This window comes from Leopardus geoffroyi, chromosome C1 (assembly GCF_018350155.1).
Source record: "Leopardus geoffroyi isolate Oge1 chromosome C1, O.geoffroyi_Oge1_pat1.0, whole genome shotgun sequence".
NCBI classification, from domain to species: Eukaryota; Metazoa; Chordata; class Mammalia; order Carnivora; family Felidae; genus Leopardus; species Leopardus geoffroyi.
Window position 1 is genome coordinate 185,544,422 of NC_059328.1, and position 288,358 is coordinate 185,832,779.

Consider the following 288,358-nt stretch of genomic DNA (forward strand, 5'->3'; position numbering starts at 1 on the left):
ACAATAGTGGTGCACATGAATGTCCTAGCAGATGTTCTCAAGAGCATTAACAATGCTGAAAAGAGAGGTAATGTCACTTTCTTATTAGGCCATCGTCCGGTTTCTAACTATGATGATGAAGTATGGTGATTGATGATCACAAAGCTGGGAATATTGTTGTGAGCCTCACAGGCAGGTTAAACAAGTGTGGAGTGATCAGTCCTAGATTGGATGAACAAGTCGAAGATCTAGAAAAATGGCAGAATAATCTGCTCCTGTCCTGCCAGTTTGGTTTCATTGTACTGACACCCTCAGCTGGCATCACAGACCATGGAAAAGTAAGACAAAAACACACAGGAGGAAAAACATTGGGATTCTTTTTCTAGAGATATAATACATATGTGCAAATACAATGCGTTAATGAGCAAAAAAGAAAATGCATTCTTAACTAGTTTTATAACATTGTGCTAAGAACTTTATGTGACTTTTTTTCTTTAATCCTTATAACCATTTAATGTGATGGTGCACTATTCATATTCATTGTATAGGTAAGGAAACTGAGGCTTATAGAGGCACTGAATAACATATATTTGCCCAAGGTCACGCAGTGAAGAAGAAGCATCTGAGAAGCAAAACTTGAACCAGATCTTCTGGAGCCCTGAACCACACTCTTAACTGGCACACTCCCTCCTTTAAACATCTCTGTTTGTTTCTTCCTTTCCACTCCACAGTTTCCAACATAGTTTCATAACCCCTTTTATTCATAAACCATTACCTCACCCTTTTATTACTGCAAAAATCTCCTTGCATTTCTCCCTTACTCCAATCTATCCTCCTTCCAAATGGTCTTTTTTATCTCATATGAAAAAAAAATTGTCTTCAAGTTACTTCTTAGTTCAAAGACTTACAGTGACTTCTCATTGCCTGTAGGATAAAGCTGAAATATCACAGACAGCTATTTCATAGTATCTTTACTCATAACGACACGTGTTAAAATCTTGCCCACCTACGGGTGCCTACGTGGCCCAGTTGGTTAAGCATCAGACCCCTGATTTTGGCTCAGGTTGTGATCACATGGTCATGTAATCGAGCCCCGTGACAGGCTCCATGATGAGCTCCATGCTGGGCATGGAGCCTGCTTGAGATTCTCTCTCTCCCTCTGCCTCTGCCCCTCCCCTGTTTGCTCATGCTCTCTCTCTCTCTCTCTCTCAAAAAATAAATAAATAAATAAAATAAAAATCATGCCCACCCAAATGCCCAGACTCTTTGTGAAAATTTACCTATTAAACTTCTATCTGAGCATTTACTAGACAAATGCTTACAATTCTTGAAATTCTATCATTTTTAATATTCTTCTAAACCAACCTCAGGTTTAATATGCCAACCACAGAGCCTATGATCGTCATCTTCCCTCAAAAGTTCCTCTCCCAGAGTTCTCTGTCCGTCTGCAACTACTCAACATTCACCTGAAACCTTATGCTGCTTTTGACTGCTTCTCTTCACCTTATCTGCTGCCAAATCCTATTTTTTGTTCTGCCATTAAAGGTCTCTTCGATCTGTCCCTTTCTCTCCATTGTCACTATCTCAGGGTGTCATTCATGCCCTTTGGACTTGAGAACATAAAAGGCCTACCACTAGATTAAATTTCCACCCCAAAATGAGCAAAGATTGACAAGCCAGAGGGGCCAGAGGAAAGAGACTTGGGAGAGAGATGACAACAGCCTGCTTGGAAAGAACTAGGCCTACAGAGAATGAAGGAAAGAGAATAAAACCCAAACAGTTGGCATAGGGGTGAATCATAGGAAGTGCTAAAAGCTTGAAGATGAGGACTTTGAGGAGAAGGAAAGCCAAAGTGGGAGAGAGGTGGCTGTGATTAAGAATCAGCTCCTTTTTATTTACTTTGGAGGACAAGCAGAGTTTGGTATTCAGTTTAAGTCACATTTTGGCTATTAATATTGTGCCTCTTTGACATAGCTGTATTCTCTGAGCCAAGGTAGAGAGTCATTCTAGCTCTATCTTCTCTACAGCTAGCTCTTGAATGTCTACTACAACTACTTCTGCAAGGCATTTCAGGCTGTGAACCAACAGTTCCAACCCACCAACTGGCTCTAGCTCCCTTGCCCCGCCAGCCCCATCACTGTGCCCCCCCAACTCCTTCTGGCCCAGTCACTGTGCCCCACCCCTGTTTCCTCCTCACTATCCCCATCACTGGTCCCTTCCCCCTCTCCACAACCCTCTCCAGCCCCATCACTGCATCCTGCCTCCCCTCCCTGCCAGACCATCACTGTGCTCCCCCTCCCCACGGCTGGCCCCATCACGGTGCACTACCAACAGCTTCCTTCTCCATGGGAGTCATTACCCATGCTCTTCTCCTCTGAGACTGCCTGCCTCTCAAAATCTTCTCCCTTTCCTAGAGTCTAAGGAAAATGCCACCCTCCCCAACTGCCTCATCTGGAATGCTGTTGCTTCCTGCTTTGAACACAAACAATACTTAGGTTTAAAAAAAAAAAATAGCTCTGTTTCTTTTCTAGCCCTGCTTGTCTCACACCGGGATATTCACCTGTCTTAGCTTCCCACTAGTATGTACACAGCTGTGAAGGTAAGGGATAGGTTTGCTCATCTTGCCACATCTAACCAAATATTGTACATGAGTAGATCTCCCATACATACTTATCAAACTCAATGGCTTTTAGTCCCACCGGCCTTCTTTATGTTTGCCCCTATTAGGCAATGAGAGTGAGGTGAGTTTCCACTACATTTCTGCGTGAGAAAACTTCTCATGGAAAATGTTAGCCTCTTTGTTATAGATGAAGCATCAATTAAAAAGCACAAGGTGACACAGTCTGACCTTAGAATATATCCTGGGGCCCAGACCAAAGAAAGAGACAAATTTAAAGTTGTACAAACCAAGAGTGGGAGGACTGTCTATACTTAGTGACTAGTCTGTCAGAGTGAAAAACCTCAAGTGGGTTGTAAATATAGGGTTGATTCTTTGGGAGATTTTTCTTCTATTTGCTGATTCAGCTCCTACAATCAAGAGATTCTGTTGTTGTTCAATTTTACTTAAGGCAGACTAAATCAACTGATTTCATGTTTACTCCTGAGTTTTGTTTTTCTTACCTTGGCTAAACTCTGTGTTTTACAAGGCCCTCTTCAGTTTCCATGATCAGAAATATGCTTTCATCCTTTAATTTTTTTTTAAGTCATCTACTTCTTTGCTTGTGTCTTCTATGGAACACCAACTAATTTGTTACAAAATGTATTTTTTTGTTTTGTTTTAATTTGCAGGAATCCACAGGACTCTTGCCTTCTAACATTCTGGTTGGTGATATTGATGGATTTTCTTCCCAGCATTCATTAGGGCCCACTACGAATTCATGTCTGCACAACATTTAGATGTTTCACTGGTTGGTATAAAACAGTTGTTTAACATTTTGTATTCCCAAATATATCAGTGTAACTCCTTTCATAATTCTCATTCCTTAGAAATAGAAGGTAATATTGAAGGCATATCTTTCAAGGGACTGCTCATTTCAGAAAATCCAGTCTACCCAGTGTTTACTTACGTATGATGACCTTAAATGGGGAAATTAGCAAAACAACAATGATTAAAGTTTCCCAAGCATTGATTGGGCAGAGATTTTAAAAGGCTTTCTCCTAGAGCTACATGATATGGTCATTAGGCTTTAAGGGGAATAACTAGAAGATTAGACAAAACAGACCAGCACTCCCCTCCACCAAAGTTCTAGGCTAAAGAAAGAAAAAGAAAATAAAGGAAAAGGAAGAGCTCTTTGGGGTCCACGATGTGTTAATTACCAACAACCTATATTCTTCTTGAACAGTTTCTGGCGTCCCCACCTTTCAACCATCTCTCCAAACTACAATCTCCCATACCTATGGCTTTGTTTTTTGATGCTCTATCCCTACTGCAGGCACCCACATATGCGGACACACATATGCACACACATGCACACATTCACATACACACAGAGTTTTTCTTTCATATTTGGCTTTGCAGAGGGGTCAGAGGAAAAGGGAGGAAAGACTTAAAAAAAGTCCTCCAGTAAGTTTGATCTAAACAAAATGGTTATTCAAATGGGTCTCCTACTAATTTCACAAAGATGCGTGATAATACCCAACATATGGCTTTAACTATGTTTTTTAATATTAGAAATTGAATGCACATTTTAAGACACAAGTTTTGCTGATATGCTGTTGATAATATAGGAGAACTATTTTCCATTTGTTTCTAATTATCTTAAAGACAGCCTGGGGATCATTTACCCATGGTTTAAGAGCACTCAGATAAGTCCCCAGATGCGACAGGCAGGCCTATGTGTCAGCTACTGCAGTGGGGCTGTGCGAGGGTGGTTTAGCAAAGACTATCTTCTTATGTCTGAAACCACTAGATACGGTTCCTAAGGTCAACCAGTACTGAAAAATAAAATCCTTCCTTTGTCAACATTCTTAGGGTGTGGGCTCTCGAGCCAGACTGCCTGGCTCCGCCATTTAACTGGCTGGGTAAACTTGATCAAGTTAGTTAACCTCTCCTTGCTTCAATTTCCTCATCTGAGAAATGGGGATGCACCTACATCATATGACCATCATGAGGATTAAATACCCAGAATGGTGCCCAAAACATAGAAAGCGCTTTATACTTGATCTGGCACCAGTTTAACTCTCTCCTTCTTCTGTCTCTGCCTCCCCGGCCCCCAACTCCTTTCCCTGAATCTTGCCACCGAGATTTCTTCCAATTTTTGCAACACACTCTCCCTCACCTCTCCTGGAACACTTTCTCCACTTCTGGCTAACTTGTGTTCCTCCTCAGGTCTCAGGGCAGACAGCAATCCAATCTGAGTTAGGTGGTCCTCACCTGTGTGCTCACAGCTCCCCAAGTTTCTACTATCATGGGTATATAACATACCATTTTAATACTTATTGGTATAGCCCACTGGACTGTAAGCTCTGAGGCAGGAATTGAATCTGTTCTGGTCATTGTCATTATTCCCACCTTGAGAAAAAGTGCTTTACACTGGAACTAACTGGATTTTTTCTTTGCGAAGAAACAAAAAAACCCTCCTCTATCAGTCTACTCATCTAAAGTAGATCATAATACAGAGGAAGTAGGGGGAAATTACATGCTTCCTTGAGAGCATTTTTAATATTAATTCTTCTTGAGACTTGATGACCCATTTCAATCTGAAAACTCAAGTGTTTGTTCAGCGCAGGGACTCACACACATACACGTGGGCATGCACACACGCACGGGTGTGTCCGTGCACTCACTCCTGTAACTGCTTCTTTTCCATTTCGTACTTTTTCTCCTTCAGGAAGGGTTATTAGAGCTCCTGGATTTGTCTTTCTTATTTCTTATCCCACCTTCTCACTCATAAGTTTTATTTCTTCCACTTTCTTTGCTATTTGCTCGAAATTGTTCTTCCATGTGAGCTTACAGATCACTCATTTTGTTTCAGTGGGATGGGTTCTTTCTCCCTTCCACTGGCGAACTGTTCGGATTTGAAAATTCTGGTTCTGCTGTCTGGTTCTAGCATTTCCCAAAGCATTGCTAAAGCAATCCTCCTTCTTTTTTGTTTGTTGTTGTTGTTTCAGTTCTCTTCTTTCTTAAAATCTTCTCCCATGCATGGCAGCTCAGTATCTCATCTTCCAGTGAGACCCCTTTGCCTGCTCTGCCAGCTCATGTCATGGAGTGGGTCCGCGAGTAGCAAGCGGCTCAGGCTTCTGGAGCCAGGGCAGTGCGAGACTGGCAGACTGTGGGAAATAAGAGTGGAGTTTCTCCTCCAGGAGGCCTCTCGTGGAAGTGCCAGCAGGCGGCAGGGCCTCTGTGCTGACAGCAGGGGCCTCCTGAAGCAGCCACTGGGTCTGCCTTCTCCTCCCAGGGCCCGGCAGCAAGGTTCCCTGCCACCCATGGCACCGGAAACATTAGTGCCCTGCACCTGCAACCCCCTCGGCCCCAGGTCCTGACCTTCTTCTTAAGGATCCCAGATCTAGAGCGGCTGAGTTTCTTTTCAAGCTGAGTATATCGTGTGGGGGTCCCAGGGGTAAGACGGTGGTTATGGGTAGTGTAAGGCTGCCATTTCCTCTTTTTTCTTTCAAAAAAGTTGAAATGCTCAAAGCTAAAACAATCAGTGAGGAGCAATGCCCAATTTTTAAGAGAAAACTACAAAATTAAAACTCCTCTGAAGTTTAGTAAGATATCCTGCAAGACACCCAAATTCATATGGGAAAAATTAGCCTCAAAGCTTGATGTACTCTTTGAAATACAGTGTGGCTGTCCTGAAACACTGACTACAGACGCGGTGCGGTGATTAAGAACACAGACTTAGGGTGTGTTTCTTTCTCTCTTCGCCTCAGTTTTATCATCTGTAAGAGGGAGTTAATAATAGTACTCACCTCGCAAAGGTTTGTGAAGATTAAATGAGCATTGACTCACTTGGAAAGTGTTTAGCATAGTACCTGCTATAGAGTAAATGCGACAAAAGTGTTAAATAATATAAAGTAGAATAAGATAAAATAAGTATACATCGGTAGTTAAAGCTGTGAACACCATAGGAAATTTTGATATCCGGGATGTCATGGAATTTTTTTTAATCCTTTAAAATGATCTTTGCCATCAAAACAGGTTCACCATTGCCTATTTGAAAATGATGCTCTGCTAGACGTGACACAGACTGTGGCACCGACAGTTCCGGAACGCCAAGAGTTTCCAACGAGAGGAAGGGTGAGGAAAGAAGTGGAAAGTATCAGTTTAAAATGTTTATTCAGGCATATGTTTTCGTTAGAGTCCGTTTTCAACTTTAGGGCAGAATCACACAGTCTTTCTATCAATTATCTAATATCAGAAATAGCCTGAAGTCTCACGTGTTTTAAAGGTTGGTATACTCTCGAGACACAGCGGAGGTATATTTTCCAGGGCACCTGTCCGTAAGCATGCCCCACACATTCACACAGTTGCTAACAGTCTAACAGACATGCGGATACAAGGCAACCAGCCCTCTGCCCCTTTCCTACCTCTATAGGTACAAAGATGAGAGGAAGAGGAATTAATTATCAGCATCTGAACAATGACAGAAATGCCCCAAATCCTAGTACAATTAAATTTTTTTATTATAATAAATAACGAGCGCTAACATTCACAGAGGCACCTTGATGCCCACTTTACATGCATTATGTCATTTGATTTTCCAATAAGTAGGGTCTATTTTACTTCTCTGATTACCGCTTAGCTCTCCGAGGTCTCTCAGGTTAGCTGTATCTTTCCCACTCCTACAGGCTAGGAAACAAAACAGTGAAGTCCATTACTTTAGTTTTAATAAATTCGATGAGCCAACTGACAGCAGAGTTTTGAGATAAAAATGTGTTTTTGATCTGTGCAGAAGAAGGGTGTTAAGTTGCAAGGCATAAATGGCTGACTACGAACCGCTGAATAAGCTTCAATCAGCTGTATAATTCACGCAAAACATTCAGCTTAATCCAGACAATCGAGGACAATGCGGGATTTGATCCTCCTTGATCCAGAGTGGAAGCATTGACTCCTTACATTTACTGTCAGCCTTCTATGTTACTTAATGTCATGAGGAATCCAGTTCAAGGATAATCTTTTGGTAACATTTTTTCGAGAACAGCTGAGGCTCATGCATTCGAGAGAAAACAAATGCATGTGACACGCAGAGCCAGGGAGGAGGTTGAGTCAACCGCAAATTTGGATTTTCAAAGCTACACCATTGCCCAGGTCTTGACCCTAACCTTCTGTCTCCCACTGGCAAAGAGAACCAGAGTGTTCTGCCTCACATAACACGAGAAGCCACTCTTCTGTGTGAAATTCCCCATCAATTTTGCAGAGGTTTTCTGCCATTATCATAGTCCAGGTAGGCAGTTGTCACGAAGCATTAGAGCTGAAAGAGGCTGACAGCATAACTGCGGGCGAGCTCAGGGCTTAGCCGGGTCCAGCACCTGCCGCCTGCTCAGGCAGGAGTGTCCTCTGTCAAGACACAGCCTGGCACGAGGCTTCAGGAATCACTTTGTATCAGTGCCCTTCATTGACAGCATGCTGGAGGGCAGCCTGTCTAGCAAAAGCAGGACAGAAACCTTTGCCAGCCACCTGCCTGCCCCCATATGGTGGCCATTTAAAAACCCGTCACTTTTATAAAGAAGCTCTCGAATTATTCATTCATCAAGTGCAGTTTTGACTGGCCCAACTGCCTCAATGTAGGATCACCTGATTCTGTAATTTGAAGAACTTTGTTTTCACAGGACTACATGTGGGTGTCACTAAAGGAAGAGATTGCTTAAATATAGCTGGGGGAGCAAGGCAAGTCCATTCCACATTCTGAGCTCCCACTGCTCCAAGAAGGGCATTCCTGGGGAGCAACAGCACAGTCACACCCAAGTGGATTACAGTCACATGCCCAGGAGCCTCATTCGGGCCCATGGAGGGAGAGTCTGAGCACTCTTACAATGTCATACCTTGTTCCCTCCTTCACCTGAACCAGCGGCAGACAGCTATTAGGAGAGGAGGTGGAGGGAGTCTGTTCAGAAACCATAACAACAGCAACAACAACAACAACAACAACAGCAACAACAAATCAAAGGCACCTAAGTGTTCACCTGGAAGGTCAACAGATTCCAGAAATTTTACCAACTGAAACATACTTTAAAAGGGCCCAGAAATCCGTTACTACTTGCACACATGTCAAAATCCTACCAAGTCTTTTCCTTTTAATTAAATTCATGAGATAATGTAGGTATATGGCAATATCTGAGTGGACATGCTGAGATTTTGCTTCCATAGGGTTTTATTATCTCTCTCCACCACCATGTAAACTCCACAAGATTAGGGGCCTTGTCCGTCATGTACCACTATACCTTGAGGGCCTGAGCAGTACTCGACGTATAAGAGGTGCTCAATGAACATTTAGGAGGAAAAGTTGACAATCAAAATGCAGAAGAGAATGCATGAATGAATGAATGACATCTGGAGTAAAGCACATGGCTTTTCAAATATTTTGCTGGGGTTGTGATAGAAGAAGTTGAGTACAGTTGAGTGATGAGAGTAATAAAGATTTTTTAAATTTTAAATTAGGTTTGATACATTTTGGTTGAACATTTAAAATTAAAAAAAAAAAAAACTGGAATAATAAAGAATGAATGAATCAGTCACCTGAGAGTTAGTTGGACATAATTCTCTGCTGTTTGAACATAAGGTTCATTATACATATCCCACCTCACAATGGAGTGCCTTTGAGAAGAAAAGCAGGTGAGTCTTTACATCCTTTCTTCTAAAACCAGCTGCTTGGGGTGCCTGGGTGGCGCAGTCGTTTAAGCGTCCGACTTCAGCCAGGTCACGATCTCGCGGTCCGTGAGTTCGAGCCCCACGTCAGGCTCTGGGCTGATGGCTCAGAGCCTGGAGCCTGTTTCCGATTCTGTGTCTCCCTCTCTCTCTGCCCCTCCCCCGTTCATGCTCTGTCTCTCTCTGTCCCAAAAATAAATAAACGTTGAAAAAAAAAATTAAAAAAAAAAAACAAAAAAAAAAACCCAGCTGCTAATGCCCTGGTTCTTTTTCCTCACTCTCTTCCTTCCATTCTCATCTTCTTTCTTCCACTGACACCTATGCTCAGAGGATTTCTGCCCTGAGGTTTCCTTGTGAGATTGAGCCCCTTCCATGTATCTGCCTCCTAGGCCTCAAGCTCCACTCGGGGGTGGGGGGTGGGGGTCCCACAGACCCTCAAATGCAACAGCCCCAGACTGAGTTCCTGACTATCATCCCGCATCAAGTCCTCCTTCCCTGTCCCACATCTCAGGGAAGCTCAATATCACCCAATCTAGAATTCTGGAGACACCCAGGATCCCTCTTAGATTCCACTTCCCACACCACATCCAATCAGTCACCAAGGCCAATGGATTCTATGGCCTTAACATCTCTCTTTTCCATCCTCCCCTCCCCTTTACTTCAAATACTACCTTAGTTCATGCTTTCACTATCCTTTCTGAGATTACTGCAATAGTATCTCACTGGTGGCCCTGCCTCCAGTTTTGTCTGAGTGATTTTTACAAAATGAAAATGTGCACATTACTCCACTTTTTCACCCAGGTTGGCTTAAAACCTCTTTATGGCTCCGCATTGCCTGATGGTGTATAGTTGAGCCTCTGTTACATATGGCCTAGAAGAGCTTTTGTGATCTAGACACTGTCTTACCTCTCACCAAGACTCTTCCTTTGCTTCCTCTGCTCCAGCCACATAAACTACCCAGTTTCTCAGTGGGTAGGGTTGTGTCATCCATCCATCCATCCATCCATCCATCTACCAGGTAAGGCTCTTGCTGATGCATCTCCCTGTAATCCAACATGCCACTTCTGCCTTCAGCACCAAATGAGTTAGGCCTTGTAAAGGAAAGGCAGCACTCCAGAATGGAACTGTCCCCTCCCCCAAGGTGCTGGAATATGAGAGGTAGCTGAAGAGAGAAACATGGCCAATATTGGGACTGCTTGCTAAGAAACCCCACCAGGTACAACAACCCACAGAAGGCCTCCATTGTTCTTTAATTTTGGTGTGAGAAAGTATTGGTCAGACTCTCACGATTTCATGCCTGGGTCAGAAAAATGCCCTCTGAAGTGTCTCATCTTCAGTCCTCCTAATCCATCTTCATACTGCTGCCTACCATCTTCCCAACCCTTAAGTAGGTTCCCATCATGCTCCAGCTAAAACATTTTCAGTAGCTCCTCATCTTTGACTTGGTTCCTGAGAATGTCTCCCACATTCCCAGTGCACTACAAGGCATGCTCAACAACTTCCTGTTGAATGTCAGTGTTTTAGAAACTTGAAAACTGACCCAACTAAGTGTTTCAGTTTTGAGTGAGAATAGAAAGATTTAAAACAACAACAATAAATAGTGGCCAGAGTCCGTGACTCTGTGACATGTGCTTAGGGTCCATGGTTGAGTTGCAGACCTTGTCTCCTTGCTTCTCCCAAACTTAAGCAGCAGGAAGTGAGTGAAAAACTATAGGCTTTGGATGGCAAGGACATGGTTCAAATCCTGGCCCTACTGCCTATGTGTGATCATGTACACATGTCTTACTGTGAGCCTTCATTCCTCATCTGTAGGTGGAGATCATAATCCCTACATCATACGTCAAGTGGTAATCATGTCATTTTCAAAGGAAACCTAATTCCTCTTCTCTACTAACACAATATGGCCGCCCATTCTGATTACTTACCTCAAATTTAGAAGGCACTATGGTTGTTTTCTAGTTAAATACTATTGTTAAAATGAAATAAGCAAAAAATATAACAACAAGAATGTTTACACCACAGCTGGAAGTAAGATTCTGAGGCTTTGAAGGATAGGCTGGTTTTTGAATTCTTTCTCTTGCACAGAGGTTGGGTTATGAGTGGCTGGCTGAAATGGGTGCTACAGAGAGATCATGTGACAGAAGGAGTAGACTCCAAGGGAAGGAAAACCTTGTTTTTAATTCTTTTAAATTCTTAAGGTCAGCTTCAAACAGGGATTTGGAATAACGTACCCAAATTCGCTGTGACTAGGAAGTGACCCAAGCCAGGGAGCAAATTACTAGCTAGGAGAACCAAGTCACCTTTCTTGCAACCTCCAGCTGAGCTCCAGCTTTGTCTGCCTGTACTGACTGCAGTGGAAAGTGTGTCCTCAGAGGGACCACCTCCCACAGAGGCCAGCTCCAGTTTAGGGTTCAGATGGAAGGTATTTAGATAAACTAATAATTGCACAGGGATGTGGTTTGCTCTGGAGAAGTCAAAACTGTGTTTAAATGTCTGAAATTCCTGGTGTCGCTAATAATTGTAACCTCTGCTTCAATAAAACACACAAATGATGTTACTGAAACATTTCCAATCACAAGGTATTATTTTTGGTCTAAAACAGATGCAGCCCTTGGTGCTTAAAAGGAGGATGTCTGGATGGATTTACCTCTGCTTGAAGGGAAACAAAACTCCTGGAACTTTGGCCAAGGCCCCAAATTGAGAAGCATCTATTGGAGTGATGGTAGCTTAGCAGTGTGACTGTGGTGCCATTTCCAGCACGGTAAGTAAGGATCACATTGGGAGATCTATTTAAGGTGCCAGAAGGAATATAAGTCAGTAGTTTGAAGGCAAATGAACTGGCATTTTTGAACATTTAGTTGGCAGACTGGGCATTAGTTAATATGGATTATCTCATTTAATCCTCCCAGCAACTCCATTTTACAGATGATGAAATTGAATCCCAGAGAGGCTAGATCATGGATTCCAAGACATCCACATATTAAGCACAAAATTGGGATTTGACCTAAGGGCTCTCTATTCATAAAGCCTATGCTCTTTCCATTCTATCATGTAGCCTGCGTCGGGAATTATAAAGAGCAGACCCCAAACAAATGGGTACCTAGAGTCAAACTGTCAGGGTTCACATCTTTCCCCCATCATTTGCTATCGCTGTGACCAAGGCATTTAACTTCTCTGCCCTTCAGCTTCCTCATAATAAAATGGAAGAGAATACTAGTACCTACCTAATAGTACCGTTAGGCAAATGAAAAGAGATAGTAAAGATACAATGCTCAGTGCTATGCTTCTAGCACTCTTGTACCAATCCAGACACTCAGACATCAAGCCATCAAGCAAGCAAACTTCAGCCCAACCTGCTAGGGATGACCCCTATGTTAGCCCAGAGACCAAGGCCTAGTCCAACAGAGGACCTAACCTGCCACTAATTATCCTGCAGACAGCCATGGTTAAAAGCCAAATGCTTCATCCACCACAAGGCAGTAGGTATCTCCCAAGTTTTACATTGAGTTGCCCACCTAGGCCTATCCTGAAGAACACTCCCCAGACACTGCAAACTCTTAGCCTAGTTGCAGTCACACATATTTCTTTAGGATTTCACATCGTGCTGGAGTACACCAATAAAGATCTGCTGGGCACATGTGGAAAACATTAGTTGCTATGTGGATTCAGGCAAAAGGTAGTTAGTATCCAAATAAATCAGATTGATGCTTTATCTTACAACCATTAAAGCAAAGCCTGAATTCAACATGTTCTGGCTGTGGACAAGGCTTAATATAAAAAAACAATCACCCCAACTGGAAAGAACTAAAGTCTTTAGGTACGGTAGTGCTTTCTCCCTAGCCAAAAATTCATGTACACCAATGTTATACAAGTTAATATCTTGCATGGGATATATTAAACAAAGATAAGGTACACAGCAATTGTACGGAATTATGAAAAATTAGGCAGTGGGGTAAAAGAAATTCTTCCTTTTTCAAGTTAATCATTAACATTTCTCCAGGAAATAAACAACTGAGACTATTGTCTTATTTCCAAAGGTTGCCCAGGGGTGAGCAAAAAAGCTAATTTCATTAGATGCAATACATAATCCAAGGGTGGTCATACAATCATTGCATGCATATGTGCCTGACCATAAAAATACCTCAAGGACTAGGAAGTTTCGAAGTAAATGTAAAAGTAGGATACATAAGGACACTTTCACACAGTGCTTAAACATGTATCTGCTTCAATAAAATGCACGAATAATGTATTCATTGTTTAAATACAGCCAACTGGCCATTATTCAATACATGTCAGGTGTTAGGAAGGCAGAAACTGACTTCCTCTTCAGTCCTGTTTCTGCACTCTGAGAAGGAGAAGTACAGACTCAGTGAAAACAACACATCATACAAGGCAATCAAGTAAAGCAGCAGAGGGGGAAAAAATCAGAATGTTAAGTTTTTAAGTAACCAAGAATTTTTAAAAAAGCAATCTTTCCATATTTATTCTCAAAGTTACACAGTCAACAAAGTTATAAGTTTTTCACCACTACACATAATTATTCCACTAACTTTACAACGAGTGCAGGGTTTCATAATGTAAGGAAAGCACTTAGCACAGTGCCTGACACGCATAAGAACTTGGGACCCTTATTAACTATTATGCATTCCCTTTTCCTGAAATTGATCTTAACAATGATGTGTGTGCCATATTTTTGTGTGTTTCTTTGGATGTCTCTTTATTGAAAAGCAAACATTAAAGGAAGTTAGCTGCCTCCTCCTCAGGATAAATCCTGGAAAAAGAGATTCAAATCACGTTAAGTTGTAAGGATACACTTGACTTGCGCTCACAGGCTGTGGCCACATTCATTTGTTGAGGCTCCCGATGTAATAGAAACGCTGCAACAGGATCACAAAATTGATAGTGAATTCTAGATGTTGGCCCTTTGCAAATTTACATTTTTGACATAAAAATTGCAATGGCAGTGTGCCATTCACAATATCATGACATGGTTTACTTTTAAGAAATTGAAATGTATGGCCCGGTGGTTGGAGAGACATTTAAATTTTTCCAATGCCTATTGTCCTGTCTCAATTCCCAAAATGGTATGTAGACCCTCAGAGATCCATCCAGTCTAAATATGAGGACATATTTGGGACATATTGAGGACATTCCTGGTGTTATGGTGTTAAATGTGTTCTTCTATAAAAAACATTAAAAAGATACATTGAAGCCCTGACCCCCCCCCCCCCAGTAAGTCAGAAGGTGACCTTATTCAGAAATAGATTCTTTACAGAATTAATTAGGTTAAAATGAAGTATGATGGGTGGGCCCTAATCCAGTATGCCTGGTATCCTTATAAAAGGGGGGAAATTTGGACACAGAGAAAGACACACACAGAGGGAAGACAATATGAAGAGATACAAGTAGGATGCCATGGGAAGACAGAGGACAGGAGTGATGTATTTAATAAGCCGTGAAGGCCAAAGATTGCTGGCAAGCTATCAGAAGCTAAGAAGAGGCAAGGGAGGATTCCTCAGTTTCAGAGGGAGCATGGCCCCTGCCAACACCTTGATTTCAGATTTCCAGCTCCAGAACAGTCAAACAACAAACTTCTGTTGTTTTCAGCCACCGTGCATGTGGTACTTTTTTAGGCAGCCCTCAGGAACCACACACCTGGGGATTTGAGGCCTTCATGGTAGCTCTCGTGGCCTCTTGCCCTGCTTTGCTACCGACCACGGGATCCCTCCCTCAGACACATGAGGCAGCACGTGAATTCAGTCAATGCAACCTGACTCCAGCAATGACACTGGACTTTGTCTGCAGTGTTATGAGATGTGCTGTGCACGTGAGCAGAACTAGTAGCTCGTAAGTTTATTTTTGTATATTACAAAATGAAATTCCAAAAAGAATGGAGGTAACAATCCTCTGTTGTATGTTCACTTTAGTTATGAGGTTATAAATTGTCATGAGGCAGGTCTTTGATCTTTCTGTGATGATAAAAGTTAACATAATTTTATAAGGTTAAAACAGTTTCACATGGAGAGTGTGGTCAGAATATAGAGAGATACACATCCACATCACAACCTATGTCAAATTCATATGCTGAGCCAATCAGTTAGAGTATATTTGAGTATACACTCAGTTATTCATTTTTCTTCTTTTTGAGTAATTTTTACATTTCCTTTTCTCTTCAACTTCCTCTGCCCTGGAAAGAGTCCCTGGATCTGATAGAATAATGATTATAAGAACAGTGATAATAGCTCATACGTATCACGTGCCACCCACCGTGCCAGATCTTTTATGCACTTCCCTGCGTTTAAGCCTCATGATGGTCTTTTGAGGTAGATACTATTATTTTTGCAGATGAAGAAACAAAATCAGAAGATAGAAGTCACTTGCTCAAGGTAAGAAGGTGAAGGAACAGTAGGGGCCTAATCTGAGCCCTGGTTTGTTGACCTAAAAGTCCCATACTCTTCAACACTGTACAGCCCCTCCTCTGCTAGACATTTCCACCTCTGATGTCATTTAGATGAGGCTAAATGCTGTGACAAAGATGCTTGGATGCTTCCTGTTTAGACTGAAAGCTCTCCTGCTCAACCAGTCCACCTGGAGTTCTGAGCTCTGCATAAATCCCAACAAAAATTGAGTCATCACTGGGTGGTGTTCATCCTTTCTCCACTCATTTGAAGTACTTCATTTCTAAACTCTCACTGAGTCCATTGAGGTTATTTACAGCATCATCTGATAATTTATATATACTTAAAAGCACCCAGAGAGTTGGTTTTGACTTCAGGCCAGCTATGGGTATTAATTAATAAAGTTACCACTCTCCTCTATGATAAAGGGCTCAAAATAAAATTTACAACAAATGCCCAATGAATACCTTACATGTCCAGGTCTCTGTTGATTCATGACATCAGGCCAACTCTGGATCTATTTAACTCTGTTGTACAGAAATATTACATCTATTGGCAGTATACTTTGATGGGAGATTCTTTAAATAGGAATAAACAATCCAACAAAACAACAGGAACACCATTGGTCGAGTGCCTACTCTGACATTGGTTAAGTACCTACTCAACCAGCGTGCCAGACCTAATACTGGGCATTCTGTGTACAAAACTGATCATAAGGGGGCGCCTGGGTAGCTCAGTCAGTTGAGGGTCCAACTCTTGATTTTGGCTCAGGTAATGATCCCTGGGTCATGGGACTGAGTCCCGCATTGGGGCTGCTGCTGAACATGGAGTCTGCTTAAGATTCTCTCTCTCTCTCTGTCTCTCTGTCTCTCTCTCTCTCTCTCCCTCTCTCTCTGTCTCTGTCTCTGTCTCTCTCTCTCTCAAGCCCTTCTTCCCTCTCCCTGCTGCTCTCCCCCACCTGTCTTTCTCAAATTAAAGACAAAAACAAAAACAAAAACTGATTGTAAGTTTCTCACTTTATAGATAGAGAACCTGACGCCCAGAGGATGTCAGAACTTGCTGGTAGGTAGCCTCACAGCCAGCAAAAGTCAGCACTAGAATTTTAGCAGAGGACAGTCTAACTCTTAACCATCTTGGTTCTCTAGCCACACTGTCAGGTGTTCACCTGAGGGACAGATAAAAAAGTAGTTTAGTCACCCAGGCAGCATCTGGAGTCCTGCCTCAAACTCCATTTAAATCATTTTTTCTATCTGGAAATATTTTGGTCTAGAGACAAAATGAAGAGAAAAGTTACCATCAATCATGCCTGTAATTTTCTCATTAAATAATCCTGCATCTGGAAAATCTGTGAGTTTTAAATCGAGATTATCCAAAATGACCAGAAAAATCACTCAGTTCTCCTCATTCATCATCTTCCCCAAGGACAAATCAGGAATATCACTTTGAGGGAATCAACAGTAAATACGTTTTGATGGCAATATCAAAAGTAATACTTTCATTAGTCAAAAACACATTTACTCCAAAGTGATCCTTGGGGCTGTCACCACATCAGGGATCATCAAGTTATTTTGTGGATGCCACTAAACTCAGATTCGGTTACCTACTACTGGCCACGTCACCCCAGAAAAGGCCGTAATTGTCTCTATGCTCAGTTTACCAATTGGTAAATGATACCTGCCTGTTTCAAGTGCTAATATCAACAACTGTACACATTTGAAATGCTAATACCACCACCATTTCCTTTTCCTTTTATTCTCGTTAATAATAACATAGCCCCTGTAGTCCACCACTAAATACTAGGAAAGTACTATTTATTCAAATATTTTCTCATTTACTTCCAGTCACACCTCAATTAGAAAAACTCAGCAATTTCTTTTCCTGGACCTTCACTCTGCCATTCTTACCAGCCAGCACAGAGCCATCCATTAGTAATGTGCCTTCCCCACTCCCCACTTTGCCTCATCTACCTGGTAATAAACATACCTGCAATGGAAACCCTGTCATTCTTGCCTTGCTAAATACTGTCATAGGGTTACATGTTAATTCCTCATCTCCATTACCTGTGAATTTCTTCCATTTAGTATGACTGAACATCCCTTCTTACTGAGAAGAAAAACCAGTTAGCTCACTTTCTGCTTTACATTTATTAAGTGCATTCAAGTTTGTTTATTTTTAATTGATAGAGCCAAATCTCTCTAGAACCTCCTTTAACTTTTTTTCCTTTTTTTTTTTAATGCTTTATTTATTTTTGAGAGAGAGAATACAAGCAGGGGAGGGGCAGAGAGAGAGGAGAACAGAGAATCTGAAGCAGGCTCTGCGCTGACAGCTGTGGGGCTTGAACTCATGAACACTGAGATCATGACCTGAACCAAAGTTGGATGCTCAACCAACTGAGCCACCCAGGTGCCCCTTCATTTTCTCCTTTCGATGAAAAGGTAGGAAACTAGATCAATTACATCTATTCATTCATTCTTTTCTGATAAATAGCAATTATTTCAGTTTTCGCAAATCACTCCAAGTGTGAGGCTTACTAGCTAGTTACTCAGAGCACTAGTTCTCAAACTTGGTGGCCCACTGATATCACTTGGGGAGCTTTAAAAATGCCGATGTCCAGATGCCAGCCTCAGAAATTCTGATGTAATTGGTCTGGTGTGTGGCCTGGGCATTGGGATTTTTAAAAGTTCTCCACGGGATTCTAAATGCAGTCAAGTTTTGAAAGCTACTGATTTAGAGCTTTAGAAAAGCTAGTTTGAGTAGATTTAGCAAGTCAGGGGAGAAAATTCTGATAATAATAGGGATGAAGATATCTTGCTTTCTCTCCAGTAGGACACAGACTTGCGACTGGCAATTCCCGATATATTCCAGTACACAGTCGTGCAAAGTCAGAGGTTTATACTCCCTCTACAATTTCCCTAATAGCCTCCTTTCTTTCGGAGTTTACTCCTTGGCTTTCTTTGATTTTTATTTAGAGTGGAGATATTTTTTAAACATTATTGAAATCAATTCTGATCTTTCTTTTGCAATGCCACAACTTCTAATAAGGAAGATCAACTTTCAAACAACGTTGAAGCAAACAAACCCTTCTGTTTGAAGTTGCTTAATAAAAATTCTTCTAAATACCAATCCCAGCAAAGAAAACAGAAAGGACAACCTGAGGGAATGGGGATCATTTCTCTCCGAGTTGTGACTAAGTTGCTGAGTGTCAAAATGACAAGCCAAGAAAACACCAGGTGAAGAAAGAATCCTGGTCGGTAACGCTCACATCAATGTGGCTAAAAAGGCAGTGTGGTCCTGAATGTTTGGCCTTAATTTGGAATTTCCTTGTTTTGGTGAATTTAAATCCTTAGCATTAATGTCATGCAGTTATTTTTGTATGGTTTATTTTCTTTTTCTTCTTTTGGTCATTCAATATTCAAAACAACATGAAATGTACATTCTTCTTCACACGGAGAATGAATTCAGCAACAACTCAAGCACATAATTCTTCTCTGCATGGAAGGAGATGCTGGACATCTGCTCACCCTAGATCTATAAAACACGGAGCATGGAGGAACTGAGGGAGGGGTCTCCTGTGAGGTTCCTCGCACCACACATTTCAGGAGAGAGGCAAAATACCGGCTATATTAGAGGTAAAAAGCTTATAATTACCTGAGTTTTTTCAAAATCTGTTTATTATTTGTCTGTCTGTCCCCTTGAGAATGAAGGTTGCAAGAGACCTGTATAGTCTGTTCAAGCTGTATCCCTGGGCTGAAATAATGCCTGGCATATAGTAGATACTCAATAAATGTTTGTTAACAGCATAAAGTGTTTCCACTTCAATATCAAATTACGAAGATGAAGAAAACTATGTATTTCTTTCTTACTCTCACTGCAAAGAAATGGGATTAAAATGAGTGTTTTCCTCCCAAATTCCATGGACAAGTTTTTGTGCATGGAAGGGCACATATTCTATTTTCTGTATACATTCTACAGGCATCCTCCCCGGCCCGGGCAGTCTCAACCACTCTTACATCCCATCCAAGAGTGATCTCTTGGGGTGGACAAGCTTCCATTCAGAGCCCCAGTCACTCCTCCATGCTCTCAAAGAGAGCCTGCCTCCACTCTATTCCTGACTTGCCCGGACAGTGGTCCTCTAACATTACTACATGTCCCAATCACCTAGAGGGCTTGTTAAGAAACAGTTCTGGAACCCCACATTCATACCACAACAGAATACACCTATTTAAGTCCTGCATTTGCACCAGATTAGGAAACTGGTTCCTGTTTTGTGCCTTGGCTCCTGAGTTCCCACCTGGGTAATGTACTTTCACAGCAATTGCTCCCAGCGTGGCTTTCATTAAGCTCCTTAACTTCTCTGAGCCCTGAGTCTCAGATCTCTCAGGTTTCTTTGATATGGATGCATTTCTTAAAAAAGAAAAAAAAAATTAATACAGAGAGGGAGACAAACCATAGGAGACTCTTAAGTACAGGGAACAAACTGAGGGTTGCTGGCCGCGTGTTGCGGGGGGGGGGGGGGGGATGGGCCAAATGGGTGATGGGCATCAAGGAGGACCCATGTTGGGATATGACATTTGTGGTATATGTACGTGATGAATCACTAAATTCTATTCTTGAAATCATTATTAAACTATATGTTAACTAACTTGGATTAAAATTTTTTAAAAATATAAATAAATAAAAAATAAAATAAAAAATAAATAGACTGCTCTTTAGAGCAGTTTTAGATTTACAGAAAAATTGAGCAGATAGTACAAAGTGTTGCTATATATGCCTCCCCATACACACCCTCCCTTATTATTAACCTCTTGCTTTAGCATGGTATATTTATTATAATTAAGGAATTGTTTCCATGTTCATTAGGGATACTGGCCTGTGATTTTTTCTTTTCTTTCTTTTTTTTTTTTTTTTTTTGTGGTGTCCTTGTCTGGTTTTGCCTTGTAAAATGAGTTTGAACGTGTTCCCTCCTCTTCTACTTTTTGAAAAAATTTTGAGAAAAAATGGTATTAACTCTTTTTAAATGTTTGATAGAATTCACCAGTGAAGACATGTGGTCCTGAACTTTTGGTTGTTGGTAGTTTTTGACTTACTGTTTAAAATCCTTACTAGTAATTGATCTGTTCAGATTTTCTATTTCTTCATAATTCACTCTTGGTAAATTGTATGTTTCTAGGAATTTGTCCAGCTTAGAAGCTGTCCAATTTTCTGTCATTTAGTTGTTCATAGTCTCTTATGATTCTTTGTATTTCTGTGGCACTGGTTGTAACATCTCCTCTTTCATTTCTGATTTTATTTATTTGAGTCCTCTCGTTTTACTTGGTGAGTGGAGCTAAAGGTGTGTCTACTTTGCTTACTTTTTCCAAAAAAACAGCTTTTAGTTTCATTGATGTTCCCTATGGTCTGTCTTTTAATTCCTATATTTAGACCATTCACATTTAATGGGATTACTGATATAGTTGGATTAATATCTACTACATTTCTAATTGTTTTCTATTTACTGTTTTTATTTCTTTTTTTATCTTTTCCTCTCCTCTTTGTCTTCTGTTTTTATTTGAGCATTTTATGTGATTCCCGTTCTCTCCTCTCTTAGCAGATCAATTATATTTCTCTAAAGACAATGTCAGTGGCCACCCTAGAATTTGCGGTATACATTTACAACTCATCTAAATCCACATTAAAGTAACATTTGGCTTAATAGTTAGTACAAGCACCATATACCATGAGTGTTCCCCATCTCCCCTCCCATCTTTTGTAACATTGCTGTCATTCATTTCCTTTCTCCAGGAGCCATAAATCACCCAATGCATTGCTGTAGTTTTTATTTTGAACAATCATCTGTGCAAGTAATTTAGAATACTAATGGATTTTATTGTACCTTCATCTATTCCTTTCTTTTTGTAGATCTGAGTTTCTGATCTATACCATTTTCCTTCTCCCTAAAGAACTTCTTTTAGCATTTCTTGCAAAGTGGCCATACTAGTAACAAAATTTCTTCACTTTTGTCCCAGAAAACCTCTATTTCTTCTTTACTTCTTTTTACTAAAGTATAATTGATATACAATATTATATTAGTTTCGTGTGTGTCTCTCCTTCACTTTTGAAGGATAATTCCATTAAATACAGAATTCTAATTTTTTTTTTCTTTCAACACTTTAAATATTTGTCTCCATTCTTTTTCTGTTTGCATAGCAAGTTGGATATAATTATTATCCCCATTCCTCTATACATAAGATGTTTTTTATTCTTTGCCTTCTTTCATGATTTTCTTTCTTTCTTTCTTTCTTTCTTTCTTTCTTTCTTTCTTTTTTTTTTCCTTGCAATTTGAATATGATATGCCTACAGGTAGAAATTTTGGTATTTATTTTGCTTGGTGTTCTCTGATTTCCTGGGTCTGTGGTTTCAAGCTCCTCAATAATTTTTGAAAATTCTCAGCCTTCAAATATTTCTTCCCCACCTTTACCTCTTTCTTGTCTTGCTGGTATTCCCATTATCAGTATGTTACACCTCTTAGAATTGTCTCCCAGTTCTTGATATTCTCTTTCATTCTTTTCCTTCTTGTTGCTCTTTGTATTTTACTTTGCAAAGTTTCTGTTGTCCTGTCTTCCAGCTCAAATGATTTTCCACCCCCCTTAGGGCCTGTATTATCTAGTAAGGAACCCATGAAAGGCATTCTTCATTTCTATTACAGTTTTTTGATGTCTAGCATTTCTTTTGGTTCTCTCTCAGAGTTTCCATTTCTCTGTAACATTACCTATCTGCTTTTGAATGCGGTCTACTTTTTCCATTAAACACTAATATGCTAATCATAGGTGTTTTAAATTGCCTATCAGATAATCCCAAAACCTGTGTTATATCTGAGTCTGGTTTCGATGGATGTTCTCTTTTTTCAGATTATGTTTTTTCTTTTCTTTTCCTTTTGGCATGCCTTGTAATTTTTGTTGTTGTTGTTCATGATGATGTTGTTGTTGGAAGCAGGACACAATGTATCTGATAATAAGGACCAAGGAAATCAGGCTTTTAGTGTAGGGTTTTATGTTCATCTGGCTAGTGGCTGGCTGCGAACACTTGGCTGTGGCAATAGGTGCCAGAGGCCGCAGTTTCCTCTGGCTTCTTCGTTGTTGTCTTCCTCTCCTTGGTTGTCCCTTAAGCTTCCCTAAGAAGCTCTTTTTTCCAATAGAGTGTGTGTCTCTCAGCTCTCTTAGCTGGAATCACTGTTATTATACCACAGCCCCCTTGGTAGGGTGTCAGAGACGGGGGGCATCCTACTATTCTATAATTCAATCTCAAGTTTCTCAGGGGGTCTGAGGCCCTGAGCTGTGACATTCAGAAGAATTTCTTAGCCTTATTTTTTTTCTTCCACAACGTAAAACAAGAAAGCTATAGGAGGCTGGAGTTGTCTAATGGTCCTTTCCCTGATCAGATAAGGTCAGAGAAGGCTCCAGTCAGGTAGTTTCCCTAAAGGGGCAGGCCTTTGTTATGGAGAGTGCTCCGGGCATATTTCAAAATGGCTATTTTCCCCTCCCTCTGCTGGAAGGAGGAGGGAATTTTTCTCCCATCTTCACCTCAAGAACCTGGTAGAGGTGTTTTGGGGGGATGTAAATCACACAAAAGCTTTTCCTTTCTCCGCCAGGTCTGGGCCTCCGGGGGTTTTAAATCTCAGTCCACATTCGGCCTCCAGCAACTATTCCACTGACATTAACGTGTTCCTGTCATTGCTGGCCCCAACTGCTTCTGTTCCAAGTAAGGTCGTCTGAGCTGTCATTTTCTGCATTCTCTTCTCTTTCTAGTTTTGTGGGGGACAGTTTGCCCTGTGACCCCAATTCTTTGAGGAATCTAATAAAAGTCATGGGTTTTTAGTTTTTCTTTTCGTGATGACTCCAAGGCCTTTACATACTGGAGACAAACACATTTCTTAATTCATAATACTGTTGAGAAAACTGATGACATAATGTGTATAAAAGGCCCAACCTGATGGCCGTCAAATAGCAAAGAATAATAATAGTAGACAACCACTTTCAAAAATACTTTACATGTCTTAACTCAATTAATTCTCAGAGCCATGTAATAGAGACAGAATTATTACCATTTTCTACCCGTGGAAACTGAGGTACAGAGAGCTTTTATACCTACTCAAGGATTCGAACCTGAAAAGTCAGGCTCCAGGACACAGGCTGGCATAATCAATCCCTCCTCTCCAGCCACACCTTCACCAGACCCTGCCTTGTCCTGACCAGTCACCCCAGGCATTGGACTCCTGCCTCTGTGTCTGTCTCATGGCTGAAGTCCTACTATTGTGGCTAGATCTCCTCAACTCTGTTCAGATCCTAAGTGGATGACTCTAGAGCCTTACTAGCCTTTCTAGATCCACCCACCAGGCACAACGGTCCCCTGATCTGTCTCACACCCCTGATTAATTGTTCAGAATTCCCATCCTGACCTCATTCAAGTTACAGACAGAAGACTTGACAAAAGGCATTTATATACATATATATATAGAGAGAGAGAGAGATTTTTTTTTTTTAGGTGGGGCTTGAACTCATAACCCCAAGATCAAGAGCCACTGGCTCTTCCAACTGAGCCAGCCAGGCACCCCTGACAAAAGACATTTAAAAGATGAGTTGTCACTTCACAAAAAATACTGAAGAGTATTGAAGAGACTGTTCAGTCACAGCTTTCCTGGGACCAGGGATGATAGAATGTGAATAAAGACAAACAAGGTAATTAATTTGACATAGCATTAAATTAAGGGTCTTAATGTTCCTGGCTAATTAGAGCCTGATCTCCTCTCCAAGGTGAAAGGGAAGACACTCTTGTTCAGGGAGAAGCTCCCGGTGATGGTGAGAAGACAAGGCCTCCCTGGGACTTGCTTTTCCAGGCCAGCTGACCTAATGGCTTCAGCAAAAATGGCGTTTACTTGCTTCTCTCATTGTGGATAGCACGTACTTTCTGGGAATTGTTCTTTCCTGGGAACTATAGGGGAGAGGACCGTGTTCAGGAACTCCGCTGTGTTCACTCTTCCTTGCCGCCTCCCTGGCACATGCTCTCACCAAGGAGGGTTCTGGAAGAAACCACCTCATCTCTCCTCAGTGCCTCACCCATTGATCTAAACTGCCCTTTATGAGCGATCAATTTACATCAGGAGATCAGTATTCTAGCATTGCTGTTCATTAGAATTCATTAACAGCTCAAATCAATTTCCCATTCTGTGACTTTTATGGCCCTGAAATCATCTGTCCAGCATAGCTTTCTAATAAATTTGATTCACTTTAATACCTACTATCCCACTTTTGCACTAACAAAAACCAGCAATGTCCAACCAGGGGTGTAGTGGTAAATGTTTAAAAACCAACTCTCAAAAAAAAAGGGGGGGGGGCGCTGATTTGTAGCATTTGCCAATTTGTATGATATAAATACTGCCACCGTGGCCAATTTCAAACTACCAACATGACATCACCAATTGTAGACTTGGGGAAGGAAACAAACAGTGCAGCATTATATAGTATTTCCACCATATATAATTCCACCAGTATATTATTTCCACCATACACACTGTGTTCCACCATACACAGATGGAAATGACTCAAGAGCCTAGGTAACACTGGACAACAATTACATGGTGATAAGTTTTGAGTATAACCTTTATTTTAATTCATTTAATTGTAAGTTTATATAATTTAATTTTTAATAATGGCTATGTTTAGCCACTAGCTCACAGCATTCCAAAAAATGTAACAGCTATTAAGTTGGTTTGAGTTAGGCTCCTGAATGCCATTGAAAGGCAGCATGGAGGAGGAAAGGAACAACCGTGGTGGAAAGAAGGGCCCTAGAATTTAGCCAAGAGATCATAAGTGAACTGCTTAACTTTTTGGGCTTTAGTGGCTAGAGAAGGTAATCTCTTAAAATATATCCTATTCAAAGGGTGCCTGGGTGGCTTAGTGGGTTGAGCACCTGACTTTGGCTCAGGTCATGATCTCATGGTTCGAGCCTCACATGAAACTCTTGTACTGACAGCTCAGAGCCTGGAGCCTGCTTCGGATTCTGTGTCTCCCCCTCTCTTTGCCCCTCCCCAGCTTGTGCTCTGCCTCTGTCAAAAATAAATAAGTAAATAAACATTTATATATATATATATATATATATATAAATGTCCTATTCAAGCTATAGAACCCTGATTAACAGTTTGCCATCACCACCTCCAAGAACTCTATTCTTTTGCCCTTTGTACTTTATACTTGTAAGTTCCTTTCTACCCAAACACAAATGAAATTAATGAATAATAGTTTTCAATAATAATAGTTCTGTGTGCCAGAAATATTAACTTATTAAATCCCTACCACTCATTGAGATTGATACTATGACTACAACTATTTCAAAAATGATGAGTAAATGAATATACTGAGAGGTTCAACAAATTTCTGAACCTGACCTCTTTGGTTTTAATATTTGCACTCTAAATAAATACACATGGCATTTCCATTATGGAGAGGTCTTTTTTTAGGAATATCTGGAGTTAGGATTTCTAAAGGAAAACCTGATAAACAAGAAGGGTGTCTCTGGGAGCAGGTACACAAAAGGGTAAATTTTTTTAATGGCTCAAATTTTGAAAAATTTATTAGCATGGTGCATGGCCCCTTTGTTTTTTAATCTAATATCTATAATAGTTCCTGACAAAGAACTCTTTATTAATTTTTAAAAATACTCCCTTACTATACAAGGAGAAAGATGGCAGCATTGAGTAACACAAATTTCCATAAACAAATTAGATATTCCTTTACCCCCCCAATAAAATCTTATGAGAAACCACCAATTACTGTAAGGATTATCTTCATTTTAACCATGTGGTTCTTCTGAATAGAGAGACTATATGCACATGAGCCTGAGAACAAGACAGAGAACTGTTGTTATCTTGATATATTGCAACATGTGAAAATAATTGCTTTTAGTGTGGTTGATACTCCTATCACACAGAATACAACTTTAGGGCAAAATTCTTGTGTGTGTTCCATATAAATAATTTGACTCCAACATTCAACTCTCCTTATATGTACAAAACTGACTAGACATCCTAAGACTGACTTAATTTTGCGTAAAATCTTCCAAACTAACTTAGTAATGAAAACTCATACACAAGACGAATAGGGAGTTAGTCTATTTCCATAATATTCACGAACATGTGATTTGAGTTTCAAAAAAAAATTTGATAAAAAATGTGTACTATCTGTGCTGGTTCTTCTCTCTCTTCCCTACAGTTCTATCCCTCACACTCCACTGCCCTGCCCTGTGCCGGAAGGGTGGCCTCTACTGTTTTCATCATCCAGAGCCCTCTGGCCACTGGCTTCAAGTTGGAACTGAAACACAGAACAAGCACCCCATGCTTTGGTGTGGTCTAAGGGACTTCAGCGTCTGAGGCCAAAGATCCAGCCACACAGCGCCTCTTACCCCTCCACGCCTGGCCTCTTAAGTACCTACACATGGTAACAGCTTCCCCTGCTGCTCCTTGCCTGGGTGCCCAGAATCGCTTCCTGGTTCCTTTAACCGTAACCACCCCTCGATAAACAGACCCTTCATTAACCTCATTTTAGTTAAACACTTTGCATGTGGCATGGGTTCCCTGCCCAGATATTCATGGGAACACCATACTTCAAAGAAATTAGATAGGCATATCAAAAATGTTTTAAATGATGGGCTTGATTATTTGTTATATATGATAACTTGTCATTTATACATGGGTGTGTACATATAGATATACAGATTTTCCCTTCTCAGTATTCCTTTAAACAGAGCACAACACCTGAGTTACTCGATTCAGGTGAAACTGACTTAAAGCAACTTTTCAGGAGACACACTTGTTGCATCAATTGAGGTAGCCTGGAAATTCAGATTGTAGTTAGATGTTAAACAAAAAAATAAAAAATTAAAAAAGAATTGTTTTTTCTTTAACTACAGCTAGTCTCCAGCCATAGTTTTTGGCTACTAAATGGCTACTAAAACCTAGAGTCCAGAAGAAAATGGGATCCTTTGTATTCCACTGTATAGGACTTTGATTTCACCGTTTTCCATTATCACCTCAAAGAACTTTCTTTTCCTGCCTTTTGCACTTTATATCTATGGATTCCTTTCTAGTCAAACACAAATAAAATGAATTAATAATCACTTTCAAAAATGGGAATACCTAACATTTATTGAGTCAAATATTGCATATGCATATTAAAATTTGTTTATCTGAAATTAAAATTTAGCTATGTATCCTGTTTTTTTTTTTAATGTTTATTTTTGAGAGAGAGAGAGAGACTGTGAGCAGGGAAGGGACAGAGAGAGAGGGAGACACAGAATCTGAAGCAGGCTCTAGGCTCTGAGCTGTCAGCACAGAACTCACGGCTCTAACTCACAGACCGCGAGATCATGACTTGGGGTTGTTGGGGGTGGGAAAGAGGGGAAAGTGGATGATGGGCATTGAGGAGAGCACTTGTTGGGATGAGCACTGGGTGTTGTATGGAAACCAATTTGACAATAAATTATATTAAAAAAAAAAAAAGACTGAGCCACCCAGGTGCCTGACTATGTATCCTGTTTTTAAAATTTTTCTTTTTTTTTTTTTGTTAATTCTGGCAACTCTACACATGTGTAAGGAGCTACCACATTAGACAATGCAGACATAGAACATTTCTATCACTGGGGAGTTTTGTTCTAGATTATTATGAGCTCGGTTTATATTATGTACTTGTTAATAGAAATCAACAATAACGGTATGTATCATCCGCTTGCCATCTGAAGAGCAACAAATTTTGGTAAAAACAGACCTTCATGTGGTTGAAATCTTGAGTAATTACATTTTCTTTATTTGCTTTGGGGTGAAATAGCAACTTCACCTTGACTACCAGCTCTCAAGTTAACATTTTAAGGAGTAGGGCAGTCATTTTTCCCTCAAATTAACCCTTTGAGATAGTTTTCCTTCCAATATCACACAAGGCATTCTTTCAAAAAAAATGTATTGCAAAATACTATCTCCATACATTAATGTATTTAGTACATTATTTGTATAATTTCAAAAATAATAGTAAGTCTTGGCATTCCTTTGTGGTGTGTTAGAGGCTAGTTGCTCTTATGGGATCATTCCAGTTTCTTTCCTTATAGTTTTCTAAATCTGACCAGAAATATTTTTCTTATGTTTTAAACACCCCTTCAATCAGTACCTGGTAAATATGTTGTTAGAATCCTCAATAAACTATTCAGAAACTAAAGAAATAGGTTGTATTAGAGGAAGGTATTAAGAAAATTGACCTCTGTTTCTCTAATAAAAGTGGGAGAGACAGGATCTTTCTCACCCAATCAATGCCATTAATTGGTTATTGGAGCAAATAAATGATTCTCTTTACCTGTTCTCCCCCAAGTTTAAGAGGAACTAATCTGCTCAATTAACCTTTGCCATCATGGATTTGAAGCAATTTGGAAAAAAGGTTATTTTTCATTCCCCTGGGCTATTCTTGTGTCCCATGCACTTTAAGAGAAAACTCTACCCAAGACATTCCAACAAATCCAGAAGGAAAAATTCTGATTCCCCTGATGCTTGAGAAGTGAGAATCACAAGCAGGCCTTGGGCCTTTATTTCTGGAGGGAGACAGCTGGAGCTAGCTCTCTCTGAGGGGCTAAGAGCATCTTGCTCTTTATTCGGCTTCTCTGATCAGGCCTTCAGTTGGGCATCAGTTTACCCATTGGTAAATGGAGTTGAATAATATATACTTACCACTCCATAGTAAATGAATATTGAAGATCTTTGGCTAAAGAGGGCTATGAATATGTAAAAGCACTGTGAATACAAATCAAGAATTCATGACTTAGTAAAAGCTCAATATGTTGATAAATCTTGAATTTTTGCAAATGCTGAGATGTTTCACTTTTATTCAGAATATATAATAGTTAGGGATTGAGGTTTAGCCAGAGAGGCTTTATGCAAAGGACACATATGTAACTACATACAGTAAAAAGCTGTACATCTGGCATGTTGGGGGAAATTGGAGGCACCAATCAGTCAAAAGTTCTGACTAACAATTTTTTTGTTGCTTTTGGTAGCTCTCTTGTTTCTTGGCCTCTCTACTAAAGCTTAGAGGCAGAAAAAAAAGGTGGAGGTTCTACTGAGGCAAAGCTCTGTCGTAGCACAGAGTCCACTGACGCAGAGATGTAGCTTGGCCTCACGCCCACGCAAAGACCAAGGCAGCCTGGGAAAGCTCCCTGCTCACAAATCACAAGATCTCTAGGTGTGGGATTCCGACATCAGAGGATAAAAGTGGACCCCCACGTGTAAATGGATTTGTGCGTGAGTGTGGGCAGAAGCCTTCGCGGCCCATTCTACACCTTGGTGCTAATTAGAAAGAAGGGCCTCTTTCTCTGGACAGAAGCAGACCACATAACAGAGCACACGGTTTGTGGAGCCTCCACCTGCCTCCTTACCTGGATACACAGCACGCCTGTGCTGTGAACAACCCACATCATCATTATGAGGCAGTCCCGAATATGAACTCAGGGATTTCTTTGGTCGCTCCAGAAGGATGGATCTACCTGTGTGAAGACATTTTATTGGTTTTTAAATAACTTGCTACTAAAACCTCTGTCCTCTCTAAGTTCAGGCTGCCAGGTAATTTCAGGTGTCACCTGCTTCCTATTTAGAGGTAGAGGGTTAATTCAGTAGCTACGAGTAACGTTAGAGTTCACTCCGAGCTTCCTAGTAGCTAGGGCAAAAAAGGCAACTCGAAAAGTTCAATTGTGCTCATTATCAGCAAAAGAATATAACGTACCCATTCCACTGGAGGGACAACAACTTTTTTCACTTGCAACTCTAAAGGAAATTTCTCAAGTGGAATTTCACTTGGGAGCCAGGGACAGACATTACAGGCAACAGCTGCATCATTAGTTTCACAGCAAAAGAAATGGCAAGGTCCACGTGGCAGTGGTTTCTTGTAACAAATCTTGATACCAGCAAAGCACAGTTGAGTTCACCCTTAGTAGGCTGAGCTCAGTTTGGTTTAAGTATGGATCTTCTAGTGCCTGTCTTAATCAAAAGGGTATCTTGGGAAGTAAATACCCAGTGTATTCCTCAGACCAGCAGTTCTCAAAGGTCACCTGCAGTCAAATTCTGGGCTGTGATAGAGTTTTCACCGTTCCCCCAGAGAAAGAAGAAAAAGAAGACTGAGACATATACATTTCAGTGCAAATTGGTTAACTTTCCTTATACTTTATTCTCAGATTATGCCTCTCCAAATTTGATAGGGGTTAAAATTCTTTTCTCTGATATAATGTTGGTACAGCAGCATTGACCAGAATGTTGGTCATTTTATATTTAATATTGTTTGTTGAATATTTCATTTGCCAATATGAACTTGACAGTTCTCTATTGGTCCCTACATCTTGGGGCATTGGGTCATTACTGGTCCACAAAGTCCTAATGTCTGATGATGCCACCATGGACTGTCTTCCCAAAATTGCATTTTCCAAAGTAGCAGATAGTTGAGAGGCATACTTGATGAAGGCTTGACATAAGTCTTCCTGTTCTATGCTGATGCTGAAAATCGCAGAGTTTTCCCACTTCCCAATGCAATAGGCCTCCTCACTGACACCAGAACTGGGCCTCAAGACTACCTGCAGCAACTTTGATTACATGCAAGTATTTTGACCCATAATTGGTTGAAACCCCATTGTTCCATTGTTTTAGTCTGGAGGCTTTCAAAGCAGTGTCTTTGATCTAGAGAAAGTTCTCTTATTTTTTGATGATCCTTCTGATGTTCAAGTACCCAAACTCGATGTTTGCCCACCATGGAATTATTTATAAAATATGTTCCCAGATAATCTAATGAGCTGGCCTGCAATTGGGAAATATTTAGTAATATCCAACTGAATACAGAAAAAGGAAGAAGACTGATTGATGGATGCGATTTTACCCTTGACCAAGTTCACACTCAGTCATATTTTACAGTAATAAAATATCAGGACTGAATATAATTTGAGGCCACTCCTGGTTTCCACTAATAAAAGCAAACATCAGCACCTTGGGGGACACTGACCTTCCCATCCACAGTAGAATAAGTTTTTCCTCCTTGGGTTTTAGTATTTTGAGGTTTACATGTTACCTACCCACTGACATTTTTCTTGAAGGCAAAAACCATGACTTCCATAAACATTCCCACATTTTACAAAATTGACCACTATACCAGGCACCATCCTTGGTAATATTAATATAAAGATATTGAGAGAAACTCATCATTTACAGGAAGACACTATGCTTTAGATGCTTTAACTTTGATTCTCATACACAAAAATACTGCAAAGTAAGTATTATTTTCCTCTTCTTATTGATGTGAAAACTGAGATTCACGTTAAATAATAGCCCAAAGTCATAGAAAGCTAAGAGGTGGAGTAGTCGGGATTCACAACAGATCTTTCTGATTTCAAACCAAACACCATGTTGTTTGAATAAGACACAGTATTCTTTCCTCAAAGAGCTCATAGTCTAGCAGTCCCATTTGGCATGCTTTTCAGCCTGGAGTACTTCTGACTATGTCTCCTACATTTGGTGAAGTTCCCACCTATGAATCTATATTTCCCCAAGATAGAAGACAGACATTCACATTCCCAATCCTCCCTGCACGTGACTTAGACGCCTTCAATCAGTTACACCTGCATGACACTTTGATTTGGAAGGGAGCACAATAACAAAAAGCGTGCCATGTAGATTCCATTCTGTCAAGGGAAATGGTAGAGTCATCCAGCCTTCAGAGGCAGGAGGCACAGAGCCTCCACAGGTAGCATCCATGCTCAGGATCAGGGGACCAAGTCTTAACATCTGTGTCCCATGGGGAAGCAGTGTGGTCTCCACTAGAGAAGTCTGGAACATTGACTCTAACTTCTAACCCTGATTTTCTGACTTTCCCTGGAATTCTCTGAGCACTGTTAAGGTCTTCTAGTAAATTCCTTTTTCTGCTTAAGTAGCTTGAATTATTTCTGTTGTTGTCAACTAAAGATCCTAACTTTGTTTCCCTGACAGTGACTTCAATATAATAGACATTTCATAAATTTGGTTTGTTGGTTGATGAATAGGAAGAATAAATTAATGGAAAATAAGCTTTCAAGGCCATTTACCATCATGGTTACCTTCTGTCTTCTGAATATACATACATTTACCAATATTTTTTTTTTCCAAAACACATTATCTAGAACTGAGATAATGTTGTAATGTGGCCTGATTAGTTTGAAGAGGGTAGGATGATCACTTCCCTTGATCTAAGCTGTATTCATATGGTTTGAATGACATAGCTTCCTGGATAGTCACATCACATGATTAATACAAGAAACCTAAGACCTTATGGGATTTTGCTCCACCATGAGCTCAAGTATGTGAGGTGATTACTAGGAGAGCAAATGCAGTCTTGGATGGCACCAATGAGAGCTCAGGGACAGAAGGGCTGAGCAAAGGTGGAATGGGCTGATTCCCAAAGGCCTTCGCTCCTAACCAGGGAGGGACAATGCTGCGTGGCCTCCGGCCAACGAGGCCTCCAACGTGAGAAGGGATTTCTGTTTGAATAAGAGGATGTGCTAGACAGCAAAATCTGTGCTACAGTGATTCTATCTTCCAAGAAAGCAGAGAATCACAGACCCAAATGAAGTACCCAGATGTGGGCTTACAAATGTCAGCCTTAGAGCTTCCTGAGGTGTCAAGTACCCTGGTTATGCATTAAAGAAATATTCAGACGAAGTTTATCTCTATAGAGTAATTTAAATCCTTAATCCCCGCTTAAGTTCAAAATTGAAAAATCCAACTAGATAAAAACTATGAAATGGACCCCACTTAAACATTTATTGGTAAAAAAAAAACAAAAAAAAAAAAACAGGCTCTGTGTCCTCCTGGTATTTTCATTGGAGTGAAACAACTGACAAAAACATGGAAAATAAGTAAATTATAGCTTATGTTACAAGCTATGAAAAAAGTAAAGTATGATAAGATAAAAGGGATCCAGAAGCAGAGGTGGGGGCGGTTTGCAATTTTATTATTCTTTTTTTATTTCTTTAAAAAATTTTTTTAATGTTTATTTATTTTTGAGAGCACAAGAGAGAGACAGAGTGCAAATGGGGAAAGAACAGAGAAAAAGAGGGATTCACAGAATCGGAAGCAGACTCCAGGTTCTGAGCTGTCAGCACGGAGCCCGATGCGGGGCTCAAACACATGAACCGTGAGATCATGACCTGAGCCGAAGTCGGACACTTAGCTTAACTGACTGAGCCACCCAGGCACCCCATTATTTTTTTAAATGTTTATTTATTTATTTTGAAAGAAACTGTGTGCACAAATGGGGGGGAGCAGAGAGAGAAACTTTAGCAGGCTCCACCCTTAGCGTGGACCCAACACAGGGCTCAGACCCACGACCCTGGGATCATGGCCTGAGCCGAAATCAAGAGTCAGACAACCACCCAGGCGACCCATAATTTGAAATAAGGGAGTCGGAGTACTCCTCACTGAACAGGTGACTCGTGAGCAGACAGCTGGGAATAGAGGAGCAAGACATGGCTATCCAGGGGAGGAGCTCTCAGCTTTAGCAGAGAAGTGGAAAAGCGAGGGAGAGAGTCAGCCTGTGTCTTTCAGGCAGCGAGGAGGTTCATGTGACTGGAGCCCGAAGCAGGGGGAGAGTGGAAGGGAAGGAGGTCAGGGAGGGTCAGATCAGGTAAGAGGATGATGGCTCCAACCAAGCTTGGAGAAGTACCGAAGCTGAAAGGTTGTAAGATTGTGAATATACTTTGAAGGCAGACCCTCCCAGGAACTTTGCTGTCAGATTGAATGTCGGGTGTTAAAGAAACAGGATAAAGAAGAATTCCAAAGTTTTGATCTGAGCAACAGGAAGCTTGCAGCTGCCATCAGCAGGGTGGGGCACATTTGGGAAGAGAAGGAGGTCATTTTGAGCTGTGTGAAGTGTGCCATCCAAGTGGCGGTGCTGAGTGGGCAATAGAACCTAACAATTTGGAGATCTGGAAAAGGTCTAGGCTGCAGAGAGACACTGGGTGTTGTCGGCATACGGGTACCCTAAGTATCAAGACGGTGAATGAGGAAAGAGTGGAAAAGGAGGACCAGAAAGGAACCCCGCAAGTACCCTGGCCATTGAGGCACTGGACAGAAAAGAGAGAATCAGCCAAATACACTGAAACAAGCAGGAAAGTAGCAGGAGGAAAACCAGAGCTGGATGCCATCCGTACTTCGACACCTAATTCTGAAGGTTTCAGAAGGCTACTGACGCATCACATTCAGTTTCTCCTTAAGAAAGAAAACCATATTCTAGCTCTTGACAAAAAGGAGAGGGGAAGGGAGGCGGGAAGGGAAGAGGCTCCAATAAATGAGAATGGAGGGAGAAATGAGAGACAAAGCTGTCACACAGTAGTCTTTAGGCACAAAAGCTTTAGATGGGGTAACAAGGACTTTTGAAAATATCAGAGTGGATCCCACTTTCAAACTCATCTGAATTGGTTTTAACAAGTCATTTATAGCATTTTATAATATCCTGCTTCTCTCTTTCTCTCTTAGAAGAGTGGAGGAAAGAAAGGAAGAAGTTGTTGTAGATGTTTCTACGTATTTAATAATAATTCTGAGATACACGAATGATCAGCTCCATTCCCCACAGAGGAAACTGTGGGTCTGAAAAATAAGCTGCAAAACTGGTGACAATAGGTACTAGGATAGTTCACTGCCCCCTCACAATCAACTGGAGACAGGATAAATTATAAAGAATTTTCCCCTTACGTCTTTCTTAAGCTGAGAGAGGGTCCCTGGGACTGCTCATTCCAAAGCTGTCACTGAGCCTCCCAGAATTCCTTTAGTCTCTGCTGTTTTATGTTAAAATAGGATTATGCCTGTTAATGGATAGTGAATAAATTATAGTTCCCTCTTTAATTAATCATTGCTCTGAACTATTTATTACAGTGTTAATGGGATATTTTGTAATTATTTCTCTATATGTGAAGGTAACACTTTAAGCCTTTCAAAGTGTTACCGAAGAAGCTGCTTCTAGATTCTTCTGGGGCAGTTTTAGTAGCAGAGCATGGTGTTTTTGTTGTTGTTGTTGTTGTTGTTGTTTTGTTTTTTTAATAGAGCTTTCTTTTAGAACAAAATTCCATCAGAAATGTCATTCTCAGATAAGACTATGAAAAAGTGTGTAAAGAGAAGTGAAAAGGCCGTGTCATATAAAGTATGTTGGCCAACAAATTGGTGTTCAGTTCATCCAGCCTTTCTAGGACATTCTAAGACATGCAGTGAGAGGTGGTGTGAGATGAGGGAGAAAATGCAAAGCTGTGGAGGCAGGCAGACCTGGCCTTCAATCCCGGCACTGCTGTTTCCTGACAGCGCTGAATCGGCAGCATTCGAAGTCAACATCCCTTTACTGCACATTTCAGTCTTCATTTCTGTCTCTGACTCAAGAGGCCAGTCCTGGGGACATGCTCCTCCAGAGAAGACACCGTCACACCTATCTCCACAGGGCCTGTGTCACCTCCAGCTGCCCACCCCTGTCCTCTGCGTGGGCATATGCAAAGAAAGACTTCCTACGTTCCTGCTGAGCAAGCACGGGACCGCAACCACAGTGAACCACAAGTTCTGGGACAGTCCTGTGACGGTGAGATACCCTGGGAATTCTGTGCACACACACAAATTATTTGTAACCACACTGGCAGAGCAGATGCGGCAGATGAAGAAGGGCTTCCTGGAAGAAGTGATGCTTGCTTGGGTTCATCCTTCAACTTAGCCAGGGAAAGAACTCAGGGTGGTGAGGAGGAAGACCTGCAAGGTACAGCGAGTAACAGCAGAGCAAACGGGCCGTTTCACTTACCTTCCTCCTATCTATCGTGTCCAACAACTTCCCTCACACCCTCTGCGGCAAGAGGCTGTTAGCTGCCTACCCCGATATCCATCTCTCCTTCCTTTTCTGTGGCATTAATAGAACAGCTAGAAAGATTTACTAGTCTCCCTTGCATTCAGGTGTAGGGCTTGAAGAAGTCTCCACAACAGAAAGGCGGTATGCCATTCTTTACTCCTCCTTCCATCTTGGTGTCTGGAAGGTGGGTGTGATGGTGAGAGCTCTAGCAATCATTTTGGACCACGAGAAAGAAGAAACATGGGAACACCAGGAAAAGTGAAGTTGGCAGTGTGTGAGTCCCTGACAACTTCATGAAGCCAGCTTACTTCAGCAATTTCTTTCTTGTAAGAAACAGGTAAACTTTTACCTTGTTTGTATCAATATTTGTCATTTTTTTCTGTTACATGCAGCCGTTTCCTAAGTGATCCACCTTTCAGGTCCATTCCACCTCACACACAGTTATCATTTTCTTTTCCAAATTCACAGCACGGGTTTGTACTGCTCACTCAACAAATACATCTCTGTCTGAATAGTCAACCACCGTATGACTATTTTACTTATATTAAACCTTTCCAACAAGTTATAAGCTCCATGAGGGGAGAACATCAAGTCACATATTTTCTCTTGTCACCTCAGTTCCTAGAAAATTATCTGGCATAGAATACACGTTCAATAAATATTTACTCTCTGATTATGCCGTCATGGCCCTGTAGAAAAAAAAAAAAAAATGCAGGGACTTTGAAGTCTTGGTTCAAACCTTTACAGAAAGGGGAGTAACAGTGTAAAGGAAAATACCTCCTCTAAGAAAAATTTTAAAAAGACAAAACTCAACCCATGAAGTGATGGCTCTGAGGTGCTATGATACGACGACGCACTAAGTCAAGAAACCTCTTACTCTTTCTTGGGAACAGAAGTTGCTCTCACAGAGCCCGCCTTCTAGCAGAAACCAATCCATGTGTGGGCAGAGCCTCTTTCTCTGGAGTTTGTCACCTATGATGAAGTTTGACCCCTAAAAACACAACCTCATGCACACAGAAGCTACTTGTGCCTCAAGTCACATCCTCTCACACGTGCTTTCAAGTCTGTATCCCAAACGCAGAATTCACTCCCATTTGCATAAGTAATGTGTTTTGCTTTGTATTGAGCCTCTAATTTTTCTTTACGAACCTTCAGAACTCTGTGCTTCGGGTCTGTCTGCTTATCTGCAAATATCCAGCATCTGTCCGTAAAACCTATCTACGTGACCTGTGAGCTGTTAAGTATCATGGAATAAAAAAGTATTATGGCAAATGAAACTAAGGAAGAAAGGAAAGAAAAATTACATCTGTATGTTAACCAAATGCAAAACACGCAGACACACACACACACACACACACACACACAGGAAAGACAATTTACAATATCAAAAGAAAACAAAATCACTTTTTAATTGACTTTCTCTTTGCCAGTTCTGAAGTTAAGCACTTGCTCCTTCCTTATTAACTTTAGTCTTTTGAGCAATATTTTCCATTGTAAGCACTTTCTAAAAAATCATTTTCACACATTTCTCAGATACATCAATCCTTCCGGCATTCCTCTCTGCGCACATTATGGTACCCCAGCTCTAAATATAAAAGACTTTTATTATGTCCATTAACCATGGACATATGTGCTCCAAAAGTTTCCTGACACGCAGTCATTTGTGGGTTTTAATTATAAACAGAAAATATTCACTAGAAAAATAAAGAAGCAAGCCCATAAATATATCTCTATACACTGGAGTTTTGTTTGTATACGGCAAAACGTTTGGATACATGGCTTTCCCCCTGGCCAGCTTCAGAATGCGAGCACACATACGTTTATGAACACACAGACGTGTACGTAAATTCACATGTACAACTAAATCCGTGCATCGTACAGGACTCAAACATCTGCAGTTATGGGTACTGCTGCCTTATTTCTAAACTAAGGGAGCGGATTTTTCTTACACTCACCAGGTCTCACTCCACACGAAAGTTTATGTGGGAAAGAAGGCAATGCCCAGTAAAATACTTGACAAACGAAGTCATATTTATTGAATGCGTTTTATTTTAACAACCAAAAAATTCTAACAGCCTAACAATGCACATAAGTTAAAAATTAATTATCACTTAGTGATAACAAAGATAGTTGATTTACATGGAAAAAAGAACATTTACAATATGTTAATCCTTATTCACATTGTTGATACCGCAATAAAACACAATTTGTTTTTTCATTTCACAAAAAAAAAAAAAAAAAAAGGCGGGAAATTGTGCTTTGTCAAGAGGCACTACAAGAGAAAGTTTCTTCTTCCAAATAGATATTATATGACAGATATTGAATAAATAGACATATATGCATTGTAATTCGCAAAGATCTGGCAAGACCACAGGCTAAAATGCCCACAGATTCACTTAGAATCACTGCAAACTTGGCAGTGAAATTAAAAAATAAAAGGCAAGACTTAGCATTGAAAAATACCTAACAAATTTTTGGTTGAAGTGTAAAAGATACCAAATGCGGATGCCATCGATAGATGAACCACCTTGTAAGAGCTTGGCAACATCAGTTTCCATTACATGTACAGAGTGACCTTCAGCAACAGTGTAAGAAGACAATTTGGAAAGAGTAACTCGGAGATCAGGAAGCAGCAAGCGTGGACTTTCGGATTAAAGCTGCAGCATACTACGGCAGCAGAAGGATGGGCCCGGGGCTTAACTGCAAACAACCATCCTTTTGCAAAGGTATGTGACGCTCGTGTCAAGATAATTTTTTCAACATCGTTATTTGAAAAAGTACAGGAAAATGTCCCTTTAAAAACTCCAGAGGTTACTGAGCAGCTAGAATTAGCTTGTATTGCAACATGTCTTCTCCCTGTATATTGTAAGTTCTGAGTTAATATCTACACATAGAGGTTTTGTTTTTTTTTAACTCCTACCTTTTATACCTTTCAAATATATAAATAGTATTAACAGTTATATTACAATGTCTGTGTAGTAAACAGAAAATAACTTTCAAAGTGATATTGCATGAGGTCTTTGACAAGGTTGCATGAGAGCAGAACTCCAAAAAAATCCAACCGTGTGGGACTGTCTGGCGGCCAAGGTGAAGCATGGGTTAGGTTTGCAAGGCCAGTCCTGCAGGTGAGGTCACCTCTTGCAATTACTCTAAGTACAAGTGGGAAGAAATGCTACTGGTGCTTCTGACAGGAAGCTACAGGAGGTTTGGAGAGCTATAGTAGGTTGCAGCTTTAATGCTCATTCCACTAAACAGCCAGTCGGCATTAGTTCTGCTTTACGTAAGGTAATTGCTATGTCGGTAACTGAGAAAATGTTTCCGTTTACGATGAGTAGGTGATTCCACCGAAATCGCTTCGCTTACTCTATTGCCTGGAGCTGCACAATGATTCAAAGAAAGGTTCTTATTAGGGCTGCCATACCAGGGAAGGGATGAGGCATGTGAGAGCAGGGACTCTAGAAGTTTGGTCAGGTGGATGGAATGTGGACGAAGAAGAGGAAGCCCAAAGTGAAACAGAAATAGGAAACATCTTTTGGGAGATGGAAGGATGGAGGTTTATTTGAGAGGGAACCCCTTTAACTGGGCGGCAACTTCTTTTCTAACTTAACATTACATTGAACTATTTTCTATTAAAAAAAAAAAAAAGGAGAAAAAAGAAAAAGAGAAAACAGCAACAACAAACAACTTTTAAATGAGCAGGCTTATTCATTTTAAGATCTGAAGCCACGAACAGGTAAATAAGTTTCACAATAAAATGTGGCTCATACTATGAATTCCATACGTCCAACGTCAAAACGTCATTTTATCAAGACAAGTTTTCTCTGTACTGAATTTCAGTTTTATTCATTTGGAATTCCACAGAAATGCATCTGTTCACTACAGTAATGACAAGTTGAATAACGGAACACGTCGAGTCATTTTAAGTGTGCATTGTGTCTTAAGAGCAATTTGACTTGTATCATTTTAAGGTGCCCTGATTTTTTTTCCACTTTCTTCTTTCTTTTTGGCAGTGTTGATTTATTTTGTTTAAATACATACCTCAAAAATTACCCATCAAGCTGCCAGATAGGAAGCCATAGAATTAAAAAAAAAAAAAAAAAAATCAGGGACAAACACAGAAAATAAATAGGAATTCAAAAATAGTCACCCCACCCTGAGAGCAGGCCGCAGTTTATCAAAAAGCCAAAGCGACTCACTGTGAAGTGGTTTTTTTTTAATACATAAACAAGTCTCTTCTTTAAGAACTCATTTCACAGTCTATTCTTTCAGATTGTAAAGTTCTCTGTCCCATGCAATTTAATATATATATGTAAATATATAGATATATACATATACATATACACACACACTTGTAGCTTCCTTCATTTGTTTCGTAGGTCTTTTCGTCCTGGAACTTGCCTGATGTCTCTTCCGTAAGTGCAAGGATAATGAAGGCAGAGTTTCCTGTGATTATAATTACTATGATCCAGTCAATTGTAAAAGTGTAACACTTTAGTGTCTTTGCCAAGGCGATGTCTGATTCGGGAATACTGAACTTATTCAGTCTATAGGTGTATCCTGTGCAACAAAAAAATGTCAAAAAAGGTAAGAAAAACAAAACAGACAAAAATAAAATAAAATAAAGCAAAAAAAAAAAAGTTTTTAAAGAAATTAAAACAGAAAATCCTTGGACCGATGTATTGCTTTGCCTGGTAGGAGTTCACATTATCTCTGGTCGATTTCAGCAGGCGCGGCCTTGCTCTTTTCAGCATTTTCCTCCTCGGCCTCTACTTTGTACATCTCCTCAGAGCCTTCCTCACTGTCGTTCTCCTCGGACTCTGTCAGCAGCTCCTCGTCCTTATACTCAGCCACGTCCACCGCGGAGCCCAGGTGTTCCTTGAGCTTCCCATGATGCTTCACATGATACCGCTGGTTCTGGAAGAACTTGATGATGGTGTGTTTGGGGAGATCCAGCTGAGCAGAAAGCGTGTGGATAGCTTCCTGATCAGGGTACAGGCCCACATCATGAATAAAGCTTTGGAGGATTCCCAGGGCTTCCAGGGAGATCTTTGTGCGAGACCGGGGCTTTTTGGCACAACTGTCTTCAGTCGGAGGAGGTGGGGGTGGAGCTTCTTCTCTGGGAGGGGAACTCTCCTTAGCTGGCTGAGACTGCTGTCTATGAAGGACCTGATAATTAAAATTAAAAAAAATATATATATTAACATTTGACGCAGGATTTTACCTTTCAAAAGCCATCATTCCTCTGAAATTGTGCTGTCTATCTACCTTTGGAGTCACGTAGTCATTTGGAAATTCAGGTCTTTTGGAAACATAAAAGAATTTCTGGTGATTTAGAGTCTCATTTACAAAACAAGAGGTTAAAAATAGTTTGCTAACGTGTATAGTGTATATTCTGAGGCGCAAAGAAGTTAAGTCATTTATTGCCCAAGGTCATTTGCTTTCAAACAATCTGGCTCCAGAGCCTTCCCTGCTGTTAACCAGCATGAGAGGCCACCTCTCTAAAGCCTAACGGCAAAGCAGTTGGACTCCGTGAGAAGTACTGACTCTCCAATCAGACCTCATGGGTTCAAGTCCAGACTCTTTCGCTTAGTTGGACATCCCTGTATAAGAGAATAACCTCTTTAAGCCTCAATTTCATTACCTATAAAAGAAGGGTAGGACACTGACTTCCTAGGGATGTTGTAAGAATTAAATAACAAAACGGATGTAAAGAATAGTCCTTACCTTAAATCAGAGGTTGACAAACTTTTTCAGTAAAGGGCCAGATAGTAAATACTGTAGACTTTATAGGGCTTACAGTCTCTGTTGCAATGACTCAACTCTATCTTTGTAGTGTGAAAGCAGCCATAAGTAATATACAAGCAAATTAGCATGGCTGTGTTCCAATAAAACTTTATTTACAAAAACAGGTGGCAGATCAGATTTGGCCATGGGCTACAGTCTGCCCACATCAAGCTCAGGGCAAACATTCAATAAATGATAGCAATTATTACCATCAGCCTCATGATTACTCAAGAGTATAACAGAGGAATAGTTGACATTTCGGCCAGAAAAATCAATACTTCGTAAAATTAGAAAGAACTTGTGTTTATTTTCTTTTAGCCCTGATATTGACCCTTAAACATTAATTTTTTAAAAAACATTTTTTAAAATATAAAAACATCCAAATTAATTTAAAGATACAACATTTTTCTTAAATTAAGAATTTTAAATGACTTTTATACTCTCATAGATGGGCCTTCTTAATATCACTTTATAAACTATTAAAATTCTGTTTGCACACACTCCCTGTTTTGTTTTTTTAATCCTTAACGTTAAGGTTTTCTAGTTGTTGTAATTAATTTAAATTTCTCCTTTATCTCTACATATCTCCCACTCATTTAAAAACAAAAAACAAAGGGATGGCTGGATGGCTCAGTCAGGTTAGCCTCTGACTTAGGCTCAGGTCATGATCTCAGGGCTCTTGAGTTAAAGGCTCCAGTCAGGCTCTGTGCTGACAGCCTGGAGCCAGGAGCCTGCTTTGGATTCTGTGTCTCCCACTCTCTCTTTGCCCCTCCCCCCCATTCACACTCTGTCTCTTTCTCAAAAATAAACACACACATACACACACACACACAAAATAAAAACAAAAAGCTCTAATGTTTAAATAAATTTCTAGCCTCCAGATAGAGATGCTCTTGCCTGTGATGCCATATCAGCCGACTGAACTTCCCAGTTCCCGTAAATGCTCCACTTGACCAGAAGCACAGTACACAGTACAGTGGGCCAATCCCTAAACCCGATACTCTATATTTATTTTCTTGTTCTTTGATCTTTCTAAATAAAGTCAGATATGCAACCCCAGACAATCACGCTCTGTTCGTATTGCCACTTCTATGATCTATATAAGCTGATCTTGCCCGAATGCCTCAAGAAGAGTGTTCCACTGTTTGTGAGGCACCGTACTCCCCCAACGCGTGGATTGTTTTCCTTGAATAAAGGACACCAAACTCGTTATTAAATCATTTTAGTTTTGCCATTTGACACTAGTTAGGCAAGCTTATTCTTGATCTTCAACATCATCTTTCTGCATGACATAATTTCCCATTTTAATATTAACTTAATGAACTTCTGACCGAAGAAAGAAAGCTATGCAGAGGAGACTGTCCCAACGACTTGCTCCTGCTGCCAACATAGGCCCATGTGAGATGGGCTCCTTGGACAGGGGAGAGGATCACTGGATCCTGGACAGGAGCCTAGCCACTGCTCGGACATTATAACATCAGCAACAATATTACAGAATTAAAAGGCTACTGTGATAGTCCCCACTAAAAAGCATTATGTCAACTCCAAAGACAAAGACCACATTTCCTATACTCGGATCAGTGCCTAACTTTCTGGGTCCTCCCAAAGCCTTTACGGATAGTGAGTTCCCATTTTAAAACACACACGTGGGGTGCCTGGGTGGCGCAGTCAGTTGGGCGTCTGACTTCAGCCAGGTCACGATCTCGCGGTCCGTGAGTTCGAGCCCCGCGTCAGGCTCTGGGCTGATGGCTCAGAGCCTGGAGCCTGTTTCCGATTCTGTGTCTCCCTCTCTCTCTGACCCTCCCCCGTTCATGCTCTGTCTCTCTCTGTCCCAAAAATAAATAAACGTTGAAAAAAAATTAAAAAAAAATAAAAAAATAAAAAAATAAAACACACACGTTTCTCTTTTACTATTCTCTCATATTTTATGCAGTCTCTTTCATGTTAAAGCAACAAACTAAACATTTTGCAGCATTCAGGGGGAAATCAATCCAATCAGTACAGAAGGACACATGTCTGGTGACATTAAAGAATCGGTGGTACCACCATCCCCAGCACCACTCCTACAACCACCACACACTCCTCATATGACCCATTCTCTTCTTCTCGGGCTATGAAATATCAATAGCAAAGCAAGAATTTAAGGGAAAAAATGTCTGCCATCTATTTCAGTCTCAGAGACCACCTGATGAAAAAAATAACTTCTTACCAATGTGACAATGTCAGCCTTTTATATGGAATTTAATAAATATCAGGACCCGTGAAATTGTTACCTAAGTAAGGTAACAACAAGCAGAAGAGGATGAAACTTTTCAAATAATAATTAGTAATCACGTAACAATCAAGATAATAATCAAAAGGATAATCAAAAGGAAATAAGAATATCCATCATAATAAGCTGACAGCTGGTGGCAGAAAGAAATCTAAAATACAGGACCATAAAACAGTGGCACTAAAGGTCCATATAATGTTGGCCAATTAAAATGAATGTTCTTGGCATTTTCTTTACTACTTTCAACTAAGAGTAAACTCATGTGGTCTGCTGTGGTAAGCTGGCATCAGCAAAAACATGAGAGCTCTGTTACTTCAACATCCTAATTATAGCCGGAAGGGAACGTAGAGCTGTGCTGTGGGCCTGTTCATGGCACTTTGATGGCAGAAGATATTCGCTCTGAGGTCATAATCTGGGCCGCCCGGCCATTGTCATAAATGAACCACTATGTCAACAGGTGAGGATTTTGGGGGTTTTGGTGAGAAAGAGAAAGATAGACACTGAAATTATATATTAAATATGTACTCAAAGAACATACATATACTCAAGCACGAGTACCCCCTATTAGAGCAATTGCGTTAATTGGAAAACAAAAAAGAATTAAAATGCCCCATTTTCTAAATTATGCTTGCCTTCTGTAGTAAAAGTCAGCATAATGGTTCCATTTAGTTAAATAATTAGATTGGTTCTTTAGGGGTTTTCCATTTTGCACTGGTTAGATTTAAAGAGATTTTCCAAAACTATACTTTGAAGTTACTCTAATCTTTCTGCATGATAGGGTTTGTTCTTCTCCTGGGTCCAACCCACAGGCCTGCTTCACCTCCCCTTTCCCGGACTCTAGCAGTCCTAACGCACACATGTAGGGAAGCCACACATGAAATAGCGGAACAAGAATAGCTACCGCTTACTGAATGTTACTCTGTGCCAGGCGGTTCTAAGAACTTTACACAGATCAGTTTATTCAATGCGCACAGTTCCTCATGAGGGTGCTATTTGGATCAAGAATAACCTGGAAACATGCAGCATCTCAGGAAAACCCTTTAAATTGGAAATTATACACATAGGGAGCTGTCAGTGTGAGAAAGCACGTGTCCAAGGGACAGTGGCAATGCCACTTTGGATCCTGTCTTTCTCTCTACCCCTCCACTGCTCACTCTCTCTCTCTCAAAAATAAAATAAAAATACAAAATTAAATTTTTTTAAAAAGAAATGATATATAAAGAGAAATGTTTTATTTCAGGTCAGACAATATTCTATAATGAATTGGGTGGCATGACAATATTTACTTGAAGATTAAGTGACATTTCTAGCATCTTGAAGCACAAAAAGAGAGAGCAGTCAAAATAGAGAATGACAAAGTGAGAAGCTTTCAAGTGAAACTGTCTCACAAGTTACCAAAAGGGCCTGAATGAAGTTTTTCAGTCACACTGCCCCTTTTCTTTGGCTGTAATTCTCTGTCAACCACAGCATGTGTAAGACCTGAGACAAAGATACTCCAGGTTGTGTCCTAACTATCTTCATTTCCCCCAAATGTTCTAATTACTCCAAGCAGAAAGTTGTTTGTCTCTAGACAATTTTTAGAAAGAAAAAAAAAAAAAACAGAAAAAAAACACCCTGCATAGATTTCTGCACTAACCAATTGCAATGGCTTATTATTATGACAATTAAGCAATTTTTTTTTAACACTCATTCATTTCTGAGAGAGACAGAAAGAGAGAGCATGAATGGGGGAAGGGCAGAGAGAGGGAGACAGAATCTGAAGCGGGATCCAGGCTCTGAGCTGTCAGCACAGAGCCGGACGCAGGGCTTGAACTCACAGACTGCGAGATCATGACCTGAGCCAAAGTTGGACGATCAACCCACTGAGCCACCCATGTGCCCCAACAATCAAGGAATTAATGTCATGCAGTGCTTCCTTCCAGTGGTGTTAAGTACTCTAGACAAAAATAGAGTAGAGCCTAATGCTTACAAGACAGTCTTTCTGAGACAAGGAGATCAATACAATCCTCTCTTAAAAACCTCCCATCTAAACAGCAGGGGTAGGAACTTTTCTTCATTTTCTTATATTTTTTCACCATTTTATTTATTTGAGAGAGAGAGAGCATGAGCGGGGGGGAGGGGCAGAGAGTGAGAATTTTAAGCAGACTCCATGCCCAGGGCAGAGCCTGGCATGGGGCTTGATCCCACAACCCTGAGATTATGACCTGAGCTGAAATCAAGAGTCAGCTGCTCAACCGACTGAGCTACCCAGGCATCCCATTCATTTTCTTACATCTCAAGTAAGTAATGTCAACACTTCTAGCCTCTTTTTCGTAGGATAGGTTTCTGAATTTCCACTTAACTGAATTTTAGTTTTTCTGTTTGAATTTCTCAGCGATGCTCAAAATTCCTTGTTGGTTAACTAGATGAATCAACTCTGGTTCCTGTTTCAACCAAGTACCCTTAGTAACTTGAGTGTGAGGCCAGGCCACTGATTCCTGCTTGATGGACCTAGAAGTTGTCCTGATCCTCAGCTCATTTGACAATTCAGGCATCTATTTCTGGCTGATGATTTTTTTTTTTTTTGAACCACAAAATTTATAATTACTTTAACCAAGATGGAGAATGCCCTGCCAATTGAATAGAGATCTATGTTCTTTTCTAACGAGTTCTTCACACAACCACATTATTGTTTCCTGGGATTTTTCTTTAAGTTAAGGTTAATGGAGTATCTTCCCAATATTTATATATATATTAAAAACAAAACAAAAACAAAAACAAAAAACAAAAAACTGCCCAAGTCCACAAACTTTCCAGTCTTATCCTTTTTCCTCTTTTACAAAATGGGTCCAGTAGTTGATTGTTTCTATTTGTAACATCCACCATCTCTCTTCATGTGATCTTCCTAAATAATAGAATACATCCTTCTGTAGAGACAGCCGTCCACCCCTTTACTCTTGACCTTTGCAAACTGAAGCCTTACCATTCATTCTAGCTCTATTTCGGTTTAGATTTTTCTCCGTCACAACTGAACTGAAATCAATCTAGGCAAGAATTCATTTCTGATAATTTCTCCAAAGGGTTTTAGTTCATAGTTTCTCTTGTGGATTTTTCAATATGACAATTAGTGTTCATAGCACTGAAGTGTCTAAGTGGTTGCAATAATAATGGTGGTGGTAGTGGCAGGAGTAGCAGCGGTAGAACTCATATAAAGTGCACGAACCAAACACTGGCCTAAATGCTATAAATGTTAAGTTTATTTATTTTACAATAATCCTGCAGGTAGGTATTTCACCCCATTTTATAAGAAAACTGGAGTTCAGCAAGTATAGCTAATTTGCGTGAGGCCACATAGCTTGTGAGTGGCAGAACTGATATTCTAAAACAGATCTGTCTGATTTTAAATCCCATGCCCTTAAACATTGTGCTCTCCTGCCTTCTATTGAACAAAGTCTCTAGACTTTGAGACGACAGAACAGAAGTAAAATATCAGGAAGTAATAAATTCTATGGGCAAAAAATTAAGTAATGCATAAAGAGGAGAACTGGGGAGAGGAAAAGTCATTTTTGGTATGGTGACTCAAGGAAGCCTCCTTAAAGACGCAGCATGTGAGCAGAGGTCTGAAGGAAGTGAGGAACAAGCCATGCAGAAGAACGTTCCAGGCAAAGGCAACAGCAAGCAAAAGGCCAGTAGGGAGGAATACACTCGGTGTGTCTGAAGAATGTCAAGGAAGGCAGCGTGTTAGAGCTGTACCACCTCGTACAGCAGCCAGTAGCCACATGTGCCTATTTACATTTCATTAATTAAAACTAAAACCAGAACAAAATAAGACTCAGTTCCTCAGTCACATTAGCCACATTTCACGTGCTTGATTACCGCATTGTGTAATACCATATTGGACATTTCCATCATCACAGAAAGTAGTATTGAAAAGCCCTATGCTAGAGAGAAATGACAACTGTCAGGTGGCCAGGGCCAAAGGACGTAGGCTCTGCATTCCACCCTCAAGATGACGGGATGCCCTCACAATGAAATGCAATCATAATCTGATTTAGCCAGAAATATAGTAGAGCTTGAAACTGCCACTATTACTAGAGAAAAGAGAAATGTTCATACAGTCACATACTAAGTAAGAAAACCTCAGCTTCTAATATATTTCTGGACTTTCAACAGACTATCACAAATAGCAACACTATCATAAAACAACTAGAAGGATGCATTGGTACTTCTGTCTTCAAGAGAACAGTTAATTGACATTTGCCTGATGGCTGCCTTCCTCAGGCACCTTCTTCAGAGGTGCTTATCATGTCTAAAAGGAATTATGTTGAAGACAATCCACCCTGGGTTAAAAGAGTAAAAAAAAAAAAAATGTTGATTTATCAAGTATTTATGGAATGTCTATCATATTATCATGTTTGCATGTATTAATTTACAAAGCTTTCTAAATACATACTCCTATCTCCAACAATTATGTGTTGATGAATAAATTGTGGATAGGATATGAACAAACAGAAAGTTAAAAGTCTAATAAACTCTTTCTTATTTATTTGCTGAAATCTCTTTAGGCTGAAATATGACATACATGTACATAAATGGACATAAAGATAATGATGAAGAAATAAAAGTTGTAAATATATTCAAAGGAGACATCAATTTCAAAATAAAACCCCAAATTTCCTAGCCCCGTGACAAAGCACAACCATAATATGGGCACATGTCATTTTTCTGCCTTCAAAACTGAAAAGTTTGAAAACACAAGGACAAAATGGTACCATGACAAAAGTCTACCAAGAAAAGATAAAGCAGCTCTTCTTAAACCTCTCAGTGTTCAAATAGGTTTTGAAGGCCTCAATGAAAACCAGCTGGGAGCCATGTGTAAAATATAATGGTTTTTGCCTGCAGGGAAGGAAGTGAGATCTTGAATGATTAAGTTCAGGAAAGTATATAATTCACTGTATCATTATGGGGTGAACTGGATTACTTATAATAAGCCAAGACTTTGTGGTCTTTTTTATATAGAGAAAATGAGAAATTATTAGGAAGGTGACTGTAGAGGGTGGCTGATCCAGGGTGGTAACAGGTTAAAACAGAAGCTTCTCAGATGCACACATCCACCTCTCTATGACAAGACTTACCCAGAGGACTGAGCCTTACCCAAAACTTCAGGTCCTAAGTGGTGATGCTCAACAACAGGAGATGAGAACAAGAACAAGAAGACTTTTGTCTCCATTTATTTTGAGTTAATATCAGAATTATTTTTACTTGTCTAATTTGCCTCATCTATGACAACAGAATATAAAATATTTGATCCAAAAAAGGAAAACATGCTTCCACTAAAAGTCCTGAGAAAATACATTTCACAGGCAACGAGAACAATTGGTTGGAACAACTGAAAAGTCCCTGTGCCTAACTCAATTAGAATTTGTTAAGTAAATAAATGAATGAGTGGTGCTATTTAAAGAATAGATTATATATAAAATATCATGTAATGAAGATATTTGTCTCAAGTTTCAACAACCTAGCTCTACCACCTAATATTCCCTTTTCCCCCAAATCAGCATTTAAGACAATTAATTTTCTCAAACATTCAGTGGGAAGAACTTAGCATTAATGACTGCTAACTAATATAAATATTAATGTAACCATTATACATCTATCTCACTTATTAGGTTGTGAGCTACATATCAGCACACCATACGTCTGGCAGACAGTAAGTGGTCAGTATGTCTTTGTTCTGCTCTTCTGGATTAACTCCATATTCTTTCTTATTTTCAGACCAGTTATTATTCTTATTTTGCATAACTTGTTATTATTTTTCTTGTTATTGTTCCATTTTAGCAAAACTACGTTAAAAAGTAAATAAACTGTTATTCATTATAGACACATATCTAGTGGGTATCTGAGAGAAAATATGTATATTTTTTTTACCATTCCTTCATTAAAAAAAAAAATTTAAGCACCTTATAACCCAAATGATGGCATGATGTGTAAATTGTGAGCAGGAGCTTGGGGGGTGGGGGGAGGCGGTCACAAAGTTTTGGTTGTGAATCCAGTTATTACCCTGAAAAGCACATCTGCTTACTAGCCTTACAATTCTGAGCAAGTTACTTTCTCTGAGCCTCCCAATCTGTAAAATCTTCCTTCTAGTGTCATGAGGATTCAGCGAGATGATGCATGCTAAGTACTTAGCAGAGTGCTTGTCATAAGCAGGATTCCTGTAAATAACAACTACCCTTAAACAATGAGAGGGGGATGTAAGAATCAGTAGTATAATGCCTTGTGTATTTTTCTATCAGTTATGTTTATTATAAAAATTAGCAACAAATTCAGAGATCTGTCTGTACTTTTCACTCCAAAGATTTAGAGTTACAAATGGGCATGTCTACCGGTAAGTTTTCTTACTTCTTTCACTTATATTCTACATACCTCTTCATTCTTTAACATGACACCTAACACACGGAAGTTGCCTTTTAAGCATCTGTCACGTGGAATTATCTCTCATAGTCATAGATCCGTTCAAGGTGACACCTTCTATATGCACAGCCTGGGATCCTTTTAGGAAGACATGCTTTAACAGTGGTTCTCAAAATGTGATCCACGGACCGCTGGGGAAATCCTGATTCCCCACCAAGAGGTCTAGGACATCAAAACGAAGACCGTATTTGCTTGTTTTGGTCATGCTGAAATTTGTACTCATGGTACAAAAGCAAGGGTGGGAAAACCGCTGGCCTGTTGAAATAAATGAAGTCAATGGCACCAAACTGTGCTGGTGGTTGTAGGTCTTCACTGCCATATGCACACAGTAAAAATGCCACTTTCATTTAAGAATGTCCTTGATGATGCAGTAATATATTATTGATTATATTAAATCTCAACCCAAGTATACCCCTTTTTAAGAGTTTGTGTGAGGAAAGGGGAAGTACACATAGAGAACTATAGACAACTGCAGTGAGATGGCTGTCGCGAGAAAGAGTGCTTGTGTGAGTATGTGATATGCGAGCTAATCAAGACACCTTTGTCATGGAATATCATTTTTACTTGAAAGAACAACAGACAAACTATGGTTATTCAGACTCGAGTATCTGGCACACGTTTTCTTAAAAATGAAGTGATCCTGCCACTTCAAAGAAAATAACCTGGTAGCACTTTTGCCAATGATAAAATTTGACCTTTCAAGTGAAAATTAGAATTTTGGAAAACATGTAGCTGCTACTATAAGCTTAACAGCTCCCAACACTAAAGACGCTCCTGATGATATTGGTGGCAATTTAACAAATTTTTTAAAATATGTCATACTAATGTGTCAGCATTTGGAAGGTCTGCATCATCTGGTAGGTTATCTTCCAAATGACCAATGCATGACATTACAAAATCACGAATAGGTAAAAGATCCATTCAAAGTGCAAGGCAGACCAATGAATTATAAAGTCTGAAAGTTTATCAATATGACTTTACATTCCACTTTGCAACTAACTTTTTTTAACGTTTATTTATTTTGAGGAGAGAGAGAGCACACTCGCATGCGAGAGCAGGAGAGGGGCGGAGAGAGTGGGAGAGAGGGAATCCCAAGCAGGCTCTGTGCTGACAGTGCTGACTCTGAGCCTCGATGCGAGACTCGATCTCACAAACTGTGAGATCACGACCGAGCTGCAATCAAGAGTCCAATGCTTAAGTGATTGAGCCACCCAGGCACCCCTGATTTTTAAAAACTTTTAAGAAACTACCACTGGCAAAGTTTTCCTGTAGTACCAAAGAAAAATATCACATTTACCTGGAGAGGCTATTAAAATATTCCTCCCTTGGGGCGCCTGGGTGGGCGCCTGGGTGGCTCAGTCGGTTAAGCATCCGACTTTGGCTCAGGTCATGATCTCACGGTCCGTGAGTTCGAGCCCCGCGTCAGGGTCTGTGCTGACAGCTCAGAGCCTGGAGCCCGTTTCGGATTCTGTGTCTCCCTCTCTCTCTGCCCCTCCCCTGTTCATGCTCTCTCTCTGTCTCAAAAATAAATAAACATTAAAAAAAAATTAAAATATTCCTCCCTTTTCTAATCACTTGTCTGTGTGAGGCTTGACTTTCTTTTACTCCAACCAAAGCCACATATTGCATCAGGTTAAATGCAGAAGCAATTATGAGAATCCAGTTGTTTTCCATTAAGCCAGACATTTAAAATATTTGCAAAAAATATATATAAACAATGGTACTCTTCTCATTTTTTGTTTTGCATACACAGTTATTTTTCATTAAAATGTCTTGTTTACACATATGTACACATATTATTTACAATCATTTTTAAATTAACATTTTAGACTTTCTCAGAATTAATTTCTAACGTGGCAAATATTGATAGATATATATTACTACTGGAGTCCTCAATAGTGACAGTGAGAGGGGATACTGAGACCAAAAAAGTTTAAAAACTCTGAACTATATGAATCACACTCAGTATAGCCCTGTCTTTCTAATGAAAAGAAAGCATTTAATATAAAATGCAAAATGTACCCTACAGTTAAAAAAAAATCCTTATTTGAGCCAAGACACCAAGGAAGGTCTTAGAGAATGAGTGTAAGAGAAATTACATGTGCATTATGATTTGTCTCTTGATTTTATCAAAGACATTTTCACAGGCAAAACATTCTTTTAGATACACAACTCAGCACTATTTCAAACTTCAAATGATGTGACTTGCGTTGACTCTTACGGTTGTAATTTCACATCCTAACACTATTATAAGACTTATTAAAAACCATGGTTTAGTTTTGTTGCTTTTTTTGGATTATACAGTATCCTAAGGTCAAAACTCAGGAAATCTGTTATTAAAAAAAAAAAAAAAAAAGTATCCATGAAGTGATGACAAATTGCAGACTACAGGTGTTAGATTACATTTTGACTCCAGGCAGGTTTAATATAAGTTGGTTTCCTTTTACAATTGCTCTTAGCACATACAGCTATAGGAAAGGGATTTAAAAGAAAAAAAGAGAGGGAATAAGAAAAAAATTAAAAAAAAAAAAGAGTGGTGCTCAATAAAAGAAGACCACGTCAAGAGAAATCAATACAAACAAGCAAAATGGTAAGAAGTTTGACATGGAAATATGTGTTCAATTTCATCCAGCCTTAGTCTGCGTTTCCTTTAATATTGTAACCAAGATGGTATTGGAACATCGTGTATGTTTTTAATGCAGTTTAATAATTGTTTCTCAAAATAAACACTTTGGTCAAAGATAAAAGCATAAAAACGCTGTGACACAATAATCTGTTAAAATAAACTTAGGGGATGGAGGAAGCATAGTTCTTAAAACAGCCTTTGGCTTATATCATTTCCTCTTTGGTAACAAATTGAGAACAACTATACCAACAACTCTGGTATGGTTTGCGGGGAGTGGTGGGGAAGAGTGTTGCAGTCATTAATATGACTATTGGGAGTGGCCAGAATCTGCAAACACTGAAGAGGTGGCTGGGTGAGCTGCTTCTTCAGTATAAGGAGATGAGCTGGCAGAGAGTAAATGAAGCAGGCTCCAGATGACTCTCTCATTCAAACAGACACCACGCCAATACAAAACAATCATCTCTCCTGTCAGAATCCAACAAAGGTAAGATGTGGCCATATATTGAACCTAATGGTAATGATATCTTTCTCTTCATCATTATCACCTGTTGAATAAGTTTATTTGTTCATTTAGGGCCGAACTTGACCCAAAGCATTCTGGAAACGTGACAGATATAATCCATGAGAGGTTCCAGGAAGAACGAACTCTTTAGGATGGTCCAGTCCACAACTATGTGTCCTTCTGCCTGGGAGAAACCAGCTCCCAGCCCATCCAACCCAATCTCATTTGACACTCATGAGCATTCATTTCCTCCCTGTTCCCATACACCTCCACTACTTTTCACAATGTCTTCTCGAAACACAAAACTTAGCTTAAGAATTCACAGAGAAGGTCTATCTCTTAAAGACCAGATTCAAGGTACAGGTACTAAAGTGTCTTTAGAGACCTTATATTTGAGTTACAATGAGATAAGAGTAACATGGATGTGACCAGAGCTGGCAGTTACCTCTGGAGTTCTGATTTTTAAATGAATGCATGATCTGTCTCGTTGGTATAATCAAGAAGAGAGTGGCTTTTGCACCAGCACAAATGAAAGAGGAGCTTAAGTCAGGTTAAAGACACAAGGGTAACTAATTGAAATGGGTAAAAGTTAGGACGACCTGAGTACCAAGAATTCATAATGGTATTAAAAGAACCAACCTGGAAATTCATAATACCTCATCAATGGCAAAAGACCAAGAGAAAAAGATGTGCAAAGGGTTCAAAATAAAAACAATCCATTAAAATTCTTAAACTAAGTCTCAGGTAAAGTAAAATGCAGCCCAAATGAAAACAACTTCATCAGATGCCAGGAATACATGACCCAGGGAGATCTGAAATTTGATTTTTTAAAAGAAATTCAAGGTAAGCTTAAAAGAAAAGGTTACAGACTCTTTCAGATAAATAAATATCAACCAATAAGTTTAACCAGAGCAGAGTTCTGATTCCTTTTAAGTGAAAACAGGGTAAGTTAAATGAAGGTAGAGAATAGACGTACTTTGCAAGAACAGACACCATGTAGCCAGCCAAGGACTATGTCAATGAAGACTTATAGAATGATTCCTAAGGTAAAGCACTAGAGTAAATTCAAGCCACTGCCAACAAACTGAAATAAAGCCTCACTCTTCCTTGACTTACATACAGATTACATAATGCAGCTTGGTAGTCATATGTCAAATTTCTATAATTATTTAAATCCTGTAATTTTGATATTATCAAAGTGCTTACTATCTTTTGGACTTCATATTTGTTAAAAACAACAAATTAATCTCACAATGTCGATGGCTACCATTGCAATTATTTTTCAGAGGAGGAAATGAATATATGAAATTGAGCTCTGACCCCCAAATCACAACCCCTGAGACTAACATGTAACAAACATGCTTACTGCTATTTAGCTGGTAAATGGAGAAACATGCAAAACTATGTCCTGTTTAAATGAAAGTTTTAACACAAATTCTTGTTAGTGTGAATAAATGTCTAATTGAAGTATAAAAATGACACTAAAAATGGCGGAAGATACTACTGAAGTTTTCAAGTGTAGAGTTAAAAGTAAAGACAAAGAAGTTGGGAAAAATTAGAATACATTATGGAGAAGTTCCTCTCCTAATGTTAATTTTGCATGGGTTATAAAGGGATTGTTACCTTTTTTGTGTGTACCATTTTGAAAAAGCACATACCCAATTTTGTCAAAATTTGCTGGTATGAAGAAGAGATATTCTTCCTGACAAAGTTCAGCCAGGACTTTGTTTAAAATTAAAAAAAAAAAAAAAACTCCTTAATTGTGATGGCATTTATGTGTTAACACAACTCGTGACACTGCAGTTATGTTGTTTTCCAGTTTCTGAAAGAAGAGGGTTTAAATTACTTATGGAGAGAGGGTGTATGGATTAGATTCTTAACGAGCAGGGGGAAGAGGGGAAGAAAAGAGAAGGTAATCCATGTGCTTGAGGCCTCACATGGGCTATTTAGAATCCTATGATAGGCCACATTTTGTGTATAATTTTTACAGTTGGGGCACTCAGAAGTCAGAACAATCTGACAGTTATGGTTAGTGAAAATATTAGATGTTCGCCAATAAAATACTACCTCAGCATATTTTTTGCTTTCTGAATGTAACCACTTAATAACAGGACTTGAGAAAACTGTACTGTGTGAATCAAACACATAAAAGTACAAATATTCCTTTTATAGAAAGCAAATCTTAAGTAGTGCATTATAGTCAACCATTCTGGTAAAAGACAAAATATCTAGCATTACCACACCACTGACATGTTATGGTTTATTATACCCTAAAGTCCAAACTGGGTAAACAAAGTCAAATGATCAAAGAGGGATTTTTTTCTCCTCAGACTGTGATGTGGAGGCCATTGATCTCTACGGAAAATGCCTTGTGGTTTACCCATGAAAAGGTGTCAAATGAGAGCTTATCGGACACCTTAAGTTTTCAACTTCATTTATTTAATTTCATTGGAGATTGGCTTTCCTTGGTGTTATTTTCTTTCAAGAGAAAAAGAATATGGAAAAATTAAATGATGTGAGGTAAAACTTCCCAAAGGTAAATTCTAGAGTATTCTTTTAAGTTCTAAACCACTTATAATCCATTACGAGGACACTGGTTTTACATCCTCCACATTAATGATCTTACTAACTGAAACCAGGTATGGGGAAACTTTTGCTTCTAAACTTTGTGGTAAGTACATGGGGTGAGAGGTGGCAAACAGACAGGACCAGGCACTCTTATTTAGACAGTGGTTTCCTCAAGAAAATAAATCTGTTCCCAGAATACCAAGGATGGTCACTGGGAAGAGAAATCACAGTTCCTAATTCCCTGGGGTGAAGTAACTAGATTGGCAATTCCTTTTCCCACAAGAAAATTCCAGTTTCCAAGCTGGGGAGGAACCATTATATTTCCAGAAGCCAGTCATGCAGCATCCTTATCTACCCAGATTCACAAAGCAACTCCAGTCTTGTCTCTGTGTCACATGGCCTTAGCTTTCCTAAACACACTTGCTTACCTCGGTGTAGGTCGTCCTCAGACACGAGAACTGTCAAATCATACTTTCAAATGTGAATTTGCTTAGAGGTGGACTTACTTTAATAGCTGAAAACTCAGTACAAAACAAGCATACTTACAAATGACATTCACAGGGAATTAATCATTAATGCTCTCAGCTGGTGCCCTAAGACCTCCTCAACCCAAGTTGCCTCAGCCAGGATCTGAGAGTTCTTGCTGAGTCTTCCCCCTCAGCTGAAATTCCACATCTAGTCAATCCCATGTGCTGTTGATTATTGCTTTTAAACAGTTCTTGGATTATTTTTTCCTTCTATGTACCCCATTGCTGTTATTCTGTCCTTTATAATCTCTCTTATCTGAATTACTACAACTTCCTCCCAGTAGGTCACCTGCCATGGCTAACAGAGCATCTTGCCAAAGGCCTTCAGTGACTGTAAGATGGGTCAAGGCCTCTTGCACATCCAAGAGGGCTCTGTGACCTGTCTAGCTTTTGTTCCTGTTCCTGTCCTTGTTCAACCCTCGCCTTTTGGGCAGTGCTCTAAAGCTGGAGCCCCACCCCCTGGTCCCTCTGATCTCTGTGCCCTCACTTCCTCATGTCCCCTTTATCCAGAAAGCTCCTCTCATGAGGAATTCTCTAAGGGACCCTGAGTAGCACTACTCCCCGGGAGCCTTTTGGCTCCTCCTGCTCACCAGATAAGGGCAAACATGGCCCCCTGTGCTTTTTTTCTCTGTATTCACACACTTTATTACAGTCATCTGTCCCTGTACCTGTCTCTCCATGAAGCTACGTGTTCCTTAGGGGTAGAGTCTGTGTTACGTTCATCTGCACACACTCAGCACAGGGTCAGGCACTGTGTTTTGAGTGAGCAGTTGAAACCTAAACTTTATCCTAAAATGTCCAGAATTTGTCTGTATTGGTAATAGCCAATTTGGTTATGCAAACCAAAAGTCTTCTTAAAATTTGGAACACATCTAATAGCTCTAAGGGTTTGGAAAAAAAGGGGCAAGTTCACACAGGCACTCATTAAAAAATGGTTATTACTGACAAGAGTTGAATTCCAATAGTTTGTAGTAACGCATTAAATTCACAATACACTTTGTATGGCTAACAATAGCATAAAGTGGCTCATGTAGTTCTTTAATCTCCCCCAAATCATCTGAAAATTACTAACAGAGATATACCTTTAGTGGGTTACTATTCTCAAAACTGATACATTCATCAGTTTGCTTCACTCTCCTCCTCCCCAATCTGTAGAATATTTCTACTATCAATAGAATTCAAAAGGTCCACAGCAGTTTCTATGGCAAAAAAAAAAAAAAAATGTTGCTAGAGGGGAAAACAGCAAATAGCAATGAGAGAATCCATACAAAAGTCAAAGAAGGGGAACCTTTAAAAAAAAGAATAGACAAAAACTAGGTATATTTGCTTTAAAATGGATCATATGGATCATTTCACAAGAAAAGCCTGAGACAAAAATGGCTATTAACTGAATGAAATGTGAAAGAATGTTGCCTATCTACAAAATACTACGGAAAGCACTATAGGTCTTTTTTTTTTTTTTTTTTTTAAATTAAATACGAAAATGATGATCTTTGGAGTATAATGAATGACATTAACCCACATGTGAAGAACCAACAAAAAAAGTAACAAAATCAATTCAAAGTCTATAATTTTGTCCCCACTTTGATTCAATCTTTGTAGATCCAACACCACACAACCCAAAGTAAGGCAAATGGTTTAAAGTTCAAGCCAGATACTGCCTTTGCTGTTTCCTACCCGCTTTGGTAGGCTTATTTTAGATTTTGTTAAAATTTGTTTTTAAAATATTCAACTAAAACTGGGGCACCTGGGTGGCTCAGTTGGTTAAGCATCTGACTTTGGCTCAGGTCATGATCTCATGGTTCATTAGTTTGAGCCCCACATTGGGCTCTGTGTGGACAGCTCAGAGCCTGGAGCTTGTTTCAGATTCTGTGTCTCCCTCTCTCTCTGCCCCCCCATGGCTCCCACTCTCTCTCTCTCAAAAATAAATAAACATTAAAATAAATAAATAAAAATAAATAAAAAATAAATAAAAATATTGAACTAAAATTAAATCAGGGAAGTATAGAAAATCTAGAAGCTAAATATAAGGCTGATATCACACTGATACTTATGGAGACCAAAAAGCATTCGGCTCTAAAGAATGTTATTTGTTTTAAGGGGTAGTGTTTAAGGTATTACATAATCACCCTTACTAAAAGTATAGTTTTTAGCTTTGTCAGGGTCTCTGTTGGAATTATAATTCCAGACTGAACAAAAAATTGTATCAAAATTCTCTTATCATATTAAAATACTTGATCATGTGTTCCCTCAAGATTCTCAACTTTCTATTTCTGAGAAGAGAACAGATTTAATGAGATATTTTCAAAGTAGAGCTGGTAAAGGGAATATTTGTGAAAAGCACTGCCAAAAGACAATTCATTTGGTAGACACAGAAAAGGCAAAATTTACCACAGATACTGGAGGAATGGGTATTAAATAATCATCTCTGAATAAACTCTACAAATCAATATGGGCCTTTTGGTCTAAACTAAAGACGGCCTTACCTAAAGGAAATCTCTAAGGTCAACCGGCAATTAACTGAAAGGTTTTGATTGAAAATGCTATTGACTGCTTTCATATCAGACAGCTTCCTGGCTATTATACTTCATGGGCTAAGTAGGTGCCAAGACATTAAACTGTCAATAATCTATTAATACTGGATGGTTATGCTCACTCTCCCTGAATCTGCAGGCAAAGATATTCCAGCCAAGTACCTGCTTAGAACTGATGCAAATTCCCCAACCCTGAGAGGAAAATCATATCTTTATTACCTCCCAGCTTAAATGCCTACGAGTGTTGACAGAGTGTAAAAAAAAAAAAAAAAAAAAATATCCAGATAATAGATGCTTATTCAGAGGAGTTAAACCAACATTTGTTTTCCAAAAAATTGCTAAAGGGATGGTGAACATGTCCTGGAATCTGACTTTCTTTCTAAGCCATATTTAACAGTTTCTAAATTGAATGTAATAAACACTTTACAAAGAGGAATGAGAAGTTATTTAAAGTGAGGCTCATAGGTCCCTGCCACTCAGCATCTGGAAAGCAGTTATACTTGGGGGCGGGGGGGGGGGGGGGGGGGGAGGGTGACTTTTAATGAATTTAATAGAGAAAAGCACTTTAATTAAATGCTGTCAGAGTGGATTGTATTAATGACTGCACACAGAGGAATTTAAAGCAAGCCAAGTTTATTTAGCAAATAGAAACTGGGCGCTCGAGGCCTGCAAGTATTTATGTTTCTGCAGTTGCTGTACATCTAGAAGATGATGGTGGTGCCAGATGAAACCACTGAGTTATTAGATATGATTTTATTTATTGTGTATTATTAAAGTTTTGAAGGCCTCAGGGGAATGGATTTCATTTTCAAAATGAAATACCACATTTGATCCGAAAGGGTTAAGAAAGGAGAATATTGTCCCCCAATGTTTTCTGTGCCCTGGACTTCTGATACAGCTGAGTGGTTAATGGAGATGACCTTTTCTAGGTTTATCCAGTCAGAATTCACTCCACTGCACAGTAGTGGGAAAGAAATCGATGACAGTATTTCTTCTATGACTTTTTCTAATTTTTTTTTCTTTTCAGTGATTTGCCACTAAACATAATTCATTCTTTTACACATAGCAATAAGCTGAAAAATGACCAAAGCTCCTAAAAATCTCCATGAAAATTTGGCTGCCATAACTTTCTTAATGAAAAACATGAAGAGCACAAACTTCTACAAAGGAAAAGGTATCGAATGTTTGACTTGGGGCAACAGGGAAGAAGGGGTTTTCCTCAGTGTCTTCTATTCAGAGGCTGACCACAGAACAAGCCTATTATTAATGATAATATTTTAAAAATAAACAAAGAAAATACGAGCCTTAATGCATGAAAGCTGTAAAAGATTGAAAAGCTGGTCTGGCTGGAAAATACTATGTGTGTGTCAAAATGATTTTCTCTACCGTTTGTAAAAATGTAATTATCCATGATATGCTATTATCCATGATATGCTACAAGGGTAAGGGATTTCTAGTAAATCCATTGGAAGCTGAGGATTCGCCTTTGGTCTTTAGTTCCTGACACCACCATGTCTGTGAGATCACAAACCACTGCCATGATTTACCACATCCTTCTTGCAGTTATATATACACTCTTTCAGTCTGTCTTTAGATTTTAATTCAAAACATGAGGAAGGGGGAGAAGGGAAACGTGAGGATGGGAGAAAAAAAACAAAACACAAAACCCAGCACCTATTTCCTTTCAAGAAAAGAGTAATGATCACAAATGAAGACTTTCAACTTTCTAAATAAATAATCTAATTTTTAATCCCCCCCCATCCAAGCTATTTATTAATATCACATGTTAGATCTGTGTCTTTGTAGTTCTGGAACTTATAAAGCAACTCTGCATTTCCCATCTGTGCCAAGATGTTTCAGACTAGTCTTTGAAATGCTGCAAATGCAGATGAATACGACACAAAATAGGAACTGATTACATACACATTCTATATGTGAATAATGGCAACAGAGAACACAGATGACAGGACATGTTCACATAGTGTATTGTACAATTCTGCTTCATATACGCAAGTATGTAGGGACCATCAAAGTACAGCCTGCTGTCTCTAATACGTCTGTTCTAGGAGTTCCAAATAAATTGGTTGATTTCTTCTAAACAAAATGACAAGAAAACTTCTTCTTCCCTGGTACATCAGTAGTTCTAATATGAAGATATATTAAAGAATCATCAACTGATAGAACATACCGATGCATTTGATCCAGATGTGTTTTACAAGCAAAGAATTCGTCAATTTGCTTCTCTCCTTTCATTACTAAGTACATGACTGTATTAACTACACACACTGCTTTACTAGTTTAGCTTTACCTCTCTGGGAGGCTTTTGTTTCACATGATGCATAAACTCAAATGAGGATTTCTCTCAAGAGTATATCCCTTAAATCATGCCTTACATGGAACTATTTGACATTTGTCCACCATAACTCCTTTCTACTCTTCTTTTCCCACACTTTGAGTATACTGTTGACACAAACTGTCCAAACACTGAAATGAGAAAAACTATATTTAAAAAATTATTTGCATGTAGATATCGTACTTATATACTATATGCTCACTTTAGCACATTCTGTTCATTTAGATCACAATAGAAATAAGATCTTTCCATATCCATATGTATTTCTTTAGGAACTCACATCATGGATTTCAGCTCCATAAGTTTAGAGTACCTTTTAAAACATAACTAACTTCCCATTTTGAAGTAAAGCGTTCAGTTTATCACATCTAAGAAATTAACTCTGTTGAAGGGGAAAGAGTAGAAACAACGACTGTCTAAACAAACTATTTTTTATATCTGGGTGATCAAGTGAGCTGTATACTATCAATCAGCCATTCAGTTCTGGAAATACCTTTCTTTCATACAATGCTTTTTTGGTATGTCTTTATGAAAAATAAATACACGGATATCCACAGGGCTTTAAAAAAAAAAAAAAGTTAATTGGAGTCTCTTCAGTGTTGTGCTAGTAAATGTGTAACAATGGGCTCTCCAGAGAAAAAAGCCCCAGTTGGATCATTTGCCTGTTCTCATAGTGTGAATAATCCCACCATGGCCAGCTCCATTCTACTAAAGGTGAGACAAAATTTGAAAATTCCTGAAAATTCAACAATCAGCGCTGCTAGCCAATTCAAGCCTACTCCAGCACACTCTGAGTCTGCTATAGAAAGTGATACCTGTCCCTTTTCTGCCTCCCAGACTTGCTCACTGGAGCTCCTTTGCCTGGCCTTACTTACCTGTCATTTTCCTAGCCCCAAAGTGATTAGGATGATCCTGATGTGACACACAATTCAATAAGAGACTCCATATCAAAAGGTGAAGGGTTATACGGTTTGCAGTGAATTAGATCTAGAAACAACTTGTGAGGAAATTGAACTTATGACCTCAGAACTGTCAAATCTATCCAGTTTGCTTGATCTCCCATTTCTAGGGTTAAACTGAGTAATAATAAAATAAATGAATTTCAGAACTTTGGCAGTTTTCCTTTAATTGAAATTGTGCTTTTCTATCATTACAAGGGGAAGTTCCAGACTTCAACTTAATAAAAATCAGCAGTAGTTTTCAGCCACATTAGATTTCCACACTAAACAGAAACAGCTGAGAAGCCACGGTAGGTAGGTTTGGTTACAATAGTTTAAAACTCAGTGGCTGGCTTTCTCTTGCAATTGCTATAACTATGAATCATAAGAAAATCAACTGGATCTCTCTGAGCAGATATAAGGGTGTCCATCATCTGTTATTTTGTTGCTACTTTGTTTTTCCAAAACGCGTTTGATCCTCCCAGGAGTGATATGGTTTTATTTTTTGTTTTCTACATTTTCATTAAAATACTCAAATGGGAATCAGAAATAAATAAGCCAACTCATAGAATGAGTGTTTCAGATAGAAAGAGTCTTTGGGATCCCCTAATCCATGTTATAACAGTTTACAAAAAAGTAGAAGAAAACTAAGGGATAAAACCAATCATCCAAGGTCACATGCCCAGTCCCAGTGACTAGAGTCTATACCACTTGCAGGGCCCTTTGCTTTACAGTATCTTTTTACCCATTTTATCAAAACAGTTCATTGAAAACAGAGATAGAAAGTAGTTTTTATTCTTTACAAGATGCTCTAGTTCCTGAGACAGTGAATAGGGAAGTCTTGGCAGGTAACAAACACAAACAGAAATATTTTAAGTTTTTGAGAACTTTTTACTTTAATGCCATACTACACTCAGATTTAAGCAAATCCCAATCATCTATTTTAAATGTGTTTTTAAAAATTATAACCAGAAGGCCCTGCTTTCAAATAAAGAATTTGTTTGTTTCTACCATTATGTAATAAGCAAGACATCATGATTTTTCAAAATTAAAATCAAATGGTTGTATTTATCATCAAATTCTTAACCCTATGATTTTCAATCATGGGACCATCACTTATGCATTTGTTGGGACCTGCACTTCAAATAATTTGGTACTATCAAGAGCAAAATTTATAAGCATTTTACTTTTTGTCTTTTGTTTTTGGTAAATTAGAGTTGATTCTATATTACTTCTACAATGACACTAATCATATATACTTTCACCCTTGTTTACTTGCATATGTGGGAGGGCAAGAGGTAGAATTCCAGTTAGTGATGGTAGGAATTGAGTCACTTACATGAAAACCACCCATTAGTATTTTCAGTATGAAGGACCCACTAAAAAGTATGCTAAGATCTTAGAGAATTTTGCATCTCTGCTCAACATATCATTACCTAGCCTGTTCTGCAAAAGTCTATATTCTTTTCCCTGCTGGTCTTTAAGCAACTCAAGATCAGATAAAATTTATTTCCCCTTGTTTGAGTCCATTGGAGGCCAGTACAGAGCTGCTGATGTGGCAGATGCTTACTTAATACTAGACCAAAGAAACTCAAACATCATCACTGCATGGCATCTTCACAACTCTGTGGATCCTAACATGTTGCAAGATAAGAAGGACAGCAGAACTCCCAGAGATTGTGCAGAAGCAGAGTGGTCTTTTTGCTTTTTTAAGCTTAAAAAAAAAAAAAAAAAGTACCAATCTACGTTTGTAATATCCAATTGCATTTAAAAAAAAAAATTTTTTTTAACGTTTATTTATTTTTGAGACAGAGAGAGACAGAGCGTGAACAGGGGAGGGGCAGAGAGAGAGGGAGACACAGAATCTGAAACAGGCTCCAGGCTCTGAGCTGTCAGCACAGAGCCCGACGCGGGGCTCGAACTCACAGACCGTTAGATCATGACCTGAGCCGAAGTCAGAAGCTTAACTGACCGAGCCACCCAGGCGCCCCTCCAATTGCATTTTTTAATCCCTGAAGGGATTGTATTCAGACCTAAGAAAAGGTCTCACTTACTTTCAAGCAACTTATAATGACTTTCTAAAAAGAGTTTGGAAATGTAGGAAGGTCAGGTGAAACCAGACAGCTCGGAGTTTCTCAGTCTGCCCCAAAACAAGTGTACAACGTGTACACAACAGAGGCAACGCACGCTCTTATGTCTTGCTAGTTACAGAATCATATGCTGACATCATCCTTGGTTCAACTCTGAAATCTTCTGAGCAGAATTATACCCTTATTCACTACTCTTCTGAGTAGAATTCTCTCTCTGAGTAGTATTATTCATACTAATAATGCTCAGATACCATTATTATTTCTCAGGTGCCTTCCATGCAATCCCCTTCTCATGTAAATCTCAATCCTAAAGATTCGGGATCGTTGTTGTTTGCAGAAAACTTAAGTGGTCTCTGCAAGACCAGAGTGCTCCAATTCCAGTGGTGGCCCTGGAATCCACATCCAGCTCTTCTGTCGGTCCAGGACCCCCTCTCCTCAAGCTTCTGGCAGAGCCATGGTTTCGATCAACTTGGATAAGCTCCTTGACAATTTATATCGCTTATGTTTCAAAAGAAAGAAAAGGAGGTTAAAAGAAATCTAACTTTCATTTGGATATTTTACTTTCTACTGAAATATTTTTGAATCAGGCAGCCCAAAAACTTATAAAAATGGCTGTATTAGTGTATCTGTGGGTCAAGTTTGTCGGTTCCATCAGCTTCCCAGCATGAAGCCTCTTAGTCTCAAAAAGGCCACTGGGACCGGGCTTTCCTGGCCACCCTCATACCCTGCTTCAGCTGCAACTGCCTTCCAGATTTATGAACTTGTTTGAGTGATTAGGCCCAAATCAGAGTATGTGAAATGAGCACGTCTGCTCTGACCAAATAAGGAGAATTTCATCCACAAGGGGAAGCCCTTCTCTGCACATGTGCATACCTGTTTCCTCTGTAAAGATGATGAATACCTCTCAAACCAACAATTACGTATGAATGAGAAACACTCTGGTAGAAAATTTAAGGAGAAAATGTGAAGCAGGCTCCTAAAACTGTATGTGTTTTATGCCACATTAGCTCGTTATTAAGAGACACTTGACACTCCGCAGACCACAGCTTTATCAACACATGCCCAGTGAGCGGTTCAGTTGAAGGGCTCGGTTCAAGTACTAACAATGAATTAGCCCACACCCCACTGCCAATAGGGTTGTTACTTGGAGAAGTCACCCTAGGCAGAGACAATGAACATGACCAGGGCAAAAAAAGAAGTGTGTGTCTGTGTGGTCGAGGAGAAATTAAGGAGGAGTGGTCATCGTATTATCCATTCGTTTTCCACCAAAACCACATTGTAAAATGCCACTCAATCACTAATCTACATATATAATTCTTTCTAGAACTATGTAAATCACTTCAGACTCTAGAGAATAGATTCAGAAAATCTGCTTTGATACTTTCAAAAAGCCATTTTTTTTAAGGTAATATCGTCTCTGAGAAGCTAAACATGTTTTAAAGATGTTATCCAGTACATTCTGGAAACAACTGGAAAAGTTGAAGAGATGGTACCCAAAGTCAACACCAGAGAAAGAAACAGAACCTATGGATCCCATTAAATCATAGTCTTAATTCTAAATTAAGTTAAGGTAGCCAGAGGGAAAACGAAATCTGTTTAAAAAAATGCAACTCTGAGTGAAGGAGAAAACTGCTCAATATCGTGTGAAATTTTATACGTTTTATTCACTGTTGTACATGTGGTGCCTAGAATTAATACCTAGCATGCTGAAGGAGCTATACAAATACTTGTTAAATAAATAAGTAAAAATGTGAGAATAAAAATAGCCAGACTTTTCAATCATATCTATAACTTGAGGCCTGAAAACAGTTTTATCAAACAATTTTAATCATCTTTACCAAAAGCCAGACTTAGCTAGATATCTACAGAAGTATAAAGGAATGTATTTTCCTTCTCACAGATCAAGTGTAATGAGGCCCTTGATTAGAACAATGACATATCGATATCCACAAGTGTCTTAATGTTAGCTTAAGTTTATTGTTTTTTGCGGGTGGAGGAGAAGGGAGGATGTGTTCCAATACACTGCCTTAGGCTATTTATTTTGTCTCCTTCTTTCTCAGTCTGCTCCACATTGCTCATATTTAACCAGTCTGTCCCTTCACAAAATTAGCCACTGCCCCGTGTTCTTTCAGATTAAAAAAAGAAAGAAAGAAAGAAAGAAAGAAAGAAAGAAAGAAAGAAAGAAAGAAAAAGAGCGTTTCAGATTATTGAAAAGAAAAGAAGGAGGGTAGGAGGGAAGAAAGGAGGGAGGAAAAAAATAGTCACAATGAGTTGGCTAGTAGAATAGCAAGAATATCTCCTAACAAATGCCATAGCAATATTTTTAAAAAGACAACTAAGCTTTATGTTCAAAAGTATTATCTTTAGTCTTATTTTCCTATAAGAACATCAAGTATTGGCCAAGGTGCTAAAGGTTTTATATTATACCTCATTTCATCTAATATCAGCAGAAGAAAAAGACTATGACAATGTGTACAAAGAGAACCCTGCTGTCCCAAAACTTGAAAAAAACAGACACAGAGATCATTACATTAGTGCTTTTAGTGGTTTCTGAGTGTGAGCACTGCAGACACTTGTATCAACAAGAAGCTATTGTACCAATGGAAATGACACGGTCGATCCTTTTTCTTCCCTTTACCTATCGAGCAGTGTTAGGCAAAGTGCCTTCTCTCCAGTTTCAGCATCTAAAAAATAAGGGCTGTATCAATAACCAAGAGCATGAGCTGAAGGGACTGTGCTGCCTCTGAAAAATGCAAAATATCAAAATTAGGCTAGTATTTAAAGAAACATAGCAATCATAGAAGAGCAAGCTACTACAGAGACCAAGGTTCTCTATGTCCCCACAGGGCAGGAAAAGACTGGAAGAAGGGGAACCCAGCTGTTTGACAATTCACTTCAAACCAGTAGCTAACCCTGGACATTTAATTTGGAAGGCGGTATGTTATTAAGGTTCAGCCACTCATAGGGAGAGCTCTGCTTGGCAAAAACACTAGAACAACCCCACAAAGAATGAGAAGCAGTAAGCTAACTCCAATTATTAAAATCATAAGCCTAGTAAATTGTTGAGCCCACTTTAAAGACATAAACAGGAAGACCCAGATTACTATAAAATTCTACGTTTAATTTCTATGAGTATCTATAGCACAGTGCCTGAACGCATGGAAGGAAGCACATGATAAATGTAAGACAAACTGCAATAAAATAAAAAGGCATAATACTTTGGTATACACAGAACTTAAAATAAATCTTAGGCATTTGTTTCCTACTGCTTATATGTCTATAGCATTTCACATTTAAAAAGTCATATAAATCTCCCTTGATATCAGAATTTCATATGAGACTTGTTAATCATTACTGCAACCATCTACTCTGATAAATGCAGGGTCATAGGAGCCGTGATCTACTAAAAGGCTCTAACTTTCTGGCCCAAGGGCAACCCATTCACAGGTCATGTACAGATGGTATATAGCCAGTTAGCTTTCTACTTCCCATTCTTTTGACTTTATTCTAATATTTTCCCAAGCAGAATCTCTCCTTGAAAACGCAGTACCTTCTAAATTAAGCACTTGTATTACTATTTGGAAATGAAATGTCAAGACAGTTTGCCTTCATGAGGGTAAGGTGGACCAGTCAATTTCTCTTGTTATGAAATTTTAAAGTGGTAGTAAATATAGAGTGGGCAAAAAAAAAAGCTGGATTTGATAAATAGAAAAAACTCAGGAGGTAGAGCAGAGGTCATGGATGGGCAGGTCAAGTTCTGAGGAGGCAGAATGATAATTCAGAGAAACTGTGAGTAGCAAATAGAAGTTATAAAATAGATAAAAATATACGTGATAAATCAGATAACGATGGGAAAGAAAAGCTTGACAACAGAAGGAATCTGACATGGGGAAGAGGTGTGTTATATAAAGGATAGCAAAGGAGAGGATGAGCCCATGAATTTCCATGAGTGCTGAATTCCCAGTTCCAGGTGTAGAGAAACCTAACTACATTCATAGCCCATACATCTGAATTTTCAGGAAGTTCTATCACTGTCAATTTCCCTTAATATATCTCCAAAAATTAAGCCAGAATTTCTGTCTTGCAACACACACACACACACACACACACACACACACACACCACACAAAACCAAAACTTTAAGAAACTTTTAAAAAGCAGGCAATGAACTTACTTAAACCTCTAGAAAAGAACAAAGCCATAGGTAATGTCTAATCTACTCGCTTAGCTACCAACTCTAATGAGCTTCTACAACTTTCTGACATCATTGCTGAAAGAAACCTTTCCACTATATTTTGAAAGAAATGGTCTCAAGATGGAAATGTCCTTTTATCTAGAATAAAAAAATTGGTTGCAAATGACCTCCAAATCTCTTTATATTCCTGAATGGCAAATTGAAAACTTTGAACATGGTAAAAAGCTAGAATGCTCTTCAAGTTGAGGGATGCCTGGGTGGCTCAGCTGATTAAGCATCTGACTCTTGATTTCAGCTCAGGTCATGATCTCATGGTTCATGGGTTCAAGTCCCACATCAGGCTCTGTGCTGACAGTGTGGGACCTGCTTGGTATTTTCTTTCTCCCTTTCTCTCTTCTCCTCTCCTGCTTGTGCTTTCTCTCTCTCTTTGTCTCTCAAAATAAATGAATAAAAACTTCTAAAAAATGCTCTTCAAGTTGAATAAATACATGCAGGATGACATAATGTTAATATGAAAAAAGTTAGTGTGGCTCCTCATGGATGTTAAGAAACTCCAAAAGTTCTCCCAAGGGAGGACCTACTTAGAACCAACTGCTGCAATATGTCATTAAAAATGGTGGAGCGTTCATGTTCATCTGTCCTCAGGCCTACAGTAGGGTTTCAGAACTCTGGGCCGCCCTTAGCACCCCTTGAATAGCAGCTTGTAAGGAACCCAAGAGGGGAGAAATTCTAGTAACCTGGCTAGAGAACTTGCAAACATCCTTAACTGGTTAATTAATTAGCCTACTTATTTTGTAGAAGTTGTTCTTTTGGAAGCAAATTCAGAAAGCAAGATATGGCCCATACAGACGGAGTAGAAAGGCATGATTGAATTCACACAGCTTAAAGATAGATTTCAAGTACACTTACACATTAGCATTGAGAGTCATGTTCTAAATAAAGCTATCTCAAAAAAGCTGATGAAAACTGCAAATTTCAGTCACATCAGTTCTGTGACATCACACTAGTGAGTTATAGGTTTCACTGTGTTAAGTTTCCCGTAAAGAAGAAAGCTCACAAAACTAAATCTATTCAGTAGAATGCTTAGAAATTAAATGGTATACATAAATGGCTTTCCCTAATACCAGACACCTAACAATATGTGTTCAGGGGATGCTGGTTGCTGCGTGCTGGCAGTTCCTTCCAGCACACAGATACAAGTCAGACAAGTGTGGAATTAAGGTCTCACTTTGAGCACGTTACTTAATTTCTCTATGCTCCAGTTTTTTACATGTGAGAGTAGACAAAAACCACCCTCCTCTTTGGTTTTCCATAAGGTTAAAAGAAGACATATACAAATCTCACATTTTGAGAGCCTCACACCCAAAAAGGCTAACCGCTGCCAAGGAAGAATCAGAACCATCACCGACACCATCATCATCCTCATTGTTATTATTATTCCTGGATTTAATACAGGAAACACAGAATCATCCTCATAGGTACTTATAGTTTTGCCTGTTTGTCTGGTTTATCTTATGGTGTTAGGCAATGAGTGGTCTATCTATTCCAGAGTGTCCCCACCCCAGCACTACTGACACTGTTCACAGATAGGTCTTTGTTTTAGGGGGCTATTCTGTGCATCGCAGGGTAGACGGCCGCATTCCTGGCCCCCACCCAGTAGATACCAGTAGCATCTCCAAGTTATAATAACCGAAAATGTCTCCAGATGCTGTCGAATATCCCATGAAGGGCAAATTCACCGCTGGTTGAGAACCACTGGTTAATACCAATGACAAGGGATTGTTGGCTTCGAAAATGCTGAGAATTCTCTTGAGTGGGCGGCAATCCAGACAAGCAGAGGTACAATACTGGTGTCAGCTGTCACCCACCAGGTCTCACATTCTTACTCAGTGTATTGCATGGAATTTTAAAACAATTCCTTGTCAGGAAACCACACAGCAGCAAGCTCAGAATTCCTGAACTTACAAAATAAGCCATGGAAACACTGTGGTGGAAATATAATAAAGCAATAAAGCACAAACTACACAGACATGAACAATTTGGCAAATGTTCCCCAATCAACCCCACTCAGTGACCTAGTCATAGCATGAGCAATGTCCTTTCTTCTTTCTGCATTAAAGGGGGAGTGTGGTCAGAGGAAACACTGGATGCCAAAAATGCCTGTGTTTTCATTCAGCTGGCGAGCAAGGTTCAATGTCTCTGCTCTAGTCTTTCCAACTGTAAAATGGAGTTGGTAATAAAGAATACCCTGACCTAACTAGGTTTTGATTCTAAGTTGAGGATATCCATTCACTATAGGGCCTCAGGTTATAATAACCACTAGGGGGAAAATCACTATAACCATAAGAAATAATTTTGTCTCTGACCTTTTGGAATAAAAAAGTGGAATTTATTTCATCTTTTTCATGGAATGTTTTACTTTCCCATGTCATCTCACCTATATTGGTCTTCTCACCATATCTATACAAGGACCGAAAACATTATGTATATCAGTATTTCACAACCTTTTTTTTTTTTTTTTTCATTATTAACCACTGAAGGAAACCTCTTAGGCATTCCCCCAACCCCCCAATCATCTCCCCTGCTTCATGGAATATTCAGGGATATGCTGAATATCTCTTTATTTACTGTGTCCCTTGGGAGGGCCACAAACTATTGTAAAGTGAAGATGTCTATGCTCCCCAAGAATCCATTTTCACTCCCTACGGCAATATTACCCCTCCTGAGGGTCATGATAAAGATGGACAGATCTAGTTTACAACATGTGTTCAGGGCTTGAAAAGTCACCTTTTACACAGCAGGGGCTTTTTTTTTTTTTTTAAGTAATCTCTAGTAGTCCCAGTGTGGGACTCGAACTCACAACCCTGAGATCGAGTCACATACTCCACAGACTGAGCCAGCCAGGTGCCCCTACACAGCAAAGATTTAAATGAGTTTCTGAAGAGGCTTAGAATACTGGAAAGAATATGAAGAAAACAGGTAATCCCATATGACATCAAAGCTGAACCTCACCTGGAGAGGTATAGATTCCTAACCTCACTCCTCTAGGACCACAGTGCCTTAGGGCTGACAGCACCCCTAAATGGCCCCAAGCCTAACTTGATCTCAGCTATAACCTAGCTTCATCTCTGAAGGAAAACTCCATCAAACACACATCTCTTGGTAAACATGCAAAGGATTCTGTTAGGTATTAGAATTATAAAAATAAATGGCATATAATGGCTACCATGGAAGAAATCAGAACCATGGGCAAAGGCATGTGCAGCTTTGGTTTGGCACCTTTGGATGTAGAGCTGGAGTCACAGAGGCAAGGTGGCCTTACCGGGGCAGACATGACAGGAGCAAGGTCTAAATGAATCAAGTGGACAGGATGTGTGTGCACATACACAGTGTGAGCAAGGGGGATCTTGCAGCAGGAGAGTGACTGTGTGTCTTGCGTAGAGAGTATCAGCTCCAGCCAAGTGGCCTAGTGGGTCAGATCTGAATTTTCTGCATTGTTACACAAAAGCTGGATTTTATGTCAAATCTCCTGATGTGGAAGTGTAGGCTTAAAATTTTAAAACCTTTTGTGGCTTAAAACAAAGAAACACAACTGCATGCAATATAGGACTATCAATATGTAAACTATTTGCAAACAAATGACAAGAAAAATGTCCTCACTTCCTTGAGCAAAGAGGCTCAGATTCTAAGGTACTTCTCACATCACAGAAAGCACTGAATGCTGATATGAAGCTCCTTCCTTTATCTAGTACATCAATAAGGCACTAATTCAACAGACTAATCTGGTGGGTAATTATGCACAATTGGTCATATCTTTACCATTTAAGAAAAATCAAGGAATAGTATACCCTAACTACTCATGAAGAAATTTAAATGGCACCCTTCTATAACCACAAGTGGAGTAGACTTCTGCATGATTTTAGTATATCAGGAGCTCTTCATAATCACTGATTTCACCTATACTTAACGATTTAGTGATGGTGCGTTTTCTGCCTAGACAAAGTGTAACATCACCAAACTAGTAGTATTACCCTATGTATGCATTTTAAAATTCCCCAAACATGTAAATAATTATATTTCCCTAAAATTTTAGTTGATATAAAGGCACAAATGAATCATAGCCCTGGGCCCAATGGCTTAGCTTTTTCATAAATATAAACATTTTTTAGTAGTTTGAAATCTTTTAAAATACAGTCCCTCCTAAGTCACAGCAGCTGTGCCAACTGTATTCTCCAATCTCGGGAGTTCTGCCAGTTAGTTCCATTTATTTTTTTTCATTTTTTATACCATGACTGTAATATAAAATTAATCCAAAGTTTTGTATTTTGCTGACAAACAAATGCAGGATTTCAAAGCAGTGTCACTGAGAGACTAGAACAATGTCAAAAAAAACACACACAAAAAAAAAAAAAAAAACAAAACCAAAACAGTAATGTATTGAAGAGTTTTATAGTAGTTATGGGATCAAGATCAATGGCCAAGACAAAGTCAATGCAGAGAAAATTACCTTATTTGTAAACTCTTTAGCTAAGATCTGAATGATAGGAATAGCCTTTTATAAAATAAGTGAATTCTCTTAGTGATATTAGAACTTAATGTTAATAGCCGCGAAGTGCTATTACAGGAAAATTACAAGCTGACTCTTTCCTAGTCATTAAATATTGTTAGCACACTCTAGTTTTGACATACTAACATAAGAGATAATAAAACTCATAAATCAATTGGCGGTCTGCTTCTAAGATTTACTTTACTCAAATTGGTCAGTTAGAATATTATACTGAATATCCTTTTAGCTACCTAAGCATAGGGACCTCATAGAGATGAGAACTTCTGAACAAAGAATGGAGAAAGAAGTGTATAGGGATCATCATCCAAATGAGGGAGATCCTTAATTATAATGGTTTTAGAATTTTTATCTCAAATTTCTCTAAATTTCCAACTGTTATCTTATGATAAAAACTGAATGCAATAAGTGTCTACGATCAATCAGTTTTTCATTTCTGTTCTGTTTCTACTTCACCTAGACTGAACTAAGATGGACTCTGAATAAAAAGTCCATACAAAGTTGGTAGTTCCCTGAAACTAGTCCTTGGCCTGTGTTGCTTCAACACAGAAGTTTTGACTAGTTCACATCAAAACAAGAAAAACAAGGGTGACAGGAAGTTTTTCATATCACTGAATTTATATAGTTTGTAAGATTTTTTTTTGTTCTGAGGCTACCCTTTTCATTAATTTGTTGACATTAAAAAGTTTACTTTATAAAATGATATGGATAATAAATTGGAGCTTCCCTTGAATTTTTCAATTGAATGTATTTTTCAAAAGACAAGGTTGGTGAACTTTTATTGGCTTCCTCTTTAATTTTAATTTCTACTAAATCTCAAAATCTAAAAACCACTGCTTTGTGTGACTTAGAATATTTGTCTAATTATCTATAGGAAGGTACCATAGTGCTTGTACAAGGCCTCTGCCAGGAAAGGACAGGACAGGGAAAGGGGAAGGTGGGTCCTGAAGGGTAAGCCCTGGGGCTCACCTCCAGGGAATGAGTTGCCCCCAGCCCAAGTCTAAGACCAGGACAGCGGGCTTCACCACTTAGTTGTGTATTCTTATCACCCACCTGCTCTGAGTTCACTGTGACCATGTTAAGAGGCTGCTTCTAGGTGCTTCTAGTACGAATTCATGAGTCTAATCATTTGGGCAATTCACTCTGTGACTTTGGAAAATGACCAATGACAGCATGAAAGCACTGACTGAGATGTCAGTATTGGGATGATAAGTGATATAATGGACCCGTTGACTTCTGGCTTCTCCTCCAGGCATGTGAGATTGAATTGAGGTTAAAGGAGTCAAGGAGACCTCAGGGTAGAGCATTTTGCCAAGTCCTTGACCACCTCTCCTTTGATATCTTGATCAAGAAATACACTCCATGCTTCCTTCATTCTCATTTTCTCTTCCATTCCACACACACATGCATGCATTCCTGCTTTCTTCTTGCTACACAAAAGGAGGTTCAGACAGAAACCCTGCAGGGTCCTCTTTGGTGGTGTTTGAGACTGTGATAGTGGACAATAGGACAAATCTCAAAACCTACAAAAAATTTGTGGCCAAACTCAAAGGGGTCAAACCTTGGGATATTAACCTAGTTAATATTTCTTCCTAAAAGTCACTGATTCTAGACTGCAGCAAGACTCAGTGGCTAAACTCAACTGCTTTCAGAAAGAAATATTATTTCTCTCAAAGAGAGTAAATACTAACCAAACAAAACATGCAACCCAAATGAACACAGATTGCTAACAGAGAGGAAACCAAAAACAGCAAAGACTCATCATAAAATACTAAGAACCTATCATAATTTCTCAAAGGTTCAGTTGAGTTCACTGGTATTTTCTAGCTCAGGTGGATATATTTCTTTTCCTCAGCCTAATCAACCATCCCTTGAGGAATTTCAGATTAATTTATTAGCTACTTCAGATTTTTTTTCTTTAAAAAAATAAATAAGCTGATAGAAACTATGAACTCTGTTTCCTGATTGGGAGACTGAATTCGCCACATGTGCTCTGGCTTCACAATCCCACAAATAAAACACACTCAGGAAAGCAGCTGCCTCTGGATTCGACTCCTCACCCATTTTTCCCCACGTGAGCATGTGCACGTGTGTATGTGCACACACATGCACGCTGTGCCCACTGCGAGAACAGGGTGCCCCATCTTCAGGGACATGGCAGGAGACACCTTCCAATGGGAGGTGGCATGGTGTGTCCCTTGACCCTTGACACTTGCTGGCATCAACAGCCTCACTCAGGTGGGGGGAAGAAAGGGGTGCTGACCTGTACTGGCTCAGGGGGAAGCTGGACCACGTGCTGCATGCGCTCGCTGTGGTGATGCCTTGACTCTTCCTCATAGATCACATCCCTCTCATGCTGGGGAAGGTTCAGGAAGCGACGGATGGTACACAGGTTCTCCCAGAGTGTGCGGTTCTCTGGGCTGGGGTTCTCCTTCCAGCGGAGCAGTTCACACAGCCAGCCCTAGAGGGAGAGAAGGTCACTTGAGTTAATGTGTAGGGTGCAGAGCAGCAGAGGATAGCCTGACTGAGGTCACAGTCTGACAACTCTGAAGAACCAACCAATGACCACACAGGTGGTTACACCAATGCCCCAAAATCTTCATTCTTGTTAATGATCTTATCACCCTTCCTACTGAATATATTTTCAACTAATTTATAGTTCCTTTGTAAAAGATACTCAAGCAAGATTACAGTTATCTGATTCTCAAAAAAAAAAAAAAAAATTCATTCATGTTGAACAGCTACAATTTTTAAAGACTGCCCAATTGGATACTTTCCATTCTAAGAAAAATGTGAAAATGAACAAATATGTATTGACAACATAGTGAATTCTAAAGAAGGAGAAACATTTAAGTGTAAATAGCACCGAATTCTCTAGGAAGGAAATAGTCTTAGAATTATCAATAACTCCACAAAATAAAAACAACAACCTTAGCGAGAATGAAAAAGTTATATGTGTTTTCAGTCTCTGAATGCCTTGGGCCCTAGGCCCACTTAACCATCACCGTCCCGCCACAGCCACACCTGCAGGAAGGTAGGCAGTTGGTCGGGTCACACCTGCAAATGTGCTCCCAATTCTGGCATCCGGATGTTCTCTCGCTTGAAACTGCACGAGAAAGAAAATGTAATGCAAATAATGATGGATTATATGAAAATAATACAGAGGATGCTGTCAACATCGCTCACTGACTCATGTCAAAATATTTTACCCAGTAGCTTTCTAACCCATCATTTCCAAGCTACATCGCTAATTTTAAAAACAAGAATTGTCCCACATCACGCCTCTTGCAAAAGAGTAAGAATTTTTCTGAAAAGGTGCATAAGGAAACACAAATGACTTTGTAAAAATTAAATCCCGAATCCCAACAAATTCTATATCATAACTTGTAAGCCAATGAAAGTTCCTGACATGCATTATAAAAACCCCATATAATATCGTAAGCTGTTGTTTGTCTAACTCTCCACTGTGTCTTCTGCCTTTACCCAAAAAAAGGCAAGATTTGATTATCTCCGCTGCATCAGCCAAGACAGCAACACCAGCTGTTCTCATTGTGCAGCCTCTTCCTCGCGGCCTCCATGTTAATAACCTGATCATTCCATTTTCTCCTTCAACTGCCGGCTGCAGCACCGCGAAGAGACAAAAACCCAGGCCCATCTGCAGCAGCTGTAGGCACTGAACTGTGAAGCCACTGGGGATTTATAAACTAATCTGTAACACAACACTGCCTTGTTTTTACAAGTGAGAGGCCACATTTGCGCAGACCTGATCTTTTCTTGCAATAAACTGGGAGCTGGGGAGAGTTAGAGGGTTAGGAAGAATGAAAACAAGATATCGAATCATTTGCTTGGAAATGTTTTTCCAAGTATTTCCATAGATTTCTTTCAAGTCAATTGAGAGACAGGTAAATGCTGATTTTCAAGGTGCAACGTGTATGAAAACTGAAGACAATTAAATTTTTTATCCCTATCAGGAAATAAACTATATTTTTAAAAAATCTCCTAGTCCCAAAGTGTTTCCTCAAGGGTTTCTTTGTACAAAGGAAAGAATTCTTGAAATGGAAAATAAACCATCTGTGGAAAACTGAGCTCCTATTTCTCTATCTCTATACAGATCTGAGTCTCCAACCGAACTCTTTCAAATGTTTCAAACAGGTATGTTTAACATCTCCCAGGGGAGGCTATAGCATAGAGACCAATCATTTAACAGAAAATAAAAACACAAACCTACATCTGTTAAAAGATGAAGTTCTGAGATACCCAGACCTTAAGGAGGACACAGCACCTGCTGTTCCGCCTGAGGAGTGAATTGCATTGTGGGAAGCTGCAGCTTGAAAGGAGACAGGTGACAGCTGAGTGGTATCTCCACTTATGATACTCGGAATGTCTCGCACAACATTCATTGCTGCATTTGATTTATATGCGCTGTTATAATCTGCACTCATTACCATCACTTAGAACAAACTACAGGCCTCGTTATGGACTGTGTGCTGTCTGCCATCAGTCTTTAAGAAGTGTGGTGCTCAATTTGCCCACTGACATGCAAGGTCCTGACCTTGAAGCTATTAGGGAGCAGATTAGACACAAGTGTGATCATGTGTGCAGGCATAAGCAAACCAAATTAATTTCTGGCACAGGGAGGTAGCCAACAAGACCCTGTTCTTAGGGAACCAGAGAACTTCCTCAAATCCCTGATGGAGCTGAGCTAATAGCATGTTTAAGGGAACCCGGTTTTGAAGATGAAGCACATCCATGGTATTTAGAGGGTTATTAATCTAGTTTCCCCACAAAGTGTTTGCTTGGCTGATCAGATTAAGGGATGGAGCCTTCCACAGTGCACCCCCACCACAGCAGGCCCCAAGAAATCTGTGATACTTCACAGCCTTGGACATATTGCACCATGTGTACCCAGCTGCTTCAATAATTAGCTTATGAATGTATCAGCTGGTTCTGTGATTTTTATAAATAATAACTAACCTACAGAGCAGAAAGACTGTCGAGAGCCTTACACTAGCACAAAACTGCAAGGTGCTCCTAACTCTGACTTGCTGTTCCACTGAACGCCGATATCCCCTACTAGTGGAGCTCCTGTAATGCCATTTATAAATATTTATTTTGCATTTGAAATGGCCATCTATGTGTGTCAGTTTTCTTCACAGCAGCCATAATTTACTTTCCTTTTGCTCTGGCTCACCACTCATTCCACGTATTTGTAGCCTTACCTTCCGAAAATCTATTCTCCCTCCCCACTTCCCATCTCACCCTCCATCTTTTTATTTACTTGATCCTTCCACCGACCCATTCGGGATGCCTATCTCTGTTTTCTCAATGGGGGTCTCTTATTAGCTTGTTTAGTGGCTAATGAATGTGTGAGAAAGTGCCATGTTGCTGCATGAACACACATGTATGAAACTGTGAGTGAACCCACCACAGAAGAGATAAAGAGTCCCCACATTGGGATTTTTTTTTTCATTTATATAATTTTTGCATGCCGTCCAAGAAAGTTTTGCAGTATCAGGAAAAAAAAAAGTGTAAATGTCAAATAAAACAGTGACAGATGACAGTATTCTCTATTGAATAGCACTGTTTCTGTCGTGCATGTTCAATGGGAACTCATGAATTATTAATAAACAAATCTCCTTTTTCTGTTAAAAATCTCAAGTAGGTTTTTTGTTGTTATTCCCTGCCGTGTTGTGTGGAGAATTCCAGGAGATTTATTTTCATTTCAGAAATGCTGATACAGAAGTTTATCTGATTTCCAGTCCTGGTCAGCACTGGGAGCAGGCACCATGAACTGCAGGTATATACCTATCTGTAATTTCTCTTTTAGTCTGGCTGTAAATTCTGACCAAAGGTTAGTTACATATTCATATAGTCAGGTTAGCCTTTCTAGTATGGTAAAACTGAGGCTAAAAAGTGAGTTACGGCCAGGAAGCTCAGAGAATTTTCAACTTTGAGCCCTGAGACTAACTGCTAAGTTCCTGGTCTGACATTAAATGATTGGGTTACCGTTGGGCAAGTGGTTACCCTCTTACAGCTTCTGGAATATAACCGCAAAAGGAGGGGTTTACAAAAGATGGTCTCTAAGTTCCCTTTCCAGCTCCACATTCCATGGTCTGTTACCTTGTTATTTGTCAGAAATAGCAGATAATAATTAGCCATCAGGGTTAAAGTACAAAGAAACCACCTTAAGCGGGTGATTAAGGGCAACATCACCAGTGATAACATATGGACATCATGAACCCTGTGGTATGACGCACTCCAAAGGACACACACAGTATCTGCAGAAGTCTTGCCAAAAATGCATAACCCCAGTTGAATCATGACAAACCCAAATTGAGAGATGTTCAACAAAATAACATATCAGTATTCTTCAAAAGTGGCACTGTCATTAAAAAAAAAGAAAGAAAGAAAAGCGGAGTGCCTGGGTGGCTCAGTCGGTTAAGCATCCACCTCTTGGTTTTGGCTCAGGTCATGATCTCACAGGTTCGTGAGTTTGAGCCCTGCATCAGGTTCTGAGCTGACATCGAGGAGACTGTTTGGGATTCTGTCTCCCTCTCTCTCTGCCCCCCACCTTGCTCATGCTATATCTCTCTCCTTCAAAATAAATAAAAATAAACTAAAAAAAAAAGAAAAGAAAAAGGAAAGACCAAGGAATGGCCACAGACTACAGAAAATTCAGGAGAAATAAAAACCAAATGCAGTGTGATTCCTGGATGGGATCCTGGCACAGAAAATGGATATTAGTGGGAAAACTACTGAAATTAGAATAAACTTTTTAGGTTAGTTAATGGTATTAAAACAATGTTAATTTCCTGGTTTTGATAACTGCACTGTGGTGACGTAAGATGCTAACAACAGAGGAAGTGAGGGTTATATAGAAACCACTATTTTACAACATTTCTGTGACTCTAAAAAATTTGTTAAAAACAAACAATGTCAAAAAAAACTTACGTAGAAAAATATCCATGGAGTCTAAGTGTAATGATGACAAGGAATTTATGATTAAAACTTTTACCTTCAAACTCTGAATCCAGAGAAGGAATAGAAGTTTAAAGTCTGCATCCTTGTAATCAATGGTTAAAGAGTTCCCAAGCATTCAATGCATAAGTATCTATAACATCTCATTTTAGCCATCTAATCAGCCTCTTAAACAAATGTTTCCTTCAGTCAAAAACACAGCTCTGACCACCCTTTCCAACTATGCAGGTGAGGAGACACTCATACCATTCAAGATATAGTTTGTTTACAATCCATATGTTCCGGAAAAGTTGCCTGCCAATCTAAATTTACAAAGCAAATCATGTTGTAAATGTATTAGGAATCTTTACTACTTGAAGGAATGTGCCATTGTTTCTTTTTAAAAGATGAATAATCCCACAGTTTATCTTTTAGTGAATGGACAGTTTTAATTAAAGATCTACTTAAATGAGACATCCCTATTTCCCAATTCAAAAAGCATTTAAAAAGGCAACAATAAGAACCGTCATTTGTTCCCGTTTTTCCTTCATGGTCTCGTCTCCCATCAATTTCTCTATTGACTTTGTGCTCCAGCCATGGTGAATTACTCCCAGACTCTGAAGATACTTGGTATTCCCACCTCCAGGCATGGGCTGTGGGGTATATACCTACCCATCTGTGATTTCTCTTTGGTTTCAACCAATGGCTGGCTGTAGTTGCTTTAGCATTTTTAGTATGGTAGAAGGGAGGCTAAGTGAATCATAAGCGTTTTGAGCACAGCTAATACTGCTCATGTTACTCCCTTGGCTGGAATGTCTCATATTCAACCTTCTGTCCCCCGAGAAGGTACATGCCAAGGCTCAGCTGACAAGGCCTCACCTGATCTGTGAGAACTGTTTGGTCACTCCTGTATGACCCCAAAGCATGTTGCTTATACTCTTCTACAATTTGATGATGATGATGATGATGATGATGATGATGATGATGATAACGGTCAGCCTCTTGGGGTACCTGGGTGCTCAGTTGGTTAAGTGTCTGACTTCAGCTCAGGTCATGATCTCACGGTTCATGAGTATAAGCCATGTGTCGGGCCCTGTGCTGCCAGCTCAGAACCTGGAGCCTGCTTCAGATTTTGTCTCCCTCTCTCTCTGCCCCGCCCCCTTCTCATGCTCTGTCTTTCTCTGTCTCTCAAAAATAAATAAATGTTGGGGGCACCTGGGTGGCTCAGTCGGTTGAGCGTCCGACTTCAGCTCGGGTCATGATCTCACAGTCTGTGAGTTCGAGCCCTGCGTTGGGCTCTGTGCTGACAGCTCAGAGCCGGGGGCCTGCTTCAGATTCTGTGTCTCCCTCTCTCTCTGACCCTCCCCCATTCATGCTCTGTCTCTCTCTGTCTCAAAAATAAATAAACGTTAAAAAAAATTTTTTTAAATAAATAAATGTTAAAAAATTAGAAAAAGAAAAAAAAGAATTGTCAGCTTCTTGATGGGGGCGGAGGGAAAAAGTTGGTTTCTGGCTCATTTTAGCATTTTCAGAGCAGTGTGATCCTTACACAAAAAAGACACTTTATAAATGCTTATTAGATGTACTGAAATTAGCTGAGTGCATAGAAATTAGCCTACTGGCATGTTTTACAGCCTCAAATTCAAAGAGGTATTTCTCTGAAGTTACCCTGTCAATGTTCTGAAGATTGTTCTCCCATCTCTAATGCATGAATACAATAAAAATGGGATGATCCAATTTACATTATATATTAATGTGTTATATATAATATATAAATGCAAATAATGACAGGTCTCTCAGAATATTAATTCAGTTTGCAATCTTATAGCGAGCACCCATCTACTATGTGCCATACAATGTGCTGGTATGTTACATACATCATTTGTCTTGATTACTTTTATTAAAAAGGTGAATTGAGATCACCAGCAAGGAAGTGAGTATTTGGACTATGAAGCTCAGGAAAAATATCATCATAGAGAATATGACATGAAAGGTGGATCTTGAAAGATAAAGATGGATTTCACTAGGTGGGGAGAGGAAGTAATCAGAAGAGATAACATTATCAGCAAATGCATGGATTTAGAAAATTATCACACCCCAGGAATCAGAAGCAACTTTGCAGTCTAGAAACAGAGGTGGAGTCAGATTATAAAGAATAACACGCAAAGAAATTTCATCTTAATCGTATGGGCCATGGGAGCTATAGAAAGCTGCTAAATGATATGACAAATAATTAACTTTTCTTTCTTTTTTCTTTAAAGTGTATTTATTTTCAGAGAGAGAGAGTGAGTGTGAGTGGGAAAGGGACAGAGAGAGACATAGGGAGAGAAAGAGAATCCCAAGCAGGCTCCACACTATCAGGGCAGAGCCCTCCACGGGACTCAAACCCACAAACCCTGAGATCATGACCTGAGCTGAAACCAAGGGTCAGACTCTCAATCAACTGAGCCATCCAGGTGCCCCTTTTCTTTCCCTTCCTTCCTCCCTCATTCGTGTCTAACAAGAAGTCCTTTGAGAAAAAACTATGATAAAGTCAACATCACTTATCCTAGCCTAGATATTTTTTTTTCCCCAACAGTAAAATCAGGACTCACAATGACCTGGTAATGGTAAAGTACATAATTCATATGTTTCACCCAATAGGAGTTTTCATTCTCACAAAAAAAAAAAAAAAAAAATGACATATATCATAAATACTACACTATATCAATAATTCTAAAAAATCTGTTCTCATTATTCTAACCATTTTCCTTTCTCTCCATGTGTGTTGTTATTGTTGTTATTCACATGAGAATTTTTTTACAGCTTTCTTGGATTAAAAAACGAACCAGGAAGGGCAGTATCTATTTTACTTATAGAACATTTTAAAGTTTTAAAATTTTCAGGTAGACAGCAACAGAGTGACATTCTGCAAACTGCATACCAAAGGCTGAGAATGTCCAAATAACCAGGGAGGTCTTTCCCAAAACAATAATATGACCAGTGTTTGAGTGTGGACCCCAGTAGATATGGGTTTGAATCCCATAAGCTCAAACCTTCCCTTGAAGTGATGGGGGAGGGGAAACAAAAGGGAAGAGCAGTGTTTCTGTCCGTGGTACTGAAATGTCACTGTGTACTGCGTGATTTTCCTACCCCAGGACACTGGTAATGACTCCAACTTCTCCCAGGCCCCATGTTTTTTCCTTTAAAAAGTCTAAGTTTTAAAAAGTTTAAGTGTTGATGACAACTTTCCTATTTTTTACAATATTTAAGAATAAATACAAACCAGCATTTGCTTAGCAACAAACACAAGTTTACAGCCTAGTCTGATCTACAAAGAGAGAAAGTGAGTAAGTAAGTAAGTAAGTAAGTAAGGTTGTATTTGCCTTGAAGACAGGGCCTTGTCACAGTCATTATGTTGTAATGTGCCCTAGGGGCCTAACACAGAGCTGATAAGTGAATTCAGCCTAGAAATAGTAAGAACCCCCCCCACTGCCACCACACCCCCCCACACCCCGCCTTTGCCCCTCTAGGAACTCCAATGAATGAATAAGTCAGCAAATGAACAGTTCTTTAGGAGAATGACTCAAAGCTTCTTGCACAGAAATGTAAAAGGCCATTTACTCACCCACATCCTCAATACAGAAAATGTCAGCATATGTAACCAAAAGGAAATGTTTTCTGAGTGTCTCAAAAGAAAATTCATATTATTAACCACAGACAGTCGCTTTCTAAATGGAAGCACATAAAGTCCCCAAACAAACTTTTGTAACTGTGAAAGGATTTCTCTTCAGCTGGTTGAGACTCTTCTGAAGTGTGAAATGAGCCAGATAATATTCAGCTCTTGTTTCTTAGTCACCAAATTCTCTTTTCATGAATCCAATAAGTGTCTATTAAAATAAATAAACCCCCTAATGATTCAAGATAACCTAATCAAGAAAACTGAAATGGATAAAAGGCTAACTGCAAGGGAGACTTGTCAAGGGCTTCAGTGACTCCCTGACGAGGAGGTCATCTAAACCCGAGAAAGGTTTGTGCTTAGCATTTGGTTACAGTTCAAGGTTAATTATTTTATACCTTGAATGTGGTAAGTAAAAATGATCTGCTTCTTTTTGTATTTTTCAAAATTGTACACTAAGTTCTAAACTATTTTCATGGGGACCAATTTTCAGCTGTCTCTGGGCATGTCTCTCACATTTCTATGGATGTGTTTGTAAAGATTGAATCTGTAATTGAGAGTAATGAAAATTTTATTTCAAAACAACTCCTTAACTTCTGTTACAGAGGACTCAAGACAAAGGGGAATTTCATAAAATCTCCCTCCTTGCCAAAGATGCATGGGAGAAACAAAGCTATATAATAATGTGGAGACGTGGTATGATTTTATATAAATATGTACACACATACATACATGCCTACATGACAATATGCACCTGAAAAAGCCATCCATATCTGTCAAAAAGATGAATGAATCTGGAATTTTCTACTTCTCCATTTAAATACCAGAAAGGTATTAATAGCAAAATGTTCTAGGCTAAAACATCAAGCAGAAAAGAACCAAAGTATTTCAAGTCCCTGACTTCAGGTCCAAATTCCACATACCTGTGACATAATACTATATATTTTGCAAACTGCCTCAAAAATTTGTAAGTGTGTGGGCGGGTGGAGGAGGGGAACCCAGACACAGAGGAAACTGGGAATAAGAATTTTTTTTTTTTTTTGAAAGATCAGAGCTGGGGCCAGAGTGAGGCAAGCAAACAACTAATGCACAAAATTTAAGGAGTGCGGCTCTGAAAGTGTGTGCCTCCTTCACATTTATACCTAGGACCCAGCTTGCTTCACCCTGGTCTTGGCCCTGTGAAAGGAAGATGATTACACAGTTTCTACAGCAAAGTGGTAGGGGCTCTTCATAGGCACAAACATTCTCCAGCTATAAGAACCCTGATTTAACTCAATGTGCTCTTTGTAAGAGGGCTGGAAGAGTTTGGAGAAGTAGTTTTAATAGGTCAACCTGATTTGCTTCACAAGCAAGTTTACAAAGGTGCCATGCCATGAACTGGAAAAATAATGTAACTCAAGGATTTCTGCAGTAGATAAAGATGTGCTTAAAACTTGTACAAAAACTTGAGCCATGGGTAAAGGTATCTGACTTTTAAAAACTGCCTATGAACTCTGTGATTAATCTTCATTGATATCTAAATAAAGGCTTCCTTAAAAGCTACTTTTAGAGCATGAAATATTAACATAACTAATTGTGGGTTGGTAAAAAGAACCCCATACTATAAGATTGGTACAAAAACTGAGACCTTGAGGGAATTTCTGCTGATAATCTCAACAGAATGTAATCTTTTGAGATTATGCTGAAAAAAAAAAAAAGGCAGAGAATGAAGGGCTCAATTTGACGCTTAAACATCGTTGACTGCCTGCTTTAATCTGGCATTTGAGAATGTTGAGAAATCTAATTTCTTCACTACTTGGCATAGTAACTTTTTTCAAATGGTAATTGTAGTGTAAATATATTAATTTTTTTCTATTTGAATTCAGTGGATATGCCTGAAATTGTAGAAAGTGACAATTGACAAAAGTAGAAAGTTCTCCTTGATAGGCTGTCAATATGACTGCATTACTGAGAAAGCAGCCTGGCAGGAAGGGGCAGCTACTGAGGATGGCTACATGCCACGTTTTAGCCTACCTTACATGCTAAATAGGAGATAGCAAGATCATTAGGAGTGAGACTGAGACCACCCACTCACATGGCTACAACTTCCTGTCACTTTTTATACCAGAGAGATGGCGCAGCCAAACATGTACTCCCGATAGCCTGAGATATCCCAGCTCCAGTAAAGCCATTCCCATAAAGGGAATGTAGTAAGTTAAGATAAATGTCAAACATCTTTTTGAGCAAAGTGGCAAAACCTTGATCTCTGTGTGATATTTTTAAAAGGCTAAGAAACTAATGATGAGATAAAAGGTAGTATTTTATACTTTGTAAATTTACTCTCCTACATGAAAAGCTGGGCTTAAAAAAAAGAATTATAGTTTTAACGTGTCTTACAATTACGTGTTGTACAGTATGATCTCAATTAGGATATAAACATGCATGTGCACATCCACACACACACTACACATTAGAAAGAAAGACTCTAAAATGTTAATAGTGGGGCGCCTGGGTGGCTGTCACTTAAACATCTGACTCTTGGTTTTGGCTCAGATCATGATCTCACAGTTCATAAGTTTGAGTCCTGCATCGGGCTCTGTGCTGACAGTATGGAGCCTGCTTGGGATTCTCTCTCCCTCTCTCTCTGCCCCTCCCCTGCTTGCGCTCTCTCTCAAAAAATAAATTAAAAAAAAATTAAGATGTTAATAGTAACTACCCCTGCACTGTAGAATTACAGGTGATTCATGTTTTTACCTTTATACTTTTCTTCATTTTCTAAATTTTTAAAAATAAGAATGCTATTACTTAAGCAATCATAAAATAGAAGTTTTTGCTTTAAAAAAAAAGAACTATGTACAACTAAATTGTGCCTGGGCATTTTTAAGAGACACAAAAGCAAAGGTTAATGTAGTAGCCCATGACTAAACGAAGAAAACATCTTAGTACATATACTGAATGTGATGTTTTTCTTTATGTAGAGTTGTCTATCTTTCCTTTGCTTTTGCTTTATTTTAAAAGGATCTGTCGTAAAGAGCTGCATATTTTAATCATTCAGAGTGTTAAGCAAATTAGACCATGTATAAGGGGAGATTTTATGATAGGAAAGAAAGTTCATAAAATCTGAGTTTATAATCTACATCTAAAGCTAAGTAGCCTTCTACTCAGGAATACAATTTATTAAGTCAGTAGGAACATGGAATATAATTTTGTTGGATAGAAACATAAGTAGTAAGGAAGGAATAAAGGTCAGTACACAAAATCTACTTAATCCTAATGTACATAAAGCGTAGAACATACTGAAACCCAATCACCATGGAGCACACAGCTTCTATGAGGAAAAGGATTTCAGAATTGTGTACTGGAGGCCAGAAACTCATCTTCCCCAGCTGTAGTAAGATCATGATTATGGCTCCCTCTCTGACTTCTCCATGCAGTAAGAATGAGGACTTTCCTATCCCTGATCCTAGTGTTAGCTTCCCAGTGTTAGATCCTAGTGTTAGTGGGAGTGGAGAAGTGTGTGTGGCAGGGAGGGGAACTCCAGGGTCTTTTAACTCTTGGTGGAGATGAGGACATCCTATGTCATCTCACCAGACAGCCCCGTGGGTCCCTGTTTGTTCCCAGATGACTCTCTTTCTGTTACCCCAGCAGCCTCTGGGGTTGGCCCTTACATTTCCACCATCTGAGATTTCACAACCAGGTTATCTATCTCTCCTTTTTGCAGTGCCTCAGCAGCTCTCTACTTTCCTAATATAGAAAGCAAGCCCTCACCACCACCAAAAAAAGGGAAGGAAACCCAGTGCCTTGTTAAAGGTTTTGTTCATTTGTTGTCTTTTATATTTTTAAATGGGGACATGGGAGAAGAGAAATTAAAATAAGTCCCTTCCCATCTTTCTACCTACTCCATTCTTACCCAAACATAGTAGGAAAAGGCAGTCACGTACATAGAGTTGGGTCTCTGGGTATACAAATAATAAAGAAAGACTCACTCTCTTTGCCAAAAAACACCAACTTTAGATCATCCTCAGCATTCAATGAGCTGAACTACTGTAGACTATAAAAAGGAAAAGAGGTCAGTATATGAGAGAAACAGTGAATTCGTTTCTGGGGAAAAGAACAGTTGACGTCAAGGGAAAGAAATGTGGCTGAAGATGCTGTCACAGAGCACATGGCCAGCCCTGGAGGACTGTAGTGGGCTACTGTGCTTCATCTCTCTGGATTCCCACTTCCCAGATCATGTGTGATAGGTGCAGTTGGGGACAAAGGGAGAAAGCAACCCCACGGAGTGTAAGAGGAAAAAGGAGAGTACAAGAAGCAATGGAAGAACAAGGAATCCTGTGGCCACTCAAATTGCACACCGGGGCATTCATTCCCTGGTGGCTCTTTGTATGTAAGGGTCATACTGAAGTGACACAGAAAATGTTCTGTATGATTTTAAATGATGGTTCCTACTGAGGACCCCTCCTACTAAGGACTCGTAATTCACAGAGAACTTCAATCACTGACCAATAATAAAGACCATCAACAATCTGAATATTCTGAAGAAAGAAAAAAAACAAAAGGATAACCCTCAGGATTCTCTCTCTCACACACACACTGATCCTAAATTGAAAATGAGGTGAGGGGCGCCTGGGTGGCGCAGTCGGTTAAGCGTCCGACTTCAGCCAGGTCACGATCTCGCGGTCCGGGAGTTCGAGCCCCGCGTCAGGCCAGGCTCTGGGCTGATGGCTCAGAGCCTGGAGCCTGTTTCCGATTCTGTGTCTCCCTCTCTCTCTGCCCCTCCCCCGTTCATGCTCTGTCTCTCTCTGTCTCAAAAATAAATAAACGTTAAAAAAAAAAAAAATTAAAAAAAAAAAAAAAGAAAATGAGGTGAAATAAACATATGCATAACCATACCTTTCCCCCTGATTTTTTTCTTCTGCTTTTCCTTCTTTGACTCCTCTCCAATGCAGAGGAAAACAAGGTCAGATAGGAGACACTCAATGGAATTCGATGATAGACTGGTCATGCATGACAAAGGAGCTAGAGCTGAACTGGAGAAAGAGGCCTACAAATGCATCCTGACGTACCACACAAACATACTTCCAGTAATATATTTTCGCCAACAGGACCACAGACAAACTTTACGAGGTAGTCACCCTTTCAACTCCTTTTCTGAACCCCTCTTCCCATTGTGTCCCTAAACACTTACAGCCCTCAAGGATCACCCTAATCTCTCCAAAATTCTCCTTTCTTTGTCCCACTTCTCATTCAAAGTTTGCCTAACACAAAACTTTAGGTATTATTCTTAATAGCTGATGACAGCAATTCAGAATAGAGAGTGGATGAGGTTTAATGGAGGGTTCACTTCTACTTTAAAAGAAATTTAAAATGGAAGGGAGGGGTTGCTCTGCATATTTGAACTGAGCCTTCACAAGGTTCCAATCTGACTCCGGTTCATAAGAGTTCCTAATTAAAGGTCTTCTAATTTTATCTCCAAGACAATAGAGAGCCCTTGTTATTTTTCTGCCACTTTAGTCACTCCAAGAACTTCTGATCCCTCCAAAGAAACATGGAGGGAAGAAAGGGAATGCAGAAGAGGAAATGAAAATCTCTGTATTCTCAATCTTCACAATCCAATAAAGAGGGCGTGGCCACTTCCCACTGCAGCTTGGAGTGGTTAAGTATTTTGGCCACACACACACACACACACACACACACACACACACACCCCTTATGGATGACATGCCAAATATATATATACAAGGTACCAAATACTGCAATTAGTTTCACTAAATATGCTCTTTATGAAGTAAATGATGGTACTTACAAAAGGGAGTGAGTATCTTATATCTTATGTTAAATTGCCTTAGAAACTATCAGGTAAGTTCACTTTGTTTGGGGGTACCGTTTTTATAAAATCTTAGAACCTGATTTGCCAGTCTAGTCAGCTCTCTATCTACAATAAGGTTCTCCATTCATAATTGAGAATGAGGTCACTGTCCCAACAAAAACCAGAAAATCCTCAAAGCAACTTATCCCCACTGAGGCTCAATCCTCAATCTTACCCTTTAGCATATTAATTCCCAGAAGTACATTTTCCTCCAGATTCTACAAAATCAGGGCTACTGAGTTCTTCAGGAGGCATCAAAAATTTGGAGAGCCAAGCCATGCCAACTGGCAAATACAGCTTTCAATCAGCCACCTGAATTATTTTGGGAGGCTGGAGGCATCACCATTTCCAAGAGCCGTTGGTGCCAAGTGAGCAGAAAGGTTACAGGCAGTTTGAATCAAGCTCTTAGACTATGGGTTTCAGTTTTTCTTCAAAGCTGCTTATGAAAGAAGGACTGAGTGAAACATTGATATTTACGTCAAGTCACAACTAAGGGGAAGGTTTGCAAAATCAATTGTGCAGCTTTTATACTCACTGCACACTTACCACATATGTCCTTTATTACACAGTGGAAAACCATTAAATGCACAGTAGTTTTGCCAAGTGGCATTATGCATTTAACAGCTTTATTCGTTTAACAGCCCCAACTCTCATTATATTTTGCCATGTGGTACATGGGATTTTATGCATTTAACAGTTTAAGAAGGCTCTATGGTGTTTTCCTTTCATGTATTTCATACTATGGTGGACATCGTATCTTAGCAAACTGTATTTCAATGATTTCATTGGTGAGCGAAGAGAAAGAATAATCAGCAAAAATGACTATCCTTAAAATAAACAGGGAAATGAATATTTCAATCCTCTTCTAAATTCCTTGATATTCTACTCCTTTCCCTTTATCATCTGAAAAATAAGTAAGGTGACTGCGAAACTACAGAAAAAAAAACCACTATACAGTATTTAACTATCATTTTAAAAATGGTAACTGAATTTTCATTGAAAATCTTCCTGCTTAATAGAAATACAATATTCAGTAACTCCTTTTCTTTACAGCACACAACAGAAGATCTGTTAAGGAGATGCTGGACCATTATACCATTTACATATGTGGGATGAAAACATTTGTCATGCGAGGCCACAGAGGAAATCAAGCTCAGAATCAAAGGATCCTCAAAATTATGCTTCAGCTAACTTTTGTTTCCTCCACCCTGCACTGGATAATTATTCATCCTAGGGATAAATAAGTAACCACCTCAACCTAACCCATTCGAGGATAGGGTAGTAGTTGTCCCTTTAAACGAATTGAGACAGATAGTGAGTCCCATCAACTGTTGCTGCTTACAGAAATAAAAAACCTAAGCATCTGTCTCCCCTTTTCCCTGGAGTATTCCATTCCCCACAATCCCGACACTGAGAAACTGTACTGGATAAGCTTCTATGTTTTTCTGTTATGAATTTTAGCACTCATTCTGGACTCCCCCACCGCCCACACATGTGTTTTTTCCTGGAAAAACAACTGTATTCTACACATAAAAGAAACACCTGACATGGCAAGGTGTCTCTGGGGCTGGAGAAAAGAGGTTATTATAACAAAGTCAGCAGTTCCCCTGGTGGGAATAAGAGAAGGGATGAGACAAGATTCCAACTAACTGAGTCTCAGGAAGATGCTATTTTGTACATGCTAAGTTTTGCTCAACATAGAAAGAAAGAAAGAAAGAAAGAAAGAAAGAAAGAAAGAAAGAAAGAAAAGAAAAGAAAAAAAAGAAAAAAAGAAAGAAAAAAGAAAGGAAAGTGGATACACAGCAGTGCTTAGAATTATGAGAGAAATCATTCAAGGTTGATTCTATTTGAAAAAAAAAAAATCTTTAAAAGAAAAAATCTGGATTTTAACTTAGTCTCTATTTTAAACTCCAGTGGGAATAAAAGCAAACCATAGAGCAAAAGGCAGAACATGACAGGTTCCCTTGGGATTATTATTGTTATTATTATTATAGGAACAGATGTATTTTTATTGGTGGGAGGAGAATGGTCTAATTCCAGCCCTCGCTTTTGCTCTTTTAAAAAACCACTCACCTGACTTTTATTTGCAGCCACTTTGGCAAACAGGGCTTGAGACACCTTGGCCCTTTTCATCTCCTGTTGGATCTCGTCATAAATGGCAGCTGTGATGTTGACGTTGGCGCCGTCCACCTTAATGGGGAGGTCTGTTGTCGGTGTCGAGGTTTTGGCCTACCAAGAGACCATGAAAATAATAATTTAAAAAGTGCTGCATTCAGCCCAGCCATCTGTGCAGAAATTATCAAAGGATTTCAGTCAGCTGATGCCAAACTGCATTAGCTACAAAGGGACACTTCCTGTCCATTATTCTAATCAGGTTAATTGTGATTGGAAATAATTGCAGTGCATTCCTATAGGACATGCAGAGTCCTGTCAACCCTGTTCTTTTCCTCACGGTATCCTAGACGGTTCACAGGTACGATGGCTACCCCAGGCACCAAACTATAAGAGATCACCTAACTGGAAAACAAGCATGCAGAACACACACAGAGTTACCTCTTTCTTTCTAAAAATGGCACACCTAGGAGGAAGAGTCAATTCTTCCAGAAAAAAAAAAAAAAAATGAGTAAATGGGTAGAGGTCTCTAAATAATAAATTATTACTCAATTTAATGCACTCCCCCGAGTCTCGCTCATTCTTTATTAAAGCTTTACATATGTCATTTGAGTATGTATGGTTTCCCATCACTATCATCATTATGCTACCCAGACAGTCACCTAATTTCACCTAGGAAATCAGTGGAAATGAAACAAAATTTCATTTCATAAAACTAGGCTTCAGAATGCCTTTGATGTGCCGTTTTCATTTTCTTAAACTCATATTGTGGTTTTATGTATTCTGCCGTGTTCGTTTTAATTGAATGATTTCCCATCAGCTTCAGAGACAAATGAAGGACAATATAGAAGGTGTCTGTACTTCTTGGGGTTGAGATAACCCTAAAACATTTGCATCTCCACGATCCAAAAGACTGCCAGAGCATTTCCTCTGGTGTGTAATGAGGGGCGGGGAGGGGGCAGGGGGCTGGGAAGCCTTCTCAGAACCCCAGGGAGCAGGACTGTGGGCAGAGTGGGCACCAATTTTTGGCACCTGAGCACAGCTGGCTGATTTGAACTAAACTGAAATTTTTCTGTCTGCACTCACCCTAGAATCCCCAACCAAGGCAGTTGTCACCAGATCATTACTTTCCTTCTATGGAGGCCCTGAGCTACTCCCCCACTGATTTAAGCAACGCGCAGATTTGGAGAGGGACACAGCATGCAGTCTGGATACTGTGGGATCATTCTCCGTAGCATCTTGAAGCCCAAGTTAATGTCCTAAGTTTCTATGAAGGCTTTAATTCATAAGATTGCTCACTGATTTTTGCATTCTCCTCTCTCCCGGTCTCCACAAAACTCTAGTTACTGCAAGGTAATAATAACTATAAGGTATGTGATACTTTTTATTTGCCAGGCACTCCAGAAAGTGTTTTCTTTTGTTATTTCATTTAATTATTTGAAGAACCCAGTACGTCAGACTTTATTATGTTCATTTGACTAAGGAAGACAAGTGAAAATAAAAGAAGACACTTAACTTCCTGGAAAGACAGCAGCAATTGAAGGAACCATGATCGGAACTCAGGAGTTTCCAGCTTCAAAGCACTGGCTGGGGACCACTGTGCTATCCCACCTCCAAAATCTCCAGTGTAGACTGGATGCTGTTTTTACAAGCATCTTCTTGCTTTCTAGTTTGGGGTCTTCCCACAATAATCCAATTTTCTGTCATTTTTTTTTTTTTTTTCAAGAAACTCCTTTTTCTTCTCAGAATTTCTAGTTAACTTGCAGTGCTTTTCCTGCTAAGTGCATATTTTAGCATATCATTTCTGCCTTTCCCAACTGAAATTTCTTCACTAGCCTCACTGACTATCTCATCTTATTAGACTGGTCAAATCTCCTCTAGAACCCTAGAGGCTAAAGAAAAACCTCTCAGGGCACTATAATATATGGTTAGGAGCCCAGGCCTTGGAATCAAAATAATCAGTGATCAAATCCTAGCTCTACCACTCAATCATGTGACCTTGCACAAAGTACTTAACCCATTAAAACCTTAGTTTCCTCATCTGTAAAATGGGAATAACAACACAAAATGGTGAGGATTGAATTCATGCAAAATGCTCACAATACCTGACACACAGTTAGTGCTCAGTATGATCGTTTTTATCCTTATGCTGTTGTTTTGTTGTCATTAAGTACATCAAGAAATACTGGCCAACTGAAAGATTATGAGATGGGGCTCTGAAGATTTGATTTTATATTTTAAATTTCCTCCATTTGTTTTAAACTGGTAATAAAATGTTGATGGGGTCTAGGAAATATTCTCCATCAACCTACATGGGGCTGCCTGGGTATTTTAGATTGCTGGCTCCAACTAAAAGCTTAATCAGTGGGTATTCCTATAATATTTGTTCTCACGAATGAAAGCTTTACTAAGGATCTTTACTATTGAGATATGTATGTAAAGAAGTTTAACTAAGTAATCATGAAATGTTTTAAAAGACTTTAATAACTTCCCTTTCTCAATGTTTAACAGAAAAAGAAAGTTCCAGAGAATGTACAAATGCCAGTGGCATGACTATATTCTCAAAACTATTTTGAGAAGAAGATTTTATATTTATATTCAGAAATCTCAAAACTGTGAAATTAAATGATCAATTTCCCTGTTATTCTTGTCCCCAAAGGGCACTTCTACCTGGGAATTTTCTAGATGAGATTTTTCTGCTGTTCAATACAGCAAAATACTGACCCTGGTTGTTTTGCCTGATAAATTGGTCTGGCTCTGAAAGCTTTCAGGTCTTTGAAAAGGTGCCTAAGATATAATTGCATTAGAAAAATATTAAAAGGAAATGGAAAAACAACCTGGACTTGACTTACTTTCTAACAAGTAGAAATGACTTTTTGAGAAGAGCTGGTTAAATGGCCATGAAGCATGGCTGGACTCTCTATAATGATTTAATGGGCTTCAAAAGTGGCAACAATATTGGTGAATTTAATAGAAGTAAATATTAGTGCAAATTAACAACTCGTCCAACTCCATAGCTCAATATATACGCCTCAAGATTTTAAAAAAATAAATAAAAAGAAAAATGCTTCATTACACTCATCCAAAGTAAGCAGTCAAGAGACTTATTTTTGGTTTAACAGTACCTAAAACTCATAATTCACCAAAGACTAAAGTGAAAGTATCACAATTTGGCACTACATGACAGAAAACAATCTTCAATTAAAAATCTATTGCAGAGTTAAAAAAAAAAAAAGAAAGTTATGACATGTGAAAAAAAATGGATGTACTTGAGAAAGCTCAAGTATTTCTCCTAGAATAAAATCTCCTATGTTTAATCCGTTCCTTGGAACTTACCAGAAAACACTCATAACACCAAAACTAAGCAAAACAAAACAAAAACAAAACAAAAAAACAAAAAAAACTTTGGTTACAAAGTGCCCATTTTTCTGATTTGTACAAATGCATACTTGTTAAATATTTGTTTTGAGACATAACTTGCAGTCATCCTGGCAACAGTGAGTCAGATGGTTTTATCGTAAATCTATTGACCAGTAACAGTTTGGGAGAAGTAAAAAGTAGGCTAGAAATGAATGGGCTCAGATGTGAAGTGGAAAGGACACTTGGCTGACTTGAGATGTTGACCATTTAGTTAGGATCGCTGACGCTCACAGCATTACCAGACATGTGAATTTGCAGAAGGACCTGAGAACAGAATGCTTTTAAAGTGTGGGGAAAAAAGGAGAGAAGGAAAGCTGAGTCACTGAGTCCTGTAGGGAGATCACCCAAGGAAGGAAAATCATTAAGGCCTGCATACCTTCCCACTACCATTTTCTAAGGGATCCCTGAATGATCGCCCAAACATTCTGATCCAGCTGCTCCATACGCGTGCTTCAACCATACACAGATTTCTCCTCCATTTTGTCTTTTTCGAAGTGCATAAACAAGAGCTTGGATTACTCTCCTTGTCCCTGTCCCCAGCCCTAACCCACCCCCCTCCGCCGATCCCCGCTTCCAAACTAATACACAGTTTAAGGAAAGTAGTGTTCTTACTACGTAAACTCAGCTTCAATTCAAATCCCCTGACTCCATCCTAGATAACTAAGTAGCTGTGTGTAAACAGTCTGGAGCCTACCTATCCACCCACTCCTGCCCTTTTCTGTGTGGAAGAATGGTACTTTCCTCAAGGGACAGAAATACCGTATGACACAGTAAAGGATAACCATTCTTACATGGTCAGAGGTTCACATTCTCAGATCAACAAATCTTTGAATGATGTCTCTTAGTTTTTGAGAGAAACGCAGTATCAGTGAAGGCAAGATGTTTCCAAGGTCAAGACTGAAAAGTCAGTGGAGCAAAAATATCTCACCTGAGGGGTTCGGGAGGAGCTGGGACTGCTAGAGGCTGACGAGACCATGCTCACATTGGGATTCATGCTCCGTTCCCTCTCGTCCTGGTAAATGCGATCCCGCTCCACTTCCGGCAGATTGAGGAAATTCTGCATGGCCCTCAGGTTTACTAAAAGAGACTGAGAGGCTGTCCGAGGGTCTTCTTCCTTACGCAAAATCTCAGACAACAATCCCTGATTAAAAGGAAGAAAAAAGAAAAACAGGCCAAGTCATATCTGCAGGTACGTGTGTGGTTTCCATCATCTGCCCCCTCCCCCTTTGTTGGTATTACCAGCTGGCTGTGATGTCAAGAACCTCAGTCTAATTGCTGAGGGTTCTTCAGCAGTAAGATTTTGTGGGACTGTGCTTGCCTTCCAGGGCTGTGCCTTAATCTGGACCGTTCTATTCTGACACTTTATCATCACTGTAATAATCGTCAGTGTACAGAGATGCCAGCTAGCAAGGTAGGCGCTCGGAAGGCTTGTGAAACTGCAATTACCACCAGGTGCCTCCTACAAGTATTTCAGGAACTGTTAGAACTCTCTCTGCTTGAAACTGGGAACACTTGGCAGTCCTGCTCAGCTTTACAAATCTGCCAAGTTTGGTAAATTTAGTTCCGACATTTAAACAGCATGGGAGATTTACATCGACTTAAAAAAAAAAAAAAAGTTTGGCTGAATTTCTGTGTGACCGGCCACTGTTTTCAATATAGATGTTTCTCATGGCAAAAAAAAAAAAAAAAAAAGACACAAAGCAAATGTCCATAACTTGTGTTAACCCTCTGATAGCTTCTCAATCCACATACATAATTGGTATCCTCGTATGTGTACCAGAGGGCGCCCAAACTTTTTTTCATGAGATGCCCTCCTTGGGGAAGCTCTAATCCCACCGTTGTTAAAACAATGGAAATACAGGCACAGCTGGTGAGGGGTCAGAGCACACATCAGAGAATGCCATGTATAGACTCAGATAATTTCTGAATATGTGACTCATCCAAAAAGCTTTAAATAGGAAATTGGTGTTTTCATGTGCTCGGATGGCAGAGAACTCACAAAGGGAAGGAAAATGTTGACAAGTCTAGAGAAAAGTAGTATACACGCAAGAAAAGGGCTAGAACCAGAGTTCTAATCACTGAAGTAATCTGGGCAAAAGCTAAACAATTTCCATTCTGAACTCTTGTTAAATTTTCACAAAGAGACATCACTTTCCACCTTCCAATTCAGGGTGTCTCTTCTCAGGGCAATATGAGACCAGAGTCTAGGATCATCCTCCAGGAAGAGCTGAAATGCTAACTTCTGTATCTTAGAACACACGGGGCAACCCAAAATTGCGAAAAGTAGGTGCCAAAGACATTTCCACTGAGGGAAATATGAATGCAAAGAAAACACTATCAGATTTGTAAAGTATGGCTTAAATATAAAAAGGTGTTAGATCCAAGAAGAATATACCACCTCTGGTTGGAAAGAAATCTTCAGGGTAAGGTAGGCAAGTTTTAAAAATAAGTAATGCATTTGTAATGTAGTGAAGCACATATCACAAGAGTGTGCATCACACAGCTATTAGCACTTTAAAGAGGTAATCACCACTCAAAGTATCATGTAAGACAATTTATAAGGATGTACACGTAGTATGACATATGATAGTTCTGCAATACGAGTGTCATGTTGCTTTGATTAGAGAAGTCTTTGCAAACAAGAATGAAATAAGCCACACAATGAAGCCAGAAGAAATGTTAAGTGCGTGTCTGTGTGCATGCATGCCCAAGGAAAGGAAAAGGTAGGACATGAATGTGAAAATACTGTATTGGTAAAATGAGCATAAGAAAATCTAGATGGGGCGCCTGGGTGGCGCAGTCGGTTGGGCGTCCGACTTCAGCCAGGTCACGATCTCGCGGTCCGGGAGTTCGAGCCCCGCGTCAGGCTCTGGGCTGATGGCTCAGAGCCTGGAGCCTGTTTCCGATTCTGTGTCTCCCTCTCTCTCTGCCCCTCCCCCGTTCATGCTCTGTCTCTCTCTGTCCCAAAAATAAATAAACGTTGAAAAAAAAAAAAAAAAAAAAAAAAAAAAAAGAAAATCTAGATGTATCATGCTTTTAGAAGCAAGAGACATTTGTCTTCCAGAAAATGTTACACAATCTAGGTATGAATTCTTTTTTGAAATTCAAAGTCAGTTCTGCCTTAAGTTATCCTACTTTCCACTTGCATGAAGCAACTTGAAATATTAATAGTTAATTTGTTCTAAGATAAAATTCTCTAAATTAATATGTAGAGAGACAAGAGGGAAGTGGATTTAAAATCAATACCAATAAGACACTAAGATTGATGTTTTCTGAGCTTTTTTTAATAATGAACTCAGTGCATACGGGATGAGTTGGTCCCCTCCTCCTCCTCCTCTCCTTTCTCTCTCTAGCATAAGCAACTTTAGCACTTTAATAAATCTCAGACTGCCAAACTGGGAGGAATTTTAGGGGTTGCATGGATATAGTCTTTACACTAGTTATTACAACAATACTTATGGTACCTCAAAGGCAGTTTGTAAACGTATTCTTCTTCTGTGAAATTATTTTTGAAAGTGGAGTACATTATAGTAAAGATCTTACATACAAAATAGTGAAATAACAAAAACAATTGTTCTAATGGACCACGTTCAAAATAGCAAGTTTGTTCATTCATAATCAATAAAAAAAATTATTGCAGGGGCGCCTGGGTGGCTCAGTCGGTTGAGCGTCCGACTTCAGCTCAGGTCACGATCTCACGGTCCATGAGTTCGAGCCCCGCGTCAGGCTCTGGGCTGATGGCTCAGAGCCTGGAGCCTGCTTCCGATTCTGTGTCTTCCTCTCTCTCTGCCCCTCCCCCGTTCATGCTCTGTCTCTCTCTGTCTCAAAAATAAATAAATGTTAAAAAAAAAAAATTAAAAAAAAATTATTGCAAAGCATAGAGGTCTTTTACTTGTTTCTCTTTTTGGCTTGGTTGACTGTTTTTTTTTCTCCCCCCCCCCCCCCACACTGATCCTTCCCCTACATTTTTTACATGTTGGACAACCTTATGGGGAAATGAATCCATCTCTAAGAAAAATCAAGACAAAGCATCCTTGTAAATGATTGCTCATCAGCATCATTTCTGAAGTGAGTGGGACACGATGTTTGTGTTTTAAGGGGCTGGTGGAATATACTATTGCCTCTGTTTTATTTGCCTAATTGAAGATAAAGTCTCAAACCAACAAGGTGGCCAGTGCTGCCTCCACTATTGCCCCAGAGAATGAGAACACTGTTCTAAATTATTTACTTAAAGTCTCATCTGTGTAGCCACGGTTCCAAAGCAGATTCTTTTTACCTCAGACATTTTCAATAACAAGTGGCTAACTGGTGAGCACAAAAAGAGTTTTAGTTGTTTTGTTGAGTCTTTTTCATTTGGTTATTTATGTGCTCCTCGCTATTTAAACTGGAATTAAAAAAATATATAGTCCAAATTCTGCAGGCTCATAAATGTAGAGTGAGTTTATTTAGTTAGCTGAAAATCATCATGGCGAAAAAAAAAATCCAAAGAAAATCTATGGCATAATTTACACTACAAACCACCTTATCTAATTATCAAGATAAGTAAATGTTTATCATATTGAAGCTGTCTTGAATAGAACATAAATTAATAATTTATCTCACATAAATATTTCTAAAGCCCTTGCCACTATGCTGTCTCGCATTTTAATTATCAACCGGCCAGGCGGGAGGTGTCACTTAAACATTCCCATTATGCAGCCTGAGATACAGAGAATGTGGCATGGCACCTGGGCACTGAGGGAAAAAAAAAAAAAAAAAAAAAAGTGTACTTTTATGAATAGCAAGATCATGAATATTGAGAATGTGAAAATTGAGGGAAATTAATAAATTAACCGGGATATTGCTTATTAAACTTTCATATCAGTAATCACATTAAAACATATTGCAAGTATTGAGTAAAGTGGTCATTAAGAATTTCTCTCATTGTAGGCAACAGAACCTTCTCAAGGGAGAGATTATCACAATTCCCAGCATGGTGTTAGCTGAGGTTATGTAAGACCAGGAAACATGTTGACTGAAAAGGAGTAGCGTGAACATCTGCACAGGAAAGAAAGCCACCTTGCACGACAGCTCTTGGGTTACAAGTCACTGAAAAAAGCACCGAGGTGGGAAAAAGAACCTCAAACTGGCCTTCTCCCTGGACTTTTAATGGGGGATTTTGTATATGATGTTGGCAGAAAATTCAATAAAAACAAAACAATTGAAAGCACAAGAGATAATATGATGCCATCTAGCTCGGTTGCTACTAGAGGCTATCTCCACAAACAAAACAAAGAATTTGGGCTGATTTTTAAAATGAAAAATTGATATACTTATTATTTTGAGCACTTTAAACAATATTTCTATGTGGCAAATGAAATGACCTTATAGTTTCTGAATCTGCAATTTCTGTTGATGAGCTTTCTTGTTTACATTATTATGATTTCCATATTTCTTCAACAATTTATATAGGTGGCCCCAAATTGTTCCTGTGTAAAATACATGCTGATAACTCAGAAATGCTTGGGAAACATTATCAGGACTGGCTCCCTAAAATTTAGTTCTAAGTGCCTGCACTAGCCCTTGCGGCCTTGTCTGGGACAGGTGAGAAACTGCTTATGCTGAGCGTTAATTCTTTTTTTAAAAATTTTTTTTTTTTTTTCTCAACGTTTATTTATTTTTGGGACAGAGAGAGACAGAGCATGAAAGGGGGAGGGGCAGAGAGAGAGGGAGACACAGAATCGGAAACAGGCTCCAGGCTCTGAGCCATCAGCCCAGAGCCTGACACGGGGCTCGAACTCCCGGACCGCGAGATCGTGACCTGGCTGAAGTCGGATGCTTAACCGACTGCGCCACCCAGGTGCCCCATGAGCGTTAATTCTAAGAGAGCAAGAAGAGAACCAAAACCTGGGCCAGGTTTTACGAACGCTCAGTCTGAGCCCCTCAGACCTTCCCAGGCAACTCCAGAACTTACAGCAACACTGGAGGTCATTGCTGCCTAGATTTTAACAACCACTTGTTCTGGATATCTCCCAGACCTTTAGTAATTCAGTCGGATCAAGCTCTACTGTCCGTTGCTCATCTAGGAAACCCCCAAACTCAATGTACCCATTACCAAAAAATGACAGATCAGTCTATTAATTCATTTCTTATTTATGACTTGGTATGAAGCTCAGAAAGGAAAGAAAAGATTAAGAAGACACGGATTCTGCTGCCAAGGAGTTCACTATATGATGGTTTATAAAAACACAATGTAAAAGATGACAAGTGTCATAAATTCCAGATAGAATGAGTGCCGGCTCAGTTCAGAAGAGGGTAAAAGTATTGCCAACTCAGGGAAAACATTTTGGAAGAAGTGGGACTTAACTTGGCTGGGATTTGAAATATACATAGTACATAGATATAGAGACAACGATGAGACTAGCCAAGGGAGGGATTGGCCAGTATTAAAACACTGGAAGGAAAAAAAAACAGCATGGCTGATCTAGAACACCGAGAGAAGTGTCTTTTTCTTTAAAAGCTTTAAAAAAAGGTACAAAAACTGATAAAGTTTTGAAGTGAAACTACTATAGTCTACATTAATATAATTCTGAACTACTGGAGTATACACAAAATAACCAGCAAACATTACCCCCAAAATGAAGTGATATTAGATAATCTGTTCAGCCTTTTTGTCACCTGCAACAAATTAGGCTTTCAATATGCAAAACATCTTCCTTCCAGAAAAACAAATGATCATGATTCCATTTAATTGTAATTTAATGAGGCATAATTTATTTTTTAAAGTGATATATACCAGGTGTGTACTGAGGAAACTGGCCCAGCAAACCCCAGTGCTCCCCCTTGGAAAAAGCTTCAAGCTAGCTGGAGACTGTTTTCATTTCTGTAAATTACATTTCTGTTTGTGGCGGTTGAAGTGGGAGGTATAAAGGGTAACTTGCACTGTTCACATATTTATTGTAACATATACCTTTGAAGTAACTCAAACAAAAAATACTCATTTATCATCTAAGCAAATAGTTTCAAAGTGTTGAGTTCCAATCTGAACAAAGATAGATTTTAGAGAAAATAAAGCCCATCCCCTAATAATGTATTTTAATTATGTATTGTTGGATGTATGAACAAAGTATATAAGCTATTTAATGATGATCTTCAGAAATCAAGCTACAACTCTAAGGATACATGAATTGAGACATATGTATTATGCAATGGTGAGTCTGAAAATATATTTAGTTCATATTTATATATTGCTTTAAACAAATGGTGTCCTAACCAGTCAGCAAGGTCCAAAGACATGTATACCCCCATTTTACAGATTAAAATCATAGAGGGTCAAAGGTAGAAAGGATCTTGTCAGTCATATCGGCCAACCCTTCATCCTACCCCTGAGTATGATCTATCACATACTTCCCTTTAAATACAAAACAAACAAAAATCCTCCAAACGTACTCTTCATGTCTCAATCTTCACGACTTCCCTCTTCATGCTTGCATGCTCATTTGTCAGCCTTACTTTTCACACAATTCTGAAATGTCTGGTTCCAGCTGACACGAGAGCCAAAAACTGGTATTCTTTTGTGAAGACCAGGTAATACAAAATTCCCAGCCATATCATACAAAGTGAGCTTTTCTATCCCAGGGGCTAACACACAGTTACAGAAGCTGGGGAGCCAGCTGCATGGCTGTAGAAAGTGCTGACATCCTATAGTCAGAAAGCGGACCTAACAGAAGTGATTCTTCCCTCATCTCCAATCTCATTTCCTTCTAGACACTCCTGAGAGGCATTTCCCCCTCTGCTCACGAATATAAACAGGTTTCCCTGGGTTCCATATTCATAATCCACAGCCCCACTATGAACCTGTATGCTGAAATTCATTTGTGTAATGCTAAAAATACTCACCCTCCTTTCACCCCCTAGAGTACTGCTCAGCCATGGAGCCAGAGTACTTAGGCTGATTTGAATAAAAGGTATACAGGGCACAACAATGACAATTTGATTTTTATTATTAAAAATGATGTGTTAAATCCTCAAAGAAAATGTCGTTATTGCATTAGTTTAATAAAACCTCCCTTTATTACAATATTTCTTTATTAGGAGAGGCAGCCCATGCATGTAGCATGGTTGTAGGATGGGGGTGGATAGAATTGAGCATCTAAAGGAAATTAATGTACTCTGCAAATATAAATGCATATACAAAAGTAACATTTGCAGACAAATGTTGTTGCTGTAGAAATGTATTCTGTAATTCACTAAAATACTGTGTACATATGTGTGTATGCATATACGCTGCAGTTGGCAATAGTTTCTCCCTCCTTTGAACTGAGATGGCACTCGTTCTATCTGGCATTTATGACACTCATCATCTTTTACATTGTGCTACTAGAAAACCTCTTCTCTTCATCATACAGTAAACTCCTTGGGAGAAGAATCTGTATAATTTGTGCTTAGTGGTTAGTTGGGAAGATAGAGGGATATAAAGCTCTAAGAATGCACCAAATGCATTTTTAAAAACTGGTCTGAGATGGAGGAGTCCTGTGTTTGCTAAAACGCCAGGAACAGGCCCTGTTGGACCACATATTACACTCAAGATCTTTTCATTCAACCTATTGTAAACACCAAGATAGTGGAAACTGAAATTCTTGGCCATGCAGACTCCACTTTAGACCAAATATTTCATCTACTCCCAATCTGCAATTCATTAAATAAAACACTTCCCTCAAAGACAGCTTTCTTTCTAGGGGACATAATAAAACTATACTGTGCTACCTGACACATCAGAATATAGTACATGCAACACAGAGTGGGTCCAACAAAACATTCTTGAAACCAAAATCACCTGTGCTCTCCTAACAGCAATCCCCTTGTCGGAGCCACTCCTGAGCACATACAGTGAAGGAATTTAGCCAGAAACAGATCTCTGGGAACTTTACTATTTTTACCTACCTATTCAATGCAAAGATAGATGCAATTAGCTGAACAGTTTTTTGTTTTTTGTTTCTTTTTATCCCTTCCATTTTTGTCTTTAGAAACTCTTAGGTATTGGAATGGGGGGGGGTGGGGAGGGGCGGGGTGCGGGTTATGCACAATCCAAGCCAAAATTTTCTAAACACATGAGTACCAAAAAGCAAAATCAAATAGAGAACTGAACAGGTTCCCTTTGGAAACATTTACCAGTGGTGTTCTCAGCTCTGGGCACATACATGGTTTCTACTAACACCTCAAGTACCTGGCACATGACTATTGCATTCACAAAGTTCTGGGCCCTGGTTATTTCTAGTTTCTATGTGTATTGTGTGAAACAACTGTTGGCAAACTGCCCCCAAAATTTACTAGCTTTGGCTACTTTGTCAAAACATTGGCAAAAATAGTACTTTCCCAAAACAAAACAAAACAAACCAAAAACATACATTTATTGAATATTTATATCTCAAGTGTATCAAATGCATTCAGATATAAAAAGTAAAGCAGTCTGTTAACATATGAGTTGACTTTGTCCTGAAACAGTTATAAAATATCATTTTTTTTTTCCTGCTGAAATATTTCTGCATTAACTTCAATCACCTCCAAGGTCAAAAACATGTGTTCTCACACAGTACATGTAACATATCGCAGTACTTATTATACCACAACAGGATTACTGGTTTGAAAGCCTGTTTAACCCCTTCAACCTCCTTGAAGGAGAAATTGTATCTTTCATGTTCTGTTCTATGAGATCAGAAATAATTGAGAATAAAGTGGTCGCGAATGTGAGTTCTAATGTCAAAATTTCTGGGTTCAAAATAGGGCTTCAATTAGCCAAGGATTAATTCATCTTCCTATGGCACAGTTTCCTCACCTGTAAAACTGATAAAATAATTTTACTTCCCTCATAGGATTCCCTAGAGCTTATAACTGATACATGTTAAGTGTTCAATAAATGTTAGCCTCCATTATAAGGTCTACCATAGTTTCTGAATGCTTAATAAACATTTGTTAAATGAATACAGAATATACAGAACTATATCAAATAAATACAGAACTAATACACAATACAATTCTTATTTTAAATTTGCAACTTCAAATTTTCATGGCCCTCCACTTATATTTTGCTGTCTTCCTGCATAGAAGGCAGAAAATGTAAAGGATACATTTCAGGAAGAAGAAGAATTAAAATTATTTGGAATAGAGGAAATGTAAAGAAAAATTTAACTAATTATATAAACTGGAACGATCATATGGTAATCCAGCATGTCACTAAACCAAGATACTCTTTTTATACCTCAGAAAAGTAAAACAACTTTTCTTCCCTAAGTAACTCTGTAGTCATTTAAAATAAGCATTAATTTGCATCACTGTTTAAACATGGGTCATAACTATTAGTAGATGATAGATTTCAGTAGATCATAACTAGTTCTTTTATAATGACATGCAATTCAGTAGATTGGAAATTACCAGGGTGTTTCATACATGGTACAAGTATTATTACCCGAAGTTTGTTTTTTTTTTTCTTTCATGAAGGTTTTGCTTTAGAATATACAGATAGACAAAAATACAGGTTGAAATGAGATGGAACTCCAGACGGACATACACACATATGTGCACGTGTGTGAGTGTATGTACCAGCTCATGATGTAAAAGGTATTTCTCACTGGGTGCTGCAGTCAAAGATGTTTGAAAGTAAATGCTGTGATGTACACTGATAATTTTAGGTACAAAACTTGTAGACAGAATGTAAACAACGTTGTAATCTCCAACTGACTTCAAATTGATTCAGTTATATTTTTCTCACAGCATTTCTGGCCTTTAAACATAATTCGTTTTATTTGAACAAACATGCACTTAACCCCAGGCCAAATGGTCATCATTTCAATCAATGGTCATGAAAGGAACACTCCTTGTGTATTTTTTTTATTACTTTAAATAAGCAATGGTGAAAAGTATATAAATAATGGGATCTAAAGCTAGTGTTCCTTGTATTTCTTCTATAAAAATTCTACTTTAATTGTAAACATCACCCAGGATTGGAGGAGACTAGTTAAATACTAAAATAAACCTTCACACTAAAAATATAGGTCTATATTGAGACACACTCACAGGAGGTAAAAGAAAGTCCTTATTGAAGGAAGAGACTCCTTATCTGTGTGAAAGGAGCTGATCACCCCTTGTCAGAAAAAAAAAAAAAAAGTGACAAAAGCTTGTAAAACCATCCCCCAAAGGAAGACTTTTTTAGTTAAAATGGAGAAAACTGAATTTTTTATAATTAGTTCAGTAACTAATTTTTAAGAACTTGGACACTGGTCAGGGATAGGAAAAGACAGAATAGGGCTCTGTCATCTTTGGTTCCTCTGATTCTTTGGTACCAGTTTTGTAAAGGGGGGGTGGGGTCTTTATATATTCTTTTACACAAAATTTTCTATTTCAAGTAGATATAGGAATGAGGAGACAGTTATTGGGGCACCTGGGTGACTCTGTTGGTTAAATGTCTGACTCTTGATTTTGGCTCAGGTCATGATCTCCTGGTTTGTGAGTTTGAGCCCTGCATCAGCCTCCCCTGCACTGACGGTGTGGGGCCTGCTTGGGGTTCTCTCTCTCTCTCTCTCTCTCTCTCTCTCTCTCTCCCCACCTCCCCCACACACGCATTCTTTCTCTCTCTCTCTCAAAATAAATAAACATTTAAAAGGAAATCTTTACCAAAAAAAAGTAATGAGGAGGGGGTTATATATGTTTGACGGTTACCGAGTCAACCTTCTCTTTACCCAGAACACAAAGCCAGTATCTCCTCGCTCCTTTTCAGCTGGAATTGCCTAAAAGGTGCTAATTAATGATAGTTTGTATATGCGCAAGAGGAACTAAAGTGAGACCACTAGCAAGAGGCCATCCTTAAGACATCTAAGAACTTGGAGACACTGCTATACTGAGAGATATTAATATTATTATAATCTTTAAATCTATGAATTCAAGCCAGTGGTTCTGAAATGAAAGACTGCCTATTTTATGAAGCAAGCAGGGCCATCTTTTCCCACTTTATTAATTTAATGTTGAAATCAAAAGAGGGTGTATTATTTGCTTCAAAACCCAATAACATGTTCATGCCTGATCTGCAGCATTTCATATATACAGGCCACCTTTCAGTGGATGGACTTCCTTTTTCTCACAGGCTTCCTTGTCATTTTATAAGCAGCTCACTGGACCATGGAGTCAAGACCCCTGGGTTTGCATTGTGTTCCACTCCCGTATGACTTGTGGAGTGCCGTATCTCTATTGCATAGTAAGAAATAATGATGACTGAGACCAGAGGTTGGCCGAGAAATAATGCTGAATATCTTGGAAGTCAAGTTTTCTACAAATATAAACTGTATGTATAATTAAATCATGGCTATCTTTGGCTAACAATATGTATAAATCAAATGTAAGACTTTCTCCTTCCCCAAATGGACTGGTAACACACTTAAGTTCAGATTTCCAAATATTTTGGATACTAAAATGTTCATGTTGTTGCTACATATCCCTTCCTAACTGTGCCACTTCGAAGTATACCGTTTAGCAAGTCCTTAGACACTTTTAACCCAAATAACACGGGTGTGTATATACTATAAACATGGTATCAATAAAGCATAAAAGCAAAACCCATGTCATTTCACACACACGTGTACATTTCTAGCCGTTGACCTTACTGCCAGGTTTCCTGATACGTTGTTCAATCTAATTTTCCAATCTGTTGAAAACATTCTCCAGTTGCTGAGTCACTTTATAAAACTGTATTTATGACCCTGGCCTTAAGTTTCTTCAAATGATGTGGCTTTGATGAGTAAACAGCAGATTCTTGGCAAAATCTCATAAAAAAAAAAAAAAAGTAGTCAAATAAGGACAGGTCCACCAAATGACTTCCTGAAGGATTTTTTAAATCCTCTTCTCTATCAGATAAGACCCACAATGAACAACTTTCTCAAGCAAAGCCTTTGACAAAAGGTTGCAAATTGTGTAACTCAGTGACTTTTGCATCAAACAGAAGAAGGAGCATGATACCAAATTAGAGTCCTACTGGTACAGAATAGCACATTTTGTGAAACACATCTGTGCATCTACTGAAAACATGTTTCTAAGAATTGGCTCAGGAGAGCTACCTGAAACAGAAAATGGACCTGAACTTTCTGCGTTATGATGTAATGTGCTAGAGGAAAAAGAACTCTATTATATAAATAATGAAGGTGGAAAAAGCCTCATTTCCAAATTGTAGAAACTTCTTACTGTTGATTCCTTATGTAAGGGTATTTCCTGAACTCTACCACCAAGGAGAGGGGATAGTGATGCAAAGGAAAGGAACATGGACCACAACTAACTTTCCCTTTCTAGCATTCTAATGCTCCCATTCACATGTGGCAGGGCAGCCATTCCAATGGATTTAGCCTAGTTTGGATCAAAGCTTCCTCTACTTCATTTAACAGATTTGCTCAGATGGAAGGTCTCGGAGGAGAAACAATGTTAGTAAATGAAGGATTTCTGAACATATGAATATGTAGGTCATTGGATTTTTAAATAAATTAGAGAATAGTTTATCTATTCAGGAAGATTCATTGTACATATTTTATGAAGCCATCCTTATTATAGGTCAGTGGGCATCCCACAACCATTCCTTCGTAATATCGTCTTTTAAAATACTGTCATAAACCTTTTCACACTGTCACAAGCCTCTGATTAATATTTTCAAGTCCATAAAGTGACAAGGGACAAAAGAACACTTAAGGTTAGGATTCATAATCAAACTGTCAAAAAAGCACAGATGTGAGTAAACACAGTAAATAAGCGACTTATTTAATGTCCATAAGCCTAGGAAGTGAAAGTATGCCAACACTAACATAAATTTAGGATATTAGCAAGGGAAAATGAACTGCAGAAGAAAAGAAAAGAGAAAAGGGAGGGAGCAAGGGACAAAAGAAGGAAGGAAGGAAGGAAGGAAGGAAGGAAGGAAGGAAGGAAGGACGGACAGAAAGAAAAGAAAAGGAGAAGAAAAGAAAGGGACAGAAAGGGAGGGAGGAAGGGAGGAAGAAAGAAAAGGAAAAGAAAAAAAAAAGAAAAAGAAAGTAGATAGAGCTCGGGTCCTCTTATTTCTTGAAATTATAAGTCCTAAAAACACCACTTGCATCACTGACAGAGCACTGGGCAGAGCGAAGAAACAAAACTACTCTGAAACTCACGTGAATTACATAATTCACCATTTAGACTTGGTAAGGGTGGTTTTCATTTAAGTCAAGTTTAGAAGATCTCATAGGGCTTCAAATCCAGTGTCCATTTCTGTTTCATTCCCTCTCTTTCTCTTTCCTGTATTTGATAACCATAAGTAAATCTTCCCAATATCAATATCAGTCCATTGAATTCAGAGGGCCTTAAACAATAATAGTGCTGATACTTTTTTTTTTTAATTTTTTTTTTTAACGTTTATTTATTTTTGGGACAGAGAGAGACAGAGCATGAACGGGGGAGGGGCAGAGAGAGAGGGAGACACAGAATCGGAAGCAGGCTCCAGGCTCTGAGCCATCAGCCCAGAGCCTGACGTGGGGCTCGAACTCACGGACCGTGAGATCGTGACCTGAGCTGAAGTTGGACGCTTAACTGACTGAGCCACCCAGGCGCCCCGGTGCTAATACTTTTCAAGAGAAAGTAGTACAGTAAAAACATCTATACTATTCCCATAGTGATATCTTACTTTATATTTGGAACGTAGTAAGGCATAAAATTGAAGATAAGTTTTATTCAAACTACTACCCCATAATATAACCAAAAGCCTATTTAGACGAGCAGGGGCACTGATCTATAATCTGGGATAAAAATCACATCTTGAGATAAAGATTCCTGTGCAAGTGATTTATTAAGGAAGTACAAAGGGAAACTGGTGAGGCAGTGGGAAAAGTGGGACAGGGAAGGGAAGAAACCCAAGCAGTCCCTGTCTCAGCCTCATCTGCGGAGAGCTCTGGAGTAAAAGTCACACTTCAGTGCTGTCCCTACTACTGGAGGCAGGGGAGCTGGCCTTTTACCCCCCTGCACCTATCAGACATTGGTTAAGTATTACCAGCTCTCTGCCTGTGTGAGTAAAGCAAAATCCAATAGTCTGAGGAAAGTCCTTTGAATGAAAAACTGACCAGCAGTCACTAGCTTCTAGAAGTAAAAGTATAGGGGAGTACAAGTGGGGGAGAAATAGAACACCAAACACAGAGCAGGCATGTTATCTGCCTCGGCTTACTCTGGTGTAATACCCACAGCACCTCACTTTGTGACCATAGGTAATAGAAACACTTAGAAATATATCACAGGAATTTCCTGAAAATTAATGACCAGGCCAGAAAACATCTGATCTCTCATTTGTCATAAAAGTCTTCAGAGACGCAAAAAGTGGGGTTAACCTTTTCTTCCAAAAGACTAGTAAAGAAGAAAGTGACATTTCTCAGAATATATTTTCTGCAAGGTCATAATGACAAAAACAGGCTTCTATCATCCTGAAGGCACAGACAGGATGTGATGCTCTGCTATACCCTGCATCTAGAACTACATTAGTCTCGTGCCCATGCTGATGATATGATACCCTGGCATTTCATGATCTCAAGACACACTGATTAAAATAAAAATGTATTAAATGCAAACTCTTGAGGGGTGCCTGGGTGCCTCAGTCAGTTAAGCATCTGACTTCAGCTCAGATCATGATCTTGCGTTTCATGAGTTTGAGCCCCGTGTCAGGCTCTGTGCTGACAGCTCAGAGCCTGGAGCCTACTTCAGATTCTGTGTCTCCTTCTTTCTCTGCTCCTCCCCCACTTGTGCTCTGTCTTTCTCTCTCTCTCAAAGATAAATAAAAACATTAAAATTTTTTTTAAAAAAGCAAGTTCTTGGAAATATACCTCTATTCCCTCGATTGTGTTATTTTATATCACCAAATGATATAGTGGCAATAGATCAGCTATACAGAGTAATCAGATATACAATAGATATAGATATACAATAGATCAGATATACAGAGTTCTCCCTGGAGAACTGGCATTTTCAAATGCTATTTATTATGAATTTCAGTTGTTCCTCTGGAAGTTTTAAACATGAAAAACTAGGCTGATGTGGTTGTTTTTTTTTTTTTTCCAGCTTTAGCTTCATTTATGAATGTTATACATGTGATTTGTTCTATACACACACATATACACTGTCTCTAATTACTAGTTGTTCAGGGTCCAATCACTGAGCACAAATCCAGAAATACAAACTATAGGATGACAAACCAAAGTACTTTTTATTGAATTTGATAATAAATGAATAATAGAGATCATGAACTATTTCTAGGAAATACTCAGTGTACTGAAGGTATATTACATCTCACTAAAGCAAATGGACACAAGATTGATATTGGCCTTAGGTATTCATCTAAAATAAATGGTTCTGATCCTGTTTGCTTTGAGGAAAAAAATGGTGAGATTCCTTTCTATCCAAAAATTAATACTTCATTTACGTTGTTATCTATAAAGTTAATTTTTGTTTATTATAGCCGGCAAATCATGATATCACCCATAAACGTCTGATTCCACTCAAAAAAGCCTAACATTTGGAAAATCCATGGTTGGTTTCATGGGGCACAGTACACCATGTTTTCCATTTAATGATGCTGCTGGTGAAACCCAGCTGTCCAACCTTGCTGTTAGCAACTACAGTATATACAGCAAAAACAATCTGCCTGCTGACCTCCAGCTTAAGTTCAAACTATGTCATTCTGTCAATACCATCTACCTTGATTAGGTTGGGCTTTATACACAACAGGTTATGATCCCAGAGGGATGAAAAGCTTTCCCAAATTAAAAGCAGAATTTTAAAAGGAAATACTCATACATTCCTATGCATTTTCCATTTGATATCCTCAAGGCTGGCCCATGAACTCAAGCTCATGTTGATTGAAAGTGAATGTTCCTTTCTGGGTGTAGCCATCTTACAAATTTAATGGCAGGAGGAAAATAATAAAATGTGTTCCATGCTTCAATTAGACCTTTTATAACTTGGCACTTGAACGATGGCAATGCCAAAGAAAAATCATTAATCCATAAAAATAGACAAAAAGGATTGTGGAGGAGAAGACAGACCTCCAGGAGTCTAGGGCCTTGGCAGAGCATTCTCTCACACCAACAAGGTCTGTCTTTTGTCTAGCCTCTCTGTGAGTCTTCTCTCAGGCTTCATGCTATTTGGATAAAATATATACTGTATTTGATTCTAAAATCCAGAGTAATACAACCATGCTTTCAATTTTATCCTTAGCCAAAGGAACTGTATATATAACCAATAAAATGTTGGCTAGCTATGAAATGCCTATTCATGCACATGAACGATACATGAAAGAACACACACACATACACATGCACACACACACACACACACACACATACACAACTACACATGTAAACACAAAATAAAGACTAAAAGATGCATCCTTCCACTTTGTATTTAGCAATAACATGTAACACACTGGCTCAAAAGCACCAGAATTCTTCATAGCCCTAGTTCAGATAACTGTGGACACACAAACGCTGCTTTAGTAGTTTGAGTCAAAAAAGAAATCATAGAGTGCTATCTGGAACATGTGCAGACCTCCGTGGACCTCCAAACTCATTTTCAAATGCTGTAAACGGAGTCTGTCAATAATAGAAAGCGTAAATTAGGGAAGTCAAGGGGACAGGAGATCTCACCCTCTTGGTCTCCTGCCACACCTAATCTTTCAGCACCAAACCTCAAACCATCCCACTGTGCTTCTTCCCTGCTCCCACTCCTCTGGTTCCAGCATTCCTGAAGACTGTTACCAAACCACAGTGCTTGGTTCCATCACTAGTTCATGCCTGTTAACTTCAGCTGAGATCCCAAACTACTTCACAATTCCTTCTATCTCAGATCGACTCCCTATCACATTCAAGCTGTCAACACACTTCTGACCTCCTTTTCAATACCAAATTTTGGAAAGAGTAATTTGCAGCCCCTGCTTCTGTATCCTCAACAGTTAGTCACTCCTCAACTCCTAAATTCTGGCTCCTGCCTTCTCAACTCTAATGAAATTACACTCTAGGTTTGCCAAAGGTATCTCCCAACCAATTGCCAAATTTCATGGCATGGTTTCAAGCTTCTCATGCCCAGACGTCTTAGTTTTGCTCACAAGGACAAGTCTCCTTCCGCAAACTCTTTATTCATGTTCTGTATACTCTCACTACTACCTCCCTATTCTTCCATCTCCACCTGCTCCCATCTCTACTGGCATTTCTTTTACCTCTTTTCCTGGTGGGAGTAGTGGTGATGGGTTCTCCTCTTCCTTCCCTCGACTCTCTAAATCTCAGGCTCTGTCAGTAAATTTCTAATCTTTCTCTAACCCTGAAAACTCTTTTTAGCACCAAACTCATATTTTGAATGACTTCTGAATACCTTCATTTGAACAAATCTGCCAGTACAGGGTGCCTGGGTGGCTCAGTCAGTTCAGCGTCCGACTCTTGATTTCGGTTCAGGTCATGATCTCATAGTTCGTGAGTTTGAGCCCTGCATCAGGCTCCATACTGACAGGGCAGCGCCTGCTTAGGATTTTCTCTCTCCTTCTCTCTCTGCCCCTCCCCTACTCTCTCAAAATAGATAAATCAACATTTTGGAAGGAAGGAAGGAAGGAAGGAAGGAAGGAAGGAAGGAAGGAAGGAAGGAAGGAAGGAAGAAAGAAAGAAAGAAAGAAAGAAAGAAAGAAAGAAAGAAAGAAAGAAAGATAGATAGATCTGCCAGCACTTCGGAGTCAAAATAGCCTGATCCAAAATAATCACTAAACTTATTCCAACTATCTCTTTCAATGTTCTTTTTGACTCTCTAAATAATTACAGATTTCTTCTCAGCCACAAGGCTCTAACCTTGGCATTATCTTTATTGTCCATCCCTCTTTATCCATTCAGGTGGTTGCACTTTCTGTCAATTTTACTTCCACAATTCTTCTTGATTTTGTACTCTCTATCCCACCACCACCAGCCCAGTTCAGAACTTCTACACATTTCAGCTGGATATTTATGGCTGCCTTCTAAATGATATTCCTACCTTCTCGCTATCATGAGAGAGAAAAAGATCTTCCTAAGGTCCAATTCTGATTATTGGATTATAGCATATTCCTACATAAGACCTTCAATGGCTTCTAGTGCCTATTAAATAAGGTTCAAAGTTCCTAGCATGGCCCTGAGACCTTTTTTGATCTATTTCCCCGTTTAAGTTTTATTATCTAGCTTTGCTATCAACTACCAACTATTCCCACACATGCCTGACTCAGCACTTTTCTTGTTAATTCCTTTAACCTAAAGTACCCTTCTTCTCCATCTTTGCCTGTTAAATTCTATTTATCCTTCAAGGTCTAACTCCCCAGAAACTTAATATTCAAGTCAGGTATTTACATATGGTGCTTGCCTATGATCTTTTTCATCTTTGCATCTGCACTGAGCTTAGCTTCCTGCCTTGCATTTAGTAGGGTGATCAAATTTAAACCTACTGTCCTCTTCAAGACTCACTATATTCATCCTACTATAAGTATTCCTTACCCCCAGCTCCCCATAGATACCCACTACAACAATCATTATTCTCCTACACCACTCACCTTACTTCACATTTTACTTTTGTTATCTGAATATGTTTTGGTTTTTTTACTACTAGGTCATTACTTCCTTGAGATTGGCAATTTTACTTTCTTGTTACTCATGTAAGGACCAAATTAATGGTTCTCAAAATACGGCTACCAGACCAGCAGCATCAGAATCACCTGGGACCTTGCTACAAATGCAAATTTCTAGGTCCTACCCCAGACTATAGAATCAGAAACTCTGAGGCGAGGTCCTCAATAGAAGGATCTACATAAATAAACTGTTTATCTTTTTATTACTTGGTATTATATTGGCATGTAATTACCTCACAATATTGAAAAATATGAGTAAATTATTCATTACCACCTTAACAATATCTTTTTTTTTTTTTTAATGTTTATTTATTTTGAGAGAGAGAGAGAACATGAGCAAGCAGGGGAGGGGCAGAGAGAGAGAGGGAGAGAGAGAATCCCAAGCAGGCTCCACACTGTCAGCACAGAGCCTGACACGGGGCTCAACCTCATGAACAACTAGATTACGAAGTGAGTTGAAATCAAGAGTCAGATGCTTAACTGAGTCACCCAGGTATCTCCCCCCACCCCCACTTTATCAATATCTCAACTCTAACTTGTATATTTTGAAAAACTTAAAAAATTATAGAAATTATGACATACAATGATATTCTTTTTGTACAGTTCAAAAACAAAGTAAATAGATTGTGCGTACGGAAGTAGTTTTAGAACTAGTTTTTAAAAAACAAGTGAATGTTAACCACAAAATTCAAATCAGGGTTATACCCGGGGAAAAGCAGATGAGAAGATGAGGAAAGAAAGGAGCACATAGGCCCAAAGCATTGGTAACGTTTTGGGTCCTGAGTTGGGTGATGGGTTCACAGATATTCATTATTTACTTAAATTAATTAATTATGGCTATGCACGTATCAAGTATTTCCTGAGCTAAGGGTTACTAGTTAATTATGTGTGCTCTGGGATCGATAAAGTTTTTTTGAAGAGATAAAGAAGATGTCACAATTCTGTCCTTAGTATCATTTCAACCACCAACTATCATGTGCAATGCTAAGCATACCTGTGTGCGGTTGAATGCCACTCTTGCAAAGACAGCTTGGGACACACTGGCCCTCTTCAGCTCATCTCTGACTTGCTGGTAGATATCTGGAGAGACTTCTACAGAAGAGTTGGTTGGCTCTGGCTTAACTGCTCTGGGAATGGGTGGATGGTTCAGGAACTGCTGGTTGATGGCTTGAGGATGCTGGTGAGCCAGGAGCCGGCTAACGGCAATCTGTTGGTTTATCAGATGGGCCATGGCTATTTGTTGCCTAACAAGTTGTGGACTGAGCTGGGGAGAAAGAAGACCAGGGCTCATGATGGGCTGTAATGCGGGCACTTGGTTTCGGATTGGAGTACTGTGGTGGATTTGGCTATGAGGAGACTGTTCGTTGGTTTTCCCCAAGGATGCCAGCTGGTTCATATTTGGTAAATGCATTGGACGCTGGCCCAGAACACAATAGTCTGAAAGGTTTTCTCGTTCCACTCTTTCCACTGTTAAGAGATAAAAAATGAAAATCCATCATTATTTTCATTGGTGCAATTTATTGCTAATATATGCAGTACAAAATTATCATATTTTTGGTATATTAATGACATAAACTTTTTCATACGAAGCTGGAAGCCCAAGAGTAAAAGTGGGTTTTCCTTCCTTGAAAAATGTTATAATTTTTTCATAGGTGATATGAAAGCAATAATATTTACTACTTCATTTTTCTTCAGTTCCTAAAAGTAGGCATTTTATTGAATAACTAAGACAGAAACCACTAAGCATGATCAATTCTAAATCCTCTTGTATTCCCAAGCTCTCTCATCTCCCTCATCACCCTCTGTTATAAAAACACCAGCTGTTCTCATCTTCTGTAGTTTGTGGTTAATGGTGTAGTTCATGGTTATCAGGAAATGACAAGGACAACATCTCCTGCCAAATTAACTGCTACCTCCTAATAAAAATCTCACACAATAAGTATATACAACTATGGGAACATTCATAGAAAATATGTGCCATGAAGTATATCCTTTTATCTACTCACTTGCTATCTTTGGTATAGGAATATTTCTGTAAAAATTGGATATGTTAATGATTGTTCTATGTACAAGGATAAGTTAGAAACAATATTTATAACATCTTCTTGACTTTTCATTAAATAAGATGCTTCCTCCCCCCTACCCCCCAGATAGCTACCTTATTACATTTTATTGCACTTTACTAGGGAAGATTTAAGGAATAACCTGGAAAGGCAGAGGTAAAAGAAAGTGAGTATCATATATGTTCAAGCATGAGGCAGAATTTTTTCCTCTCCCAAGAATATTTCCCAGGAAAGAGTGAATTAATCACCTCATAGTTAAATCCTTATCTAAATCTCTGTATTATGTTATTATGTAAAACAAAGGTTTGTTTGGAGAAAACACATTTAAGCTGAAACAACCTCCATCATTCCTAGTTTTAAATCCTTGCAGATGTAACTTAACAGTGTCTGTTTTTTAAAGTAAAAATTCCAAACAGATTTAGTAATTATTTGTTACAGTTGCAAATGTTAGATATGATCATGCAAAAGACTATTAAGACTTTAAAGAACACTACTTTAGATGGTTACATGCTGGAAATCAGAAGTAGTCACCCACAGGACAAATTTTTAAAAATAATTGTCCCATTATTACATAAATGATGCTGTAGTTTGGTATATGGTTTAGAGTGTCAGAATCATATTTTTATCAAAAAAGTACTAAGTCTCAAAAAGAACTTTCACAGAAATGGTGTGTGCTAGAAAATCTGGTGACTCCAAACACGGGTTCTGTAATGGCAGAGACATGAGTGCCAAATCACATGAACTTTTAGGGTGGAGAAAAGTAGTATTTTTAATTAATATTCTATGTAATATGTGATTTTAATATACATAGGTGGAAGTTAATACATTAAAATATAAGTAAATATTTGACCATTATCCATATGCCTAATGGTTATTTTATATATTCAAAACTTCTCATTTGGGGAAATAAACATTAGTGTCTTGGGATCACCTTATATTGAGACATATACAGTATTTATTACTGCTTTGCTTAAAAAAGCAAAGTGATTGCTTAACTTTCCTATGAACCCCCAAGTAAGTAAAGTTTACCTCAGACTTCTTTAAAGTCTCAATTGCTAACTTAATCTTTTCCATGTAATTCATATCATTGTATTCACCTTTCCTTCACATCGTTCAAGGTGAACAAATTATGTTAATCTTATCCTTTAAATGTAAGCATTTTTCAGTCATTGTATTAATTAAACTTTAAGGTATACAATCTTCAAACCAAACCAAGCACATGGTTGCGAGCCTTCAAAGGGTAATCTAACACAGTTTGCCTAGGACAGGAATCACTCTTATGATTCCTTTACTAAAAGAAGTGCAGAAACCATGGACCGCTTCTGAGTAAAATTGTACTTCATAGACAGAAATACTTGGCCCTAGTAGACACTGGTTCATTTTTGTTTAATTCCTTTTGAATTCAGCCAAAATAAAGGCAAATTAAAATGCTAAATTATGTGCTCAGGTACTTAAGATGTAAAACTGTTGTCCATTTCTTTTTCTACTTATATATAGAACCATCCTCTTATAGCATGCATTCTTTGACCAAAAGCTAATTTTCCAAAATTTCAGTATTTTCATTTCTCAATGGCTTAATTGATTGATTTGAGTAACTCAACTTTAATTGAGTTACTTTCTTGAAATATAGCTAAATCACATCATTAACAAAAAGTTCTATTGACACACAATTATAGTGTTATAATTATGCACACAATTAAGCATTAACGTCAGAGCTCCAAGAAACCTGTATGAATTGGTGCAATACGAATCTGAATAATGTCATTCCATATTCCTTCAAGATTATGCATAGTATGTTCCTTTTCTTATGAGTTCTCAGATCCTTAGAAATTCATATAATTAAAAACCGGACTGTGGAAGTGTCCTTACAGACACGTAGTAACACCATGAAGTACTAAGTACTTAGAAAACCATAATGAAGGAATTGCAAAGGCAAAGGCCTACACCTCCAGGTGGAGGAAAATAGCCAGAGAAGCCAACCGCAGAGGCACAAGGGGAAGTAAGAGAAAGCCTGCCCCGACCAGAGGAAGCAGACACTACCTTGCCTCAGTCAGTTTTTGTCTTTCTCATATTGTCATTTCTTCAGATTTTTTTTCAAGAAAATGGAAAATCTGGATTATTACACGATAGTGCCTATTATTCAAGCATTGGCAACTAAATCCATTTGCAATAAACACCAAACAAAACATTTCTGAAAACCAGACACTGCCCACAGACTACGAGTCTTAAAACGTTGCCTATAAGACAAAAGCTACCCCTTAAGTTGTTAAAGAAAAAAATACTCAATGGCACTCATTAAAGGTGGTAAGGCAGACCTCATCCAGGACCATCGCAGTAGGTAAAGGGATGCCTGCAATGGGATTTTATAGTGGGGGAGAGAGAAGGGGTTTAACTCCTAAAACAGCATAAACACATGGGAATTTATAGACAAAGAGCAAGGTAGGGATGGGTGGATGGAAAATTACTAAGAGGCAACATCAGGAGTAAGGGGAGTTCTGGCTAAACTGACCTAACCTGCTTCTTTGCCAAAAACAGGCCAGGGTGTTCAAACATCACCTGAGGGGGATGACAGGAGATGAGGAACCCAATTAGATATCGAGGGGTGATCAGATATGAAGGGTTGGGGTTCAGGTTAAACTGACTTAACAGGGTTCTTGCTCAAACTGGATTTTACAAGGAAATGCACAGATGGGCCATGGAAAAGATTTAGAAGACTGAGTAAAATTTGGTCAAATGAAGAACCTTTGTCAATGTTTTTCAGTCCCTGATAGCTCTACAAATAAAAGCCAGGAGAGAAAGAACAAAGGGGAGCCTGGGTGGCTTAAGTTGGTTAAGCCTCTGACTTAAGCTCAGGTCATGATCTCACAGTTTCTGAGTTCAAGCCATGTGTTGGGTTCTGTGTGGACAGCTCAGAGCCTAGAGCCTGCTTCGGATTCTGTTTCTCCCTCCCTCTCTCTGATCCTCCCCTGGTCTCTCTGTTTCTCTCTGTCTCTCTCTGTCTCTCAAAAATAAATAAATAAATAAACATTAAAAAAAGAAACAAAGAAACAAAGAAAAAAAATCATCATCCTCACTTTTAAGAAGGCCTCACTTTTAAGAATGCCTAAAAATCAAATACTCATCAACAAGCTACATCTCCACTGACCAGAGCAGTAATGGTTTCAGTAAAAATTTGTACAGATTTTGCTAAATTTGAAAAGCTTTTTCATTTTTTTTCTACCACTCTCATAAAAATATCATAATAATATTTTAGCCTCTAAAGCCACAGCAGGTGAAAGACAAATGTTAAAAAAAAAAAAAAAGGTCAGAGGAGCATCACAATGCACAAGACTCCACCTAAAAATTGAGTTTGGACATTCACTATTTCTTTTCTATTTCCCTTCCTTCCTTCTTTCCTCCTTCCCTCCTACCTTCCTTCCTTTTCTTCCCTCCCTCCTTCCCCTTCTACCTTTCTCTTCCTTCCTTTCTTTTTTTTAACATTTACTTATTTATTTTGGAGAGACAGAGGGAGACAAAGCCCAAGCCAGGGAGGGACAGAGAGAGAGGGAGACACAGAATCTGAAGCAGGCTCCAGACTCTAAGTGGTCATTACAGATCCTGACGTGGGGCTCAAACCCACGAACCGTGAGATCATGACCTGAGCTGAAGTTGGACGCCCAACTGACTGAGCCACCCAAGGTGCCCCTCTCTTCCTTTCTTTTTAAATTTATTTGAAAGTAATCACGATGGCTGAGGTGTAGACCTAACAGCAGTATGTGATTTTATGTTTTTTTTTCTTTACTCTAAGGAAACATAATATTAAGTCTGTCTTAAACTAAACCAAATTCAGAGACAGCACCTTGGCTCTGAGGGTCCATCTCAATGTCTGCAATATTTAGCTATGGGAAAAAAAAAAAAAAAAAAAAAAAAAAACCCTGAAAAAAAGTGAAGGATAAATGGTAGTCCTGCCTCTGATGATGAAAGCAATGTTCACATTCACAACCAAAAATCTTCTCAATAGAGCCAAACTGCTTACTTGTTAAAGAGACATAAAACACACCACTTCTAGGGCTTTGAATCAGAGTTGTAATTTAATTCACAATGAATTTGATTCTACTGTTGCCAAAGTCCTGAAGGTGATCTGTGTGCCTGGGAAGGAATGATACCTCCAGCTTCAAGTTCAAGTTTCTAAGTAAGATGTGGCTTGAAGAACTGTCAAGGCAAGTGGAGCTGAAATATTTCTATACCTGGTAGCTTTAGAGGCTTTCTGTAGCTCTTCTAACCTGTGGGAAAAGGTCTCCGTCTAGGGGCCTTGCAGGTGAACAGTTCAGATCTGGAGTCAGCTCAGGTTTCTGAGGAACTCAGAGTTCCAGGATATCTTACAGATTCCTCTGAGCTTTCTGGGACTGAGTTTAGGGAATGCGAAACCATTATCTAACCACTTCCTGAGCTTCTGGGATTCCATTTAACTCTGAAGTAGGAAAGCCCTTTGTAGCCCTGCTTTAGAACTGGAGGGGTTCCTAAAGCCTCCCCAAGTTCACAGAGTTGATGTTCTAACCAAGAGCACCATATGAACAGTAGCTATTTAGTGGCCATGATTGCTGGCTGCGACTGGTTGTTCACAGACTAGAAAGTCACACTCCTCCCATGGAGTAATCTGCATTACAATTAAAAGATATTTGGTGCAAAAATCTCATTTTTTCAATGTTTATTTATTTTTGAGAGAGAGAGAGAGAGAGAGAGTAAGGGGAAGAGAGAGAGGGAGACACAGAATCTGAAGCAGGCTGCAGGCTCTGAGCTGTCAGCACAGAGCCCAACAAGGGGGTTGAACTCACGAACCGCGAGACCATAACCTGAGCCGAAGACTGACGCTTAACCGACTGAGCCACCCAGGCACCCCGCAAAAATCTCATTTTATTTCAAGCGATTTTACATTATATCCAGGAAGTCACGTATTTAATTATAACAAATCCCTGATATATACTTATGTTTTATATACATTGTGTATTTCAGGTCTCTGCTGTATAGTCCTTGAACCATCAAAATCCGTTATCACCTGGAAGACTGTTAGAAATACAAATTCATGGGCTCCAAATCAGAATCTCTCCAATGATTCTTACATACACAAAAGTTTAAGCACCAACATCTATATCATCTTTGTTTTTACTGATTGTCTTTTTTTTTTTTATGTTTATTTATTTTTGAGAGACAGCAAGACAGAGTGTGAGCAGGGGAGGGGCAGAGAGAGAGGGAGACACAGAATCCAAAGCAGGCTCCAAGCTCTGAGCTGTCAGCACAGCCCAACACAGGGCTCAAACTCACAAACTGAGATCATGACCTGAGCCGACATCGGACACTCAACCAACTGAGCCACCCAGGTGCCCCTGACTGTCTTTTGAGATGGGTAATTTTTATGTATGCTAAAGTTTGAGACTCACTGTTCTATGTTGTCTTTGCTTTTATACTGTTGTCTTTGAGGCTACACCAGACACTTATTAACTGTCAGTCTGTTGTCCTGGTTTTTTTCCTCTAATCTTACTTAACATTCACTATACTATAAATGTATAAGCATTTAAAAAAATTTATCTGGGGTGCCTGGGTGGCTCAGTCGGTTAAGCATCTGACTTTGGCTCAGGTCATGATCTCACAGTTCGTGGGTTTGAACCCCACGTTGGGCTCTGTGCTGACAGCTCAGAGCCTGGAGCCTGCTTCAGATTCTGTCTCCCTCTCTCTCTCTGCCTCTCCCCCACTCATGCTCGTTCATGCTCTCTCTCTCTCTCTCTCAAAAATATATAACCATTTAAAAAATTTTATTATCTGTGAAAAATCTTTAGTTTTGGTTGATGATAAATGTTATACTGATTGGACCTGGTATTAAAAAGCTGTACTCAAATCCATACCTCTTATTAGCTGTGGGGCCTCCTTGTGGGGCAAGGTGGAGATTCTCTGGACATCAGTCTTACCACAGGAAAAATATTACTATCTCAGAATTGTATCAGTAAAGTTTAGATGATCAGTATCTATGTGAAAGATCTTTGTCAAAGCACTACTGTAAGTTTCAGAAAATCTCTGTATAATTATGATTAACAGATTAGGCTTCCCATTTCAAAACTTCCTGATTAAGACACGCTGACAAACATCTGCTGTTTCTCAAAGGTCACCTAAAGAACTGCAATCTTCTCTTGTTTTCAAGTCACTATGCCATGTTACATCATATCACTTTTAAAAATAATTCCTATACTTCAAAAGAATTCATTATCAATACAGAATCACATGGCCTCACACAGTATACACAGGGATATGTTGCTGTTCAGTTTCTTCAAATGAGGCTTAATAGTTCATATTCTGGCCTTCAAATTGGGATGCAGAAGAATAAACGGGAAATAAAATGATATAATCTCACAATTCTTGAAATTAAACTTATAGAAATGCTACGCAAATACAGCTTTAAGTTTCAAAAGTTAATATAATAAAAATGAAAAAAAAAAAACTTAAGGAATAAAATATGCTCTAAATGTGTACATGTTACACTTACATCAACCAAAAGAAGGAAAATATATGTCCTACAGTATTTTTAAAAAGCAAATGTTTAATGTCTTATTTGTATTTCCCGGGGAATAAAAAGGCATCGAAAATGTCCAAACTTAAACACACACACACACACACACACACACACAGTTTTCCTCTCTAGTTTACTGCTTCTCTCAGTTGTATTTCATTGTTTTTATTATGTCTATTTGCTATAGATGTTATGTAAAGTAAACCTAGTAAAATTTTAATATTCAAAATATACTCCATGACTAAATGCCCCAAAATATACTCAGAATTTAAAAGCCAAAGGAGAAGTGTCTGATCAGCATACATCAGACACCTGTCAATCACAGCAAGATGGCATAGGATAGGTGTCAGAGTAAACTGGGGTTTTTAAGGCCTGGGTTCTAATTTCCTGAGTGATATTGAGATTACCTATAAAATAGGGAGGATTATCTGCAAATTGGTTTTAAAGCAACCTTCCAGGTTACTTACCTAATAGTGTCTTAAAGAGAATTGCTGCTAGGATTTTCAAAACAATTCCCTTTCTCAGAATACCTGCTTCTGCTTCTTGACTCTTTATGGCAAGAATCTAAGACTTTCCTAAGACATCTCTCTTTGCCAAACTCTCTATTGCAACAAGAATAATAGCAGTTTATGTAGTGACACTCACGGTAGATGTAGTATTGCTCTTGCAGGTTTATCTACCAATACTGCTTAAAAGACTGATACAATTTCCAGAACTATGAACCTCGTATTTTAATGCAAACCTTAACACAGTTGCTTTTGTGAAATAACTCTTGGGGTCTGTCCATACTTAGAAAGCATACAATGAATTGGGTAAAAGGTTTTGCACTGAGAAATTTCTGGAATTTCTGACCTATGGATTTTTTTCCTTAAACTATTAAGATGCTTATGCAAATGTAAACGGATTAGCATGAATGAGTGCTAATAGATTCCCTAATAAGATAACACTCCAGTATTCCCTAGAACCTCTCTTAAAAGCCCTGGGTAGAAGAATATAAGCCAAAGAAAGCAGGGTGGAGGGAATGGCAAAATTTCTGTGACTCCTTCAACTCAGAAAGTACTCTGGAGTTGACTCTATAAAGGTATGACACAGGTTTGCCCCTGACACTCTTGGTAGAAAAGTTGCCAATCAAGTTGATAATTTCGAATTGGTACCCAAACCTTGGAGTGTAGACAAAAGATATTCCTGAATATATCACTGCTTTGGATTTCTAAACCTCCACCCCAAGTTCCTTGCTCCCCAACCCCTTAGCCCCCAAAACTTGGAGCCCAATTTTGAGACAATAATCCCAACTAATATCAGAGAGGTCAGGTGATCTGTTCAAGGTTGAATAGCTGTCCAAATGTAGATAAGTATTTAGAAATATTCAAAATGATTACAGCTGCTGGCTCTGAGCCTCATAAACATAACAAACAAACCACATGACCAATAAAACCTAGTTTTTTCTCTTTCTCTGCATAACTCAAAGTCAACTTCTCAGGGCCTAAATATGTCACAAATACTTTTTAATAAATTTCCTTTATAGGAAAATGTTTATGATGAGTGCAGAAATTCTCATATCTATCTTGCTCATGTACCTCTTTTACAACATACTGGCATTTCAGGTAACATGAAGCCCTACCTTTTATACAGTCGCTGAGGCACTGACCTAAGCCCTGGACATATCATTGTCATTGAACTCTCACAATAGTATGACACAGATATTATTATGACCACTTTACTGAAGAAGCTGAAGCTCAGAAAAAATCATATCACATACATATTAAAGAAAGAATCACATTCAAACCTATGTCTTTGGGACCTTAAAGCCTTTGTTCCACCGCTTCTGCTAAAATGCCCAACTGGGGGCATGTGGTTATTATTAACTTTAGGATTTGAGTCAGGACAGATCTACTTTCCTACAGAGAAGTCCTGCTGTTCTATTTGTATGTGCACACACGCTTGCACGAGGCATGTACATCCATTGGCAACATGAAGATGGATGGGCTATCTGAATGGTAAGGGTGCAACCTGATGCCTCTAGTATATGCGTTGTATACCCTTCTGATGTGACAGACTGAAAATGGGTCAGTTCTAAAAATGATGAAATCACTGATTCCTCAACAATTGAAGTAGCTAATCACTAAAACAGGATTATTCACACTTGTTTATTGTTTTAATTCATAAGTACCTATTAATCAACTGTTATGTGCCAGAAATGATGCCAGCACCTACAGATACAGTACTAATATTGGTGTTACATAGTCAACCTATAGATTTGCTTCAGAAAATTTAACTGTTTGGTACACAGATGGGCCTGTAACACCTGCCTATAATTTAAAATGCATTTCTATGTGATGATAAAACATAGTTCCATTCAATCCCAATTTTATTATTAGCAATTTATTCTAGTCATATATATATGTATATATATACACACACACACACACACACACACACACACACACACAATACATACTTGTATCATAATACAAATTCACACTCATTATACTTATTTTCACGAATCTGCAATTCTTTTATTTTTCTTGAAGCCAAAAAAGTTTTGTCCCAAAATGAGTGTCATCAGTATGGACTCCCACTTGACTGATGAAAGACATGAATCACACAATTGAGAGCTTTGGCAAGTACTCTTTATAAACTCTGTAAATATGAAGTATTTCTTTGAAACATGTAAACAACAAGAAGTAAAAGGGGGTATACATAGTCACATAATACTGGTAAGAACCTGATAACCCTGAGCAATCACAATAAATTCCTATATGATTGAACTATATGAAATTGGCAATATCTAATTTTAATCTATAAAAATAGCAATTTCATATGGTTCAACCTGCTATTTACTTTGACTCTTCTCTCTGAGGTGGGTTACATATTATCACTAATTAACCATACTATCCACCCAAGTCTTTCACTGACTTAAACTGTTTTTAAAAGGTGTCATGACACTAATTTCCCTGACAAACCATAACAGCACCCCTATGCCAATACTGAATATATGCCCAATCACTGAAAATATTTCTGATTTATTCTGTTCTAGGCAATAACTGAAGTACAAAGTCCATTTGTTATATAAAATCCATTTTCTGTTAACACATACAGACATGATTTCCAGAGCTAAAGCTAATATTCCATATATATCAAATGTAAATCCCACACCATTAAAAAACAAACAAACAAACAAATCTATTACCAGAAGAGTTTACTGAATATAATTAAAGAAAAATAGTAGGAGCTTTAAAAGACTGAAGGGTAAAAGGGGGGAAAAATAAGCTAAGTCTTTTAGGACTATGAAAGTTAAAGATTTGTTTTTCTCTAAATTTGTTAAAGAGAATCTGTCTCTGGGTTGAGAACTTGCTTGCAAAGTCTCTGCCTAGAGCAAGATATTCAGAGCCAACTTGTTAACTCCTAATAAAACAAGGCTTGGAAGGAAAATGCTTCCAGCCCCATAAGCGAAGTATACCAGCCGGCATTGTGATAATACCATATGACTGGTTTTCTTAGGTGTATTTTCCCCTTATTATCAACTTCCTTTTTCCATCATATTAAGATCCACAAAAACATATATATCTACCATAAAGCACTTGAAGCCGGACACCTTGGTGTTTTGGCAAAAAAAAGCTCATAGGACCTATTATGTTCCATGGAAAAAGTGAGTATTATCCCACCTCTACGCCTACTGTAATCTTAGCTGCCCCCTCCCCATCTGAACACTAGTGTCCCTTTTGGTTTCAAACAATGCTTTATCATAGTTTGATAACATTGGTCATTTTGAGTATTCCTGTAACTCTCTGTACAGGTTAAAGTAAGTTTTATCTATTTATTTTTGTTCTTTATTTTAATCTGAAACTATAATTTCAGAGGTGAATATACCACGATAGAAAAAAATTGCATTTTAATAACTTGGTTGTTTAGGAGCATTCTCCTTTTGCCAATTGGCATTCTATGTGTATTAATTCTTAAAGTCAGACTATTAAAGAAAAGTTAATCAAAGAAACAATAAACCCATAATTCATTCTTTTCCATTGGCCATTGTGTTTGCTTTTACAGGACTTAAATGTCTTAGACCATTATTTTAAGGAAAATATTCAATAAACTAGCTAGAAAAACCTTAAAGGGATGCTTTTTGTAGGTCTCTAATTTTTACTTAACAAAGGCGTTACTGTCTCTTTCAGTGGAATTGACTATTGCTAAATCTTTACTTCAATAACTAATTAATAGGAAAAAAAAGAATGATTTTAACCCATTACTAATTTGCTAAGGACACTTGTAATACGAATTAAAGGCAAAGATTGTATTTTTCCTCAACTAAGACATCAGATAGCAAATAAAATTAGTCGCAATATCACATGTGTAAAAACAAAACTGTTTTAAATGCATACGTTCAAATAAGTTCATATATTAAATTCAATTCTATTACTATTTAACAAAATAAGTACCTACAATGTTCAAAGTCCTATGTTCACAGGGCTTTTGAGGAGGGCACAAAATGGATGTGTTCCTGAGATGTTTTTTCAAAAAACTTTTGGTCTAATAGGGGCATTATTCAAAAGTAAGTCAAAATTACTATAAAACATGAAACTTAGAAAGATGACAGCTTGGAAAGTCCAATGTTAGAACTCACAGCCTGACTTATATTCTCTGAGTCCAGATTTGTCTGTTCCCTTGGGAGTTCAGGATTCCTATGTTAGATAATCTCAAATTCTTGAAAAAGGTGAAATGAATGCCTATCATCAGTCAGGTGAATAGCTTGTAAAACAATGTCTAGCACAGGCAATTATCACGTTAGACCTAACATCTTACATAGTACTTGTACTTAGCTTTGAGCACCTTGTGAACTTGGTAAGTGCTTTTCAGCTTTTAACTTTGTAAATCCTCCAAAGAAAAACAAATTGTTTTTATTTAATTGATCTAGAAACCAAGAGAATTCTGATTCTAACCCATTGATTTCCCCCAAATAAGATGATGTCACCACAGTCATACCAGATTTTTAATCAGCTAGACACTTCCTGGTCTACATACAAAAACTCATTTCACAACTGTAGATTCTTCATTCAGCACCACCAGATCTATCTTTGTTTTTGAGTTTCTCGTTTTGTTTCTGGGCAGGACAAATGGAAATCGGAAGCTTTGAGAAATCTAAAGCATACCATAAGGAAAAGGTAAGAATTAACTGAAGAGACCTGAACCACTGTAAACCCTTAACTATGTCACCTTGTTTGGATCCCAACGCTCCCACTGGTGCCCAAATATGGTTGGTCCAGAACCTATTTCAGGCATTCTCCTCACCAATCCCCATCCCAGCCATTCTCTCTTTTACTGATGGTTAATCACAACAGCCACCTATGGTATGATCTGCTTCATTCTTTACCCGTCACTCCATCTCCAAAACCTGTCTTCTTGTTCATCTCCTTTCCTTTCCTGCAGATTCTAAAGAAGATATGGCTATTTCTCTTTCTTTCAAAGGCAAAGCATCATCTGTGCCTCAGAACCCATCCCTTCCTAGTTTGTGAACTCTTGCTTAGCACTCTTCTTCCTCTCCAGAGTCTTTGGCCTCCATTGGCTCCATCCTCTTTCTCCTGAATACTGGAGAGAGGTGGGGAGTGTAGTTTACACTTATTCCTAATGCTGTAGTTAGCTGCTTTTATATCCTTTCCTAAGTCAATATCTGCTCTCATTTCCATGCCATATTCCCTTCTGAGATGCATATATATTCTCCTTGTTATCACACTACAAAGAAATAGCTCTCTCCAATGTCATTATGGTCCCCTTTCTGCCAAAGCTAAGAACCTCCAAATATCTCTCCTCCTCCTCCTCCTCCTCCTCCTCCTCCTCCTCCTCCTCCTCCTGGTACCCTTGATAACATTTCTCCACTAGTAACCCATCTTGCCTTGGCTTCCATGAAACCTCACTTTCTTCCCATCTTCTTAACCCAAGGCCATTTTCCTTTCAAAGCTTCCAATCCCCTCATGTTCTCATTCTTTCTTTTTAGAGAATGTTGTTTTTTTTTTGTTTTTTTGTGTTTTTTTGGTGGTATTTTAACTATCATGTTGAAAACATTGGCTCCAAAATTTATCCTCTAGTCCTGCCCTTTGGTCAGCTGGTTCCACATCTTGAATGGCCCAATGGATATTTCTACCTAGTTCATCAACTCTCACTGAAGTACCCGCAACTTCAATTTATATTGGCCTATTTCTTTCAAAACCATCAAAAGTCACTTACGCTCAAAACCTTGGATTCTACTTTGATTTCTCTTTCTTTTTCCCACACACATATTGCATTGGTCACTTCTCTCTTTCTCACTGCTGCCACCAAAAGCCAAGGCCACACTTCCCTATCTTCACTTCCATATATGAATGCAATAAACTTTATTTTGCCAACTTCCTCCCAGTTGCACATACTGCCCTTAACCTTCCCACCTACCTCCTCTCCTGGTATACACACTCACCCCCACACATAGTTTTAGATGAATTCTAAAGGAATTTATTTTTTTTAAGTTTATTTTTTTTATTTTGAGAGAGAGAGAGAGAAAGTATGAGCTGGGGAGGGGCAGAGAGAGAGAGAGGGAGAGAGAATCCCAAGCAGGATCCATGCTCAGCATGGAGCCCAATGCAGGACTCAATTCCACAACCCTGGGATCATGACCTAAGCTGGTATCAAGAGTCAGACACTTAACCAACTGAGCCATCCAAGCTCCCCTAAAGAAATTTCTTTTTTAAACCACCATTTCCATCATATCACTCCCAATGATGGAGTGTTTTCACCAATTCTCAATATACCTCAACTGAACTTTCAGAGTTCCCCAAGGTAAGGTCACAACCTTATTTTTCATCATTATAACACAAATGTTCCCTATAACCAGATCCCAAAAAAAGCTTTGCTCGTTTCCTAATGTTTGATGCTATCATTAACCCCACACCTAGCCATGCCCTACCGTTTCTTTTTCACCAAATGTTAGCCATTCTGGACATCTCTTACATGACAGTATCATGATAAATGTACTGTCATTCTGGAGACACTGGACAACCACCCATAATTTTCTAAACATTCCTGCTCTTTTGCACCTCTGCATCTATGCCCAAAAACTTGCAGTTGCCTAAAATATTCTTCCTTCTCTTTTTCTCCTTGCAAAATCCCACTGTCCTTAAGGTATAACTCATGGACTGCTTTTCAAATTACCCTCCCCCGCAACCTAACACTTATCAGGTAAAACTTATGGACCATTCTCTGCACTACCACTATATTCGCTAGATAGAGGGCTACCTCCCCTGCTAGGTTGACAGCAATACAACCAGAGGTAGGAAACATATCTCATGTGTTTCTAGATGTCTCTTGCTGTTTCTGGAACTGAAAATGGCCTGTCACAGAAGCACTCACTAAACATTTGTTTAATTAAAATTAGTCATTTAACTGTGACTGTAATTTTCTTACAGGGAGGGGAGGGGCTACGTAATGTTCCCCACTTAGAATCCTGCCAGGTACATAAAATGGATGCTCAAACTAATTTTATAGATGTAGGCCTTTGGAAACCAAGAACTGTATCTTCTACCTCTTTCAAACAATAATTATACGTGATAGATGGATGGATGGATAGATGAGGAAGGAAAGGAGGGAGTTAGAAAAAATATCATTTCACCTTTCCATCCTTTTTAAGCATATGTTTAAAATGGCATTCTAAATAATATAAGCAGAGGAACGCCTGGGTAGCTCAGTCGGTTAAGCGTCCAACTTCAGCTCAGACCATGATGTCATGGTTCGTGAGTTGGAGCCCAGCCCTGAGTCAGGCTCTGTGCTGACAGCTCAGAGCCTGGAGCCTGCTTCAGATCCTGTGTCTCCCTCTCTCTCTGCCCCTCCCCCACTCACACGCGTGTGCGCGCTCTCTTTCTCTCTCTCTCTCAAAAGTAAATAAACATTTAAAAATTTTTTAAATAAATAATATAAGCAGATAGCAAATTTGTTTCTCTTAATCTACAAACCACATTGTTGACAAGTGACTGTTTTACATTTTAACATTTATGAACATTTAAGAACAAAGCTAAAGCCAAAGAAGCAGCTACCAATACAGCTAGAATGAGCTTCTTAAGATCCAAGTAAGGAATTGGCCCACACCTGAGCTTGGGTAGGGTCCATGGCATTTCCCACCTGCCATTTTTTCACTTGTTGACATGACCAATAAACTTTTTTTTTTTAATGTTCATTTATTTTTGAGAGAGAGAGAGAGCAAGTGGAGGAGGGGCAGAGAGAGGGAGACACAGAATCTGAAACAAGGCTCCAGGCTCTGTGCTGACAACTTGACGTGGGGCTCGAACTCACGAACTGTGAGACCATGACCTGAGCCGAAGTCAGACGCTTAACCTGACTGAGCCACGCAGGAGCCCCACAGCCAATAAACTTCTAATGGGGGAGCCAAACAGGCTAAAAGTGATTGATGAATGCACATCAATGATTATCAGAGTAAAAAAGCACAAGGTTCTTCCAAATGTTGGGAAACCAGTAAGTGGTTGGTTGTGGAAGTGATGTTTCTATTTCCATGAATATTCGTATAAAATTTATATAAGTTCCAGGATTTATATAAAAGTCAAGGATTTGATGTTGGCATTACTTTAAGCAAGATGCAGTACAGGCAGAGGAACAAACTTCCTTGCCGAACACCTTCATTTAGATCCAAAGCTGAAAGAAAATTTCTTTCATGACTCAGAAAAATTAGGTAGACAAAAGTAAGCTGCTTTTACCTCATCAGAGCTAAACAACAGCAGAGGCAGAAGTACCGGCAGTTGATTAAAGGCATTGTCCTGACCACCGATACCACCATGGCTAAGCTAGGGCTGCCTTACGGAACCAGGTCAGGGGACATTGATTTCTCTATTCAACTCTGAGGCACCACTTTGTAAATGACACAATCATTTCTGGGTACAAGAGGTGCTTTAAATGTGGTAACATTATATCATTTCAGCTATAATGATCATAATTACTTATTTCTTTTAATCACAACCCACTTAACCACTTTAGTACACAGGACTAGTTCAAGGAGTTTAATTTTCATTCAACATCTAATCTTTGTGTTTACTGAAACCCTTCACGGGCTTTGTTTACTGTCTGCTTGCTGGCCTGGACGTTTGATCTTGCAAGACTAGATCAGACAGGGTCAGATAAAATACTGATTACTAGAATAAACCAGGCTTGGAAAAGTAACACTGGTTTTTAAAATCCTCATTTCTCCCAGCGTTTTAATATTTTGCAAAATAAGTTCAAATAAATAAAATTAAGACAACTAACAATCAGGGGGTTCTTGAGCAATGATTAAGAAAAGAAAAGTGATGAGGATAATTTTGCTTTCTGGCCAAAATATGGGGTTTGGTTAGATCCATTCATTCTAGTGGTATTATTTTATGACATAAATAATTTTACAATATCCACTAGTATTTGTGTGAACTTTCAATGACCCCTTAATTCTTATGACACATTAAATAGTTGAGATTGACCTCAGCAAAGATGATACTTCATTTTGCTTTTGGTGTCAGACGAAAAACACTTTAGACATAACATTATTTTCTTTTAATTCATTAATTTTTAACTAGAACACATTTAAAATACATGAGTCCTTCTTTGTTAAGGCACTTTCTTATTAGATCCTCTGAAGAGTGGATTGCTATAGGAGTGTGATTTCTGATGATACTGCATGTATAACTGCCACTTAGTTTCACAGAAATGATGAGGCAAGAAGTTTACATCTAAATAGTTAACATAAAAGAATTAGGCTAAAAAAATAAGTGTTTCATTAAAATGTGTAAACTTGTGAAAGAAAAATTGAAGGGTTAAATTCCACATAATCCAAAGAATTCTTGAAAATAACTTTGTAAGCATGACATTTCCAGGTGCCTGTGGATTATCCTTGTGTCCAACATTAAAACTCCTACACACTAAACTGCTAATATTGGTCTTTTCTTTCCCCCTGCTTTTATACAATATGTACATTTTCTTTTCTTATACTTGCTTATGAGCTCTTCACTGTAAAATCTAGGCCAGAAGTAATTACAGTATGAGATGAACAGCAATAAAAAATGCCATCTAAACCAACCTACTACCCTATCTACCCACTTAATTTTATTCAATTATCAAAATTCCCTGGGAAGCAGGTTCATAGTTCTGGACCTTAAAACCAGAGTATACAAACTCTCTCTCCCCATCCATCCTGAATTAACACTAATGTTAACTCAAATATGTCTGTGTCAACCATGATTGTCTTTGAAATTAAAGAAAAAAAGTAAACAGAATGTACTTTGTTGTGATCACTGGGGAAAATAAAGTTAACATGCTAAGCCAAACTAACTTAGGACTTTTTAAAGAAGAAGTGTAAATAGTTTAGCTATAATAACAACAAATTCAAAAAATGGACATTAAAATGTTTACTTCAAAATTCAGACAATTCCATTTGTATATAGTTTTTACATCTGTTTTTAATGATATCAAATTATTGATTGTTCATTTTTCTCATATTTATTTAAGCATTAACTATAGAATTTGCAATCTGATCCTTTTTTTTTTAATCCTTCCAGTGGACTTTTATTTTTGCCAGGTTTTAGTCATATTTACTTTGATCTTCCAGAGTATATAATTATTTTACTGTTTATTTATTTCTATGAGGAGGGAAAAAAAATTTGACTTAGGAGATCTATATGTGGCAATTTGTAACAGAATCACATAGCTTATGTCAGGAAATCATGGTTTTGATTAAGAAGCAACCATTTAGTTCCCACTGTTTTATTAAAACAGACATTAGCAGATAATAGGAAACATATTTAACAATGTAGCTGCATTTAGTTTAGGACATTAGTAAGTTAGCGTGAGATTCTCTTCTACACATTATATCAGCCGGGATACATGTAAATTGGTAATGTGGGGGTGGAAATGGGATGGGTAGGGGGGCAAGGAAGGCCATGGAACTCTTGACTTCCTGGGTTCTCAGGCAGAACCCTAAGGTAGAGTTCTGATGTTGCTACCACTAATTTCCAGATTTGAAACTCATTACTTCTTTTTCTCATTTTGAAAATGGATGGACACAAACAGAAATTTTACAAACAAAATCACTCCTTTACCATGAGAAGTGGATTCTACTAGATAGGAACTCCCACAGCAACATCTATTCATAGCACAAAGCTTCTATCAGATGAAACGTGCCCGTATAGGTCCAACACTTCCTTTTCACTGAGGGTCGAAAGTTAATAAAATGTACTTCTCTCGGTGTTTATTTTCTGTACACCATTATACCTGCCATGAATTCTTTGTTTTTCCTCCCACTCCCTTGGTTGATGAATCAACACCACTTGAACTGTTTTACGGCAGCTTGTGTTTACTTCACACATACCTTAACCTTCCCTTTTCTCCTCCTACTGACACACACACACATGCACACACACACTTTTCAACAGCAATGACTGGCTCCATCTCCAAATAGCATGTGTGCACAGTGTCTGGCAGCCTCTTCAGGTGTGGATCCTTGACCTCCTGATTGAAATCAAGGTCTCAGTCTGCTTTTACGGCACTTAAGATTTAACTGTGCATTTACTATCTTGAAAAAAAAAACAGAGCTTAAAGAATTGAATCTCTAAGAAAGGAAGAAAAAAAAGTAGAAGATATAAGTGTTAATGTGTATGTGTGTGAACAGAAACACATGCGCGCATGCGAGCACACACAGACACACACACACATACACACACACACACACACACAGGGATTCTGTAGTGGCAATTCTGAAAACACTAGAGTGAAGAGTTTCCAGTCTTTCTGAATCTGGAATTATACTCAAGCCTATTAAAAGAGGACGCTCTCTTCCTTTTCTCTTCTAACAGCAAGTAAATGGGATCTAACAAATGACCTTGAAGCTGCATGATTCTTTTGATGTTTAGCCAAAGAGGATATGTTCAAACACTTCAACAATCTTATTTTAAAAGAAAAACTTAGAGACAACGCTTAGAGAAAAGAAACCCTTCTGAACTACACAACCATGTCTTACAATGAGAAGGAGTTATTCATCTTATCCTGCATAAGAGTTAATATTAATAATATTCTAAATCAAGTGCCCAAACTGGAATCTAAATGCTGCTAAGAATTTTAGAATTTGTGGAAGAGAAATGGATCTTAATTCAAGTTTCAGTGGGTAGTTGAACTGGGTAGTTCAACATCTTGACTTTCCTGATAAAATGGATATTTAGCATAAAATGAGCTCAGTCTTTTGTAATCATAAATGTTCTGTCAATGCATGTAAAGTTCATTTCGTCAAAAGGTAACCTTGTAAACAAGCTCCCAAATACTCGAACACCAATAAGCATTACTTCGATACTGTCTCCTAGAGGAAACCTGCAGGTAGTAAAACAAATAAACTCATCTTTTACTTTTACCTACCCACCATAAATTGTCATTTGAACCTCATATGGGGGCAGAGAACTGTCAGCAAGGCTATGAATACCTATAATAAAGTATGATGGATGATGTCATAATCATGCAAAATATAGACTGGAAGGACTCTTGAACATCAAGCAATCATGTTACCCAAAAATTCCCCAAATCCCCTCAGGGGCTCATAGCATTTCAATTTGAAGAGCATTTGAATTGGGTGAGAACACCAGAATGTTTCCAACATTGACATATTTGCAAAGGCAAAATATCACTGATACATTTCAAGGGCTGGATGGTCTAAAGAGCATGCCATTTATTATATAAGAGGCTGTATTTTCAGGACCAGACACAATTCCACATTTAATATATGACTGCTAGTACTACTACTAGTAATTATCAGTATAGCATTATAGTATTATAGCTATATTTAAGAGGCTTCCTTATGCCAGTATTAACTTATTTAGTCCTCACAGCTAGTGAGCGATTTAAAGACTTTTATTGTTTCCAATTTTCAGATGAGGAGATTGAACCTTGGTGAAGTTAAATACGTAATTTGTGTAAACACACAAAAACACGCTAGCAAATGGAGGCTAGAGATTTGAACACAAGTCTGCTTTACTGCAGAGTCCCTTTGATTTAACCATGCTCTGGAATTGTCACCAAATAAGCACGTCAAAACTCCATTTCTAAGCAAAGATTTCCTGCTACCACAGCATCATTTCAATTTTTTAATTGGTACTGCAACTGTGAGTGCTGATTTAACCTACAATGACTGCTTTTAAGTTTCCATTAATATATTAATGGAAATGATTTATTGATTGAGTTTTTTAAATAGACATGCCTATCTGAAATAAACCACTTCAAAATATTTCTAAAAATCTTGGTCTTCACAGATGTGTCTTGTAAAAACAGTAAACTTTATATATTATGCTAAGAATTTTACTTTAGTTCTAATACCGTCTTTTGTTTTGTTTTGTTTTGTTTTGTTTTGTTTTGTTTTGGAGACAGAGAGACAGAGTGCAAGCAGGGGAGGGGCAGAGAGAGAGGGAGACATAGAATCTGAAGCAGGCTCCAGGCTCTGAGCGGTCAGCGTAGAGCCGGACGTGAAGCTCAAACCCACAAACCGTGAGATCACGACCCAACCAACTGAGCCACCCAGGTGTCCCATAATATCATCTTAGTTTTAAGGAAGCTAATTAGGATCTCCGGATGGGAATATTAAGAATCTTACCTTTATAAAAATCATATATAATTTTATAAGCATTTATAGCTAAAATTAGCATAAACGCCAAAGAACCAACAACTCATTGACCAAAGAAATTAAAAACAGGCTCTCAAAACAAAAAAGTCAGTTTACCTTTAATCTTCTTGTACTTCTTATACCATCTCCCAAACTCCTGGCACTTGGTTGCTGACACGTTGGCATAATATGTGCTATTTACAATGGATGAAATCATACTCTGAAAAGGAAAAATATATTTAATAGTTAATTTTTTTCATAAATGAGTACTCCTTTTGGGGATAAGAAAGGGCAGATTATAGCCCACATCAAACTCTGTTGTCTTTTAAATCTGAAGTAGTCACCCTCATGCAAACTAAACTATTAAACATCAAATACTACGACCCAAATTTACTCTTTCTTTAACTTGTACGATGACAGTGCCTTCTCCAAAAAAACCAAACCGGGGGCAATGTCAAAGATGGAGGAGGCAGGACATACAGATAAAACACAAGGGGAAAAAACAGTTGTGTTTTAGGAACCAGAGTGAAAGGTGAGATCAGATGCTCCAGCATCGGTAATTCAGATAATGTCTTTCAGATGTTTCTGTTCTGCTTCCAACGGCAACAAGCTCACACAGCCAAGAATCTGAGAACATCCGTGCTACACACTGCAGAACAACATTTAGGGAAATAAGTTAAATTAATATAATTTATAGAAACGTGTGATTAGCACTTGTGTGAAAATTCACCAAATGAAAAAATTAACAGTGCTTATTTTAGAGCAGGAGAAACTAAACATAACACTTGCACTGTATTTCAACCAAAAATGAATCAAAGCTAAAACTTTCTGAGTGTTTAAGTACATGATTCCTTCTTGCTCTTCATCCCCTGTCCCTCCTCAGGTCTACCCTTTAGCTGATTTGTAATCGGGATGAAAAGGAAAAGGAAGAGCACAGAACCTGACCTACTGCTAAAAAATTAAATTATAATTGCACACCTTGAGTGAAATTTCCTACAGATATGTTTTCAGTCAATATAGCATGTTTGGACCAACATTTATGACAGATGTTAACTTACACCTGAATTGACTGTGATAATACAGACACAGATTTATACATAGATTTTTACTTCAGCAATTTCTGTCTAAAAGCAAATGGACATAAACTCAAGAGATCCAAATGACCTCTGTAAAGTTTTATATCTCGCCTTGAAATCCCATCTTTTTTCAAAAGATATGGGTGGAGCAGCTGAGCAAAATCTCAAAACTTCTAATGATATTTTTACAAAGTAGTGGAGATAAAAAAGATAACGATAAATTGAGGCAATAGGAAGTTATTTACCAAGAGGTTCAAACATCAGCAGACAGTACTGCATAGACTCCCATTTAAAAGTTGTGTCGGTGAGTCCACAGAGTCCTTCCTTTTCAATCACTGTCCAGTACTGGTGGGGGAGGGGAGTCCTAATTCAATTTACAGAAACCTCTTTGGCCTTTTCTACATAGCAGATGGCTAACCTCTCCCAGTTGCTGATCTCTAAATAACAATTCTGTTCTCTAAGTGGAGATAGTTAGGAAAACCATTTTTATCTGAGGATCTGAACACAGCCCTGGAAACACAAAGAGCCAGTATCACCTGAGTGTATCACAGAACTACCAGAGCCTTACCTACCGCCTTAGAGGATCAGTGGAATCCTAATCTTCCTGAGGCAGGGTTCTGCTCTGTGTGTTATTAACAAAGAAGTAAAGAAGTCTCTTGGTTAGCTGGGCTAGTTTCCTCTCTGGGCTGAGTTTTTCTCTTTGTCTGTGAAACCCTTGAGGACAGTGACTGTGTCTGTTTCATTCCCCGCCTCCCCCCCCCCCCCCACCATGTCTAACACAGTTCTGATGTGGGACATCTGAGTCCCTGAAATAGAACAGATGAAAAGGGACAGAGAGGAAAATTTAAAATGCCAAACTGAAATGTCATAATAATGAAAATTTTAACATGAAAGCAGCCTAATAATAGATGCACTAGCCACACTGGTGTATAGGAATAATTGCAAATGTACTTGTCATCTTTGTATGTTGTTTATATGAATGTTATCTTCTAGAAAGGCATAGGATATATGGCCGTGATAGGAAACTGAGCTAAATCTTCTATTGCAAAGTGGTCTGGAAAGCAGACTAAAATGCAAAGTTTCTCAGTTACTACCTGGAGCTGTACCTCAACTTCCTAGCCCATAAGACTAGGCCACAAACCCACATCAGTGTGGCCCCAGAGAATCCACATTTCCCTCAGTCTTTAGCCTATTTTGTCCTTGCTCCAGATGCATTTCATTGACACTGCACAAGGCCAGAGTCAATCTATGTCGCAAGGAAGTTAATATCTGGGCTTTCATGGTCTCCATCACCAGATTCTATGCTAGAGTCAGGTTCACACAATTCATTTAAAAAAGGAGAAGTTGGCTACCCAGAGCCTCAATCAGATTTATTCTTTTCCCCAGATTACCATAAATGAGTTTCTATCTCTACAGACCACACGGGGGAAAAACAGATTTAAAATATGAGTTGAGCAAAGGAATCAGGTAGCAAATAAAGAAAGTTTCCTAGATAATGAGAATCTTTAGTCACTCAAAGGTCTCTCTGAGTTTGTGGCACATTTTATTCATATTAATTCCCTGCAGGTCTTTACATTTAGTTGACACTCAAGCTAGTTCCACTGATAAGAATTTTTGTAATTCATCTTCAGTGAGACTTCAAAACAGAAGAGGTACATCTGGGGGATATTTTAGACAAAAGGTCATGTTACTTCTTATTATTCCATTTTCAAACATGAATATTCTCTAACCCTAAATTAGACTACTACATTCTCACAGTCAGTTTGAACCATTGGGCCTCACTAGAATATTCTGGATACATATTAAGGTCATCTTAGTGTCAATTTGTTTGTAAAAGATCAAAATTTACTTCATTATACACAAACTGAAAGGAGCTAACACAGACCCAGCACATACTTTTACTCTACTTGGATTATGTTTTCCAGAGGTCCTGGGGCAGAGAGTCTGCATTTACCACATTTCATCCATTCTACAGTCACATTTTTAAAATACTTCAGTGTCACTGAAATTGGGATGCATCTTACAATCAACAGCATCTTAGACCTGATGAGATACAGTTGCTGCAAAAATGGGATGAGTAATGATTAAAATCTCCCCTACTTTCCACTCTGCCAAAAAAATCTAATTTCCATTTACTGCTTTTTAAAAATATGTATATAGGTTTGTATTTTATATTGCTCTTTTATGTTTTCCAATAGTTCTAGAGCAACCACACAATTGGACTTTTAGGATCCCCACTTTTTTTTTTTTTTAACATACAAACAAAGATTTGAGTGGGCTTTTTCAACCAGGAATGTAACCACCTCCTGAGCACACAGGTTGTATAAAGCGATGCTGATACAAATGACCAGAAAGAGATGTGTATTATTCTTTTTAATACTTAAAGTGATTATGTTTTACTGAGGCTCATATTAAAATGACCTTGCATTTACTGAGCAAGCTTCACTTGGCAAGGTGGTGGGCTGTGGGAAGGAGACGGGAGAGCACACATACACTGGGCAATCAGGCAGCCCCTTCAGGTCCTCGGTCACAGCCATAAACACTCCATGAATGGTAATTGTAGACCAAGCCATGCTATGAAAAATATTATGTGTTAAAATAAATAGAAGGTTTAAAATGCCTTCCCAACTACAGAAACTTTTGGAAAATTTCAGTCTCCTTTGTAATTAATCATGAAATCTTAAATATGAAGATTTTAAGTGAAGAATAAAATGTAAGTTTCCTCATTTGCAGTCACTCCTACACATAGTTTGCCAGTTATATTTGAAAGTTATTTAAAAAAAAATAAAATAAGGTATTTGAGGAATTAAAATATACCAGAATCAGTCACTTTAAAGTTTACTAGCCAATTTGAATTTCCAACATGCCAAACTGCAAGAGAATGTTATACTGTTTTAAACAGATATTGTTTAGGGGCGCCTGGGTGGCGCAGTCGGTTGAGCATCCGACTTCAGCCAGGTCACGATCTCACGGTCCGTGAGTTCGAGCCCTGCGTCAGGCTCTGGGCTGATGGCTCAGAGCCTGGAGCCTGTTTCCGATTCTGTGTCTCCCTCTCTCTCTCTCTGACCCTCCCCCGTTCATGCTCTGTCTCTCTCTGTCCCAAAAATAAATAAACGTTGAAAAAAAAAAATAAAAAAAAATAAACAGATATTGTTTAAACAATAAAATACATCGCTTTAATACTTATTATAGTTAAATAGATTGCCTTGCCTGAAAAGAAATTTTCTTTTAGCCTCCTGAGACAAATTTTAAACTCACTTCTTTGTTTTTGACTAGCTCAGAGAATAGATGTCACCTCTGATATAGTTCCATTTTCTAAACTGAGGGCCAAGAAACTCAGAATGAAGAAGCATCTTGCTCAAAGTAAAACGGCAATGGAAAACACCGTAAAAAGACACTACCACCAGGCCACATTATTCTAGGAGTCTCCGAAAAGAGAAGTTAATTAATGAAAGAAAGGAAATATTCACTACCACCTCCATCAGCTAATACAAACTCAGTAGCAGATACTACAAACAGACTAAGAAACAAGGTGACAAAAACAAAACATAAAGCTGTGACCACAGGTTCCTTAGAGGGGCGAGTTACGGAGGTTAGAATCAGATAAAACTAAAGAACCTAAAACCAATTTAGGGGCACCTGGGTGGCTCAGTTAGTTAAAGGTCTGACTCCAGCTCGGGTCATGATCTCATGGTTCATGAGTTTGAGCCCCGTATCAGGCTCTGTGCTGACAGCTCAGAGGCTGGAGCCTGTTTCAGATTCTGTCTCTTGCTCTCTCTCTCTCTCAAAAATAAGTAAACATTAAAAAGAATTTTTTTAATAAAAAATAAAATAAATCTTAATAAGAGGGGCGCCTGGGTGGCTCAGTTGGTTAAGTATCTGATTCCTGGTCATGATCTTACAGTTCGTGAGTCCGTGCCCTGCATCAGTCTCTGTGCTGATAGCATGGAGGCTGCTTGGGATGCTCTTTCTCTTTCCCTCTCTCTCTGCCCCTCCCATGCACATGTGCGCACGCTGTCTCTCTCAATAAAAAAACTTAGAAAAAAAACTTAATAGGAAAAGCAAAACATTAAACACAGGTTAAAATGATTTGTACAATACACTTGGAAAGACAGAGACCTGACCACCCCCTTTTCCTCCCCAAGAAAAGAAAGGTAAAATAATTGGGTATCCTTTACCACATTCTCCTTGGCTTAGTGAGATTTATTTGTTTGAATAGCAGTGTTATACTAAGAGCAGCTAAGCTGCAGACACATAATACACTTGCTATAAAAAAGAACATCTTAAAACCAAAGTGAATGGTTACACGTCTGTCAGTAGGAGTGCCCTGTCTTAGCAAGAGGATCGCCCAAGTGGGGGGAGCGAGGCTGCATCTCATAGCTTCCCTTTCCATGTCTACACAGCAGAGAGCATGATGCAGGCAATGAATAATATATGCGTTCTTTGCTCATTTTCAGCTTTTTTATTCTGCTTTGCGGTATGCTAAATTACATATTAAACATGAGATTATAATGATACTTCAATCAAGTACACTAAAGCGAAAAAACTGATTTGGAGGAATTACTTTGTCATGAAAAATTCAGTTAATGTTATCTGGCAGCCTTTTGCTCTCCCTTTCTATCGCTGCTTCTGAGCTATACTATCAGAACTGAAAACTTTGCCATTGTAGTTGAAGGAAACACTTCCCCTGGGCTTTGGAGTAGGACAGGACTACCTCTGAGAGCTCCTCCCCTGAGGCAAGGCTGAGTGGCTTGCTTATCTGCTAGTGGCCCCCTCAGCGGTGAAAGAGGGATGTTGCTACCTGCCTCAGAGGGCTGGAAGGATTCAGAGAGATGATTCGAGTAAAAGGCCTAGCACAAGAGACAGACTCAGTGAGTGTCTGCTCTCTCCTCTCCATGCAATCGTTTCATACGTTGAAGGCAATCACCCAGTGAGGGATTCTTTTCAAGCTGTCACTTGTAAGCCTCCATCAACAAGAGTCATGAGGTTGGGCCTAGAACTAAAACAAACTCACATGAAAACAACTTAAAGGGACAGTTGGCAACTGGTTGACACAAGGCAGGATGCATCCCCACTGCATATGTGAATTGAAGATTAAATGAAAGGGACAGTTGGCAACTAGTTAAGACAATACCGGTTCAGATCAGCCACTTGACTGTAGATGAGCACATAGTCAGTTTGTGTTTTCTACCAACCCAACCAGCTGCTTGAGTTCATTGCCCGATTATTTTAGCATATTGCAGATTTGTGTTAGTCCTTTAATGATCCCCAAAAGAGCAAGGCTTGCTCAGGATGACAGAAATAATTATCCTACAGTCTATGTCTTAAAAAGACTATAAACACTGTATCACCATCACAGTGGAAATCTAGTAACATTTTCACAGTTCAATAACTTGTGCCAGTCATTTTGTTCCTCAAATATTTAGCCATAAAACCTCAGTTAAGGGCATGGAACAGAGCTTTATTTATTTTTATTTTTTAAAGGGAAGCATTTAATTGTTTATTTTAATGTTTGTTTATTTTTGAGCCAGGGGAGAGAGAGACAGAAAGACACAGCATGAGCATGGAAGGGGCAGAGAGACAGGGAGACACAGAATCCTAAGCAGGCTCTAGGCTCTGAGCTGTCAGTACAGAGCCCAAGGTGGGGCTCAAACTCACGGACCGTGAGATCATGACCTGAGTCAAAGTTGGACAACTGACTGAGCCACCCAGGTGCCCCCAAGAGCTACTTTAAAAAGATATCTATGTGTTAAACAAAATAAGCCAGATAAAAAGACAAATATTCTAGGATTCTACTTTTATGAGGCATCTAGATTAAGTAAATTCATACAGCCAGAAAACAGAATAGAAGTTACCTGGGGATCTGGGTGTGGAGAGGGGAATGGGGAGTTATTACATAATGGTTACAGACTTTGTGTTTGGCATGATGTAAAGTTTTGGAAAAATATAGACGTGAGGGTTGCACAACACTGTGAATGTAATTAATGCCACTGATTTATAAACCTAAACATGGTTAGAATGATAAACTTCATGTTATGTATTTTTACCACAAAAATAAGTTTAAAAAAATATATCTAGAGTCACAGAGAACATGTGGATGTTAAAGGGGTTGCAGGAAAGTACTGGAGGGTATATGCATTTGCAAATTACTTGTTCCTTCGTTGCAATTTTAAGTTAACAAGACTGTCTCCTCAGTCTTTCCCTTTGATCATCATAATAACCTATGAGGTGGACAAGGAAGGTCCTGTTAGCTCTACTTATTTTAATGGATCAACACCCAAAGGACCTGGGATATTTTTTTAACTCTTCCTTGAGTAAAAACAAGTAAGCCACAGAAAGATGTGTTCATGTTTCCAAACTGGAACGGTTAAAGAAGACTATCTAATAAGAGACCTATGCCTAAGGTATGGTAAGTTAGGATGCTTGGGACAGACTATATGGCTGAAGGGAGAGGTTGCAAGTGGTAACTCAGGGGGGCATCAGAGGAAAAGTATGAGGGTGTCAGCACCTAAGCACATTTGGAAAGCTGAAAGCAAAAATAAATACACAGATACACAAACACAACCTATCTGGCCAGACAGAGAACAGCTAAATCATGACTTCCCTCCCTTTAAATATATATGCCTCAGCCTGTAATTGTTGCCCTTTTATGGACTTTTCCAGTTTTCTTTTCTCCTGCCTTCAAAGGCTGCTCTTTTGAACTGCAGGACACTGGATGTTCAAGAAAATGGATACTGGCCATTGAACCATCATTCCTTTATACAATCACCACATCTGAGAGAGGAAATACCTAATACAGTTTGGCCTGGGGATAATGAAAAATTATTTCAAAAAAAGTCGTTTTTTTTTTTTTTTTTTACTCATGAGCTAAGTCTGTTTCACACAGTCCACTAACCTACTTTCTGCTTTGAAGTAGGTAGTATTGGATACTCCACTCTCGTCTTCCTAGGTTGAAAGCTGTATTCCCCTCTCATCTTTCCCACTGCATCCCCAACCCATTGCAAAGTGCCCGACTCCTAACTAGGACCCCAGTAATGTTGATGGAATACATTGTTGAATTATGTTTCACCTTCTCAGAACAAAAATTGCATTCTTTTTCACATTACATAGATTGAACCTTAAAAATGTATGCACCTGTTCTATGACAACTTCAAACAAACTAGGTGAGCTTATTTCCACCCTGAAAGGCAACTGAGCTATGCAATTTAAGTGAATAATCTGGACTGTTTAAGGGTAATAGCTATAGGACTGATGCTGGGGCCCATATTATATGTCCATGCTCACTGAGGACTACTCCAATAAGATGTTCCATAATCACACAGCATACCAGAACCCTAAATCAAATCTCCCCCCAAATTTAAGTAATAGAATTGAGACCTGTTTGACTGAAAATGTACTGGCCATCAACCACCAAATTACTGTATTCAGTGTTTCTAGTTCAAAACATTTTAGAGCTGCCAAGAACACCATAAAAATAATAAAACTTTGCAGTTTATAGCACTTTCTAAAACTTTTTTATATTTAATTCATTAAACACATTACAGCAGTGGTTCTCAACCAAGAGTGATTTACTCCCCTCATAGGACATTTGGCGATGTCTGGGGACATTCTGGTTGTCACAACTGGTGGGGGAGGGATGGTGGCATGCTACTGGCACCTAGTGGGTGGAGGCCAGGGATGATGCTAGCCATCCTACAACACACAGGACAGCCCCCCACCACAAAGAATTATTCACTCAAAGATAAACAGGGCCAAGTTGAGAACTTGTGCATCAGAATAACAACTACTTGCAAGGCACATGTTGTGCTGAATGCTAAGGAAGTACTGGTGGACGAGAGATGGCTTCTGCTTGCGGGGCAGTCCAGCAAGTGATGAGAACCAGCAGGTAGCACTGATAACAGTCTGTGATAAGCGCTGTGACAGGGGTGTATACAAAAGTCCACCAAGAGCAGAAGCAACTGCTTCAACCAGGAGGTCAGGGTACTTCACCAGCAGTGACTTTCCAGCTTGAATTTGAGAGGTGACTTCATCAAGTACAAGAGAGCACTGCATACTAGCCAGAAGAAATCATATATGTAAAAGCAAGCAAGGATCAAACTGAAGGACCCTAACAACACCAGCATTGTGTACAGGGCTACCAAAGCCAGACATTAGCATGGTGTATCTCCCTGGAAGGCCAGTCTCACATGAACAGAAGGAGAAGTACAGGTAAAGTGATTTTTATGGCATCAAAAACAAATATCAAAAACACAGGTATATGGAGCAGAATAAAAATTTTGCATGATTTTTTTTAAATATCACCAGAAGTTGCTTCGTTAGACTTGTAATGCTAAGGGTTGCTCCCACCCTCAGGAATATTTTGGTGACATTAGAGCAATGGCAAATGTTCTAAAGTAATTAATTCCATGTGTCTGGAGCACAAAGAGGATGCAGGTAAAAAGGGGAAGGTGGTGGCTCCGGTGAGAAGTCAGGCTGGATGGTGTCATGTGAACAATTCTTCTAGGCTATGTTAATGCAGTCTGTACCTCTTTTGGGCAGGGCAGAGGTAGTCACTGGAGGCTTGCAGAGGAGGAAATGGCAAGTTCTCAGTGTTGGAAAAGCAGATGATGGGACAAAGGTTAAAAGGTGGTTAAGTCTAAACGAGGAAATGGCACAAAGGAGGAAGATTTCAGATATGAAGGCAGTAGAATCCACAGGATCAAACATTAGAGTGATAGAGAAGAAACTTTTCAGGCCGGGCAACCAGCGGGGGTGGAGGAGGGGGTGTGGCGGCAAGTAATGAGAATAGAAAATGGGGGTAAAAAGAGGTTTTCATGGTGGGGATAAAGGTGGTCTCAATCAAACCTCAAGACAACCCTGCAAATTATGTGAAATATGCATAGATAACAATCATGCCCAGTTTACAAATGAATTCAGTGAGGTCCTCAAGGCAGGTGGGCTTGCCTGGGGTCACACACCCAGCAAAAATAAATGAATGGGGAGATGGCAGCTAGGGCTCTCAGCTGCCAGTCTAGGTTCTTTCCACTCATGCTGTCTCTCTAGCCACATATTACAGTGATAACTAAACTTGATAATCATGATAGATCAGTGATGGCCAAATTTCCATTGGCTCTAACAGCCCTGGATAAAATTCTGAATTGGTGATATTAAGTTAGGAGCTTGTCTACTTCCAAGTAAAGCCCATTTTGACTTCCATATAAATCCAAGAAACAATTAACTGTGACTGTAAAATTCAGGACAAATGAATTATTTTTCCTAACTCTTCTTTATCCAATATCTGTATATGATCAGAATAACTTCAAATTTTTATTTTTATAACTACATAAGCAATCACACTGGAATAAATGAAAATCCTAGCAATAAGTGTTAGCACCTGGATACAAACCTACAGGTAGGTACTGAAGTGGCCTGTGTGAAAGCTGTAAACACAAGATTAAGTACATAACTGATGGTCAAGAAATACCAGTGTTCCTTTCTACCTAGCTACCTACTACTCAGATACATACCTTCTTGAATATTTGGGGGGAAAGAGATTAATAGCATCTCAGAGGATTTAAATTCTAAAACATGCTCCACAAAAAACATGAAAAATATTCAGTTCACACCAACAATATCATGTCTCAATAATAATGGCTGATACTGGGGGTGCCTGGGTGGCTCAGTCGGCTAAGCATCTAACTCTTGATTTCAGCTCAGGTCATGATCTCACAATTCATGGGATCGAGCCCCATGTCAGACTCCCCACTGACAGCACAGAGCCTGCTTGGGATCTTTTCTCTCCTTCTCTCCTTGCTCTTCCCCCACTCACTCACTCTCTCTCACTCAAAATAAATAAACTTAAACAATTTTTTTTAAATAATAGCTGATACTGTTTATGCAACATCATTGTATGCCAGACACCAGGCCAAGAATTTATGTGATTTATCTCATTTACTCCTCATTATATGACTTAGAACTATTACTATCCTGGTTTTACTTACAAAGAAACAGGCTTGTAAAAGTGAGGTCATAGAGGCCTGTAAACCAGGACATGAATCCAGATCTAACTGATTCCAGAATGCATGCTCTTAACCAGCAGGCTTCCTGCTTCCCCCCAAAGACTCTATTATCCGAGAACACAGATCAGGGCACATCAAGTTTCTACATTCTTGTCACCTTCCCTTGAACTTGACAGACATGTAATTAGTCCATTGTCTTAAATCAAGTGTAGCAACTCACACAGGAAATGGATTTCCATTCATAGCTTTAAACAATGTCAACCCGAGTTCATTTCACAGCAGTCCTAAGCCGCTGACCATAGCTACCAAAATATTACCGCATCATTAAAAAAGTGGGTCCCTTGCCCATGAACACAAATGGAAAAGGCAGCCCTTTCCCACTCTGTTCCTTCCTTTGATCTTGTCTATCTCTTATTTTTGTGGCTTTAGCTTCTCATCGCTTCACTAAAAATGGAGTACCTCTTTTTCTCATGATATATTTTCATGTGGCAGAATCACAGCAGAAACTATACAAATGTATGTGATGTAAAGATCATCTTTCTTTGCTAGCCAGGGGAAATGCTCAAAAACTAAACAAAAAAAATTAAGATGGGTCTGACATAGTTGACTCACTCCATTGACTAAGTAAAAAAATGAATGGTCTGGAGCCTGAACCTTGGGAGGGGAGGTCTGGATTAGGATCTCAACTTGCCACTTAGCCTACTGAGGAAGCCTGGGAAGGCAAAGTGCTTCTCTGAGTCTTGGTTTCCTGATCGATAAAGTGGAGACACTGATACCTACCTCCTGTGATACACGTGAGAAGTTAAAGACTGTGAATGTGAAATGTTTTCATGTATGCCCATTACATCAAAGCTCTCGGGAAGTGATAACTTCTACTCTATAACAAAAAAACAAAAACAAAAACAAAAACAAACACCACAACCTCCATGTTTTTTCCACCTAGAGTGCAGAGTAACTATAATAAAAGATAGAGGACAGCTGTCTGAGCAGGCGTGCCCCTCTTGCGAGAAAGTCCACCAGTGGCTTTCTTCGTTTCCCAGAACCCCACCTGGATATACTGACCTGGGAGAGAGGGCATTCTTTGGCTAATGTGCTCTGGTTCATCTCTTTGAGCAGTTCCTTTAAGGCATTGCGGACTGTGGCATGATTCCACTGCTCCGCAGGCAAATCTTCCAACTTCGAACAACTGGGAAACAGAGCAAGAATGAACACCACGCAGACCTCAACAAAGGGCCCTGGCTGCAGGGGGTTCTGAGTGTGGCAGTTGCTCCTGGGTCCTGTGCCGGCAGTAGGAAAAGTGCTAAAGATCAGGGTCCCGTGTGGGCCCTACATGAGGGAAGGAGAGCAAAACTGCTTTTCTAGGACTTGCACAAAGCCCCACTCGGTCTATCTAAGAAAAACAGTCACTTCAGATATGAAGAACTGTTAACGATTTAAAATATGGCTTTTCCAATCTGTTGATGGGAATGGCATGGCAATGTGATTACAAACTTCCACAATACAAGTTCAGTTATTGGACGTCCCTAACGTTAAATGTAAACAAATGTTCCTTTCAATTCAAAGCGTGAAGGCCCACTCTTCACTCTCATTGAACGATTCAGAGATGTTGCTTTCCTAACCAAAAAATAACTTTTAAGATAGGACACTAAAGCATTCCTAGGCAAGGATGGGGATGTTGGGTCCCCATTAAAGTACAGATTCTCCAAAATGAGCAAATTCAAAACCCTTACACTAAAGGACAACATCCCTTAAACCATATGACTTATAGGCACTTTACAATACAAGACTCTGCAGAGAACCTCTAGATTCTTTAGAGGCATAACTTGCTCTGGATGCTATACCTGAAAAAATAAAATCACTTCCAGAACCTCTGCAGGCCGCAGACTGTGCTTCTTCGAGGCAGCCACCAGAAAGGGAAGAAAAAGATGCCTAGTGCCAGCACCTTCCTGGGAAGCCTGCTACACTAGCGCAGAAGTCAGCCCTCGAAACACAAACCCAAAAACAGCAGAAGTGTTTATTCTTCAAATTGTATGTGCTAAGTGTTTAAACAGAGAACCCATTAAATTAGGGGCTGTGGAAAGTTCCCCTTTAAGGGCCACAGATTTTTAATGATTTATCAAGCTTCCCCTAGGTTACCACTTCACTGCTTCTGAAAACAAAACATAAAACAGTTGGAATGTGGACTATAAAGATGCCTGGTGAAGGGTCCCTCCTCTCTCTCCTTTTTTTCTCATTTCATCCAGTGTCTAGAAATCAACAAAGACAGGACGTGCTAATCTCTGCAGTGACTCTCTGAGTGACGGAGCAGCTCCACGAGTGCGGAAGGGCAGATGTTCAGAGACACCCACCTTTGTAATTGGATTTTCAACGTCACAACATGATAGACATCTTGCAGCATGTCGGCCACTGTTGCGTCGGGGGCATCTGTCACATAGCTGAGGGGGAGAGGGTTCCACCTCCCCAGCTTGATTATTCCTGCAAAGAGAAGAAAAACATAATAAACACATTTCTGCTATTTATTAAACCTTCTCATTGTTTGTTCAATGTTAAGAAGGTCATTCGATAGTCAACATTCAAGGCCCATTCAGAGATATTTTACAACCCAGTGCAATAACCTATTTCTTTCTGGTCGACAACTGAGTTAACTATACAGGAAGATGAGAATGAAAGGATTGAGGTTTAATCATGGACAATCAGTTCTTTTATGTTTTCCTGTTTCTTAAATTACTTAGAAAACCATACGGATACTTCCTTCCCCCAAAGTCTTGTTTCACATTCTAACTTAAGACTGATGCTAAATATACCGGACTGCTGATTTCATAGACAAAAAAAAAAAAAAAAAAGCAAGCCTTAAGTAAATATAAGATTTGGTTTTGAATTGTACAAGAAAATTCCTGTGTGTGGGCTCAGCACACACACAGTCACATCCTGACTGTGGTGTGATCCCCAGTGCAAACAGCATTTGGAGCTGATGAACCAGTTAGAGTTCACTTCCAGATTCGTGTTTCACCAGGCAGAGGGGTTATTTTCCAATAGCACAATGACTGACCACAGATCAGAAATAGCAGAGATGCCTTCAGCTTCCTTTTTTTTTTTTTTTTTTTTATTTTTATTTTATTCCTCTGCTCTTTTTAGAGTGACAATGGTTACCATTTCCCTGTGGGTTTCCTGCTGCATATGGTAAACATGCATGACAATGGAGAGAGAATAAAAATCCTGGTCAAACTTACACTATATAGAGCAGTGATTTTAGGAATACCCTTGTGACAAGAAGATTCTTCCGATAGCTTCAGCAACACGTGGTGAAAATGCTAACTTAGTCATAAGATGGACGCATCTTATCTGGTCCATATATCTGTGTCCATAGGGCACATATAACATTGATGAAGAAAAATAAAGAAAAGATCAAGAAAAACCCATTTCACAAACACAGAGGGACAAAAATTTTATTTGTATGCTGTGAAAAGCCCAAAGGTCCCCAAGGTGTCAGAAATTGTCATACATACATTCCACTAAAACAGTTGTTTTGGTGAAAGAAAAGAAATAGAAATTTTTGACAATACAGGTGGGTCCAACTACAGTGTTCTTTCAAAATATTTTTTATCATCAAAGACAGAGAACACCTGTATACCCAAGTGAACTTTTAAAAGCTTCGCGAAATAATGTTTTATAGCTCTGGGGTAAAATTCCAATAATAGGAAATGAACTTTCTGGTCAGGGCGTGTCCTGTCCAAGATGAAATCAATGAATGCGCAATGCTTGACATAATGCTTGAAAACAGGGAATAAACAGAACAAAAATATTAAAATGATGCACTGTTTCAGTATTAAGATTTAACAATCTGGTGCTGAATATGCTGCAGTATAAATAGTGCCTGGACTCAGATCCAATAAAGTAACACAGCTCTCATTCATAGTACCGTATGTCTCCAGTTCTGGCTCCTTAAGTCACATTTCACTTGCCAAGAAAAGCTGTTTTCTTGTGGGGATAGTTTTCCTAACATTCTCTCTCATGACAATGAAAAGTGCACAGCAACGCAGCATAAAGCAGTCTCGTGAAATGAACATCCAGGGCTCACTGGACAAGCACCCATCAGAGGCTGGGTCTGCTTCCTGGCTTCCTTTACTCTTTCTGACATTTGAAAATACTAAAAAAGATAACACGCAACATGGCTAACATATTTCCTTTTTAAAAAATCACTACATTATTTTAAATCCCTTTCAAAAAATCATTATCAAGATAGCCCATGAGTTGAGTATAAATTGACCATGGTCTAAAGACACAGTATTTTGTCATAAGCAACTAGAGGGGAGAAGAATGAAGTCAGCAATTGTGCCCTATGATAGACATGACAAGTGGAGGAAGCCGATTTTGTGGGTATTTTGGTGACTAAGAAGACAAAGGTAACATGAAGCAAATGACTCCGGAAGTTGTCATTGTGCAGTGCACAACTCTAGGGGAGGTTCACCCATTCTGCAGTGTGTATGTCACTGCTCACTCCTTTTTCTTGTTGAGTAGTATTCCACGGGAAAAATATGCCATAATCAAGTCAGACACAACAGAATATATCTGTAAGATTTAATTTATATAAAAATACAAGAACAGGCAAGACTACAGGACTAACCTATGGGATTGAAGTCAGAAAGCGGTTACCTCTGGACAGCAGGGGCAACTGACTGGAAAGAAACATAAAGGGATTTTCTTGGTTTGGCTGGTGGTTGCATGGGTATAAAAATTGTCAAATTCATCAAATGCAACGCTTAATATGCATACATTTCACTGTATGTAAATTGTACTTCAATACAAAAAAGGGTATTGGGGGAGGGCTCTCTGCAGGATATGATAGACAAATCACTCTCATGGAAATTAGGTAATCTAATCTCCATTTAGGTAAATTCTACCTCCCCCCTGCCCCCCACCTTGATGAGCCGGAAGAAGACTTGTCTGGGCTGGAATGAGGCACACACAGGTGTCTTTGCAACACTTAATACCTCCACAGAGAGCAGCTGCTACAGGTTGGTTTCTGCATCTTGAAAGAGAGCTGTTGAGGCATGCTACATTCAGGCAATGGGAAGTGGCACGTGCTCCTTTCTCAACCATATTAACTCACCTGCATGGTCCCAGAAGTCACGTTCTTTGCTCTACTATCTACCAGGGTCGGTGCATGCAAGGTCTGCTGAGACAGCCATGTCCAGAAGGCTGCTCTCCTTGGAGTACCTCTTTTTAATAAGCCTTCCCCCCAAACAGGCGCTTTGTCTGATGCATTAACCCTCTTTGGAAATACATTCCTTAGATACAGTCTTCCTTCCCCAATATAAAATAGATAAAAATATTACTTGGGCTAGAAGTCAAATGTTAATTGAGGAAATCAAACTGGGAAGCAGTATAACAGTGACTAAGAATGCAGGCTTCCAAGTGAAATTGCCTCGGTTCACACTCTGACTCTTCCACGTGCGATGTAACCTCAGAAAGTTACTTAAATTTCTCCATACCTCAAGCCTCTCTATATAAAATGGAACAACAGAAGTAGTGGCCACTTTGGAATATTGTGAAGATTGAATGAAAAGCCCTGACTTAGTACAGAGCCTAGATATAATTAATCTCAACAATTGGCTGTTTACAGTAATTATTTAGACATTTTTAATGCTTCTTTAAAAAAAGACATTGTCAACTTATTTTTACAAATGTTGACTCAAAGTTCTTTTTTTTAATGATTTCATTCTTATCTTTTAATCTTTAATTGGGTCATAGGCCTGTGAAAGACGCTCATTATTTTTTAATGTTATTTATTTATTTTTAGAGAGACAGAGTGTGAGCAGGGGAGGGGCAGCGAAAGGGAGAGAGAGAGAGAGAGAGAGAGAGAGAGAGAGAATCCCAAGCAGGCTCTGCACTGCCAGCACTGAGCCTGACTCGGGGCTCCAACTCACAAACCATGAGATCATGACCTGAGCCAAAATCAACAGCCAGACGCTTAATCAGCTGAGCCACCCAGGCACTCCAAAGGCCCTCATTATTTTAAATCAAAAAGGGAGACTGCATATGAATTATGTCTCTCCCCTCCTGTCCTATCTTATTCCACCCCTCCTCCCCTCCCTACTCATTTCTTCCATCCTTGCTCTTCAGTGCCTCCTTTCCTTCCACCCATAAGTAGGTTCAGATCTCCCCTACTTTAAAAGTAACAAAAACATTACAACAATCTCTTTCCCTTCAGTCTCTCATTTTTTGCACCACCAGATACATCGGAAGTGCATCTCCAATTCTCCATCGGACCTTCACCGCTAGATATCTATTTTCAAAACTCCAAGGGAAATGAAGTTCAGAAGGGTTGCATTACCATGGGTGGTATCACCAGGTAATAACTAAAACCAGATTCACTTCAAATACCATGCTCTCACTCTTCTTAGAATCCTGTAAATCACAATGGTTCAGGTATGAGGCACAGAAAAGACTGGAAAACAGCCTGGTTCCAACTTTGGAAGGCCTCGAATGCCTGACTCAGTAACACACTGTGTAGATCAGAGGTCAGGAGCAAGTCCTAGAGTTGGTGCAGGCTCCTTTGCCTGGTAGCTATGAGACTTTGAGGAAGTGTAGTCTCTCCAAGTCTCTGCATTATCTGTAAAATGGGGATAAAACACTGTCTGCCCTTGAGGGATGCCACAAGGCTTTAAATGAGAATGAGAATTTAGCACTGGGGATTGACCCACAGTGAATGATTAGTAAATATTCGGGGAAAATAGATCTTCGGGAGTTCTTCAGTGTACATGTAACACGACCAAAGCAAAGTGATAGGAAGATTAACCTATAGTGAGTGCAGGTGGATTAAAAGAAGACACCATTCTAAGAAGGGAAAAGAGCTGAAAAGTCCAGACAAGTGTGTCTAAATATAACCACTAGCAGCCTCTTCCTAGCTCCCCCCCACTGGGATACAGACCCCACTGACTGTTACAGTGCAGCAAAGGAGCATGAGGAAGAAAGAACAAGCCATGTACCTGCTGGGGAGATCTGACTTGCAGTGTTGGAGAAAAACTGCATAACTGTAAGTATACGAATAGAATTGTCAAACCTCATCCTTTATGATTAGGTTTTACAATCTCTATCCGAAAAGTGAGAAAAACTAATGATTCAATTAGATAGTGGTATATGCATGCGGGGCACCAGCGTGCGTATACACACACACACACACACACACACACACACACACACACACACACCCCTCAAGCCCAGCCAGGCATATAGTAAATGCTCAATAAATGACAGTTCCCATTTTTTCCCCCGAATACATTTCACACTCAATCGGAGTATGGATCCCCAACATTCACTTCAGGAAATCATACACATTCTTCAAATTCTCCTTGAAAATAATTCCAACCCTGATCAACCAAGCCTTTTGTCTACATAGCATTGCAGGAAATATTCTTGGTCAATCTGTGTATCTTATAAAGAACTTACTTCATCACAATACCCTTTTATGTTACTTTACAGTTTGTGAAGTATTTTTTTTTTCAAAGCATTAGTTCATTTTCATGAGGACAGCAAAGGGTTAGTGTTATACCTGGATGTGAGCTGAAGAGTAACTTTTCAAGCACATCAGTGGATGACAGCCAGGACTAGGTCTGGGCTTCATCTGACAAGTTTTCTAGCTACTGGACCAAAAACCTTTCTTCTCAGCTCTGCTTATGTGCCAATGTTCAAACATATGATGGGCCTCTGAAGAGCCTGGTCAATGGTTCATCCACAGTCACACATCAGACAGGGACTTGATATTTAATGTAAGAGCAACGAGCGGACAGGTGACAAGCACAGAAGACTGAAAAGGCAGCTACACTTGAGACTTCTCTAGAAGAAAACGATCTCCCACAACAGTGCCATTTCAGAGACACCATTTCCCAAGTCTGTCTTTCCTATTTCCAAGGAATTTATCATCTGCAAACATTTGCAAAATACCTGGTGCTGAGGACTATTACAGATGCAGTTTCAAGGTCTTTGAGTCACAAATTACGGGACTTTATTTGGGGTTTTAAATTCATAAAAATGTTAATGTGACTGAATCGAGCACAATATAATAAATAAAATTGTTTCTATCCAGACAAGTCTGCTCGCTAAAATACAAAGGATCTACACACTCTTTGTACAATGCCTTTAGACCAAATGACAAAATTCAATTGTAGGTAAATTCCTATTACTGACATAAAATTAGGTTGGAAATGGAGGCAATTTTTGTCTAAAATTAAAAAGATGCAGTAGTGGAAACCAGTTTTTTTTTACTCTCCCGATGGAGTATTCTGCCAGAGTCAAAGAGTTGACCTATCACAAAAAGAAATCTCAAGAATGCTCTTTGTGTTCACATTTGTTATTTTCATCAATTTGTAACCTATCTCACAGAATCTACGTATCCTTCTCAGTGGAAGCATACTCCATATCACTGGTACTATTTGCCTCTAACTCTATGAAAAGAAGAATGGTGATTGATACACGGTACAGTTCATCAATATTTGATTCAAGTTTTCAGAAAGTCAGCCACTTCCGGGCATAAAATAAAATGTAGTGATAATACAATATAATCAATCAAATAGAAAATTTGTACTAAGCACAAATCATCCATTCATTCAACAAATTTTTCTTTTGTTTCCCCAGCACAATTCACTATGATGCAAAGACAGCCCTTATACACACTATCCCTGTAATTACGGAGCTCACGATTGAGTAGAAAAGCTTATTACCACTATATATATAGCTAAGTGAAACCACTCTTAAATTAAACCAAAGAGATAGCTTTTACTCCCCGTGCCTCAAAAATGAGAAATATTTACTTCACGAGGGCCTGCGACAGATTGCCCGGAAAGAACATGAGGTTAATTCTCGTGGTTTGCCATGGCACGTAGATGGTGCTGATAAAACAGTTATACAATGGGGGTACTCTAGAATAAAGCCCACAAGTCAATCTATGAGACAGATACACGAAGCCAGCACGATATCAGCAGTATTCTTATAAAACAGCCCAATAAATAATTTTCTTGTATTCTAGGTGCATTTTAACATTAAAGGAAAGTGAAAATTCAGCATGGGAAAAAAACGAGACATTAGCTTTAATATCTAAAAGCTGGGGCTTATATACCTCATAACTCCCTGCAAGAGATCTCAGCAAAGGAGCATCAATAAAAACCCCAACCTCAGAGCTAAGCCTTGGGGCTTCTGATTCACAGTATTATTTCCACAATACACTAACTGCTGATGGAGCCCCTTGTAAAAACGGGAGAACTCATGACGTTGATTGCATCAGTTTATCCTCCTCGGTGGCCGTGTCCCTGTGGTACAGCATATAATTTTCTGTTGTTCAGCTATGCTTTGTTAAAGAAATTAAAAACTGTCTGTGCCATATAATAAGAACATAGAATTATTTATCCATAAATCAGTTCACACGAAATCACTACCCAGCAGTATATAATAACTCAGCCTGGGTTTCTAACCTGGGCCTGACAGTGGTATATCATCAAATTGTAACAGCATGAAGGCATAAATTGTAGTTATTATTGTTAAACCTGTGGTGGGAATGACTTCTCAATGAGGAAAGAAAAAAAAAGGCAAAACAAAGATGGTCTCTGAAGTGTCCACGTCTTCTTTTGTAATGCATGGCTTAGCTATTACCCCAATAAAATTTACTGGAACTTTTCTACACCTTCTGCTTAGCTTTTAAAGACTATCTGTATTTCCAATGTTTTGCGTTGGGGTAAAAGTAAATGGAAAATGAAATAGCATTCCTCTGGCATTCTACATTATTTCAGGTACCATTATAACTTACACGAATTAATGAAACCTCAAAACATACTTGTCTGGGAACCTACAATACACTTAATCCCGTGTTTGTAATAACACAAAAGAAATCAACAGACAAAAATAAATAATTCAACAATTCAGGATAAATGTTGAAGCCATATTGTTACATAAATTTATCTAAAAATCAATAGATACACACATGCACATGCACACACACATGCTGAAAGCTCTACCTGGAGCAATTCAGGCATTATTGACAAACACAAACAAGGTGGGGTTTTTTATTCTTTAAGAACATTAATTTTTATTCTTTTATTCTTTTTTTTTTTTTTTTTAAGTTTATTTATCTATTCTGAGATAGAGAGAGAGCGTGTGATCAGGGGAGGGGTTGAGAGAGGGGAAGAGAGAGAGAATCCTAAGCAGACTCAGCACTGTTATCATGGTACCCTTTATGGGGCCCAAACCCATGAACCTGTGAGATCATGACCTGAGACAAAAATCAAGAGTCAGACCCTTAACCAACTGAGCCACCCAGGTGCCCCTAACTTTTATTCTTAAATCATACCTGTATCTTTCAGGAGACATTATTATCAGGAACATTATTAGCACTAAACTCTGAAATATGGGGTGCCTGGCTGGCTCAGTGGGTAGAGCATGAGACTTTTGATCTCAGGGTCATGAGTTCAAGTACCATGTTGGGGGTAAAATTTACTTTAAAAAAAAAAAAACAAACAAACCCTGAAATATGAATTCAGAGCACTTTCTCAATAGACTATAGAGATATATAGCTGTCTACCAATCTTTTCTGGAGCTGATCACCTCCTTCTGCTACAGAAACATTCTACTTAAAAAATATATACAGTACCATTTGGTGCCTTGTAATTCTATACATGGTTTTTACATTTCACAGCATAAAGATTTTGTCTCCTGTAATAGATGCTGCTTCACATTTGGGAAACGTTATGTTATAACCCTAACTTTTATTAGATTATTTAATATAAGCACTAAGTAACTAGACTAAATTAATAAAGACCCTATTAAAAAAAAAAAAAAACAGAAAGAGAGAGAACAAGATTATTCCACAAATTAAATAAAACTTTCTGAAGTTGGTATTTTAAAAACCTTTATTTAATTTTCAAAATTCCAATTCTTCTGAAAAACAGCCAAAATATTGGTCAGGATATGAAAAAAATATGGTTGGCATTTAGTTATTTGTTTCATAAGAGTGCCATTCAAAACTATTACATGGGGAAAGAGGACAAATGAGAAAGAAAAGTGTTAGGAGAAATTATTTGGGATCAGTTCTAAGCTTCTGACACTAGTTAAAAATTACTTCATCTGGCATATATTTTCTTATTATTGTTCTCAGTTTAATCACTATCTAAAAGAGTTTCAAATTAAAGGATTAATTTTGGCAGGTAACACAACCTTCTCTTTTTTTTCTCCCTTCTATTCAGGAATACATTTGCATAAAGAAATTTCCTTCTAGCACTTGTCCCCCTAAAATATCTTCAATAATCGAAGGCACAAGGGAAAACATATACTCTGTTAAACATACTTTGCTACATTCTAGCAGATGCTATTCATAACATGTTTAGCCAGTGTTTCTGCATCCTCTGGGGTAAGAAGTATCCACTGAAGATCTAAAAATACAGTTGCTGCACATATTTCCCATCCTAATTAATTACATGTACTCTTTTCAGATGGGAGCTCCAATGTTGCAGTAAGTTTTCCCGATGACCTAGCTTCCCATCACTGGACTCAAGACCTTTGGAAACCCTATCAACTGCATGCTCCCAATTATATATTCCAGAATTGCTCCTCAGGCATATTCTGTTTCCTATAATTTAAGGTTACATAATATCTGATCTTAAGGGCAATATTATAATGGCATGTTGATTATCAAAGAAAATGTTGCCATATAATATGCAGAAAAACATATACTCATTTATGTTGTACATTTTTATTCATGTGCCAACTAACCTGATTTCACAGTAATTTGTTAAGGAACTTTAAGACATGGAAGCAAATATGACTGTAACTATTACGAAATGGCAACTGCTTTTGGTTTGAAGGCTTTTTGTTTTCTTTTGGATCCTTTAAGAACATTTTAATAATTTTTACTTTCAATACATCTTCATATAGACTCTACCATTACATCTTATTTTTTTCTTAATTTGTTAATGTTTTATTTATTTTTAAGAGAGACAGACAGTGCAAGTGGCGGAGGGGCAGAGAGAGAGGGAGACACAGAATCCAAAGCAGGCTCCAGGCTCTGAGCTGTCAGCCCAGAGACCGACGCGGGGCTCAAACCCACAACCGGCGAGATCATGACCTGAGCCAAATTTAGATGCTTAACCAACTGAGCCACCCGGGTGCCGCTACCATTACATCTTATAATGTACATGGTTTACAAGTTTCAGAGAGCTCACCTTCAAAGAAGTTCTGAAAATTCCCTGATTTCCACACTTGTGGGAAATGAACTATTTAAAGACAGCAAACCACACTTTTAAATATGGCACTACCATTTTAATGGCTCCGATACAGAAGCCAAGGATCCAACACAAAGGTGCTTGCTCATTAGGCAAATTTTTGTAATGTTTATTTATTATTTATTTTGAGAGAAAGAGAGCGTTAGCAGGGAAAGGGCACAGAATGGGGGGGAGGGAGAGAATCTCAAGCAGGCTCTCCATTGTTGGCACAGAGCCCAACGCAGAGCTTGATCTCACAAACTGTGAGATGAGCTGAGCTGAAATCAAGAGTCAGATGCTTAACCAACCGAGCCACCCAGGTGCCCCTAGGCAAATGTTTTTTGAATCGAATCCAAGGTAGATCAGCAGTCACAACATACATGGTGATGAATAATGACAATGGTCTATCTGAGCCCCCTAAAATATTTAGCCATGTTAGAAAAATGCCATATGAATCAATGGGCATGGTAGAGACCTAGCAATCATTCCTGACAAGATGCCTAGTTATCCCATGATAGCTAGGCCGACAGCTGGAGATGACGACCTGGAGGGTAGGTGAAGGTCAGAAATTGATTATTTTTTCCCCCAGGACTTTGCAGTTTAGGGAGCACTGTGCTATTGAGAGTGGTCAGATTAAGTGAATGGGTTCTAAATTCATCCCTAGAGCAGTTGTGGGCCCCACCCTGACTTCTAGAACATAAAGCTCCAGGGGTAGATCCCGGGAGATGCTGAGGATGAACCAAGTTTGAGAAGCACTGCCCAAGATGTCCAGTAAAAAGCATGAAAAAAATCAATCCACTGATTTTCAAGAGAAGGGCAAACAGATCACAAGATTCCCAGGTTCCTTTTTTCCAATTTATCAGCAAATATTCTCATACTTGTCAAGTATAGTAAGTGAAGAGAAAGGAGAAAGCTATGGCATATGAGAAGAAAAAAAATGGGGTCAGGACTACATTGTAACTGTTTCTTTTTAAATTTGCAGGATTTGGCATAGGCCGAAAGGTAAAAGCAGAAGAAAATGGTTCCCCATTTATGCATAAACTCCGGAAAGCAAGGGCCATGTCATTAACTGTTTTTATACAACTCTAGCTACAGCCCCATACGGTACAGCAGTCAAGTATCAAGAAAGCCACTTTGTTGGAAGAGCATCAGACTGAGATCAGGAAATGTAGGGCTGGTCTTAGATCTGCCCCTGTCAGTGCAGTGCTGCAACTCTGCACCTGTGGGCAGCCCATCTAACTTCTCTGGGCCCCTATTTTCTCTTCCATAAAATGGGGATTTAAAAGCAAAAACAAACAAACAAACAAAAACCCACCACCACCAATAATAAAAAATTCCTCTTGCCTGAATCACAAAATGGTAATTATAGTAAAACATAAGCTAAAAGCTGAAAATTATAAAGCATTGTATAAACATATGCTGGCATTCATGAATCGCAAGTTGACATAAAAGAAGAAACAACTGCATTTTTTTTTTTAGAATGCTTTTAAGGGAAAACTTCCTTTACTTAAGCAAAAACGTGAACCCTCTAAAATGTCACTGGCTAAGGTGGCAAGTCATCTGATGCAATCAAAAGAATCTGGAGCAAGTCACTTAATCTCTCTGAAGCCTCCATTTACTGTCTTCAGGAGGTGTTGCCGTCTGGGAAGTGTCAGCAGTTCCATGTTACCACCCACAATCTACTGCACAGCATCCCAGAGATGGATGGATGGAAGGGTGGGTAGGTAGGTAGGAAGGAAGCAAGGAGGCAAGGAAGGAAGACAGAGGGGGTTGGGAGGGAAGGAGGGAAGGAGGCTGGGCCACTCTGCCATGATCCATGGGCAGCACTAGCTTACTTTGCAGGTTCACCCAATGTTCCCTACCAGGACTCTGTCCCCACCATCCTGCTAACCCTCACCAAGCAGAAATTTGAGCTCGTACACTCCTAGCACCTTGGATATCCAGGAAAACCAGCACAAGAGATATTCTAGACAGCGGCTGAAGACACAAAGAAAGGTCTGAGGGGCTAAAAAATCCTCAAATCAAACTTTCTCATGGAATCCATGCCACCCCCAGAGTCTTACTGATGATGTCCCCCTTGTAGCTCTGACATTCTAAATCAAAACACCGCTTGAATACTTTGGGGCCCAGTAATGGTGGCTTTGATTACTGTCATTTTAAACACGCATTAAGCCTTCAAAACTGTGAAAATAAACTCAACATTGAATTGGTGGGTTGATTTTTCTTTCATTAAAATTCTACTTTTCTATTAAAAAAAATGGCAAGCACCCAGCTTTTTGTTTCTCAGGGAGGGCTCGTTTTTAAACTTTCAAAGTATAGTAAACAACTTCTAAATTCAGGATAATTGAAGGTCTGCCAGTTGGTGAACAAAACAACAATGGCTTTCATATCAACCAAAAAAGGGAACATGGCTCAATCAGGATTTTTTTCTAACTGAATATCATTTTGCCAACTGTACTTCTTACTAAAATAACAAAAACTGCTGCCTACAGACTACTAATGGACTACTACTTGAATAAATACAATTATGCTCATTAGTTCTTTACATTCAAATTATTAGCTAAGAGTGACTTTCCCAGAGATTCTTTTTTAATGAAAGACAATAACATAATTGTTAGCACAAGATACTTTCGGATCAATTTTGTCCTTCCCTAGCGCCAAAGAGAAGAAACAAATTGGTCACATGCTTCCACAAATAAGTAATTTCCTCATTAAAGATATATTTGTACAGATTTTTCTCGATTTGCAGTGGAGTTATGTCCCAACAAACGTATCATAAGTTGGAAATATCCTAAGTTGGGGCGCCTGGGTGGCGCAGTCGGTTGGGCGTCCGACTTCAGCCAGGTCACGATCTCGCGGTCCGGGAGTTCGAGCCCCGCGTCAGGCTCTGGGCTGATGGCTCAGAGCCTGGAGCCTGTTTCCGATTCTGTGTCTCCCTCTCTCTCTGCCCCTCCCCCGTTCATGCTCTGTCTCTCTCTGTCCCAAAAATAAATAAACGCTGAAAAAAAAAAAAAAAAATATCCTAAGTTGAAAATGCATTTACTACCAAACATTAGAGCTTAGCCTAGCCTATAGTAAATGTGCTCAGCACGCTTACACTGGCCTACAGTTGGGCAAAATCCCCTAACATAAAGCTTATTTTATAGTAATGTTAAATATCTCATGTAATCTATTGAATAGTGTACCGAGAGTGAAAAACAGAATGGCTGTACAGGTATACAATAGTTGTAAATGTGTCAGTTACTTGCCCTCGGGACCTCGGGGCTGACTGGGAGCTGCAGCTTGCTGTCATTTTTAGTTGCTCAATAGTGTATTATTATATTGACGTTATAATGATCCATTAAAAAAACTGGCTGTTTATTTTATGCTTATCATGGTATTGCTATGTTACTACACTAGAAGAAAATAATTACCCAAGTTATCCAATTAAATTATCAACCAAGTTATCACATTAAATTTAATTTATACCAGAATCAAATAATAAGTTATTAGCTTTTAAGTTCTGATACAACACTTTTCAGTATGATTCACAGTAAGTTAAACTTAAGTTAAATGCTCACAGACATTTATTTACCAATTTGTGGTTCTTATACGCTTGGAAACATCTCCAAACCAGCCATAATCAATCAGGGACTATCTCATTCATCTGAATGCCCTAGCCTTGTGACTGACACTTAGTAGAGAAAGAAAAGAAAAGAAAAGAAAAGAAAAGAAAAGAAAAGAAAAGAAAAGAAAAGAAAGGAAAGGAAAGGAAAGGAAAGGAAAGGAAAGGAAAGGAAAGGAAAGGAAAGGAAAGGAAAGGAAAGGAAAGGAAAGGAAAAGAAAAGGGAAGGAGAGGAGAGGAGAGGAGAGGAAAAGAAAGAAAGAAAGAAAGAAAGAAAGAAAGAAAGAAAGAAAGAAAGAAATTAATTCTTGCATATTATTGAAACATGATTATGTTCAAAGAACTATGAATCCAATAATGATTGCAAACTTCTTCCCCAGCCACATCTATGTGACATATAGTTTAAGCATTTGATCTGTATTTGTCAAGTAAAATAAAGAAATTAGAAGGAAGAGCTTTGTAATTCTCATCCCTGCTACTGAATTACTTGATGACACAAAATATTGGACTGGGGTGGTGCATGTAATAATGCTTATAATAAACCAGAATAAGACTCCTAAAAACAAATCTTTTCCTCATCCATAAAGCACTCCATGTGAAGCAGACTCATGTAAACAACTTATTCTGGTACTGTATTTGGGGCACAGCTACTTTCTGTGTCCTATTAATGATGATGTAGGCTATGAAAACTGTTTAATAGGTTTCTTGCCCCTCTATTGGCAAACAATAATTTGAGTTACAAAATGACATCACGTGAGATATCAGCCATGTTAAATACCCAGCAATTTTCAATATGGGCTTGATTTAGACAAGCATGACCCTGTTTTCTATAATGGTTTTTTATGCACCCAAACCTGGAGATAAAGCCCTAATTCTTTCTCCTTGAATTTCCAGTTCCTGCTTTGTTCATACAAACCTTTTATTCTTTTCCCACAAAATGCAGTCATTAGTATCAAAATATTTTTTCAAGATCTGCTCTAATAGAGTCATAAGTGATGCTTGAGATTTCCATATTTGCTGTCTCTATTATCTTTTTGGAAGACAATTACGGTTTCACCCCAGGGCATTCAAAATAACTGTTGCAATAATACAAAAATTCAATTGCCCAGAGTGGGTATCCTTATACAAATACTCATTCTGGACAATTTAAGGTACTTGCTTTTGCAAATGTAAGGCCTACAGATGTGTTTTACAAAAAGCAACAATAACATTTTGCATCTGGAAGGCAGAGGAAAATGACCTTTCAAAGTCACCACAGCACAAAGGAAAAGTCACAGTCCCACCCATCTCAGGAAAGCCCAAAGTACTCCAGGAGAAGAAGCCAAGTGACAGTGCAGAAATCAAATGCGCAGACTAGTCTTCCTCATCTACACTGAGACACTGCCCACGTGTAACCTGACCCTTAGTTGTTAGTAAAAATATCACCTCTATTGTTAACTTACTCCCAGCAAATACATTTCTGCTTTAATGGAAAAGAAGATCTGGGTTCACACTAATCAGACCCAACGGAAGGCCATATTAGCAATTTGGCAGGTGCCTGAGGGCCATACCTAATCTGCATAAAATGAAGCAGATTGCAACCGCCCTCATCTTTTTTATTTTTAAACTGGTTTTTGAAGCCGAGCATACATAAAATCTCAGAGGGAGAGACAAGGAGATGGTAGTGCATACATTTTCCTTCATGCCTTGATTTTCATTCTTTTTGTACAAACCATCTTCCTGAATGGCTATTTACTGAAATCAAGATAACAAAATAAAAGGTGCTAGGAAAAGGAGTAGGCAGAGATCACAAATGCTTAAAAAAAAAAAAAAAAAAAAAAAGGTCTTATATCTTGTAATAGATCTTCACAATTCTCCCTAGTATAATTTAAATCAGTTCGAAGCTGAATTCAATGTTCTTATATTGTATAAAGACATGCTAAATGGAACTATGCTCTGAATTTTGGAAACAGGCTGCAGCTAACAGAAATTATAAGACTAATAATTATTTGTAAACCTATGATCTGTCTAATGGAGAAAAACATTATATTAAGTATTACCATTATCATCTCAACACTGGTTTCTGCTGCTCATAGAATAATTTAAAGTGACAGTGCTCTTTACATCCTAGGAATTTATAATCAAAGTCATCACGTTCAAGACTGGGTGAATCTGAAAAACAACTCAGCAATAATGAATGGTAACGCAAGCCACCAAAATCTGGAAAAAGAAGAATAAATGCACAAAGGTAGGTGTATCAGACAATTTTTAAAAATGAAGTTAATGCAGACATGGAAGTCCCCAAAGAAAGCCATGATGTAAGAATTTGGTTTCTATTGCTTTAGAAAGACATGTATAAAGTGTTTAGCAGGATGCTAGGGAGCACAAGGATGTTACAAGAAAATGGTTCTACCTCGGAGAAGCCACATCTTAAGTATTAAAGTCAGTAAGGTCAAAAATAGGAATGCCAGGTGGTTCTGAGGAAGAAGATAAGAGGATTTTGAAGTTGCTTCATAGGGAAATAAGAAGCCATTGTAGAACATTAAGAAATGATTGAGTAATACCAATCTATCCGTATCAACCAAAGGCAGGCACAAGCTTCTCTTGAGCTACAGAATCTAGGTCAGAGGAGACTGCTGCATAACCTGGACCATACAGGAACTAAACAAACACTGTCGCACTAGAGCGAAGAGAGGGTGTCCGCTGACCACCGTGGAAGGAACAACGCCATTTGAAGACAGGCAAAACAGAAAGGCAGGTATGCCCTAAAGTGAAAATGACTGGATTAGAATCAGAAGAGTGAGTCACATACCTCTCAGTCCCTCTCAGGCTCCGCCCTGTAAATAAGCTCACAAAGGTCTCCATCCTAAGGACTGTTGAAGGCATTAAGTGAGGTAATAGGAATTTGGGTTCTCTGTAAATCCTAAACTGCTGGCCAAAAGTATGCTGCATTGTTGTTGACATTATAAAGAGTAAATACAATGACAAAGAGTTTCAAAAGACTGATTTTTTTGTTTAGAATCTTAGAGTCAGGAGGACTTTATTTTCTCTCTGACAGTGAGTAAGAGTGAAATTTCCTAAAGAGCCAAGGAAATGTTCTAACACAGCTTGAGTGGTGATGAACAGCCAATCTTTGAACCTTTAAAGACAAAGATATAGATAAGATTTAACCAAGTAAAAAAATTTCATGTTTGATCAGGAAAAGACATACAATTATGGACTCTTAAGAATGGAGGTTATTTTGTAATTCCCTATATAGAAAAAAAGAAGACAAAATTCCAGTGGCTGTAAAGAACTCACATTGTTAAGTTCTTACTATGAGCTGAACACTTTATATTAATTTTCACGAAAATCCCATGACATAAATATGAGTGCTTCTGTTTTAGATTAGGCTAGATAACTTGCCTAAGGTCACAAAAATGTTAAATGGCAGATACCAGAAGGCAGGGTTGCCTGACTCCAAAGACCAGATTTCCCCACACACATATCATGGCACCTCTTATCTTCTGGAGAACTCCTTTTTAGCCTCTGAGATCCACATCAAATAATACCTCCAGCAGGAATAGAACTTTTCCTACCCAATCTCACTGCAAATATATTTATTTGGAAAGTAAATAACTGCATAGTTCATGTGAAATCTCCTTTCTCCTTAAACTGAAGGCTTCCTTTAAGTCATCCTTATAGCTCTAGCACTAAACTGAACACCTGGCATAAAACAGGCATCCAATAAATATGCAGTGAATGAATCAACAGAATTTAAAGAGTCCAAGTTGCTACTGAGTAACTTGATACCAACTCTTTCACACTATGATTTTTTATTAATCACTCCTACTCATTTATTGAGGGTCAGCTATGAGTCAGGTAGAGCTGCCCTAGCTGTCTTACATCAAAACACTTATTTAATCCTCAAATTATTTCTATAAAGTAAGAATTATCCCCATTTCAAAGATTAAGAAATAGCAGCAAAAAAAGATTAACCAACTTGCTATAGATGCACAGCTTATAATAATACCAGGAATTAAGTGCCAATTTTGTTTCAAGCACAGCACTAGGATTTAACATATATTATCTCCTTTGATCTTCACAACAAACTAATGAGGTAGATGCTATCAACACATTTTGCAGATGAGAATACCAGGGGACAAAAAGGTTAAGTAGTTTCCCAAGATTACACAGCTAACAAACGGCATAACTACTATTTGAACTCGGGTTTTTATGACTCCAAAGCCCACATTCTTTCCACTATATCAAGATCCTTTCTACCATGTTGTGTTGCCTAAATCTATTTTAAATACCTGAGATAAGCACTTGAGATAAACTAAATCTCTAATGGACTATTTAAATCTAAGTTGGTCACATTTATTACATGAGTCGGTCAGAATTAAAAATAACATATCCTGGCCAAAAGAGGTCCAGGGATGTAGGCCTGATTTAATGAACTAATCAGTTGTATTTTGTTGGACCCCAAATACCATATAACGCTTTTGAACATAAAGAGCTGTGTAATACTAATATCCTTCAAAGGTATCATTACGTTTCACTCATTCATTTGTTTTAACATTTATGGGATGTTTCCCCAGATACTACCAGTACAGGGTGGTGAACCAGATTGGCTCAGTGCCTATGCTCAAGAAACGTTGCCTATGCTCAAGAAACGTAGAGTCTACCAGGTCTAACCAACAAGCAAAGATACAATTAAAAATTTAACAAGTGCCAGACATGAAAATAATAGGATGTTATGAGAAAGAATAATCAGGTTGTCAGGGAAAATGGCCCAAGGGATGAAAAGGAACATGCTTTGCCATGAGTGATGAAAAGAGGGTGTTGCGCCAAAGTGGGAAAAAGGACTCAGGATGCTTGTGGGAAGGGGAAGTGTGGCCAGAAGGCCAGCATGGCTGCGCACAAGAATGCGGGGCGGGGGCGTGGTGAAGGATGGAGGACAGATTAGAAAGACCTGTGCAGGTCACAGCAAGAGTGTTTAGATTTTACTCTGAATTACACAGAAAACCGGGGAAGGGCTTTAAAAAGGTGACTGGCATCTTTTGGTTTGTACTGAAACCACTACTCAGGCTACCGAGGGGCCACATGGGTGAATTTGAAAGGACTTGGATCAGGAGTAAAAGGCAGAGAAGCCAGTTTAGAGGCTGTTGTGGTGGGGTAGGTGTGAAAGAATGCTAGACTGGACCCGGGGGGAAGCAGTGGAAATGGAACAACTTAGACATTTCCAAATCTTCCCCAATCCAATATCACAGAGCTCCTCTCATTTAAAAAAAAAATTATACTGAGAAAACTATGATGAGGTTTCAAAGGTCCCGGGGGTGTTCTATTTCCTAAGCAAGGTAGTGAGTACAAGGGTATTTATTTTATGGTTTATTCTTCAATGTCAAACATATACATTACTCATGTAAACATGGCATATTTAATAATGAAATAATTAGAGATTATGAATGCTATGAGTTTTAAATGACTACTGTATCTTAGAATACTCAGATACAGCAGTCTTATAATTTCAGGCATCCTTTATAAATTCTTTGGTTGACCCGTAAATCGGACAATAAAGCTCTCTACCAGCCCAAATTCTCATGAAACAGGTATTTTCTAACCCCAAGTTAACTGTAATAACAAGAAAACCATAAGTTAAATTTAAAATCTAAAGTTTGGAAAATTTAACACCTTAAATATCAGTGAAAATCATGGATTTGTCAACTGGGAATATAATCTAGAATTTTAAAAAATATATTGTCCACTATCAATGAGTCCTAGAAGGACATCCAGATGCAAAGATATTTATGAAAGACTTATCAGTGGGGTGCCTGGCTGGCTCAGTTGGTAGACCAGGTGACTCTTGATCTCAGGGTTGTGGGTTCAAGCTCCACATTGGATGTACAGATCATTTAAAAATAAAACCTTCAAAAAAAAAAAAACACCCTGATATTGTCAATTTCTTTAAAAACAAAAGTCATCAGTAAAAATAAAAAAAAACTTAAAAAACCTAAATGCCTAAAACAAATAGGATGGTTAAACAAATTATGGCATACCCACACCATCAAACATTAGGAAGTCATTAAAAATTAATGCCATGGGAAATATTTGTTATATTAAGTTAAAAAATGTTATATATAGATATAGTTCTGTGCCTATGAGGAGGAAGAAAAAAGAGACTACAAGGGATGGCAAAAAGACTTTATTAGCTAAGAGAAGAAATATCTTGGACCGTACGTGACATCAAACAGGAATCTTACTTTATCATTCACGCTGTTTTGTATTGTTCAAATTTTCTACAATGGGGGCATTTATTACTGTTAAATCACTGTGCTTTCCTTGCAAATTATTAAGCAAAGCAACCTACACACAAAAAAGAAGCTATTTGCATTCAGAAATCTCTGTTCTTTTATAAATTCTTGACTATTTTCAGATAAGAAACCCTCCAATTTAGAAACCTTTAGATAGAAATATGAACAGTTCTGATGTTGTTAAAAGGACACTAAACAAGAAAGCCCTGATTTTCAAAGTGGCTAGATAGGAACACCAACAAATTAAATCAACCTGGTCAGTGAGCAGAAATTAGGTCCTCTCCTACTCTTTCTCATTTATTCAGCTAACGTGTATGCAGTGCCTTCTTAGAAGGCAGGATACCTCACCACAGGGGTATACGGAGAACCAGAAGGCAATCCCTACCAACAAGGGGTTTCTTATCACCTGGCTGGAAAAAGAGCAGGCAATTCAAGACACTAGTGACAAATCAGCAAGTAAATGATCCCCATGCAGGCTCCCAGGGAAGGCACAAAGCAAGGCTTCTGAATGCCACAGAGAGTTGTGCTGGATGAGTAACACTTCCTCTTCCGAAACACTAAAGAGGATCGCCAAAAGGGACAAGCAATGAAAGCAATGTCAATACCAAGACAGGGAAGGAGATTAAAGCACCCATGTGAGAGTCTAGCACTCCAGACTCCGGATATGGACCTGCTTGCTCTGATTTCGCTCACCTTCCCCTTTGTGGGCTGTCTAAGGAATAATTATTATGTTAACAGATAGGAGACAAAATATAACTGGCAGCTCTAATTGACATAACCAATAACTCTCAGTTAATGGTTCCTTACCTTAATTAAAATAGTGCACATTATTTAGAAGAAAGTTTTAACATACCATGATAAAAAGCAATTCAGGATATAAAATAGCTCAGTATAATTTGGGGTGCAACCACAAAAGAAAAATATATGTCATTTAGGCCAGAGATTATTAATTTACCATGTATACTGAGTATAAAGAAAGCATATTCATTTAAAAAATAAGAACACTGTATTTCTTCAATGCCATGTGAGTCTTTTCAGGCCCCCCAAATAAATAACATTTATAAAAACACTGCTTTAAATTAAATGACATTTTAAATAAAATCACACAAATCTCAAACAAGTAATTTTTTTTTTTTTAGTATTTTGGCATTCTTTATTTTTGCTTCCAGTGTATTCTATTACATCAATTAGAAAGCTGGACTACCCATTCTTTTTCCTTTTTGGTTATGCCTTTAAAATAACTGTGATGCTACCATAGCTAAGAGCTTTACACTTGTAAATAGCCCCTCCCAGAAACCCAAATCTCCATATCTTAATATCATGAAAGCTGGAACTGTAAAATAAAATCTGTTAGCAGCTGAAATCTTAATGAGGTTCTACAAAGAAGCGGCTTTTCTGCAATGACTCAATGCATGGAAACAGTTGAGTAATTATAAATGCATGGGCTGAATGTGAGTTGGCAAATATAATACCACAGAATGTACCCAGAACCAGGGTTGTCCCAGTTCAAATGAGACTGTATTCCTTTACCAGTGCAAGCACACAACTAACCTGAAATGTCTTTGGCTGAGAGATAGGTGTGAGCCTATAAAATTATGTCCCTTGACTCCCCATTTACATGGTGACAATCTGTTCTGGCCCACCAGCAGCCTGTTCTTAAACAACAAAGCACTTCAGAAGGAACACTGCATAACGTTGGTTTCATCTTAATAGAAGAATAGACTTAATAGAAGCCAATTAACAATTGGACTAGAGAGGTGGTTCTCTTAACTTGGGGACATGAGACCCTTCCCCCATAAAGAACTTATGAAAATGAAGATTCTGGGATCTGCCACCAAGGGACCAGATGCACGAGGCCAGAATGGGCCCAGGCAAATTGCACTTACATAAGCACCCCACAGCCAAGTAGGCCTCTCAGGGAAATACTAGAATAGGGTGCATCCCCCTAAAGTGGCCAGTGTGATAATACAAGTGATGGGTGCAGAGAGAGAGCCACTTTATTATTTTTTTTGAGGAGGGGGGAGTACTCCACCACTATCAATTTTTCAGGAAAAAGGAATGAAGTTTCCTTAAAAGTATTCTCTGAACCTTCACACATGTAGCTGCAAACGTAGAAAACGTCCTAGAAATATTTTAGTTCACTTTTTCATGGTAAAGAAATCAAACTCCACATGCTTATTTCTAGTTTTATATACATATATATGTATATGTATACACACACATACACACACACACATATATATGTATATAGAGAGATATATAGATATATATATAGAGAGAGAGAGAGAGATACTTAAAAAGGAAAAAAAAGAAAAAAATCTCAGGACCAAACTCTCTCAAATCCATTCTCACTTAGGAATTCCAAAAATTTAGGAATGTTTAATTATATAACTATTGCATAGTCCACGGCTACTACTATTATTTATTTATGGCATACTGCAGATAAAAAAACACACAAAATCTTTACAATGAACACACCTAATAAGGTAGGAGGTTAAAATGTAAACACAGTGGAACCCTCTATTTTCATGATTGTCTCCACAATTCTCACTTTTTCCCTAAGCCCACTAAATTCCAAGCCCTATATGCTAATGATATGTTTGGTTATCACAACATTCAGTCCTTTGTGAAAAAAAACCTAGGAAAATAGCAAAATCTTCAACTGACAAGCTACCCCCCTGAAGAAGAGACCTTTCCACAGAGCTTGTAGTATCTGGAGAGCTGTAGGCTGCTCACCCAAGTCATCTGGATGATGGTATGTGCCACGACAAACACAAGAACATCTCTATGAAGGTGAATTCTGCTGGGCTTAAATCACAGTAGACTTGAGAAATATGAAGCAGTCATAGCAGTCTCAGGGATACAAAAGCCGACTTCTGATGTTGACAATATAGTTTAAAGACTTTATTTTTAACTAATCTCTACTCCCAACGTGGGGCCTGAACTCACAACCCCAAGATCAAGAGTTACATGCTCTACTGACTGAGCCAGGCAGGCACCCCCACAATATAGTTTAAGAAATGGTGTTCTTAGAAAGACATATGTATTCTATACGTTAGAAAAGCACACATCCAAAAGATGAAAAGAAGGGGTAACTGGGTTGGTTAAGCGTCTGACTCTTGGTTTTGGCTCAGGTCACGATCTCACAGTTTGTGGACTCAAGCCCCACATCGGGCTCTGCGCTGGCAATGGCACACAGCCTGCTCTCTCTCCTTCTCTCTGCCCCTCCCCACAACCTCTCAAAATAAATAAATAAACACTAAAAAAAAAGATGAAAAGAAAAGAATGGGTGTGTTTCTACGGATAGAGTTGTTTTAGAGGAGATGGTTTAAAAGAGTTGTGAGGTTGAGGTGCCTGGCTGGCTCAGCCGGTAGAGCATGTGATACTTGATATTGGGGTCATGAGTTCAAGCCCTACATTGGATGTAAAGATTACTTAAAATGCAATTTAGAAAAGACTTGTGAGGCTGTGAAAACACTTGTATAGTCACAAAAATGTGAAAGAATATGAGTAAGCATCTTCATGAGAAATAAAAGAAATAATAGTAACACACTATCACTTTTCGGTCTAATGACCAAAAATGGGCCCATTTTACAGATGAAGCATAGAGAAATTAAGTAACTCCCAAGGTCAGATGCCCTGGTAAGGAATGAGGCCAGAATCTCAACATTATCCTAAAAATCCTTCTGCGTGACTGCTTAGGAAGGTTTCCCATGAGCTTAATTTTTTTTTTTTAATGTTTATTTATTTTTGAGACAGAGACAGAGCATGAATGGGGGAGGGTCAGAGAAAGAGGGAGACACAGAATCTGAAACAGGCTCCAGGCTCTGAGCTGTCAGCACAGAGCCCGACGCGGGGCTCAAACTCACGGACCATGAGATCATGACCTGAGACGAAGTCGGACGCTTAACTGACTGAGCCACCCAGGCGCCCCCATGAGCTTAAATTTTTAAGACTCCAAAAAACTGTGGAAAGTGGAGCAGAGAAATAAACAGGAATCTCTAAAAATTTTATCAAAGAGGTCATAGCTCAAAAGACCTAGAGGACAGGAAACCTAACTTTAACAAGGCTTTTAAGTTAATTCAGGGACCAAATGATGATCTAAGAAAAGACAGGATAACTGTTTAAGGGACATAATAGCATGTTAAAAAGATGAAAAGACTGGAGGCAAAACTAACCAATTACCACCCTATCTCCATTTTATTTGCTAAAGCAAAAGACACTTCAAACCAGAAATGCTAGAACAATGGCTAAGAAAGCCCTGAAAGCTAATATAGGAAATAAAGTCATAAAAGAACATCAGGCTGCTATAAATAAGTGTAAGTCTACTGGCCCAAAGAATTCGTGTCCCAGGGTATTAGAATTTGTAGAAGTGATATCTGATGGTAAAAATAAATAAGTAAGTAAGTAAAATCAGGAAGAAATAGAAGAATTCCAAAACAAGTCAATTTTTAACCCAAAGTTCAAAATTTTCAAAGTAAGTAAATTCAGTCCACAAAGAAAGTGTAACATCAAAACTAAAATCGTATCTTTTTTTTTTAATTTTTTTTAATGTTTATTTATTATTGAGAGACAGAGAGACAGAGCATGGCATGGGAGGGGCAGAGAGAGGGGGAGACACAGAATCTGAAGCAGGCTCCAGGCTCCGAGCTGTCAGCACAGAGCCCAACGCAGGGCTTGCACTCACAAGCTGTGAGATCATGACCTGAGCTGAAATCGGTTGTTCAACCGAGCCACCCAGGTGCCCCAAAACTAAAATCATGTCTTAAAATAAATACAGAAAGAAAAGAAAAGAAAATCATGTCTTTTGGCCAAATGTACAAGAATGGCATAAATGAGAAAAATCTTTCATGATACCGTAAAGACATGACAGATGGTGCAGTTATGTAGTTTGGGTCTCGCTGAATAACTAGTATCAAGGTAAACAGTCATCCTCAATGGTGCCCCTCAAGGTTATGACCCAGTTCTGTCTGGCCCTGCGCATTCAATATTGTGTCAATGATTTGGATGAAGATGCTCATAAAATGTGTAGAGTGCATGAAGCCAACAGAGTTAGACTCAAAATTATCTCAATGGGCTACTAACACATGACTAGATAAAACGAAATTTAACAGGAATGAATAATAGAATACATATATAATTGTTTATATTACCTAAATTCAGGTGAAAAACAAAAACCAACTTGCTTATATTAAGGTGACTAATATGAGCCACTGTTGTGAATATCTGCTAAACATAATGCATTTATAGAATCAAGATTGCATGTGAGATAATGAGATGAGTTAGCTTCAGAGGGTCATGGATAACTAGAGAGCAATCAGATACAAGGGGAATACAGAGAGTGAATGGATGGAAACAGGACCAAATGGACACACAGATGTCTGTGGTTGTGTAGCCTACAAAAATGGAAGTCTTCGAGAGGGCATTTAATTGTTATTTTCCAAATATCTGAGTTGTCCTATAAGCAAAGAGAGTAGTGTTAGTACACTTTGTCTGGAGACTATTTCCTTCACAATGTTCAGGAATGATGAAACTAAGGCACATCTATAGCCTCACAAAGAAGTGAAGTCCCTGTCCCTGGAAGTAACCAAGTACAGGCTAAATAATACTCTACTGGAGAAGTCATGGAGGAGATTCCTCAACATGGTGGGGACAGGAAGGGATAATGTTGTATGACTCAACTATCATCCCAACAGTCCATTCCCATTTTTCTCTTTCCACAGCCCGTCCTATACACTACTCAGCTGTGTTATTTTAATGGTGATCTACAGTCTACTGAAGGGTAGGGAATTTATAGTAGACTTATTGATGTACAAAAGGCAATAAAAAAAAACAGAAAGCTGAATTTATTTTTTTTGAAAGTTGGATTTAGAGAATGTGTAAACCTCCAACATTTTACAAAGAGATACATACATTGCAAAAGAAAAGCTTTTTCCACAGATAGGATGGTGAATTAACACATTTATCATGGCTAACTTAATCTGTGCCCTACAACTGTGCCGCTTTTATATTTTCAATACCTTACTTTAAAAATCAAGATGAGGGTTTTCTGTGTCATGGTGTCATAACACCACCTGCAACAAATGTCAAGTTTTCACGAAGGAGGAATCTTTGCCTGGAATATGCATGCTGTTTAGCATTGTTTTGTTTTTAAAGATTCGTCACAGTGCAGATGCCCTTTCTACTGCAGGGGGTAATGTTAAGAAATTCAACTTCAAAGAATCACTAGTTCATCTTTACAATGCAATGATACTGCTTGGTTAGTCTGGATTCAATTATAAGTGTGCTAAGGATGAGGGAGAAACGAAGTTTGTCAGCACGGCTCCATCCCTCCATCCCTCCATCCCCACCAACCCCCCTCCCTTTACTGACTTTTTTTTGGTTTGTACACACTCTGTAGCCCAGAATCATTCATAAGACTATTACAGAGATTATGAACTGCCCTTTCTTTGTGTGTGTGTTAGTTTAGCATTTAAGGCTATTTGAGGGATTTTAAAAGCACTATAAGAACAAAAACCTTTGTTAAAAAAAAAATCCAGAGTAGGTTGACTTGCTTGCTCCCTGAAACTTAACTAGCACTCCTTGAACTCTGCCCTGAGAGGACACTTGGTTAGCCAAACCTAATCGCAGGATCTGAGATTAGTTTAATGATATTTGAGGCAGCTGGGATAGACCCTGCTGAATTTTGTGGTCCTGTTGTAAACTGAGTCATTGTTCCTTGGGCAGAGTATGCTCACCTCAATCAGTATTTGAGTTAACCGGCTATTACTCATTCTTAGTGCAGACAACTGGACAGTCAGAATAAAACTGTATTAGTGTCTCATTTATCAGAACTTCGGTATTTACCAGTATCACTTGTAAACTTTGCTTCTTTCCAAAGAATTGGACAAAGAATGCTGGGAATTATCGTCTTTACCAATCTCCAATCTTGAAGTGAGATTACAACTGAAAAATTGACCTCCCCGCGCATGTTGCTGTAACTTTAACTGTGGAATATTTTAGGCTGCAGTTCAAGAAAAATGAATGCTCCATTATTTTAACCAACTGCTCAGGGTGGTCACTCTACTTTTTAATGCAATGTGCTACACAGGAATGACATCATAAGGCTATCATAAAAGCAAGTGTTAAAACCTATGATGAATTTTCCTACTATAACTAAGCAGTTAATTAGTGTAAAAGTAGATCAAAACATACACTTATGGCCTGGTAAAACATTTACATTCACCTTTGTAAATACAAAAATAAAAAAGTTTTTTAAAAAGCCATAAAAGCCCCTTTTGCCTCTTACTTCTAAAGCTCCATTAGTGATCTTAGACGCCTGGAGACTGTTGTTCTAATTAAAGAAGCCCAAATAGTAATTTCTAATAAGTGGCATTTCTTAATCTTGGGTAGTTCCTTTCTTCTCATGATAGAGATCTCATTTGGGCCACATTACTATGTATCAAATTCAAATCACACTGAATTACCTACTGTACGCTGCTACATACATTCCCTTTTCATTCTCTAACAAAGCTTCCTTTGCCATGTCTGACAAGGCTTCCTTCCAAGTAGCTCTTTATGTCTAGAGAACAATTTTTTTTCTTCCCATCTATGTCATTACACTCTTACTTAAAACTTAACTGCATCCTTACCGAGTGGAACTTGTCACCCAGAAGCTTCCCAAGTCTATAATTGCATGACGACCCCCTTTATTTTTCCTTGCTTATATTTACGTCAAACAATATGTGAAAGAAGAGGGAGACGGTGTTACCACCAAATGAATACTGTTCTACTTATTAATATATTTTAAAAATATTCTTTTAACATGAATATTACGTTTTAGACCATTTTATCTTCACAACACTATGAGGATAGGTACTATTTTTATTTATAGACATATAAACTGAAACTTACACACTTACCCAATGGCACAAAGCAAGCAAGTGGTCCAGTCAATATATGAACTCCTGCAGTGTGACTCCAAAACCAGTACTTTAGCCTTGAGAGTGGTTAAAGTGTAGCATGGACAATATGGCAAGCAGTAGTTATGGACAGAACACGGTCCCTAGACTAGAGTAACTCACAGATGAGAGGACAAAAGACAAGTATAATCAATTGTGCTAATTCCTGTTGCAAAGATAAATGCTATAGGAACACAGAGAAGAAAGCAACTACCGTGATTCCGTGAACAGGTGTGGGATGACAGGAGCTTGCTTCCCCTAGCATACTTGTAATCGGATCTTACGTGTTTCAGGTGGGCCGGAGAGGGAGCAAGCATTTCAGAAAGTGCACAAGGACAGAGATTCGTGAAAGAATACACTGCATCTGAAGAACAATGGGAAGCTCAGCTCTGAATGAGGTGGGAGGTGCAAGCAGCAACATGGTTGGAAGAGGATGAAAAGGAAGACAAGACGGATTGTGCGGCCTCTGAATTTGGTGAATAAGAAAGCACTGTTGATCTGAGGTTGAAAAAGCAATTTGAGATGGATGAGAGCTAGACTGTAAGGATGGTGTGTGGTGCAAACTTTGAAAATACTTAACAAGGAAAAAATAAAATAAGGCAGTGGCCTGAGTCAGGGAGTAAATACTAAGAATTTCTGTTTCAGTTTGGGGCAGTCTTTAGACCAAACAGAAAGAGCCAATGGAAAGGCAGAAATCAAAGACACGAGAACTCTGGAAACAAATGATAAAGTGAGGGCCTGAAGAGGCGAGGGGCCATGGTTGAGTGAGCAAGGAGAGAACACAGCACAAGGTATAGAGAGGACACCTCATTGAGCTGTACTCTCCCACTAACCTGTGCAGCACGCAAAGAGAGCACCTGCTTCAAACTTCATTATTTCGGCTTTGGTGCCCTTCTCTATTTGGCTCTATGGGTCTTTGTATTCTCTTACCAGAGCTAGAGTAAGTTCCTCCAGAGTAGAGGCCAAATTTTATATTTTTTGTATCTTCCTCCATACTTAAAACAATGTGGACACATCTGAGCTAGTCATATGTGCCTTATCATGGTGGGTTGAGGAAGAAATCAGGGACAGAGCAAGAGACAACACTTCTAACGGGGACAAGTCACAGATGAAAAATAGAAACCATATCTTTGCTTTATATGGTAAGAGCTGCCCCAGATGGAACGTAAAATACATGGAGAATGTAATTGAGCTATTTATCAGGATAAGACTGTGTAATAAATTGTCACATTATAAATAATCCTGTTAGAGCTGGGGCTTGAGAGAAAATCTGCTATTCGTACCTTCCTGATAGTAACTAAATACAAGTATCGTTGATAACAGAAAATGCCAATGCCATGGAGTGTTGTTGTAAAAAAATGTTTTGAAAATTCGATACATGGAATACTTCTGCTAGTTCTTTGGTTGGTTCCTCAAATTAAGAGAAAACATTTTTTAAAAATGTTTATCTTTTTATAATCTGTATGTTTATCTTTATAACTTACTCAGTGTTTAATGTGAAAACACTAGTCTAAAGCACATATGCAATCATTTCTTAGCTTCATAGATCTGGCCTCACAGGTTTTGAAGTCAATTTTACAGATAAGAAAACTCAGGTTCAGAGAAATGACTTCTTCAAACACATGCATGCTTAACAATGATGCCAGATTTAAGGCCTAGTTTCCCTAACTCATTGTGCCATAGTCTTTCATTAAACAAGCCCAAAATTGAAACCAAACTCTGAAGTTATTCTCTCTGAATCTAATCAAAAGTCCTTGCTGGCACGGTTAGCTTTCTGTCCCTCTGCACGCAGTCTTCCCTGATTTCCCATGATAGATTCACAAATAAGCTGTGGCCAACACTGCTACTTATCTACCCAATACCCACTCAATACCCACTCTCCCCTTCTTAGTTCCTAAAGAATCTCCCCCCCCCCCCCAGCTGCACTGTGTCAAATAAAAAACTTGATTTCCCAAGCTCCACTACACCTGAAACTGAGCTAAATGACATAGTGCCTGGGGGAAGATGTTTCTTCTGGAATTATAAAGACAGAGCTTCCTGAGGAGAGGCATTTCATCTTTTGCTCTTCTTCCCCACCCTCTTCCTTCCTGGAATCTCAACTGGATGCCTGGAGATACAGCAACCATTTTGCAACTACAGGAAAAGAGCCAGAGTCCATGTCCCTAGCAGCACTGGGAAATACTGTATTAGCCTGGATTGGGTCACCCATGTGAGACCAACAAAACACCTATTTGGTTAAGCTACTGCAGTAGAGTTTCTGCTACACGTAGTTACTTGCAATATTAACAGATTAATACCTAAACGAACATCTTCCTGTGCACTGACATATCTCTAACCTGACATAAGGGAAGTCTGAAGCAGGAGACCACTAACTAAAACATGAACTCTTTAGCCTGGTATGCAAGGCTCTTTACGATAGACCCTTGAGTACTGATACCTCCTAAACATATCCTGCATACACCATCCAAACAGAACGCCTTGCCAACTGTCTGTCTCACCTCATCTCTGCCCATCAAAATCCTACAGCCTTGTCAAGGCCCCTCTCACACATCATTTCCCTCATCAGCCTAAATGGATCCCTCCAACCTGGTGACAATTTCTCCCTCTTTTGAACTCTCAAAGCAATTCTGTTTGCCCCTCTCCTATGTCACTCTCCCCGATGGCCACGGTGCTTGCATTCTCTCCTAGGCAAGAGGTAACCTAGTGGGCAGGACCTTGTTGTTCTAGGATGGAAACTCACCCCCACGCCCGGCACAGTGCCTGACACATAGCAGATGATTAATAATCCCTTCTTAAACTGAATTAATAAACACTTCCCCCTCTCCTAATACATCTCTGACTGATCCCGGAAAGAGTCCACGCCAACACTCTAATGACTTAGGAGGGAGCATTTGTGACAGCAGGAGTAGGCTGAGCCGCAGTGGAAACTGCTGTATTGTTTTGACACCAGCGCAAGTGATAATGGGCTGTTACTCGGTGTGTCAAAGCGTTCACTCAAGACTCCTGCGCCAGTTTCTCCTGCCTGTCACAAGCCCCCGTCTGCAAAAGCCTCTCCTTGCGAAACACCATGTGGCTTCTGCTTAAGAAAAGCCTCTAGCTGGTCACTCCTCTCCCCAGGGGTCACAAATAAAATAGAATAATTCCAGCAGGTGCAGGGCCCCAATGGCATCCGTCAGCACACACCTGTCCCTCCAGAAATGATCCCTGCCAAGTGCGTGAGAGAGGGATAAAGGAGCCGGACGCTGGCAAGGCAACCGGTCACAAGGACAGAAGAGCAGTCTTCTTGCTAAGCAGAGGCTATCCCATAGCAAGACTGAGGAAGCATTCAGTTGGGATTGCAGAAAGTTGGAAATAAGAAAAGGAGTAAAATCTAAAGGGTGAGAGGCTGTGCAATTTGAATACAATCTAAAAAACAAAATAACTCAAATAAGAATGAGAGCCATAAAATTTGCATATTCAAATACAGGACCTGATGTGAGAAACAAGCTGTTCTTCACAGCAGAGTGATAAGTGAAGGGGCTCCAGACCTGAAACTCCCAAAAGAAAATGTTACCTTCAGGAACAGAATAGTTCTAAGTTTGTCGTCTGCCCCCTGGCCGAGGTCTCAAATAAACAGTTGTTCAAAAGAAGCTAAAACAAAGTAACGGCTACACACACAATTAATTGGAATGGAGGCTGAGTCATTAATATTATAAGTCTCCGAGAGAAGTTGCTAATAACTGCCCATATGAATCGCTGAAAGTGCTACAACTTATTACGTGTACTATGTGTACTATGATTTAAAATGATACTGCTTTAACAAGCATTTAATACTGATGACACACTCTGGTTAGAAAATAACTGAGTGAGCATTAATAAGAGCATGCGTACGGAAACCAAAGTTGCATTAAAATGCTATAAATAAATTATTTAATTTGAAGCGAAGGTGAATACTTCATTCATGAGAAATTAGATTAAATGAGTTAATCCCTCGCTCTCCCGCCGAGATTGTGCTTGCTGGGTGCCCAGAGGCCCACTGCCTCTCTCACACCTTCCCACAAGGGTCGGCTGTGGTTACACAAACCTTTATAATTAGCAGCTAGCCCTGTGGTGCCTGCACTGTGCCCTTCCTGGTCCGGTCCTTCTCCTTCCTGACATGATGCTCCACCCTAGCCTCTAAGGCCTCTGAGGGCGGCCTCCTGGCCCAGCACCGCTCTCTGCAAACTGTCTGCGGGGCTGCCCCAGCCCCAACAAGCCCCTCTGCCAACCTAGAGCACTCCCACCGCCCCCACCACCACTGCAAAAGGCCACAGGGTGAAGAAGTAACTGTCATATGCACAGGCTCAGCAGGGTTGAGTACTGGGGAAAGTTAAAAATAGAACAACTGGATCCAGAAAGGAGTGGGCACCAGGACTTGGCAACAGTTACATTGTAATATTTGGCAGAAGGAATGTTATATTTCTATTTTAGAGTGTTTCAGTTATTTCCATATAGGTGTGGTTCTATTATACCAAAGTGGGTTATTTTGCCTAAGATCTAGTGGATTATACTGTGTGGGAAATAGAATGAATTTTAAAAATGCACAATTTTAAAAACACTACTTTATATACAAACCTATGAATGGCTAATTATCAAATAGGAGACTATCCACTAATAATTATATTTGACTTTGAGGTACACCATGCAATTTTTGATACAGATTTACCTTCGTAATTATACTTTTCTTAGAGTATTATTAGCTTTCACTTGGTAATTCTAATATTAAAATAAACACACACCAAAACACAGTGGGACCACACATCTACTGGCTGGCAGCACAGAGGTCTTTAAATGCTGTTTTCCCGCAGGTAATTCATACTATTTTTTTTTTTTCTTTTTAAGAATAGAATATTGCTCAAAAAAAAAAAAAAAAGGCAGGGAAGTGGGGGGAGGCAGGAATATTTTAAAAACTAAGAAAAAGGAGAGAAACAGTGAGAATGGACTGCAGAGGTTAGAGGAAGAAAGTCAACACATGGGAATAAGTGAAATCCACTAGCCTGGAGCTCGCCCTTTCAGTTCTCATTGCCCCCTTTACTAGCTAGTAGCATTATGCTGGCACATAACTGAATGGACACAACAGGACCTAATGGCTTGATATCTAGTTGGGCTTTTCACTCACAAAAATACGACTTTGTTTTTTTTTTTTTTTCTTGCCATGGTCATTTAGTCCAGGTGAAAGAGCACTAGGGTAACGGGATTCAGCCTCGAAGCTATCTCTGGGAGAGGCTCTGGGAAGGGGAATGAAAAGAAGGAGCCCTGATGCAAAGGTGACATTACATTCAAATTTCCCAGAAAACAAATACCTACTGACAACGAGTCCTCAGGGGAAAACATTTACATTCCTTCCGCTCCACACAGTCCCAGATTTGCTTCGAGGCAGCTCCACTAGTGGAACCACGTCAGAAGAGCACAGATATGAGCAACTGTTTCGGAGGAGGAATGGAAGGGAAAATAGTCTGGTTTTCAACACAACTGTGGAAAAAGTGGTGCTACACAAAATGGCCTCACTGGAGTTAAGTTACATCTGTACTTAGGTTTACTCAATATTTAGAACTCCATAGAAGGAGAAGAAATTGAAGAAATGCAAAATATTTGTCACCTGACTAAAAAAACTAGCTCATTGGGGACACCTGGGTGGCTCAGTCGGTTAAGCATCTGATTTCAGCTCATGATCTCGCAGTTCGTTGAGTTCAAGCCCTGCATCGGGCTCTGTGCTGACAGCTCAGACCTGGAGCCTGCTTTGGATTGTGTCTTCCTCTCTCTCTGCCCCTACTCTGCTCACATTCTCTCTCAAAAAAATATAAAAGTAATAAAAACATTGAAAACATTATTAAATAAATAAATAGCTCACTGGATTACAAAGCCAACAGTGAAAATTTAAATTTCCATTTGTCATTAATCATAGCTATTTCACTTTTAAAAATACACAATTTCAACCAGATAACCTGGGGGAAGTTCTGTTCATTGTCAGCATATATAAAATATATATTAAATGCTTTGAAAAAAACTGGAAAGAGGCAACGTAATACAGAAAGCTCTGTCCATAATAAAGAAATCAATTCTTTCCCAAGTTAGTGAAGAGCCATGCAATAGGATTTTGTTGATCCAAACACATGAATATCAAAGTATCTATTCTTTCCATACTCTACAAAAATCAAAAGGATAAAGAAAAAAAAATTCAGTAATTCACATCCAGTAGCTTTGAATGAAAGGCTTTACGAATGGAAGCTACAGAAAACAAAAGAAATTAACATATCATATCTAGCTTCTGCACTGTAAAGTAATATTGACAATAATAATTATAATAGCAATTAATGTGCAACCAGCCCTCACCCTGTGTTAAGCACTTTGTATGGATTAATTTAATCTTCCTAACAACCCTCCATGGGAAGTATCATTACCCCTATTTTACAGATGAGGAAACTGAGGCAGACAGTCATAGAAATGGAAGTGGTATTAAAAGCCCAGCAGTCAGATTCCATAACACCCAACTGCCACTGTTACAACATGTTACACAGCTCTCAGCTGATCTGACAGAGGAGTTAAGCCACCAGAATCGACTGCCCACCATGACCAATTCCTAACTGACTTGAAGAAAAGAAACTAGCAAGTCAATATGCTTTTAACCATTTATGTTCATTAGGTTGGAAATTAAATATATTTTTTTAAAAAACTAACGTACAATTGTGAAATTTTATCAGTGACTTTTACTTTCAAATCTTAGTCTGCTTTTACTTCTCTATTCTCACCATGTTGTACAATGCTATTGGTTGTTTTATATGCTTTGTTTAATAAATTCTAACACTTAACCTGAATAACCGTTTTCAGCCAACTTTTCGTTACACATGATAGAAAATACATCTAGGAAAAAATACATGACATAAAGATTCTAACACAAGCCCCACCAACACAGAATAACATCTCCTATGGTCTGAACTCATTGGGCTGTAATCTGATACAAAATTGACTAAAATGTGCCTTATGGGGTTCTGTTTTTATCTTTGACCCAGTGATCTGCTCCCCACTACTGCTCCTGCCCACCCATCATCACAAATTAGCTCTCATGGATCACAAAGGGGACCAGGTGAGTGATCTGGCAGACTCAGTGAAAAATCCATCACTGCCCAACAAAATCCGGTACCACCAGCAATCAACACGTATCAATCTCTCCCACACAGAAGATGACACTCTTATTTTCCCAGAATCCCTGGTACTACAAACAGAACTATTTTGGTTCCACATATTTCAAAGCCTTTTTTAAATTTAGGACAAACAAATGACTGTGGCAGCTTGGGGACACAGGTTCTTTGAGAAAAGCTTGAACTCACAACATCCAAATTTTGAGTTTTAGCCTTAATACCACCACAGAGACCTCTGACAACACACTCTGTTTTTAGTCCAGTGGAAGAAAAAAAAAATTCTTACTCAATCTTGCTATGAATAAATTACCCTCCAGAAGAAGTCAACACATACCTTCCAGGAAACTATTACATGCACTTAAGAAAGAATTTTCTAAATGCCAACCCCAGTGCCCTAAAAATGGCCCATTCTCTCTACAGGATGAAACAACTTGTTTCTGGAGAGTAAGTTCATGGCAAAGAAGGCCAATTAAAAAGATATACCTGCATTGCACGACTTTAGAAGTTCAACCTGGGCTGTGCTTGACATCATGTTTTAAAAAAAATTTTAGTGTGTGTTGTAAATCAGCTCGGGATGCCCACGTGAAGGCAGTGCTGCCTGGAAACAGTTTGTGTCATATTGTGGCACACTCAGCTGCTCCGTCCCCACAAATGGCACTTGTAATGAAAACACTGCCATATATCTTGATTTGTCAGAGAACAAATCAGTTTTATCTGTTCATTTTGTGGTTTAGTGTCATAGGTATTTTAGAAAACATAATTTATAATTCTTCATGCAATTATATATGAAATTAAATCATCTCACTTTTCCAGAAGCATCAAAATATTTCAGATTAAGTAGAATGCACTTGTAATGTCTTTAAAGTCTTCATCTCCCAACCTACTACGAGAAGAAAACAAAATAAGTAAAGGAAAAAAGGGGGGGAAATATGTAGCATTTTAATGAGTTAGTCTAGTCATATAAGTCAGGCCTACGGAAGCTTTTACTTCTATTCACTATCACAAGGATGCCTGATCATGCCACAGAAAGGCAGGGGTGTGGTGGCTAAGCCACTGCTTCAAGCAGCAGAGTGCCTGGGTTTGCACATTTGAATGCTGGCTCCCTCACTTAACTTGCTGTGTGCCCCAGGGAAACTCAGCTAACTTCTCTGTGCATCAGTCTCCTCAGCTGTGAAATGTAGGTAACTGTACCTATGTCACACATGGTTTGTGAGCATTAAATGAGTTTACATGTGTAACATACTTAGAACAATGCCTGGCACACAGTAAACTCTGTGTTTGCTAGCATTATAATTAGCCAAAATGGACGCTTCATTTTTTTTTTTTTTTAAGAACTAAACATCCATGAAAACACAAGACTATGTCTTATTGACTAACACTGAGGCACTTCCATGAGAGACAAAAGAAATAAGTCCTACTGGTAGGTCCTCGTATGGGTGATAAATTAGTTATTTTAGTAAACTTCAAGACAACATGGCCAAGATCCCCTCTTCAGCACTGACATCTCAGTCTCCCAGAACAGCACACCAGCCCCACAAGTGTCTTAATTCCACTGATTTACAACAGAGTTGGGCCCATTCTTTTTTAAGTTAATCTCTACACCCAACACAGGGCTCAAACTCATGACCCCAAGATCAAGAGTCGCATGCCCTACCAACTGAGCCAGTTAGGTGCCCTCCCCACCATTCTTTTCAATTTACCTGCTGACCCAGACAAATTCATAATCTTATCATGAGTCACAACAGGACTCTCCTCTTAATACTAAGACAGAAAAGCAATTGTTGATCTCCATTGCATTAGTTTAAACTGCAAATGGGTACACTGCAATATCCATCAGGGTTTACAAGTACAAAAGAAATACAGCAGCAAATTATAACTTAATCTGTTACATAAGCCATCTTAGATTTATGCATTTATTTTTATCATAATGAGACACTGGTTTCATAATTAAAACTCTTTCATACAACTTGGTATTTTGGTCACACGAGTACATTTCAATAGCTAATCTGAGTTACAGAAATCCTCACCAATCTTTGCTATGTCTATTATAAAGCCCACCTGAATGTTTATTGAAAGCAAATAACTTCTCACTATCCAAGGGCCACCAACGAAAATCACATGGGAAGGGAATGATCCCTACCTCTGAGGACAGGAATCAGTGTGGGCTGAATGAGTCCAGAAAAGCACAGAGGAAGATGTCGATCCGCATGGTGCCAATGATACTATTGGGAAGGCGTGCAGGGTAGGTGGCCAAATACATGTGAATTCTAACTAGACTATCTCACACCTGCTAAGCTACAGGGAAGACTATGGAAAGAAGTTGGGTCAATCTTACAACCTTAAAATACAGAAAGGAGAGAGACAGCTGCTCATCTCTTTTCCACGCCCAGTGGGATCTGAGGCCCACTAGAAACAAACAACCAAGAGGGATCACAACCCACTGCTCCTGCAGGTATGGGAGCATTCATGATTTGTTTGACAAATCCCCTACCTCCAATAGAGGGCTATACTAAATCAATTCAAGCACAGGAAAAATCTTCCCTAAGAGTTTCCCCCAATGATTCTTTCATAAAATCTCCATCCTACTGCACATAGCAAAATCCAGAAGCTAAAAAATAGACAAACTGTCATCAGTTATTAATTCCTGGACCAAGGGACATCTTTAACACAGGACTGTCATTGTAAAACTAGTAAGCACTCAGTAACCAGCCCACACAATGCTGTGTATGTGTTTTTTTAAAGAGGAGAAAAGACCAAAATGTGGGTAAGAACAAGACTATTATAAAAACAAAACATGAAATTAATTAACTGAAGTTTTCTGAATGACACAATGTCTTTTTACTCTTGTACCACATTAAAAAACTTTACCACAAGGCAAAGGTAAAAAGAAAGCAGGTCAATGTCAATTTCTTTTTTAATAACTGGCCTTTCACCTGCAATGAACCAAGTAAGACAAAAATGATATTCTCACATAAATGTGGGAATAAATTATTCTGATTGTCCAGCCACTGAACCAGGCATTGTCTATACCTAACACCTCCTAGTTTACTGATGGCTTCTAAATCCTTCTAGATAATCAAAAGAAAGCTAATGTTTTACATTTGATTTGAAAACCAAAAGCTTTACTATTTTGCAGTACTAAAAGCAATACAAAATACGTAAATCATACATTATAATATTCAGGGAAAATATTGCATATATACAACCCAACTATGCAAAAGAATGCTTTAAACCATAACTAAAGGGGAATGCCTGCAAATGTTAACTACATTTATCTCCAGGTTGGTCCGCCAGCATTTTTTTTCTTTTTTCTACTTTTCTGCATTTTTTAGTTTTCTATAACTAACAAGCATTGGTTTACTATTAGAAAAAAGTTTTTATTTTAATTTGTAAGTTTACAAGGCGCTTAGATATACACAAATGGGGTCTCATAAAATAAGTTCTCATAGACAGCAAGTTCAATTTTGTTATTTAAACTCAAAACAAGCTCCCCACTCAATTTAAAAACATATATGTTCAGTTACCAATTCCAAAATGTCAATCTTTGGTTCATGCCTGTAAACTATAGTTAGTATCAGTTTGAACTGTAGACTAAATTCACAGACTAGAAATATAATGCTGCTGAACGGGATGCTGGTTAAGTACACATTCCCTGGAGCCAGTTTGTGGTGTCAGCCAAGCTTTTTACCTCTCTGAGGTAAATGGACCTCGGAGTGTCTCCGTTTCCCCATTGGTAAAATGCGGACAATGATATTATGTACTTCATGGGGTTATTATAAGGATTGAATGAGTGAATACATGTGGAGCACCTAGAACAGCGGCTAGTACAGAAACAGTACATAATATTGGTGCTTAGTATCTATTAATAATATCAATTTTATTAAATACGTTTGTAACATTCAGTTACAAATGTCAGTTGCTCTCAAAAAAATGTCAGTTGCTCTCAAAAAAAAAAATTACACCATGGCTTAATAATAAGCTAATTCTGATGGTATTACATTTATCCTATACCAAAAATGGAACAGTCCACACAGGTAAATTTTTCAGAAAACCGAGATTTCACCTTTTAAGTGCCCACATCATTTTATTTTTAATCCTCAAACTCCATTCAAGATCTTCAAGTTTGTTCTGGCTCAGGAGAAGCCTAAATTTGCCAAACTCCCTTACAGACAAGATGGGGAGAATAAGGGCAACATAGCGTAATATAATGTCAGGTCCTACCTAACATGTTATTATATATTTATGGTTTATTTTTTATGTCCCCTAGTGGAATGTACCTTGAAGACAGGGGCATTATGTTTGGCTCTTTGCTGTGTCCCCAACACTAAGAACAATGTCTGACACAAAACATTTGTCAAATGAATGAATGACAAAAAGCGGAGAACTAAGATGTGATTTTTAAAACTTTCTTTGCAGCTTTCCTCTCCATAAAATGGAACAGTTAACTCAATCACATTTCTTCCAATGGTGCCCAAGAAACTAAAGATCTTAATAAAGAGCTTTTTTTATTTTTCCAAATAATTCTGATATATTTTCTATTGCAGAGTATCTAAAGCAGGCCCCCTTTCAAAGAAGTCTTTTCTCCACCCCACAAGGAATCACTGTATTCTTAATAATAAAACAAGACATTTCAAATTGTTATTTATTGCTGTGGCTGTGCAACATATTCTCAAGAAGAACCACCATCTGAAGTTGGTAAAACTGCTCTGAGCTTTTGATCAAGAACAGACTGCCCTCTTAATCTGCTCCCACGATGGTAGGCCCAGCTTTTATCTGGGAGGTTATTAGACTTTGTAGAGCCAAATTATTGAGGACAGGGGTTTGCCTGGGCTATGAACTTTCCAGAGTCTCATTCTCTGATTTACAAAACTGACAGAAGGAATATGTCGGATTTATCTCTCTGCCGAAAGCTAGGGAGAAACTGAGAGGAACCTCGGGCATGATTTGCATATAGCCTGCAGCAATCTTTTCAAACCCCAGTAACGAGCTTGTAAAACAGTAGCACAGATTTGCTGTTCTGTCCTGGGTGATATTTCCTCAAACCAAAACTAGAAAGGCAGAGGTGTCTGTGTCTTCTCTCATTGATACACAAAAAAATTTGCCAATTACTGCTTTTGAGCAACCAAATGGCACTCGCTCTGGAGCTCACAAAGCTACCATAAAAAAAAAAAAAAAAAAAAAAAATGAGTTGCAAACTGATGGGGTTTTAAATGCTTATCACAATCATGTGAAATCTATCTAGCACCTTGGAAACAAAACCAGGGTGGCCAGAGTGACCAAAAGACCAGCAAGATGCTTTTCATCCCTGCCTCCCACCACCACCCCTGAACCTGTCCTCTATCACACTGCAGATAAAAGAGGTCCCTGACATCTCAGGGTACCACTTCGTGTGCCAAGTACCTCAATAAATAATGAATAAACTGCCTGCTAACGGATGCTACGCAGATGAATGAATATTGAGTTGAACTCTCACCATAATCTTAAAATACAATAATAGTGTTTCTGAGAAAATTTGGCTATCCAAAGTACAAATGTAAAATGTACACTAATATAAGTAAAAGATCTACCATTCTGAAATTTCACAATTTTGCAAAGAATTAACTAAAATTATAAGATGTAGATGACAGAGCTCTTATCCATTCAAAAAAGAAAAAAGGGAAGTAGGGAATTTTAAAAAAGCATTTTAATATTACAAAATGCTATATGGACAAGAATTTTTTATTGTCTATCATGAATGTCAAAATAGGCTTTACTTAGAGTTGAAATATGATGTTATAGCACCAAGACTGAGATTCGTATCAATAGAGAACTTTTCATATAAAAGATCTACTCAAAAAGTAATAGCACTATCTATTGAAGCATTTGTAAATGAATTCATTTAATGAATATGCTCTTTATTAAATGAGTTTCTTGAATAGAATCTGTACTATATCTGTGCTTCTTAAAGCACAGAAGGACCCGAGTCTTCAGGAAATGACTACCTTACATTTAAAATCTATATATTGGTAAAAGACAGTTATACTTTAGAAGGAACAGAATAAAAAATTAATCACAATATAAATTGTATCACACTATCACCAATTTTAGGTTGTAGCTTTCCTACTCATAACTCCTCAAAGCTATATATTTTTAATGACATATACTTTAATTATTAAATAAAAGCTGTATATCACTGTAGGTCAATCTGTTTAACCTAGATCATTTTACAGGAATGCCAGAACATGGAACTCAGATGATTAGCCCCCTTCAGCTCATGGACATTAACACCTAAAGTCTAAAAAGAGGAATTTAAAGCAATTTTAAAAATACACCAAAGCAAACGGCCACCATGGCAAACTGCCCAACAAATAGCTGACTAAAAATACTGCTAAAAACTTCTCTCATCATGGAAGAAATGATGAGCTAGTTTTCTAAATGAATTATCTTCACTGATAATGATTTTTTTTAATGGATGTTCAAGTAAAAATTGTAAGGTCAAAGGTAAAGTGAGATCAGATTTTTTTTTTTTTTTTTTAATTCACTGCCCTTAACAGTTCCAATCAAGTACTTCCTACTCAACTGCTAGAAGTCCTGCATATCGGGGCGCCTGGGTGGCGCAGTCGGTTAAGCGTCCCACTTCAGCCAGGTCACGATCTCGCGGTCCATGAGTTCGAGCCCCGCGTCGGGCTCTGGGCTGATGGCTCAGAGCCTGGAGCCTGTTTCCGATTCTGTGTCTCCCTCTCTCTCTGCCCCTCCCCCGTTCATGCTCTGTCTCTCTCTGTCCCAAAAATAAATAAACGTTGAAAAAAAAAATTAAAAAAAAAAAAAAATAGAAGTCCTGCATATCAAGTCCAAGTCTGATAGGGTCTTCATCCTCTACAAATTTACATATAGACAGTAATTCCATCAGTTGACCTATATATTTTAAATAACACATATTTGTGCCAATATAAATATGAGGAATACAGAACTATAAACATCTATATTAGATATTCATTCTTAAATATATATTGGACAAGGAAGTAAAATGAGCATTACTCTTCCTTTGGCATTTAAAAGTAGTGTTTCAGGTTTTGCTCTTTTTGCAGGTAAATAAGCATATATGAATACTTAATTTTATGTAGTAGAGGAGGGAAGAGCGTAGGGGCGTTTTTAGAGATTTGTATCGGCACAGGCAGTGTTTTATATTTTGGCCCAGTCAGCTCTAATGAGGGTTGAGACATGGTTAACAGCAATTTTGGGTAGCTTTTTTAGCTCTCTTTTGAGAGCCACAGAATTTTTTAAAAAGCAGTTTGTTTGTTAAAAGATTGCTCCAAGGCCTAAAATTTCTAAATATGCACCTTTTTTCAGCATTGCCCTTATAAAGAAAAAAACTGCTAAGAGACTCCCAAACATGAGAGTTTAATTAAAGAAGGAAAAGTGGGGAAAAAAAGAGAAAGAGCCAAAGAAAGAAACCAAGAAAGCAATACAAGGCAAGAGATCATTTTAAACATTTTCAATGGGGAGAATGTCAAACTTTCAGAGCATAAAAAAATCTTTCAGCTCCAGACAACATATGCCTTTTAAGCATCTTCCCTTACAAAAAAAAAAAAAAAAAGAAAGAAAAAGAAAAAAAGTGTGATTTTTCTGAATTCCATTACAAGGTTATAATTGAGTTTACTAATTGTTTATTTAAAATCATAGTATTTGCAGTCATTTATAAGGTTAAGGCTTTCATTAAGTTCAGCAAAATAAAAATAATTCTGAATTAACATGACAAACATTAGTTTTAGAAAAGAATTTTTAAAAATTCAAGAGGATGAGAGAAAACACGTCAGCCAAATGCAATATATAGATCTCTATGGCTTCTGATTTGAATAAAGAAACACTAAAAAGAAAATAATAAGATAATTGGGAAATTTTTGAACCTTGATTGGATATTTCATAACATTAAGGAGTTTTTTATTTTTTTTTTTTTTTTTTTTTTTTTTTTTTCAACGTTTATTTATTTTTGGGACAGAGAGAGACAGAGCATGAACGGGGGAGGGGCAGAGAGAGAGGGAGACACAGAATCAGAAACAGGCTCCAGGCTCCGAGCCATCAGCCCAGAGCCTGACGCGGGGCTCGAACTCACGGGCCGCGAGATCGTGACCTGGCTGAAGTCGGACGCTTAACCGACTGCGCCACCCAGGCGCCCATTAAGGAGTTTTTTAAGAGTCATGCTACTATTTGTGGTTATGTTTTTAAGATAGTCCTTATCATTAAGAGATACTTAGTAAATATTTATGGATAAAATATGAGGTTTAGGATGTGCTTTAAAATAATCTAGTGGGAGAGGGGGAAGATGTGGGTAGGGACAGAGATGAAACAAGACTGACCATGAATTCCTAAATGTTGAGGCCAGATGATAAATTCACGAGTATTTATTTACTACTTTAATCTCTCTATTTTGTATATGTTGCATGTTCCCAGAATAAACATTTTAGAGAATTAAAGAAGAAAGCATTTCAAGCACCGAACAATCTAAAATGAAAGTATATTTATTTCTAATGTTAAAATTTACCCAAAAAGTAGCTTCTTTGTAAAGTTCTTCCCAATAGTATGTTGTATAAAGCTAATTCCCTGAAAAGTATATAATAATAAATGAATGAATAATATACAAAACAATAATAAATAAGTAAAAATAAATTAAGGCATTCCTTTAAAACATATCCTTATTATTTTGGTTTTAAATCTTATTCTATTTATTCTTATCATTGTTTCTAGTTCACAGATGTAAACTGTTCTCCCTATACAGAACGCCTTCAAAGATGAGGTCTGGATAAATACTGACAAAATACCTCTAAGTTTTGATCGAAGAATTTGGATCCCAGCAATCCCATAAGTGTCTTTTGAATAAGTAGCTCTTTGAGTCTAAACATTATTACTAGAAGTAAGCTCTTTGAGTCTAAACATTATTACTAGAAGTGTTTTGGCACCATGAGTATAGATAAAACATCACTGTCTTTGGAATGATGACGTGGAAAAATCTAGAAATGACGATGCTGATCACTAAGGAATCAAATTATATTTTACTTCTGATAAAAATAGCTAATTCATGAATGGGAGCCAACTTCACAATGACACACAAGGGAAAAAAATCTTCATGGATAGTTTAGTAAAAATGAATCTTAAAAATACCTGTTTTCATTGTCAACAAACATTTATTGAATTCATGTAGACTTCACACTGTGCTATGTAACGCTCGGTTTTTTTGTTTTTTTTTTAAATTTTTTTTCTTAACGTTTATTTATTTTTGGGACAGAGAGAGACAGAGCATGAACGGGGGAGGGGCAGAGAGAGAGGGAGACACAGAATCGGAAACAGGCTCCAGGCTCTGAGCCATCAGCCCAGAGCCTGACGCGGGGCTCGAACTCACGGACCGCGAGATCGTGACCTGGCTGAAGTCGGACGCTTAACCGACTGCGCCACCCAGGCGCCCCTGTAACGCTCGGTTTTAAAGGAACAAAACAGTTTGTAGTTCAGAGCCCAAATCTAATTATTGATGACATTAAACTGGCACTTTTTAGAACTGCATGTATTTCTCCAGGGTAATAAATAATACCTTCAATCCATTTGTTCATTCTTCCAACTTTGACTAAATGCTTACCACAGGTGCCACTGTTGTGTTCTGAAAAAATGGGCCTCTAAGAACATAAGAGTTTCATCAATAAAAAAGCCAACAACAGGGCTATCATTTTTTTAATTTTTTTTTTAATGTTTATTTATTTTTGAGAGAGAGAGGGAGAGAGAGTGCAAGCAGGGGAGGGGCAGAGAGAGAGGGAGAGACAGAACCTGAAGCAGACTCCAGGCTGTCAGCACAGAACAACAGGCGCTATCTTAAAAAACGGAGACAACAGGGGCGTCTGAGTGGCTCAGTCGGTTGGGCGTCCAACTCTTGATTCCGGCTCATATTATAATCTCACGTTTTGTGAGATAGAGCCCGAGTTGGGCAATGTGGTACCTATTTGGGATTCTATCTCTCCCTCTCTCTCTGCCTTTCCCCTGTGCACACTCTCTCTCAAAATAAATAAACATTTAAAAGTAAAAAAATAAAAATAAAAAATGGAGACAATGGTGGAGAGAAGTGGCAAAAAAAAAAAAAAAAAAGTTTTCCTTTAAGGAGATAAAGCAAGGATTTTTTGGAAATTTTAACCCATATTTTCCATTTGGCCATGTACTTCCAAAAACTGACAAGAAGAAGAGTAATTCTTGAGTATTTTTCAAGAATAAAACTAACATTTATTTATAAATTAGCACTAAACTATAAATAAATTTTATATGCATTTCGATTCTCTGAACCTCAGTATTCAACATTTCTGAGCTCAGAGGATCAAAAATCAACTAATAATCCACATACTAAACTTCTCTTATGTTATTAAACTACCAAATGTAAGCTCCATGAAAGCAAGATTTTTTTTTTCAGTTCTTTATCCCCAGAGCCTGGAATAATGACAGGAACATGGTGGGAATTTAATAGTGCTGATCAATTTGAAAATCAGAATTGCTGTGGAATATGCTTTATTTTCCTATCAAGAATCATTTAGGCTTCCTAATAAGGAGGGACAGTATATTTGAATTACTTAACCTACTATGGGCCTTGTATCTAGTTTTAGGAATTGGCTTCAATAGACAACAATTCTGTGAGATTTGGTATTTTTGTTTGTTTTTAATGAAGGCTGTCTCATTTGCCTAAAAAAGTATCTTTATATATAATTTATCATTATGGAATAAGTATAATCATTATGAAATAAATATAATCCTTATGTGTTCAGTAACCACCCAATCTAAAAAGTTCCGCCTTTCAGGGCTCATGTCAAAGAGTAAGGAGCAAGCATTAAATAAGAATTGATGCCTACCCCAACTCTAAACTCCACTGATCAGGTCTATCACAGGACAGCTCTGTGGTTAAGAACCCTGACTCTGGAGTGGGATCACTGGGCTTCAGGTCTCAGCTCTTCCTTCCATAGCCCTGTGTGCCCAGGAAAGTTACTTCTCTTCTTTGTTTGCCTGTTCCCTTATCTGTGAAATGGGGAACATATAATTTATTTCAAAAAGCTGTTGTGATATTTAAATAAGTCAGTACATGTAAATCTCTTAGAATACTGCCTGACATATTATAACTGCTCAGTTAATATTACTTAGCACTGTTAAAACTATAAGAAATTCCTTGGTTTGTTTATACAACATAGGGACTCATTCATGACTTATTCTTTTTTTCATGTTAAACTGAAAAAACAACAGAAATACATCTGTATCATGCACGAGTTTTCACACTTACAGACACATTAGGGACAAAGTGAACTGCTTATCAAAAGTGGGTAATAAGGTAGAACTAACACATTCGCACTTATTAAGAGCATTCATGGAGCGCTTGGGTGGCTTAGTCAGTTAGGTGTCCGACTTTGGCCCAGGTCATGATCCCGCGCTTCATGGGTTCAAGCCCCACATTGGGCTCTGTACTTACAGCTTGGAAGCTGGAGCCTGCTTCAGATTCTGTGTGTCCCTCTCTCTCTCTGCCCTTTCCCTGCTTGCACTCTGTCTCTCTGTCTCCCAAAAATAAATAAATATTTTTTTAAAACTTAAAAAAAAAAAAAAAAAGCATTCATGGAGGGGAGCCTAGGTGGCCCAGTGAGTTAAGCCTCCGACTCATAATTTCTGCTCAGGTCTTGATCTCACAGTAGTAAGACTGATCCCTGCATCAGGCTCCATGCTGAACATAGAGCCTGCTTGGGATTCTCTCTCTCCCTCTCACTTTGCCCCTCTCTCTCTTTCAAAATAAATGCATAAACATTTTAAAAAGAGAGAGACAGAATTCATGGAGAAAGTAGAATTTCATACTTTATTTTTAAAAATTTTTTTAATGTTTATTCTTGAGAGAGACAGAGTAGAGTAAGGGGGGTGGGGTGCAGAGAGAGAGGGAGACACAGATTCCGAAGCAGGCTCCAAGCTCTGAGCTGTCAGCACAAAGCCTGATGCATGGCCTGAACCCACAAGCCGTGAGATCATGACCTGAGCCAAAGTTGGACACTTAACTGACTGAGCCACCCAGGCACCCCAGAATTTCATACTTTAATCCTACTATTCACACTATGATATTTTAATAGATTTCCTTTGTATTTTTTCTATGCATATATGAATAATTTTATATAATTGAGACTGTATTTGGCACTCTGCTTGATTCACATAACATGGTATTAAATCCATTTTTGTGTCGCTTTTTAAAAATATTTTAAATGACTGCATAAATTTAATTATTCCAACATAAGCAAGAAAAAAATGGTAATACACCTTCTCTTTAAGCCATAATTTTCATATACTAATGACCCCAAAAATAGCCAGTCAGAAAAAATTTTTGCTTATTTATTGCTCAGCCTGTTTGTTTTCGTTATTAAAAAAAATTTGTTTTAATGTTTATTTACTTTTGAGAGAGAGACAGTGAGAGCCAGGGAGGAGCAGAAAGAAAGAGAGGGTGACAAAGAATCTGAAAGCAGGATCCAGGCTCTGAGCTATCAGCAAAGAGCCCAATGCGGGGATCAAACTCATGAACCATAAGATCATGACCTGAGCCAAAGTCAGACACTTAACCAACTGAGCCCCCCAGGAACCCCATTGCCTGTTTATTTTTGAATAAAATTTTCTGGTCAAAAACAAATTTTACAATCTTAAAAAAACAAAAACAAAGCTGGAAATAACACACTCCTTATCTCAAACTACAGTACAAAGCTATAGTAAACAATATGGTATCAGCATTAAAACAAACATATAGGGGTGCCTGGGTGGCTCAGTTGGTTAAGCATCCACCTCTTGATTTCAGCTCAGGTTACAATTTCACGGGTTTGTGGTTTCAAGTCCCGCATCGGGCTCTGCGCACTGACCACGAGGAGTCTGCTTGGGATTCTCTCTCTCTGCCCCTCCCTCTCTCTTTCTCTCTCTCTCTCAAAATAAATAAACTTTAAAAAAAATTTTTAAAAAACAAGACATATAGATCAATGGAACAGAATAGAGAGACTAGAAATAAACCCATGCATATATGGTTAACATACAATAGAAAAGCCGAGAATATACATTGGAAAAAGCACAGTCTCTTCAATATATATGTTGGGAAAACTGGACGGCCACATGCTAAAGTATGAAACTGGACCACTAATTTACACCATACACAAAAATTAACTCAAAATGGATTAAAGACCTGAATGTAAAACTTAAAACCATAAAACTCCTAGAAGAAAACACAGGCAGTAAGCTCCCTGACATAGGTCTTAGAAATGATTTTTTGGATTTGACACCAAAAGCAAAGGCAACAAAAGCAAAAATAAACAAGCGGGACTACATCAAACTAAAGAGTTTCTGCACAGCAATGGAAACCATTAACAAAATGAAAAGGCAACCCAGTGAATGAGAAAAAATATTTGCAAGTTATATATCTGATAAGGGGCTAATATCCAAAATATATAAAGAACTCATAAGATTTAATAGCAAAAAAACAAACAATATGATTAAAAATGGGCAGTGGATCAGAACTCACAAGACTTAATAGCAAAAAAACAAACAATATGATAAAAAAATGGGTAGTGGATCTGAACATTTTTCCAAGGGAGACATATAGTTGGCAAGGGGTACATGAAAAGACACTCAACACCACTATTTATCAGGGAAATGCAAAACCACAATGAGATATCACCTGACACCTGTTAGGATGGATATTATCTAAAATACAAGAAATAAGAAGTGTTGGCAAGGATATGGAGAAAAGGTAATACTCGTGCACTGTTGGTGAGAATGTAAATTGGTGCAGCCTCTATGGAAAATACAGAGGTTTCTCAAAAAATTAAAAATAGAACTACCATGTGATCCAGCAATTGCACTCACTTCTGGGTATTCATCCAAAGAAAAGAAAACACTAACTTGAAAAGATACATGAACGGCCATGTTCACTGCAGCATTATTTATAATAGCCAGACTTGGAAATAATCTATATGTCCATCAATGGATGAATGGCTAAAGGAAATGTGGTGTATACACACACACACACACACACACACACACACACACACACAATCACTGAGCCATAAAAAAGAAAGAAATCTTGTCATTTGTGACAGCATGGATGGAACTTGAGGGCATCATGCTAAGTGAAAGAAGTCAAACAGAGAAAGAAAAATACCATATGATCTCATTTATAAGTACAATCTTAAAAAAATTTTTTTTAGTTTCAAAAACCAAGCTTATAGATACAGAGAACAGATTGATGGTTGCCAGAGGTGGGGGTGGGCAAAATGGGTGAAGGAAGTCAAAAGGTACAAGCTTCTAGTTATAAAACAAGTAAGTCACAGAGATATAATGTACAGTACGGTGACTATAGTTAATAACACTGTATTGCATATTTCAAAGTTGCCAAAAGAATAAATCTTAAAAGTTCTCATGATAAGGAAAAAAAATTCTGTAACTACATGTGGCAATGGATGCTAACTAGACTTCCTGGGGTAAGTATTTCACAATATACACAAATATCAAATCATTACGTTATATATCCGAAACTAATATATTTATGTCAATTATGCCTCAATAAAAATATATATAAATAAAATTCTAAAAGTTACTTTAAAATTTACAGGACGCAGAAAAGAGAGAAGATGATCACTTACAAATTTAGTCAGATGTGCACAGAGAGGAATCAAGTCACCATCACTGCCACTTCCCCAAATCTGCCATCCACATTATCAACTATGAATAGCTACTTGACCGGTATGATAAAGAACACTCAATGACATGGAGAGATCCCTAGCTATTACCAAAAGCGTTATGGGGCAGAACTGAAAGAATGAAAAGGAAAGAAGAAAGAAGAAAGGGAATGAGTATAATTTGAGGGAACAGTTCCTAAGTTAACACTCTTCTTCCAAAACTAAAAGACTTTAGATTCAGAGATATGGACTCATGATCCACCATAAACTGTGCCTGCTGTTTATTAGATCTTAGGCTACCTACTCTAGGAAAAGCAAAACACCTGCCATCTTTTGCATATGCAAAATAGCAGGTCAGATGTGTCCTGCATCTCTCATCCTTGAGAATCACAGAGAGCTAATGGTATGTGTCCTGGGAAATAAACAGTTGGACTCAGTTAGAAACACTGTGCCCGTCATTTATAACAGTATTTTTTGCCCTTAATTTCTCAAGTCCCAATATGTGGCTTCAAATAAAGCCTGAGGGATGTGGTGGTGGTGTTGGAAATCCTTGAATTGCATTTTAGTGGAATTTCTGTCATCCTTTAGAAGCAAATATCTTTCTTAATAAAGCCTCTTCAGCTCGCTTGGAGGGAATGCCTTCTCAAAAAAAAAAAAATTAACTATCCCATGCTCACAAGACCATGGGTTCATTGCCTTGTCATTAGGATAAGGTATCACTCCAAAATAATGACATTGCTAATATATTTTCTCTTTTCAAGGCAATCTGAGTACTATCTCATTCAATTATTGAAACTCTTTTCTGGTCACGTCACAATAAAAAAATCATGTTTCAAGAACCTCAATTTTTAAAATAGGCTCAAGCAACCCACTCTCCTTACAGTTTAGTTCTGCCCAACTTTTCTAACACAGGAAGAAGAGGTTCAGAAACGTTCAGTTTCTCCACTGCAGATGGATTTGCTAGGTCATCCAATGACATCCCTATCTTGGAGAAATTATCTACACAATGAACAAACACACAAACAAGACCAAAAGAAAAGAAAATAGAAAACTAGATGCATAGAAAGTCAGATTTCGAATATACAGTTATATTTTGTTCTACCTCCTTTCCTAGCTTTCTGTCGCTCTGCTGTTTGCCCAGCACACAAATGACCAGTCTCATGCTGCATTTTGTTTGGTCTATAATAAACATGCAACAAACTGCATACGTTTGATGATCTAAAAATGACAACAGAGATCTAATACAGTCATTTCAAAATAAACAATTGCCAAGTTCTTCCATTTACCCAAAACAGAGATCAGCAGCCTAATTTAAAACTAAACAAACAGCATTTTTCCCCCCTCTGAAATTATAGTACAAGACCTAGTGCTAAAACCTTTGTTTACCTACAAAATAAAGTATTATCTGTGATCTAGAGCACCTTCAGAATGTTGAGTCAACTTTTTAAATGTATAATATTCAGTATTTTTTAGTCCTGGTTTTCAAAAACTTTGGGGAAACAAATATTTGCTTTTGACTTTTCTCCTGTTTAATCCTCCACTGTAGGCCATATCCCTTGCTAGTGTATCTATCTCACCTTGGTGGGCAGAACTCTCAGTCCACATCACTGAATGGAACAGTGTGGCTCCCTAGTGCAAATTTCCTTAGAGTCCCTTCCCTGAGCATGTGCCAAGAATCAAATCTTGGCCACTTAGTGCTCTGTGCTCCACATGTGAGCTCACGGCGCGTTGAGCAGCCGTGCTAACGGAGATGGATAGCCCTGTCAAACAGGAAGCTGGCACACCAGGATGCAAGCAGTGGGATACAGTGACCTTTACATTCAGAAAAAAATATCCTTAAAATGGCATGAAAAGTTTCGGAGGGGGGTGGGGGCGATGGGAGGATTCCTTTATTTCATTCAGGCAAATAGCATAAAATAAAAGCAGGGGTGCCCGGTATGGAATTTGCTTGGGATTAAATCTTGAATCCCTTACACAAGAAAAAAAGGAAATGAATCATCCTTTATCACACTGCTCTGAAAGCAGTGCGCTGGACAATTCAGCTGTTATCACTGCACCCGACAGGCCAATCACACAGATTCAGACCACACTTAGACTTCCAATAATCCATGGGGTACCACCTGCCCTGGGAAAACATTCTTGACCCCTGGTTTCAGATGGGCTGCTTTCTTGGTAGAAGTACAATCTAATTTAAAGACTGAAACATTTTTCAAACAGTGATGATCTGCTTACAGAATCAGTCAAGAGCTTGGATACTAAATCCCATGTCCTCGGTTGCCTTACCTGTAAACTTTGTATGTATTGTTTAATCTCTCATAGTTTCTTTATCTGAATAAATGGAGGCTTTGACAAGGGGCTCATAAAAAAAAAAAAAGTTGCAAAAATCTGTGGCACATATACACAACTGTTAAGTAAGAATAGTAATATAGAAAATGAATATGCAAAGCGAGACCTGGAGGTAACCTATTGCTTTCCTTCGGTTATAAGGATTATCATAAACTATAGGATTCAGTCATTTCAGCTGAAATACAATAATAATCATTCCACTGGGTCAAAAAGTTTTCTTCCATTTTCCCAGGTTTGGGGGATGTTTCTGTTATTTTTTTTTTTTTTTTTTTTTTTTTTTGTCAGTTCTCTGCCATGAAAGAACAATGGGCTATGCTGCAGAGTGAAGCAACAGAAACTCACAATGTGCTCCCCAGTGCTCTACGATACGTGCAGAAATGATGATGCAATTTTAATACTTAATTACATAGATACAGTGAATTGATCACAAAGACACTGAGGGGAGTTTTTTTGTTTTGTTTTGTTTTTTTGTTTTTTACTGAATGGACTACACTAAAACTACAGAGCAGTTTTCAAAGATAACAAAAGTATGATAAAATGTACCCGTTTTTTTTTCTACTTAATTAAAAGCTACTTGTAAAGTGCAGAAGCTATAGGCGCAAAGCAATAAATAAATTTAGAAAACTGAAAGCTTATAAATCACGTATTAAAGTTTGGAGAAGTTAGGATCAAACGTCTCAACGCTCTGAGAACACCAATTTCAGGACTTAGAGAAAGTAACAGAGCTTTCAATGCCAAAAAAACCCTATGATGATCACTTTAAAATGCAAGTTTATTTTGGTGGCTCTAAAGGTGCCGGTCAAATATTTCCCAAAGCAACCAGAAAACAAAACTCGGCAAGAAACGTTCTGCTATTCACTGTTTGGAAAAGATGTTCAATCTGACCATTCTCCTCCAACCCATGTTTGGAGAATTATTTCAGGAAACACATTCTTCCTCAAATCCTGACACAATGAGGCGTGGGGAGGAGAAAGGGGATATGCGTTAATACCTTGTGCCTGAGCTGCGGAGCTGTGGGAGTACCCCAGGGCCAGGAGCGCGGTCTCCACCAGCTGGCTAAAAAGCACATCTTTTCGAACCAGGACAAACTCTGCATGTTCTTCTCTGTTGTCATATTCAAGAGAGCCATCCAACTGCTCCACCACACAAAAGACAGGAATCATCAAACCTGGAGAGACAAAATTCAAGAGCAAAACAGAAATATTACAAAGCAAATCTCAGTCACCATGATGAGAAGGGAAGAGGCAGTTATAAAAGTTACTCATCTGTGATCGACAATGGTTTAGATTAAACAAGCCTCTTAGTTGGATGGGTCTAATGGGAAAGCTGGGGATGTTTTTCCCCTTCCTTATTACTCTCAGACTGCAGCAGAATTGCCTCGGGCGATGGCAGAAGCCCTCAGATTCCAGTCATTAAAAAGTGGAGTGCACCAATGAGGTGTCCTGACTGAGACCCTAACTCCACAGCCGGCATATAGCTGAGGTCAAGGTGACCTTCTAGACCCTTACATCCTTCATGTCTATGGTTTCACCATTAACTGTCAATCAGGACTAGTATTTCCAGATCAGATTTGCTTCTGTCTGTAAATATAAAAGACCTAGTAGAGAGGCATATTTGCTTTCACGGTCTAAGCTATCATGTGAATATATACAAGAAAGTCAATGGGAACTTTTTTTTTTAAGTTTATTTATTTATTTATTTTTGAGAGATAGAGCACGCAAGTGAGGGAGGGGCAGAGGCAGAGAGAATCCCAAGCAGGCTCTGCACTGTCAGCACAGACCCCACGTGGGGCTCAAACCCATGAACTGTGAGATCATAACCTGAGCCAAAATCAGGAGTCAGATGCTCAACCACTGAGCCACCCAGGTGCCCGTCAATAGGAACTTTTTAAAAGTCCCTTTTATAGCTTTTATTTTTCTACATCTTGGTAAATAGGGCATCAATTAGCTTGAAAATACCCTGCTCCTGAAAATCTTAACTGACATTTAACTTGTATCAAAATATGCATCCACATGTAAAACTCTTGTCTTTCTTTATTATTTTATATATTAACACCAGTTACCACTATAAAGGGAACTATCTCTTCTTGTGTTTTCAGGGAAAATAAGTAAACTACCCTAAAGAATAAAGCAAATTAGTCTAGTTGAAAATCTGTTGAAATCTGTTGTCACTGAAATATTTCTCTGCTTTGTATCAAAGTGTGAAAAGCTAAAAAATGTTTAATTCGCCAAAGATTTTTTTATAAACTGTTTTTTATTTTTAAAAAAGTCATACAGGCATTTAAATCTAAACATAGCCAAGGCATAAGAAGATCAAAGTTTTACCAACATACAAGTAATAAACATGGACTCTGCCCCACGTAATTCACACAAGTTAGTACTTTATAGAAGAAGATCTGTTCTGGGTCTTCTCTCTTTGTGCAAAAAAACACAAAAGTTATGAAGAATAGGTGGGCAGGCTGAGAGATGGGGTGGTGGACCACGAGCTGGTCATTGCTGAAGGCACTTTACAATAAAAATAAGACTTCTGGGTAAATGAGGTATGGGAGTCCCGCCTGTGACACCAGGACTGCACAGTTCTTCTAGAAGCCCCTCCCGTTGCCTAGACCCTAGAAGCCTCCGGACTCGCTCTGATCTGGAAAGCAGAGGGTGGGAGCAGACACTGCAAACTACCAGCTCACAGATGTAGATTTTTGTTCTAAAGATAATACAATGGTGCCACTGGTTCCCATGTGCTAATTATTATTATTAAAGATAATAAGTATAGGGTGTAATTATTAAATATAATCATTATTAACAATAATAACACTCATTAAGAACTGTTATCACTAAGGATCATGGTAATTATTATTAAGCCAGCACAACAGGCTAACAAGTCACACCAAACTATCCCCTGGACAACTACAGACTCTGTGTTTGCTCTTAAGAACAGTAAGGGAGCATTACTGTTTGTAGCAAATACAGTATCCATGGTATAGATTTACGGAAAATAGGAAACAAGGATGGAGCGAACTGATTGTTTTAGACGAACGAGGGAATTTAGCCTGGCCACATGGTGCCTTATAAAATATTTTTTAAAGCTGTGACCAGTAATGGCATATCAAATGTTTATTTATGCCCAATTTATTCCCAAATGTATGTAACACATGAAATGAATAATATAAATTAAATTTCCTTCAAATTATCTTTGTGCTCATTCATTTATCCAATTTTTATTCCCTGGACACCTATTGTGTGCCAGGCATCCCCTGTGGCTTTAGGGATACAAGTAAGAACAAGTCTGACGTGGCTCCTGCCCTAAATGCTGTTGAAGGTATTGTAAAATCTTCCTAAGCAAGCATAATGGCATTTTATAGGACCTATTCATCAGAGTCCTCACCAGCAGGGAATAGCCCCCATTTAGACCTTGTAACTCTTACAGACTGGTATATGATCTTTGTCCAAGGAAGCAGGTTGATTTCTATTTTTAATGATTTAAGCATATGCACACATAGGGCCATGTAGTCAGTGGTGCCACAAGCTATACTTCACCACTAACACCTATGTGTACATAAGTTTCAGTGCTGAAAACCCATGTGCAGTTCCTAATGTCAACATCTGAGTGTCACACATCTGGGAGTCACAGATAAGGCCTTTAAGTAAATCCAGTTGCTCCATAACCTATCATGTATCCATTGCTTAGGAACCATAAACCTTCCTCAAGTCTATGGTCAACGGCAAAAGACTCAAGACCCTATCAATTTTTAGAAATAATATTAACAGTTCAATGAGTGAGATACAAAATATGACATTAGAGCACAGGGCTCTCTACCATTTAGGAACTTACGTTTTGAAAGTGTCAGTTACCAAAATATTTCCTACACATTTTAGTTCTGTGATTACAGAAAGCAATTGTTATCTGACATGATAGCAATAACTCCTTACAGTCAAAAGGCAAGCACCCATCCATCACAGGCATCACCTACTTGAAAGAAAGAAAGAAAGAAAGAAAGAAAGAAAGAAAGAAAGAAAGAAAGAAAGAAAGAAAGAAAGAAAGAAAGAAAGAAAGAAAGAAAAAAGGACTGGGAGGTCACTTATAAAACAAAACAATATTAACCAAAAACATATGACAACAGAATTTACTCTGAAAGCACATATATATGAGACACTAAAAAATAAAGAGGTTATATTTAACCCCTAGAAAAATGTACATTTTTACTTGAATTCCATAGATCTAAGCAATTATGAAATGTTTACAATGAAATGCAATTTTTACAAAAGAAGAGGAAACATAGGTGTGGTTACTAATGACAATGACAAGAGAAATAAAAAATAGTAAAATAGTACACTTGGGGTCAAGTGGGAAGAAGAAGAAAATTAAGGCATAGGTTTTAAAAACTTAAAAACAGCAAATCCCTGGAAAAGAAAGCGATAAAAGGATGAGTAGGAATATATATATATATATATATATACACACACACACACACACACACACACACACACACACACACACACTCCATTTTTCCCCCTGCCAATGCCACTTACTCCAGGCAAAAAGAGAGAAGAAAGAAAGAAAGAAAGAAAGAAAGAAAGAAAGAAAGAAAGAAAGAAAGAAAGAAAGAAAGAAAAGGGGAAAAGTAACAACGGATAAAAAGATAGGGAGAGTATTTGATAAGCAATTCAAAAAATAAATTAAGAATAGGAGGGAAGAATTAAAAGGTAAGTTCCAATAAAAGAATTAACAACATGAAACGAAAACGCATTCACAACAAAATTTAGAAATGATCAAGAAGAAAAAGGAAACTCTTACTCTGGCCCTGTATCTGGAACTTATGGCATTATTTTTCTTTTATTGTAGCACAGACCCATTTCCAGATGATCAAGTAGGGAACTTTGAACCTTTTGATTATAAGCCTCTCTAAGCCTTTTACAATTGTGGCAGGTGAAGCAGGTAGTTTCACCTAAAGGACAGGCACAGGGTCCCAGCCTTTTGCTAAAAATTAAGAGTTGTTCTGACAATTGGGATGAATGGTGAATTCTGTTGTCACGGATGCAAAATAAGCATGGGACTCCTTCCACTAGAAAAACGCATTTCCCAATTGTCATTAGTTCCAATGCCCAATTTGTCACTTCCATCGTGACATTATTTCTGAAGAAGTGTGTGATTATAAAGGTAATCTAATCTTCACCACGACAGCCATGGGAATAGAGACGCACGGGAGATGGTCACATGTGCTGGTGACTAACACCGTGTCTGGAGGCAGGCAGCTCTTGGATCAAATCCTGGCACCGTTATTCTTTACCTATTGTAGTGACCCCAGGTAATTTATTTGACCTTCCTGAAGCTCAAATTCCTCCCAGTTAAGATGCAAATAATATCTACATCACAGAGTTGTTGTAAGGATTAAACAATGTGAAATAGTTAAGTTGTCTGGCTACCCCCAAACAACGAAACCTATTTGTTTCTCTTTTTTCAAAATCAGTATTAATACCATTCACTAATATTAATACAGAGGAAAACAAGAAACCAGTAATTTTTTTCAGGGTCCATAATCAATGCTCATGATACTTACTAAAAAGCATTTCTTCAAAATAAAAATGATACTCATAATCATTGAATTACTAAAGATGTTCAACGTGCCCCATGGTAAAAGGGTGAATGTGTTAAAAACACATACTTTATACTCTAAAACTGCTTGTCCAGTATGGAAGCTACTAGTTATATGTGGCAGCTAAACACCTGAAATTGACATATGCTTGTAAGTACAAGATACACACTCAATTTCAATGATTTAATACCAAAACACAAATAAAATACAAAGACATCATGAATCATTTTAAAAAATCAATTGCACAGAGAAATTTTTTGGATGCACTAAGTTAAATAAATTATCAAAATTTATTTTGCCTATGTCTAACTTCTTTTACATGAAGCTCCTAGAAAATTTTAAATTATACATGTGGCTCATACTATATCTCTAGGAGAGCTGCTCGAAGCAATCTGTTGACACCAACATATACAATGGTTTTTCTGACACAGGATAAAGTCATCACAAACTGATAACTAAGACAATTGTGCAATTGTCTTGAGCATTTCTTGGATGCCCCTCAGTTATCTTCCCTCTGTGTTCCAGATCTTAGGAGACTTGAGGACAGATGTACTATTGGTTAAACTCCCAAATCTAATGTGGTATCTTCTCTGCATCATCGAGCAAAGTGTAAGCCATTGTTTTATTCCTAACCACATTAATCCAAATGTTTTATTAAGGGAAAGGCTTCCCCCCCCCTTCCCTTCATTTTATTTATTTATTTTTTAATTTTTAAAATTTTTTTTTTAAAAATTTATTTATTTTGGAGACAGAGCATGAGCAGGGTAGGGGCAGAGACAGAGGGAGACACCGAATCGGAAGCAGGCTCCAGGTTCTGAGCTGTCAGCACAGAGCCTGACGTGGGGCTTGAACTCAGGTACTGTGAGATCTTGACCTAAGCCGAAGTCGGAAGCTCAACCGACTGAGCCACCCAGGTGCCCCACCCTTCCCTTCATTTTAAAGAGCAATTGCAGTTTTCAGGAAATGCCACAACACTGGTGTGAAAGTGACCGGAGGCACAAGTATTCTTTGATGCCCTGGATGTCTAACCTCAACAAGGAAAGATGAAAGAAGATCCAGTGGTCAGGGTCTAGAGGATAGGATTCCATAGCTTTCCACCAAAGTCACACCAAACAAACCTCTCCCTTGCACAGCACCTCCTAACTCATCACATACACACTCTAACATACACAGGTACCTTTATCTTTCTCCGGGCCTTTACCCGGGGAGGAGGTATTATTATTCTCATCCAATAAATGAAGACACAAACTATGGGAAAATAAGTAACATGCTCAAAGAAACAGCGAGGCACAAGTAGAACAGTTCAGATTAGCCAACTCTACATCTCAAGCACACTGCTTTCTTGGGGGTGGAAAAGTACATTGGAAACCCACACCCTCAGAGATCTAAACGCTTGGCCTGGCCCCTTCACCACTTGTGATGTCCCATGGGTGACATGCATTGCTTAAAAGTAAATTCACCTTTTGACGTGAGGTACTGTGCTAGGCAGACAGGAGGAATCAAACGCAGTTCCTACCCTTTAGTCACTCACAGACAAAGAAAGGCTGAAAAAATGAGCCATACTCTAGTGTAGGTGAGAGTGGGCTCCAGCCTCTACCCCAAGCCCTTTGTCTCTTGGGTCCACCCTCATTCTTGGACCTGCCTCCTGAATAGCAGCAGCCAGTCTGAGATGATAGTAGGCCAACTTTTCTTCTCTCCTTCCAGGGGCTCCTGAAACTATCTGTTTCCAGAAGGAAGGCGGCCATGGGGCCCACTCCCTTCCCTGAAGCTGGCAGTGTATCTGGTTCTATCACCTGAGAAGGTCCTAGGGCTAATTGAAGATTACAAAGGCTTTAGGGCAGAGCCTCAAGTATCTGTTCTTTGTATAAAACTGAACCTGGAGTAAAGCACCACACTTAACAACCACCGCAATCAATAAATCATAGAACCCTGAAACACTGAAACAAATTCTACCAAGTAAGCCAAGCAAGGACAGGCTCTACCGGAGGATTGGGAGAGAAAGGAATGAGGGGTGGCAACTATCCTAGTGCAAATGTATTAGAAAAACAAAACAATTTACTTTCTCTACAACCTCATTCTCCCTTCCCTCTCCTTTTGTCTCTCCCTTTCTATCTCTATTTCTATCACACACATGTACACACACACACATACACCGAGTCACACACACAAGAAGAAACCTCAATGTTAACCCCCAGTATTAACTTCTAGACACTTCCTCCCACTCTAACACAATAGAGACAACTCTGAGCACCAAGACTGTGGCAGGAAACAGAAAGGAAGAATAGGGTGCCCCTCACCTCCTTCTTGGGGTCCCAGGCAAAATTTCAAGATGGATCAAGTGCGTCTTTCTTACCGTCCTCTTCTCTGTCCCTGCTGTCCCCTCCCAGGCACCCGACCTCCTGAGCCGTGGTAACCAGAGGCTCCACATTCCACCACTCCACTCCAGCCTCCCAATCCCCCAGGGGCTGAGCTCCAAAATTCCAAAGAGATTAATAGATAAAAAGATGCTACACTTTGCTATTTGAATGGTTTAGCAGTCCTTTAATCTCCTTAGATATATTTTCATTGTAAAATGAAACACATTGTATCCCACATTAACTTCTAGTGGAAAGAATTTCAGGTGATGCAATTAAAAAAACAAAACAAAACAAAACAAAACATGTTTTCACCAGTCTTGGCATTGTGGGGGTGGGAGGGGAAGAAAAAATATTTGGGGGCAAGGGAGCCATCCACAGATGGACTGGAGATCCTCTGGGCTCCCCTAAACTGATTTACTTTCCAAAGTTCCTCTCTGACCCTTGCTTGTGAGCAAAGATTCTCGGAAGGATTAATTCATTTGCCATTGCTGTTGTTTTCTTTCTTCAGTCTCACTAAAGAGGAAGCAAGAGCTGACAGAGGTGGGTGACCTGTGTGGTTCAAAGGTGGAGGAACACAGTTAATCCTACAATGCTGGAGAAGGCAACATTTGCCTAATAATTACTCTATGGGCAAATGAAGCCATATATGCAGAAATTTGATTTCATGTTCATCCATGACCCAGGTGTTTGTAACTCAAGGTTAAGCCTCCAAATAAAAGTTTCAACCGTAGAGCTCCTTGATGCCTCTCTCCCCTTGGGGAAGTAGGGTGAGGAGGTAAGACTATCAAGAAATACTGTATTCTCAGAATCCTGTCTAGTAACACCAGACACTACCTTGCAGCCCCTGAGGCAGATCTTAACTCTGGAAGATAAGAACAAAAATAGGCCAGGGGTGGGGAAGCCGCGTGAATTCTAGTCCTTTCTTCCTTACCACCCCAAATGCTCAAGCTAAGCTTCAAGCGGTAGGGGAAAGAGCCGGGTTCTGGTCTCCCAGGCCTGTCCCCAGACTGAGAGATCGCAACTCGACCTGAAGTCAGACCTGAAGTCTGCAGGAGAAACCCCACATCTCTCAATACTCTTCATTTATAGAAATGTGGTAGCAGGATCAGGTTGGCCAGGCAGTTTGCAAAACAGGATTTCACAGGCACACAGAGGCACAGTGTGGCTACTTATCTAAACAAAAAAGCCTGAGCTACACCTGGGAACTGGGCCATAGCAAGCCTGACCCAAGGAACTAAATTCCCTGATGTCGGGAATGTCCAGTTAGAGTGAATGAGAGGCCTGCCTTTACGTTCTCCAACATGGGCTGCATTTAGATAAGTCTTCTTCACTCCCTCACTCCCCACTCCACCCCTGAGCCTGTCTTATAGCAAGTCCAAAATAAATGTTAGTTCAGTTCAACAAAAACGCTAATTCTAGCTAGAGGTTAATAACCACCATTAACAGGCAATGTCAGTTCTGGCTTTTTCCTGTGACTTCCCAGCTGAGTCTATCACATCACTGTAGCTCACTGCACCGCAGTGAGCATCGGCGTGCAAGAAAAGCTTTCTAAGAAACAATCCACACAAGTGGCCTTAGGAGCTTGCTCCATGTTCTCAAGGGGGAAGTGCACCAGACCTCAGGGCTGTGTGCAACCACTGTGGACAGACATTGTTAGTTTGTCACTAGGAAGGCATCACAGTCCATTGGTGTAAGACTCAAGTGGCTAGCAGCACTGTGCTCTGTGACTGTACATATCCTGGGACCCTGGGGGTCTTACCTGCCATCCTACATGTCCTGCATGGAAGGACTGCAATATCTTTTCTAAATTAGAGCCACAAAATGTTCAGTGATTGTGAATTAAGAAAAAAAAAATTTTTTTTTTCTTTTAAGAAAAAAGTAGAATCTGTAAGTTTGATTATCACGGAAGAGTTCAAACACTGTTTGAATGTTAAACATTGTTTAAGTATCCTGTAGTTCAAAGCTAAATTTTTAAAGTTCTTTTCACAGTGGGTTATAAATGCATGTATTAAGTCTCGAGACTCGATGCCATGTTAAAACGACTATACTATAACTCATTAAGATTTCTGTCCTTCGTTGTATAAAATTTTATTCTAGAAGTTTCTGAGAAGGTAATATTTCAGATAGTATTTAAGAGGAGATGTATTTGCTATTCCCCTCATTCTCATTATCCTTTCTGGAAAAGCTATTTGCAACTCAGAGTCCCAAAAGTCAGAAAAAGAATCAATAAAAATTGCCTTCATAGTAACCATTGCTTCCTCATCTCAGGTTTTGAGCTTTGCCTAAATGTTGTTCTATCTAATTTAACAATTAAAATAAAAAATCTTTGATTGATTTCTCCAGTGTAGTGTTAAGGAAAGGTTAACTGTACTGAGGTTCACTAGCAAGAAATTAATAAAGGAATCAAGCACTCAGCTCTCAATAAGACAAGACTACCCAGATTTCTAGTGGGAATATTTCATAGCACAAGCATGTTTTCTTTGGGGAGTTTAACTCACCAAAATTATTAAAAATTGAGATCAAACACTGGTACAAAACCCCAAAGGAAATCATACTAGAGTGGAGAGATTTTTATCAAATAAAAACCTGAAAAGGTGAAGTTTTATAGTAAAAAATAAAAGGCCTTCTCCTTACAAAAGGAAATCCTACTATGTTTAGGGATCAAACAGCAAAACATGTATGGATGCCTAATGTGTAAAAATCATCACTGTGAAGCGAATGCAGATTTCACAAAGCCAAGCTTCAACAGACAAGCAGCCATCACCTAGACTAAAAGCCACTCTCATTCTTGTACCCAATAAATACATCCACCGAGAGGTAACAGCAACCAAGCCCTGGAAAGGACTAACACTGGGGAAAGAAAAAGAAAAGAACACAAGGAGAGATCAAGAAAGTCAAAAGCATAGTGTGTATTCTGCAGTTCCCTAAGGGTACACTGAGATGTCTGGATTGCAATACATAGGATATTATTATTGTGACTGAGATGAAGTTAATAAAACCCAGCATACAGACTGGGGAAACTCAGGTCCCCACTGATGGAATACTTCCCAGACAAGATATTTTAGGTATATATGTACCTCCGCAATTTACAGCAATCACTTAAACGAGAAAAAGAGAACAGAGAAAACTCATATATTATTTTTTCACTTTATGAGTCTAAGACATCCCCTTTGTAATTTATATAATTTCCAAGAGAAAATTTCAAATTTAATATTTAAAAACTTAAAGAGATCACTTAAGCCACAACATATAAATCCATGAAGATCTTATTTTCATCCTTAATGTTATCCAAATGATATCATCCAGCCATAGGAGGAATGTTATTCTGCTTTTAACAATCTTTGAGAAGTGTCATCCAAGCCCAAAGTTATTTTCCTCCCAGGGGAAGGAAGAAAAAAAAAAAAGATAAATGATAAATCACAAAGGACAATACAACTTTCTACCTTCATTAAAGCAAAAGACCCTGGTAGAGTAGTGCACCTTTTTAAATCTGGGGTAATCCCAGGTATGAAACATCTCAGTCTCAACGATTCCACTTCTAGATCCCCTGGATTCATAATTTCTTTAACTCTCAAATAACTGGAGCCACAAAATCAAGCATATTTATGTAGCCTCTGCCCCACCCCGAAAAGGCCACAGTTTCAAAGCAGACCCAATCTCACAAACTCAACACGAAATAACAGAAGGACGAGTCTTAAGATTTTTTTTTCAAAATCCACATTAAAGGAGAAAGGGGCTCCTTCTGGGGTGAACTCCAGTGTGGCCATGGTGCCCTGCTTGTCATGGTAAGAGCGGCCACTTCATCTTGGTACCACCACTGCCCGCATCTACATGAAGATGAAAGAAACTGTACCTAACAGTTCCCGTGAATATACATGCATCTCTTTATTTTGTTAACAGAAGTAAGATGGACAAATGATATGTTTTCAACGAGCAAGCCCGTGTTTATTATATATCTGAGAGGCTGGCGACAACAAAGACGACTTCGTGAGTTCTATCAAAGGGAAAAGAGAGCTGGACCCCAGAGGCTTTCCTTGGGTAAAGAGAACTGTCTCCCTCAAACTTGTTTTCCAGCTATACATCAATCTTCAATATAATTATGTTTGACAGAATATAAGCTCTTGGCAGTTAACTTGTTTACAATAAACGCTTAGTTTGGGTACATGGACTGTATTTCGGTTTTATAAATATCAAACACAAACCTACAACAGTTCCATTATGGGGCTGAGAATTATTTTGCTATAAATCTTTTTATTGGGGGGCCAAGGGAATTACTTTGCAGCTTGTTTTCCACTAACCACTTGGAATAGTGTGAAAAGAGGTACATTTATACTCTGACCCTGTGCTAATTGGAATTCTATACATTTCCAAGGGAGAGCATACAGTATCAGTCCTGAACATGCAGGTTGCCCCCCAACCCCGACATTGTTGTCATGATGGTAAAAAAAAAAAAAAAAAAAAAAAAAACACATGCAAGCAAAATGGTTCTTGCTATAGTTTTCGTACAGTTCTGATTCTCCTCAAAGTCTCTTGGGAACTAATGGCCATTTGTGACAGCACTGGCAGGCCTTCAGTGGTGAGCTCCAGTTTGGGCGGGGTTTATAAGTTAGCTGTAAAAATGTGCTTAAGGCCCAAACTGACTATATGAATGGGCCTGTAAAAAGAGTTAGTTTTGCTGAATGTTACCTGGAGCTTCATTTGAGAAGGGAAAAAAAAAAAAAAAAAAAAAAATCAGGATCACCTTATTTACTCTTGTAAAGTGCCTTTACTTGGGTCTTAAATGTGTGTATAACTTACTTTCAGAGAACAATTTGCTCCTCTTATACCCCCTCGAAAATAAAGGGTGTTCAGTCTTCTAATACCACACCTGCCACATCTATAGCACAAAACCTTGTCTGAATGGAGCCTGGGAAACTGAACACCAGACAAAGCTTCAGGGGTACCCTGGCTTAGCCCCACTCCGTGAACACTCTTCTCCAGCATGCACCTTCACTAGCATGCAGCATGCCTTCTGGGGTTCAGATGAGGACGATTCGTCCTTGCAGAGTTTCCTCACTTGTTTTTAATTTCACAATGACCTTGTAATCAGATTCCTATAATAGTTCAACTCTAATACGGTACTAATGTTCAGAAAATACTCATTTTTAATTTTCCAAAATACCTACTACTGGGGAATTCAGGCACTTTATTGTTTAACAGTGAGATTCCAACTTCTTTCCTTCTAGTCAATGCTACAATTTCAGGTGACATAAAATAAAGAATTTTTTTGTCTCTCCCCTTCTGATAAAGACCTGAAACTGATTTATAAGTTTCAAGAGTCATCAAATAGGATTTTATTAAAAATTTTACCACATAACTTTCATACATGAGAAAGAGAAAGAGGAAAAATATTTTCATTGCATTATCAGCCCCACAGGTCTTTCTTGTTAATATCAAAAGCACTAGTTTACAGTGTGAACTAATGGAAAATTGTTAAATTCACCTAAAATAATCAATCTTTTTTTTTATTATTTAAATAAGCCCTTTTAAGACTTTGACTATTTAACTGCTATTTACTCGGGGAAGGGGAGGCATGGAGAAGGAGACTGTACAAAAAAAGAAAAAAACTTTTTTAATTGTACAACAAAAATTCCCTCCAAGGCAAAAAGACATTATGCCAAGTTCCACCCAGAATTAATGTTTAGGTTTAAATTATAAAGTCCAGAAAAAAACAGAACCACTAATAGACCCTTAAAGCTCGTGGCATTCGTTGCCGCTGTTAGGTTATGTAGATGCTAAAATTGAAAAACCCTTTGCTGACAAAAGTATTTTAATGAAGGTGCTATTAAGTAGACTCTCTGAACTGAATTTAAACAAAACAAAACAACAACAAAAAAGCCTTTTGAGCTGTTTGATATAAATTCCACTCTAAAGGGGATTATGCTTGGGACAGTTCTGGGATTATGAGACCTCCACCAGTAAGGGTTTACTGCCTATCTTATTCCTTTCATTTTAACATTCTCAGAAAGATTTTTAAATATTGAACCCAAGAAAATTCTTAGCTACAATCAAAGAAATGTTCTCCTCTAACTCTGTTAAGGTGTCCAAACTTTGGGCTCCAAATACTCTGATGGCCAACATTGTTTGTGGTTTTAGTATCCCCGCAATGAGCAGGGGTTAACTCCACTGTCTGGCTAAGTCCACTGTCATCACCAAAGTTGCCAGGAGCTCACAGTTTCTATGAATAGAGTAAGAAATACAGCCCAGAGTGAAAGAAAACTAGCCACTGATTTTGGCTGCTGCCGGCCAGCTCACTCTGAGTTGCCAGAAGCTCCACTCTGGGGAAAGAGGCAGGGAGGCTGAGCAGTGTGAAGGATCATGGACTTAATAATGGTTCCGATGATGGCCAATGGAGGCCAGAGCCTATATATCTCAAGTGACAGTCTATGCTGCCTGAGTGAATGTCAGTGATGTGTACACATGGAAACTCAGGGTCCCCCCACCGACCCCATGTGTGCTGAGAAGAAATACGGGTGCTCATTATTCACCTTCAACTCTCTCTCCCCCTTCAGCCTGGTTATGCCTTCCAGAGGAGGAACAGCAGGTCCAGGATCACACCTAACCTTTACCAGGGAGAGCTCCGTCATTGGAGAAACAGTCATCATGTTTGTCTTTCATTTACAGAGGTTTAAAAGAAAGGTGGGGGAAGGGAGTTATACCTCAGGTAGAATATAAGAAAATGTGATTGCCCTTCTCAAACTGCATATAAAGACAAAATCAATGAGCACTTTTAATTGTCTCCTGAGCAACCACCTCTCAGGGGCTCCTTTAGGAACTTCCCAGGGAGGAGAAAGAACAAAATGGTCTCTCCCAAAACAGATTTTAGCTAATAAACACAGCAAAGTAAGTGAAAAGCATTTCAGTTATTCTGCATCCTCTCCAAGACTAAAAATTTGTACATTGTGTGACAGGTCCACCTCATTTTTCTTAATGATGTTTTTATTATTCTTTCACTCAATTAAAGCAGAAATGGATATTGCATCTTCTGACTGTATAATTGTTATTGTAATCTGTTTTCGATCACTGCTTGGGAAATGGGTCCAAAACAACATAAACTCTCCACTGCCTCAGAAGGCAAGTCATTTTCTTTTACTACGACACTTAAAGAGACATTTATCATGCTGCTCTGTTCACATCTTTGGATTATGATAAAAGAAAGTTCTTGTTCTGTTAACCAAAAAAATATAATGTTTTGAAAACACTGCTATGTAAACAGTTTTGACATGAATGCGTTTTCCTAATAAACTATCAATTTTGCCTTTCCTTATACATATAAAGAATTGGAACAAATGCAATAAAAATATGCAATTTTAACACAGGGACCAATCAGGAAATATGAAAATCAATCATATTCAGTTATAAAAGAACTGATACACTCGTTTTCCAGCCAAATAGAAAAACAAGTAAAAAACAATTTTTTTTTAAAGAAAGAAAAAGATATCTCTGCTTAATGTGATGAAATTAAAATTGTTTCTATGAAAAATGCAAATCACCTCTGTTAAATCTTAGTGCTTTGGAAACACTTGCTCTAATCAGAGTCTTATTAATTTTTTTTTTTTTTTTTTCATATCTGTGCAAGTCTTCAACACATAAAGTCTCTGAGCTGCTGGGCACATTTCAGTAACTGTGTAACCATAAGTGGGCACCAAACAGTCTGGTGTGAAATGCATACTTTTTGATAAGCTTGCAGTGTTTCCTCTGAACTTTCTAATCTTTGTTGTTATGTTAAATGCTATCGTTTAATAACCCACCGTGCTAAGACAGAACTCCATTCCAATGATAAGACAACTAGTGAAGGGCAGATCCAAATTTGCCTTATACCGTGAGCAACTAAAATTGAAATCTACTTCCCTTAGAGTTTTACTATCCTAATGTGTCATAACCACAAATAAAGAACATTCTTCGTACAATATGACTGCCCTAATTTGCTGATAACTTCATTGCAAGGTTCAAATTCTTGAAATTTCTATTAATGCTTTTTTTCTTCATCTTAAGCATTTGCCAAACTAGTAACTAAAATATTCACTAGTTTATTTTTTAAGTTTTAAAGGTACACACATCAGTGAAAATGGAAAAAATACATCCCATAAACCCCACTGCCATAATTATATGTCTAAGGCAATTTACTCCATATTAGGTTGTTTTTACCTAGTTTTTAAAAAAAAAACTCTGGAAGAAGTAAAACTTTGTAGGTGAGAAGAGAAAGACAGAAGTGGTGGAAGACAATTTCTGATGTAGGCTTTCACTTAATTATACTGATTTTGCCACAATTTTTAAAATCACTTGCTATTAAACAGCAAAACAATTCTGCTAATTGAAAACAACAACAACAACAAAATTACAGAGATACAGTTCCATGCTTTTGAAAACTCCACCATGGAACATTTTTACATAAACACTGTGTAGCATGAAGTGCTTGTGAGGCTTGTTTCATGCAAAAGAAGAAAATAAATGTTTGGCTGATCACTGACAATACGGGAACCAATGTGACTTCAGAAAATGGAAAATAACACGCTATAGGGGCTCCGTCTGTGCCTTTTTGGAAGTCTGTAAGTACTCAACTGGCTTTTGTTTTAACTCATACCTCAATTCCTCTCAGGGCCATCTACTTGGACTTTGAAATATCTATCGCGTTACCCGTAAGTAGTAGGATGATGAATCCTTTGTATATAAAAATCCATTTTTAACACATAGACATTCTCAAACCTCTATTGCACTTTAAAATAAAAGGAATTCACAACTCTCTTTATTGGCACCCTAAATTAATGCTAGAGAGCAGTGGTGATTGGAAGTGAGAAAGGCCCCACATAATCAAAGTCAGCAGAGGGAAATCACTCATTTTAAAATCACTATAAAGAAAAGAATGGAAGCAAAAAAGGCTAACTCTCTTCATTTGTTGAGCTACGCATAAAGGTCTTCTACTTGAAACCATTTTCACTTGTTTCTTTCTCTTTTTCCTTTCTCTTTCTTTCTTTCTTTCTTTCTTTCTTTCTTTCTTAAAAAATAATGAGTTAAAATGTATGGGTTAGATCCAATATTTCACTGCTGTTCTTACTTTTGGGGAGTAGGGGGTGGGGTGGGGAAACGTGCTGCCAAAGCTTCTGAAAAGAGAGTTTGGGCTGCTAATTTTCCGTTCACAAAATCTAAATTCCCCTTATGCATCTCACACAACTCATGAAATAATATGAAACAGTATTATATCACTGCAAATTGAGACATTTTTATCAAAATAAAGAGTGATGATGCCAACATTTCATTTGTCATTCCCCACTTGTCACTTTTCACTGACAAACTGTTACACATACAACTTTTGTCAAATGCTCCATCTTTAAATATGTTCCAAAATGCCATTGTATCTCAGCACTCTTGTAAGGAAGACAGCAAAAACCACTATGTTACCACACATTAGTTACATAGGTTTAAAAAAAAAAAAAAAAAAAACTCTACTTATTAAATAAAAGAAGATAGAGGATTTTTTATTAATTTACATGCTATGTGGGATAAAGTTTAGATTCCTGAAAAAAAAAAAACAAAAACAAATTATGAACGTATTTTATTTACCTAATGTGAGATTATTAGTTACAAGAAACTTTGTTAATGGTGAAGAATAGGTTCCTTTTTAGCAACAGAAACCTAAACTCTCTAAAATGACCTAAAAAATAATAGAGTTTAGAACTCATCTAGCCCTGTTAATGTCTTTTTTACAAATGCATGTAAAGTCTCTACACTGAAGTCTCTTTTCAAAAAAAGAAAACTAAAGGTTTTAAATTATCAAAGTAGAACCACTACACTTGACTGCTTATGAGATATATTTTGCCAGATATACCAAATAATTACCCTGCCTTTCCTGGACTAAAACTGATTTCCATATTCTTAAAATAATTCAAATTCATATTCCTAGACCTCTAATAAATGATAATAAGTCTTTTTATATATACATAAATATAATATATATACAAGATATCTAAGACGTACAGACTGATTCTACTAGTCACAACCCCCTGGGAAAAGATTATATTGCTTATTTTCTACAGGGGTTAAAAAACAAATGTCTTAAGGGACATCTATGTAGTTCCAACACACACACACACATACACACACATTTCATTGCAGATGATCTTGAGTATATAATGGTCAGTGGGTTTCTGCTGATGGAACACAAGGCTTCCAAAATTACTTGAAACATCAAATTATGCTCAGGACTTTGAGGGGCGGATACCCTATGTTCTGTTTAATGTGTATGTTCCATTGCATATATTTTTTTAACCAAGTATATCTTTATTTTAATAACAGGCCAAGGACTAAAAACACTTTAGAAAAGGGCTATTTTTCTACCTCAGCAAAACTACAGAGGACATGCTAGATTGTTGGATGACCCCAAAGCCTAAGTTCATTCTATTTAAAAGATCTCAAACCCTTAAAAAAAAAAAAAAAAAAAAAAAGTAGAATGTAAAAGGGAAATACAATCTTTTCTCTTTGGAAGTAATAACATGAGGCCTCCTTACAAGCATAATGGTGTTCATCCTTGGCTAAAATGAATTTAATGGGTTTTCGTCATTTTACCCAGGTTGACAATATGTGTCTAAATTTCCAACTATTTTATACATTTCAATACATCAATATCTATACTCTTTCGTAGCTGTACTCCCTTCAAAGAGTAAAATGTCTGCCTACACTGCTAATATGGTGACTGCACCTGACCTGAACTGCATTTCTTTTAATCTAAAAGGAAATGTTCCACATGTAGACAATTAAACTAACTGTTGTTGTAGACAATGTTCAGCTCTAAATGAGGCCCTGCCCAACAATCGTGATCACATTTGCTTCCCTATTTGAATACATCAGTGTGTATTGCATAATGATTTTTTTCCCCTTGTAACAAGACAGTTATGTTCTTCAAAGGGCTGCCTATTAGCAAGAAGAATAGGCCTACTTTGGGTCAACTAGTTATAAGACAACTTTAACAGACAATTCCTCAACAAGATTAAATCATGATTTTAAAAACAAATTATTTTTCAGGAAAAAAAAAAGGAAATTTTTTCAAAAAACAGCAACTATCTCTAAAAGATATTCACGGTGTTCAAACATTTTCCCCCCAAAAGCCTAGAACATTTAACACCAAAAAAAAAAAATGATCAAAATTCATAGGAAAATGAAAAATATCAAAAAGATTTCTGATGTTTAATGCCTCCTATCAGCAAATACACCATCTGGTATACTCAAGCGCTGTTCATTCAGTTTAAATAAAGCTGTCTGAAAGTTTTTCTTTAAGCCAAACATTTAAAAATGAAAATGCTTGTGTTAACAATGAATGAAGCACAATAATTTATTGCTATTAAAGCACAACTGGCCAGCGCCTTTCAGCAGTCCAGGAGGAAAGCAGAGAGCTTCGCTTCCTCTGCAAACTTGATTGGCATCACTTTCATTTTATGCTGTAGGTTTCGTGGCTGAAGCATTACACACAGCAGAACCTTTTAGGTACTTATGTTAATGGTGGCAAAAAGGATCATCTGATTCATATTTTCGTCACCCTTAATAATCTTTTCTTTTTCTAAATCTTCAAATAGATCTGTAAGTTTTAATCAACAATTTCACAAATATAAATTTCCCCACCATTAATCATCCTTTTTCAAAATCCTTATGGAGTGAATTACTAGCTGAGAGGGGACGCCAATTCTAGTAAGTGAATGTTACCCAGCAGGGATATAAAGCTGTCAACACCACGGTGCTCTTGCTTGCTCTAAACTCTCTCCCAGCCTTCCTATGTTTTTTAAAGAGATATTAGCCTTTTTTTTTTTTTTTTTTTTTTTTTTTTTGCCTAGGGACTTTCTATAAAAGCTGACTGTCATACACATCTGAGCACTTACTTTATTACATACATGCTTTAAAACATAACTTAGATAAGAACAAACACATCCTAGAAGGTGTTGGAAAGACAAAGCAAAACTGATCTATGTTCTAATAGTCTTCTAAAGCTAACCACATTGTAAACAGCACACTAACTTTTAAGTCCCCTATTAAAACGCAACCTTGAGGACTGTGATAGTGTATCTACCACCTCAACTAGTCAAATCCAGACACTAAAATAATTTTTTTTAACAAACACATTCTCACCAAAAAACATACCAAACTCTCTGTCTAAAACCGTAGAATAAGGGCAACAGAATTTACTATTACAACTAAGGCATTCAGAAACATTTATTCACCTCACTGTTTATCAAAAGCAGGAAGATAAACTGCCATATTATTGGGCAACCAATTGACTTAATGATCTCCCCATTTTTAGGGGGAAAGCTTTTAAGAAAGAGAATCACTAAAGATTAACAAATGCGTCCTATCAAATTTTGAGCCCTATTTTTAAACCATCTCCATAACATTGACAAGACTGCAATATATCTGAAAATGGTAATAAATGATATAGAGCTATAAATATTTTGTAGTTGTCTATGTTTATTATATTGCTTCATAAAGAAAATTTAAACAAAAGAAGGTAGGGTGATAGAAATATAATCTATTTTATACTTAACCTGTTCAAAAAAAAAAAAAAGTCTTTCAATGACAAAGAACTTCTAACTAGAAATGTATTTTAAACATTTTTAAAAATTTTAAATTTTTTTAAAGGCTTTGCTTTTCTCCCATCTATATACATGATTAAAAGTTACAAAGAAATGAAATTGTTACCAGCTCAACATACATTAGGAAACCATATAAACTTAAACCCCTCCAAAAATATTAACATTCAATAAAAAACTTTACACTGTCAAAATTTTATGTGCTTATATTTTAAAGTTTTCTAAATTAAAATCTTTCTAAATAATCTACTATGCTATACAGAATACAATATTTCTCTATAATTTTTTTTAAAACCCACCATATGTAAACTCTTTTAACCACTTCACTATTAAGTATTAAACACAGTACTTACTGAGACAAGCTAATACCATCTCTATTTTCACTTTGGAAAGCAACTAATAAGGCCTTTGATATTACTACATTAAAGCTCAGTAAAAGTGACGAAAGCAGCTTGTTGAAACAAACCTATTATTCCTCTTGAAGACTTAATTTCACTTTATACCAGATTTATAATAAGTGGTCAAATGTGAATTATAGTCTCAGAAAATAAGAAATGCTACCACTATTTCACACTAAATTTAGGTATTCCTGGTCAACAAAATTAGGGAGTTTCTTTCACAGTTCAATATGATGTAGGAATAAAGAAAACACTTTTTTTTTAAGGAATCACAATTGTTAACAATTACTTCTAAAATGTTTAGAGACTTCTTTCAATTCAGTGAATTTTAGCAGGTCTTCAGAAAGAAACCAAAATTCTATGTCCAAGTTTTTTCTTTATGCATAAGGCCACTTTGAGAACACATCTCCTCCTCCAATGATTTCCAAGTTTTTCAATCAAATAGTATCAGCACTTGTATCATCTTACACTTGGTTTTACCATATTTGCTATAAGTTTTTCTTTCTCATATGCATATACTAAAATATGTCACAAAAAGTCTGAAGTTATTGTTCCAGTCTCAAGATAACACAATAAACACAAATTTTAAAAAGTGGGTCACAGAACTATCAAGTTTTCTTTTGCTTCATCGAAGTGTATCTTTAAGCCCCTAAAAATAAAAGGTGCATAAGCCACAATGTATAGCCAAATCACTTTTTAAAGCTTTAAAAATTGTGAGAATGGGTGCTTCTCAAGGGAGATGATTAATTTAAGGAACTAAGGCAATCCATTCTGAATGTCTATGGTGAAGAAATAATAATAGCAAACTAAGTAAAAATAGAAACGTGTTATTTTATAAAATGTCTTTTAACTCTTTAAAAGGGTATGGACGTTTAGACTTAAGTCTTTACTTTGAAATACAGACTATGGCTATTTGGAACATGGGGTTGGAGTTTATCACTAAGTTTTGCCATGGTTTTGTATCATTTCAGGTGGGCTCATATAAAGAATTATGTTAAGTAAACTACTGCTGAAAATATTAGGGGGGAAACCTCTAGAAGCAAAAAAGATTTAAACTAGTGATTTATCTCAAACACAAAAAAACTGCATGCCATATTGAATTGTGCATTTTGTATGCCAAAACAACTAAGCAAACAGCACATAAGCCTCAACATATTTTAATAATATTTAACTTTCTTACATATCGCTTTATAAAATTATTTTTCCTGACCACATTAAAGGAAAGGGGTTGTTTAAGTAGTAAAATCTCCAAAAAGTTTTCTTTAAATAATATTAAATGCTTGGAAAGGTAAACAGCATGTAGCCATTAGGACTACTTTGCTATTTTTTACCTGTTCTGCTGTAATTCATAACAAACTTACAAACGCGTAGGACTTTAAACTGTTTAGAAAATGGTGACCTTAAAGCTTCTAAGGGCCTGGCAGATTTCATGATGCTTCTTTATTTCCCACTTGAACTGTGGCAGGAAATATTCCCAGTTGTTACTAATTTATCTCGAAGGACTGTCCTAACTACAAAGTAACACCAACACTCCTGCTCCTGGGCATTAAAGACTAGTCCACAAAAGCGATCGCACCTCAACTTCATCTCTACAACAGATACTCTGAGGCAAAGCAAAAGAGTTAAATCACTAAAAAGCTCTCTAGGAAAATCTAGAAACAGTTAGCTGGCTGTGACATAAACCTGCCAACACCTCAGCACACAGTGGCAAAGTGCCCAAAAAATGCCACCCTCTGGGTAAACCACTTTCTTGTTTTAACTCTACATGAAGCTACCAGTTGCAGATGAGAGGCGACGGGGGCATTATTTGGCAACCTGGAATTCACTTCCTGTAATCCTACACCGCGACAGCGCCTAATCAACCTGAACCCTGACACCCGGGCCATTATCGCCGGGCCGCGGGGCTGCGCGCGCCTCCCCGCTCCGGGCTGTTACCTCCCACGGCCTTGGCCACGGCGCCGTTGGGCCTCCCGCGGGCTCCCATGGGGCTGCCGTTCTGCTCCAGCCGGGCCACCTTCACCGGGGGAGGCCCCTTGACGTCGGGGCTGCCGCTCCGCCGGTCGGGGCTGTCCCGCAGACACGGGCTCTCGCTCCGCCGCTCCATGCTGCTCCGACTCGGAGACAAAGTTCCCACCGGCAGGTCGCAATAAAACGCGCAGGGACCTAGGGAGGGGGCGGGGGGGAGGGAAGGGGGAGGGAAAAAAAAAGAGGGAAAACCGCTCACACACGTGATAGACGTTCAGGCCAGTGGCAGAGCGCTGCACCAAGCCACACAAACTTCCTCCCACGCTGCCCGAGGGGCCCGAGCCGGGAAGCGGGTCCCCACCTTACACTGGGCGGCCAAAGGAAGCTCGAGGTGCTGCGACACTGCCCAGTTGCTCTCCAGAAGTTAGCCCTCGGTGACAGTTACCAGGCCAGCGCCCAGGGGCGCCCAGAAGTGGCCCATTCATTGGGACAGGGTTGGCATACGCCGTTCTCAGATGAGACAGCCTCGCCGTGTGGGGGTCACGGTTGCAGAAGAAGTGACCTTCATAAAAAGGCATCTCACCCACTCGAGGAAGGGATAGGGGATGTACACAAGTCCGAAAGAAGCCGAATTAACCACATGATGAATGTGCCGTGAATGGCGGGTTAGGAGCCAAAGGCCTGCCTTAAGGACTCCTTGAATCCCTGCTTTTTATCTTTACCGAGCAAGTCTTGAGACACAAACACACTTTGCACAAAACCAACCCTCATTCCACATTAATAAGCATCCCAAAACATTTGGAGGTATTCACCAGAATACTCTCCAGAATAACATTCATCACAATGGAGGGGGGCTACAATCATTATTTTGGAATGTTCTTATCTTCTTCCGATCCTAAGTGATTTTTTAAAAAGCTCTTCAGCATAAAACACAAAAGCAAAAAGCATCTAAATTATTAGGTTAAGAAGCAACCTTCATCAACCCCAATTTAAAATTTTCTCCAAAAAGTTTTCCTCTGGGTCTCTTGGCTGGCAGCGCGCTCCTCAAGGAACCCGCAGATCTCGGCACCCCTGGATTTGGGGCGGGGGGGGGGGGGGCGGCAGAAGAGGAGGAAACACCTGATGAAACTGCACTCACATTGTCACTGACATCCCCGAGAAGCAGAAACCCTGCACAACAAAGTGCGCTAGGAATCCTCGCGGGCGGTCTCGCCGTGGGAGAAGCCGCGTGTCAAGGAGACATGGTGGGGGTGGCAGAGGGGAGGTGAGAGGAGAGACGCGAAAGATGCAGAGACAGAGCGGAACGGCTGCCCTACTCCCTCTGCTACGCTGTCCGAGAGGGCGAGCGCCGCCGGGAGGGAACTTAGCCGGACCCGGGGCTTTGCCCGAACTCCCGAGCTTGGAGTGGGAGTCCTCGCCCGGCGTACTTACTGCTCACGGTCTGTCTGTAACTTGGCTGGCTGAGGCTCTGTCCATGGAGCAAAAGTAGAGAATCCAGGGTGGAAAGTTTCTGGTGCGTCGCCTTGCAGTGTTCTCCTAGTCTTCTTTCCTCTTTACTCCTTCCCCTTTTCCTCTTTCCCAGGTCCTAACGTTTAAGGTCCTGGGTCAGGGTGTCTTCTAGTGCAGAGATGGTTGTTATGATGATGATGATTGGGGGGGGGGGAGGGGGGTAGGGGGAGGAGGAGGAGAGGGAAAGGAGGGTTCCTCCAAAGGGGCACCCGAGCGAGCGGGGGAGGAGACGGCGGAGGAGGGGAAAAGAGGGAAGGAGGCTGAAAAAGCCTTTTCACACCTTCGGGAAGGAGACCCGTTCTGGAGAGAAAGGGCTGAGGACTGGGAGGAGGCGGAGGCGGGCCGGTGCTGCCGCTTCGCAGGTCTGCTAGTTCGCGAGGAGGCGCGGCCGGAGCCTTAGGGCCGGTGTCACCCAGAGCCAAGAAGGCGCAGGGACCCGGGACCGCGCGCGGGAGGAAACGCGGCGGCTGCCCAAGCTGTCACCTCCAGCCTCTCCCCTCTCGGCCGCCGCCGCCAGCAGCCGGAGCCGGACTCACTGACAAGCCGCAGAGAGAGATACACTGAGAGGGAGATGATTATTAGTTGCGTTGAGTCATCAGGCAAAGTGAGTCCTTTTGGGTTGTCCTCGGTTTCCGATTTCTCCCCCTCCCCCTTTCCGTCCCCAAATCTAGCGCCTTCAAAATAATAATTTGGGGTGGGGGTAGGGGAAGTCTCTGGGTTATTTCGGGATGGAGGTTGGGGGGGAAAGATCTAAACCCAAGCCAGACTGGTCCACCGCAATGAAGGAGGAGAGTGGGGGGCGGGGAGGAGGGCTGGGGAGGTTGCGGGGGGAGGGGGGCCCCGCCTGGCAGGAAATTAAACATCAATCAATCAATCGCTGTGAGCCCGGCGACCCAAACAGCGGCGGGGCTGCGGAGGAGGCAGAAGGGACTGGCGAGGGGCGGGTGGGAGGCAGGGAGGCGGGTAGAGAAGGAAGGGGAGAGTCGGCGGTGGCAGAGAGGTGGGGCGAGGACCGCGCGCGTCGGGCGGCAGAGGACCGATGGCAGAGAACCGAGTGCCGCGCGAGGCGGTGGCCGAGGCCGGTGGGTGCGCCCGGGTGCAGGCGGGCGCTGGGGCTCGGGTCTGGTCCTCCTCCTTGTGGCGGGTCCAGGGCGCGGCCGCCTCGCCCAGCCCCGAGGCGCACTCGTCCCGGCGCGGAGGCGGCGGCGACACGGCAGGCGCTGGTTGCCTCGTTTCCCGGCGGAGGCGCAGACCGACGCGCAGTAGGCAACCACGGCTGCCTCGGCTCCCGGTTCGGCTAAGTGCGCGGAGTACTTTCGACTTTGGAGATAGGAGGGCTATCGCCTCCCCCACCCACCGCCTCCGCCCACCACCCACCGCCTCCGCCCCTCCGAGCAACTTTTCCCGATGCCTGTGAGCTCCCCCTTCGCGCAGAGCTGGCCGTCCGGGCCCGCCGCGCCGCCGCACGCGCGGGGAAGGCCGCTTCTCTCTCAGAGCCGACGCGGCTGTGGGTCCAGAACAATAGCCCGGGTGTCCTGAGTGGCAGGAGTACCAGCACTGCCCGCCGGGCTGCGGGTGGGACAGGAGAGGGGGCTGCGTGGGGGGCGCAGGGCGGGGGGCATCCCTGGATGATGTCCCTGGAGCGCTCGCAGCGCCGGCGACATCTCGAGCAGCTCAGCCCGGGCCGCCTGGAGGCCGTGACGCGGAGGCAGTGAGGGCGGTGGGGCTGCCTGTCCTCCGGCTGCGGGTCTGGGACTCCTGGGACCCCAGGCGGCTCAGGCACTAGGCTTCGAGCGCGGGCAGAGTGTGCGGTGAGGACCCGGTCTCCTCGTCCCGGGGGAGGCCGCGCGGGGGCGTCCACAGCAGGTCCCGCGAAGGTGTAACTGAGCCACAAACTTTTGCCGACTCCCGCGGCCGCAGCCGCCCGCAGCCCGACTCCAGCCGCGGTGTTCATTTAAGGTGGCGCGAGCACTAGCCGAGCAGGCCGAGCTCCGTCCGCGCTTTTGTCCCTGAGGTCCCGCTTGGGCGCGGGACCTCCTTAAAGAAAAGCACGTGGGCAGGGGCCGCGGCCCCCGCAAGCCGCCTCGGGCGCCGGCTTACACTCGCAGTCCGGACCTGTGGCGGGAAAATGAGGACGCGTCCCCGCCCGCCTTGAGGCCAGTGAAGCCCCTCTGCTGGCGGCACCGCCAATCCCTACCGCACACCTTGTGTCTCCTACCTAAACCCCCCGAACCCGGAGGACTCCCAACCACCTCGCTGCCTGAGCCGCCAGTCCCCCTTAAGAAGTGTTGGCTGTACGGCGGCGCCAGAGGGCCAAACTAAATTCGTTTTTGGGAAACGCGCTCGGGTGGTAATTCTGGAAATCTTGGGCTGGTGCACAGACAGGGGGAAGCCGCGTCAGCCTAGTGTGCCCGGAGGTAGGCCGCCGTCCACTCGCCGCACCTACCCGGTGGGCGGCGTGCGCGCAGCCATTCCCTCAAAAGCAGAGGCCTGGGAGGCGGGGGAGCCTCTGGAAGAGAAAGGGTCCCAGAAACTAAACCTGCCCCGGCCTCTGTCTCAACGCCCAGATCCTGGAGAATCCCGCACCCAGGCGCCGCCCACCAAGTTCCAAAGGAGTCCTAGGCGACCCGGGAGGCTGTCGGAGCCCAGCCGAGAAAGGAAGTGAGGCTTGATAGTAAATCTTCGGGGAGCCACCCTGGGAGTTTTAGGCAGCATTTTCTTTTCCCTGCTTTTTATTCCCCAGATCCCATCTCCCCCACTTCCCTGAGCGAACGGGTTAGAGAAAATGCACAATTCGAAGTCTGTGAGAACAAAGTGGCTCGAGTAAACCAACTGGTGGTAGCTAAAAGGTTTTTGGCTGCAAAGAAACAAACTGTAAGTTTGATCAACAAACTTTTTTTTTTTTTAATCTGTAGTTTCACGTCGGAATGGGAAGGGGGTTTTGCAAAAAACAACTACCACTGTCAGAGTTTGAGCCCATTTTCAAAATGGGGAAAGACGCAATTCTTACAAATATCTTAACAACGATAATAATGCTGTTTCTTTCCTTACCTTGGTGTTGAACTGCAGAATCCTCCTCCGGATCAGTGTCCAGGAACTTAGAAGAAATGGTGATATTAGGACTTCAGTACTTCTGGAAAAAAAAAAATGCAAATGGTTTAGCCAGGATCTTTCCTGTCTGATTCGTCACTATTATTATATCTGATGATGCGAATGGTTGGAGCGATTCAATCTTAAGTCATTAATGAGCTATTTTATAAACACCACTGTCTGAAGATCTTCATTTACATTTTGCGAAGGATCACTTCGCTAACCTCACATGCTTATGTCAACAGCATGAGTAGGAGACTTCAGTCACACTCATAAACAACACAGCGGTATTGTTAATGGGTTAATATTTTATAAAGCGTAAATATTTTATTATGTTTTGAAAGGAACTATTGATTCTAAATTATTAAACCCCTGAGAAGGGTGATTTAAATAAAGTATACAATTAAGTACAATTAAATGTACATTGTGGCTAGTTTGTTTTCAGATTCTGCACCCTTTTTAAATTAATTGATTTTCTCATTAGTGGAGTTTCTTGTCCGTTTTTGATAATGAACAAAGCTATCATTTTGGGCAAAAGAACTCAACACATATAAAGGTGCATTTAACATAAAGGAAAATACCAAAATCTATGGGTTATTACTAGAAATGTATTTTGAATATTTGTAGATTTATATTTAGTAACACATTTTACAAATTTCTTTCAATTAAAAAAAGAGAATTCTAGGAAGTTTTGTGATACATGCCCCGTGTGCGGGGGTTTTTTTCCCCTTGAGTTTTGTCCCTAATAAAGGCCTTTTCTGTTTCAAATTACATAAGCTTTTTACTGCACGATTTTTGTATTGACCTAATTTCGACTGAAGTAAGCAATTATTTTCAGCATGTTTAATTTTTACAATAAGAAATTTTAAATAACGTTTTTATCTTTTGCTAAAATTTTCCACTTTTTAAAACTAAATAAATTATGATTCAAAAGTTTTGTTTGGTTTCGTTTTATATTCCTCAAGTAGTTTACTTCCAAACATTTTTTAAACAAAATCACACTCAATAAAAGAATTGGTTGTCATTACTTTTTTTTGAAACAATTTTACCCAAAACGCATTTGTGCACAGATAGTTTGCTCCAGTGCTCAAACCATAAAGTTCACGTTGGGGGACATTTTTATCCCTCAGCTTGCTTCTCACTGACGTTTTTTGTCAGGAATCTACTACCGCGTCTTCCCCTCTCCTCCCCCACCCCCAATTTTTTCATATGTCATTTAGTCAAAGGTCGCCTGTCTTTCATAATCACACGGAGATCTGCTATTTTAAAAATCAACGGATCTTTATGCGCTGGGCTTAAATATGCATGTTTTTTCTAATTTCCATGTTCTCCCCTTTTCTCTCTATCTCTTGTCAGGCCTTTCTTCTCCTTTTATGGCCTGCACTTTTACTGACATTTCTTGATTTCTCTCTCTCTCCACACCGAGGTTTCTACTGCGCTAGCTCTTGACTCTGGCCAACCTTCCTTCCCCAATGACCGTTCAGGACGGCCTAGGCCCGACTGCCCGGGCAGAGGGTGCCGGCTGCCCGGCATGGGACACCGGCTCTCGGCCGGACTACCCAGACCTCTGAGGGCCCAGCATCCATCACCAGGCTTCCTGGATTTCAGGTCTGGTCACCCTGGCAAAGAGGCCCTCCCGGCGTTGCGCTGCTTCTTAGAGAACACGGGGAAGTTGTGCCGCGTTTCTCCTCCATTCTCGCACACACAGGCAAAGCTCTACGGGAATTGCCAGTGTCGAAAGCCTTCTATGGCTCCTAGGAACCCACGCAGGCCTGCCTCTCCCGCCCCCCTGCAGCACCCCCCCACCCAACCCGGGCTTGCTCTGCTGGGGGCGAGAGGAGGGCGGGAGGGAATCGTTTCTCTCAAATGAAGCCCACACCAGTTCTGAAGCCAATTTCCGCCGCGGACCGTCCGGGGAGAGTTGGGCGACCAACATTTTCACGAACCGCATAACTGCCCCAGGCTTGGATTGGAAACTGGATGTGCCAAGGGGACTAGGGCCCGAGGCCAGAACGCCCCAGGGGAATGCGCCTAGAAGAGCAGATCAACTAGGGTGGGCTCGAGCCCTTTCCCAGACTGCTCCGGGGCGTCTGGGGACTGACCAGAGCGCAGGGGGCGGGGGACACTTACTTCGTTATCCGCACGCCTTCCTCTTTGGCATCAGAGCCGGGCAATCCCAACCCGCGCCAGGCAAAGATAAATTACTCCTGGCTCCCGCAGCAGCTCTGGGGCCTGGGCGGGGGCGGAGCGGTGCGGAAGCCGTCGGGCCGCCTAAGGTAGGGGTGGTGAAGGTCCTGCTCCCATCCTCAAAGGAACGAGTCCCTGCGGCCCGGCGGAGAGAAGCGTCCCAGGGAGAAGACTGGTTGGGGATGGGTGTTGGGCAACTAGTTTGTGTTAGATGGTGAGCTGAACACCCAGGAGGTCGGAGGATCCGGAATCGGGAACAGACAATGCAGAGGCCCAGAGGGCGGGAGGGGACACGCGAAGGTCTGCCCTGGAGCTGCCTCAGGCGAGGACTGGGAGCTCTGTGCACTGAGGCCCCAAATGTCGGGGGTGGGAGAACGCGTCGGGGGTGGGCACCGCCTGCCCCGGGTGAGGAAAGCGAAGGGACTTGTCTTGAAGGTAAGGGAGACTTTGGTTTGGAGGTGTGGAAGTGCTTCCTCCGCGGCCGCGGGTTGAGAGGCCCGGGAAGGCGGAGGGCCTGCGGGCTCCGAGCACAACTCCAGCGACACAAGACAACGCCCCCGAGCTCTTGAATCCTTTCACTCTTTTTCAGAGTCAAGAGCTTAATAGCTGGATCTCCTGCAGCATCTCAAGGAGAGAATGACTGCCCCGCTAATCTAGTTTTTTAAAAATAGAAATCGACTTTAAACGACCGGGAACGAGGCAAGGGGGGACAACACGAAACGCTAAAGGAGCTGCGGCTGCCGCCCCGCCCCCACCCCCGGGCGGCCTGGGTTTGAGCCCGGAATCCCGCTCCAGACTCGCTGCGTTTTCTCTCTGGAAACACCGAGCGAGGAGAAAGGGGTCTGCCCCATCTCTAATCCCGGGGCCCAAGGTAGCGGCGAAGAACCCCGCGACCTCGACTCGTCCTTACGGCCCCGTCGCCCCGGACCCCGGGTCAACGCCAGGGTCCCAGACCGGAGATAAGGCATCCTCTCCCGACAGCGCCACCGCGTGGGCTGCGGCCGAAACCTGCGGCGCCCGTTCATCCCGCTGCTTTCCCGAGCCGGCCTTTCCGCGTAGCCTCAAGTCCACAGGTTAAGGATGCGGCGGGGGGAGGGGGGGATGGGCAGGTCCCCGGCCCAGGCAAACCCGGACCGCCCTACACAAGCACCCGCCCGCCAGGCAGAACCTCGGCACCCCAACCCCTTGTAATGAAAAAGCATACCTGGAAAGTCCAGGCCACGGCGCCCCACCCGTACCCCAGCCTGCAGGCTGGGCAGCCTGTGTGCTGAAATTCTCGCCCACCCCTAGCCGGGGCCAGCCAGCCCAGGAAGCCGGGTCCGAGGCGGCCCAAGCCAGCTCTAGCAGCTCCGGCGACGTTTAGCGACCTTAGGTCCGCGCTGCTCTCGAACAGCGCGGGAGAGAGCGAGAAAGCCTGCTGCGGGACCCGAGGTGCCAAGCACTTACTGGGACAGAGGACGAAGCGGATAGTCGGTCTATTTGGCGGCCCAAAGCTGTCTGGAGTGGCGGGGACACTAGAGGGTTTCCTGGGCTGGTGACTCGCCTGTTCTCTCCATCTCACGAAGCCCCACGGAAACCCTCTTAGTCCGTCAAGCCTTGACCCCCGAGTTAAAGCCCGGGTGTCCGTGACATTGGTGTTCCGGAGCTCGGTTCTTCCCCGCTCCGCGGTGCCTTGCCTGGGGGCCCCGCGGCCAAGCCCAGCAGAGCCAGGCATCACCTCGAGCTGCCCCGGCGCTACGTCAGGATTTGAGAGTCCCCACGTCGGGCTCAGAGGACTTGAGTGGGTAGGCTGGGGCTTATTTTTAATAAATTCAACTGTTCACACGCGCGCACGCACACACGCACACACAATTTGGGGACTGCCAGCTACTGAAAGGGACAACGACCCGGAAAGGTGCAAATTCACCTGGTGCCTGTCCAATTACAAAACTCCGAGCCCCGCACAAAATAGGGGTGAGCCCTGGAGGCCCGAGCAGTCACGCCTGGCGGCCATCAGCCGCACTCTTGCAGGACTCCAGCCTCGCGGCGAAAACACCGCGCTGTCGCGGGGGCCGCAGGGGCCGGTGCCCAGCCGCACCCGCCGCGGAGCCACGCCGCCAGCTCGCTGAGTTCCGGAGCTCCGTGTCCGCCTGGCCTGCTCACCCGCACCCTCATCACTGGCTACCTGTTCGCTTCCAAACCCTAATACCCGTAGGCCATGCGGAGCTATCTCCAAGCGTGCCAGGCCCGGCACTCGTGCCAAGTGGCTCACCTCAGCGGGCTGCGCCTGCCTTTGCCCCCGGTGCCAAGTGCCGAGCGAGAGGCGGCGGGTCAGGACTCGGACGCCGTCTGCTCACCTCCAGGAGCCGACAGTGGTGCCTGCGGCGTCGCTCGTCCAGCCCTGGGGCTGATTTAAATAACTAATAAGCTCAGAGAAATTTTACGAGGGGAACTTTTCCTTTTAGTATCAATAAAGCCTAGTAATTGGGTTCGTTGGTTACCTAAGCTCGAGTTTCCCAGTCTGTCTCTCTCTCCTCTCCTCTTCTCTTCTCTCTCTCTCTCTCTCTCATTCAAAAGCAACGTTTAAGAAAACCCGGCAACTGTGTGTGTGTGCGTTTGTGTGGGGTGTGCAAGTGTGAGTATGTGAAAGAAGTTGTTTGTTTCAAAAGTCCTTCTCCTGGAGAACAATCGTCATTGTCGCTCTGTGGTGAAGAGTTTTGAAAGGTGAACTGTTGTTATTTCAGAAGAGAAATATGTTAACAACAATTCGTCTCAACACAAGTACAGCACAAGGAGGGAGGGTTCTAAAGATTTTTTCCCTTTGGATGTGACAAAGACATTTGCAATGCGTCCCTAATAGTTTGCATTTTAATCAACTTTTGCTATATTTTGACTTCCACTCCTGGAATTCTGGTGGAGTGTAGTGATATCTGTTGTTCTCTGTAAAGACTTCTATACTATCATGCATTCCAAATTTTTGGTTCAATTTTCTAACCTTTTTGAAAGCATGTTTTTAGTCGTAAAGAATTTTTCCACCTGGGAACCATACCTCAACTTAAACATATAAAAGAACTTTCATGAATAATAACTGCAAATAGTCCATTTGTCTGTGTCCACGGAGTTGTTGGCGCCTATACAAAATCTCAGAAATCTAAAAGCAATCTAAGCATGTTTCTCTCCAATCGTATAGAGATATGTGTGTTTTCATTAGCTGTATGGAAGTTTAAAAAAATCGCTTAAAAGACTTTTTCGAAAAGCATTAAGCTCAAATCTAACTGAACTTAAATTCCGTGCCTGCCAACGTCAATCTAACGAAATGAAGAGTATTTCTGAATCAGATTACTGTGGGGGTCAGAGGCTAGTCAATGAAAAGCGATGAGAATTCAAGTTTGCAAACCGTGGAGGGCAGAGGGGGCGGCTCCCCAAGTTCCCCAGGAACACACCCAAACCTGTGCGCTCACATCCTCAGTGTTTACATATTATGGAGAACTTCTTTTCACTTTTATTTAGAAAATCGATGAGCTCCCCTTAGTTCGTCTTGTTTTAGACTGCGAGACTCAAAGTCAGCTCGAGGGTTGCTTTCTGCCAGGTAACTTCCGGAGGCCCAGTTATTCGGAGATAGACCCAGCCCTTTGCACATTCCAGGCAGAGAATGGCGTCCCGCCGGCCCTTCCCAGCGCCAATGCCGCCACTGCCCCAAGCTCTCCTCCGCACCCGCGGGCTGATGGGACCGGAGCGCCTGACCCTCGTCTAGCTTCCTGAGCTCGCGCCACGGTGTCGGCACTTGGCTGAAGAGGGAGTGAACCTTGAGCTATGGGTGTTTACGCCCCGTTTCCCGCTTTTCCCAGAGGGTTACAGACAACTTCCCTTCCCATTTGCTCAGGCTGAGTTCTAGTTCCCATCCGTACTCTCCAGTCTTGCCATCACCAGGCTCCTAGTGCCCCACCGTAGTGGCTACGAGCTAAGGGCACTCACGGCGGCGACCCCGTGTCCCCCACGCTGACCAAGTTAAGGGAGGACGTGTCCTCTTGGCGCTGTCTTCCGAGTGCCAGAAGTCGAGAACAACGGCAGAGGCAGATGGAAGGATTGGGAAGGAAAGCACAGGGCTGAGTGCGGTAGATAAGAACCTCAGCAAGGAGCACCTCAGCCTCCCCAAACAACCTGAGGCCTCCCCTTCCCTCCCTGCACTTCCATTGCAGGTCCCACCCTGGTCCGGCGGGTCCCCACTGAGCTGCTCCATCAACCAGGCTGTCCCCTGGCTTTTAAGGATCTCTCACCCCATCCCATACCTTCTGGCTGTTTGGAGTTTTGTTTTCAGTTAAGCTGTTTTCTGAGGTCGAAGAAGCTCCACTTTTTCTTTTTCCTTTGCCTCATTTGCACTCCTTTCTTTAAAGATCATCCCCCAAGCCTAGCTTCTGCCAGACCCTGTGCAATCTCCCAGAGCTCTATGTGGAAGAGGAGAAGTGATTTGTCTGTTTACAGCAGGTTTAATTAAGACAGTTATGTGCCGTGAACTCCTTGGGCCCCAATCAGTGCACTTTGATTTAGAAAGTCAAATAGAATCACATCTTACACTTGTGGGTCCCCTGTTGCCCGCCCAGGCTGGAGATGGATGCTGTTGTCCATCTACACCGGCCTCACAGGACCTGGACAAGACTCCCCCAGAGTTTGCCACCCTGCTTGTCCCCATGGCTCCCAGTAAGGTCTTCTTGCAAGACCGAGGCCTTCCCGGTAAGGGCAAGAAAGGCTGAACTCTCAGAGCTCTCCTGGTGCCCCTTAGCTGAGGAGCCAGGCGCTGGATTTCTGTGGACCCGGCTTCCGGGCTACCAAAGCATTCCCTAGCCCCAGGACCTAGTCCTCTCCTCACCCGGGCCCCAACCCCACAGAGAAAGCCCCGGGAGGCGAGTCTCTTCTTTTTACCCTAGCCCTGCATCCAGTACCCTCCCCTCCCCCCAACTCTCTGACTTAGGTGCTGGGGCTGCAGCAGAAGCGTTTTCCTAATTTGTCATCATCGGAAACCTCAGACAATTGGACTGTAAAACTTTAAGGTCTTCAGGGAGATGCTGACTTCAGGCGCCAGATGGCAAAGGGGCGGGAAGGCTAAGGGTCGGGGACAGGGACGCGGGACAGACGCCCCAACTTGCTCTCTTGAACTTCCCTCCCTAGCAGCCTGGCTGCCCTAGCATAAGCAGTGGCCCACCCTTCCCTCCTCTCTCCTGCCTTCTACCCCCTCTATCTCCCCTCCTCGCCCCCACTTTCCAGAATATCTCACCACTTCATCAGTCCTCGGCAAGGAAAGGGGCCAGCGTGTCAAAGGTCGCTCAGCCTCCTCACCTCCCCTTACTTTGTCCAGCTACCCGGGACTCGTGAGCCAGAGCCTTATGTTGCCTGTGGTACCCGTCAAGACTCCGTATGGGGTGTGTGCGCCTCTTCTCTCGGTTCCCCACGTCCAGCCCCCAGAGATAGCACCCACGTTCCCGCTGCCCTTGCAGTTCTGACCCTTTCCCCCCACCCCACCCCCCGGAAAGCTGCGGACCTGCCATTAACTTCATCACACCATCTATAGTCGATCCCCTCGGTTTTCAGTAGATTTGAAATCCAACATATATTAGATCCATATATTTAGATAGGATGGGGGGGGGGGCTAAAACATTCTGAGCATGCCTGCGGGGCGGGGGGTGGGGGGGGGCGGGAGTCTCGGAGGAGTTGTCCTGAAAGCTGCCAGGAGCAGCCACCTTTGCTGTAGCCAAGGCCTTAATGGTGTCGACTTTGGTGGGCTGTATGCGCTGGGGTTCCCAGGGCAAACCCCCTCCTCGGCCTCCTCCAAGCAGGGCAGGAGACTTAGGTTAGAGGGTCGAGTTTTAGGGGACTTTTAAAAATTTTGTTTTTATATCTGTAAACGACTAGCCCCGGCATTAGACGGGTGCAGCAGTTGGCCCCAAAGTGGAATGTGATTCGCCCCTCCCCCCCTTCCCCCCCCCCCCCCCCCGTGTCAGGCAGCAGCGGGTGACAGCTGGCAGTAGCTCTGGTAACGCTGTCTGGCAGGGCTTTGGGCCTTGGCGTCCAACTGAGGCCCAGTAACCCCCATCGTGCGTGCATTTTGCCTAGGGTGCCTGTGCGTGTGTGGGGAGCGGGGGGGAGCTGGGCCGGGGCTGTATCCACCGTCGCAGCGCCTTCCCGCGCCGGGCTCAAGTGTGGACGCAGTGGATGAATCCGTGAATCAGCACCACCGCAGAGGGGTCGAAGGAACAGCCAATTCCGTTAAATGGGCTAGGCGGCTGCGGCTGACTGCCCCCTCCCCTCCTCTGAGCAGGCGTGAGGTGGCCCGGGAGCCTCGCCAGCAGCCCCCGCCCCTCAGGCGGAGCTCGGGTCCTGGCAATCTCTGCACTTTGTCATCACGCCCGAGTATTTGACATTCGCAATTATCTGCAAATACCCTGATCGGTTTGTATATGAAACACTTTTTTTTCTGCCTTAAGGTTGGAATCTGGTAAGTTTCAGACAAGTGGTTGCGGGGGGAGGTGACCCGGGGGACCGCGGGGGACCGGCCCGGTGAACCCGACTCGGCTAGGTGGGCGACGAGCAGGGATGGATCTGCGTGCCGCCCCCACCTTCCCCAGCTCCGCTTAGATGCAAGGCCGCATGGAGCTATGGAAAGGCCAAGGCCGCGACCCTCGGGCCCTCTTTTAAAAGGAGCGCCCCCTAATCCCCGTGAGAGAAAAGCTGAGTGGGGAGCAGAGATCCCACCAGTGGCAAGGCCCGGAGGTTAATCATCTTGATAATCGGAAAGGGCGCTGCCCAGCCTGGTTGCCGTCACCGAGAGTGTCAGTCACCAGCTTTCGACCCCGCCGCAGAATTACCTGCTCAAAGAGACATCCCACGGAGCCCTCCGCTCTGAGCTCTCCCCGCCCGCCGCCTGCGGGAAGTAAACCGCGCCCTTGTTCAAAAGAAGCGGATGCCCCTTTGACCCTCCTCCTCCCCCAGATGGTTCCTAAATCCAGAAGGGCAGTGCCAGCCCCAGAATCTCCCAGAATCTCTCACAACTCCTACATCGCAGCTTCCAGGCTACCTGCCTATTACAGTCTGCGAAAAGAAGAAGAAGAAGAAGAAGAAGAAGAAGAAGAAGAAGAAGAAAGAAGAAGAAGGAGAAGAAGAAGAAGAAGAAGAAGAAGAAGAAGAAGAAGAAGAAGAAGAAAGAAAGAAAGAAGAAGAAAGAAAGAAAGAAAGAAAGAAAGAGAAAGAAAGAAAGAAAGAGAAAAGTGATGGTAGGGGAGAGGGAGGGTAAAGAAGTGAGATTACGTGTCTGACTTTTGCTGCCCCCTTAGGAGCTTGATCCTGGCCCCTGGCTGATCTGAGGGCCCTCGAGCTCAGAGACTAGGAGGCCAGACCTTCCTCCTGCGAGGTGCACACTGCCCGGGTGCTCCCGGCCCGGCGTCTTAATGGCCAACAAGCCCACCTACTTTGCTAAGGGTATAATATCAGCAACTTTGGAAACACCAAAGCGTTCAGTGAAGCCTCCTCCTCTCGCACTCAGCTTGAAGCTCTGCTACAGACGCTGGGCTAAATTGCCTTTCACATATACTACTCACATTTTCCGGGAAAGGAGGTTAGAGAAAGCAGGTTAGAGAAAGGTGGGTGGGTGGGGGATATTGCAAAACCTTCAAGAAAAATCGGCGGTGGGGGTTAAAAAGTCCGTCTTTGTAAGAGCCCAACCGCCAAAGCATTGGTATATTCTGAAAAGGAAGAGAGAAGACAGAAGCAAGTCGTAAACGAATCCCTCCACCCCCCAACTCCCTCCCTCCCAGCGTCCCCAGCCCGGGAACCCAGAGTGCCCTGAAAAGACATCAGCTCTCTCGGCTCCTGCTCAGTCCAGGTGGGCAAGGAAGCGCAGGAGGCTCGGGAAGGTCTGTAGCCTCCTGGGGTGCTCTTGACCCACGAGAGACCCACACAGGAAAGGCAGCTGCGCTTGCAGCTGAGTTCACCTTCTCCACTCACGGGTCGCAACCCTTGCGCCCAAGGCCTCCCGGGAAGCAGGCTGAGACGCCGGAAGCGTCCACCTTTCTTTCCCCGGATTCCTAGGAACTTGGTCTGCGGTGAGGCCGGCTGCGGACACCCACCGGGGCCCTTAGATTAGGCCCCGCCTCAGCCATGGACGCCAAGATTGGGCACAGGAGCCTCAGGCTGCACCAAGCTGGTGGGTTTCCGCCTGGGTCAGGGGGGTGGGTCACGATCTCAGAGGGGAGAGGCGGTGGGGTGACACCCACTGCACCTTATGCTGCCTCCAAGACAGCCTAGGCCTGCGGAGAAGGCAAGAAGGGCAAGATGCTCCGCGACGGGCCAAACGTTCACCCTTTTATATTTTTTCTTTCTTTCTTTCTTTCTTTTTTTTTTTTAATGTCTTTATCTTTGTTAGATAAGTGTAGGGCTGCTATAGTCCAATAGCTTACTCTACATAAAATGCCCCGAGGATTGGGCGAGACTTTGCAGATTTGGCTTCCCAGGTGACCGCTCTTCAGTATTCTGTTCCCTATCCACTCGCCACTCCTGTAAGTACCCAGGGCAGCGCCCACTTTGGCAGAACTGATGACTCTTTGGACCCCGCCAAGTGCTCATCGCCCAAACCTGCGCGCCAGAACTGCAACCTCGCCGGAGCTCCTGCAGCGCGCACCCTGAACAAGCTGGCATCCCCGAGCACGTGCAAGCATCCTCCCACTTTGAAACAAATTCGGCCCGCGTCCGTCACCCCGAACGACTTTGCCTTCGGGGTGCTACCGGGACCTAAGCCCCGGGCAAGAAGCCCCGAAGACGAGGGCGGGAGGCTGGAGGACTCCTCTGCTCACCTTGACTTGAGACACTCGAAGGCCCCAATTAACTATCGGTTGTATCGGGGCCGACGGGTGCAAAGTGGCTGCGCCCCGCAGAGGCACTCGCTCCCGGAATCCGGGTCTCGAAGAGCATCTGGTGTCGGGGTAGACTGTACTGACCACCTGCAGCGCGCGCAGATCCCAGGCGGGAAAAAGAGCGCAGTGTAACCGGACGGTCGGTTACCTCTCCGGGGATCGGCCCTGACTTTGTTGGTAACTTAAGAAGCGCCTCTGAACTCGGGGAGCGCGTGATGGGGCACCTCCCTGCACAATCCCCCACCCCCTTCCTTCCCGGGCCTAGAATCTTACCATCCTGCCCCACCCCCCACGCAGCCCCGCCCGTTAGAAGCTCGCGGCGGGCACTCGGTTTACAGAGCCGCCGTTTCAGATGTTTATTCACAGCTAATTGCTTATGCAGGAAAATGCTCGTTACCCGGGCCGAGCGCTTCCGCCCCGCGCGGGTCGACCCTGCCGGCGGCAGCTCGCTGATCCCACCAGCGAAGCCACGAAGGAAACGGCGGCAGGGAGGCGGCTGTGCCACCCTGGGCCCGGCCACCAGCACTGCTCCGGACTCCCGGTAGGGGGAGCCTCCTCGGGAGCCAGGCCTCCTAGGTTGGCCTTGCAGCCTGCGGCAACCCGAAACGCGAAGCGCGGCGGCCTCTTCACCTGCCCTTCAGGGGCGCACTGCCAGCAGAGAGGGGAACTTAAGGGCTGAGCCTGTTCCTCATGCCCGGCTGTTGCACAGTGAAGAAGATAGACATGACTGAAGTGTATTCTTTAGATCCAAATATAGTTATGGAAATTTGTAGGTGAGATCATCTCCTTTGCCCATATCCAATGGGAAGAAAAAAAAATCTATTTTTCAGTGGTTAAGAACTGCTCTTGGTTCCACACATTTTGAGCTTTATTTTTAAAAGTTTAGGTGATCTAATTCCTTCTCATTGTGTCGCCAAGGCATTTATTTCCAGGAGCATAAGATGGTCCTAGCACAAAACAGCAGGTCAGATGAGACCTGCTGGTTTTGCTGTAGTAATGTCACCAAAGGATTCTCTCCCCTTCTGATTCCATATACTTAAGAGTTCAGAAGCTTTCATTTTAAGATACGACCAGTGTTTAGAGAACAACCTGAATCTAGGGTCAAGGGGAAAGAAGTTAGCTAGACTATGAACCCACAGACCACTCTACTGTGCTGACTGTGGCTGAACACCTGAGCTTGAGGGGCCAGAAACTTCCTGAATAATGCTCCCAACAGATAAAGCCTGCAAGCTCTCCTTATCCAAAAAGCCATTCTTCTCACAGAAATCCACAACTCAGAAGAGCTCTCCTAAGGCCAAGTCATCAAAAGCACTTCAAAGAGAATCGCATAAGCAAAGAATTTCACACTTGGAAGGAAACTTAAAGACCACCTAATCTAACGATTGTAGTTTACTGTTGAGCAACTTGAGCTGAGTAGAGGCAGATATTCCCACTGCATTGAGATTGTGATTCTCCTCTTCCGACCCTCAGTCCAATACAGTTTTGACTATAGGACACCAGAAATGCATTTCACTGTTGTCATTAGCCTTGTAAGTATTAATATGTTTCCACATATTTTAGGGTTCTTAGTAAGACATATTCCTTTAATAATATTATAATAGCAAAATCTGCAAGGTCTGTGTGAAAAGAATGTTACAGTTGGTTCAAAGGGAGGCTGAATTTTAGAAGTGAAGTTACATATAGCATTGAAACATTTCGGGGAGAGACTAAACAAAAATAGTTGCATTGTTCTGTCCCAATTTAAGAACATGGGATATATGCAAATATATGAATGAATGGACAAAATGGTACAAAAACAAGGATCATTGATAATTCAAGGCATTCTTTTTTAAAAAAGGCATTCTTCTAAATTGTGCAATTTTTCTCCAAAAATCAGAACTAATTTTGTGCAATTTTTTGTGTATGGGTTTTTTAACTGTTGAATTCTGATGTTGTTTTTAAGGACCAAAGGAAAATAATACGCACATTTCTAAAATCAGATTTGAAAAAATAAAAATCTAATTTCTTAAAAAGTCAAGTTAGCCACAGTAGGGGAAATTTTTTAAATAAAATATTATAGGATAAGCCTAGAAAACACTCCCCACTGGGTTTGTGATAAACTCTGAGATATAAATGATATTTTATCATTCTCTCCACAATTACTTTCTTATTTTTTGATAAGATCAATACAAAAATTGTTATTTACAAGGACACTCCACTATTCCTTTTTTATATCTAGTTCAAAAAGGCAAAGAGATACATTATCAAGTGGAAATGTCTCAGTCTCTTTCCGTAACTAATGTCTGATCTTTAGCAAATGGTGCTGTGATGTCATTGAAATGGGTATTGGACAAGGTACCAATTGATTTATTGATTTCCCTTCTTCAAAGTCCATTGAGAATTGGGGAGAAGAAGGCAAAACACAGGTTGGCTGAGATGTGCAATATTTATTCTATCACACACACGCAAAAATTTATTTGGCTGATAAAATCGACAATTCAGAAGCATTGCTTACAGAAATTCATAATGGAATTACATTGAGGCCACTCAACTGATCCACCTGCCCCTCCCCCATCCTGTGTTTTTATTTGCCCTTCCAATTTCAACCTTTTAGAAGTCCAAAAAGACCAAGTTTTCAGTTAGCCTATATACAACAATGAGAGCAGGTGGAAAGAAAAGGAGGTTCGAGAGGCAGGAGATAGAAGAGGCACATCTGCTTTCAAACACGACCCCATAAATCTTGCTCCAGGGCCCTGACAGCTTGGCAGTATCCCTGAAGACTGGCACTCGCTGTGGATCTCATAAGGGATCTACGTGAGGCTGGAGTGACCTCCCATCTGGGAAAGGCCAGTGCTGAGACTTTCCTATGTCCTAAACCTATGACGGTTTATAGCAGACTAATGGCAATAAAGAGAACAAAGCTGCTCTGATGGTCTTTGATTTTGTAGGAGAGGATTTCAAAGCCAGGCTCTTTTTAGCCTCAATCACTTGATCTGTTTTTGAGGAGAAAGACTTTTTTTTTTTAATGTTTATTTTTTGAGAGAGAGAGAGAGAGAGAGAGAGACAGAGAGAGAGAGAGAGAGAGAGAAAATGAGACAAAATGCAAACAGGGGAGGGACAGAGAGGGAGGAAGACACAGAATCTGGAACAGGCTCCAGCCTCTGAGCTGTCTGCATGGAACCTGACGTGGGACTCGAGCTATTGGACCCACAAGATCATGATCTGAGGTAAAGTTGGATGCTTAAACCACTGAGCCACCCAGGCATCCCTTGAGGAGAAAGATTTTTAATCCGAGTCCTGTTAAAAATGCCAGCTTAATCGCCTGGAGAAACTCTACATTGTAACAGCTGCCTAGGAATTACCACACACAACAGTATCTACAGCAAAGCTGAAAATAAATGAATAAAAACAAACCTCGGACTTCCTCTCCCCTGGCACTCCCTATGGGTGAGCAGCATTGAATAACAGGGAAGATTTACTATGATGCATTCTAAACACAACTGCATATTAACTACTTTGTTTTTCCTGTTCCCTCCCCCTACTCCAAGAAAAATGAACACCTTTGCCTTCCAGAGCTTTCTATTCATAAAGCTCAATCCTCTGGGTTTAGCATCATGATCAAGGAAATCCCTGCTGGCTAAGGTGAGTTGACTTTTCTCTGCCTTGTGTCTACAGGAGAGGAGGGTAGGATATGGTGAAGAGAGTCTCTCTTCCTCACCGCTTCAGGAGAGGGGTATGCTTCCAGAACTTGTGGTTCATTTTACCCAAGTCATGCCCTTTCCTCCTGAGGCTGTATTCCAGGTATTCTCCAAGAAAAACTGGATGGGAATGGCCCTGAAGAAGGATCTGGAACACTGCCTGCATCCTTCTCCTGGTGTGAAGATGCTGGGGGAGAGAGTATGATGGAGAGAAAAGTAGAACTATGCTCACTTTTAAGGAGGTTACACCAGTGTGAGCTGGCGCAGAGAACTCTTTTTTAAAAAATTAAATTTATTTAAACAATAGCATCCATCTTCCTGCCATGGTAAATTTAATTGATAACTATTAAAAATTCTTAAAGTATTACGGGAAGTGTAGCCGAATGCTTCAGGACTTTATGCCCACAAGGTAAGTCAGTTCTGTCTTCGCCACCTAACAATGAAACCCAGGGGAGGTTAACTTACCTTTCTGAGCTTCATTTTCCATATCTGTCAAATGGGCATCATACCAACAGCTATCTCATAAAACTGTGAGGATTAAATGAAATACTACATGTAAGTGGCTTAAAACAGTTCCTGCAACAGCAACAACTAAATATGTTCACTATATTATGATGTGGGAGTTGCCGATACAGTTGGCTCAGAGACTGTGTCCCCGGGTGTTTGTTGGCTGCTACGGGGACACATGGTGTCATACCACAGGGTGAGAACACCTTAGGCTTACTCTGAGAACCATCTCTCTCGCCCTTCTGCATTACATTTGCCCAGGGATCAATATTGTTTTATTTGGTGATGACAAAATATTGTCATTTCCCTCTCTGTTACAATCATGAAAGAAAACGGTTACACTTCGCTAGGTTGGGCAGTTTTCTCCGCCCAGTGTATACATTCCTATGCTGTACTCATTGTGGTCAGATTTTTCTCTGGGCTGTGTTCTTTTAGCTACACCGAGAGCAAGAGCAGCCCCAGAAGGGGGCAGTGAAAAAGCAGAGCATTCAGGAACAGCAATGCCGAGCCATTCCCTTCACTTACCTGGAAGACCAAGTGCAAAACAGGGGAATTATGCTTGAAGCCTCAGAGGAAATGCCTCTCCAGCTTTAGCAAAAGCAGAACAGATGGTAGGAGTTATCACCAAAGACCCACTTGCTCCTTCTTGTGGCTTTGTGTGTCTTTTTTTGAGGGTCTCTCAAAGTCCACACACTAAGCCAAATAGCTTTATTTAGGCAGGCTCATTATACACCTGGCCTACCACTGCCTTTGACTTAAGATGTAGGTATTAAAACGCAGAGTCTCGAGGCCCAGGAAGACAACGTCAGAAGGAAAACACCCAAGATACTGTCCTGTCTGGTTCTCTCTTTGGTTCCATGTTTTGTTCTTTGTGAGCTCAGCCTAGATAGATCAGTTTGAAACAGACAATAAAATTGCAATGACCTTCCAGATCGTGTTCACTCCCACAAACCAAACATGAATTGATTGCTTTTTTACCAATCAGTTCTCTATTGCAGCTTAAGGGAAGATGCTACCAACACTCTGGTAACCCTTGTCCCAACATGAAAACCCTTAGGCTCTTTGGAGTGGGTTGGGTTATTATAAACTAACGCTGACCTATGGAGCCTGAGGTATTAACTCTCTCTTTCCTTCCCCTTCTGCAAACCAGCCATTTGTTTTTACGTTTTCTGTAGATATCTTCAGTCCTGGGGAAGGGAGAAGGAAAAAAAGGGGGAGGGATATGGATAGTAGCCACCAGACTGGATTGGCTGAAAGGCTCAGACTTCTTTTGGCATCAGGAATCTCGAAACACAGGTCTCTGAACCATTCCAACTCAATAAATACACTGAGAAGCTACTGGTTCATACATTGTATTGCTCAGGTAGCTTTTATTTCAAGAAATAATGAAAACAATCACAAAAATAATAGCAAAGAATGCTACTAGGCACTGTACATGCATTCTCTGATTTAATACAACCATTCTGTGAGGTAAGTACTATTATCATCCACATTTCACTTTCAAAAGTGAGTCCAGAGGTTAAATAATTGGCACAAGGTCACATTGCTAATTAAGAGTGGGCTTTAGCAGACCTGAGCTACTCAGACTTTCTATTTGGTTCTCTCATCAGCTTAACAGATAGAAGTCAGAGATAAGTTTTTATGCATGTGGCCTTATTTAAAGATACCACTTAGCAAATATTTTGAAGTGTGTTTTCAGGCCAAGAACAGCCCCTGGCACATCAAAAATACATGTACACCTAAGAACTTATAACCTAAGATCAACTATTAAGAGGACCATACACTACCTGACCACACAGATGATGGACAAGGCTAAGCAAACCCATTTTATAGCCAAATACACACCGACACAAGTTCATATTTTGGAGTGACAACTGCAGAGGCGTAGCCTATTTGGAAATCAAGGCTTAGAGGAGAAGTGATCACTCTCTGACAGTATTTAGGGCCTGCTTCTTGGAGAAAGGGGTACCTGTGATGCTGATGTAATTGATACAAATGAACAGAGCTGTCCACAGTGACAGGGGGAGCAACTCAAAGTAGACAAAGAAGCTCACAATGTGCTGAGGATAGGAGATGGTCTCACCAGAGTGGTGGCCAGAACAGCCAGCAAGAGTCACACAGAGAGTGACTGGCTAGCAAGTCAGGACAGTCAGCTTGTTACTGATACCCCATATCTGCCGCGTTAGCTTCCTATTCCTTTGTATTCATGATGACCATCCCTATGAAATCCTTCTTCAAATATTTTGTTGGAAGGGTGGCATGGTGGTCTGACACATGTTAAATCATTCAGCTAAGATGTGAATACAGTTCTCAAAAATATATCAATGGGTTTCCAATTGTGTGTTTAGAACTATGCCAGATGGTATGAGGAAAGCAAAGAATTTATAAGATTACCCTTGTCCTCCAAGAAATTGGAATTCATTTAGGAGACAAAATTCACTCAATTGGCAACAACCAAAAGGCATCAGTTTTCCAGGGAGTGTGGTACCAACAAAATAAGACATCATAGAGGTGATAGATAAGTTTAAGAATAAAAATAGTCCAGGCAGGTGACATGTTAACTGGACCTGGAAAGATGGTAAGACTTAAGTGGGCTGGGGGGACAGGGTGTGATGGGAGCAGAAGCTGGGTGCCATGAAGAAACTATAACAGCCTAGACAGAAGGATCAAAGGAAATTGTTTGGTAGCCAACATAAGTCAGTTTATGGAGGCCTCAAATATTACCCAAAAGGAAAGAGACTTGATGAGGAAGACATGAAAGCCATGGTAGCTCCCAACCGCACCCTCTCCAACTTCTGAGCCATTTAAAACTGCCTTCATCTCTTAGTATAAAAATCATACATGTCTATTGCAAAGGCATTTAAAAGGACCTGCGAGGAAAATTGCAGCTCAACAACAACAGGAAAGAATAAAAGAAATAGAAAACCACCCTAATAACTCCACCTGGCAAATTCTGAGGTAAAAGAAGGCTCATAGTGAGAAGGATTTTGGAGAATTATCACAACGACAATATGCAGGACAGCTTTGAGGAACAAAAGACGAGTGGCCAGGAGAAAAATTAGAAGGGCAGCAGGCTAGGAAGCTGGTCACGGAAACATGAGGGCCAAGTCCAGAGCAGTGGTAGTGGGAATGGAGAAAGAAGGCTGAATCTGAGAAACTTTCTAGGGAAGGCCACCATCAGGCATTCTTCTGATGATCGAAATGGTGCGCAGAATCTCCCCAGCCTATTAGGGCTCATGCCACACCCCCGACGGACTCACTGGAATCCTTGCCTGGATTTCTCCCATCCCAATCATTTTCTTCCAGACCCTGGATTGCCTAGCATCTCCCAAAGTGGCCTGAGCCAAGTTAGGTGGCCCCACAGGCCAAGAGAGTGCCAAAGTTCTAGAAATTACTATTTTCTTGAGAAGATACTAGAAGCTGTCCTCCGGCTTTTCAAAGATGTTTTTTATAGATTTAGACTCTTGGACTGACCTCCTGAGGCCTCCAGATTGCGCAGGTGGAGAGGGGCTCCAGGTCAGTCATGTGCTGGATGGGCATCTCCTTTGGAGAAGGAAACGTCCCCCAGATGGTCAAAGCAACATGTATATTTCATAATGCAGCACACTACTTCCTTGTTTGTTTTCTCTCTCTCCACCAGCAAATCACTTTCTCAGTTGCTTCGTGGTTCTCCACTCATTTTCCAGCTCTGTTTTACGTTAGTAATCCCTTATCACTCTATCAACACCAGCAACCATCTTTAAATTGCTTTTTAATCACAAACCAAGAACCAAACTGTTTTGAGAGTGGAGATAATCCTCTGTGAAAAGTGAGTGGATAAATCTTCAGAAATAGGTCACTACTAGCTAGGTGACATTTGGCAAGGAATTTTCCATTTCTGGCTCTCATTTTCCTTAATTATAAAATGAAGGCATTGATCATCAGTTGCGCCTACTTTAATTCCTTCACTGTGTTGAAAGATTGTGGTTCTAAGTTTGGCTGTGCAATGATTTGCTGGAATCTAGGGGATCCGGATAAGTAGCTGAAACTATTTTTCCAACATGCACCATGTCAGTGATCACAGTGATCTGTTAATATATCACAAAAGTGTGGTCAAGTCCAACAAATAATCTGCGGCCCTGACCCAGAGGTCATTCTTATTACTCCCCCAGCCCTCTCATTCCCTAACTCTTCTCTGCCTCATACCTCCTGTTTGTCGTTGGCCACCATCTCACAACTAACAGCCTGAACACAAACATGGGTACACACTGAAGACTTGTTCCAGGTCTTCTAATATTTCCAAATGACACCATACCCACCACACTTATCTTGGCTTTTATTCATATCCTCATCATTGTATCATCATCACTCTACCAATAGGAAAGCTCTTATTTTGTTAGGTTTCCTCCTCTTCCACTGGTCCACCTCTGCAAGGGGGAGGCTTCTTGCCTTGTTCCACCCTGAAGTAGTGGGCTTTCAGCACCCTCTGCTGGGTTCTGCCTGCAGCTCAGAACCTCTCTCTGTGGAGGAACCAGCTGGACCTTTGTTTGAGACTTGGACCAGGGAGGTCTCCAGAGGGAATTAAGCAGAGATGCGTGGACAAGTGCATTCCTGATAAGTGAAGGCGGTGCTCCAATTTTGCTCCTTCCCTGGATCTTCAACTGGCAGCTTTCCAAATCTCGACATCTGGGCCCATATATTACTTTCCTGATCTTTAAGGGGGCATAACCGTTTGAATTCAGGAAGCTGTGGGCCACCTCGGTGACCTCTCTGTATACTAGTAGAAGCCACCAAAGACCTGAAGCCAAAGTTTCCATTATATTGTTCATGATCCATCCCTAATTCTGTCATTTAACAGCTTTAAAATGCTGGTCAAGGCAATTTTTTTTTTTTGGTTTCTTAGCTATAACATATGGATAAAAATCTATACATGCTTCGCCTGCCTCACAAGATGTTGTGACAATAAAAAGTGATAATTTGCTGAAAAGGACATTGAAAACTGTAAACTACTATGCAAAATCCAGTTATTCCTGCTTTGATATCAATGTCTGTGCACTGATCTGCAAAGTCCATTTAGAAAAACAACAAAACAAATTCCCACAAATAAAATGTATTATCTGAAATTTTAAAATCAACCAAATCAATAGACTTATTAGCCTTCCCAAGCCTTAGTGGGACATCGAGCTCATATGGAAACATGTACACTCATATGTACCATGTACAGTCTGCCTGTAAAACCTGGGATCGGAAGGTGCAAGGATCGCCCCAGAAGCAAATCCCAAGCCAAATCTAGTTAGAGCCAAAGAGATCTGCACCTGGTCCCTACTCCATTCCTCTGCCATGGGAGTCAACAGGAGGGGACTTCACCAACTAACTCAGAATGCCAGGGATGGGAGGAGAGTGGGAGTCCCTGTGCACTTAGCCAGGCTGCCAACCAGATACACAGGGCAGTCTCTGTTACTCCTCCCTGCACTGAGGCTATACTCTTCTGGTGACATTGCTGCCTTTGCGGTCTCATTCCTTTGGCCCCTTTTCCCATGCACTGGACTACAGCGCCCTCTAGGGTGAGGTGTGTCTTCCTAGCTACGGGAGCTGAGCTGTTTAATAGCAATATAATGACATATACATAATTGCATTTTTTCTAGTAGCCATCTTTTTAAAAAACATAAGGAAACAGGTATAATTTTAATAATAGATTTTAGTTATCCCAATATATCCAAAATATTTTCATTTCTACATGTGATCAATATAAAAATTTACTAGTAAGATCTTATGTCCTTTTTTTCCCCCACGATAAGTCTTTGAATACCAGTGTGTATTTTATATTTACAGTCCTTCTTCAACTCAGGCTAGCCAAATTCCAAGGGCTCAAGAGCCACATGTGGCTGGTGTTATCAGATTAGACAGTATAGCACTAAAGTGTATCACCCAGTGCCATTTAATTTCCTATGTCCTCAAAGTCAAGTTTTCAAGGCTTCCAAAGTGCCAATAAATAGCCCAATGGAGGCTGTGGCTCATTGGTTATAAGAGGAAATTAGAAGCATCCGGCGTCTCTGCTCTTCTTTTAATAACCACCACCACACCACACACACACACACACACACACATATACACACTTGAACCACTCAGGCTCCTCCCTCTCCTCCTAATAACTTAGGCTTTTGAACGAGATCAGTTGCTTAACCTAAAAGTATATTGCTGAGGTGAGGATTTCATGTCAGTTGTGGAGAGAGAGTGGCAGATGTGCCGGGAGTGGGGGGGGGCTGGGGGGGGTATGGGAAGCCCTGTGGGGTTCCTCAGAACAAAAGGTGTGGGTGGCTACCTCGCTTTTGAGTAGGGGCAGGCCTATCCAGTGCAGCGGCCAGGACAAGGACTAACCGAGGGGTCTGGTGATTTAATGACAGCAGAGCTCGTGAATGTAATCACCTCCAGTGTTTGTTGGCTCTAGATTTAATTCAACAAGCATGTGTTGAGTACTTACCAAGGACCCTGCTAGACAGTGAAACACTCTGAAAATAGGACCATCTCTTCCTCATCTCCGTATGGCCAATGTCTCAACTGGTGAGTTTATACAATTTCAGCCAAAAGCAAAAGACATTTGATGTTTTCATTTTCCTGTGCAGCTTTATTTCAGACGAGTAAACATTTGGGAGGCTTTCTTAAACACTAAACTCCACTGGTGGAGTTTCATGTCTACCTAGAGCTCTCCTGGGTGTGTGTGGGAGGGAACTCCAGGGTGAAGACCACAATTCAGTCTCCATTGTCTGACAAAGGAGGGAACCAAGGCCACCAGACCTTGAATAAATCTATAAAGAGATTTTTACAATTGGGTACTTTTCATGCGGGTAGTTTTCACGGGAGAAGAAGGGCGGGGAGTAGTTGGGCTATTGCTACAACTGTAACAGAATTTAGTCCACTTCATCTTTAAAGAGCCCAGAAAGAACTCCAGGCTGGGCTGTGGGGAAGTGGGAGTTGGAGAAAAGGAGAAAAGGAAGACCCAACAATCCCTATGCAGGGGAATCTGCTGCGTTTTATGACCCGAGTGGCCAGGAAGATATTTGTACTCTTAGAAATGTACTCTTAGAAATCCCTGAAAGCTGCCAAACTTTATGGATTATTTTGTAAACTACAAAATCATCAGCTTAAAGTATAAAATGGCCAGGCCAACCCGTTAAGCATCCTACATGGTACTTTGCATCTTGCTACACAGGAACCTGGAACAAAAAACTCCCTGGCCCAGGACACCTCCCAGGGAATTGCAATCGGAACCTTTTTTGGAAAACAGAAACATCTTGTCATCTGTGGTCCATGTGAACAGAGCTCAATCAGGAAAGGAATGTGCACAAAGGTTCATCTGTAAGTCCACTGTTAGCAACCCGAATGCATTTACCCATAGACACATTGTTGTTGACTAGGGCCTCAGCCTATCCCGAAAGGACTGTTTAACCCACAGTGCTGCTGAAATGTGATACCTTTACAGTGAAAAACAGTGGGGTGTTATGTCATTGTCACATTAGGAATTAAGCGCTAGAGGAAAATAAGTACATTGAAAAAGAACTTGATATTCAGACTAAAATGTGAGGTCAGAAGGAAACCTCATCTATCACCTGTCCCTCACCCTCACAACAGAGTCTGTGAGCCAGAGCCCCTGCCCCACTGCCCCACTGCCCCACTGCCTCACTGTGGGCTTGGGGCTGTTCCTTCCAGGCCCCCACTGCCTTTTCTGACCTTCTCCAGATGACCAAAGAATTTTTCCCCAGCATTTGCCACCTGACAAGTGCAGTTCCTTCCCCAATACTGCCCCCTCCTGGAGAAAGGAGCTCTCTCCCTGAAAGGCTGTCCTAGTTAAACTTGAACCATTCCTGAACAGGAGCAGATAGGAATCCCCTTGGAAAGAAGCCCAAACCAGGGAAGGGAAAAAGGAAGCCCTAAAATTATTTTCTGACTGAATCTCTTCCTTGAACATGAGGAGGACAAACCAAGAGGGCTGGTGTTGGTCCCTCAACCTAGGAGTAGAGGAAGTCAGGGATTCAGGAGAATTCCAGGTTGTTCAATAACAGAACATTTATGAACACTACATTTAATATCAATGAAATCAACACATGCTACATTTTATAATTATGTAATAAATCTGTGTTAACTTCAATGTTCTAGTTTTCTTTTCATCTACTGAAACAAGCATTTTTGTCAGATCTCACACCTTTCAGTAGGCCCCAGAAAAGCTAGAGCCCTCAGAATTATGCCTGTTTGCCAACTGTCCCTAGCCGTCTGGGCTGAGTGTTGAGCTTGTCCTTGGACTGATGTTAGCTTTAGAATGGATCTTGTCAAGATTCAAATGACTTTACAGTTTCAGGTAAAGTTTTTTGTTTCAGTACCAACCTCTGGAAGCACGTAGTACAATGGAACAGACAAACTGGAATGGCATTTTTCCATTCCAAAAAAAAATGGAGTACGTTTAGGACAGCCCACCAATTCAACTTCCAGAGACCCACTGTAGAGAAACATTCGTAAACATATACAGAAAAGAGTGTACAGAGGTATTCACTGTTTATAATCTTGGAAATTTGGAAGCAACTCAAGCATCCTTCAGAAGGGGAATGATTAAATGACAGACATACATATTGGCCATGGAGGACGATTCAGCAGTTCAAGAAGAAAGAAGTAGATTTATATTTAATGATGTGAAAATCTTTGAAGACAGATTTTTATTTTTTTTTAGGGAGAGAGAGACCGAGTGTGAGTGGCGGGGGGGGGGGGAGGGGAGGGAGGGATAGGGAGAGAGAGAGAGAGAGAGAGAGAGAGAATGAATCTTAAGCAGGCTCCATGCTCTGCATGGAACCCAATGCGGAGCTCAGTCCCAAGACCCTGGGATCATGACCTGAGCCGAAATCAAGAGCTGGAAGCTCAACCAACTGAGCCACCCAGGATCCCCTAAAGACAGATTTGTAAGGGAAAAGGGGCTTCAGAATAATCTGAGCCCAAAGATAACGCATAAAACCATGTATTGTTTCTCTGTGTGTGGATGTGTGTGTGTGTGTACATGCATGCACTAAAGGACTGAAGAGAGATACATCTTACTTGGAGGAGGGGGAGTGGACTTTTTTTGCTTTTCAAGGAAGGGGTATGAAAGGAGCTTCTCAAGTCTTTGTGTATTTCTGTATTTATATATATATATAAAATGGAAAAGTATTCATGTAAGAGTTGTGTAATTTAAAAATGACATGTAAATAATAACAAAAATCTGATAATATTATACACATAGTTGAGGTAGGCCCAGGCTAGAGCTTAAGTCTCGTCCCCTTTCGGGATTTGGCATGCCTGAGCATGTCCATTGGGGCAGAATTGCTTGGAATCTATTTTCGAGATAGACAAAGAGCCACCTGAGAGACTTTGTCCCAAGGGAAGAGGGAGGCAGGCTCACATGTGTGGCCTAACAACTGGGGCTCAGTGGAGCAGGTGTGAGCCCAGCCATGTACAATTTACCACAGAATATGGGCAGGTGGGCTCCCCCATTAACTGATGGCTGGAAAGCAGGAAACGGCCATTCAGGGGCTTGGAGAGGAAGGACGCCAGACAGATGGAGGAGAGTTTCCCCTCTTCCTTACTTCCCGAACTTGTGTTTCCTTCTGCACTCCTTACCAGGATAAATGTCATGAAGCCACATCCAAGTTTAAAAACATGCAGCCTGTTCCTCCCGTTCTATTGTCCCCACACCTAGGTTGCCAAACCCTCTCAATCCTCTCTCAACATGCACCTCCTGACCATCACCTTCTCTCCATTCCTTCTGTGATGACTTTGTGCTGGCCAGGAGAACAGCAAAATCTTCCTGCCTCAAACTATCTGCCACACAGCTGCCAGCAAAATGTTTCTGAAACCCTGAAATGATTTCCCCTTCTTCAAATCCAGTGGCTCTTCCAAGTTCCTAAGAAAGTCACTTCTGTCTCTGAGCTGAGCCGCTCATTCGGCCAGTCTTTCCTTTCCTCTCCCGCTGTGCCATGTTTGTGCCTCCTGTTCTCCGGGCACAGAAAAATGACTAGCTTCCCCAGTACCTGATGTTTTTACAGCCAAGCTTTCACACACACTTTCTTCTGCTTGAAATGTCCTCTGCAGACCTCTCCATTTGGCAAACTCTTACTCATCCTTCAAGAACCCAGGTGAAAAAACTCCACCCCTTCCTTCCCTGTGCAGAATCAGTGACTCCATCCTCTCTGCTCCCCTACATACCTTGTGCATGCCTCTATCACAGCATGGTCACACTGCATGGCCATGGCTGTTTCCAAGATTGCTTTCCGGTATAGATCAGAACTCTTCCAGGATAGGCTTCATTCATGCAACAAATATTTCTTATTTACTATGTGACAGGCACTGTTTTAGGCACAGGGATTGTAGCAGTTAACAAGGTGAACAAAGCTCTTGGAGCTTCATTTTAGTGAGGAAGAAAAACAAAAACAAAGATGAATACTGAAAAGGGTATGAAGATAACAAAAATTAGGGTACGGGAAGGGTGAAACATTGGGAGCCTCTGCTACTTTTACAAGATATTTTGGGTCCGAGAGGACCACTGTGAGGCAGTGACATTTGAGCAGAGGCCCAAATCAAGTGACTGTCTGGAGCCAGGAGGCAGGGCAAGGGGAGGATGAGTCCATACAGAAGAAACAGCTAGTGCAAAGGCCCAGGCTGGGCATGAACAAGGTGTATTCAGAGTATAGAGAGCAAGCTGGCATGGTTGGAGCAGAGTGTGCAAGGGGAGAGCACAGAAGGTAAGGAAGGAGGGAGGGGCAAGGGCCTTGAAGGTCCCAGTAAGGAGTTTGGATTTTATTCTGAATGTTGATAGGGTGATCTGATTTAATTTTTAAATTATTTTATTTTATTTTTTTAAGTTTATTTCTTTATTTTGAGAGAGACAGAGACAGAGTGAGCGGGGAGAGGGCAGAGAGAGAGGGAGAGAGAGAGAATCCCAAGCAGGCTCTGCAGCGACATCACGGAACCTGATGCAGGGCTCGAACTCACAAACTGTGAGATCATGACCTGAGCCGAAACCAAGAGTCGGACGCTTAACTGAATGAGCCACCCAGGCGACCCTGATTTAAGTTTTAGAAAGGCCATCCTGGCTGCTGTGTGGAGAACAGAGGGGATGGGATGGGAGTAGGTAGAAAAGGAAGGACAATTTGGGGGCTGCTGCTGTCATCCATGGAAGAGAGTGGTGGCCAGACTAGAAAGGGAGCAAGGAGGAAGAGGCCAAAGGGTTCAGCGTTTAGGTTTTTGACTCAAGCAACTAAATGATAGGAAGTGAATTATCTTATTTCTTTCCATACATCCTCCTCATAGGGTATTGACCACACAGCAGGTTTTCAAGAAATATTCGCTGAAATTTGCTCTGTGACTATAAGGTGTCATGACTTTCATCTCCACAGTGCTACTAATGTAGTCAGTCTTAGGATTTTTATGAATGATCTTAAGTCAGAAATCTGGTGCTTGGGACCCACCCTTCACCGGTGGCACTCACATTCTGAGTGTTAAACCCTGTGTGTGTCCACACACGTGTGTGTGTGCACATGTGTGTTTATTCTCACGGAGAATGTGGCCAGAAGAAAAGTTAGTACCTTAGCTTTAGTTTGAAAAGAAAGGTATTTGGTTTCTTTATGGTGTTCCTCTGTTTTGAAAAGTACTTAACAATGGGGTGATGAGCGTCCAAAGCAGGCATGGGAAGAATTCAGCAGAGCCTCTGAATGACAGATCAGCCTTTCTTCCCCCTACACCACCTCTCTCTCTCACATGCACAACCCCCCCCCCCCCAACTTCCTCTGGCTGAAATGCCTTTCATGTCCTCAGCTAACCTTACATGCAGTTCTCTGTCATGCCACATGTGTGACAGTGTGCTGAATTACTACAACAGAAACAACAATAATCTGAAAAAAAAAAAAAACACTTTTCTAATTTCACCTAGAAATCAATCTCCATCTTCATCACAGATGATCAATTTTATCACTGCCTCTTTGTCGCAGCTTCTACTGGAAAGAACGAGTGTTGTTTGATGTAACGATGTGTTCTGCATTGGCACCAAGGAGTAAAATAAGACACGGGGCCTCCTTAAGAAATGCTAGGTTTAAGCGGAGGCTTGAACACTGAGTGAAGACCCTAAGATCATAAGCACATGAATTTACAGATGTTTCTGCTGTAATGGTGTATGTGCAATGAAATAGTCCTGAAAATACGGAGTTCTGTGAAATCTTGCACTCAAAACCACAAAGTTTGTGGAGAAAATACAGTCGGCCCAAACCACTCAAAATCTATTGATCTTAATAATTAGAGCCTCACTTAAATCAATAAGTAGCATAATTTAAAATGAATATACCAGCATGATTTAAAATGATATAAATTCCTGGGATACCTGGGTGACTCACTTGGTTTAGCATCTGGCTTAACATCGGCTCTGATTTTGGCCTAGGTCATGATCTCACAGTTCATGAGCTGGAGCCCATATCAGGCTCTGCACTGATAGTGTGGAGCCTGCTTGGGATTCTCTCTCTCCGCCTCTCTCTTTGCCCCTCCCATGCTCTCTCTCTCTCTCAGAAATAAATAAATCAACATTTAAAGTAAAATAAAATAAAATAAAATAAAATAAAAGTCCAAGTAAAAGTACTATAATAAATATGGAATTTAAGCATTAAAAAATAAAATTATTTTGATGAAAGGGTTTTTTGATAGATAAAAGATGGTTACAATTATTTTTGGCTATTCCTTGCATTGAGAAGTAGAGTCTAGTTCCCTCTGCTTGAATCTGAGCCCTAGTGACTTGCTTGGCCAACAGAATGCAGCAGAAGTAACATGCTAGGACTTCTGAGTCAGGTTGTAAGAACACTCGAAGCTTCCATCACAGACTCTGAGAATGCTGGTGTCGGGAGAAGTCAGCTGCTGTGTGAGAAGTCCAACCACCTGAGATCAGCATGCTGTGGGAAGCCTGAGCTATTCACATGGAAAGGGAGAGAGAGAGAGAGAGACACAGACTCAGCCAGTCCCAAGCTAGTACACTGTGCACTGTAGTCATTCAAAGTGAGGCCTCAGATGCTGTGAAACAGAGAGCTGTTCCTCCCAAGCCTTGCCAAAATTGCCAGTACATGAGTAAATTAAATATTTATGTTGTTTTAAACCACTAAGTTGTGGGGATGGCTTGTTATACAGCAACAGATAAATGAACAGACCCGAAAGGAAGAGTTAAGGTTGCTGAACTATGGCAAACGATGCAAAGCACAGTGATTGGCAGAAACAGCCAATCACATAAATGGAGACAAGGAGAAGACTATTGTGGGGGCTGTACTCACACAGCTTTGTGGCTTTGTGGTCTCTAGGCATATTAGGTGTTTTACTTTCTCTTGCTCTTATTTGCTGGTGTGAAATGCTAGGAAAAATTACATTTGAGTGAACACAACTTCCGCATTATACATCCTTAACCTAATTACTAATAGCATATGAGCCAATTCTTACTCAAAAAAATAAAGGCTGCAGAACAACAGATTGTACTTGCTTTGGAAGCCCATGCTGTCCACAGTGTAAGGAGTGAAAATGTCTTGACTGTTTCCTTAGATTTTATATTTCCGGTTGAATTCACATGAGTCACTGAGAGTAAATGACGGCAGGCAGTAAAAAGGTGCTGAAAACAGGACAGAGAGAGAGAGAAGAGTTCCCATACACAGAGTTCTCTTAATTATAAGCAAATAGAGACTAGAAGAAAACTCCCTCAATCAGATAAAAGACATCTATGAAAAACCTTAACATTACATTTACTGATGAAAGACCAAAAGCTTTCTCCTGATATCAAGCACAAGGCAGGGATTTCCAATCTCACTGCCTCAATTCAGTATTCTACTATAGGTTCTAGCCAGTGTAAGATAGAAAAAAAAGAAGTGAAAGGCATGCAAATGAAAAGAAAGAACAACAGTCATTCTCATTCACAGACAATAAGATCCTTTGTGTAGAAAATCCCACAGAATCTACAAAAACTACTACAGCTAATAAACAAGACTAGCAAGGTCATGACGTATAAATTAGTATAAAAACCAATTGCATTTCTACATGCTAGCAGCAAACAATATGAAAGTGAAAATAAGAAAACAGTTTCATTCACAATGGCATCAAAAAGAATAAAATATTTAGGAATACGTTTTACAAAGTGTAGGACCTGTATTCTAAAAACTAGAAAACTTTGCAGAGGGAAACGAAAGAATATTTGAATAACCAGAGGGTTCCCTGTTAAGATGTCAATTCTTCCCAAATCGATGTGTAGATTTAATACAATCCCTACAACAATCCCAAGAAGGTTTTTTTTTCTCTTTTAGGAATTGATAAGCCGATCCCATAATTTACTTGAAATGTAAAACTTGAAATAACCAAAACAATTTGGAAAAAGAATAAAGTTGGGTGATGTACACTACCTAACTTTAAAACTTACTATAAAGCCACAATATTCAAGATAGTGCATAAGGATAAAAGTATAGATCAATGGGATGAAATAAAAAGTCTAGAAATAAATTCTTACATTTATGATCAGTTTATTTTCTTTAAAAAATTTTTATTTTTTTATTTTTGAGACAGCGTGAGTGGCAGAGGGACAGAGAGAGAGGGACAGAAGATCTGAAGCGGACTCTGCACTAACGGCAGTGAGCCTGATGCAGGGCTTGAACTCACAAACCATGAGATCATGACTTGAGCTAAAGTCAGATGCTCAACTGACAGTCACCCAGGTGCCCCACGATCAGTTGATTTTCAATAAAGGTGCCAAAACAGTAGCATTGGACAGCCTTTTCAATGCATTGTACAGAGACAATTGAATCTCCACAAGCAAAACAAACCCACACTGACATCCTTACTTCATACTATATACAACAGAATGAAAAGATAACTCCCCGACTGAAATAAAGTATTTGCAAATCATATATCTGACAAATAATTTGTGCCCAGAATATATAAAGAACTCTTAATGCTCAATCATTTAAAAAACAAAAACACCCAGTAAAAAAATGGGCAATATTTTCAGAGACATTTCCTCAAACAAGACATAAAGATGGCAAATAAACACATGAAAAGATGCTCATCATCATTAGTCATTAGGGAACTGCAAACGGAAACCACACTGAGAAAGCAGTACCTTCTGGAATTACTAAATGAAAACACAGAGAGAACAACAAGCGATGGAGTTAATGTGGAACGACTGGAACTCTCTTACACCACGATACCACTCCGGGAAAACTGGCTGTCAGTCCCTTGTAAGCAATCCCTCACCACAGGACCCAGGCATCCCACCTGTAGGTATTTACTCAAGAGAAATGAAAACATACATTCTCACAAAAGCGCATATGTAAATGAGTTTAGCAGCTGTATTCATACTTGCCAAAGGGTAAAAGAACCCACACGTCCTTCAACTGGTGAATGGATAAGCCACCTGTGCTGTGGTACATCAATGTAATGGAATACTACTCAGGCACCCAAAGGTATGAACTGTGGATACATACAACAATGTGGCTGAAACTCAAGAGGCTAAACATTGCATTACTTCATCTACAAGACACTCTGGGAAAGGCAAAACCGTAGGGATGGAGAGCATATCAGTGATTGTCAGAGGATACTGGTGAGGGAGAGTATGACTTCAATGAAGCAGCACAGGGAAATCTCTGAGGTGACAGAACTGGTATCTCATTTGTGGCAGTGGCTACGTGACTCTGCAATTGTCAACACCCACTGAACTATGCACCAAAAACAAAAACAAAAACAAACAAACAAAAAAAACCCTGCCCAGGGTGTGAATTTAAAAATAAAGTCAAACAAATCTGGTAACATTCTTATTCCCTATCTATTGTATGTATGTAACTTTTTTTTCTCTTTTGGAAACTTTTAGAATTTTCTCTTGGTCCAGAACATTCTAGAATGTTACATTGTTGTGCACTGGTATGAATATTATTTTCATTGTTCTAAGCCCTACAAGGATCTTTTAAATCTATAAATAAATAGATATCTTTCAATTCTAGGAAATTTTCTTGAAATACTTCTTTGAAAATATCTGCCCCAATGTTTTTCATGTTCTCTCTTTGTACTTCAGGTAATACCACTCCTGGGTTGATTTTTTTTTCTTTTTTTTTTTTCTTAAGCATCACACACCATAACTCACCTATTTAAAGTGTACAACTCAATGGTTTTTAGTATATTCACAGAATTGTGCAACCATCACCATAAACTAAGTTTAGAACATTTTCACCACACTAAAAAGAAACCACATAATAATTAATAGCCTCTCCCCATTCTCCACCCATTCTTATTTTGCATCTCTGCTATTTTCTGTAGATTTTCTCAGAGTGCACTTACTCTCTGCCTTCTACTGACTTTTAAAAATAAGGTTGGCCATCGTATTTTTAATTTAAAGGATGCAGCTGTAAGAAAGAATACAGAGAAATGCTATATTTACTTCACCCAGTCTCCCCCAATGATAACATCTTGCATAACTAGAGAATAATATCACCAACAGGAAACTGACATTGGTGTCATCCACCAGGTTGCAGGCACTCATTTTCCTGTATCTTTAGTCCTATGTAATTTTACTCACCTGGGTAGATTCAGGGGACTATATCACATCAAGAAACAAGACAGTTCCATCACGCAGATTTTTCATGCTACCCTTTTATAGCCACAGCCACCTTTCTCCCCAACCCTCCCTAAATCGTGGCACCCAGCTATCTATTTCCCTATAACTTTGTCATTTTGAGAATGTTACAGAAAGGAAATCACATAACTTTTGGGACTGACTTTTTTCACTTAGCATAATTCCCTTGAGATCCATCCAAGCTGTTTTGTGTATAGTTTGTTCCTTTTATTGCTGAGTAGTATTCCCTGGTATGGATTTACCACTATTTGTTTAACCACTCACCTCTTGAAGAACATCTGAGTTATTTCCGGTATTTGGAATATTTGCATGTGGGTTTTTGTGCGAACATGTTTCTTTTTTCTGGGATAAATGCCTACCAGAACGGTGCAATTGCTGGCTGTGATATTGTTACCCTCCTTCCTAAACAACCAAGCGCTTGCTCTCTCTCTGTGCCTTAGTTTCCTCATCTGTAACAAGGGACGATAAGTAAAATGTTATGTGAATGTAAGTTATTATTGTAAACACTTAACTGTTAAATTGATAAATGTGTGTTGATGCATCACCAAAAATCATCTTGCATTTTATGAGTGATTGTATATTCTACACTAACTAATCCAGGTGATCAATCATTCCCTTTCCCCCACCGCTGCTCCTCTTGACTGTGGTCCTTTGAGAAGTGCATTAAATCACTGAAGCTGCTAGACTACAATTCAGTGAGAAACCGCTTCTGCCCGGGAAGCCTCAGTTACTGCCATGCCCCAGCCCACGGGGATGAGCGGGAGAATCGTGGGTTTGCAGCGAGAGAGGGGGAGTGTAAGAAGATGTAGCACTTAGATTTTCTCACTGACCCCAAATGGGGTCTCAGGCAGAGAATAAGTGTAAAATGTGCACCACTTTTGGTCTTTGTTTCTCCTTAGCACCATTTCTAAACTTTAATGGAAGTTAACCTCCAAACTGAATTGGCCTTCTAGACTTCAAGTTTGTAGCACGGACTCATTATAGGCTTGAAAGAGATACTGGCGTGCTGCTGACAGCCCGACTCCTGGAGAGCCATTTTATACAGAGGGAGTCTGACCCAGGGTCTTCCAAAAATAACTACTATACATTAAATGCACCTAGTTATCTATAATGTAAGAATAATCCTGTGATTTAACTGCTGATAATACTTGTTTTGTGGATGAGAGCCATGTTACAACAGTGTTTGAAAAGAATTTTAAACTAACCCTACTGTGGGCAGGGCCCTTGGTGGGCGCTTGAGTGCTAGTTTGAAGGGAAAAAATGTGTGTAAGAAGCATGTGATGTTTTTGCAGTGGTTTGAGGGCTGGGTTTGGTAATTATACTCTCGAATGCGAAAATCCAATGTGGCATAATGAAAAACACACCTCTGTTCTGCTTCCAAAACTAATTCCAAATACAGGACAGTCAGTCTTTGCCCAGGCTGATTGTGTTCCATAAAGTGTACATTTGCTCCATTTCTGTATCTATAAGAGCACCAGCACAAAGATCAGAGACCATAAAAACGTGTGCCACCTCCTTCCTTTTGTTTCTGCGTCTTTTCCTCTAAGCGACCCTCATCATTCTTAGTGCTCAGTCTACATATTTGAAAACACACACAAAACCAGTCTTAATAGAAGGAAGAGAACACTAGTCATGTGGGTTGTAAATCAACTGTGCAGTTCACATTATTATTACAATAAAATATTGTTCATTAAGTACCCTGCAGAGTTATAAAAAGGATGGTTTGTATTGGGTAGGAATAAAAAGCCAGCAAAGAATTCACAGAGTTCAGTGTGAAAGTCCTTTTTTGCTACAAAATTCTTACCCAGGCCCTTCCAGCTACATCAAACATTTAATGACAGGAATTCAAAGGAACCAAAATTCGCCTCATGAATTTTGAACCACATGTTATGGTCATTCATAACATCTGTCTTCCTTTATCTAACAGAGTTTGCCAATCAAAAAAGGAGACACTTTCAATCTTTTTTGTATGAGGATGAATGGGTGTAAAAACATCAAGCACTTCCCTTAGCTGCCGACACAGAGGGCTTATGTTGTTCACTGTTTATATGTTGCTGAGGGCCTTGTCAACTAGGTTATGGGGCATTACTCTCTAATGTATGGTTACTCGGTAGAGAAATTTCTCTCAGAACTGAGCATCAGGAATGATTGTCATTTTCCTGAACAACTTTCATGAAAAGATTTCACTCTTTTTGCTTCTGATGCTAAGAAGCTGAGTCAAAGTCCTGCCCCTATTTCACAATTTACACTAAACTTTTAGGTATGTATTTTGTGTGATAATGTTATCCCCAGCTTTAGCTCCTTGTCCTACTCTAATTTCCCTCTTCCCACAATTTCTTCACTTACTTTTTTCATCTTGCACTATGCTTTTGCATGTAAGCAATTTCACATCCTTTTTTGGAAAAAGGCACGGTTTGAATTTCTAAAAGTGTCTAGAAAAAGAAGTAATTGTATTTCTGCAGCAGTTATGCCAAGCAGAGAAGAGCTATGGCTTTCTTCGTGGTGTCACACATTTCAGAAGATATCAGCCTGGTGGTCTGAAATTCTCACCACTGCTAGGTGGTCAACATGGCTGACAGGCTGCCACAGCCACTTTCTTGACACTGCATGACAGAGGCCCCATGAACTAAGTCACAGTGGTTGGAACTCATCCTGGGTTCAGAGTCTAACAAAGACTTTATCATGTAGTACAGGTGGATGGAGGGTAGAGACAGTCAACCCAACATCCTGGATCTATTTTGGTTCATCTTAAACATTCCTAGTAAGTTCAGGTAATGATGATAAATTCCCTCAACACACTAAAATGCTGACTTTTACTCCTACTATTACCAGCTTGGTAATTTATTTGTACCATCATCAGCTGGCAGTCAACCAGCTTGTTAATATTTAGGAGATGCCCAAGCACATTGCTAAGTGCACATCACTTCCATTTAACCTTCAGAAAATCCTATGAAGTAGACACTACTATTTTGCCTTTTCAATGTTGAAGGAATTGTGAGACAAGGAAGAGTTTAAGAACTTTCCTCATGATCATGTACTAGATTAGTGGACCTGGAATTTGAACCCACCTACGTCTCAATTGTCCATGCTCTTACCCCTGTGCTGTGGGCCACACACTTCACACTGAATACCAAGTGACATACCATGTCAGAGATCCAAGAAGGTCTTTTGTTTGGCAGGAACGAGGACAACACAGATGAGATTCATGTCCACAAAGCACTTGAATCTCATTGAGACAAATGGTCAGACAATATAGTACCTGGAAATTCATGCAAGTGCAGAGCTGAAATTGTCATAGTGAGTATGCGAGTTAAAACTAGGGGCACTTATGGGGCTCCTGGGTGGTTCACTCAGTTGAGTGTCTGATTTCGGCTCAGGTCTTGATCTCAAGGCTTGTAAGTTTGAGCCCTGCCTTGGGCTCTCTGCTGTCAAGGGTGGAGCACACTTCCAATCCTCTGTCCCCCCCTCTCGGCCCCTCCCCCACTTGTGCACATACTCTCTCCCTCTCTCTCTTTGAAAAATAAATAAAAATTAATAATTAATAATAATAATAAACCTAGGGGCACTTAGGCTACTTTGAGAAGGTATCCATAAGAAAATTCCTTTGGTGGGGTCTGAAAAGTCAATATGATCTGTGGTGTCATTTGTCCAGATTTTAATGGTTCCTATTCCAAACTGGATATTGCTGTCTATTAGAAAGCTACAAATTTTAGCACAGTAATGTTGTAAACAATACACTGATTAAAGGCTTTATATGTTCTAATAGTTTTCCAGTTGAATCTTTTTGATTTTCAGGTGCACAAACTTACTATCTGTAAAGAATAACTTCATCTTCCTATTTTTATTTCCTTATTTTATTGGTTAGAATTTCTACAATAACACTGAACAGTAGAAGATACTATGGATATTTTTGTTATGTTTTTTCCTTTAAAGGAGTTTTTAGTGTTTTACATTAAGTGTGATACTGGGTAATCTGCAATGTTTAGAAAGTATCTTCTTCCAGTTTGCTGATAAACTTACCACAATTCACAAAGACCTATAAGAAGAAAAAGACAATATTGTGCAAGGTATGTGAAAGAAGACTTTAAATAGGAATATAAACTAAGTTTCTAGATAGGAAGATAATTTTGTGGGAAAAAAGTTGTTCTTCCAAATAATCAATAAATTTAATGCAATGCTAAATAAAATCTCAATTAAAAACAATAAGCAAGGAAGGTAAACTATGGAACAAGAGAAGATATTTGTAAAGCACAAATCTGATAATGGATTAATATCCAAAATATATAAGAAACTCTCACAACTCAATAGCAAAAAAACAAATAACCTGATTAAAAAATGGGCAAAGATCTGAAAAGACATGTTCCCAAAGAAGAAAAGGGCCAATAGGTACATGAAAAAGTACACAATATCACTAGTCATCAGGGAAATGCAAATCAAAACCACAACGGAATCTTACCTCACGCTTGTTAAAATGTCTTTCCTAAAAAAGCCAAGAGATAAAAAAAAAAAAAAAAAAAAAAAATGCTGGCAAGGATGTGGAGAAAGGGAATGCTTGTATACTGTTGTTGGGAATGTAAGTTGGTCCAGCCACTGTGGAAAGCAGTATGGAGACTCCTCAAGAAATTACAAAAAGAATTACCACATGATCCAGAAATTGCACTTCTGGGTATAAATCCAAAGGAAATAAAATCACTGTCTCTAAGATGTATCTGTACTCCCATGCTCGTTGCAGCATTATTCATTATAGCCAAGATATGGAAACAACCTAAGTGTCTATCAATGGATGAAAGGAAACAGAAAATATGATACACACACACACACACACACACTGAAGTATTACTCAACCATAAAAAAGATGGAAATCTTGCCACTTATAACAACATGGATAAAATTGGAGGGCATTATGCAAAGTGAAATAAGTTAGAGAAGGATAAACACTGTAAGGAATCACTTGTATGTGGAATTATTAAAAATAAATAAAAAGTTAAAATCAGAAACAGAGTAGAATGGTGGTTGCCATGGGCTAGGGGGTGGGCAGGGAAATAGGGAGAGGTTGGTCAAAGGGTACAAACTTTTAGTTATAAGATGAATAAATCCAAGGATCTAATGTATAGCATGGTGATTATAGGTAATAATACTGTATTGTATACTTGGAATTTGCTAAGAGAGTAGATCTGTTTAAAAACATTTTTAAAAACATATTTTTAAAAAAACATATTAAAAAAATTTTTTTTAATTTTTAAAAATATTTATTTTTGAGAGGGAGAAAACGTGAGTGGGGGAGGGGCAGAGAGAGACAGAGACACAAAATCCTAAGTAGACTCTGAGCTGTCATCACAGAGCCAGATGCACGTGGCTCGAATCCATGAGCCCTGAGATCATGACCTGAGCCAAAGTCAGATGCTTAACCGAATGAGTCACCCAGGAGCCCCTCTAAGAGTGTAGATCTTAAACATTCTCATAAATAAATAAATAAATAAATAAATAAATAAATAAATAAATAACCATATAAGGTAATGGGTATGTTCATTAGCTTGATTGGGGGAATCATTTCATAGTGTATACATCAAATCATATGTATGTATATATCATGTTGTACACTTTGACTATAATTTTGTCAATTATACCTCAATAAAGCTGGAAAATTGATTAATTAACCATAGGTGCTCCTGAAAACAAAATTTTTTTTTTTCAACGTTTATTCATTTTTGGGACAGAGAGAGACAGAGCATGAACGGGGGAGGGGCAGAGAGAGAGGGAGACACAGAATCTCGGAAACAGGCTCCAGGCTCTGAGCCATCAGCCCAGAGCCCGACGCGGGGCTCGAACTCACGGACCGCGAGATCGTGACCTGGCTGAAGTCGGACGCTTAACCGACTGCGCCACCCAGGCGCCCCTGAAAACAAATTTTTTAAAACTACAAGCAAGAGAAACGTCAGAGCAAAAATGATTCTGAAGTTTATCTGGAACGAGATCGACCAAGAAAATAGTTTAAAAAGAAGAATAATGAGAGAGTCTGTTTATTTATTATTTACCCTATCAGATATTAAAACCCATGACTAAGGTAATAAAAGAAGTGGTGTATAGTCATGCAAAGGACAGGAAAGAATACCAAGTCCATAGGCCTGAATTCCTGGGGAGTTGCACCCTTGAAATAAGAGATGGGCCCCTTCTTTAAGGAGTCTGTTAGTGGGAAATATCATTGGGCAGGAGTCCCTGCTTCTAGAAGAGGTGGTCGTGCTGTGGGGACTAACATGAGGCAGAGGAAAAAGTAGCTGTGGGGTGGTGAGTGGGAGAGACTCGGATAAAACTATGGTAGAGGGCAAGAGGGTTAGTGAAAAAGAATTTTCATCAAGTTTCACTGCATGTAGAGATGTACAATGCCTTTGTCAGCATCCCACCAAATCCACCATGCTTTTCAATGCTTTTGGAAAAGAATATTTATTGGGTTTTTGTTCGGTGTGGATGATAATGTGATGAAATTAACTGTAAGGTAAAAGAGAAGGTCCAATATTCCTTAGATTACATGAAGATTTAGTGACTGATAAAGTTGGCATTTACTATAAGTGAGGAGGAAAATGGTTTAACAGTGGTGTAGGGACAACCAGTCTATTCTTATAGATACAAATGTGCGTGTCCTAATACTTTTTGAAATTTTTACCATTTATTCATGGTAATTTTAAAATATAATGATGCATCCTAGGGATGCCTGGATGGCTCAATCGGCTAAGCTCAGTCCACCTCTTAATCTCAGCTCAGGTCATGATCTCACGGCTCATGGGATCGAACCCCACATAGGCCCCTGTGCTGACAGGGTGGTACCTGCTTGGGATTCTCTGCTTCTCCCCAACTCATTCTCTCTGTCTCACTCTCTCTCTCAAAATAAATAAATAAACTAAAAAAAAATGTTTTTAATAAAATAAAATGAAATATTCTCAAAGAGGCACAACTAAATGAAGTTTTGACTTCTGTTTTGTCTTTCTCATTATATGCTATATGTTACATCATAGTCCATTGTGTAATTTATGATTGTGTATTATTTATATTATGATGTTATTTTTAAATAGATTTTACTTTTTAGAGTAGTTTTAGATTCACACCATAGCTGAGGAGAAAGGACAAATATTTCCTATAGACCCTCTACCCCCACATATGCATAGTATACTCCGTTATCCCCACCAGATGGAAAATTTGTTACGGTTGATGAACCTACATTGACACATTGTTATCACTTAAAGTCCATAGTTAACATCAGGGCTCTCCAGGAGCACCTGGTTGGCTCAGTCCGTTAAGTTCCTGACTCCGGCTTGGGTCATGATTGCACAGTTCATGGGTTGGAGCCCCACGTTGGGCTCTGTGCTGATGGCTCAGAGCCTGGAGACTGCTTCAGATTCTGTATCTCCCTCTTTCTCTGCCCCTCCCCTGATCATGCTCTGTCTCTCTCAAAAATAAATAAACATTAAAAAAATAAAAAAATAAAAACATCAGGGTTCCCTGTAGTGATGTACATTGTGTGAGTTTGGACAAATTTATAATGACATGCATCAACCATTGTAGTATAATAAGCATAGTTTCCTATGTGCTCCTCTGTGCTCTGCCTATCCCTGTAATAGTTTCTGAGATCACAGATTTGTGTTTTGTTCACTGTCTCTCATCACGTACTTCATCACAAGGGGGATATTCGGCAAGCCTGGATATCTTCTTCAATCTGTAGTTTTAGGAGAGATTTTTTTATGAAGAAGCATTGAATTTTGTTCAATGAGCTTTCTGAATCTATTGAAATCATAATGTGGCTTTTTTTTGTTTATCTGCTAATGTGGTAAAATCTACTGAATGATTTTGGAATGCTAAGCCAGCCTTGCATTCCTGAGATAAACCCCAGTTGGTTGCGATATATTATCCTTTTTGTATTTTGCTTTGATTTACATTGTTAATATTTTGTTAAGTGGGGAATTTTAATTGTTCTTTGTTTGTTTACTTCTACTGTACCAAAGAGAAAACACAAGTGACAGGAGGACTCATTTCCCTAGGAAACTGAAGTTACCTTTCACAGTCTCTACCAAATAAAATATCACCAAAATATAGCAAACAAATAAGCAAAATCCCAAATACCAAGAGAGCAAATCTAAGATAGAACATCAGCAAAATATGTAATAAAAGTAAAATACAAGTATGTTTAAAACTATAGATGTTAAAGGGGCACCTCGGTGGCTCAATTGCTTAATCATCTGACTTCAGCTCATGTCATGATCTCACAGCTTGTGAGTTTCAGCCTTGCATCGGGCTCTGTGCTGACAGCTCAGAGCCTGGAGCCTGCTTCAGATTCTGTGTCTCCCTCTCCCTCTGCCCCTCCCCTGCTCACACTCTGTCTCTCTCTCTCTCAAAAATAAACATTAAAAAAATTAAAAAGAAAACTATAGATGTTAAAGCCTTGGGTAATTAAAAACATTTGACCACATTTATTGAAATATCAATCGTAATTGTTATAGATAAGTTAAGGGCCAAAGAGGGGGGTTTAGTACATTACTTTTCAAGTGTGAAAATTGTAAGTTGGAGATCAGTCAGTTGAATAAACCATATATTTTTGGAGTCTTTCTTGGAAATGCCCTAACATCAAAAATTTATTTTGCAAATATGGTTCCCTTTGGTTTGATTGGTTACTGTCTTCCCCAGTTGCCTTGATAGGATTAACGTTCCTTTTAACCCCACTCTCCCTTTCCCACACTTTCCTACCTCTTAACATATAATTGAATTTTTCTGAATTTTTTGCTCTTCTTAAGCATTATCTCCAAAGGCAAAACCATAAAAAGAAACTATAAGGCCAAAAGCAAACCAAACAGCAAACAAACAAAAACTCAAAAGCAACTTTCCTATCCTCACTAGCAATACCATGATAGACAAAATTAAAACACAAGCAATAAAATGAGGGAAATATCTGTAACATAATGATCACAGGTCAATTTTTCTTTAATATAGGAATACCTCTTAAGAGTGAAAAAAAAAGTCGTGGAAGAAAAGTGAATTAAGGGCATGAACAAACAGTTGACCAAGAAGAAATACAAATGAATAAAAAAAAAAGCATTAAAAATTATTTAAGGGGCACCTAGGTGGCCCAGTCGCTTAAGCATCCGACTTCGACTCAGGTCATGATCTTTCAGTCTGTGAGTTCAAGCCCCACATTGGACTCTGTGCTGGCAGCTCAGAGTCTGGAGCCTGCTTCAGATTCTGTGTGTGTGTCTCTCTCTCTCTGCCCCTCCCCCGCTTGCACTCTCTCTCTCTCTCTCTCTCTCTCTCTCTCAAAAATAACATCAAAAAATTTAAAAAGTTATTTAATCATACTCATATTTAAAAATGCAAATGAAGACTGTATCGAGAGTGTTTTGCTTATCAGATTGGGAAAAAATGAAAAAGAGTTCTAAAACCTGATGGGAAAGTGGCTGAATCTTCCTGAAAAAAAAAAAATTGATGATGAGGATGAAAAGTCTATAAAATGTGTGTTATCAACTCTCCCCAGATCCATAAAGACACCGCATAGTTTGTGGCCACAAAGGGTGGGAGGCAACCTAGAGATCCATTACCCCCCGGCAACGAGTAAGTAAACACGTGCATACAGAGGAATGCCTTGTAGCAATGATAACAAATTAGTTATATTTTCATCGTACATGGATATATCTGAAAATCACATTATTTAAGTCTAATACGTAAGAAACAAAATGAGATTTTTTGGCACAGTGTCATTTATACATATTAAAAGCACATGAACACACAACCACCATGAATTTCTCAAGGATATATGTATTTCTACAAAGAAAAATAGACAATGAATTGAAAGAGTAGATAGTAAATACACTAGGATGGGCATGTGGGAGGGAAAAAGATGAGGAATGAGAATAAAAATAACATGAAACAAAATATGAGAGAAGTCTTGCCACGACTACAGGGCCATGAAGTGAAGTCCATGAGAAGCTCAACTTTGGGCAGATAAGGTGCATCTCTATGGAATCAGCAGTTGTGCTTTAGAATTTACTCTAAGAAAATAATTTAAAAATCTCTGCTGAATTTCTACTTTTCAAAAAACGGAAGGATAATATATTTCACAATAAAAAAAAGTCATAAACAGAAAGCCTGATGATTTTTCACACAGAGAACACACTCATGTAATCACCTTCCAGATGAAGAGATAACAATATTTTCAACTCCCAGAAGGTCCTTTGAGTCCTACCAAGCCATTACTGGCCTTCATCAAAGGCAACTGCCGTTCTGATTTCTCACACCATAGATTTATCAGTTTTTGATCTTTCTATAAATGGAATCATGCTATATGTATTGTTTGTGTCTGCTTCTTCATTCTCTGTTCTGTTTGGAAGATTAGCCAATGATTTTTGCAAAGGACAGTAAACTATTTTAAGGTATAAATATATCACAGTTGATTCATTCTATTATTGATGAATGTTTTGTTCTCAATTTGTTATAGGGATAGCGTTGCAATGAACATTCTTGCCCATGTCTTTTGGGACACATGCAAGCTTTTCTTTTTGGAGAAGAAGAGTCCTTAAAAGAGTTATAGTTGGATCATAACGTTCGTATATGATCAGCTTTCATAGCTACTGCCAACTCGTTTTCCAAAGTAACGGGACCAATTTTCACTTCCACCAATGGTATATGAGGACCCAGTTGCTCCACATCTTATCCAACCCTTGGGACTTGCCAGCCTTTTTCATTTTGGCCATTCTGGTGCAGATGTCTTGTACTTATTATTATTATTATTATTATTATTATTATTATTATTATTTTGTTTAAAATCAGTTTCTGGGTTTAATTTCTTTTAAAATCCAGATTGGGCCACACAGCCTAACATGTCAATCACTCTCTCAACAGTCCCAAGTCCCAGTGTCATCTCACTGTATTTATTGGTCAACATCCCAAGTCCAGATCAATCATTCTGCCTTCTCTTCCCTACACATCACCTACTGCTTCTGCTGGAGGGAATTATGCAACAGTACAAATTGGTACCTTTATATATTGAGGGACAACCTTCAGTGGGCTCTCTCTCCATCCCTAGCGCTAGTCTCTTAGTCCAGACCATTTCCATCTCTTCTGCCTTTCCGCAATAGCCACTTGTGCTGTCTCCTGGCACTTCTTTAATCTTTTCTTTAGCGGGATCTTTCTAAAACACAAAACTGATCACCTTATTTCCTGAATTATTCTTCAATGACTCCTACTGTCTTCAGGATATAGTATAAATTCATTCCAGATCTCATTTTTAACACTCCCTACGCTGCCTCTCCCCACATCCTTGACATTCTAGCTCAGTGTTTTTCAAACATTTTTAACTTGGTTCACGCATAATAATGAAACAAAAATTTTTTTAAAACAAGATTTAACCTTTCTACAGTGATGCACTCTGACATTTTCCCTTCTGTTTTAAATGAAATATTGGCATGACTAACAAAACTGGTTTCATCACTGACTAAATGGGTTGCTGCTAGCACTTGATAAAATATATTAGCCCTATTGTACATGTTTCAGTTTCCGTAAAACCCTCCATTTCTCCTCTCCAGGAACCCTCTGCCACGTATCTCTACCAGTAGTGTTTCATCTTTCAGGACTGCCCTCCAGGAAACTTCTCCTGATCACTCCTCCCTTTTACTCCAATTATGTACTCACTCTGTATTTTAATTGCTTGTTTACTTAACATTTTCCAATGCACTGTAAGCTCCTTGAAGCCAAGGAATAGGATTTCCTCATTCGTCTTCATAGTTCTAATATCTGGCACATAACTGGCACTCAACAAATGTTTGTTGAATGAATGAATGAATGAATGAATGATATACATATATATGTATATATATAATGTTTATTATAGCACATAATAAACACACATATATGTTATTACTTATCCTTCTAATTTTATAATATTGAAAACAGTTTAACTTGCCAACATTAAGACATTTAAAAACATGATATACTGTTGCGATACAATGTAGGTAATGATTTAGATGAATATTTGTTGTTATGAAACAATGTCATTGTCTCTTGGGAAGAGTAAATGAAATAGAGCAGATAAAGTGCTCCTTGGCACACTGCAAGTACTCCTCCAACATTCAACAGCCACTTTTGTTAGGAATCAATGGGATGCATCCATAACAGACAGATACTAGGATAAAAGACAGGTTGGCAGTAAAGAAAGGAAGGTGGCTCCAAGGGTCCAAAAAAGGAAAAAAAAAAAAGGAGGCAGAGGCAACACCTCTGGAGGTTGTCTTTGTGTTTTTGGCTCCACACCCCCACTTTACAAAGGGAGAGATGAAGTCCAGAATGCATGGAGGGTCCATCTTTGGACATGTACCTGGAGCCCAGGTCCTGACCTCCAGCTGGGAACTCTTTAAAATACCAAATGGAAAGGGTACCTGTGAACATACCTTTCAAACAAAAATTATTTTTGAAAATGCCTAATAGAACTGAGAGAAACCTCCTAGGAAAGCTTTGCAGGAAGTTAGGACACAGAGATTTACAGGGTTCAGTGTACTGTCTAATTCAGACTCCCTGAATTCCCTTCAGTGTGCCACATTAACTTATTCTCAGATGGAATGCCATGCAATTATTTTGACTTAATCTTTCTTAGTTATAATTATACATTAGCCCTGCCTTTTTTGTCATCACCTTGATTATATTTTGCATGCTTTTCAATCACATATTGACTGATTTGTTTTGGGACTGTGTTATCAGTGACACATCTCATCTTTTACAATTTGATCCCTCTTAATTTCAACCTGTAAGCGTTCTTACTCTTTTTTTTTATTGAAGTATAGCTGACATACAATGTTAACTCGTTTCAGATATACAACACAGTGATTAGACAATTCTACACATTACCCAATGTTCACCATAAGTGCAGTTACTGTCTTTCACCATACAACATTATTACAATATTATTCACTACATTCCCTATGTTGTACTTTTCATCCCCATGACTTATTTATTTTATAACTGGACTTTTATATCTCTTAACCCCCTTCCCTTATTTTGCCTACCCCTCCAACTCTCTTCCCTCTGGCAACCACCAATTTGTTCTTTGTATTTATGATTCTGTCTCTGTTTTTTTGTTTCTTTGTTCATTTGTTTTATTTTTTAGATTCTCTATATAAATGAAATCATATGGTATTTGCCTTCTTCTGTCCAACTTATTTCACTCAGTATAATACCCTCTAGGGTGCATCCATATTGTCACAAATGGCAAGATATTCTTTTTTTATGGCTGAGTGATATCTCTCTCTCTCTCACTCTCGATCTATCTATCTATCTATCTATCTCATATCTATCTATCTATCTCATCTGGAACTTGAGACTGGCCTTCCCAGTGGGATCTGCTTCTCCATGACAAGAGGGCAATTCTGCACTCACCCACACCTTTAGCAAAAATCTATCCAGGGCCCACTGTGAACTGAGCAGAGCTGTTGGGGTTGTACAGGATAACTGAGCATTCCGTTAAGTGGTTCTCAGGCTCTCTCTGTTGAATCTAGACAGAGAATGGATCTATTCCCACTCAGTTCAACGTAATTCACTTGGTGGAGAGAATGGAGCCTTCAAACTAGCAATGGTGGAAACACATCTGTCTGGTTGCTCTCAGCCAAGAGAAGGGACAATGTGAACTCTGTATGAGGACTGAATCTAGAAGTCTTCAAAGGAACCTCAGGACAGCTTCCAGCACCAGTTAGTTCCATCCCTTCCTCCCTGGTCTCAGGGAGAGATGCTAGGTTTGATTTTTTAAAGTATTACAATTACCATCCTTTACATGAACTGCTTATGCATTTAAATCTAACTAGTATGTTAGTATCTAACAGGATGATTATGGATACCTTTACATGTATGTCAGACTAGCACTGTTTGTAAGTTATATTTGATTTCATCTCTCCACTATATTTTCTTATGCCCAGTTATTAGAGTTTTTGCTTATGTAGTGTGCTTGTATACTCAAGTTTGAACAACTAAAGGTGACATTAGTCTATAGTGCATTAGATCTAATAGATTTCAGGAACAGTAAACACAGAATAATATATTTTTTATTCTTGGCTTGATCATCTGAAAATTAACTCTACCAGGATTTATGTCAAAAGAATGAATATATAAACTATTCCTTCTAAGTATAATTTACTTGTGTGGGCATTTAATAGAATGCCTAGTCTCATAGATAAAGATAAAGAATCACTGTATGATTTGAGCATATATAATTATACAATGTGTATATATATATATATATATATATATATATATATATATATGGAAGAGAGAAAGGAGTGTGGGAGTGTGGAAACTAAAATTCAGTTGCTACCACAACTGTATATGTCCTAAACTTTTTTGCATCTTGGGTATTTTATCCTCAAAACTAGTTTTAAAATTTGAATATGTAATTACTTTCATTTCTTTATGGGTTGTAGAATAAGTTAAAAATATATATTTATTCATTGGAATCTATTACACAGAATTTTTAGATATTGCAAAAAAATTTTTACTCTTCCTTCATAGAACTGTAATTTTTGTTTGCTTATCATTTAATAAAATGGGGAGGGGATGAGTTGAGGGTTTAGTCTCTGCTGAAGATTCACTGTGCTTCTAAACACATCTTGCATGATTGATAAAATGTTTTGGAATCTTCATAGAACTGTAGCTATTAAGTTCCTGAGGTCAGGTATTGGATCCCCAATTCATTACCACTGGACCCAACATTTGAAGCAGTTCAGGAAATATTTCTTGAATGATTGAGTCTATATAATACCTATAGAACTGACTCATTTACTTAAGTAGTCAGCCAAACCAGTTTACTCAATCGCATTGATATTATGGCCTTATTTAGATACACTCTATTAAGTAGAAAGTCATAATGAGGGAAGGGATATAAAGGTTCCTATTGTTGTATTGTGGTAAAAAGATAATACAAAATATTTCATTGTATTATGTGGCACAAAAAGAGAAGATAAAAACTTTCAGGACTATGAAGAAAATACTCTCTAAACTTTTGAATCCCTGAATAGCTCTGGGGGGGCGGGGGTGGGTGGAAACTCTGAAGACAATAATTTTAAAACAAAAACAAACTAGTCCTTTAATTATAGCATAATTATCCAGATTTCAAACTGTGAATTCACTTTTGCTTTGGTCTTTTAAATAAATTATGCATGTTTTCCATATGGGGCCCCACACCAAAACTCCTTTTTAATCTGGGAAAACATTTCCAAAATCCAAGTTAGTATCCATGCTCTGGCATATTAATTTGACTTTGGATTCTTCCATAAACTTTCCATGTTTAGCAATCTTTTTGAACTGTCCCTTGGGACACACATGTTTGTATTACACAGATTCTATGTCTTTTAATAGTAACGTTTAGGAATTCAGTAGGAAAAAAACAATGCCCTTGTAAATTTGATCTCTTTTGCAAACATCAGAACATGAAATGTTATTTGGCTTACCCCCCACTAGGTTTACATTAATAAACCATCAATTGTGAGCCCAAACACCCAATTCCAAAGAAACTTCCAACTTCAATATTATATGCTGTTTTCTTCTTTTGTGCATTTAACAAAGGATTAAGGCATAATGCATTTTTAATTAACTGAAATATTAATGGCAAAAGGCTTTTAAGAGAAAATTTTTAAAGAATTACTCATCATAAACATGGTTTCAATAGAATTTATTTATAAAGCTGGGTAGAGAACCAGGAATGGATAATTAAAACTTTGAAACAATGTTTTCCTTTTATATAAAATGGTTAACTTAAGGAACTTCATAGATAACAGCAAAAATGTGGGAACACTCTTGGGGGTTATGTACTAGTCACAAACACTGAGATTTTCTAATTTTTGGCCAAGTTTTTGTGAAACTGCTTATAATAAGCATGTAGAGCCTGGATTGTGTTTAGCCAACAAGTTTCCTTCACATACCCACATCCACCATCATAAATACCTTCCTTGGTAGCCACCAGGAATTCTGAAACTGCAGCAAATGAGATTATGTACAGTGACAGGACCTGAACCACAGCATTGATCAATCTATCACTGCCCTGCTTTTAAGTATACTGTTTACACTATACAAAGCAAGGTCAAGATTTTATACTTAGTCCTTGATAGCATTTCAATATTGACAATGGACTAATTTTCATGGCTTTGAAAATTTTGGAATCAGTTAGTCCAATTTGGCTAAATTTAACAGAAACCCACCAACAGTGGCTTAAGCAATAAAGTCTTTTGTTTCTCAAATAAATTAGAAGTCCAGAAGGAAGCATTACAGGTAAAGAAGTCATCAAAGATTAAGGTTTATTTCCGTAAGCTGTCCCACCTTCCACAGTGTTTGATTTTCATGATTATGAGACAGTTGCTACATCTCTAAGCATCATATCTGTGTTCTTAGCTGGGAGAAGGAGGAAGTGCATAGCACCAATGTGCATGCCATCTGAGCCTATCCCTTTTTAACAAGGAAAACACAGCATTCCTAGAAGATCTGCCAGTAGAATTCTGCCTATATCTCAATGTCCAGAACTGTCTCATATGGGTCATCTCCAATTGAAAGGGCAGCCTGGGAATTCAAATTCTTTTTTTGTTTGGCTACTTTGCTTCCCCCCAAAAAATCGGCTCCCCATCCGCAAGGAAGAGGGAGGGAAAAGGATATCAGATAGACAAACAGAAGTAGTTGTAATATGTGATGTGGCTCATTATGGTGACCAAATAAATTACCTACCTTATACCCTATTTCACATTATATATACACAGCTTCAAATATGCTGTCCTAGAATGAGAAGATCCAAAACCATTTTATGTCACAACAACAAACTTCAGCTGTGAAATACTCCATTCTTTTATGCAAGCCTAGCCAGAGCCTCAGGGACTTTCCAGGTGCTTCCCATGGAATTTTCAGGAGAGGCAGAGCACAGAAGTGGGTCAAAGAATGGTTCTGGAACATTTGTCTTAGTCATTCTTTAAACTCATATAACCTGAGTCTCATCTCATTTTGACACAGTGAATTAAAGGCTAATGACCACATACTCCCAAATTCTGGCCTACTTATGTTTCTGCATTAAGTTAGGGAACCCCTTTTCCTCTCTCAATGTTTGTACATCAGGCAGGTCTACAATACTCATGTGATAATGACTGACCTAGATTAGGGGTCTGCAAACTACAGCCCAGGATCAAATCTGACCAGCGGCGTTTTTATACATAAGGTTTTCTTAGAACAGAGCCACACCCATTCCTTTATGTATTACAGATGGCTGCTTTCACACTACCAGGGCAGAGGTGGGAGTTGCAACAGAGACCATCTGGCCTGGAAAGCCTAAACACTTTTGATAAACACTTTCTATATGCAGGGGATGGAAACATGGATTGCTTCATTATTGTCGTAGACTACATCTATGAGTTTGGCACTATTTTTATCCCCATTTTAAGGATGAGGAAATGGAGTCTTTAGATCAAATACTTAATCTAGAATCCTAAAAGGTGGAGATGGCTCCAAGTTCAAGCTCCCTGACTCCAGGCCTTTCACTCATCTGCCATGACAAGACTGTGCTCCTTCCTTCGTGGCACAGAGGAGAACAGCCAGGGGTAACCTCCCATTGTAGGTCTCCACACCTGCACATGGGACAGGGGCCACAGTGGGGATTACTGTGGGAGCCACTGGTTTCAGAACAAGATATGCTCTTTGGTTTTTGACACTTCCATTTCTCTCTTTGCCCCTAAGAGCATCTATGACAATAGGTTAATAATTCCTCCTAATCAATTGACTATTTCCTCCTTTGCAGAAAAATAATAGCCATGGAGGCAGCTGGCCTCATTCCTGCCAATTAAACATCCCTAGAAGCCACAGGAAGAATTTGCCTATCTAGACTGGGAGACTAGGAAACCCACAATTACTCAGTGGGGACTTAATGAAGGTAGATGGTTATTTTGTCTTCTTGTTGATAAATTTAAGGTCACAGAGAGTGAAGGAGAAATGAGGGAGGACTGGAATCCCTGGGTCCGCCCCTCAGTGCAGCAGGGCAGAGGTAGCACTAGTCAGCCAACTTGGTCAAAGATGCCAAGAACTCTGCTCTCAAAGACTGCCAACTCAGACTTATAACACACGAGTGGCAAAGGTAGTGGCTGGCACATGTGTGCTGTTAGGAGAATATTTCAGTTAACCTTCCCATCCCTACCCTGGAAAGCCAGTAGTGTCCAGCCCGAGCATGTGAGTCAGAGACAAGTACATCCAGCCCAGAGTCCAAGTAGATCACAGACACACAAAAACAGTTCTTCCAAGGGTAAATTTCAACAGCTCTTAGATTCTAAAAGTAATTATTCCACACATCTTTAGGTTGAAATACTCAAATTCACTCAAATTCTTTTTTCTCCTCATGTCAAGCACAGTGAATCTTATCCCATCCAAGACTAAAAGACAAATTCAAAACGAGAAGACACAGAGACTGCTATTCAGGTATCCTAAAAAGCAAAATGTGGAGACTCTGATTTTTATATCCATTTATGGATATAATTCACTCTTTCACCAAATAGATTTCTTCTCTGTTGTCACATTGCAATTCAAATATTGGACATTTAGAGTATAAACCTTTGTGGCAAATCTCCAACGTCAATATTCCTGAGCAGAAATTCGATCTTCGGGCTCTGCTTTTTCCTGAATGGATCTTTTCTAACTATCCAGAAAGAAAGGTCTTTGATTTATTAGGATTGGGCCAGTCAAATAAGGCCCAGCAGTCACCACAAACACAGGCCCTGTGGATTCCTATTTGAGATGGTTCCAAAGGCTGAGGAGTTTAAAAGTTCTCACCAGGTTGGTGCCCTTTGAACAATCTTTGCCTGGAGTCATCCTTTAAAACCTTGTTAAAGCATTGAGTCTTGTCTCTGTGCTCCCTGAGAACTACTTTATTCAGGTTTATCAGCCCCTCCTTATTGATGGTTGGCCTTTTTTCTCCTTTCAGAAACATGAGACCGTAGAAACACCATTCTTACTGACTCTTGCAGTGCCCATGGGGTGGTCTTCATCTAAATCTATGGTGTCTCTGGGTCAAACATCTAATTTTTAAATATTTTTTTTGAATTATACTTTTAATTCATGTGCAATGTTCAAAATGGCATAATTTAATCAAGGGCAATTTGAAATTAATGGTGGCCATTGTGGAGAACTTTGAACATGAACAGAAAAGGAAACAAATCTTAACTATGCTTTGGTCTTTATGGTTTAATTGACATAGGAAAACTTTCAAACACAATTTGGATTCTAAAATTGCCTCCCTAAAAGATTTGCCAATAACCGTAATTTTATTTATTTTTTATTTTAACATTTATTTAATTTTGAGAGAGCACAAGTGGGGGAGGGACAGAGAGAGGGAGACACAGAATCGGAAGCAGGCTCCAGGCTCTGAGTTATCGACACAGAGCGCCACACAGGACTCGAACTCACACGCAATGAGATCATGACCGGAGCTGAAGTTAGACACTTAACTAACTGAGCCACCCAGGCTCCCCTGACAATAACCATAATTTTAAAGGAAAAGTTTACTTATAGCTTCAGACTTGGGGCCCCTGGGTGGCTCAGTCAGTTAAGCGTCCAATTCTTGATTTTGGGCTCAGGTCATGATCTCAGGGTCGTGAGATATAGCCCCATGTCAGGCTCTGTGATGAGTGTGGAGTCTACTTAAGAGTCTGTCTCTCTCTCTCTCTCTCTTTCCCTCCCTCCCTCCCTCTCTGCCCCTCTCCCATGTGCTACACACTCTCTCTCTCTTTCAAAAAAAAAAAAAAATAAATAAATAAATAAAATGGGGCGCCTGGGTGGCGCAGTCGGTTAAGCGTCCGACTTCAGCCAGGTCGCGATCTCGCGGTCCGTGAGTTCGAGCCCGCGTCGGGCTCTGGGCTGATGGCTCAGAGCCTGGAGCCTGCTTCCCATTCTGTGTCTCCCTCTCTCTCTGCCCCTGCCCCGTTCATGCTTTGTCTCTCTCTGTCCCAAAAATAAATAAACGTTGGAAAAAAAAAACATAAAAAAAAAAAAAAAAAAGGTTCAGACTTATGATCACATTCACTTCAGGCCTCCCTGAACTCTATAAAAATAAAAAGAAGAACTAGAAGCCTCTGGGACAACGCAGAGTCTTCAAGCCAGACAGCGGCACCCAATTTCCAATAAACAGCTTAAATGAGCAAGAATTGTCTCTGATGATCAGATAAGAACAAGCCTCTTTAATGGGTCTAGGCGCTGTTCCTTCAATGAGAAGTCCCACCACAGTGTCTACACTTGTACCCTGCAGTTAGATTACTTATGTGAGGGGGGGTTTAACACCACCTCAGACTCTCTCTCTCTCTCCCCCAGTCTATAACTGTAACTTCTATACTTGACTGTAGCGGGCCTGTAGCTGGCTTTCTCTCATTTAATTTCCCCCTACCCCATCTCTTTGAAAACTATAGAAATTAATTAATTCCAAAAGTTGTCATTATGTGTCACTCTAGGAATATCTAATTCAGATAGCCAGATCTCACCACAGGAAAAAAATCTCAGAAATTAGGTTTAATGTAACAAGCTCTTGCCTCAATTGACTTTTAAAAACAAAATCGACTTAGTTAGCTTTTGAAAAAAACAAAAACAATCCAAAACTGCATGGTCTTAGTTACTGGGTTACAAGATAAGAAGGAAAAAGAAGTGCCAAGAGCTTTAAAATATGATTGATAGTATTTAAATTTTTGGTTTAGAAAAACACACATTTGTGAATTATGTTTGTAAAACTTTCATGTAACGTTCTTATTGAAATGATTCCTTGGGCAAATAGCTAATTTAATAATTTTAGGCTTAAAACTGCTCTATGTTCTGCCCCTGATTTTACCACCATACTAACAACAAAGTTAGTGGGGTGCCTAGGTGGCTTAGTTGATTGAGCATCTGGCTCTTGATTTCGGCTCAGGTCATGATCCCAGGGTCTTGGGATTGAGCCCCACATTGGGCTCTGTGCTGAGCATAGAGCCTATTTGGGATTCTTTCCTTCTAAGCCATCTCATTCTTCCTTGCTAGTTCACATCTCTAAATGGTTAGTAGACACCTCTATTCCTCATTCATGCCATTACTCTCATCTTTGGTAACATCCAAATACTTAATCTGTTCTTCAGACACTGGCAAAGTTAAAGAATCCATATCCAAATTAAAAAGGGGAAAACAGGTATAAAAGGAAGATTCAAATAGTTTGTGGGGCATTTAGGATGTGTTTCAACCATTAATAATAATCCTTGTGTCCATGTTTGTCTCTGTTATAGTTGCCAAATGCATCATCTCCAGGATCTTAAATACTGCTGTATAGTCACCATCATACTAGATAATCCAATCAATAATCACCCCAAGAAAATAGCCAGAAGGTATAATGCCTATACTTATCAGAACAGCTATCATTACAAATATTCAATCCTTTTAAATAGATTCAAAGACTATACTTTCTTTTTTGAAAACCAAGATATAATTGACAAAGTTGTATATATTTAAAGTGTGCAATGTGATGATTTGATATAAATATACATTGTGAAATGATTACCACAATCAAGTTAATTAACACATCCATCACTTCACATAATTACCTTTTTTGTGTGTGTGAGAATGCTTAAGATCTACTCTCTTACTCCCAGCAAATTTCAATACAGTATTATTAACTATAGTCACCACACCATACATTAAATCCTCAGAACTTATTCATCTTATAACTAAGAATTTTTTAGGTACTATGCTTTCAACATGATCACATTCCCAAAGAAAATAATCTATCACCAAGAAAGTAAAAAATGTCCATACTGGTAGTTAGGCTGCAGTGGAGGAAATACTGATAATTGAAACAGAAGGTGCAACTTTCAAAAATGCAAAACAGATAAACTGCATCAAGCCTAACCATCTTGCACATCATAGAATATCCAGGCTCAAACTTCTGTAACAAGAGCTCATTCAGACCCACATACTGAGATAAGACCATGAAAAAAAGGATCTAGCAGTAACCACACAAACTCATGCTTAAAGACCATAGATTGTTCCAACAACATGCCTTGTTAAGGCCATTGTTAGATGAATCTAACCCTCCATATGCTATAAGCACCCTTTCTAAACCACTGCGTCTTGAAATACATCAGGGTCCCTCTGGAATACCTCTTCCTTATGCACCAAACTAAACCAACATTGGCTTCAGATATGTTCCTGGTGGTCTTTGCATGGTGAGCTTTAAAAATCTTATGAGGGGCGCCTGGGTGGCGCAGTCGGTTAAGCGTCCGACTTCAGCCAGGTCACGATCTCGCGGTCCGTGAGTTCGAGCCCCGCGTCGGGCTCTGGGCTGATGGCTCAGAGCCTGGAGCCTGTTTCTGATTCTGTGTCTCCCTCTCTCTCTGCCCCTCCCCCGTTCATGCTCTGTCTCTCTCTGTCCCCAAAATAAAATAAAACGTTGAGAAAAAAAAAAAAATCTTATGAAATAAGTATTATTACTATTCCCTGAAATATCTGGAATGTTTCAGATTTTACTGAAGAATTTTATCTTAGAGCAGCACTGTCTGATAGAACTACCTGAGGTGATGGAAATGGTTTGTGATCTGCACTGTCGAGCACAATAGCTACTAGCCAGTGTTACTCTTTGGTACTTGAACTATGGCTAGAATGACTGAGGAACTGAAGTTTTAACTTTGTGTAATTTTATTTAATTTAAATCTAAATAGTCACATGTGACTAGAGGTCATCATACTGCACAGTACAATCTTAGAGCAGGTACCACTGTTGACCATACTATACCCTGCTGGTACACTTTATCTAAAAGGACATCTTCTCAGGAAGTAATGAGCCTGATCACTTCTCTTCTTTACAAAACCCTGTGATAGTCTCTGAATAGATGTAGGAGGAGACTGACTCCCTGATGAGGGAAGGAAGGTAAAACTTTGGTCCTTTCAGGGAAACATTTTGGTTGTAGAGACATAGTTTCTGCTTCTTTTTCTGATTAATCTAGTTTCTGCATCACCAAAGAGAGATTAACAATAGCATTGTTCTATCTTTTCATCAACCAAAGGGTTTACCCTGATTCAAGTTGTACCAAGTCGGAATGCCACTGTGCTTGTGAATTTTGCCTCACAGCACTCTTGTTTGTGGAAATTCCATGAAGATACTGGCATGTGACAAACTTTTGTGTTTATTTTCCTTTGTAATGTGAGTTTTCATAATTTTAGATGTCCTAATAGGTATTTTAAACAGACAGTTGGCTGACTATGAATCAGAGGCTGCTTAGGTTGACACTATCTTAAACCAGAAGTCCCAATGTCACTAGAATATTTATGACAGATTTGATGGTGTACAAGAATGTCTATCACTGAGATACTTTATTGCATTTTGTTAAGATATAATTGACACACAATATTATGTAACTTTAAGGTGTACAATGTGAAGATTTGACACATACATATTGCAAAATGATTACCACAATAGGATTAGTTAATGCTTCCATCATCTCACATAATTATCTTTTTGTGTATATGGTGAAAACATTTAAGATTTACTCCCTTAACAGCTTTCAACTATACAATATGGTATTGTTAACTATAGTCATTGTGCTATACATCAGAACTCCAGAATTTATTCATCTTATAAATGAAAATTTGTATCATTTGACATCACTCATTTCCCCCACCCCCTAGCCCCTGGCAACCACCCGCTACTTTCTGTTACTACGAGTTTGGCTTTTTTCAATTCCACATGTATGTGAGATCACATAGTATTTGTCTTTCTCTGTCTGACTTATTTCACTTAGTATAATGTCCTCAAGATTCATCCATGTTGTCACAGATGGCAGGATTTCCTCCTTTCTCATGACTGAATAATATGCCATTTTATATATATAACAAACAATATTATTTTAATATATGTATATATATAAATATTAATATATATATATATGTATATATATATATATATATATCTCACAACTTTATCCGTTCACCTATAGATGGACATGTACGTTGTGTCCACATCGTGGCTATTGTGAATAATGTTGCAATGAACACAGGGGGACATACATCTCTTCAAGATTTTGATTTCATTTCTTTTGGATGTATACCAAATGTGGGTTTGGTGGATCACGTGATTTTTAATATTTGCAGGAACTTCCATACTGTTTTCCATAGTGGCTGCACCAATTTACATTCCCACCAACAGTACACAGTTTCCCCTTTTCTCCACATCCTTGCCAGCACTTGTTACCTCTTATCTTTTTTATAATAGCCATTCTAACAAGCATGAGGGGATAGCTCATTGTGGGTTTGATATACATTTCCTTGATGAGTAGTGATGTTGAGCATCTTTTCATGTACGTGTTGGCCATTTGTGGGTCTTCTTTGGAAAAATATGTCCATTCAGGACTTCTGCCCATTTTTAATTGGTTTTATTTCTTACTTCCTTTCTCTTTCTTGCTTACTTTCTTGCTTTCTTTCTTTGATATTGAGTTGTAGGAGTTCCGTGTATATTTTGGATATTAACCTTTTATCAGATAGATGGCTTACAAATATTTTCTCCCATTCCATATGTTGCCTTTTCATTGTGTTGATTATTTCTTTTGCTGTGCAGAAGCTTTTTACTGTTATATAGTCCCACTTATTTATGTTTTTTTTTAAATTGCTTGAGCCTTTGGTGTCTTAGGCAGGAAATTGCTACCAAGACCAATGTCATGAAGTTTTTTTCCCTATGTTTTCTTCTAGGAGTTTTACAGTTTCAGGTCTTGTGTTTAAGTCTCCAATCCATTTTGATTTTATTTTTTGTGAATTGTGTAAGATAGGGGTTCAGCTTCATTTTCTACTTGTGGTTATCCGGTTTTCCCAGCACCATTTTTTAAAGAAATTATCCTTTTCCCCCATTGATTATTTTTGGCTCCCTTGTCAAATACTAGTTACTGTTTGTGCAAGAGTTTATATCTGGACTCCTAAGTCTGTTCCATTGGTCTGTGTTTCTGTTTTTATGCCATTACCATGCTGTTTTGATTACCGTAGCTTTGTAATACATTTTGAAGCCAGAAATGTGATACTTCCAGCTTTGTTCTTCTTTCTCAGGAATGCTTTGTCTATTTGGGGTCTTTTATGGTTCCATACAAATTCTGGGATTGTTTTTTCTCTTTCTGTGAGAATGCCATTGGAAATTGATAGGGATTGTACTGAATCTATGCATGACTTTGAATAGTACAAACATTTTAACAATATTGATTCTTCCAATCCATAAACACAGGGTAGCTTTCCATTTATCTGCGTCTTACTCCATTTCTTTCACTGATGTTTTATAGTTTTCAGTGCACAGATCTTGCACCTCAACAATTAAATTTATTCCTAAGTATTTTATGTTTTTATGCTATTATAAATGTTGTTTTTATTTATTTTTCAGATATTTGATGTTAGTATGTAGAAATGCAACTTATTTCTGTATGTTGATTTTAAATTGAATTATTCTAGAGCATTGATTCTCAATCTTGATTGTACATTAGAATAAGTTGAGGAGATTTTAAAAATTCCAAATGCCCATCAAATAATTCAGAATTTCTGAAGGTGAGACCCTGGTGTTAATGTGTTTTAAAGTTTCCTAGATGATTCCAATGGCAGCCAAAGACAGAGTACTCATTTTTAGTGGGTGGTTTAACACAATTAATGATTTCATACTAGAAATAGAATGAAACACTTCTCAGAGAGTTCAAAAAAATCATCATCATCATCATCTCTATTCAGTGACTCCTTAGCACATGGTAGTGTCTCCAGTCTTAAAGCATTTCTATG

General features: G+C 39.7%; 1 protein-coding gene and 1 pseudogene across 3 annotated transcripts; one reads left to right on the forward strand and one right to left on the reverse strand.

Annotated features, from left to right (window-relative positions):
- The first annotated feature begins 12 nt into the window (after positions 1–12).
- Positions 13–365, forward strand: LOC123599280 (annotated as a pseudogene).
- A 38,239-nt stretch (positions 366–38,604) lies between these two features.
- SATB2 (SATB homeobox 2) lies at positions 38,605–234,444 on the reverse strand. Of its 3 annotated transcripts, none has more exons than XM_045480639.1 (12): positions 234,334–234,444; positions 230,662–230,743; positions 226,072–226,299; positions 204,175–204,351; positions 151,287–151,413; positions 150,001–150,124; positions 137,982–138,084; positions 116,625–117,097; positions 96,908–97,120; positions 92,521–92,676; positions 76,248–76,445; positions 38,605–41,744 (listed from the first exon to the last, which is right to left on the reverse strand). In XM_045480639.1, the coding sequence occupies exons 3-12, from the start codon at positions 226,238–226,240 to the stop codon at positions 41,283–41,285; spliced, it is 2,202 nt and encodes a 733-aa protein (XP_045336595.1). In that variant the 5' UTR covers positions 226,241–226,299; positions 230,662–230,743; positions 234,334–234,444; the 3' UTR covers positions 38,605–41,282. The 3 variants fall into 3 exon arrangements, with proteins under 3 accessions (XP_045336595.1, XP_045336594.1, XP_045336597.1); XM_045480638.1 differs by lacking the exon at positions 234,334–234,444 and adding an exon at positions 232,831–232,956; XM_045480641.1 differs by lacking the exons at positions 230,662–230,743; positions 234,334–234,444 and adding an exon at positions 227,533–227,682.
- Positions 234,445–288,358: the final 53,914 nt, after the last annotated feature.

What these genes read in the sequence shown, in the direction of transcription:
- SATB2 (XM_045480639.1), bottom strand. Translation starts at nt 226,240, where the DNA reads ATGGAGCGGCGGAGCGAGAGCCCGTGTCTGCGGGACAGCCCCGACCGG. An exon ending in CGTGGCCAAGGCCGTGGGAG is followed by an intron (nt 204,352 to 226,071) that starts GTAACAGCCCGG and finishes TTGTCTCTCCAG; the next exon opens with GTTTGATGATTCCTGTCTTT. An exon ending in AAGAATGCCCTCTCTCCCAG is followed by an intron (nt 138,085 to 150,000) that starts GTCAGTATATCC and finishes TTTCCTTTTCAG; the next exon opens with AGTATGATTTCATCCATTGT.